This window comes from Podarcis filfolensis (genome assembly GCF_964270895.1).
Source record: "Podarcis filfolensis genome assembly, chromosome: 5".
NCBI classification, from domain to species: Eukaryota; Metazoa; Chordata; class Lepidosauria; order Squamata; family Lacertidae; genus Podarcis; species Podarcis filfolensis.
In genome coordinates this window covers 33,892,652-34,104,135 of record NC_139608.1, presented here as the reverse complement: position 1 = coordinate 34,104,135, position 211,484 = coordinate 33,892,652, and the positions used below count along the sequence as shown (strand labels likewise).

The 211,484-nt window shown below is 43.6% G+C and overlaps 5 protein-coding genes, 1 long non-coding RNA gene and 1 pseudogene across 24 annotated transcripts; 4 read left to right on the top strand and 3 right to left on the bottom strand.

Annotated features, from left to right (window-relative positions):
* Positions 1-6,968: 6,968 nt before the first annotated feature.
* OTOS (otospiralin) lies at positions 6,969-29,418 on the top strand. Of its 7 annotated transcripts, none has more exons than XM_083613991.1 (4): positions 6,969-6,983; positions 27,037-27,130; positions 27,409-27,435; positions 28,867-29,418. In XM_083613991.1, the coding sequence occupies exons 2-4, from the start codon at positions 27,073-27,075 to the stop codon at positions 29,049-29,051; spliced, it is 270 nt and encodes an 89-aa protein (XP_083470117.1). In that variant the 5' UTR covers positions 6,969-6,983; positions 27,037-27,072; the 3' UTR covers positions 29,052-29,418. The 7 variants fall into 7 exon arrangements, with proteins under 7 accessions (XP_083470117.1, XP_083470119.1, XP_083470114.1 ...); XM_083613993.1 differs by lacking the exon at positions 6,969-6,983 and adding an exon at positions 12,793-13,741 and having other exon boundaries at positions 27,068-27,130; XM_083613988.1 differs by lacking the exon at positions 6,969-6,983 and adding an exon at positions 22,792-22,825.
* Positions 29,419-32,037: 2,619 nt separating this feature from the next.
* COPS9 (COP9 signalosome subunit 9) lies at positions 32,038-35,894 on the top strand. The gene is made up of 3 exons (XM_083616102.1): positions 32,038-32,191; positions 33,946-34,018; positions 35,643-35,894. Exons 1-3 carry the CDS (start codon positions 32,087-32,089, stop codon positions 35,678-35,680), a joined length of 216 nt encoding a protein of 71 aa, XP_083472228.1. The 5' UTR covers positions 32,038-32,086; the 3' UTR covers positions 35,681-35,894.
* Positions 35,895-47,925: 12,031 nt separating this feature from the next.
* On the bottom strand, positions 47,926-56,383 carry ADIPOQ (adiponectin, C1Q and collagen domain containing). Of its 2 annotated transcripts, none has more exons than XM_083614002.1 (3): positions 55,462-56,383; positions 51,023-51,249; positions 47,926-49,192 (listed from the first exon to the last, which is right to left on the bottom strand). In XM_083614002.1, the coding sequence occupies exons 2-3, from the start codon at positions 51,240-51,242 to the stop codon at positions 48,663-48,665; spliced, it is 750 nt and encodes a 249-aa protein (XP_083470128.1). In that variant the 5' UTR covers positions 51,243-51,249; positions 55,462-56,383; the 3' UTR covers positions 47,926-48,662. The 2 variants fall into 2 exon arrangements, with proteins under 2 accessions (XP_083470128.1, XP_083470129.1); XM_083614003.1 differs by having other exon boundaries at positions 51,023-51,270; positions 55,462-55,732.
* Positions 56,384-59,786: 3,403 nt separating this feature from the next.
* ST6GAL1 (ST6 beta-galactoside alpha-2,6-sialyltransferase 1) lies at positions 59,787-180,530 on the top strand. 10 transcript variants are annotated; one of them, XM_083613863.1, is made up of 7 exons: positions 59,787-59,870; positions 142,465-142,601; positions 158,303-158,996; positions 160,514-160,611; positions 171,135-171,236; positions 172,112-172,286; positions 176,180-180,530. In XM_083613863.1, exons 3-7 carry the CDS (start codon positions 158,354-158,356, stop codon positions 176,419-176,421), a joined length of 1,260 nt encoding a protein of 419 aa, XP_083469989.1. In that variant the 5' UTR covers positions 59,787-59,870; positions 142,465-142,601; positions 158,303-158,353; the 3' UTR covers positions 176,422-180,530. The 10 variants fall into 10 exon arrangements, with proteins under 10 accessions (XP_083469989.1, XP_083469988.1, XP_083469982.1 ...); XM_083613862.1 differs by lacking the exon at positions 59,787-59,870 and adding an exon at positions 88,759-89,039; XM_083613856.1 differs by lacking the exon at positions 59,787-59,870 and adding an exon at positions 88,901-89,687.
* LOC310762649 lies at positions 91,345-101,840 on the bottom strand. Its single transcript, XR_014548105.1, has 3 exons — positions 93,551-101,840; positions 93,389-93,506; positions 91,345-92,226 (listed from the first exon to the last, which is right to left on the bottom strand). It is a non-coding gene; the product is annotated as an uncharacterized lncRNA (long non-coding RNA).
* Positions 180,531-184,786: 4,256 nt separating the features above from the next.
* On the top strand, positions 184,787-185,080 carry LOC310763135 (ATP synthase subunit e, mitochondrial-like; annotated as a pseudogene). The gene has a single exon. The product of its transcript is annotated as an ATP synthase subunit e, mitochondrial-like (transcript).
* A 9,716-nt stretch (positions 185,081-194,796) lies between these two features.
* On the bottom strand, positions 194,797-201,062 carry LOC310763768 (uncharacterized protein). Of its 2 annotated transcripts, none has more exons than XM_083616418.1 (2): positions 199,154-201,062; positions 194,797-195,762 (listed from the first exon to the last, which is right to left on the bottom strand). In XM_083616418.1, the coding sequence occupies exons 1-2, from the start codon at positions 199,818-199,820 to the stop codon at positions 195,188-195,190; spliced, it is 1,242 nt and encodes a 413-aa protein (XP_083472544.1). In that variant the 5' UTR covers positions 199,821-201,062; the 3' UTR covers positions 194,797-195,187. The 2 variants fall into 2 exon arrangements, 1 of the variants encoding a protein (XP_083472544.1); XR_014548795.1 differs by lacking the exon at positions 194,797-195,762 and adding an exon at positions 196,652-196,774 and having other exon boundaries at positions 199,154-199,344.
* Between the last annotated feature and the right edge of the window lie 10,422 nt (positions 201,063-211,484).

Genomic DNA, 211,484 nt, shown 5'->3' with positions numbered 1-211,484 from the left:
CAATATTTAAAGCCATCACATGCCAACCCTTCCCTTCCTGAATTCTGCAAGGATTTGGACTGACCAGAGTTGAGCAGTAGTACTGAATTTGAACAGCCACATGCTTGCATGATTTCGAGCTTCAAAATGCTTATTCCACTATCAATCACAGGATTGAAGGCAGGTTCTAATATTAAAATAATTGAGATTTGATGCGCAGCACATCAAGCAAGGACTGCTAGTCAGAGTCATATTCAAATACAATCTGTAGTTGATTGAAACCAGCAGATGAGAAATCGTTAAGTTGCACAATACAGCATTCAGGACTGAAGCAGGGGAACCTGGAGTCAGTGGCAAGACAATCTGTTTTCTATTTTCTTAGATGCAAACCCACAGCACACACCTTGAAATTCTTTCAGATCCTATCAAGGCCACCCTTGTTGAGCGATGGAGAGGGGATTATGTGTTAAGAGTTTGCTAGGGGATATGGTGAGTGCACTGAAACTTTTGTTTTTATTTTTTGCACTGGGATCTGAGAAAAAAACGTAACGCCAGACATCCCATGTTTAATGCAGGTCTTTACAATGTGAATTGCTCTCAGTCTCCAGTGAAAAATATTTGCCTGTATACTTTGTTCCTCACAGTTAAAATCACAGGGAGCCGACTCCCATACAACATCCCCAGGACATTTCAGTCACGTTGGAATCTGAGTGGGTGGTACAGGAGTTTTTTATTTAAACATTTTAATGTCCAAGCAAAAAGGCACCTAGGGCAGTGACAAATCATTTGAAATTATTTAATGACTGAAATATAATTGAAAACATTTTTCTTTATCATTTGAAAAATATTTCACAAGGCATTTGTTGATTTTTAAATGACTGCTTCCCAAGGCTAAAATATATATTAACTCCCTTCCCCAATCCTTTAACAATTAACTTCCACCAGTTATGTCCATTAAGTGTTGTTTCAAAAAATGCTACTACGTAGTTACTTGTAGCAGTGGCGTAGCGTGGGGGGTGCAGGGGGGGCCGGCTGCACCGGGCGCAACATCTGGGGTTAGGGCAAATCCACAGGTTAGGGGGCGCAAATCCACGGGTTAGGGGGCGCAAATTACTTGCCTTGCCCCGGGTGCTGACAACCCACGCTACGCCACTGACTTGTAGTCACTTTATTAAGCTTATTTATTTCTTGCATTTATATCCCACCCATTTCTCAAAGGAGCACAAGGTGATGTGCATTTCATCCTCACAAGAACCCTGTGAGGTAGGTTAGGCTGTGAGGCAGTGACTGGCCCAAGGTCACCCAGTCAGCTTCAAGGATGGTTGGGGATTCAAACCCTGGTCTCCCAGATTCTAGCCTGACATTGCAACCCTTTCACCAGACCTACAGCCATCCATCAACACATATTCATTCCCAAGCTGGCTTGAAAACACAATAAAATTTTAAATTCATTATGTTGGATTGTACTCAATGAAGTTGTCTTGTCTGCACAAAGACTTTCACATGCACAATGGAACTTCCCACGCCCTTATTTATTATTTTTTTCTCTGTGTGCTCCCTGTAACCCCCCCACCCCTGGACAAAGGCTGAAGCAAGAAAACGTTTGATATATAAAGTCAGAATCTGCTCTGGGGAATTGCGGGGTGGGGAACTCAGAACAGAACTAAAGGGCATGCAGGCTGAGGAGAGAGAGGGGAGAAATTTTGTTGCAGAAGCCAAAATCATTATGCAAATAGGTTGACTTTGCTGGATATAGAACCCATGATATTTAAAATCAATATAACATTTATAATCAATCAACCGGCAATAAGTATTAATGTCTGGGTAGGCTTATCTAAACAGAACATTTTGAGTTCAGATAATAGATGCTCCCACGCTAAAAGATCAATTTTTCACAGTGGCAGGACAAATATTATGTGGCACTGGTAAAAGTGTTGGCTCCACAGATCAAAGCATTGGAGTGGGCATATATGGGTTAAAGTGATACTATTGAGATATACCGGTAGATCTTGGGTTTGGTGTTTGCCATGCATATAGATTCTTCCTGTACAATGGGCTGGTGCACCCTTCAATTTTCATCATGGGTGAGGAGTATCTCAATCAAAGGGCATGGAAGCCTGGACCCAGAAACCATACACTCGTTTTGCAGCACAACCCTAAAAGCAGCTCAGATGGTGGGAACAGTAAAAGTGTAGTAAGATGGAAAATATATGTAACAATATTACAGCAGAAGTGTTGTTTGGTCTGCAGAACTGTGTTTGGCAAAACCCTCCATAACAAATAAAACAACTAGGTGTCCTTTTTTTGTTCAGGGACGTTCTCCTATAATACGAATCCTAAGACTGCCACATTAAATTATCATGAACACAGTGAAAATCATTAGACAATTAAATTCTACTTCTACAGTGTTCAGTTGAGATAAATTAAAATTAAAGACTTAGGTCACCAGTGTTCAGAAATGTTCCCTATATGATGACTCCTTCGATTACTGCATTGAAGTTTCATAAATATAATAGAAATCATTAGGCAATTAAATTCTGGTTCCATGGTGATTTTTTCCAGAGGTTATTGGCCACATAGCTCCTTTTACACCATTAAATGTAGATAGTCAATATTGTTAAGTGCACAGTCACTAGGTTTCAAGGGAATTGGTTTGATTTTGTAATCATACTAACAGCCACTTGAATCAATTTCTACTCTAGAGGACAATTATGCATAGAAAACAAAACATTTTATGTTGTGGCCTCATGGTGATGTTGTAGAGAATTATAAGCAGGAGGTGGAACTATCACATCGATTCTGGTGACCTTCTCAATAATTCAGATGGGCAGTATAATAATATAAGAGAGAAAATGTAGGCAAAATTCTGAGGAGGTTTACTCATCCTTTGTTGCTTCCCGAGAGCCACTGAGATGCAATGGCCTGGTTTGCACATCACAGTAAGCTATAGTCTGGTATAAACTGTAGTTTATTGACAATGTGCAGGGTGCTGGTAGATACCATACAGTCATGCCTGTCTTGCCCCTCCATTTGATTAGCCACAAAACAAACCACAGAGTGCCTGACTTAGCATTTTGTGTTAACCAGGGCTGGTGGTTTATCTCCCAAACAAACCACAAGCAGAATCCAACGTTCTTGGCTAACTACTTGTGGTTTGGTTGAGGGAAGCAAACCATGACTGCTGGTTTATGCATAATGCTAAGCCAGCCTGGCAGCAGGTGCAATGGAACAGCACGCACCAGCACGCTGCTTGTTGTGGTAAACCATAATTTATACAGAGTGACTATGGCTTGCCATAACATGCAAACAAGGCCATAAGATATGTAAAAGATAAAATGGTCACTCACCACTAGTTCAGATCCCACAAGTGTGCGAAATTAAGATTTTTTTTTGTACCAACTTACATTACTTTATACACTGGTACCTCAGGTTAAGTACTTAATTCGTTCCGGAGGTCCGTTCTTAACCTGAAACTGTTCTTAACCTGAAGCACCACTTTAGCTAATGGGGCCTCCTGCTGCTGCCGCGCTGCTGGAGCACGATTTCTGTTCTCATCCTGAAGAAACGTTCTTAACCTGAAGCACTATTTCTGGGTTAGCGGAATCTGTAACATGAAGAGTATGTAACCTGAAGCATATGTAACCTGAGGTACCACTGTACTGTGATTGGGGGGGCAGTTCTTCTCAGTTGCTCTCCTCCCAGAAACATCTTTCGTCCCGCAATAAAAACAGCAGCAACAGCAGCAACAACAACAAACCCGCACCAATTAAAAACAGTTAACCCCTAGCCCAAAATTCTGTTCAGCTGCCTCAGCTTTTTGTACCTGAAGTCAGTCAGGGCCCTGTCCTCCCAGGCTAGGTAGGAAAAGACCAGCAAGGTTGGGAGCAGGTCTCCCAGGACTCTCTTTAAAGCACTCGTATACTACTTTAACAGTTGTGGGAAATCCTGAGAATTTTAGTGTGTTAAGGATGCTAGGAACTGTGGCTCTGTGAGGTCAGCACCCTTAAAGTACAGTTCCCGTGATTCTTTTGGGAAAGGCATGACTGGTAAAGTGGTATAAGAGTGGAAATTTTGTGCAGATGTGAGCTCAGTTTTCTGTGTGCAGTGATCATGTTCAGTCCTCACTGGGGTGTATTTGAGAGCCTCTGCCCCTTTAGACTCCACCCCTTGAAGATGTCCCCCCCACCCACATCTGCAAACCTTGGGGTTCACATGAATATTCCATTGCTGTATCTTTTTCTTGTTTTTCAATAGTCCCATTTTGGTGAAATAGCCTTCAAAACTCAGCATCTATTTATTTAGAAAATGGGGAGGGGGGTAACTTCAGCTGATCAATGCCCCTGAACTATGGGCTAGCCCCCCTCCCAGTTGATATGATGGTCATGAGGTTGGATAGTAATTCCATGGTCTGTTAGTTTCAGGAATGGAGATCCTTCCACCAGCATGACATTCATCACTGTGCTGTGTGGCTGTTGCCTAGCCAGCTGAAATACTGGCTTTTCCTCAGAGTAAAGCAGGCAGCCTCAAGTGCTTCGTGAAACTAGTAAAATGCTATATTTGCTTCATTGGCATCCCATAACATTTTTGGTTCTTAAGAATTTTTCTTGTTATTGCAGTGGCAAATCCCATAGCCTGAAGATGGGGGTCCTATATATATACATGATAAAATGTCATCTCATAAGGTTTTTGAAGGAAGCAGACAGGAGGTCATCCGAAGAGGATTGCTGATCCTTGCGTACAATTGGCTTCAAAATTGGTTCTTTTCCCTGGTTGATTTTTTGTGTTGTTTCAGTGGAACTATTCTCATGGCCAAGAATTCCTCTGCTCTAAAAGCACTCCTGTTTATATTTGTGTTTCCAACCTCAATCCTTCCAGTTCCCTGTGGCCTTTAGCATAAGCTACAATTATCTTTCCTCTAGTCAAACAATACAGCTTGTCTAAAGTTTGACTCAGATATCTCCATGTCAGCAGAAGAGAAAGTTGTTCCTATTTGTACATCAGTGCCGTCTCGTGGGATCTTCCCTGTCCCCTTGGGATGTGCCAGGGCTGGGCTGCTGGCACCAGTCTGCGGTGAGCCTGGAGCCATGAGGCAAGCCAGGACTGAAGAGCAAATCAGGACCAAAGGGCAAACCAGGAAGGAGGACCAGCCAAAAGTCAAGAGTGAAATATATATATATATTATAATACCTTGGCTTCTTTCACAAGGCAGTTTATTCTGTTTCCCTAACATTTCCCTGTTAATTTTCACATTATATTTGAGTTTTCACACAACATAAAAGCCACTTATGGGATTCTAGTGTAATCTAGTTGAAATTTAGCTCTCGTTTCAATGTGAATTGCCTACAGGGGGAAAAATCAGCCTGCAACTCTATTAACCCAGAAAATTGTGGGAGTCAAGTGATGGTTCTTGGGCATGGTGATTGTATGTAATGTACTAACTGCTGTACAGCACTTCCTGGAAATATTTAATTCCAACTTTTTCGGGGCAAAGACTGAAGTGAGAAAATATTTGGTACATAAAATCAGAATCAACTACTTCTCAGAAGAAACAGTTGTATGGATGTAAGAAGATCCTGCTGTATCAGGACAAAAAACATGTAGCCCAACATCCTATTGTTACCGTTGGCTAACCAGATGCCTATGGGAAGCCAGCAAGTGAGCCGGGTGCAAAAGCACTCTTTCTGTGATTCCCAGCAACTGGTGTTCAGAGGCCGACTGCCTCTGACAGTGGAGGTAGAACATCGCCGTCATGGCTAGTAGCCATTGATCAATGTACCCCAGGCCTGAAATTTATTCCAAACGGCAAGAAAGGGGTTGAGTCTGACTACCCTTTCTCCAAAAAGAGCTCAAACCTAAATCAACGGAATTGCAATTGGACAAAACTGGCATGCGTGTCTGCACTGGAGGAATTGCCATGAGGCATGAGCTCCCATGTTTATATGTGCTACGTAGTGATGGACAAACTCACCTCATCTCAGTCAGGAATCAGCATGGTATATTATAAGCTTCCTTGGTGACCTTTTGGGAACAATTCATTTGCTTTGTGAGAATGTCTCCCGATTCATAATGATGGATCAGGTTTTTTAATTGGTCACCTTTTTTTGGCAATAAGCAACTCCATTTTCCAGTGAATTTTCAATTGCCTCTCAAAGTTCCATCCAGTTTTCACCTTTTACGAAGGTAATCATAGACCTGTCTGAGCTGTAATTTGTGTCCACGACTTGGATAAAAATGAATGAATGTTTGAGCCGTAGCTGACAACTCACTGATTGTTCCTGCTCAGGATCTCATTTTACATAAGAATTTGCCTTAAACCAGGTCAAATCATTGGCCCATTGAGCTCAATATCGTCTACACCAGCCTTTCCCAACATGGTACCTTCCAGATGTTTTTGACTACCGCAGCATGCCTAATTCTAAGAGATGATGGGAGTTGTAGTCTAAAACATCTGGAGAGCACCATGTTGGGGAAAGCTGATCTGCACTGTCAGTGTTTCTTCAGAATTTCAGACACAGAGAGAGGTTTTTCCGAATACTAACTAGAGATGCCAAAACAAAATAAAAAAAATTCCTTCCAATAGCACCTTAGAGACCAACTAAGTTTGTTATTGGTATGAGCTTTTGTGTGCATGCACACTTCTTCAGATACACTGAAACAGAAGTTACTAGACCCTTATATATAGTGAGAGGGTGGGGAGGGGTATTACTCAGAAGGGTGGTGGGAATGGGTGATTGGCTGATAGGTGTGGTAAACCTATTGATGACTGTTAATGACTGCAATTGGTCTTACAGGAAAAAGCAAGGGGTGAGATGGCTAAAGATGGCTAAAGAGATGTCAGGGATTGAAGCAGGGATCTTCTGGGTCTTCTCCACACAAAGCATGTGCTCCACCATGAAGCTCCACCATGAAGCTACGATTCTGACTCCAAGCCAGAGAAGAACTTGTGTGGGAAATCTGCAATTCGCTCTGCAGATGCACATTTCAAATTTGCATGTCGATCCAAGGTAATTATGAGCTTCAGTAACATCTCTAAGTTTTTAGCAACAAGAGAGTAGGGGGCATGAAGACAATTTTTCAATTGTCCTTAACCAAAAATGGTTTTATGACTACTATAGAAATGCTGAAAACAAATACAGATGTTACATGATATGGAATTCAACTTAGGTCATTGTTGTTCACTGAATACTCCTTTACCAAATGCAAAGAATCAGACAGTGACTTTTATCATATGTGGTGGACTTGTGATACAGTAGAAACATTTTGGGAATTGATCTATAATGAACTAAAAAAGATGTTTAGATACACCTTCCCCCAAAAACCGGAAGCATTTTTGCTAGGTTTGATGGGTGAGGAAATTGCGAAGATAGACCAAAGATTATTTATGTACGCCACAGTGGCAGCGAGAACTTTATGGGCCCAAAAGTGGAAGTTACAGGAGGTACCTACCATTGCAGAGTGGCAGGCGAAGATGATGGACTTTGTAGAACTGGCCAGACTGACTTGCAGGATTTGAGACCAGGACAATCAGAAATTCCAAAGGGACTGGAGTAAATTTATTGTATATTTGAATAATAATTGCAAAAATTTGAAGACACTAGCAGGATTGAAATAAATCCTACAATGTGGACGATAGGTTGAAGATTTAAATTGCGTGATTGGATTTGAAATGGAAAACCTGCTGAAAGGAAGGAGGGAAGTCATATGCTTGGCAGAGCAGAGAGTTTTTGTGCTTGGTATTGTAATGCTGTAATGCTGAAAATGTTGTTTAAGAAGGAAAATAATAAAAAATATATTTAAATGAATACTCCTTTACCAAAAGTGAAAACTTTCCTAAATGATGGACTGCAACTGACCGTTTTTTGAACATGGACAGTAATTATCAACTCCAAGCACAGCTGTTCAGCATTATGCTGCTACAGAATTTCTACTTTTCTCTCCATCGCATCCCATCTGAGTTCAATAAATGACAGATTTGGAGGCTAGAGAGCATCATACATATATATTAACATGCTATTGAGCTTCTTCAATGAATAGCATTTAACCATCTGGAAAACCCTTTAAATTACCGATCCATGACAAAAAACGGGCTGATCAAAAATGAAGAAAGGGAAGATTGAATACCTGCAGAGACAGGAAGACATCTTAGGAGGGGGGGGGGAGCCAATTTGGTGAATGGGGAAACATATTCAGATCTCAGGGATGGGGTACAATAAACATTGCAAAGCCTGCCGAGCAAATTTTAGGTTTGAAACAAGAACAAATTTATTTAAGAAAATAAAAATAATGAGGAGCATCTCAGAAGATAAATTATACTGCCCTTGATGAAACCAGGGGTGGCCAGCTGGCTGTCCCTGAAGCAATTTTGTTCTATATCTTGGCAATGCTTCCAAATTTTAATCACAGTGGTATAAAAAGTTTGATGGCACTTTCACCCATAAGGAAAATAAAGCTGTTTTCAAAAATTATAAAAGATTTATCTACATGTGTGACTTGCAGCATATCATTGCAGGGCACCCTAAACCCCTAGTATGTTTGATCCTTTTCATCGTGTGCAGGGCTTCTGCTGATGGGATTTGTTAGGCGAACCCTGCCCTTAATAGTTATGCAGGTGCCTAGAGAGGAGAAAGGCAAAAGGCAACCACATCCTCTGTGCAAATAAGTGTGCAGGTGTGTACACATTTAAAAGCATAAGAGAGCCTGCTGGTTCAGGCCCCTAATTGTGGTTTCCAGCAACTGATATTCGGAAGCATTACTGCCTCTGACTATTTACATGGGTTAAAAAACCAACAATGTGTGACCTTTCAAACATCACCCATTCCCCATATAATTATAACTAATTGCAGTGAAGTGTTGCAGAGTTGCATGCTAAAGAAGTACAGTGTGGCCTTTGAGCAACAGCAGCTGCATTTGTGAAAAATACCAGTGCAGAGATGCCTCGCAGATGAAAGGGATTGCACCGCAAACACTTGTGTGCTTCTAATAGGCATCTATAGCCCAACTAGGGTTTTTAGGCACTTTAAAAGGACGCGGGTGGCGCTGTGGTCTAAACCATTGAGCCTTGGGCTAGCCGATCAGAAGGTCGGCAGTTCGAATCCCCGCAACGGGGTGAGCTCCCGTTGCTCAGTCCCAGCTCCTGCCAACCTATCAGTTCGAAAGCACGTCAAAGTGCAAGTAGATAAATAGGTACCACTCCGGCGGCAAGGTAAACGGCGTTTCCGTGTGCTGCTCTGGTTCGCCAGAAGTGGCTTAGTCATGCTGGCCACATGACCCAGAAGCTGTCTGAAGACAAACGCCGGCTCCCTCGTCCAGTAAAGCGAGATGAGCGCCGCAACCCCAGAGTCGTCCGTGGCTAGACTTAACGGCCAGGGGTCCCTTTACCTTTTATATAGCTTTTAAGGGTGTTGTTTCTCACAACGATATAAAGACCATTTTGAATGATCATATCTTAGTTTAATAACCCAAGTTATAAACAAAGCTTTTGTCCACATTCTATATGCAGCCACTTCAATCCTCCCTTTACATGTTGTTGTTGTTGTTTAGTCATTTAGTCGTGTCCGACTCTCCATGACCCCATGGACCAGCGCACGCCAGGCACTCCTGTCTTCCACTGCCTCCTGCAGCTTGATCAAACTCAAGAACATTGTCTAACCATCTTGTCCTCTGTCATCCCCTTCTCCTTGTGCCCTCAATCTTTCCCGGGGAGCTAAATAAGGAAGGCTATCATTAATTATAGTTTCCCATTTCATCCGAACCAGGAAACTATGGTTAAAAGCTTTAGAGCAAGCCAGGCTATTAAACTTGTGGTCTGAAGTTGGTTTAATATGATCCTGACTTGTTCCAAAGCCATTAAGTGTCGCTTCCCAGCTCAGACTATATGGGAAGCTATAATTAATGGAAGACTTCCTGGTTTGCTAGTTGAATAAAGCAAAGAGGCTTATTGCATGCAGTCCAAAGGCTTGCTGATATTTATCCAAACATACACACAAGAATCCTGATAACTTTACCCCTCACTGAACTATTATTCCTAGAACACTTGACAAACTACAGTTTCCAGGATTCCATGTACTTTAAAATTTGGTGTGTAGCAGCCAGATGAACAGCAAGGAATAGGATGTGCAGGAACAATCAGGTCTGTGTTTGATGTTCCTTAAAATTTCTAAAGACTGTAGCCACATTCGTGCCGTGCATTTAAAGCACTCTGAAACCACTTTCAGCAGCCATGGCTTCCCCCAAAGAATTCTGGGAGCTGTAGTTTGTTAAGTGTGCAGAGAGCTGTTAGGAGACCCCTATGTCCCTCACACAGCTACAGTTCCCAGAGCGGTTCAATAATATGCGCAGTGTGCATGTAGCCTGTGTTACCGCTCAAGAACCACAGAGAAGAATCCCCATACTACTTACTTCTTTCTTTCAAACTGAAAACCATTTCCCTCCCCCTGTTAAGATACTTTAGCCTCAGGGCCTGACCTTCGATAGTTGATCCCGTCTCTCATCTTTTTCTGGTTAACGGCGGTGGGAAGGGAAGAATGATGTGTTTTGTAGTGTGTGCTTTCAAGCCATGTGGTCACAGTTTCTCCTCTGTAGCCAGTCCTAGTCTGGGCCCAAGTCCTGGAAATCAGGGTCAGACCTTTAAAGGCTTTCCCACCCTCCATGTTTACACTGGTAAGCGTCTCCCAGCTCGGTATTCCGAGAGATACCCGGATTGTTTTCCCCATGTTTATTTATCTAAGCTGATTGACATGACACAGCATAAGAGTAAGTTATGAAATGGTTATGAGGCAGTTGCAGGGCACCTCAGCAGGGATCTTGGCCTCATTAGGATTCCCATCCATGTTCCTGCACAGGGGGCAATTTGTCATTGCTGCAAGAAGTTATTGAACCCTTTTTTAACAAATGCAAGCTTTTCTCCTGAGCTAATTCGGGCAGCTAATTGACATTACCTGGGTAATGAGCTTAGGTAATTGTATATTAATCATTCATTATTATTGTTATGACTGTCAATTGATTCGATGTTCGGTATAACTTTTTGAGTTAAATAACTCTGATTTTAATTGTAATGTTTGATCACCAAGTCACCAGCTATTCAACTAATAAATGCTTCTTGGCTGTTGCATAATGCCTGGTATCAATCAGGGCTATTTAGCTCTATTTTAATGCAAACAAATATGTTCATTAAGTGAGAGCAAAATGAAAATCCTGGAAGATCTGGCTGTAAAAATGAGTTACTAGGTCCAGGTGAACAAGGAAATTTGCACACTGGGTAAGTCATACTTAGAGTAGACTCATTAAGTTAATGTGCATAAGTTCAAGGCCACTGATTTCAGTAGGTCTAAAGGTGAAGGTAAGGGACCCCTGACCATTAAGTCCAGTCATGGCCGACTCTGGGGTTGCGCGCTCATCTCGCTTTATTGGCTGAGGGAGCTGGTGTACAGCTTCCAGATCATGTGGCCAGCATGACTAAGCATGGAAATGCTGTTTACCTTCCCGCAGGAGCGGTACCTATTTATCTACTTGCACTTTGATGTGCTTTTGAACTGCTAGGTTAGCAGGAGCAGGGACCGAGCAACGGAAGCTCACCCCGTCGTGGGGATTCAAACTGCCGACCTTCTGATCGGCAAGTCCTAGGCTCTGTGGTTTAACCCACAGCGCCACCCGCGTCTTTCAGTAGGTCTACTCTGATTTAAATGGATACAATCAAAACCAGCCTTAGGGTCAAACAATACATGATGGTAAATGTGTCGCTAGACACACACACACCATGGCAACCACACATCTAGTTCCTCCGTTCCGTTCCGTTCCGTTCCGTTCCGTTCCAGCATACACCGTTATTGTGATGTCACAATGTCCTGCATCTCCCCATCTCCACTGATGCAGAGCAGGGGTAAATAAACACAGGGCAGTGTGATGCCATAGCACCACACTGCAAGATCCCATGCTTTGCATGCAAAAGGTCCCAGGCTCAATCCCTGGCCTGGAAGGTCGTTTGCCTGGAAAGTTGCCACCTGTCAATGCAGACAGTATTGAGCTGGATAGATCAATGGGCCAACAGTCTTAATTCAATTTAAGTCAATTTCCTTTATGCTCCTCAATGTGATGGAAGTTATATATTTGCCCTTATGTCTAATTTAGCCATGATTGACTTATTGATCGTGATTCAGCTGGTTGTACCGAATGCGCTGTTGCTTTCCAGCTGTTCCCTGTCCCAAGACCAAGCTGCATACACCACATAAGTCTTGTGTGTGCTTTTAAAAGGCAGTTTGGCAGATGTCAAGCATTCTATAGGACTATTGGTTAGGTTTAGGTTTATCAAATGTATGTATCACTTCTTACTAAAAAAGCAAATTACAATCCACTACTAATAATACCCACTGTTTCTGGCAAAATAACAGGGAAAACAACCTCTGCCTGGCACTGAAACAATGACATGGGCAGCACCAGGTTAGCTTTCCTGGGAAGAACGTTCTGGAAACAGGGAGCTATTAAAATCCATTTAGGGTTTCTCTTGGTCATATCTCCTATATGGAAGGAAGCTCTATTGAAAGCACTTGGTTTTGTTTCCTTGTAGTGCAGTTAGGACCAGGGCATGGCATACTAAAACTACAGCCAGTGTGGTGTAGTGATTAAGAGCGGTAGTCTCGTAATCTGGTGAACCGGGTTGGCTTCCCCGCTTCTCCACATGCAGCTGCTGGGTGATCTTGGGGCAGTCACACTTCTCTGAAGTCTCTCAGCCCCAATCATCTCACAGAGTGTTTGTTGTGGGGGAGGAAGGGAAAGGAGAATGTTAGCCGCTTTGAGACTCCTTCGGGTAGTGATAAAGCGGGATATCAAATCCAAACTCTTCTTCTTCTTCTACAGTACTATGACTTCAAATAAATTTCAGAGTGAGGATTTGTTCACCCCCACTACATGCCATTTTGAAATGGCTTTGAAATAACAAACAATGCTGAATCCCCCCCCCACAGACTTGAGCCTTCCTTTCTATACAGCTGCACAACCCTGCTCCATGTGGAGACTGGCATTGTATCTGGGTTGGCATTTCCCATTCCAAAGCAACTGCGAGTTGCATCAGCTGCGGTTAGCAAGATGGTCAATCTGCTCCTGAGACTAAACCAAGTAATGAAAAGCAGATAGTCTTCCCATTGTGAAGGTTTTTCATAAGTCTGCCTTTAAGTCACTTACGTCAGACTCAATAGACAGAGCCACACTTATATCTCATGGTTGGTAGGTTCACTCTCCTTGTATTTCCCCCTTAATTTCCCTACTTTTAGAATCTTTCCCAGTAAATTCCTTGTTTGGTTTTTTATAGGTCTTTTGATCATATTTCTTAGAAGATAATTCTTCTGGGTTGTCATAAAGGCTGAGGAGAGTTATTATAGCTGACAAGATGTTCCGCTGGGGACAAATGTTCTTCATTAAGCTGAAGTTCAATTTTCTGCTTATAAACACAACCTTCCTGCAGACTGTGCTTACATGGAAACAACCTTATTTTCATATAGGGGTACCTCTACTAGAGAAGCCCACAGGGTGCTTGGGTGATTTGGCAGTTTTCTCATAAGTGTTTCATTTTTCATATCCTTTTATAATTTTAGAAATATCCCTTCTTCAGATGTTTTCTTTGTTCCTAGTCCTAAACTCTCACATTTCCTTCCATTGAAACCATCCCTGTGGAGGCATGACCAGGCATGAATAGCAGCACCGGACAAAAGAGGAAGAGGGAGTTGCAGAGATGAGTAATAGTGCAGATTTATACAAACAACATCCATAGGTATTTATTTCCTTCTCCAGTAGCAAATGACAGGTTGGGGAGCTGGTGCTCACCGGACCTCAGGTTGCCTGCACTACTGCTGCATTCAAGGGAGGCACAAGGTGATATTGAGATTGGCATGGGGCAAACACACTGGTGGAAGCACCAAATCGGCTCCAGCAGATTGTATCAGCTGGCATTTGGGAAGCACCACACAATGCGCTTTGCAAGACCTGCGCTTAGCACTTCCTTAACACCAGGCATAGGGCTGGCAAAGCTGCTTTCTGCAAGGATCCAGCAGGTTCCACTTATCAGCTGATGGGTGGCACCGTCAACCCTTCTTTCTGCAGGGAGCGGCTGTTCAGTTGAGCTCCCCACAGGGCATCTGGTGTGAGGGGCCTGTGGTTTGGGGGAAATAGCCTCACAGTCCTAACTGGGACCTGTGTTGTACCAAATTAGTCTGGAGGTTCCTTATTTGTTCATCTTTAAGATGCCTATGGCGTTTGCCCTCCTAGGTGTGTGACATCATACTGGGTCATAAGGAAAGGGTTAACTAAGTGTAAAAAGGATTAACCATTGGAACCCAAGGGGAGGAGTTAGAGTTAGAGTTAGAGTTGTTAAAAAGTCAGTCTGGAGTTAGAGAAGGGAGAGGGAGGATAAGTCTGTGGGTTTGGCTAGTTTGATGTGAGAGAGTGAGAGAATCTGTTAAGAGGAGTCAGTTAAACAGTTGGGATAATCAGTTAGAAGGTATTAGGAAGGTATAGGCCGATAAAGAAACTAAGGCTAAGAAACTGACAAGAAAAATTATCTGAAACCATCAACTTGTTAATGCTTATAAAATAAACTTGTTTATTTGGTTTAATGTTAACAACTGTCTGGACTCAGTGCGTACCCGAGAGAAACGGGTTGGTGGCAGCGATGGAAGTGATCACAGTGGTGGCACAGGGATCAATAGACCGTCAAACGTCCGGGGACCCTGTGTGATCGCCACAATGCCACGAGACTCTTCATTGCTCTTGCATGGATTTGCAAATTTAACATTACCATGCAGGGGTCTACAAAAGGGTCCATGTTCTGTGGGTCATTTTATATCGACAGTTTCTAGTGTAGGAAATGCCAGACCTCCAGAAACAGTATCTATGCACAATTGACTTTGGAGTATCTTCCAGGGAATCACTGTTAGAACCAAACCTTCCAAATATAGCTCTAAAAGACTGACAGGCTGACCGTTGAAAGGTTCTTTGAGAGAATGTAATGCATTTTCTCATTCTATCCATTCAAGGAGTAGCCTGTGGGGTCAAACAAGAGATGCTGCTGGGCCATCGCAGCAGGGTTGGAGGGTAAGGAAGAGGGAGATGAGTGGGTGGGCCAAGCAGGCAGTTGGCACAAGTGGGCGGCATAGACATCCCAAGTGAGTGGCATGAGCAACCCAGGTAAGCGACATAGGTGGGTAATCCAGGTGAGCTGCGATGGAATGGTAATGACACACCAGGACAGCTTCTCAGCAACTATCTTGCTCTGCCACCATTCCTCCTCCTTGCCCTGCACTATTAAGGCAGAAGTGGCATCATCAGAGACAGGCAGGCCATATGAATAGGGATGAGTAGGAGGCCTAAGATGTGGGGCAGTTTGGGTGAGCTGTAAGAGGAGGGGATGACAAGGTCTTAAGGGGGTTCAGGGTGGCAAGTAGAGCCAGCAGGAGTGCAGTCGCTAGTTCTAAATATTCTGTGTTTTGGCAAACCTTGGATTCCTCATAAGCTTGCTGATGCCTGCCTCTCTCTCTCTCTCTCTCTCTCTCTCTCTCTCTCTCTCTCTGTGTGTGTGTGTGTGTGTGTGTGTGTGTTACTATTTGACTACACGAGCAATGGCACTCAGAGCCTGGTCATCAGCAGTAGAGGAAATTATTATTTCTCCACAGGTTGGGAGGACTTGTCTGTTAATTCTTAATACAAATATACACCAGATGCTTAAGCACGGGATATAAATGCAGCAGCTGTGATCACTTGAGGCTTCAAGAAAGCAATTGAAGTATTTTCGAGAAGTATCCCTGTCTACCTTGGATAAATATTAGCAATTGCAGTCATCCATCTGATTTTCTCATGGTTGTAAAGATGACCATAAGTATGTGAACAATGAGTCAGGAGATGGAAAAGGAGGAAGTTCCTCCATTAGTAAAATAATAGATAAATTACAGGAACTGTCTGCAAAGAAATATTTCTGGTTATAATTGAGCAGTGGGAACGAATGGAATAGACTAACTTTCACCAACCTGGGGCTCTCCAGATAATGAACTACAACTCCCATCATCCCTCACTATTGGCTGTGCTGGCTGGGGCTGATGGGAGTTGCAATCCTAAACATCTAAAGGGCACCAAGTTGGCAAAGGCTGGTTTAGACTGGTCTAACTTGATAAGAGACAGTTTCCTGTGGCCATGAATAGGACAAAATTGTACCAGGAGCTACCTCCTAGAAAAAAACCACATAGCTGCAGCGGTAAAAGAGACCCCACACTTGCCAAACCATTCATTTTTAGTAGATACTTTGGTATGAAATGAAATTGCCCATTCCCATTCCCCAAATTACCCCCAGTCTTCACATTAATGGGCCAAACACTTTTTCATCCAGGGCTTGAATGCCAGGCCCTACATGATTTGGATTAAGCTTTGCATAAAGGAATAGCTAATTAAAACAACCACCAAGGATAAACATGATGGAATAGGACTATCTTGGGTCATCATCTATTTAAGGCGTGGTACTATCAATATTGGGACGCGGGTGGCGCTGTGGGTTAAACCACAGAGCCTAGGACTTGCCGATCAGAAGGTCGGCTGTTTGAATCCCCACGATGTGGTGAGCTCCCGTTGCTCAGTCCCAGCTCCCGCCAACCTAGCAGTTCGAAAGCACAAAGTGCAAGTAGATAAATAGGTACCGCTCCGGCGGGAAGGTAAACGGCGTTTCCGTGCACTGCTCTGGTTCACCAGAAGTGGCTTAGTCTTGCTGGCCACATGACCGGGAAGCTGTACGCTGGCTCCCTCGGCCAATAAAGCGAGATGAGCGCCGCAACCCTAGAGTCGGTCACGACTGGACCTAATAGTCAGGGGTCCCTTTACCTTTACTTACTATCAATATTTACAAGTCTATCATTAAGATCAGTCCAATTCTTTCTAAAACAATTCTTAACAGACCACCAGCAGATATGAGAGCTTGATAACAAGCAGGACAACAAGATGCAAATTAGTATTTAATGAGGCCAAGGGCTGCAGCTCATTTGTAGAGCACATGCTTTGGATGCAGAAGGTCCCAGGTTCAATCTCTGGTTAGGGCTGGAAATGTCCTCTGTCCAAAACCCTGGAGAGCCACTGTCTATCCGTGTCGACAGTACTGGGCTAGATGGACCCAATGGTATAGCAGTATAAGCTTCAGCTGTCAGTGGTGTCAGAGCAGGCAAAGGGCCGGGTGCCTGATGGTCTCTAGGAGGACCTGGTCTGCTCTGCAGTCAGCTGGAAGCTCTAACCAGCTTCCTGCCTCAGAATTTTCTCACCCTGCAGGAAAGCTGTCACACCTTCAGCTGCAGTTTCCAGCCCAGCAACCCCGTGGCCTATTTATTTCAATGAGCTTGTTAACCAGAAAGCGATCTGAAGAACCATGGATATCTGGAAACGGTTAGGCTTTCAGATGACGCTGTTGGGAATTTAATATAGAAGGAGAGATGCTAGAAATAAAAGAACCTCAAAGCATAGCCAATTTCACTGTGTGAAGGCTAAAAGCAGATGAAAAAATTGCTGGCACAAAAAAATACGGAATGATATCATGACAGATGAGGAACTGAGGTAACTGCCAGTGTGTTCCCATGGACTGGCTGGATACAGAGGGGTGTTGGGAGCTTCCAGCTGAGGAACCCCCAAGGGAAGAAGACTTAGAGCTAGGGGATTGGTGGTGGGATGCTGATGAGTGGCCAGAGTGAGAAGAGGGAGCAGAATAGGAGGAGGAGATGTTGAAAGCTGAAGAAGTAACAGGGTGTAGTGAGGCTATGCAGAGGGCTGTCCAGAATACAAGGCAAAACTGGAGGCTGGAGAGATGGGGGCCCAAGAGGCAGAGTGGAGGCAGGCTGTGGAAGAAGCCAGGGACTCTCCCCTTCCTGCTGTGACCAGCTCCCCTCTCCTGAAGAGGGTGGAGCAGAGACAGACAAAGTGGAGAAATCTCAGGTTGCTTGGGAAAGACCTGGGAGAGGAGAAGACTTAGGGAGCTTTGGGAAGGTCCTCGCAACTGCCTCACTAGGCAAGACCTGCTGGGAAGAGTTTGTGGATAGAGCTGTTTTGCTTCTTGGAATAGAGAGTTAACTTCACTGACACTCTGTGAAGTATTGCTGACTTGCTCCCGACTCCCGCCTTGACATCTGTCTAGTGGCTATCCTCTTAGACATTTTGCCATGCTGTTCAGGGTAGAAGGAAAACACAAGCAGTTGCGAAAACTCAAGGTACTGGTAGAAACTGATGGTTGCAAAACTTGTATAAGGACAAAAACATCCCATCTTCCTTTGCTGCTTACGACATATTTCTATGCTGAGGTGGTGAAATATGCTCCTGCAAGCCAATCAGGTCACTGATTCACTTCCACCTGGAGGTGGATTGGGTGGCTCCTGCAGACCAATCAGACTGCTGCATTCTGGATCCTATTGTTCTAGGATTCAGCTCAGTACATAACAGGTGGACAAGCCTTTTTTCTGTTGGGGGCCACATACAGGCAGTGGATGGAATTCAGAACCAATGATAGGTGGGACATCTTTCTCCCTCGCCTGATTTTTCTTTTCTTGCCACCTGCACAAAATTAGGCTGCAGGCTGCAAATTGCCCAACCCTGGTCTATTTTATATATATATATATTTCTATACTGCCCTATACCCGAAGGTCTCAGGGCGGTTCACATAATATATCAAGTACATAAAATCAAAACAAAAGCAACCCAATAAAAAAACCCCCCAAAGAGCCAGCATTTTAAAAAGGGTATAGGATCAAGTCAGGCAAAGGCCTGGTTAAAAAGGAACGTTTTTGTCTGGTGCCTAAAGGTGTATAGTGAAGGCGCCAGGCGAACTTCCCTGGCGAGAGCATTCCACAGACGGGGAGCCACGGCAGAGAAGGCCTGTTCTCATGTTGGTCTATGGGCTGGATCCAGAATAAATTAGTTGAACTTAGTTCTCCTTGAATGTAATGGGATATAAGGTTAATCATCAAGAAGACTAACTTGTCACACTGATTTCAATAAAGTCTGTGTTCAAGTAACTTAGACAGGACCCAACCCTATATATGTATTCCTACTCAGATGGACAACATGGAGAAGGGAAGAGGACCATACTTCCTGTCTCCATTCCTCACTACATGTTGATTGGGTCTCCCATCTCGCATCACAAGAATGGCATTGGACTTGCTTCTGTGTGGCTGCATCCCATCCTGCTCTAGTGATGGTGACTTCCAGATGGGAAGGAACCAGGTTATGTACTCACACCATGTGATTCTTTAGATGCTATAGTTGCAGGCTGGTGTCCATCTGCAATAGTGCTCTGGGAACTTAGCAGTGTGTTCTCAGTCCCTAATCGTAACATTTCTCATAAAAACTTGGTGTTAACCAGCTTTGTTTACTAGCAATGTCTGCTCAAGCTTACTGGAGGAAAATTCAACACTATCAAGCCTTTTCCACTTTCTGTTATGTACCAAGAACTCTACGACTGGGTACTGTAGAGGGTATAATAATATGTTAATCAAAAACGGTATGCTATCTCTCTAAACCAAAGATGGATTTCTTTTGTCAAACATCCAGGTACTTTCCAGGGAGTTATTAGAGATATTTAAGCAGATTTGTTATGGTTTTAAGGTAAAGAGAATTGCTGCAATGAAACAGCAATTTGAAGCAAGGATTTACAAGCTGAAGGGAGTGCAGTCTTGATTTTACAGGAAGGATGATCACAATCTGCTAGCAGTGCAGGCAAAATTTAAGACAAGAAACCTGCCATTGGTTTACTGAAGGCTACTTTTCCCAGAGCTAGAATACACTACTCACATTGTTTTGGCACTTTTTATTCCTCCTATTGTCCCCTGAATGCCAAAGAGTAACAGGCAAAATAGATCAGACATCACAGATGCTTCAGGGCTCAACCAGGTAGGCTCTGTTGGGAGCTGACACTGACAAGTCTGCTAGGATGTGGCAATAAGTAAAGGTAAAGGGACCCCTGACCATTAGGTCCAGTCATGACCGACTCTGGGAGGCGCTCATCTCGCTTTATTGGCCAAGGAAGCTGGCATACAGCTTCTGGGTCATGTGGCCAGCATGACTAAGCCACTTCTGGCGAATCAGAGCAGCACACGGAAACACTGTTTACCTTCCCACTGGAGTGGTACCTATTTATCTACTTGCACTTTGACGTGCTTTCGAACTGCTAGGTTGGCAGGAGCAGGGACCGAGCAATGGGAGCTCACCCCGTCACGTGGATTCGAACCGCCAACCTTCTGATCGGCAAGTCCTAGGCTCTATGGTTTAACCCACAGCGCCATCCACGTCCCTTGGATGTGGCAATAGCATGTTCAAAACGGCTATTTATAGCCACCACCATCATGGTGGTTCAATTTGAAGATGAAGCAGAGTGAAAGTATGTAAAGAGTGGGGGGAGTATGGTGGCTGGGTGTACAATACTTCTTTGGAGATACAATAGGATGTTGGTCACACAGCACAAAACAGAACTTGAGCAAAAGTGCCATCAGGGTTACAGCAGTCTTCCGCCAAGTTCATAGCCATTCCTTTCACAAGTTATGCAGTAGGTGGCGCTTGCAGACAGCATAAAACATTTGTTGTCTATGACCATCTCTTGCCCTACAAAAGTGGTGATTTTTTAAAATAGGCATCAATCTGCTTCAGCCGTCATGATCATTCTGCAGGGAAAACACTGATGGGCAGGGGAAAGACATAAAACTCATGTGTTGAGACATTTCGAAACAAAATACGGCATGCACCACCAAAGTACTTTCCGTGTAGGAAGAATCACAAACATCTAAAGCAGCAGCATTGGATTTTTTCAGATGATGAGTTGCCTGGATTTATTTTGAGGGCTGCGATTACACTTCTAGCTCCAGATCAGGTTGCCACATCAAAATAGTAACAATCAGCAATCAGCTGGGCTTGGCTCAGCTGCTGGATCCCAGTTGAGATGAGGAAGGAGAGATACACCGGTGTATCTCAGGCTGAACTGAGCCTGGTGGATTTTAGGCTGATGAAAGCCCTGAAAAGGGGGCTTTCTGGGGGTGTGGCAGGACCAGAGAGTGGGGAACCCAGGCTGAATCCTTAGCCAGTTGAGTTTCGGTGTGTGATGCAGCAACCCAGCATAAATTAAGCTGGCAGAAAGGTTGGTGTAACAACTATTTAAAAAGCTTGTTTTCCCTCTGCCAGGCTTAGGGTCAGGCTAGCTTAGACAGCAGTAGCTCCGCTTCTGAACAGAATCTGGATCTGGTGTAACTTCACCTGGGATTAATTTACACTGTCCTGCTTTACACCAGCTGTTTGTATATAGAGTTACTCCCTGATTCTGGATGTGCATGATTATGTGGATCTTTTAGCTTGTACAGATGATTAAGCAATGCGTGCCAACCCTATTTTCCCAACACATTTAAGAATATTTATTTAGTTACTTCCTTGCTGTTTTTAAAAAAGGGGGGGTTATGGGCCCATACACTCATCAATAAATTCTAGGGCATGTCCCAGCTTCAGCCATATTGGAAAATTATCAATAAGATAATATAAAACGATTAAAAAAAAATCGAACAATTGTGCAATGAATTGAGCAATGAATTGTTCAATTCTCAGGTGTCAAAATAACTCAGCTGTAGATGCTATATCCCTTGAGTGGTGTTGGTGGGGGTGGGGAGGAATCCCTTGCTTTGGCAGCAAAATGTGTTGGGCTGACCCTCTATCCTCCACTCTCTTCCCTCTCCCTATTCCAGCTGTCAACTCACAAATACTACTATCCTGACTGTCATCCCAGGCTCCCATCACCTACCCTCAACATTCTACATGTAGCTGGGGAGTGGCTGGGGAAACCAAGCCAGATGGGTGGGGTATAAATAATTTATTATTATTATTATTATTATTATAATTATTATTATTATTATTATTATTTTATTACATACCAATCCGCCTTCTCCCCGCCCCAAAGCCCCCAAGCCCAGACCCAAACCCAAACATGGCTCATTACAAAAGAACTGATTTTAGCAATTTTCAGATTATATTGATCATGTTGACGCATGTTGATCATGTTGTGTTGCAGTTATTTTATAAGTGGCTTGGAATTTTTCTCATTCTCTCTCTTTCTCTCAGACACACACACATGAAGAAAAGATAAACTGCTGCCTTCTCTGAGCCATTTGAAAGGATGGGCTCACAATCTAATCATCAGAATAAGACATCTCCCAAGGGCTTCATCGGTGAAAATATCGCTCCTGTTCTCCTGTGCGATTGCAATGTCTTCTCTGTTTTTTTACTCTGCTTTTACAAATTTGCAACTGCATAACTGAGCCCAGTTCATTGCATCGTGCAGATTAATGTGCTTCTCAGCTAATGGAGCTGAAATATTTATAAGTAAACTTTTAAACAAAGAAACTGCTTTGTAGGTGATACCAGGAGGGGGAATACTAAGTTCTTTCAGCAGATGCTGTGCTATTGAATGCTTCAGTGTCTGCATGAGACCATGATCGCTGCATTGCCTGGCTTGCGTTTCCCTGGAATTTCCTATCCTTACTGGGTCGTGGGACAATACACATTGTGATATAGGGACATTGTCCACTGTATGGATTGTGAGCAAGACACCTCACCACTGCTGCTTTCTCCAGATGATCCTTGGGAGACAAGTAAGCGTGTGTGCTTTCAGCATATTGAAAGTGCTAGAGGGTACAGGAAAGTACAGAAGGTACTGTCTGGACAGGCTCCAACCAGTGTGGAATTTGATTTGGCATGCCTAGTGAGGAATTTACATATATCCTTGCCAAGCAAGCAAAAAGCCGAGTTGAGGCTTCTGCTCAAGAGGTTCAGAATGAAGAAGCAAAATAAAACTGATCAATTGTTCTATGTAAGAGCCATTTTTCACTCATCCCTTGTCTCCTGTTTTTGTTGTGGTTTGCGTTTACCTATACAACTTTATATATAACTTCTCAGACTCTCTTTACCTAAAGCCTGTCAATCATATGTAGGCTACTAATACACTTTTTCGAACTGGAACTGATGTGTGCATTCATGAACACTATACATGATGAAGCTGAAATATAAAATCAAGACAATAGAAAAAGTATAATGAAAACGATTGGAAGTTTTTTATAGAAGACTTTATTGGATAAGACATGATGTTGTATAAATATTTGGCTTTCTTTTTCAATTGACATTTTCTTGCTACTGTTAAACTCTGTTTTGTCCTTCTTTTCTTTTTTCTTTTTTGTGCTTAACTCTGTTGTACTTACCTTTATTGTATGATTGTATTTTAAATTGTATTTTAAATGAATAAAGATGATAAAAAAGAAGAAGCAGCTGAATCTTCCCTCTTTTATATTCAACTATACCACTTCATGGATGCACAGGCCCTGAAACAATTGTTCTACTACAAAAAGAAAAGGAAGGAAAACATTGCACCCAACAACTCCTTGGTTATATGGGAACCAACATGGAGCCAGATGTTTTGGCAGATGGGGAGCAATCACCTAGCATCAGCCTCATGTCCCCTCCTTTCCCTTTCCCTGTCACATCTAGAGTTACTCAGCAGGTGACGTCATTGTGCTTTCCCACCCATGTTCCGATTCCATTGGGACTGGAAAACTCGGTCTGAAATTGGAGCATGCATTGAGTAACCCTCCTTGACAAAGAAAGGGCAAAGAATAAGTCAAGAGGCTGTTGATTGTCACATCCCATTTAAAGCAAATTGTTTCTACGAAATAATCCTGGGAACTGTAGTTTGCTTCTCACAGAGTTAGAATTTCCAGCACCCATAACAAACTACCTTTCCCAGGACTGTGGAAGGCGTTTTGCTACAGTCCTGATGGCCAACAAACAAAGGCAGCAGAATCCACTGAAAACGGCCGCGGTTGTAAACTGCCTTGAATCTGCTCGATGTGCAACCACAACACAGTGGATGCTTTCCTGGGTAGATAGTAACCATTCACCTGTTACCGTGGTACCTCAGGTTACATATGCTTCAGGTTACAGACTCTGCTAACCCAGAAATAGTACCTCGGGTTAAGAACTTTGCTTCAGGATGAGAACAGAAATCATGCTCCGGCGGCATGGCGGCAGCAGGGGGCCCCATTAGCTAAAGTGGTGCTTCAGGTTAAGAACAGTTTCAGGTTAAGAACGGACCTCCGGAACGAATTAAGTACTTAACCCGAGGTACCACTGTATATAGTTGGCTGTTGTAACAGACGTAACTCAACAGAGAGTTACAAAGGCAAGCAATGCCAAAAAAGGTGAGATAAAACTTAAAGATCCAGACACTTTCCACATCACATTTTCTTGCCACCAGTGCATACTGATGTAAAATATACCTATCTGAAAAATAAATTATAGTGTGGATTACAGAACTATTTCATGCATCCAGAATCATTTATACACAATATTAAGTACTTCACTTTAGTTGTCACTAAAAAGTTAATTGTGGGGAGCGTTACTAAATTGCATTTCTGTTATACTTTCAGTATGTTATGTTTGTGGGGAGCGGGGAGAACCTTTCCCTTAGATGGCAAATAGGTGGATATAAGATTAAGTGATACACCTTGGTGCTTGACTAGCTCCTGTGTCCTACACTGCTGGGAATTCATTCTGGGATATGCTGGTTAATGAGAACTACAGACTACACTGCTAATTCGGTCCCAGTGTTCCCTAGCAGGTGCCTCAGTTGCAGATGCTTTTTGTCAGGCTGCATGAATTGTTTGAGAAGTGAAGGGAAAATTACTTAGGGCTGCATGTTGTGTTGAAACTTGGTCAGCAATCATTGATACAGGGCTCAGAGGGAGGCATATTTTCTTTCAGCTTATGAAAATGAACAACCATGGCTTGCTCTAACGCCTGGGACAAGAGTGGTGGCTACTATAAATCTTTCAGGATAATAGGATGCAGTTCTGATCAAACCCCTGGAGGCAATTTTCTTCCTTAGTTAAGAAGGAGTGTAAGGAAGGTATGAAGAGCTGTGAGGAACAATGCTGTTGTATATCTTGAGCTTTACATGACAGCTTCCATGGAATGGGCAGTACAGTGGTACCTCGGGTTACAGACGTTTCAGGTTACAGAGGCTTCGGGCTACAGACTCTGCTAACCCAGAAATAGTACCTCGGGTTAAGAACTTTGCTTCAGGATGAGAACAGAAATCGTGCGGCAGCAGCGGGAGGACCCATTAGCTAAAGTGGTACCTCAGGATAAGAACAGTTTCAGATTAAGAACGGACCTCCAGAACGAATTAAGTTCTTAACCTGAGGTACCACTGTACTGCTGGACAGAGCTATTGGCTTTGAAGGTTCTTGGAAGGTTTAACAAACCACAGCAGATAATGGCCCACTTAGTGACCTGCATCTTTAAGACACAAACTGCCACCTAAATCAGGAGCAGAGAACCTTTTTCAGTCTGGGGGTTGGGTGGCGGGTAGAAGCTGCGGCAAAAGTAGGCAGGATCAGTGGCAGTTGGCTCCACTGATGCACCATGCTGACTTTCGGCATCGTCCATCAGCTTGATTTGCCATTCTTCTTTGGTCGAGGTTTCCTCTTCCTTCCGTCTCTGGGCTAGTAGCATCCGAGCGGCCATTGTAGCATATGTGACCAGTTTCCTCTGATCTTTGGGATCGTGGTACCTATAATTCCTAATAAAAAGCTTCTGGTTTTTTAGCAAAGGTTATTTTAAACATTTTTTTCATTTCATTATATATCATTTCCCAGAATTTTTTTGTTGCATTACAATTCCATTTACCTTCTTTTCCTTTACATTTCCAACATATATTGGTACTTGTTCTATACATTTTTGCTAATTTTACTGGGGTTAAGTAGGTCCTCTGCATCTTTCAATAGAATCGTTGTGAAGCGAACCAACAAATCTGCAGCACCTTCTAAGTTGTCTTTGTAGAAGCAGCAAAATGCCTCGGAATTCAATTTCCCTCTTAGCTTTTTTTGCTGTAGACTAAAATCCACGAGGCACCTTTAGCAGCTTAAACAGCACAGAACAGCATGTTCCAACTGTTCCCCCACTCCTGAAATAGTGGTGAAAAAATGAAAGTTATAATCACTTAACTCAAAAGCAATTCCTGCTGCCAGTATCATCATCATCATCATCATCATCATCATCATCATCATCATCATTAAAGCCTTCTGGTTGAAAAGATCTACTCTTACAGAGAATAAACTGGAATGTCAGACAATCCAATCCAGAACACCATTAAATACTGCTAGGATTTAAGATGATTTATGACTTACCTCAGACAACCAAGGCAGACATGCTACCACAGGAGTTTAAGATTAGGGCATTAACCTTATATGCTTCAGTAGGAACAAACTACTTTAAATTCAAGTACTATGACTGAAACTGAATTATCTGGCTGTCCTAAAAATTAACTCAGATTTTCTGTCCACTTAGCAGAGTCATACACACAGCACTTAACACCAGGTATGGTACACTAGATTACACAACAATATATTAAAGATGACTGAAGTTGGATCCTGGATTCCATACAAGTGAAATGGCAAAAAATAAAAGAATTCCAAGATTTGCTGTTTTGCACCACTGATATTCTACCACCCAATTCATATTAGCAGCACACTGTAAACATCTCAAGATTAGGATGAAAGAGTCAGATTGGTGTGCTGTGTGAGTGACGTTCCTTCCCTTACAAACGGTCCTCCAGCCTCTTCAAAACAGTACTGCTATTTTGCAGCAATAGAAGCTCATTCAGGATTTTGCGGCTGACTCAAAGCTACAAACGTCCGCTGATTTAAAAGAAAGAAGGGAAGGTAATTTCTGAAGTTAAAACCAACCCCAATAGTAAGTGGTTTCCAAGGTATCAAATTTCATGCAAAATGTAGATGTTTGCAGGGGGCTTAACAAAAGAGCAGCATTGTACTTTGTAAATAAAAAAGTTTTGCAATTAATAATGTAATGGGTTATGTTCTGTTCATAAGACAAAAAGGTGTATTTTATGCAGAAAGAAAATATGTAGGTTGAGCCTTTCTTTATTTTGATTTATTATTATTATTATTATTATTATTATTATTATTATTATTATTATTATTATTACTATTATTATTATTATTCATACAGGCTAAACTTCAGACACAAATATTCCTTGCAGCAAAGATGAAGTTAATCTTTGTGGTCATAGTTTGCTTCTGCATTTTGGTGAACACACAAACAGGTAACTTTATTGCAATAGATATATATTGTTTCAACCCGCCCCCCATCAGTTACTTTCTTCATTGCAATATGCTTGGAATATGATACAGCATTCAAATATAATGAATGTTTAATTTCCCGATGTGTAGTGAGAGTTGAAACATACTATTCTTTTATTACAGTATTTTGAAAACCAGAAACTTAGCTGCTTATTAGTTTTGTGGTGACGGAGCAGCAGCTCTTTGTAAAACTGTGACTTTTCAACGAGTGGCTGATGATGAATTTCTTCCCTAATTACAGGTGCCAGACCGATCGAGGATGAAGAAGGTAAAGGGATTTTGTTTGTTTGTGGTTGTCTTGCTCAATCCCATCTCTAGTTTGTCTAAAAATGGGAATTCTTGCAAATGTGAAGTTTGATCAAATGTCAGAGGAGATTTGAAAGAAACTGAGCCGCATCAGACACCCCCAAGGAAACATCAATTCAACATTTAGTAGGAACAGGAACTAAAACCTGCAAATGCCAAAATTACAAACACACATAAAGGTTTTCCTTTTTAAGAAACTGTTCGCAAGGCAGAATGTAAATCACCATATGAAATAGCACAATCTGCAATGATACTGAATTAATAACATTTAGGATGGCTGCACCACTCCTGAATCCGGAGTTGCAGATGTGAAACAGTGCTGCCTCCATCTAGTTTCTGAAGCTAGAACTTTGCATCCCGGAATTGGGTCTCCATGGAACAAGTTGCAGTCAGACAGATGGCCATTGATTCCCCTGGCCAGAGCACATTAATCAAATTGGCAGCACAGTGTTGATTAAAGCTAAATTATATGGCCGCATCCAGCTGAACTTGAAATTTAAGTATTATGTAGCACTATTCACTCTCCTAGGGTTATTTGGATTTATATTCCATGCTTCAAAGGCCCACCATGGATTCTATGACTTCATATTTCAATGTTTCGGGGTCTGGTTGCTCTTTCTTTCATTCTCCCCAAACATTTGCTGCAATCAGGAGGAGGAGAAAAGCAGCATTCAACACAATGAGAAGCATATTCATGTAGCAGAAACACTCCCTCCACCCCAAGCTGGTGTGTATAAAACTGGAGTGTGGCCTCTGGTAGCACTTTTATACATAGAGAAGTTGTGATTTAAGAGGAGACCTTGGAAACTGCATGGAATTTCCATTTACTTCATAGTTTTGGTAAATGGATCACCCAGCCTTCTCAACAGGTAGTGCTAGTTGCCTGGTGAGAAAAAACACTAGAGGGTCCACGTTCTCTTTAAATTGTAAAAAGCACTGGCTGGTGCCAGAGATTTAGGGCCTATTTTTATTCCTTTTAAAGATATCTGTGGCCAATATTCAAAGGCAGCTAATCTTTGGACCAATATGGTAGTGGGCCCTGAAGACCTTCCTTCATCTCCATGGCTACCTTTAACGGATGCCGCATATAGCTGGTGATGCCAAAGCAACTTCTCATAATAACTAATCAGCATATCCGTTCTGCAGCGACTGTTTTCCTGTTGTACCTTCTCTCTCTCGCTTCACGAGGGCGTAGCTCTAAACAGTAGCTTAAAATACTTTGAATAAATATGTTGGGAAACACATACTGTTTATTAAGGCAACTGTGCTAAAGCGTAGCACCAGCCCCATTCAGGGAATGCGACTAAAAGGTACTTGTTTAGGTAGCGTGAGTCTTCAATCCCAAATGTCTTGGTTACTGGGGGCAAAGAACCTCATGAATATTTTGTTTCAGACCCCTACAGACAGCCTGCAAACATGCCCTATTGGCCTTTCACAACCAACGATTTCTGGGCATATGTGGAATACTTCCGGATCTTAGGAGCATACCATAGAATCAATGAGATGGCCAGGACCTTCTTTGCTCATCAACCTCTTGGAAGTACTCTTGGATATCATGTCCCGGATCATGAGCACTAACTCAACAATTTCCAATACCAACGGATCACCAGAATTGCTTTTCTAACAACTGTGTTATTCCACTGCTTCTTTTATATCAAATACGTAACTTCTGTTCCTGGTACTTCTAATGTTAATCTTAGTGTGGCCTCTTTTTTACTAGACTATATATACTTACTATTTACCTTTTTTGCAAGCAGAATAAAGAATTATTTGATTCTAATGCTGTTTTCTCTAGAGCCCCATGTATCCATAGTTCTATAAATCTGTGTGATGACATTGCATGCATCTATGATTAGGAACACAGTATGGTTCTAAACCACTGAGCCTAGGGCTTGCCAATCAGAAGGTTAGCAGTTCAAATCCCTGCGATGGGGTGAGCTCCTGTTGTTTGGTCCCAGCTCCTGCCCACCTAGCACTTCAAAAGCACACCAAGTGCAGACAGATAAATAGGTACCACTCTGGCAGGAAGGTAAATGGTATTTCCGTGCACTGCTCTGGTTTGCCAGAAGCCGCTTAGTCATGCTGGCCACATAATCCAGAAGCTGTCTGCGGACAAACACCGTCTCCCTCGGCCTATAGAGCGAGATGAGCACGCAACCTCAGAGTCGTCCGTGACTGGACCTAACAGTCAGGGGCATCTTTTTACCTATGGTTCGGGAAACAGCATCTCAAAAAGGATGTTGCAGAGTTTGAAAAGAGCAACCAAGATTAGTGCTATGAGAAACTGAATCCTTTTAGTTTAGAAAAAAAAGGTGAGGGTGGACATGACAGAAGAATATAAAATGATGCATATGTGGAGGAAGTTTTTCTCCTTTTCAAATAATGCTAGATCCAGGCGTCATCCAATGAAGTTGGAGATTTAGGACAGATAAAAAGAATTGGTTGTCACACAGTGCATGGTTAAAGTATAAAAGCTGCTACCACAAGATATTACGGCTAAAACTGTTTTTAAAGGAGGTTAGACTAATTTGTAGAGGATAAGTCTGTCCATGGCTACTAGTTTTGATGACTACGTACTGCTTCCAGGATCAGAAAGACTTGGCTCAGTGGTGGAGCACGTTTTGCCTCCCACAACCTCCCATGACTTTGGTACGGCTGGGAAGGCCTCATTCTTAAAACTCTTGAGATCCACTGCCAGGCAGTGTGGACAGTACTGAGCTAGATGAACCAATGGTCTGATTTCAGTATAATAATAATAATAATAATAATAATAATAATAATAATAATAAATTTATTATTTGTACCCCGCCCATGTGGCTGGGTTTCCCCAGCCACTCTGGGTGGCTTCCACAGAGACCAAAAATACACTAAAATGTCACACATTAAAAACTTCCCTGAACAGGGCTGCCTTAAGATGTCTTCTGAATGTCAGGTAATTGTTTATTGCTTTGACATCTGATGGGAGGGCATTCCACAGGGCGGGCGCCACTACCGAGAAGGCTCTCTGCCTGGTTCCCTGTAGCTTTGCTTCTCACAATGAGGGAACCGCCAGAAGGCCCTCGGTGCTGGACCTCAGCGTCCGGGTAGAATGATGGGGGTGGAGACGCTCCTTCAGGTATACTGGACCGAGGCCATTTAGGGCTTTAAAGGTCAACACCAACACTTTGAATTGTGCTCGGAAACGTATTGGGAGCCAATGTAGGTCTTTCAAGACCGGTGTTATGTGGTCTCGGCGGCCGCCCCCAGTCACCAGTCTAGCTGCCGCATTCTGGATTAGTTGTAGTTTCCGGGTATAAAGCAGCTTCTGAGGAATAGCAGTAGGCAGTGATGCTTCCAGGTCTGAGGTGCCCTGGACAAAGTGGCATCTGGGGACCCCATGCCATCCTGGACAATCTCCCCAACTCCCTGCCACTCTGTTCCCCACAAGGTGGGCTGAGTGATTTATTTTTACTTTTTAAAGCAACAACACTGGCATTTTTTCACGCCTTTGTCTACCTCCTTTGAATCTTTTTAAAGCTTTTCAACAGTAAAATTCTAAAACCCTCTGGATAGCTCAGTTGGAGGAGAATGGGCCTCTTATTAATCTCAAGGTCGTGAGTTCGAGCCCTGCTTTAGGGGTGGGGACAAAGAGTCCTGTATCGCCGGGGGTCAGAATGGATGACCCTTGTGGTCCCTTCCAATTCTATGATTCTTTTTTATAACAATTTTTATTAGTTTTCAATTACATTCCCATAATAGCCTCATTATAACAATACCAATTCATAATACAATTACTAATATCAGTGCTTTTTATCTGGGGGTGCGCATACCCCTAAACATTTTGTGAATCTAAGTTTGGCCTCATTGAGGGGCTGTATTTCAATATGAGTAGGAAAATGAAAGTACAGTGGGCGCTTGGGTTGCGAACGTGATCCATGCGGGATGCACGTTCGCAAACTGCAGCGCCGCGTCTGTGCACACGCGGGTTGCGATCCAGCGCTTTTGCGCATGCGCAAAGCGCTATTTAGCACTTCTGCGCATGCACGACCGCCGAAACCCAGAAGTAACCCGTTCTGGTACTTCTGGTTTTCGGCGGTCCGTAAGCCGAAAAAACACAACCTGCAGCATCTGTAACCCGAGGCATGGCTGTACTCCTAAACATTTTTTTAAAGAAAAAAAGCACTAATACCAATAATTCAAATACCAAATTATATAATTTAGGTCCGTCCCCGCCCCCCCCCCCCCGCGTTCTAGAATTGAAGGTTTGATTATTTTATTTATTCCTGCCTTCCAAAATCTTATTGATTTCAATTCTCTGATTCAAGCCCCGCTGAGTCCAATGGGACGTATTCCCAGTTAAGCTTTAAGAACAGGCCAATTTGTAAAAGTTATCCCTCCGGATAAATTGAGAGCTGAGATGGGGAGAAGCGGCGTTGCTGTCGCTCCCCTTTCTTCCCAAGCGGTGCCTGGATCTCCTCCCGCCGCGCCGCGCCGAGGGAGCAAGAAACGCCGCCGCCGCTGCCCGCGGAGAGGAGCGCCAGCCCCCTTCCAAAGGAGCCCGGCGCAGAACGCCATAGAGACGGCGCTCCCCCGCGCGCCTAGAGAGACCGGAAGCTGCTTCACACTCCGACCGGATGTTGGAGGGTAGCCGGAAAGTTTTACAGAGGGTCGTAGACATGAAGCCGGCGGTGGACGAGATGTTCCCTGAGGGCGCGGGGCCTTACGTGGACCTCGACGAGGTGAGCGGTCGAGCCCCGGGTGCAAAAGGCCTGGGTCTCGCGCGGGGCTGCCGCTTGCTTAAAAACCCCGCGCGGCCTGGGCTCTTTCTCTGGTTCTTTCCCCTCGGGTGTAAAGGGAGAGGTGCTATGGGGGGGGGGCGCCTCTCAAGGGTCTTCTAGGTGGGCCTTTGGCCTGATCCAGCAAGGCACCTCTTACGTTTCTAAGGGTGGCTGGCTGGGTGGGTGTGTTTTATTTTTTGTGCCACGCCTCCCCCCCCCCCCCGGACAGGGACTCGAGGCGGCTTACAGATAAAAAATATGAACAGAATAAAAGCGTAGGGGGGGGAACCCCACAATTAAACATCGATAGAATATATCATACATAAAAATGCGCTGATAATATGTGTGAAGGTGGGATAGGTTTTTTTTTTTTTTTGCCAACCTTCACCCCCCCCCCCCGTGTTCTGCTCCCCACCTCCCATGCTTGCACTTTGGTTCAGCCTTTTGTTGCTAATCCCCCCCTCCCCCAGCAACTTGATCCAGTTGTCTGTGAGACTTATGAGGAGGAGAAAATGAAAGTATGGATGCATTGTCAAGTTTTCAGCATGCCTTATGGAAAAGTTACAAACTAAAAAGCCATGCAGTAAAATAGAATGGCAATTAAACATATGAAGGCAGTGTATGAACATCTGTCACCTGCATTGTTCTTCAGAAACAGTTGGAAGGCATTTTTTAGTTTGATGTTTAATCATCATCATCAGTGTTTGGATCAGAGTTTTAATAATGAGACTTCCTCGCATTATGCTTTTACTCTTTAAAAAACAAATAAGTTGTTATTAGCTTTCCAATATTATTCCAATAATAGCCCCATTATAACAATGCTTTTTTCTGCATTCCAAAATCTTATTAATTTCAGTTACATTCCAGTTAAATTTATAAACCCTTATAGAATAGCTGCATTCTTGATGATTTCTATTCGTGTTGTTACACTAAGTAATTAGTAAAACTTCAAGTGAGGAACTCTGCTATCATTATTCTTTCCTGGGTGTGACAATTATTTCTTCCATAATGTTTTTTTCCTGCCCATGTATGGTGTGCCCTCCTTTCCTCTGATTGTTGCTGTTACCTATCATGACTTGGGTGTGTTGTACATAGCCCTGAGCTCCTTTTGAGGAAGGGTGATTTATAAATATTTAAAATACATAAACACATAGCAGAAACAAAAGAAATTACAGTTAAAAGATGGGGAAGATAAAAAAGATCTTTGCCTGGTACCAAAATATCATCAGCCAGGCAAGTAGCTTTTCCCAGTCAGCTATTTATCGGGTCAACTTTGAAAATTTTGCATCTGGCATAATCCAAGGTCCATTTGGTATTTCTTCTATTCCATTGCTGTTCTGCAGATCTCCGCAGCAGGGCATCTCCTGGCGCACTGATGGATTTCTGTGCAATTCATTTTCCATTATTATTTCTGGGCAGGTGTTTTCCCATTATTGCTATTATTTACCCCACACCTTTAGCCAAAGGAGCCATGGGCATGAAAAGATTATTTGCATCCTTTCACTTGAAAGGGACAAAATGAGGGTCAAGCCTGATTAAACTACTATACTGCAGTAAGGGCTGCAGGAGATGAAAGTGTATAGTGGCATAGGTAGAAAATCATAGGCAGTCAGATTTGGAAGTTTGAGATCCAAGATGAATGGTTATATGAAACAGTGCAATAATGATTCCCTGTATATTGCTTCTATAGTTGATTAAATACTATTCTTTCTCAGGCTGGTGGAAGTACAGGTTTGTTGATGGATTTAGCTGCGAATGAAAAGGCAGTACATGCAGACTTCTTTAATAGTAAGTATTAGTTACATTTTTAAATTATTAAACCCGTCATGTTTATATTAGCCACTGTCCATCAGATTGTAAATTGATTTTCTAACCAGTACTTAGAAAAAAGCTTCCATTTAGAAATTAAAGTATGTATGGCCTGTGGCCCTCCAGAATTGTTAGACTCCTAACTCCCAACTCCCATCATCTCCAGCCAGCATGGCTAATGGCCAGGGATGGTAGAAGTGGGAGGTCAGCAGTGTCTGGAGGATCATAGGGTCTTCTTCCCTTAATTAAAGCCAAAAACCTGTCTGAGGAACGAAGTTTCCATAGCAGGAGGGGAGGGTTAAGCCATAGATGGAGACATTTTAAAAAATTATCTGTTAAACTCAAAACACATGTGCCAGGGCAATTGTGTGTCTTGGGGGTTTTTTGGGGTGGGGGGAGTTTTTATTATTAAATGGGTTGCCATCTAAATAGAAACTACTGGGAAATGCTTCTGCATGGTGATAGTAACACATGGAGAATGTATGCTGATCCCTCAAATTGCATTTATTTATAGCTGTTTATTCCAGAAATCCCCAGAGCTTTTGTGATGAGACTGTAATTTGGGGTCCATGTGGTGAATATCCACTCCATTGTATCTAATGTTGGCCATACTCAAGAGTAAACCTATTGAAATGAATGGGCATGATTAACTTAGGACCATTCGTTTCAGTGGGCCAACTCAGAGTGTCGGACTAGGACCTGGGAGACCAGGCTTCAAATCCTCACTCGGCCATGCAGCTCACTGGGTGACTCTGGGCCAGTCACTGCTTCTCACCCTAAACTACCTCACAGAGTTATTTGGTGGGTTAAATGAGCTGGGGTAGAACCATGAGCGTCACCTTGAGCTCCTTGGAGAAAAAGGTGGGATATAAATAAATAACACTTAGTTGAATACAACCCAGGGGTACTTAGTAAATGTGACTTGGTGGGTTCCATATGGTAACCATTTTAGTATATTGTTTTTGGTGACTTTCAGTAGCCCTTATAATGAACATGCGGGGCAAGCTTCCACAAATCCACTTTCTGGGGAAGTGCCCTTAAGTCTGCTGACAAGCAGCACACAGTTTCCTTCCTTTGGCTTTCCATAATTGCAGGGGGCATAGGGGAGGTTTTCTGTAGTGTTGCACCGAGCTTTGGTGTTTCCTTTGCTTGCTTCAAAGTGCATCACCTGCAAAGGCAGTTAAGGAATGGAAGAGATATGCGTTTGCACAAATAGTAGCTACAGAGAGGGCAAAATAACTATGGTAAGGAAACCAGAAGTGACTGTGGCTGAGAGAGTGGTATGAGTTCATACTTGTGGGAACCTGAATATCTAAAGCAGGGTGGGATGGAGAAAGCCATTTTAAGAAACTGGCCATATATCAAGGCTTACAACATAACTCACTGGGTTGTATCCAGAGAATCACGCTCATGCAGGGAGACTTTCCCATAAATAATAACCTCCTTCCTGGTTTCAGTTGAATCTATTGTACAGTTTGATAATTGGATTCAGGTCTCTCACTTTACTGGGAAATTTGCTTTGTTGCTTAGCTCTTCAGAATTGTTTTTAAAAATCAGAATAATTAATATGCATGATGTTAATTCACTGCCTTGTTTTTGTTAGATTTTGAAGATATGTTTGATGATGACGATATCCAGTGAAATTCAACTTCCTGCTGTGTTAAATACCTAAGTTTCTTGTAGAAGCAGACTATATTCCTAACAAAAGATAGGAAAATGTGAATATTGTCTCCAAGCCATGAAAGAGCACTTCGAAATGGCCAAAGGTGGTTGAAGAGAATTGTGGAGTTATTTTCCTCTTATAATGTTTGGATGTGCAGTTGTGCAGGCTTGCTTCAATAAAATCTGAACAAAACCTCTCATGTCTGATTATGCAGTTGACTACTGGTTGTTGCCCATGGAAATATGGCTTTTTCTTAATGTTATTTGGAATGTTGTATGCATAGGATGTAGCATTTTTAGTAAAATCCCCAACAATAAAATTAGAAGCAAGTGGGAGGTTTTAACACCTCGATCCTAAATCCATTTACTTGTGAGTGGCATGTTGAAAGATCATTGGGACTATACTTCCAAGTTTGTGCTTTCCTCCCAGTTTAGCTAGGGAGCCCAGCATATTTGGCCAATGAAAATATTCCCGTAGAATATGAGTAAATCTTGTATTAGAGCTCATTTGGCTTCTTGCCATTGTATGGTTCTTTATTTTGTAACTTATTCTAACTACTGGTGGTTTATGACAAGACTTTTCCATAAACACTGAAGAGTCTTTATGGTGCATTCAGAATATTTCCTCCAAAATAGAGCAGAATTTTTAGATGAATATCTCAATTGTGCTCGCGTTGCTTCCTCAGTCTGTGGGGAAGCTGACTATTTTCTTTTACACATTCTAAAGCCACATGCAGCACATCAAAACACAAGCTCCAGTACAATGGTGCTTGGTTTTCTTTGTGTATATTAATCCGAGCTCTCAGCAAAGTGGAACGAAGTATTATTACCAAAATCAGAAAAGCAGTGGTGAATCTGAAAATGAGGTCTCCGGTGGAAGAATAAAAAAATGCTTTTACATTGAGTTATCTGCCCACTTTCATTATATGCATCTAATATAATAAACTTCACATAGTAGAATGAGAATGTTGCAAGAGTTGCATCTTTATATTTTAACAAAGTCTTGCTCCTCTCTGGTTTTTCACATTTACCCAGTGCTGGGTAATGGTGTAACAAGCTTGAGAACAGGGCTCCTACAAGGGTAGTATACTTAAACCTGACACACATACTCCAGATTAAGACCAAACCTGACATAAACCATTAAAAGTATTCTCACACTCCCCAAACTGAATAAAACAGATTGGAACCAATTTGCAATGTTCTGCATGCAGCAAAGACAGTGGCAATACAGCTAATGGCTGATACTCCAGTCCAAACTTTTGTGCTGGCTTTCAAAAGATGTTGGACTGGGAGGAGGTGTTTTGCTGTTTCTTGTACCTACAGAGTAACACCAGCAGCACTCCCCTGGCACGGAGCTCTGCATTCTGCATGCTGAATATGAACAACACTCCACATCCCAGACCTCCACATGTGAACAGCTGGGACAGTGAAAGCTGCAAGATAAGACTTTATGTAATAAAGGGCACACAAGAGGGGGGGGATGGGGTAACACTGTGAGTGGATGGAAGAAATTTGCCTCCACAGAATCACTCTGGGTAGTAATTCTGGACTCAAATAGTAATTTAGTACTGGAAGCATACTATCTCATTTATGGCCAAAATCCTGAAGGTGATCTTAAAAGGGAGAAGGACATTTGGAAGAAAAAAGTGTAGCATGCAGTGACTTCAGTTACTCTCACTTAAGGTAAACACGTATTTACCTGATGGATGGAAGAAAGGAAGAAGACGCTCAAAAGATCTGCATTGGGACAGATTTTTTAACTTGTTCATTCATTATCTGGAAGTAGGGAGGGTTGAGCAGTGAGATGGCCCAGTTTGCTCATGATGATAAACTGCTCGGAGATGGAAACCAAAGCAGATATTGAAGAGCTCCCCGAAGGTATCTCCCAATGTGATTGAAAGGGGCTGCAAAATGACACGTGGGGTGCAAGGTACCGTATTTTTCGCTCTATAAGACGCACCGGATCACAAGACGCACCTAGTTTTTGGAGGAGGAAAACAAGGAAAAAAAAAATTCTGAATCTCAGAAGCCAGAACAGCAAGAGGTATCGCTATGCAGTGAAAGCAGCAATCCCTCTTGCTGTTCTGGCTTCTGGGATAGCTGCGCAGCCTGCATTCGCTCCATAAGACGCACACACATTTCCCCTTACTTTTTAGGAGGGAAAAAGTGAGTCTTATAGAGGAAAAAATACGGTATGTACCTGTAAGTGATGCACAGAGGCAAAAATATAGCACTGACAGGGTTTTTAAAATAATAAAAATAACGAATACATACAGGGGCCTCAGGGAAGTCTATTCCTTCAGATAAGCCTTTCCATTTTATGCCTTCCTCCTTAATGAGGCATTCACAGAAGTTAACTATGAAGAGACATAAAACTGGAGGAACAAAAACTGTTCATAGAAAATCTCAGCAATAGTGACCTCACTAGTGGCAAATATTGACCGATGGGAAACATCCCAAAAGGGTTTATTAGGATTCCAAAAATGCTTGGAAGTTTGTTTTGTTTTTAAAGACTTCTGCCATGCCACCCCTTGAAGACCAAAGAGCAATTTAGAGGCCTATATAATTGAACAAGGACAATCGGGGCTCCTAATTGCTAGGAAAAGCTGCAGGTAAATATAGCAGCAGGTGTTTGGATCCCTTTTTCAGTGATGCTGAATGTGCGGCCAGCTGATAGTTCAGTTGGTAGAGTATGAGTCTCTTAATCTTAGGGTCCTGGGTTTGAGCCCCACTTTGGGCAAAAGATTCCTGCATGAATGGGGTTGGACTAAATGACTCTCCTGCTCCCTTCCAACTCTATAATGTGATTCTGTTTCTTCTACCTGCATTCACTACATGGAGGTGGTGCAAATGAATGACTGTTAGACAGTAGCTTAAGAAACTGGCTTTTATCCTAATTTCAGCTTCATTGTGACCTGGCTGTCTTTCAGCAATTTACATTTCGTCTGTGTCTATGTCTGCATGCACTGCTTACTCACTGGTTTGTTTAAGCAAATATAAAATTCTCAAAATTTAGTAAGCTTGGGGGTTTCCCATCAGGTAGGGAATCTCCCTATGTAACCCCCATCCCACCCAGTTCTGCTTTCATTAGCAGAAGCAAGTTAAGTCTGTGACTCTGCAAAAAATATATGCACATACTTAATTTTATGTCAAGAGAGAGCAATCAATAGGATTTGAGAGTTTGTGTAGACCTTTAAAGAAACAGGAACTTCCACAGCCTGTGATAACTTTTCCGCTTACTTAATGTGAATGGATGTAACAAAACAACTGCAGACGAATTGTTAAGTCCTCAGTGGCGGTTATGACAATGAATAGTACAAATGATCTGCCCTGGTTGTAATTTGTAATGAGACTGACTTATTTTAAAAAGAAGCGGGTTGGTATAAGAATCGAAACAACAAAACGAAACAAAAATAATAGTCTGGGCAATGAAAGAAGGCACCCATTGCCTTGGGCCCAATAACCTGTATTACGCCATCTGCTGGCTCTTTGTTTTATTTATTTAATTAAGACAATATTCTATATGCTGCTTGATTGTCATAGATAACGAATCGTAAGAGAGCCTGTAAACTATTTGCAAGAGTATATATTAAAATGTTAAAATTCTTATTAAAAAAGCAGGTATTTAAAAACAAAAGATGATTAAAATCAGCAGTAGCTAAAAAGAGATAAAATGCATGTAACTTCTGCATGTCTGAATAGGCTTGCCTAAACAAGGCCCCTTTTTAAGCCGGCACTGAAAAGAGTACAGTAAAAGCGCCTGCCTGGTGTCACAGTGTAGATGCTGCCACACTACAAGATATATACAGGGCATAACTTCACTTCTAGGAAGAAGAGAAGCAAAGGGACAGGGTGTAACTGTGCAAAAGAAGGAATCTGAACTGGTAGTGTTTGTTGTACGTACTTCAATGTAACAACAGCAAAAAAACAAAAACTCTTCATAAAGGTAGAAAATTCCACCAATCTTTTGCATCCAGCTGCCCCGCTCACTTGTCTTTTTATTGCCCTGAATTGTGTCCTTTTGCAGCACAGAGAATATTTATGTTCCTTTGCTTTTTAACTTTGCTGTGGAAAAAATGATTCCTGCTTTCTTGCCTTGATGTGAGACCAGAGACCAAGTTGGGAGTTTTAAAGAAATTCAGTGCAGGGAACAGGAGGGTCAAACTTTCATGAGGGACAGTTCTAAATAGTTGGCTTACAACATGTACAGTGGTACCTCGGGTTACATATGCTTCAGGTTACATACGCTTCAGGTTACAGACTCCACTAACCCAGAAATAGTGCTTCAGGTTCAGAACTTTGCTTCAGGATGAGAACAGAAATCGTGCTCCGGCGGTGCAGCGGCGGCAGCAGGCCCCATTAGCTAAAATGGTGCTTCAGGTTAAGAACAGTTTCAGGTTAAGAACGGACCTCCGGAACGAATTAAGTACTTAACCCGAGGTACCACTGTACTTAGAACTGGCTGAGTTCCTGTTCTACAGAGTTATTAGCATGACAGTTTAGCTTTGTCCAAGAAAATTAGCATAAAATAGGTTTAAATTCTGCAGGGACTTCTATATCTTTTAAGATCTGTACAGAGTGAAAAACATCACCTGTTGTGTCTTTGCCCATCACAGTGCTGAATGGCTCCTTCAGATGCACTGAAGTGTTATTTCCGGCCCCTGACATCATATACATTAGACCTGGGAAAGGTGGGCGTTGCTGCTTTGAGGTTCCTCGCCGCTCTTATAAGGCAACATGAATGTTTTTGGATTTGAATTGCAGGAAAAACAAGGATTCCCACCGTCAGACATGATACAGCTATGGCGGAAGCTGCTAGGGAGGAACTCGCCCCACGATACTTCCCTCTCTGTCAAAAGCACTGTGACAGACAAGTCTTTCCTCCTTGCTGTTAATATGATTGCGGGACCTTTTCGGCAGTTCTGTCAAGCTATTGATTGCAGTGCGCTGTGCAAGCTGCTCTGAAAGGGACGGGCCCAGCGGGTCACAAGAGCAGCTCTCTGAAGCAGAACTGCATCATGCAGTCATTAAGAGGGAGACCCCCCATTGCAGGGAGGAATTGGGGGCAGCAATTAGGACATTCTTTTCAGGGTCCCCGCAGAGAGATGATTAAAAGCGCTGCGGCTGGTATTGCTGAAAGACAGGTAGGTCACAGTTCAGGCCGCGCAGAGGAAGGCGCAAACACCACGGGTTTCCTTTTCATTTCGGTGGGGAAAGCACGAGAAAGAGGTCTTTCACCTCAGCCAGATGGATCTAATCTGCTTTTCATTGATCAGTGATCCAGGCACTGATAGTAATGGGGAATATTCCTCGAGACAAGAATGCCATGGGAGCACACTGGAGGCTGAGTTCGCTATTAGTATTCCACATGATGTCAGCACTTAACTACAAGTGCGTGTGTGGTGCGGCCTTGTTTAATGGGTTCAGTACCAAGGATCAAGGAAATGTAAGAAAAACTCAGATTTTTGAAATCGCCAGTGCCTTGGGTTATTTTTGTCCTCCGCCTGGCACTGAAGCATGGCCACAATATTGTAAACACCAGGAAGACTGAACTGCACGCATGTGATTTGGTAGAATAAAATCAATGTATTTTTTATATATAAAAAATAGCAATGCAATTGTCTGAAATTCTGGGGATTTTTAAATGGAATTTGCTGCCATTCTCTTGTGCTTTTAGCAGTATCCTTAGATGCATAAATTAAACAGCAAATGATTTTATTGCCCTGCCAGGCAAAGCGGCACTTCCTAATTTTTGTGTGCCTGGGCAGCTGTTAAAGGCTCAGAAGCGGGGCCAGCAAGAAAGATGGCAATCCGACCCTGGAATCTTTTGGTTTTTTTTATAAATATTTATTCAATTTTCCAATTTTATACAAACACAAAAAGAAAAAGAAAAAGAAAAATATTAAAAACAAATCAATTTCGATATCAATTTTTTAATAACATGTTTCTTTGACTTCCTCATACCTCCCCTTCTTGTTTTCTAGTTCAAATTGTTAATCCAGCAAATCCTAATCTCTTAACATTCCTTTTAACTAACACCTTATTTTCCAATCAACTTTTTAAATTTTATGACTTAAACAATATTAATCCCAGTTCTTTTTATCATAACAGCTAGAGACCACATAAGTTCAATCCAGCATCTTTCAAAGTTCATTAATTTTGCAATATTTCTGTAAATAGTCCTTAAATTTCTTCCAATCTTCTTCTGCCGACTCTTCTCCCTGGTCGCGGATTCTGCCGGTCATTTCTGCCAGTCCCATACAGTCAATCAACTTCATCTGCCATTCTTCCAGAGTGGGTAGATCTTGCGTCTTCCAGTGCTTTGCTATAAGTATTCTTGCTGCCGTTGTAGCATACATAAAGAAAGTTCTGTCCTTCTTTGGCACCAAATGGCCGACTATGCCCAGGAGAAAAGCCTCTGGTTTCTTCAAGAAGGTATACTTAAATACCTTTTTCATTTCATTATAAATCATTTCCCAGAAAGCCTTAATCTTTGGGCACGTCCACCAAAGGTGAAAGAATGTACCTTCAACCTCCTTACATTTCCCGACCCTGGAATCTTTTGAATAAGGGATCTTGATATCCTTTTAGAAACAGCCACCGCTCTGTTTAGGTCTCATCTGCTTGGGGCGTTAGCATGAGCATTTTTGTTACTCCCACCTTTCATGGAACTGATTGTTTAATTCACCCCCAGGTCTTCTGCAAAAATAAGGGATCACTGAGCAGGAAAGAGAAATGTGGGGTGTTTTCTGGTGAAGCTGTGGGATGGGTTAGGGAAGGTGGATGAGCTAACTTTAAAGTTGCAAAGTTTCCTGGATAACAGAAGGAAGGCTCAGGGTGTTTACAACCAGCGGCTTAACTTGCAAATGGATCGTTGTGATCTCACAGCTTGGACATTGACAACAGGTTTTTTGATTTATGCAAAGGGAAGTGGGATGAATAGGCTATGGGAAGACTCTAGGTTTGCAGTGCAAAGAAAAATGGAGGGGAGAAACCCCGAAAAGTGGAGGGAACACCTAAAAAACAACTCAATGGGACTGAGCATGCTCAGCAGGCACAGAATGCTGACTGGCAGGTGCGGGGGAGGGGGATGGAAAACCCTGGGTGACGGGAAGTAGAATGGACTGTCTTGGAAGAAGGGCATGGCTGGAAGACTAAATAGCGGCAATCCATGGTGCAATATTTCGTTACAGATCCCACTTGCTTAGTCCTATTGCTACAACTTTCACTGCCCTCGATCGTATTGTTACAGAACTGGGATAAGAGAGTTTGGGGGTGCAAAGACTTAACCTCTGGAGTTAGTGAGTGTTAGAAATTAATAAATGGCAAAACTTCGATAATATTTGATTTAGCGAAGGGAAGATGCCAGGCCAGGGCCTCAACTGGGATGGAAGTCCTTAAGAATGGCAAAAGGTGCTGCAGGGCAAGAAATTCTCTGCTGGTGAACAGAGGTACAGGGGTGTGGGTCATAGCTGTCAACCGTCCCTTATTTGCCGGGAAAGTCCCTTATCCCAGCGCTGTGTCCCGCTGCTGTCCTTTATTGATGATGTCCCTTAAATTTCCCAGGTTTCAAAGGAAACAGCTCCTCTCCCTCCCTGCCTGCCGGCCAGGGAGGAGAGAGGCTCCAGCTGTGTTGCTTGGATGCGTTGCTCACCCAATAAGGAGTCTAAGAATGACTGGGGGGTTGGAGCTTGAATGCCTTGTGCTGATCAAATCGGCCGCGTTGCCTGAGGACTCCCCTTTGCTCAGCGCTGGTGGTTTTCCTTGCTGCATCCCCTTTGCCGGGTTGCTGCGCTGTGGGAACCACCGCTTGAGGCTTTGTTTGGCTGTTGGCTGGGCTTTCTGCCTTTGGCTTGGAGGGGCTCAGAAGTTGAACATACCTGTGTTGGGAAAAGCCCTTATTTTGGCTGCTGATCCCTTATTTTTGAGGCTGCTGATCCCTTATTTTCAAATCTGTAAGTTGACAGCTATGGTGTGGGTGTGGGTGTCCATCCCATGGTTATTGTGGAAGGAGAAACGTTTGGGATTTCAGCTTCCATGACGTAAGAAACCAGGGGAGGCGGCAGGCTGCAGAGGCGGATTTAGGGCAACATGACAGTTTCCGCCATATTGGGCACCAAGCCTAGGGAGCGCCACAGCTATGGCGTAGTGAATTGAGAAGAATGGAAGGTGAGAGGTGGGGGGGAGAGTGCTGTTTTTCATGAACCTTGGATTTTCTGGCACAGGTCTTTGGGAAGGAGAAGGGTAGAGTCAGCAGTCCAGGCAGATGCCATGTGAGGCAGAACCATCTAGGCAGGTTGGGGCAGAGGCACAGAGACAGTGTGCTGGGTCCTTGGACTCCAATGCTGCACTGCTGTGGGGAGCAAGCCCCTCTTGTGATGCAAGGCTCTGAACTCTCTCCAAAGTGGACCCAGGTGTAAATATGTGTACCAGAAACCATATTTCTTCAAGACACTAGTCTTTGCTGTGCTTTGATTTCCCAATGGAAATACAACTCTGGGTGAGCATTTGAAACCCCTGGAATCTTGTCCAGCCATTCAGCAGAAATTGGGGTGGCGCATAGCAGTATTTTAAAGCATTAACAGTGTGCTAATCCCATCTGCCAACCTAGCAGTTCGAAAGCATGTCAAAGTGCAAGGAGATAAATAGGTACCACTCCTGTGGGAAGGTAAAAGGCGTTTCCGTGTGCTGCTCTGGTTTAGTAATGCTGGCTTATTCATGCTGGCCACATGACCCAGAAGCTGTACGCTGGCTCCCTCGCTCAGTAAAGCGAGATAAGCGTCGCAACCCCAGAGTCGTCCGTGACTGGACCTAACGGTTAGCCCCCCCACACACACCTTTACCTTTTTAATCCCATCTATATGGAAGAGCCATTGGGTCATAAACAGAGAGCTCCTAATTTATAATTCCTTTGGGTGCCATAGAAGCTCCCAATGCCTCGGGGATACAGATGGTGTTTTTACAATGCACTAAAATGTTGCAAAGGAACACCTGAGCGATGTTTCTTAAGGCAATAACCTGGGATGCAACGGTTGGGTATATTTAATAGACATATGGGAAACGTGGCAAATAGAGAGTCACCTAGGCTGAAATGGTAAAACCAGGATAAGCTAAATGGAATTTTGATTTTTTTTGGGGGGGGGAGATAAATTGAGTTTCAGCTACCTCCATGCATTACTAGTTGATTGTCTAGCAAACAAGCATTTGAGTTTTTGTACAAAGGGATGATATCTTTGCACCATCTTGTGGACTCTTGTAGTGACTGCATCATATCCCCATTTCTCTCAACTTTTGAGCAGTTTAAATGAGCTAAAGCAAGGGATCCTTTAGATTTCAGTTGTTCGCTGGAAAATATTCAGCAAGATCCAAGGGATCACTTGTGGGTACAGACCGGCTTGAACTGTGAAAACGCAATGTAGTAAGAGTAATTTCTTATGGTTGTTTTAAACACTGTACAGTAATTCTACCTGCGCTTTTTAAAAAGGTCAATGATCTTTTAACAATTTCAGAGGTTTCGATTAAAAAATTTACAGGCAATCCTAACTGTGTGGAGTGTGTGGAGCAGTCAGTTCTCCACTGCTGTCCATGGCAGAAGATATTTTTCTCCTATTTTGCTCCACCAACTCCAAGCGTTCAAATCAGAGACATGTATCAGGCCCTGTTCCAGGAACTAAACTGACTTATGATTCTTTGGATCCATCACTAGCCCTGCTCCATCCTGCTCCAGAATTGGTTTATTTAGGGTTATTATACCCTTTCAGTGGGTGCAGCTGCGGAGGGGCAGAGCCTGTGCAAGGAGAACCCAACCGAGTAAACATTAGGAAGAATTTTCTGACAACAATTGCTGTTCAACAGTGGAATGGACTAAGTTGGAAGATGGTGGACTCTCCTTCATTGGAGGTTTTTAAATAGAGGTTGGATAGTCATCTGTAGTGGTTAAGAGCGGTGGACTCATGATCTGGTGAACCGGGTTCGCTTCCCCACTCCTCCACATGCAACTGCTGGGTGACCTTGGGCTAGTCACACTTCTCTGAAGTCTCTCAGCCCCACTCACCTCACAGAGTGTTTGTTGTGGGGGAGGAAGGGAAAGGAGATTGCTAGCCGCTTTGAGACTCCTTCGGGTAGTGATAAAGTGGGATATCAAATGCAAATCCAAACTCTCTAGTTGTGATTCTTGCATTGCACAGGGTTGGAATAGAAGACCTTTGGTGTCCCTTCCAGCTCTACGATTCTGTGGTATAAAAATTGTTGAACTAAATAAATAACAAATGTTTCAAAGTCATTATTCTAGTCCCTTTTTTATATCCTTAGTCCTCTTGTGTTTCATTACGGTTGTTTCCTCCTGCTCTTTACATTAATATGCCCAGTGGGGCTTCCTGACTTCTCTGCATTCGGTATTATTAAAGGTAATGTTTAACACTGCTAAATTGGAAGTTGACATTTTTTCTCTTTAAATTTTGTGGCTGTTAAGTAACTCTCTCCCTGCAAGGGCATTTCTGATGGATTCAGATATGCGGTTAGCTTTGGGCAAACTGTGCTGAAAATGAAACTTTCCACAAGCTTTTCTTATTATCACAAAAGAAGACTCTCAGGCAAGTAGCTAACCAGAAGGCTCTGTGTGTGGCAGAGAGAGAGAGAGAAGGTATGTGAATGTATCACAGAAAACTGAAAACACATGGGCAACACATAGGTATTCTCTCAAAAGAAAATAGATTTTGTAATGGTTATGTCCGTATGGTGGGGAAAGACTGACAAAGAATGGTAAGGAAGCTGATGAACAAAAACCAACACAGATATTTTGAATAATTAACAACCAGGATAAATGTTCTTTAAAGGACTAATAGCAAGCATGTATTGTTGGTTTCAACGGCCTCAGTCCAGTATACCTGAAGGAGCATCTCCACCCCCATCGTTCTGCCCAGACACTGAGGTCCAGTGCCGAGGGCCTACTGGCGGTTCCCTCGCTGCGAGAAGCCAAGTTACAGGGAACCAGACAGAGGGCCTTTTCGGTAGTGGCGCCCGCCCTGTGGAACGCCCTCCCATTAGATGTCAAAGAGAAAAACAACTACCAGACTTTTAGAAGACATCTGAAGGCAGCCTTGTTTAGGGAAGCTTTTAATGTTTAATAGGTTATTGTATTTTAATATTTTGTTGGAAGCCACCCAGAGTGGCTGGGGAAACCCAGCCAGATGGGCAGGGTATAAATAATATATTATTATTATTATTATTATTATTATTATTATTATTATTATTATTTCACTGTGAATATTGTATAGTTCATAGTACTTTAGATCATGGGTCAGCAAACTAAGGCCCGCGGGCCAAATCAGGCCCAATAGCCTTCTAGATCTGGCCTGCGGACGGTCCGGGAATCCAGGCAGCATGCAATGGGTTTTGTGACTCATCCAGGCTTGGGGGTCAAAAGTGAGGTGGGCGGCTGCTTGAGACAAGCCCCTTCTTTGTCCGTCATGCGCACGCAGCAATCTTTTCTTCTGGGGTGGGGAAGAGGGAAAAGGAGCCACAATTTAGATTTCCACCATGGAACTGCCGGCGACTGACCTCAGGAAGGGCAGTTGTGGCAGCAGGGGCTCAGAGGCTCCTTGGGAGAGACGCCCGCCGGTGTCTGTGGTAGCACTGCTTCCCGCCAAAGGAAGCAGGGAGTGCCTGGGCGGCTGCACTCCGAAGCAGTTCTGCGCTCTGATGGGGAGGCCACTCGTTAGCTACACCGTGCAAGCCATGGAAAGGTAAATAGCCGCCACCGCCTCGTCTTCCCTCACGCGGGGAAAAGAACGTTTTTGCTTGAGCGGCGCCGGCCTGACTTAGTGTGGCCAACGGCTTTTCCCTTCACCCACACATGAGCACACGCTCTCCAGGGCTGACAGGAATGGCACATTTACCTCAGCCCCCACCCCCACCCCGCCTTACAAGAGAAATAACAACTGTCAACGCGTAAAACACAAAGGAAGCAGCATGGGTGTATGAGGAAACACACCCCTCCCCCCAAAAAATCACATTTGGACAACGTTGGGGTTGGTCCCAATAAGGTTTTTTGACAAAAATGTGGGTCATAATTATGGCAACATATAGTCCAGCCTCCCACAAGGTCTGAGGGACAGTGGACTGGCCCCCTGCTGAAAAAGTTTGCTGACCCCTGCTTTAGATTGTTTGATCAGATTATATATATGCCATCTAATTTCAGCACAAAAGAAATAAAAAAATAGAACTGTGGGTGAGCAGGATTTTTATTTGTAATTCAGTAACATTTTGGTTCCAAATATTCTGTTGCAAACCTTCATTTTTATTTAAGTGCTAATGACATCCTGTGCATATGCTAAGGTGCAGAAGCCACACGTAACTCATTAAAGAAACAGGAATATGTATTAAAATATATCTGAGAAAGCAATGCAGATCTAATGAGAAATCACTCTGAAAACCACATCATGGTAATATTGTCAAGCATTAGTTGCTTCTATTTGTGCAGAACAATGCTTATATGGCATATTACTGAATTTCTATTGCTTTAGGCTCCTCTCTTTGAAGCTTATTGTTTGCTCTATTTGTCAGTGTAACTGTAAGTAAATAACACCCATTTCTAAAGGAAGAGGTTTGGGCAAGTGTCTTTGATGAGTACAGGCAGATTCCGGAATCACATGTGCATGTATATCACTTGCTTTCTCTATATTTTATTAACATGCTCTTGATGTTGAACAGCTGAATGTGTGAACTGACTCTATTGAAACGCACTGTGGTGAAGAAGGGATATCAGTGGGTTGTATCTGTGATGGCTCATTCATATGAACAAGTCACCACTGGATGTTCAAGCAGTGGACATGCATGTGTGAACCGCCTTTGAACCCATCTAAATTCAATTTGCTGTGTTTCCTTGCGTTGCCAAGTAGACTACAAGGAAAATCCAAACAATTATTGGCTATTTCCCCCCCTCTCTCCCACCCCTGATATTCTATTGTCCATTATCCAAGTTTGGGTAGAGCAAGAATCCCATGAAAGTAGAATCATTAACATTATCAGCATAGATACCATTGTCTGTTTCATCTCCATATACTTGGAGCCAGACTTCATCCCCATATTCCAGACGGAGCAAGACAGAACCAGATGCTTGGTCAACGTCGTCCTTCTGGTACTTGTCATAAGTGATGATGACTGCCGTGTCCTTCTTGAACAAGCTAACTTTTACATCTGCCACGTACACGGTGAGATGATATGCAAAATAGTAGACTCCGGGAAAGATGCACCGGAATTTCCCTGTTGTTACGTCATAGTGATTTTGCTCATTGTAGAATATCTTCGTAAACTTGATCGGAAGATTGGCATAAGGGACTCTGGCTGTTAGACCAACACTGAAGGCAGATTGATACCTGGAGGCAGTTTCACCCTTTTCCCCTTTCAGTCCTGGGCTTCCTGGTGCCCCTTGAGGGCCTGCAACACCAGCTGATCCTAAAATTCCACTGTCCCCTTTGAGGCCTGGTACACCTACCAAGAAAATGGATTTTTTGTTAGAGTGGAGCATCCCCAGGAGGTTTCACCCAAACATCCTCAGCTGAAAAGATTATTTCAGCCTCACTTTCCTTCACAAGAACAAAATTCTGAGTCAACTTATTTGTGTGGGCAGCTCATGTCTACGAAAGTAATTCCAGCTTTATTAGGTCTGCTTTCGTTCTAGTAAACTCTCATGAGCTGCTCAGGAATGTGAAGACTGCAGTTTCAGTGTCCTAAGAGTACTTTTGATTCTTTGGGAAATGCCCTGGAAACATGTGGAAGGACATTAGGATATAAATATTGATGTAAGTAAACCCAGGGCTTTTTTCCCCCAGCTGGAACTCGCCAGAACTCAGTTCTGGCACCTCTCAGGTGGGTGGCTATTCTAAGAGAATGAGGGAGGCGGTCAGGGTGAGTTCCAGCACCTTTTTCTAGAAAAATAGCACAGAGTAAAACTGTTCCTACCATTCTTCCTTATGCTGTGGCATAAGTACCATATTTTTCTGTGTATAACACGCCCCCGTGTATAAGACACCCCCTATTTTGGGGAACTCAAAATTAAGAAAATGGGGGGAATTGCCCAGAGTTGTTGAGATTTAGGGGGGGGTTTAATGAAAATCACTCACCTGCCTAAAAATGCTGCCAATTGCACAGGTCGCAGAAGACAAAAATCCTCTGCCTGCTCACCGCAATTGGCAGCTGCCAATTGCCCGCCCAGTTGCCGCAGCAACAGCCAATCGACAGCACAATCGCCGCTGACAATCAGCTGCTTGCAGCAGCAGCCAATCCCCTCCCTCACTCTGCACTATCCATGTATAAGACGACCCCCACTTTTTGAGATTATTTTCTCAGAAACAAACCTTGTCTTATACACGGAAAAGTACAGTATTTAAATCCTTTAAAAATCCAGGTGGCAACTGGACAAAGTGTGTCCTCACAAGACCCTCAAACATTCTTTCAGTGTTCAAATGAATGTCCTAACCCTAATCATTATCAGCTAATAAACATGGCCCATGGTCAAAGGTGAGATGGAACCTCATGTACCCACTTCTGTCTGCAGATGAGATCCGTGGCTCAGCTAGTCATAAACAAGTATTTCATAAAATTTATATACCACAATTTTTTAAAAAACACCCCACCAACACCTCAAACCCTTTATTATCATTTACAGTAATGTTTATTATATATAATAATAAAAATATAAAACAGAAGGTTGCTCCTGTCTGCCCTTACTGGTGCTAACAGCAGCTGGGGTGGGTTTACAATGGGGGAAAGGATTTGGGAGGAAAGTGTAAAGACTCTCTCCCAGAGCACCATGTCCGTCATTTTCAAAGTCCCCCCTTAAGCTAATTATCAGAAAAGGGGGGAGGGAGATTCTAATCACAGATCCCCTAACTCACTGCTACTTTGGTCCTGAATGTGTCCCTGGGTGCTTATTGGTTACAGATTCTTCTGCTGTCCTCTTTTTATGCTTTGGTAGTGCTGGTTGTTATTCTGTCCAGTAGTTTTATCTACTGTTATCTACAGCATTTATGTAAAAAATGCACCTTTGGTGTCCTGAAGAGGATTGAAAGGCACGACATCATGTTTAAAAATAAATGACGGAATAAATAAAGGGAAGGAAACCCAATCGTCACATTATGTCTGCAGTGACATGTTTTTTCTTTCTTCCTCTTGTACTTTCATGTGTCATCTGGCCTGCATGGTGATGTGTGAACCTTTGATCTCAGTCCTGCCAATTGATTAGATTTAAACCCATTAAAGCTCGCGGGGCCCTTGTGGGAATTGCTGGCTTGAATAGAACGGAGGGCTGAAAGCGCTCACCTTGATCTCCTTTCTCTCCCTTTTCCCCGTCCTTTCCATCCCTTCCATCTCTCCCTGGAGTTCCGTGGTGGCCTGGGTAGCCTGGTGCTCCTGACATCCAATTGGCACAGACTCCCCTGGGTGGCTGTTGGGGGTCTTCTTCAGCAACCACTTCAATGTAACAGCAAAGTTTCAGCAGAAGCACCAGCGAGCAAAAGAGGAGGCTTGATCCTCGCTTCATGTTGCACCTGGAAATAATGAGGAACTGCCTAGGGAAAAGGAGTAGTAATAAGGAACAGTAGGAAACTCACAACTAATGGGGATCACAATCCTAGGCACTCCAGTGGCTCCTCTGTTTACCACTCCATCACTGGGTGTAAGGACCTGGGGTGGGGTGAGCTTACACTGGGGAAAAGTGGGCAACTGCACATCGCTGAGGAAGAGGAAAATCTAGGACCAAAAGACTTATGTGAGTAGCTGCCTGACCTTTCAATCCACAGGGAAAACACTCGAGTCAGACAAGGGACAAACTAAAGACAAAACCAGCTTGGCTCACACAGGGCAATCACAATGACTGAGTCTCAGAGATAGCATGAGATTTATGTGTCCACCCACCAAATGTAAGTTATATAATTTAGGGTACAATCCTGCACTTGGTCCAGTATATCTGAAGGAGCGTCTCCACCCCCATCATTCTATCTGGACACTGAGGTCCAGCACCGAGGGCCTTCTGGCAGTTCCCTCACTGCAAGAAGCCAAGTTACAGGGAACCAGGCAGAGGGCCTTCTCGGTAGTGGCGCCCACCCTGTGGAACACCCTCCCACCAGATGTCAAAGAGAACAACTACCAGACTTTTAGAAGACATCTGAAGGCAGCCCTGTTTAGGGTAGCTTTTAATGTTTGATGCATTACTGTATTTTAATATTTTGTTGGAAGCCGCCCAGAGTGGCTAGGGAGGCCCAGCCAGATGGGCAGGGTATAAATAATAAATTTTATTTTTATTATTATTGTTAGTAGTATTCTTTATTATCTGCCACCGGATTTGGCAGAAGTCCATATCAGCTGACAAAATGCCAGGTTCATCACCACTAAGACAGATATGCTGGTGGAATACTAAATATAAACTGGTGGAACATAACACTGGAGTGCCAGAGAATACAAGATAAGTCAGATGGGGAGAATGAGGGGCATCTAGGCCTGCTGGACCTGGGATGCTACCAAGCAGAGCAGGGGTGGCAAATCTTTTTAATCTGGCAGACCTTTTTATTATCTCCCCCACACCCTTGAGCCAACTTTGACAGGTGAGTTGCCTCACTCAGCTGCTGAAGTTGGTCTGCAGGGGTGAGGAAAAGTAATGCTCAAGCCGACCTTGAAAACACACACATCCTGTCACATACTTCAACTGATGCATAGGGAGTTCAGTCCTGCTTTCTGCAGGGTTTTACGGCACTGGTAGGCCCAAACCAAGCAGGATTGAACTCCCTGCACATTAGCAGGAACTGGCAGGCATGGTCAAATACATCAGTCAGGTGGGAAGGAGGTTGATTCACAGGGTGCAGGCGAACCAGCCAGTTTTCAGCAACCAGCCAGTTTTCAAGGAGGGATGAACTCATGAGCTGCTGCATGTGTGTTTTCAATCCTGTTTTCTGCAGTTTTCAGACTTGCCATCCAGTCCCGCTTGGGAACTTGCTGCCATGCTGGAACAAAGCAGAGTTGGACCCCTTCGGCCTCAGCTAGACAGAAGTGGGTTATTCCCACCCAGTTCCTTCTCCTATATACAGGCTCTCTTTTTGATCAGGGAGCTCCATCCTTGCGAGTCTCCTGCTTTTTGTGCCTGTCCTGCCTCCCATGCCTTTATTCCTGAGCCTCTTGTTCCCTGTGAGGAAGCCCCTCTCAACCACAATGGAGTGACCACTCTGGAGAAGCCAAACTCCCTGCTTCCTCTGCTGCAGAGCTGCTGCTTCTGCCTCTGCTGTCCCCATCTCTCTTCCTAATCCTCCCTGCTGTCAGGGACCCTGCTCCTGCCTCAGAGAGCTTTGGCAGCATTTGCCTTCTGCTCCTCCACAAAATGCAGAAGAAAGTCACATGAAATGAAGATCACCGAACCAGAAGATCAAGCATCAGTTCTGTAACTGCAATCAGCAGAAGACTCAAGGCACAGTTTGAAGCTGTAGCGTTAAGGGAGATCCTCCACATACAGAAGCATCTAAGGCTAGGCAGAGGGAGGCAGCTGGTTTGGGGTATCATGAAAGGGCAGCAAGCTGTTAGCTGTTTTCCCATTTTTATTGGCAGGGTGGGGGAGAGGCGCTTGTGGGATTTCCTGCTGCCAGTTCCATAAAAACCCCTAACTGGTCACTTGCATATTATCTACCTTGACTTGGGGTGCAAGGTATATTTGCTGTTCTGCCCCAGAGAGCAAAATGCCCTCAGGAGACCCTGGGAACTCTATTCTAATTCAATTCTGCCCTGTGCATGTTTTCTCAGAAGTTCCACTTTGGTAAATGGCACTTACTTCCAGGTAAGTGTGTACAGAGTTGCATCTTGACTGATATATGCTTCTGTACTGTTTTTGCAGACAGGGGCCAAAGTGACTGGATGATTGGATTTGAAGAACGTATGTTTTATAACCTAAAGAGGCATTCTGTGAACCACACTATGACAAGCCAATAGTTCTGGACGAGGATGAAACAATGAAATGACCTCTAGATTCCAGAAACATTATCTTCAAAGTATGTGTGGCAGAGAAAACTTGGCAGATAGTGGGGTACATATCTGGGCATGTTGTGCTTGTACCACTTCAGTGTCCTTATCGCTACATAACTCAGGAAAAGACATTTAGGTTCCAGCACTCAGAACAGACATATCTTGATTGTAGTTGCTATATTTTCTGACTACCACCCTGTATGATTTTGACGCTGCTTTTAATGTATGCCTCTATTGCAAAATGCAATGCAATTCAATAACATTTTGCATTTTGCTTGACATTTTGCTGAGCTGCTGTGGAGAAAGTTCTTGTACTCAGCCGTGTGATCAACATGGAAGGACACTCCACCCACCATTCCAATACCTCTTTGTAAAAACAAACAAACAAACAAACAAACAAACAATAAACACTACACCAAAATGGGATTTTGGTACCCATAAAATTAAATGCATTTGTAGAATGCTCCTGGTCATATACAGCAGTCCCAAAACCAGCTCCTATACAACCAAATAATTCTGATCAAGGAAACTTGTAAATGCCCACTTTTCCTGATAGGAAGGCAAAATGCAAAACAATATCAAAATATTGGAGAGGAACTGAAGACCTACTTATGTGTAAAAATGCATAGGATTGGGTTGATGGCTGCATTTCTATGCTCACTTACCTGGGAGTAAACTCAATGAATTATATTATTATCTAACTAAATGTGCATAGGCTTGGGCTGTATAGAAAATTTGCAGAGTGAGTGCAACATAACTGTGGGTTTGAAGTCTACTTTAAAGTACTACATTAGTTGCATTAGTGCTGCTGTATAATAGGGTGGATTATATACTGTAGTATTTATCTTGATCTTCCAGGACAAAAACAAGCCTGATCTTTGAAAATTAATATTCCTACATTTCTGGACTTTCGAATTATCATTGGCACTAGCCTAAGATAATGTATTCTGTTCCAAAACAATATTGTGGAGCTGTGGAATGATGAGGCTGCAATCTTAAAGCCACTTAGTACTATATCCTAGTGCAAAAGAAAGATCTATTATGTCTGAATATTCTTTTAAAAATTGCCATCTTCATTTAGATTATTCAGTGTGACACAATCATTGTGCTGGACTGTCTGCAGAACTAGAATGTATTAGTATAGTGAAATCTAAAGTGCTCAGGTAAGTGATCTATGCATTGTACACTCCTTAGAATGGCTAAAAACTCTCATCAGGCATTCTCACCTGAGGCACTCCAAATTTGTTAATTAGTTAGCATAACATATGTCACCTGTTTGGCTCAATATTGTAGTCTAGCAAGAAAGGCAGGTAACTCTAATTAAGCATTGTGCTTATATAATGTACGGTATCTCTGTCTCCTTTTCCTTCTGTACCCTTTAATGTAAGTCCCACTGAACTCAATCAGACTTGAGTAAACTCGCATAGGGATTGCACTGTTAACTACACTGGCAGACAATCATGAAGAATCTAAGTTAGTAACCAGTAGAAGGCAGAAAGATTTCAAATTTCTTGCTACAATAATTTTCTTATCATGAGTTTTTCTCATTTCTGCACTAATTTTGAATCCATTCTTGACTGCTAATTCAAGCACTCAGGGGACATGGAACAATGCTGTTAAGTGCGAGCGAGCAATTCTGTAGATAACTTTCCTAAATAACTGGTTCCCAAATAAAAATACAAGTGTGCAGTTTCTTTACAAAATGATTATCTATTTGAATGGTGTAGTATAATGCTCTAACAAAAAATGGCTCTTACCAGTTGTTCTTTGTATGATGTCCTAAGTTGCTTGCAGTCACTTCAGAAATGCAGTGGAAAGAATGGCTGGGTCTCTCAATCACTTATCACAAAGAGACATGTGGAGCTGTCAGTTATGATGCTGTCCTTTCTATTTGCTACCGAGCATGCTAATTTAATTCTATGCACTTTCTATCATTTTCCTGTTTCATTTTTAATTTGGGATAATTTTAATTGTGTTCTATTTTTAGAGAGACATATTTTAAAAAGAACCAGATGGCTTGCTCGAAAATTGTCAAACCAATGATAATTAGATTTTGTGTTACCAGAGGAATATATATAGCGCGCGCGCACACACACACACACACACAGAGAGAGAGAGAGAGAGAGAGAGAGAGCCTTCAAATTATAAACAAATTATAAAATTTTACTCAATTTCCTTGGGGATAGTCCCATTGAATTGAAAGGCAGTTTCTTCTGAGCAGTCATGTTTTGCTATTAAATAAGTGGTTTAACAGTGCAATCTTATATTGCACTACTTAATCCTACTCAGAATTTGGTCCCATTGAGTTCAAAAGTGCTTACTTCCAGGGAAGTGGGTATAGGATTAAAAGAAGCAGTCTTTTAATTTTACATTTGGTTTTGACTCTTTGTTTCTTTGAGTATCTAGATATTTATCTAAATAAATAAATACCTATTTAGGGGAAGGAAGAGTTCTGTGCTTTGCTAGTTAGACCCCTTTTTTAAAAGGAAATAAGTAACTTTATTAAGTATCTATGTAATTTACTATCATTTATTAGTTATATGAATCATTTGCTCTGCAGGCACTTTTTGTCTGACTGAGCCATACAGCAGCCAGAAAGATTGCCAGATTGATTTGCACTGACAAGCGGACAGGTAGCCTTCTCTTGCAAGATTACAGACCCTTGCTAATGGGTCTCCCAACCCCTTATAACATTTCAGGTGCTCACCCCTTGGGTACTTGTCAAATCGCCAGATACACATTTGGTATTTAATGTTTGATAGCACTGCTGCTGTTGTAAGGTTTTTGTACTGTGTTCTTTTGCAGGGAATTTGTAACCATATAAACATTTCACATTTTGACATTTGTATATTTTATATGTACCCGGCTTGCCCATTAGTACAGCTCCTGATGCAGCCAGTCCCCCCGAGTCCCAGTGACAAAGGGAAAATATGATGTGCATGGTACAATGAGTTATATTTGGCTGCACGATATGAAAGCACTTCAAACTGCCTGCTGACAAGCAAGAAATCTCTCGGTCAGATTAGAACAGTGGTGTCAGGTGTTAAGATCCTATTGTCAGGCTCCTGCTCTTTCTGCAGCAAGAAGGTTTGACTCTGGTGCATTCTTTAAATGCAGTCTTTGTTCATAGGGGTCTGAATTGTTGGGGGGAAATTGGGGAAGGGGCCTCATTTTAAAAACACTGGTGGCAGGCAGGCATCGTCCACAAGAAATGTACAAGCCACACCAGCTGACACCAACCAAATTTTTCCAAAATTACACAGGTAACCAGGCAGACCTGTGACAAATGCAGAGGCAGGTACGTTTGACGTTCCCAGGGCAATGCAGATAAGTAAGTCCTATAGCAACACCACTGGTGGGAACCAGTCAAAATACAGCTGATCATGTCACCCATTCATCCTCTCATTGCTCAAGAGGTCATTCTTTTGAGATGGTAAATACCTTCGTTCTTGAATCCAGGTCTCAGACCTACTCTATTCATGCACAAAATATGCCCTTAAGACAGGATTTGTAAGTGAAAAGAACCATTGGGAGTGGTTCCCCCCCCCCCCCAAGATATTTCCTTCTGCTAAAGCCATGGTTTTCCCAGTAGTGATGTATGGAAGTGAGAGCTGGACCATAAAGAAGGCTGATTGCCGAAGAATTGATGCTTTTGAATTATGGTGCTGGAGGAGACTCTTGAGAGTCCCATGGACTGCAAGAAGATCAAACCTATCCATTCTTAAGGAAATCAGCCCTGAGTGCTCACTAGAAGGACAGATCCTGAAGCTGAGGCTCCAATACTTTGGCCACCTCATGAGAAGAGAAGACTCCCTGGAAAAGACCCTGATGTTGGGAAAGATTGAGGGCACAAGGAGAAGGGGACGACAGAGGACGAGATGGCTGGGCAGTGTTCTCGAAGCTACCAGCATGAGTTTGACCAAACTGCGGGAGGCAGTGGAAGACAGGAGTGCCTGGCGTGCTCTGGTCCATGGGGTCACGAAGTGTCAGACATGACTAAACAACAACATTTCCTTCTGCAGAGGAATATTGGGCATCATTAAGAGTCTCTAGATGGCTTCAGGATAGCTCTCTTGTACTATTCCAGACATGTGGTTTATATACTGTACGTGTGTTTACCTTGTCTCCTTATGAACATTCATGTTATTTATGACACCTTAGAATTCTTATAACAATAAGTGTCCATTGATTAGCAAGTTGCAGGTATTTGCATTTTGGCTTTCTACCAGGAAAAGTGGCCATTTACATGTTTTCTTGATCAGAATTATTTAGTTGTATAGGAGCCGGTTTTGGGACTATATGACCAGGAGCATTCTACAAATGCGTTTAATTTTATGGGTACCAAAATCCCATTTTGGTGCAGGGTTGTTGTTTTTTTACAAAGAGGTATTAGAATAGTAGTCAAAGAAGGTGGGTTGACTACATGGCTGAGTGCAATAACTTTCTCCGCAGCAGCTCAGCAAAATGTCAAGCAGTTTGAGATGCAAAATGGTATTGCATTCAGAATTATTATTTTTTTATTAAGACCTGCTTAGCTGTTGAAATCTTGGCTATTTCTGATTATAAGTATTATGTAGTCAGTATTATGAGGATCAGTCACTTGTCAGTTCCCTTTTAATTGTTATTTTTAAAAAAGGATCTTTGTCCAGATTTTCACTTTGGGGGATATGGCAACCCTATGTGAAAGGAACAGAGGGGAACTAGATTCTCTCGCGCATTCCTGAACCTTTCAAGGTATGCTTCTTAGGGATACTTTGGATTCTAATCTGTTGTAGTGATTGTATGAACCAGCAGGTGGCAGTTAGTGTACACAAATGCAAGGGGGAATCTAGTCTATGTAATTTATAATGAAGTTTCCGTCTCTCTCTCACACTCACACACACACAACTCCCAAGTCTCTAACAGCTGTCTGTGCAGAGAAATGCAGTAGGCAAGGCTTCTCTGGTACTGGAAATCCTTCACCTGTTACATTTCTGTGTGGCAGTCAGGTGATCTGGTATAGGAGCAGCATCAGTAAAACAAACACACACACCAAGCCTAATTTATAAAATGTGTCATCTTATAATGGATAGCCATTTCAGAACATAAGAAGGGATGTGTTGGATCAGACCAAAGGTCCAAACTAGCCCGTCTTATTTCCTGCATTGGCTAGCTGAGTCCTTCTGGGGAGCCCACCAGCAAGATAGGAAAGCAGCAGCCTTCATTGTTTGGTAGCAAGCATTCAGGGACGTGGGTGGTGCTGTGGGTTAAACCACAGAGCCTAGAACTTGCTGATCAGAAGGTTGGCAGTTCAAATCCCCGCTCTGGGGTGAGCTCCCGTTGCTTGGTCCCTGCTCCTGCCAACCTAGCAGTTCGAAAGCATGTCAAGTGCAAGTAGATAAATAGGTACCGCTCCGGCGGGAAGGTAAACGGCATTTCCATGCACTGCTCTGGTTTCGCCAGAAGCGGCTTAGTCATGCTGGCCATATGACCCGGAAGCTGTACCTCCCTCGGCCAATAAAGTGAGATGAGCGCCGCAACCCGAGAGTCGGCCACGACTGGACCTAATGGTCAGGGATCACCCCCCCTTTGCCTTTACCTTTATTCAGGGACAAAGCACCTCTGAACCTGAATGTCTTCAGTTCATTTGTCTAATTCCAAACTCCACAAGCATTTCTGGATATTCTGGGAAAATGACATCCAGAAATAATATCAAAATATACTGGAAATGCTGGAAAAGCATTATTCGGTGTTATTAAGTCCCAAGTGTTATTAAGGCCCAAGACTACAAAGAACTCATCTAACCAGATTAATGGGCAACAAAATGACAAATGAGGGTTAATGTGATTAATAGTGGAAAGGAAACAGTGCTGGTTCTGCAGTTCCATCATTTACAGGAATCTACCCCTTGATTCTGTTACCTGTGTGGGTGTAACCAGAACAGAAGCAGCTCCTACTAATTTACTTGACTCTTACCAGTGGGGACTATCATCTCTCCCCCCACCTCCCCAGGAATGCCCCTGGCTATGACACTACACTATGATGAAGCATTATTCCCAGGGGGCATTATGTCCTAGGAATCTGGCCAGCAGACTGCTAAGAGCAGCCAAGTTGCTACTCGAAGTGGCAGCAGGACTTTTCCTTTTTGTGAGAGAAAGAAAAAGCTTCAGCCATCTCTTGTTTGAAGGTAAGACACCTCCCCAATTATTACAATTTGCCCCCAACCAAAAGAACTTTGCAAGCGGCAATGGCCCTGCAAAAGTGGTGGTGGAGTCAAGATATTTGGCTCAGCTTTAATTAGTCCCCTGCATAATGGTGTACTTTTCATGTTTTGAATGTTTAGATTAAAAAAATAAAATGAAATAAAAATACTGCAATTGTTTGTATTTGGGGGTCTAATGTCTTTGGAAGTACAGGGTGCTTATAGTTCCACAACCAGTTTGTGTTATTTATCTTCCTGAGAGAAGGGAGATCACTCACTCACTCACTCACTCACTCACTTGTGCTCATTCAGGTTGCCTTTGCATTGCTCAACCATAGGAACCAGTTCCAACCTGCATGGGCAAAAGCCAGATCTCTGCTTTTGCCCTTTTGTTTCTGCTGCACAGGCATAAATAGGATCCTTCATTGTTCTGCAGAAATACAGTAACTGTTTTGTGTGCTGCGCACAAGGTTTTTGCCACTTGCCCAAGACAGTTGCTGCGTCAAGGCAGCTACTCTTTCCCTCAAGAAATTGCTGCTTTTCAGCCTGTCCCTAGGGACCAGGCTAGATATCCCCTCTATACATGGTTTTTGTTATGTAATTGGCTGGGCAGGGGGGCGGGGAGGAATGCCAAACAGCCTCTGATGTCGACTGAGGTGGTTGGGGAGGGGAAGTTTAACATTTCCTCACCCTTTCACAGCCCCAACAAAAACCCACCCCTCTGAGATGCTATTTGCATTTCAGTGGAAACCTCCATGGATGGAATTTTGGGAAGACGCTGACATAAAAGCTCTATTTATGTGTTTGAAATCATGTTTGTGGGCGTGAAGTGTGTAGGGAATGGGGTTGCCGCCCATCCTGTAAAAAACAGGATCACCCTGTTTGGGGACAAAAATGACCCCTGTTCTGTTTGGACTTCAAACGGGAGACCTTTTCTTTTGTATTTGAGCTCGGCCAGCGCAAAATGGCGGTTGTGTCATTGTTGGTGCGGCTGATGAGGAGCTTGGCCCAGCATGAGTGACAATAGAGAGAAGAGAAAATACCTCCTCTCCCTCCCTCGTACCTCCTTCTTTCCTCCTCACTGGCGCTCCTCCTCAGCCACTACCCACCGGTCAAGAATGGTGCGTGTCTGCTGCCACTTAGCCGCCTCCACCACCCTAACCTGACCTCTCCACCTCCCTCCTCCTCCATGCTCAAGTCTTTTCCTTTGCCTGCATGGGCAAGAGGCTACAGCTGTGGTTCAAGTTGCCCATGGGAGCTGGCCATCTGCCTGTGAGTCAAGGGAAAGAGAGGGGCCAGGGTGGTAAGGGAGGCCAAATCCGGGGAACCCCCCCTCCACAAAGGGTGGAGGATTTGGTGTCATGAGAGTGCGTGTGCCCCCCAATCCTCACCCCCAACCTGCCCTGTCTTTTGCCTGACCAAAGGTGGCAACCCTAGACTAGGGGGAGTGACTGCAGGCATGGTACCCCATCCACCCCTGTCCTTGCCTGCTTTCCCTGCACACTTTATGCCCATATGCATTTTTCCTGAATGAATGAGAAGGCAGTAGATGCACAACAGGCACCAGCTTCAGTGATTTAAAGGGGAATTAGACAAACCTATGGAGGACAGATCTTTCAGTGGCTGCTAGCAGTGATGTTTAGGCCAGTTAAAGCAGTTGTTGGCAAGCAATGAGGGGAGAGGACTGGAGGCATCTGGTTGGCTAATGGAAGTAGTCAGAGGCTGAACTAGAGGGGCTGTTTGCAGAGTTCCTCTTATGTTCTTAAAATTGAATATTTGATGGCTACATCAGAGAGAGAGGAGGAAATAGTAGAGAGTAAGAAATGAAAGCAATGGAGGCATTTTCTGCCTTGGAATCCTAGCCCAGAGTGGCTGGGGAAACCCAGTCAGATGGTGTTATGTACTAAGCTCGGATCCTAGAACAATAGGCAAGTAGGATCCTAGAATGCAACAACTGATTGGCTTGCAGGAAAAGACCAATCAGGTTCCAGGAGGGAAGCAGAATCAGCCAATCAGATGGGACTCATTGTGTAAATAAGGTATATAAAAGCCTGAGGTTTGGGGGGCAATTCAATCACTGTTTTACAAGCTGCAATAAAGAGCATGAAATCACTACAGGACTCCCAAGTATATTTCAGATGGGGCAGGGTACAAATAATGGTTTATGGCAGGTATTATAGAAAAATAGATGTCCATTGCCTAGCATCCATTTAACATTTCCCCCAAAAGCTCAAAACAACTTTGCATTATCTTAGTAACCCTTACAACAGGCTGTAAGAAAGGCAAATATTGTCTCAACAATATAGAAGGAGCGGTGCTAATGCCATGAGATTGTGGTCTGAGGACTTCTCAGCACAGGCTCTAGCTATCTACTACTATACATCTGCTCTCCAAACAGTACATTATACATTTATAATATAATCAATGAAAGTTGCAGCTCCACTAAGTGCAACATGGAGGGATGGAGTGTTCTTGGATAGGAAAGCTTCTTTTATGCCACTTGGTAGGAAACAGAAGCCAGCCTGTGCTTGCTCGTATGTTGGAAAGGTGCCGTATATCTCTGGATGGACTAAAAAAAGACTCGGCTGCTGAATTAATTTAGGTACATCAGCAGTCAGATCAGGTATCTTCAATATAAGTTTAGGGGGTAGTTGGGAAATTTGGAAGGGTTTGGGTAGCTGGGAAATAAAATATGAAAGCAAGTAGGTCATTTTTCTGTGTGCAAACACCAGCGATCTGTACTTGCGTGAATGGGATGAAGGAATTACCCCCAGACACACCAGACACAATTCAAGCTGGCTAGTGATTGTTAGCATTCAAACACTGGCAGAAGCTGAACTGCAACAGAATTCCTGTTGGAGGAGTACACTTTTTGTGGATGCAATCACACTGGGTTTAAGAAAACAAGAAAGTGAATGTTTATTAATAATGGAGAGTGCCTGGTGCTGCCTGATAATTTTTAGAAACAAACAAACAAACATGCTTCTTAAAAGGATAGTGTAAGTTGTGTGTTTGGTCATGTCATGACAATAATTTTGCTTGGACTAGTTGTGAATTCATACTGGGTTGCCATCTTGATTCTAAATGGCGCCTGACGATATATCGAGAAGTGGCTGAGCGTGTGCCAAAATAAAATGAGTGGTGCCATGTTCCAGTCTACCATCTTGAATCATGATGGCACCCGGCATCCAAACATTGATGAAGGCCATTGCCCCCCTACCTATGAACCCTCATGCCCAATCTGGGGTCACTATCTTGAGAGGCAGCCAAACATATGCCCCCAAATGGGTAATGTTCTTCCAAATTCATGTTTCGGTCCCCCATCTTAAATCAAAATGGCTCCTGGTATCCAAACATTGACAAAGGTCACTTCAGGATCCCTCATGCCAAATTTGATGACATTACATCAAGAGGTACCCAAAGGTCGAAGTAGACCCCCACACATTAGGAACTCGCAGGAGGAAGGTGACATGTTGTTTGGACCAGGAACCATAGTCTAACAAACTGGCCCGCTTAAGAAGCCAGCTTCATAATCCATAGATTGTAGTTGTCCTGCTTTGAAACTGAGCAGAATTTGTTATAAACCACAATACCTTGTCTGGGTGATACAACAGACTTGGAAGAATTGCAGGGCAGACACTGAGTAGGGAAACACAGAAAAGCAAAATCTATCTTGATACTAAAACTTATTAGCTTCCGTTGATCATATCACCTTCTGCTCTGTTAAACACCATTGCCTACAGGTGTCCAGATTTGACAGGAAGAATTTCCATTTATTTTATCTCTGCCCACCCTAAGGAGCACTAAAAGAGAGGACTTCAGGTCCTTGATACAGAGTTTGGTTTGTTGCTACAGAAATTTCCCCTAGTTAAAAGGTGCTTTCCCACAGCACCTTGCTGCTTGCCAAAATGGTAGGTGGATAAATGCAAGTTTGAGTGATTATAAGCTTGCATTAGATTTGTATGGGTGTGCCATTAACTACATTTGGGAGGTCTGAATAAATTTATTGATATAACTTGGCTCAGTATTGCAATAAAAACACGTCTTCTTCTTATGTAAAACATTGTTGCAGCGGCACAGTGTGATAGGAATTTTGAGGTCTTAGATATATGTTAAATGTTCATAAGTGTACCAACCAAGCACGTATATAGATCAGCACAGGAAGACTGACCTGGAACCATTTTGATTCCCAAACTGTCCCAAACTGACCAAATGTTTTCTCTGCAAGGTCAAAGGAAAATGGAAAAGCCTCCCCATTGTCTTTTCTTTCACAAATCCTGTCTTAAGGGCATGTCTGTGTTTGAATAGGGTGTGAGCCTGTGACCTGGCCCAGGAACTACGCATTTATCATTACAAAAGACTGGCCAGGCTCCCCAGGCAATCCAATCAAGTAACCTGCCAGACAGGAGATAAACGACAGGAGAAAAACAACATTCAAATTTCTGTTTTAGACCGCCTTTTCTGTGATGTAGGTATGATGTATCTGGGGGGTGGTCTTAGGTTACACCCCTTCTGTGATGTATGTATGATGTTTCTGGGGGTGGTCTTGATCTACAGGGTGGCAATTTCAAAAGTCCATATAAGGCCTTGCACGCCATTGTTCTGGGTTCTTCCTCCTTTCCCGCGGGTAAGAGGAGCACTCTGTTGCAACAGATCAATAAAGATCAAGCTTACCAGCTGCTTTGCTTCTCAATATTCCCTGGTTGGCCTCTGTTATTTTCTCCTACCAATAGGGAACCTATGTAAGGACTCTGTATGGGCTCTTGGATACCCCATAAGGCAAAGGGGCAATTTTTGTTTACAACAACAGTTAAGGGCTGAAGAAGATATTCTGAGATGGATCCATGACCAGTTAATGGTAGGGTGGGGGGGGATGATGTGCAAAATAAAAGGCACAATTTTGAGCTCAAAATAAGATGTTATAGACTGCCACTTGCTCAATATTTTCATTATTGGGTTTAGGAAAGGATGCAGGAGTGTGATAGTGAAATCTGCTGATGAGACAATGTTAGGAGGCATTTTCAATAAAGGTAAGGACTGGAAAATTATGCAAGATAGATAGCCTTGTCTTAAGGACTGATATAACAATAATTAACTGGATGGAATTCAGGAGGACAATGAGAGACGACATTTATTCACCTGTGGCTGATTAATAAGTTCTTTTTGTATTTGCCAAATACCTGCTAGGAAATAAACGAATGATAAACTTATGAACCAGCACCGTGGGAGGCAACTGATAAGAAGGTGGATGTGAGGAAGGAATTTTCAAAACAGCTTGACATATCTAATAAATATAGGTTGAAATTAATATTACTATACAATAAATTAGAATGGCCTCCCCTACACTATTGTTTATTAGGAATGAGAAGGGTGAATCCTTCTGAGCTTAGCTGAAAGTCAGGCATAAGAAGAAAAGGGGGGAAACACAAATCTACATTACGAGAGGACATTATTATTATTATTATTATTATTATTATTATTATTATTATTATTAGAATTTATAAACCGCCCTATACGCAGAGGTCTCAGAGCAATTCACAGAAAATATATATAATCAGAATAAAAACAACAACCCAATAACAAACAGACCCCAAGAAAAGAGCCGCATTTTAAAAGGTTATAGGATGTCAAACAGATCAACCGAAGGCCTGGTTAAAAAGGAACATTTTTGCCTGTTACCTAAAGGTGTGTAATGAAGGCACCAGGTGAACTTCCCTGGGGAGAGCGTTCCAGAGATGGTGAGCCACTGCAGAGAAGACCCGTTCTCATGTTGCCATCCTCTGGACCTCTCAAGGAGGAGACACATGGAGAAGAGCCTCAGAAGATGATCTCAGGGTCCTGGTAGGTTCATATTGGAAGAGGCAGTCCTTGTGGTATTGCAGTCCTGAGCCGTTTAAGGCTTTGTAGGTCAAAACCAGCACTTTGAATTGGGCCTGGAAACTAATTGGTAGCCAGTTCCTTTTCAAAACTCCATGTCACACAACATTGGCAGCAGGACAGCAGCACACCCTCTCCCCTTCTTCAACATGTGAGCGCTCCACATGCAAGTGAACAGAGCTGAAATAAGTAGTTAAATATGAGAGGAGGGAAGTAGAAATATAAGGGAGGGAGGAACATGTGAGCACAGGTCTCATTTCTGTATGTCCAAACCATGTTGCATGGGATCTCCGAACCAGCTCTGTGTTAGAAGAGATCCTGAAATTTAACCTTCAGTATAAGTAGAACCCCATACAATTTCAAACAAAGCATCCCCATTGTTTCCTATATACAACAGACAAGGCAAAGCAAGTTTTCCCCCCTTGATGGCTTACCAACAATCCTCCAGGGCAGGTCTTCTTGTAGCACAATTGGACTGCAATCTGTAGCCTCTTACCTGAGAGTCAGCCCCACTAAACTTAATGGGAGTTCCTTTTGAGAAGACTTGTAGAGGATTGCACTGTCCTCACAAGCCCAGATGTAGCGATATCCATCTTCATATGCGAAAAACTGGGTTTCTGCCTTAAGAAACTGTGTCTTTATGGCTTTCAAACTTGAACTATAGTTTATACACCCCATGGGTTAATGTATCGTTAAAACTTGGTTCTTCATTAGACTTTGAAATGTAAATAATTATGTAAAGATTTGCCATATCTGCTTGCTGAGTGTCTTCAAATAGATACATGTTTTCCAGAGATAATGGATAATGGATATTAGGTGTACTTGGAATTGTAAAAGAGGTCACACTGTTTTTTTTTTCTTCAAGACCTGTAGGCATGTAAATCTCAAAACAAAAACTGAGAAACCATTCATCCACTTGATTAATAATAACTGAAACAAACAAAAATGATTGATTCATTATCTAGGCTGTAACAAAGCAAACTTTAACAATTCCTTGAGTCTGAATATTTGTCAGAAGAGCAGCTTTTATACTATTTTGATACATGTTAGCATCCACTTAATCAGAAGTTGTTGTTTTTTTTCAAATTGGGGGTTCATCTGGACATCCAGGAACTTTAAGATAAGAGTGATGAATGGATGGCATAAGATGGATAGAAATAGGTCAGAAAGAATCTGCATCATAACTCCCACTTTCCTTTGGCTTGTAACACCACAGAACACACCAAGGCCACTTACTTGATAAATAAGATTGGTAAATTTCCTCCTCCTCCTCCTCCTTGAAAACAAAAAGAAACTGTTCCTTGCTTCTATAGTGCAACTCTCTTCCAGTTAATTTTGCATTAATGCTCCACATAATGACTGAACACAGGATACATGGCTTCAAGATGGCTCTCATATTGTACTCTTGCATGCCACCCCAATCTCTGAGCAGTGTGAGATTTCAGGGGGTTCAGGTGCTTATCAAGGGTTCGTGTTTCTTTTTGGGAATGACGCGTAGCAGAGAGTGTGGCGCCTTTATGATATGTGGTTTATTTACACATATATACAACTTGATCCTATGGTGGAGGAAGAGTTCACAGCATTAAGAGCCAGAAAGGATCTTGTTTCTCTCCTAGCGAGAGCGTTCAGAAATCAAACATCATGCTCTCCTTCTCTGACTTCTAGGTGGCATTACAGCCAACTCCCAATTCTCAACTCTGCCTTTTGTCCTTCTCACTGTTGAAGAGTTGGAGGAGGGACCCTATCCTTTGTTCTCTTAATGGCCCATTACCTTTCCCTTGTTCTCTCTTAATGGCCGATCACTTTTCATTTGTTTTCTTAATGGCCCATCACCCAGGTGATTACACGAACACAGGAAGCTTCCTGTCTTATATTTTAGGACTTGCTGGTTCCAGGGTTAGAATGCGTCTGGTAACCACAAACTCATAACAGTACTAATGCCCCATCAGTTATTTAATTTGCTAGTTGCTAGAGAGTGCTCAGCTTATTCAGAAAAGTTTTTAGCAGCTTCTTCCTCTAGTTTTCATTCTATCTCTTTAAGGAACTATGCTTAGAGCAGAGCTACAAAGAAGATTGCTTCTTTTACTGGAAAGTAATGGCTTATGGCCACAAATCCCCTTTTGGCTGAGGGGGGAGAACTGCTTATGGTAATTTCATCACTAAGTACGTCACTTTTGTAGCATCTGCATGCAGAGGTTCACTGAAGTTCAGCTATCTTACTTTGCTCCCCATTGCCTAGTTCACGCTGAACAAAAAGCTGTACTTATTTCTGGCAACGAACAAAGGAATCTAAAGGGTGCCACATTTGAAAATAAGAATGTGTTATCCTAATATCCTCTCTTGCAAGGAGAGTCATGGAAAGTTTCCCAAAATCCTAGAGTTGTCTTCAGCATTCTGCTAACCAATCCAGGGCCATGAACAGTCACTCAAGGGAACAGATTCCAAAGATGGCACCATTTTCCTACCACAAGTCTTCATCTGCATTTGGCATTTAAAAAATGAATGAGCTCCAGTTTCAGGAATAGACATTAAAGGTTCTATTTAAATAAACCATGGAGGAAATGTCCCTCCTCTGCCCCCTGAGATCAAACATTTTATAAGCGGCACCAATGGTCATATAGTGTACTGTTTTTATGGGCTTACAGGGACCGGCATGTCATTACAGGTACTGGGATCCTGGAGGAGCTATCTGTACATCGGCTGGGAAATCATCCAAAATATCCACCTGAGTGATCTGGGATGTCCTTTTATGCTGCTTAATTGTCCAACCACTGCAGTTTGCTCAGCTCTCAGATTAAGAGCCAGGAGAGAGATTAAACTGTTTATAGCCTGGTGACCAGTTGGGCTACTTTTAGATAACCTTTTGATGTTCTTATTGGGAAGCGAACCCACAGTTTTCTGAGTGTTTGTTCTGATTAAGATACATATATGACATGAATTGATAATGTATGAAAATACTGAGTTATAAAATGTTAAGTTATAGAGATAAGATAAATGAAAGAGGGTAAGGATTTGCTGATTTGATTAATTAAATGGGAATACAAGAAGGGGAGGTGTGAGGAAGTCAAAGAAACAAGCAAACGAGTTTGTTGTTATGAAAAATAATTGTTTTTAATTTTTCTTGTTGTTTTTGTATGTTTTATTTATCTTTTTATTTTTATTTTTTCTCTTTTGTTATTATGTGTTTTTGTATGTTTGTTTTTGTGAAATCTTAATAAATATTTCTTTTAAAAAAAAGATACATATATGACATAAACAGCTGGCTCCTGGAGGGCCGACACAGAGGTGACACAGAGGTTGGTTACTATTCTACACAGGCTCTTTGGCCTCCTCAGAAATAAAGTTCATTTAACCACTAACTTGGCTCATAGTGAGTTTCTGTGTGATCAGCTGAAGACAAAAGAACCACATACAATGCACTGCAGCAACCTTGTCTGAAAATTAGCAGAGCATGGACTACAAAGGGTAAATCATCTCTGTTCAAAAGCTGCCAAAGAAGGCAGGAAAGCACTCCTGGCCACTGAGGCCTCCTGAGTCTCTAGTGACAGTGCTGCTGGGTAAGCCCTAAGCTAAGACCTGCTCCTTCCAAGAAAATACAGTGGTACCTCTGGTTAAGAACTTAATTCATTCCAGAGGTCCGTTCTTAACCTGAAACTGTTCTTAACCTGAAGCACCACTTTAGCTAATGGGGCCTCCTGATGCTGCCGCACCGCCGGAGCACGATTTCTGTTCTCATCCTGAAGCAAAGTTCTTAACCTGAGGTAATATTTCTGGGTTAGCGGAGTTTGTAACCTGAAGCGTCTGTAACCCGAGGTACTACTGTACAACCCTGTCCAGCGCAGGCTGTTTCCTAATGTCTCAGAATCGAGAACTTGGAACACATGCCACTTCTGTCTTACTGTTTTACCACATCCACATTTGAGTATCTTTTTAATTTATTTTAAATATTGTTTTCTGTGAAATGTGGGGAAGCTTCTGACATTTACAAAATAAAGAAAACACCCTACATTTCATCCTTAAAGATAAAAGCAAATCATAACTGGAAAAGCATCAGAGAAGTCTAGTCCTTTGGGAGACCCAAAACCTGGTGTCTAAACATTTGTTTTGATCTGCTCCCTGAAAGTTAGGAGGGCATGCCCGGGGGGGGGGGTTGGCCACTCGAAAATAAAAGGATTTTCGGGGCAGGATAGGCCCATGGCACAAATTTGCATAAGAGCTCCATATGCTGATTTATAGGCGTATGAAATTAAGATGGCGTGTGGCTGAGATTTTGCCAATGCTGTGCTTTGCAGTGTCCAGCTGCCCTTTCAGCAAAGTAACAACTCTTCTTTATAGTATTAAACTAAGGAGCAGGAAGTCTGGGATCTGCCACAAAAGACCTGGAGCTCAGGCCTGCCAGACCACCATTTAACAAAGCTCATGTGACAAGCTTCTTTGAACAGGGACTTGGAGGACAGAGGAGCCACTTCTGTAAAAGCGGAATGAATGGGAAGACTCATGGTTTAGGCACTCTAAATTAGGAATGCATACTCTTCCCAAGTGTCCCGATTTAACTGGGACATCCCAGATTGACAGAAGCCACCCCGGCTTCTGATCCCAATCCCAGATGACCAATTTTGGGCTTGTTGTTTGGTTCCATGCTGTGGTGCAAGCAGAGCCTTGCAGAGCCAGGCAGAGGCCCGGGCCAGGTAGATATCCCCCCTTTTACCCTGGGGATAACTGAAGTCTTATAAATAAGTAAGTATATAAATAATTTCCACAAAAGTTATGCTGACAAATAATTTTATTTCAAGGCTTGAACTGTATCTGCATATAAAGACAAAATGGAAAATATAGATATACAATAGTGCTTTTTAAAAATACATAGGGAAAAGGATTATTTTAAGTATTTACATTTAAAAATGCTTTCCTGGCTTTCTTTTCTGCGAATTCTTGAATTACGCAGGAAAAATCAAGCAACTTCGCCTTATCGTGGTTTATGTTTATCATTGCTAAACCGTTTAGGCATTCTTGAGCCATTGTTGATTGAAAGAAAGACTTAATTCGTTTTAATATATTGAAACTTCTCTCATTGGAGGCCACTGTATCTGGTAATGATAAGAAAATGCGTAATGCAATTAGAAGATTTGGAAAAATGTTTTCCAAATTCATGGCCCCAAGGAATCTGCCGCCTGCGGCCGCCGCCTTTGCACCTCCGCGTTGGCCCCAGTGCATCCCCTGTGTTATGTACTGAGTTGAATAGGATCCAAACTGCAACAGTCTGATTGGTCCTAGAACAATAGGATCCAAAAGGCAGCAGTCTGATTGGTCCTAGAACAATGCAGCAGTATGATTGGTTGGCAGGAACCACCCAATCATGCTCCAGATAGAAGTGAATCCACAACCTGATTGGCTTACAGTAGAATTCCGGAATTAGCCAATCATGTGCAGCCCATTGTGTAAATAATGTATATAAAGCAGATACCTTGAGGGGACTTTCATTCATTCCTCCTCACCACTATGAGCTGAATAAAGAGCATGAAATCACTTTGCGACTCTGAGTATATTTCACTGGCGACAAGGATGGGATCCTGCTGAGCTGACTGCCACACACAGCACCGCAGTACCGCCACCTGCCGCACCGCTGCCTCACACCGTGTATCCAGGCTTCAGCTCCGGGACACAAGGAACTCAGAATGGCAACCGACAGCAGCTTCTCGCCGTTCAACCCAGCATCTGGAGACTGGGAAGCGTACGCCTCCCGTTTCACCTTCCTCCCAGAAGCCAAAGGGGTCACCGATGTAGAAGACGCCAAGAAGAGGGCAATATTCTTCAGCGTCTGCGGAGAGGAGACGTTTGAAATCGCCCGGGCTCTCCTTGCGCCTGAAGACGTTGCTACTGTTCCATACAAAACAATAATGGAACAGCTGAAGGGGCACTTTTCGCCACAGCCCTCAGTGGTGGCTCGTCGAAATGCCTTCTACGCAAAGTGGCAAGCCCCTGGGGAAACCATAACTGGGTTTGTGACCTCTCTCCACCAAGCTGCCCAGTTCTGCAACTTCTCAGAGCTGGAGAACATGCTTCGTGACCGCCTCGTCGGTGGCCTGAAGGATGAGAAGCTGCAACGACGCCTCTACGCTAAGAAGAACCTAACGTTCCAGGTCGCTCTGGAGGAGGCCCTGGCAATGGAAGCTGCCGAGAGGTCAACGCAAGAGGCACGGCCGAGCCAGCCGTCCCAACCGAGGGTCCACCACGAAGACCTCACCGACGACTCAGGATCCAACAGGGAGGAGGTGCACCAAGTACAGCAGCGCACTCAAGCAGCCCACATACCACAGCTGCCTCGACGAGAAGGAGGGAACTGCGCAAGCTGTGGAGAAAGTCACGAGAGGAGGACCTGCCATTTCCACAACGCAGAGTGCAGAAAATTGGGACACATCGCCCGGGTGTGTCGGGCTCGGCCCACCCGACGCCAGGCATCAGATGACCAATCCAAGGCCCCCTTTGGAATCAAAGGCCCGGGCCAAGTGGCCCATATGCCCCCCCCGTCTGGGCCTGGGTGCAAGTCAGGTGGCTCACATCAGAGTGTGGGACCCAGAAACAGAGGAGGGGGGGAACTACCTTGATGCCACATATCATCACTCCCCTTCCTCCATCTACTGTGGCACTTCTGGAAGCTGCCTTCCGGAAGTATGTCTGTGGCATTGGAGGAGGCAGAGGCTGGTCTGGTCCATGTAGCAGGTAGGAGAGGGGAGGGATGGGGCAGGTGGGTGAGGAAGGGGGCAGAAGCAGGGAGAGGGTGTACGAATGAGCGACGGGATTGGCTGGATGGTGGGGATGGGAGTGTGCCCCAAATTTGCCTCTCAAAATGTTAGGGGGTATGGGAAAATTCTGGGCTTATAATGATAATGTTCCTCTAAGATTTAGAAAACAGCTAGATATGTTTACTCAGAAGTAAGCCTTATTGAGTTCAATATAACTTATTCCTGTGTGTATTACAGCTGCATTTATTTATTTTTTAATCTTGAGGCACAGAAGCGTGTTTGTTTCCCTCTCTTCCTCAAGTAGCCCAGGGCAGATAACAAGTTTTATAAAGCGAATATATCAACATCACTACTGTTTTGAACTGTTCTTAATATTTTTGTGTTTTTAGGGTTGCAACATACCCTGGGACTTTAGGGCAAAGGGCAGGTAATACATAATCATAATAAAAATAAAATGTGAATATATTAAAATGATAACACTAAAATCACCACCACACAAGAAAATAGTATCTGAGGTTAAATACTTTGTTAGAGGACCACATTTCCATGTCGTGAGATGGTTTTTTTTGCAGTTAGAAGCTCAGATCTAATTTCCAAGATGCATCAACAATTTCGTGTCAAGAGACACATAAAAGCTGTCTTTTTTTGAAAACATTTAATTAAAATGTGTAAAAACATTTTAAATAAGCAAAATAGCTTATGAAAACGGAAGCTCTTCCGAGATGCATTGTTTTCAGGAAATAGTGACTTCTTATTATTTATAGCTCCAGACGTGGTATACCAAGACGTGATTCCCACTTCTCACTGCCAGCAGTGATTTTGGGCTTCTTCCAACTTCCTCCTTGAAACAGAAATACGCTTCTTTTGGTGATCTCATTTGTTTTATATTCTCATATTTTTTCCTGCCCCCACAACTCTCCTTCCTTTGGCTAAGCAGCCTTTTAGAAGTGCCATCCAATGTGGAAGTCTTTGCTTTCCCCTTGAAGAGCGATACTTCACTGTTGGCTAAATCAAGAGTTTTACAATTCTAAAAGCAATGTCTTGGATGTGGAATATTATTAATACAGTATAATGAGTGGGAGGGAGTGTTATTGATACTGGGAGGCTGGGTGAGCATGAATTCATCAGGGGGGCAGAAAAGTTTGGACCAGAAGGAATGAATTGGGTGGTGAGACAGCTTAGGCACCTAAGCAGGCCACACTTGAAGGCCCACAGATTCTCCACGTCAGTGTTAGAAACTTAGATATATAAGCTAACCACGAAATGGCACCTTAAACCTAGGTTACAATTGCCACAACGGAATGTCTAGATACCAATTGAATTTATCGTCATCACCATCATCATTAATTTCATTTCTGTACCACTTTATATTTTAAATGAAAAAAAAACTCAAAGCAGTTTACAGAACATGAAAACTGAAAACAAAAATCCACGTAGCCCCTTCTAATTCTATAGTTCTATGATTCTTTGAATCCAGAATAAAACAAATTAAAGCTTCAAGAAAATATTTTGGATCCTTCTCTAAGTGACATTTTGCTTTCCCCATATTTATTTACCTATTTGATTTATGTATCTGCCCCATAGCAGAAGTACTGGAGGAAGCCAGTGTGGTGTAGTGGTTAAAGTGCCGGACTAGGACCTGGGAGATCAGGGTTCAAATCCCCACTCAGTCATGAAGCACACTGGGTGACCTTGCGCCAGGCAGAGCCTCTTAACCTACCTCACAGGGTTGTACGAATTAACTGAGGAGGGAGGTGAACCATGTACTCCTTGGAGAAAAAGGTGGGATATCAATTCAATAAATAAACTCTTCTGCTTACCTGCCCAAGAAAGCTGGAGGGGCCAGCCAGATGCAGATATTGCCAACCTGGCGTCCAGAGATCTCCACATGGTCACAACTGGACTCAAAATTCCCGGGGAATTTTGAACACTGCTTCACGTGTGTCACCATCATGCAAGGTTCTGTATGGAATGACAGTAAGAAAAATTGGTCCCTCCCATGTGAGAATCTTACAATCTATAATTCAACAGGGAAACAAGTAGGCGGAAGAAAGAGGTGATGCTAAATAGGGAGATAAAATGTTTTCAGCTTGATTTTAAGTAAAGGAGAGGTTGCTACTCTTACTGGATTTCTCAGCAGCTTTTGTTACTATCAACCATGGTATATTCTTGATGCTGAAATCAGTAGGAGGACCTGCTACCTTTACTCTTAGTTGCAGTAATAATCTCATGCCCCGTCATACCATTTGGGGTAAGTGAAGTGCTCGCTGGGGTAATAGGATTATTCTGAATGCAGAGTGGAGAGCAGTGACACTTAATGTGGCAATTAATTGTATCTGGTGGCATTTGTCTGCACAAGCAGGGCTCCAACTTTGCTAGGCTCTTTATGCTTTTGAAAAAGGGCAACAAATGCAGTGGCAAAAATTGGCTGGCTTTGAAAAGGAAAAGTTTGAGAAGCTGCCTATTTCATTGTAAATTGTTGATGAGCTTCTTCAGTAGACCCGTATTTCACTTGTGTGTGTTCTGAGAGTCACTTGGCATCTTTGAACTGTGCAAATAACATGTCCTGACAGATTTACCCAGTAACTCCCACAGGTCTTTACCAAGACAGAGATGATGTTTGTCGACCACACAGAATCCAAGGATGCACATTTGTTGCTGCAATGGAAAATAACTCTGCAAAATAAATGGATTGGGGAGGGGGAATTAACTCTGTGAAAGTATCAGCATGGACTATTTTGATCCGGAAAAATCTAGCAACAACTCAATCAGCACAGGAATAACAACCTCCTGAATCCAGATTCTTCCGGCTATAGTTCATACGGAACACGAACGCCTCCAATATAAAGGCTGCAATTATTGTCATCACCACCATGGTCACAATATAGAAAATCATGAAATAGAGGCAGCTCCAGTGCGAAGTCCCTGATGTCAACCCTTCCATGATGATGTACCAGTCGTTGACGACTGTCAACTCAAACAGAGTAACAAAACTGTTCAAAACAGGAATGACATGCATGCAAGAGGAGGTGGGGTCCATAAACTTTGAGACTGAAGGAATAATAAACTAGAGGTCCAAGCAACCAAAATAAAACACACATAAGTATGAGAAGATAAGATAAATGATTGAGCAGGTGGTTGAGGGACAACTCCAAGCACATCTGGAGGATGTGGACCAATTGGATCCCTTCCAACTGGGACTCAGACCCCATTATGAGACTGAAACTGCCTTGGTCTTGCTGCTTGATGATCTCCCCCAGGCTAGGGATAGAGGTGAAAGTTGTTTCCTGGTTCTGCTGGATCTCCCAATGGTTTTTGATACCATAGATCATGGTATCCTTCTGGACCATCTAGGGGGGTTGGGAGTTGGGGCACTGTTGTACAATGGTTCCTCTCCTTCCTCCTGGGACATGTCCAGAAAGTAGTGGTGGAGGGGGTGAGTGTTCGGACTGCTAGGTGCTCACCAGTGGAGTACCTCAGGACTCCGTTCTCTTCGCCATGCTTGTCAACATTTATCTGAAGCTGCTGGGAGAGATCATCAGGGGGTTTGGGCTGGGTCTTCAGTAGTATGCGGATGATACCCAGCACTACCTCTTGTTTAAATCGGAACCAGTGAGGGCAGTGAACATCCTGTGTGAGTGTCTGGAGGTGGTTGGAGGATGGTTGCCACCTAACGGATTAAGGTTGAATCCTGACAAGACAGAAGTACTGTTTCTGGGGGACAGGGGATGGGCAGGTTTGGGAGACTCCCTGATTCTGAATGGGATAACTGTGGTCCTGAAGGACCAGGTACACAGCCTTGGGGTCATTTTGGACTCACAGCTGTCCGTGGAGGTGCAGATTAATTCTGCGTCCATAAACTAAAGCTAAAATAACAGAGTTTATGAATACATTTATTTTAAAAATAATATGGTCCAGGGCATTGTAATACTGCAAACCCAGAATCCCATTTAATGTGCACTTGCTTTGATGGGGACATGAAATTGTGAGTGACGTGATATTTGGTAAGCAATTTCAAAAAAAATGCAAACTTGGTACACATCCCTGCTTATGAGAAAGTGGAGCAAAAATCTCTGCTTCAGCAAGCAGGGGGTCCACAGAGGAAGGAGCTGGGAGCAAGAAAGGGGAAGTAGGAGAATAATGAAGTCAGAACACAGGTTCTGTGATGGAACTAAATATTCAAGTGAAGTGATTTTCAGCTAAAATTGATTCAGCTAGGTACAGCGGATCATCAGAATCTGCGGATTTTGCAGAATCTTTCTGCAAGAAACAGTGAGCAGCTTATGACAAATAGCAGCAATTAAACTCAACAATTGCAAGGCCAATTTCTTAAGAACAGGAATAACAGCAACATGATAGCAAATACAACACAATATAAAAACACTTCAATACTATAAATGGAACAACATTATATTGGCATTACACATTCTAGCAATTACAAAAATAACAAGGGAGCTCGGCAGTTTTATCTTGGTTCTAAATACACCCGTCCCATGATAAATAAATGTTGCTCACAGTTCTTCTCCCGCAATAACTGAATGGCAAAGAACAGGATTGCAGACAGGTTGGAACTAAAGCAATGGAACAATGTGCTCCTTGAAGCCCAAGGTTTTTATTCCTTTTTAAACAAAGGCTTGAAAGAGTATTCCAGTACTGAAAAAATATAGGAATGCTCCCTCTGTGTGTAGTAGTTTTGCAATTCCTATAAAATGACCAGGGCAATAATGAGAACACTTTACATTTTTTGGGTGGAGACTTGTTGCATCTACACCTCTTTGACCAGTGTAGCTAAATGGGCCCATCCCCTGGAGGGACCCCTATTGCCATGCTGCTTGATGAAATCATATTCCTTAAGCTATGTCCTGTACACATGACAATCTTCTTCTCTGGCGATCACTCGTAGCCAAGTAAGGTTGTCTTCCATGAACAGAGTCTTAACGGTGAGTCCATAAGTGACTGTGGAGGCCAATTCTGGATCCACATGTCCTTCCACAGTGGGGACATAGGTTTCCGGGTGGAAGTTGATCATGGTGAGGGTTTGCCAAGCGTGCCTTCCTCTTAGCACGTTTCTCCCTTGCGTTCTGAGTTTGTGTGTCTTCAAAGTCCATGACACCTTTGGTCAAGGCTGTTCTCCAACTGGAGCACTTGCAGGCAAGTGTTTCCCATTTGTCAGTGTTTATAATACATTTTTAAAGATTTGCCTTGAGAGAGTCTTCAAACCTTTTTTGTTGACCACCGGCATTACACTTTCCAATTTTAAGTTCGGAATAGAGTACAGTAGTTGCTTTGGAAGACGATCATCAGGCATCCGCACATGACCAGTCCAACGAAGTTGATGTTGAAGAATCATTGCTTCAACACTGGTGATCTTTGGTTCTTCCAGTACACTGACATTAGTTGGCCTGTCTTCCCAAGTGTAAAACTTTTCAGAGATACTGTTGATGGAACCTTTCGAGGAGTTGGAGATGGCGTTTATATGTGGTCCATGTTTCACAAGCATACAGTAAGGTTGGCAGTATAATAGCTTTGTTAACAATACCTGCCCTGAGGCACTAGCTTTCCTTCTTCTCCTGCAAAGGAGACCAAACTGATGGCATATTAACATATAAGCAATGCCTGCATGGGGCATCCTTAAGGCTCTTTAGTTGCCTGCCAATAAAATAGCCTGGTTGATCGTGAATATGACATTTCAGAGTGGCTAGATTCCTCCAAACCCTCCACCCCACCCCATTATAGCAAAGTAGTGCTATTTCTGTACTTGAGAGGCACTTCCTTGTTCTTGTTAGACCAGGTCTGAAGTATTCATAATTGCTCAAAATTTAAAGGCTGCTCCGTTTCCTGAAAAACAGTGTTTTCAATGAAATATGCTCTCTTGGGCCAAGCCACAATAGATTTACTTATCTGTCTATTAAAGGTGGAGCTGGGAAATTAAAAGAGTGTTTCTTTTATTTCTATAGGGAGTCAATCAGTGCAATCCTACCCATGTCAACTCAGAAATATGTCCCACTGTTTCCAGTGGGGCTTCTAGTGCGTTCAGCATTGCAAGTTAAATTGTTTGTTTAGGGATGTGGTTCCTTCCTAACTACTCGCTGGTTATCAGAGCAGTACAAATTGTGTAATAATCATATTCTTGGGGTGCAGGGTGTGTGTGTCTGCAATTACGGGGAGGGGGAGCCAGAAAGCTCCACTGTGCAAGTCGAGTTCTGCAAGCTTTTTTCTAGACGCCCGATTTCAAAGTATTTAAGACATTGTATGTATGATTCACCTCCTCTTCTTCCTTGTCAGAGTGCTTGATACGCATTTGGGGATGCAAAGCAGTGAGTAGCTCTGAACTTCACAGTGCTTTGGATTCTAGCCACAGACTGTTAAAGACCAGTGAGTATACAGGGGCTGCATCCTTCAAAACATCACTTTTTTATAATAATAAAAAAGCATAATGGATATAAAACAGTATTTTACCAGGAGGTATTTTCTGATGGTTTTAGCAGCAAATACTCCCTGTTTACTCAGAGAAGATCTCCCAGAACACCTATTTAATGTCTTTCTGGATTATTGACTTTGTCAGAAATCTACTGCCAAGTTCAGTTTTAGATTCCACCCCCCTCCCCGTCTCAGGCTGGGAGATTTTTTTCCAATGCACTGTGTTTCAAAAGCTATTACAGTACCTTTAGTGATGCAGTATTTTCCAGTAAATGTACCTGGACTGTTGAGCTTACTTCACCCCACAGAGGATAGTTCTGTTCCAAATGTAGGTCATTAGTACTCAGCAATTTGTTCCATTACAGCTAATTGCCAAGGTAGAAGTATTATGCTATCCCTCACATTACACACACACCTTTTAAAAGAAGCTCTGTAAAATAATAGATGTTCCACAATTCTATCAGTGTTGTCTATTGGGGGTGGGGGGCAGGGGGAGTTCCGAATAAAGATTGCTTAAAATTTTCATTTTAAAACTGAATGTAAATAATTAACCCATTATCTCACCTTTTTTTTCTTTTCTTATATTAATGTGTGTCTCTGTGTGGGTATTTATTAACCTCCTAACGGGCTCTACTAAGGGCTAACAGACAACCCATGATCTAGCAACTAGTCTGTGTGGGGCTGAGATTTGGGAAATCCCAGCTTTGTTCTCATTGTGCAAATTATTATTTTTTGGTCTAGCCTACCACTGTCACATTGATGTAAGGCTAATGCACTGGTCTGAGCTCCTTAACTGAAAGGCAGAACATGGATTAAATGAGACACTCACAGAACTGCCAAGCTCCTAATGGCTACTTTCCCTGCCTTCAGCTACCGGCAAGCAGATTGTCTGATTCATCCGCTAGTAACAGATGCAGCCAGTTTTATGTGCCTCTATAAACCAGCTTGGTGTGACCTAAAAGGCCAAGGGAACGTGTGGGTACCTTGGAAGCTAAGTTGTAAATGAATGTTGTAGGACTTTTTACATGGCACTAAAAGGTGCTAAAACTTGCAATATGCAAGTTTTCTGGTGCATGGCTCAAATTTGCAAGTGGCTTAAATCTTCTGTTGACTCCAGTCAAAGGCTACTATGGGGTGTGGCGCTCATCTCGCTTCAGGCCAAGGGAGCTGGCATTTGTCCACAGTTTTTCGGGTCATGTGGCCAGCATGACTAAACAGCTTCTGGCATGACGGCACACCATGACGAGTGCCAGAACAGACGGAAACACCGTTTACCTTCCCACCACAGCGGTACCTATTTATCTACTTGCACTGGTGTGCTTTCAAACTGCTAGGCTGGCAGGAGCTGGGACCGAGCAATGGGAGCTCATCCCGTTGCATGGATTCAAACCGTCAACCTTCTGATTGGCAAGCCCAAGAGGCTCAGTGGTTTAGACCACAATATGTACGTTAACTAGGTCATTCACATGATCAGGCAGAAGGGGTCTTCTTTCAGAATATAGAGCTCTATGTGATAATGGGGGGGGGGGAAGAATCCTGAATAGCAGTTGTTCTTGGAAGTAGCCAGAAATTAAATTACTTTAAGTCTGTGTAAGATATTTAAAACACCAACTTGGGTGGAAAATGCAAAGCTTTCTTTTCAACTAGAAAACTGCATCTGTGTGCCTGACAAGTTCTGGGATACATTCTGTAGAACTGTGTGTGCACGCATCTGCAGAGCAGTCTTCCTTAACCTGGTATCCATTGAGTGTTTGAACTGTAACTCCTCTCATTCCTGACATTGGCCATGATGTCTGGGAGCTGGACAATAAAGACATCTGGAGGGTCCCAGTTTCCCCCAATGCTAGTGTGGGAAACTCCTTGCACCCTGCTGCCCTGAATTGGAGCTCATTTTGAATAGATGAGAAGAAGGCAGAAAAGGGAACTTCCCCTGGAATCTGCTGCCTCAGGCAGGCTGCTTTAAATTGCTATGTGTTTCTGTAACTTGAGGGAAGGAAGAGCAGTGTTATCAGACAAAGTCTATTTTCACTGGTTCCCAAAGCCAATAAGGACCCATGATGAATGGAAAGGTTCAAGCCTTTATTGCTATAGCAATAGTGGCTTAGTTTGGATTTCTTTCCAGAAAGAAACACATGACCACACCCATACCTGATTCCTCCCACCCCTCCCAAGTTTGCTCTTGACACACAAACACTAGGTGCTAATTGATGATAAGATAAATACTTGCTTGAAGCCCTATTTTATTTGGTTGCTGTTCTCTACTTGCAAAGCAGCTGCATTTAATATGAACTTCTAGCTTGCTGGTGGGCTGAACTGGTGATGTTTGGGCTGGAACCTGAGAACACAGGAAGTTAGACCACTGCACAGTCAGACCACTGAGTTCATCCAACTTAGTGGTGGCCACACTGACTGGCAGCAGCTCTCCAGGCTTCAGAGTTAGGATATTAAAACAGGAGCTTCTTTGAGGCTATTTTGGGGGCCAGCTTGGGGGCTGTTCGGCTAGCTTAAAACATGCTATTCCTGTGTAAGGAAGATGAGATCCCTGCATTGCAGGGGGTTGGACTAGATTACTCTTGGGGTGGGTCCCTTCCAGTTCTACTTTGCTTCTATGCTGCTGTTGCTTGCTGTCTCGCCCTAGGGTGTTTCACTCTTTGACACCAATGAGGGGGACTTTTGGCCACAAGTTCCTACAGAGCTTACAGGAAGAGAAGTTTGTCTCCTTATCTGAGAGCCAACAACTGCTAGCTTCTCATGGTGTTAGCAAGCCAACCAAAGAGCTCAAGGGGGGCATTTCAACTTTGCCTGCTGTCAGCCAAGCTCAGGATGCCAGGGAGTTGTGGCTGTCCAGTGCAGTATCAGTAGAATCCCTTCCAATACATTGTGCATCTGCTTCCCCCTAGAAAAGTAACACGTGAGGATAAGTACAGCCACAGAGTGCCATGGGGTTGCAAAACAAGCTCATTTCCCATTGCCTTTCTTTGCACCCTTCATAAATTCCCATCCTCTTTCCCACCTGCTCAACTCTAATTTCACCTTCTACCATGCAAATACGACTTTGAGCATCAGAGGCTTCAGTCTTCTCTAAAAACTATATTCTTGAGAAGTTGATGCTGTACAAATTAATAAGGCATATTTTGGAAAGACACCTTGTTAAAAAAAGAAAAGCTATTTCTTCTGAAATAGTCGGACTAAGTATTGTTGATGGAAACTGTGCTTAAGCAGCAAAGGCCATTATATGCAACACTGTGAGAGGGACTGCCATTATTTGCAACACTGTGAGAATGTAAATGACCATGGCATTCCACTTTGTTTCAGTTGCCTTTGTAAAGCCAGTGAAGTTGTTAGCTCTTTCGTGCCTTGCATTTTAATGCAAAGTATCAATTTTGTTTGGCTACAGTTTATCTGATATGCATAGTATTTCACACTACTTCCATCTATCACGGGATCCTCCAATGTTTTCCACTACCTGTCACACCTGATTTTCATAACTACATATTTTCATTTCTAAACATTTACTGCCCTAGTTGGCTAATCAGGGATGAACGAGCAAAAAAGGGCGAGCTTCTGAGTAAGCAGAAATGAATCTCAATGTCTGATCAGACCCATTGCACACATTCACTATCAGTTACTACAAGTACATACTTCACAATAAACATCTAAGAGAAACTGGAGTAAAGCAAGCTGGTTAAGTCAGAGTAAAGCTATACCAGATCTAAACTTTGTTCAGCAGTGGAGCTGCTGCCATTGCTCTCCCTGCAGACCACAGTGATCTACTGGGTGTATAAAGGATTATTGCTTCCAAGCAATTTGTAATTGCTCCGGAGAAAAGCAATTGTGTTAAGTCAGCCACTGAGCAAGTATTGTTAATAGTTTAGCACCAGGTGAACACTGAAAACTGGACAATTGTTAAAGCTTCTGCCATAGGTGCCTGAACTGTATCACCACATGTCTCTGAACACAAGAGGAGACCAGTGCTAGCACAGCATTATGCTCTCCAAATAGCCAACCAGATGCCTATGGGAAGCCCATAAGAAGGCTATGGATGCTGTCACATTTCCTTCTTGTCACCCCCAGCAGCTGGTTTTCTGATACTGGAGTTAATAGCCCTCATGACTAGCAGCCTCCTTTAATTTCTCTGGTGCATTTTGAGTATGACCCTTGGAGTCCCAATTCTATGATTATATGAGTACTGCTTTCATCTTATGTTTATTATAGATTATAAAGCATGAGCATGGAATGAAACTAAAAGCACCATAAATCATAAATGGCCAGCCATCATTACGGCTGCTGCAACTGAAGGCCTATACTCACAACCCACTGGCACAAACAGAAAGTTGTTTGTGCTCCCATTTCCAGTGCTGCTCTCTTCTATCTCCCCATACTGCTGAGTGCAAAAGTGCTAAGCATGAGTGGTTCATAGGTTACCATGTGCATTTATGAAGTTCTCCACCACAGCAAGACTTTATAGCTCTGAGTGGAGAAAGAACATGGAAATACTAGTAGTTTACCAGATATATAATGCGGGTGGCACTGTGGTTAAACCACTGAGCCTAGGGCTTGCCGATCAGAAGGTCGGCGGTTCGAATCCCCGCGACGGGGTGAGCGCCCATTGCTCAGTCCCTGCTCCTGCCAACCTAGCAGTTCGAAAGCATGTCAAAGTGCAAGTAGATAAATAGGTACCACTTCAGCAGGAACGTAAACGGCGTTTCCGTGCACTGCTCTGGTTTGCCAGAAGTGGCTTAGTCATGCTGGCCAGTAAAGCGAGATGAGCGCCACAACCCCAGAGTCGGTCACGACTGGACCTAACGGTCAGGGGTCCCTTTACCTTTACTTACCAGATATCTACTTCCCTTTGAGCTAATTTGTAAAGCTCAGTAATGTGGATAGATTCAGTATTGGTGAATCATATGTTGAAGCTCTCAGTAGGCTATCTAGTATAGTCATACCTTGGGTTGAAGTAGCTTCAGGTTGAGTGTTTTCGGGTTGCACTCCGCGGCGACCCAGAAGTAACGGAATGCATTACGGTTTCGCCGCTCGCGCATGTGCACACGCTCAAAATGACGTCATGCGCATGTGTGGAAGCAGCGAATCACGACCCACGCAGACGCGGGTTGCTTCAGGATGTGAGCAGGGCTCCAGAACGGATCCCATTCGCATCCAGAGGTACCACTGTAATCCAAAACTCTGCTTGATGCAGAGTGAGGGTGTCTTTAACAGATGACTTCCCAGCCCTTGTTGCAGACTCCGTGATGGACAATCTTCCACTCTCCTTAAGTAATTGCCTCAGTTGTCACCTCTGAAACATTTCTCTTAATGTTAGACTACAATCTACCCTCCTGTAAATTATGGCTAAATGTACCCACTTCTTCCAGCCTTACCTCATAGAATGTCTTTTCCTCATCTCTTGCAGATTATGTTTCTGAGGTGCTTTGAATGTAAAGGGTCAATAAAAGCTTTCTGGGAAATGATATATAATTAATGGGAAAAAATTGTTTAAAATAACTTTTGTAAAGAAACCAGAAGCCTTTTTTATTAGGAATTATAGGTACCGATATGTCAAAGGAGCAGAAAAGACTTTTTATGTATGCAACAACAGCTGCACGGATGCTACTAGCCCAGAGATGGAAAGAAGAAAGAGTCCCTACCAGAGAGGAATGGCAAACCAAGCTGTTGGACGATGCTAAAATGGCAAAACTGACCGGAAAGCTCAGAAACAAATAAGAGGAAAGAATGGGAAAAAATTATAATTTATTTAGGACACCACTATAAGCAGAAGAAAACATTAACAGGATTTTAATATCACTTGTAATGTAACAAACACTTTGGACAATATGGACAGATGCAAAATATAGATTATTAAATAATATGCAGTTGAAAATGTTAACAATAAGACCCATGGTAGGAAGTTTCAAGTTTCAGAGAAATCTCTATATACGGCTGTGCATTTGGTATTGTTGTAAATTTACATTTGTAAAACCATATGAAAACAATTTTTAAAAAAAGAATAAAAGATTAAAGGCTAATTTCTGGGCATTTCCAGGCAGAGAAAAGACTCCTGTCTGAAGGCCTGGAGAGCCAATGCCAGTCAATGTAGACAGGGATGAACAAAATGTAGATCAGGATCACTTTTAGATCTCTGGGTGAATTGCAATCAACCGGCAAGGGCTCTCAGTGTTTTTAACAATACCCCCAGCAAAATGACCTGTTCCACCTAGATTAGGCTACTGAAATGAAGTAAACTATTCCGAAGTTGACTTTTGTGCAAAGGCTTGTGAGCAAAATTCAGTGACGGTACTGGAAATAAATTACTAGACTCAAAATATGTTCAGAGGAGCCCTGTTTTTTCATTCTTAAAATATGTCTTTTGCTCCTGACTCTGATCAGTAGATCTAGTGAAAAACAAGGTAGTTTCAGCAAGCCTGAAGTTTGCCAACCCCAGCGCATTATGTTGAGCTGGATGGACAAATTGTCTGAATCAGCATAAGAGAATTTCCCATGCTGACTCGCAGGCTAGAAATAATCACTGCAAACTCACCACAGATAACATATGTTTGTGTCTGGGTCTAAAAACTTGCCCAAATATCCTGTAAGGACAATATGACTGCTTTGTTTGGCTGACTTGAGAGTTTTTTTTTAATGAGAGGGTGGGTTTCCTTTTAGTTCAACTACCTGTGAACTTTGCTTCCATCCCCTTTGTTCGGATACATACTTTGCTCAGCAACAGGAAAAGTCAAGAGAAAACAGAATGCAGCAGCTGAGAACCTGAGCTGGACAGTAATGAAAATGTGTGTTTGAAATTCATATTCCAAGTACAATTTAAATTGTACTATGAATCTGAAATAAAGCTAAAAATGTTCCTAGTAGAGTTTTTTGTTCCCTTTTGCTCACTGAAAGTTTGATGAGCAAACTCATTCTTGCAAACTACAGTCTTGAGAAAAAAGTTGAATAGAGCACACTGATGAATAAATTAACTCTTGAGCACAGCATCTCTAAATTGCCTTAGATAACAGGAAGGCAACTACATTACATGATATGACTATAGTTCCCATTATTATTCGGATCAACTGAATGCAAAGTAGGCATCACAAATCAACTGAAGCAGTATATTCATAAGGTACAGAGAAAACCCATGCACCATAGCCATTTTCTAAACTATTTGCTGCAAGACGTAAGTTGAAAGACTGCTTCCATTACTTAAACATGTGCCTTTTCTGAAGATAACAAAATACATCAGGGGTTGAATAGTCATTTGAATTAAGTTTTGATGAGATCTTCAGTTTGGGGAATTGACTGTACAAAGGTCTTCAGTATACTGTGTCCCAAAACTCCAAATGACTACTTGAAAAGCTAAAGTGTGTTTATTTTCTATATGAAATTTAGTTCAAGCAGGTATTTTGTATAACGTGATTAAATTTATATATGTATTTTAATTTCTCAAATTACTTTCTCATGCTTTTATATACCCTATAGTCATATCATGTAGTGTAGTTGCCTTTCTGTTATTTAAGGCAACCTTGAGCACATGCCCGTCAATTAGGATACTTTCAGTTAGGATACATTCTTACTTTCCCCCTAAAGTAATGTAACTGGACAGCTAGCTTTCTGCTGGGAAACATGGCAGCTGGAGGAAAACTTTTACTTGGCAGAAGTTTACATTTGCCTAGGAAGTTCTCTTCTCATCAGGACACATCTTCTTTTAAGAACCAGTCTTTTCTTTCAGAGAGGATGGCCTCTTTGAAAACCATGGACAAACCTCTCCTATTTCAAAATACTGAACTCTATAGTTTTATGTGGTCAAACATCTCCAGCTGGGCAGAGCAATTTTATATTCCAGTACATCATAGAATGAGACACATCTTCCACTATACGGGGGCAATATTCACCATATTCTATAGCTGCTTAGGCGATGTTATCCCATTAAAATAATTTTGCACCCTAAAATTATTTCAATTAGTTTCTTCCTTGTATTATGTGTTTATTTATTGTTGTCAAAAGAAAACTCCTAAATGACAACAGTGTGGGCAGTTAAGACACAGCTTGAAGAAATCTCTCTTTTTTTCCAAACAACAACAACCCTGCTTTGGGGTATAGAACAGTGCACAAAAACCAAAACTCAGGGCACACAAGCCAATGCAACTTTTTTGAGAGACTGGGCCTTGCACAATGTGTTGTTTGTTCCCCTGCTGGTGTTTGCAAGCAAGCAGTGCCCCCTTCTCCTCCTGACTTTCCCTGGAGTATTGTGCATGAGTCACAACATTAGCCTCTTCTGGGGAATACTAGGTTAGATGAGGAAAGAAAGAAGCAAGCAGAGGAGGTGGGGAGGAGCAAAGGGCCTGTGTGGGGGGGGGAAGGATCCAGCTACATGTTCTAACACTCTGTGCCCTAACTGGTAATGAATATGCCTGAGGCAAACTTCCAACTCTTTGTTTCTTCCTCAGGGCACCATAATAATTCAAAATGACCAACCTACCTTCTTGCAAACGTGTATATATCAATAAACTTTTTTTTTTTAAAAAAAAGACATAACAGAATTAGCCCTGGGTTGACCAGAGGAGAACAATTGTTAGAATCTGGGAAAAAATGTCAAGCAAGCTTTATGTTACGTACTTTTAAGAGTACCTTTGTAGCTTTCATGTTCAAATAGTGCTCCTGCCCTTCTTGAGTCAAGCTCAGAAGCTGCACAGTAACCCCTCCTCCCCCAAACATTCTGCAGGGTACAGAGAGAAATAACCTCTGATTTTCTCTACCTCCATCAGTCACATTCAATGGCTGGTTAATCTTTCTTGTGTTAGGCTACTGTCAGAAAGCCAGCAAAGGGTCTGCATTCAGTCTGGTCTGCTGCCCTCTTTAAGCCTCCCAGCAGCACCAGATTTAGGCTGGTGTGGGCAGGTGCTTGAGTTGCTGCAACTATGACATAGCACACTTGAGAGCATGTGCAGAATGGAAAGGAGGGAGAGGATGCCAAATAAATATTTCAGGCGCCAAATTTTGTCCTTACTCAGGGCACCATAATACCAAAGTCTGCCCCTGCTCCCAGCAAGCACATATAGTGGTACCTCGGGTTACAGACACTTCAGGTTACAGACTCCGCTAACCCAGAAATAGTACCTCGGGTTAAGAACTTTGCTTCAGGGTGAGAACAGAATTTGTGTTCTGGCGGCGCAGTGGCAGTGGGAGGCCCCATTAGCTAAAGTAGTACCTCAGGTTAAGAACAGTTTCAGGTTAAGAACGGACCTCCAGAACGAATTAAGTTCTTAACCAGAGGTACCACTGTATTACTTGGCTTTTTATCTATCCATTTTCATCTACCCTATTTTGCAGCCCTGTCCGACTGCCCCAGGGGAAGTGACCCTGTCCTAGTTGCACTAGTATGGACTATGAGAATGCTTGTGTGGTATTGCAGGAAATTGTGGATTTATGTATGCTCCTGAGTCCTGGCTTGTATGTGTAGTAGAGGATGGGTAGCCTGTGGGAAACACCTGCATTAGGTTTGCTTCGAACTTCAACCTTCAGAGCAGACATTCCCACCCCCCTTTCTCCCTTCCCATCAGTGTTTCTATTCGAAAATGACAGGTGCTGGGGCCTAAGCCTGCCTGAAAAGCCTCGGACTTGAAAGCCCCATTCTAAACAAGTGCGTGCGTGTAGCTATGCCACGAGGGGAGTGCACTTTGTATGTGCTCAAAGGTGCTCTCTTTTCCCCCTTTGGGTAAACTGGCGCTGCAACTAAACCTTTGTTTTCTATGATCCTATGCGCCTCTCCGCCCACCCAGCTTCCTTTGGGGGGTCGCCGCATCTTGCAGACCATCTTACGGCCTCTCCTGACGGGAAATTTCAGACAAAGGCTGGGCTGCTGCCACAGTAGCCGCTTCCGCCAACAGCCTCGGCGGCGTGTGCGTGCGCCACGGTTTGGCGCGGCCAGAAGAGACAAGAGCTGCTTCTGCTGGATCCAGTCCGCGCTCCGATGCGCCAAAGGAGCCGGGCGGCCAGTGCTCCCTCGCCTTCTCTCCAAGTCCTTCCCACGAGCCGGCCACCCATCCCCAGCAAGCGGCCACCCGCAACAGGGGCGCGCTTCCTCAGCCTCTCCCTCTCCGCTGCAGCCTTTGCGCCCCCTTCGGTAGGACGAGCCAGCACTCCATCCATCCCCACGTGGGAACGGGCTCCGGAGGCTAGCGGGGTGAAAGCTTTGGGCAGGGAGGGCGTGGGAACCAAGGGTGGGAGGATGTGAGGCTGGGCGGCAGGGGCGAGGGGGTCGTGGTCCCCACGCCCTCTCCTCCCAGGGGGCGCCGAGACGCGGCACAAAGCCTGCGCGCAACTGGGGCGCGGAGGGAGCTGCCGCGCAACGAGGCGCGTCGCGGATCCTGGTTTGTTCTCTCTCTTTTTTCTTCCCATTCATCCCCTCCCGTCTGCCTCGGACGAGGCTGTGCCCTCGGGGCTCTCTTGTTTTTGCATAATCCTGCCTCCCTCCCTCCCTCCCTCTCTCCCCCTCGCTGGGCTCGCGTTTGATTGATGCGATGGGGGTCACGCTTTCGTTCCCGCGGGCAGCAGCTCGTCGCTGGCGAGGCCAAGCCTTTGTGCAGAAGTGCGCGGCGGCCCAGCGTCCACGGCTGGGCGGGAGGCATTTAAATGCCGCGATTTCGGGGCGGTAACAAAGGCGGCAGCGGGAGGGAGAGAGACAGAGTGAGAGGCGCGCGTACGGCTGCTTTGGGCCGCGGCCAGCAGTAGCGGCGGTGGCGTCGGACGCGGCGCCCAGGAGCGCTCCCAAGTGAGTAAAGGCAGCGACTCCGGCGGATCCGTCCTTGCACTCGCGCACTGCCCGGTTACCCATCTGATTGGTGCTTGGGGGGAGCGGGCAGGGCGGAGGGCGCTCTCTCCGCGCGCAGCTTCGTAGGCACGCACGGATGGATGGACTTCGCTGTGTGCCAGTCTGCCCTTCCCATCGCTCCTGCAGCGCCACTTCCAATTGCGAGACGGATTCGAATTCGTCTCCGAAGCTTTGACGCGCCCTCTCCCATCTCCACGCGGCTCCCATACTTTTGCACTGGGAAATCGCCAAGGTCCTGCAGTTTTCAGGATCCTGGCATTTCCCTTGAGCGACAGAGAAACCCTACATGCATAACGTGTGGTAATGTTTTGTAATGTTTACTGCAAATAATAGATGGAGGATTTCCTTGGAGCGTTCTATCAACGCAAAACGATCAAGCAACTGGTGCCTCGGAATTGATTTTCCCCCCGTTTTTGATTAGGTTAGTTTCTCCCAATTGCCTCTAGCTTATTAAGATTTTGTTCTTGGGATGGGGAAACGGTAACGAGGTTGGTCGTGTTTTTGTTTCTGAAATGGTAATTAACTGGAGGCTCAGTTTCCAAACGTGGGCAATATAAATCTTGGATAGAAAACTTTGCAAAGGCAAACTTGAAAAGTTTTCCCGGTTTGCCTGTAGGTTGGGGTCTTGAGGTTGTTGCTGAAGCAGATTCAAGCAGGAGCAAGACTGAATGAACTTGCATCTCAGCGGTATCATGTAGAGATGACTTGGAGATTGAACAACTTCCAGTGCATCAGGTTTGGCCTCTCAGTCACTCCTCCTGCTTTTCATTTGCAGAATGCTGTTTTCATTTGTTCATCAGTTCTCTGTAGAAAAGAGCAGCCTGCTGAGATAATAATGTTAGCAATCAATACTGCTGTTTTTTCCCCCTTGAAGATCCTTATATTCTCGCCATCTGTTGTGACATCTTGTGCTCCTCTTGAGTTTGCACTGTGCAACGTTTTGTGTGGAAAGGCAATTAATAGTTTCTATATTTTCTTATTAGCAGTGGGCACAATCCACTGAGAAGCGGGAACAGTTGCACATCTCACAATCCATTTGAGTAGGGCTTGCACAGGAGAGCTGCCGGTTTGATTGCACCTTAAATATTTCATCAAGTATCTGTATATGTTTTCTCTGTGGCATTCATTCCAGAATAGATAAAAGTTATATAATGGAGAGTGTGTTCATTTAACTTGCAGATTCCATGATAAAAGAACAACATGAGCAGATATTTTTCTGTCATGGGTTCTGCTCCAGATATTTTGTTTTCAAGTAGAAGCATTTGGCATCTCCTGTTGCTAGGCAGGGAAAAGTGTGAATTATAAAAATATGCTGAAACTTGAGGGAGACACATTTGGATTTTAATATGTTGCTGATATTATTTTTCAGTATGTTTAAGGCTGCTGTTCTGGACATAGTTTGGAGCAGATAATTTTACTTGACTTTAATAGGACTTGTATATGTGAAATTGTGCGTGGGATTTCTGCTTGAATTCAAAAGAAAGGCACTGTCATCTGTTCTTGAGTAAAACTTCAAAAGGCAAGGATTTTGCCCAGTATAAATCATGTACGGTAATTTCCCCCAAAGTTGATCCTCAATATTAATACAGAGGGCAGCAAGAGCAATAGAATAAGAGCAGTGAGAGCAATGGCCAGGGCATTTTTTTCTAGGAAAAAAGGTGCTGGAAATTAATTTTAGGGACCTTTCTTTAGGGGAGCACCCAGCCAAAGTTGTTGAGTTTTTTTTAGAGGGGAGCACAGTGCTTCCCCCCCTAAAATGTTTAGGGGTACTGTCATTTTGTAGTCCAAATCAGGAAAAATAAATAAATACAGTAAACGGACAAAAGTACAAAGATTCACAAAATGTTTAGGGGTGCTTCTATTCTTATGCCCACAGCCTCTGGAATGCTGTGCCATAATGCTAAAAAGGTGCCGGAACTCAGTTCCTGTAAGTTCCGGCTGAAATTAAGCCCTGGCAATCTGAAATAGAGGGCAGTGGAAACCTCTTCCCATAAACCTCTAGAGAAGTGATGGGGGCGCAGTAGCTGTCCACTTGTCTATCAGATCCACATTTTGAGCGCATATACCTGTGTAACGTCCCACTTGTCTTTGGGTACACAATTGAGCTCCATGCTGGACCCTGTATTCTAGTCATCCCAGCAAACCCTTTGGATTGGAACAACTATTGACCAGCTGCAAACACCACTTTGGGGGAAGATGGTAGAAAGGGTCATGGTGGGACTGCTACAAGCATTCTTGAAGGACACTGATTATTTGGATCATTCTTTCTTGCAAGGGGATAAAGGAATAGAGATTGGGTTGTGGATCTCCTGATTCCCTCTTCCAAATTCCTACCTCCTTTGGGCAGAGCTCCCTTTCTGCTTCTAGGGGCTCAGTCTCACAGGTCTTCTGGCTGTGGTCTGCTGCTGGTCTTCTTCACTATTCACTCAGGAAGGATTCCTCCCCAAGGCCTGTTCTCACACCACTCCTACGTCTTCCCCTATAGCAGGGGTGTCAAACTCAAATTCATCGGGGGCCACATCAGCAGTTTGGTCACCCTCAAAGGGCCGGTTGTATCTGTAGGACTTACAGTACAGGAGAGAAGGGTTCAGGCAGCCGTTGGATCTGTCACATCACAGGATGGCATGCGCTCAATATAAAAACAAGTGGAGGTTTCCTGAATGCATGTAAAGTGGAAGTTTCCTGTGTAGAACGGCTGGCGCCACTAGAGGGCAGACGTTCTCTGGCTTGTCGGCTGCCGCGCATGCGCTGAGGAGGCAGCTTTCTTGTGTCAAAAAGAGAAAAAAAGCGATTATAAAAGGTGAAGGCTGGCAGCCGGTGGCGGCTACATGGGCCACATGACGAGGTCTGGCGGGCTGGATTTGGCCCGCAGGCCTTGTGTTTGACAGCCGTGCCCTATAGCATTTGCCACAGAAAATTGTTATCCGGTGCCACCTTGCTTGGAAATGTTACGTGAGGTTCACTCACCCAGTAGTTGGAACTGTCAAGGACAGGCCACCTGCTCTGTCACAGAATTCACCCTTGTAGTTTTCCCTTTTCCTTCTCTTTTTACAAACTACAGTCGTACCTCAGCTCCCGAACACCTTGGGAGTCAAACGTTCCAGTTCCCAAATGATCAAAAACTGGAAGAGAGTGTTCTAGTTTTTCAAATGTTCTTTTGGAAGCCGAATGTCCTACAGGGCTTCCAATAAGCTCCAGGAGCTTCCTGCAGCCAATCAGAAGCCGCGCTTTGGTTTCTGAACGTTTCGGAAGTCAAACAGACTTCCGGAATGGATTCCATTTGACTTCTGAGGTACAACTGTATGTAACTGGGACTGTTTGGTCTGGGCTAGTCCTAATTTTATCTTAATGTGATCAGTAGAGCATGGATTCGAGCCCTACGTTGGGCAAAAGATTCCTGCATTGCAGGGGGTTAGACAAGGTGACCCTCATGATCCCTTCACACCCTAAATTTCTTTCTTTCTTTCCTTTTTATTAAAGATTTTCTTGATTTACAAAAGTGTGTGCAATGTCTCTCTCTCGTATTCCCCCCCCCCATGTAACATTTTTACAAATCAGTTTCATTTGTTGAGACATTAGGAAGAAAAGGGGGAAAGATGGGTGGGGGTGGGGTCGGGTGGTGATGTTTCTGTTTTACTTACTATATGTAGGGTTTGGTGTCAGCGTTGCTTGTGCAGGTTCTTTGCTGTTCACTTGTGTTCCTTTGGTGGCGAGAGAGGTTGGGGTTGGCCTAGGGTGTGGTTATTCATTTGTGGTTGGCTGTGGTGGTCTTTGTTTTCATGTGTAAGTGGGGTGTGTGGCACACCCTAAATTTCTGTGATTGGTTTCGACTTCTTTACACCTGGGCAGCAGGCATGAAAAAATAACCAGATCCCCTCCCTTCTAGCCTCCCAAGGATACATTTTACAGCCAGCTTAAGTTAGGCCAAAGGAGCAAAAATAATTCATGTTTCCTGTTCTTAAATGCACACCATCCCTTTGAGCAGCCACAAAAACCTCAAACTATTACATATCCTGTTTTACACACAACTGTGTAAAATATTTACTTCATTGTGGTCAGGAAAAGCTCACAATATGTCACAATTATATGCTGAGCTTCCATGTCATCTTACACTGTAAAATACCGTTTTTTTCCTTTTATGAAAATGTTAAGCAAAACTGCCCCAGTTGCTCCCCTGCCAGGTAGTCCTGCGTTTTGCATTGTTACCAAGGTGCATGGTGCTTTCATCTAGTGCAAATGACACTGAAGTGGAAATTGAAAAAGAAAAATACTTTAAAGCTAATTTTGTAAGTATCCCAACAACATGTTGGACCTTGAAAATGAGGCTACAGACACCTGCTTTTGGGCACCTTAGCTCACTGCAGACAGTACATTAAAAAAAATGTAGTGGCTAAGCTCAGCATGACACTGTCTTCAGCTCAGCTTGACAACTGCCCCGCTCTCTCTGCCTTGGGACCGATTACCAGGAATCACAGAATCATTTCCTATGAGATAACTTTGTACTTGAGTTCAGAATGCACGAGTAGAGTATTATTTAGAAGGGATGCTATGGGCAGGTATCTTGTACATGGGAATTGGAAATAAACAACAACAACAACAACAACTCATATATAGTTAACACATTTTGACCATCTTTTGCATTCACAATAAGAGTGGAGTTTTTTTGCACCCCTCAGTTTGCACTTTTTGGTTGAGTGTGGTCCTAAACTGCACCAGCATCTATGAGTACTGAATCTTAGGTATTCGGTTTCCCAGACTGATTAATCTATAGTAAACCAAAGTGAAACTTCTGTGTGTTGACACAATGCTATTTTTCTAGAGAAAGAGCTGTTGGAACTCATCACAAATGCCTCCCTCATTCTCTTAGAATGGCAATGGTGGTCACCTGAGAGATGCCAAAACTGAGTTTGAGTGAGTTCCGGCTGGAAAAAAAGCCCTAACTTTACACTTTAAATGTATGGTGCGTAGCTTTTTTTATTGCACCAAACTCCAGCCCTAGTTCATAGATCTAAGACATGAACTTCGAATAGTAGTTTGAATAGAAAGTTATATTTGGTGGAAACCGTTGTTGGCTTCATCCTAAAAATTCTTCTACTTAATTTTAAGAAAACAGCATTGTCAAGGCTTGATCGCACGTCGTGATGTCTTCATTTTATATTTGCAGAAGTATAAAAAAAGTGGAAAAGTGAAATCTTTAGCAGTAATTGTCTCCCCGCAACCCCTATCAAATCCCCTGGGTTAGAAATCCTGCTTTTCATTTCTGCTGGGCTATCACATTTTCACTCCTGTCTGTTAATTCACGTGGCACTTTTTTGCTGCTGCTGCTGCTGCTGCTGCTGCTGCTCCTGTTATTATCTGATTCTAAATACTAATACCAACAGAAAATGGATCCATTATCAATATTGGCTCTGTTTTGCATTCCTTTCAGAGAAGCTGAAATGAAGGTGATTGCTTCTATCGCCGTTTTATTTTCCTATAGCATCCTTAATCACTATAATGCCAACAGAGTTCTGACAGTAGGACTTCAGTGCGTTGAAGATTCCCACTTTTCAGGACTAGATGACTCTTGTGGTCCTGGCCAACTCTACAATTTTATGCAAACTGTCAAGGAAGAACTATGCCATACTGTACAGACTGAAACATCAGTAAAATGACCAACCCCAGCACTGTATAAAATAGATTGTGTTGTTATATAGTTCCTTCTTAATGCCTTATTCAGCTGCAGCTGGGACCTGGCGCAGGCAGGCCAGGATCAGAAAGGCAATAGATGGGGTCAGAAATGGGCTGCAGGTAGAGTGGCCAGATGTAAAACAGGGCTTGGCTCCAGCAGCTTTAACACCTGTGCTGAAGAGGGAATTTCAGCAGATGCAGCTTGTCTGAGCTCCCCCTCCCCACACACCCTTGCATTGCATTGTTTTGTGGTGTTCTTCCAAATTATGGGAGGAGCTTCCACAAGTTCCCTGTTGCAGAGGTTTATGGTTGCATGTGGATGGCTGTGGGACTGGCAGCATGATAGCAGGGTCACTCCTGCCCTCATGCAGTGTGGATTGCATGAAGAGGAGTAGAATGGCTTTGTCTGTGGTAAACACAAGGCATAGCATGTCTAGAGTTTGGTGTTTTGCTCCTTCCTGTGGTAAAAGTTTGGGCTTCTGTGCTCCTATCCAACCTGTTTACCTTATTTTCATTAGTGAAGAAACCCAAATGAGGAAGTTTCCTTGCACGCTGCGGAAACTGGTGGTCTGCGAGCTAATTTGGTTTCTGTGACTGCAGAGGCACCTTCTGATGAGCTTAATTCTGTATTTTCCCCCTGCCCTGCACCTGACGAGTGCATACAGAAAAGCTGATACAGCTCTTGCTCTCTCCTTCATCCTGACATAGGTTTGTAACATAAACTATTGTACAGCCCTAGGTCAGAGCTATCAGTTTTCAAATCACCAACTCCTTAGTCATCACAATTATGAAGGCAGATTTCGTGTTGATGTTGGTCTAAGCAGTTCTCTTGCAGATTACTTCTAAGCAACTTCGGTGGGCTGAAGTCCTTCAAGAATAATTAACCAAAAGGACATTAAGAATCATTATGTTTTATATCTTTTTCATTACAGGTTTTCTTGGGATACTATTGGCACTAAATGGTGGTTCGTTGCAAATGGATCTGATTTCTGCTGACTTCGCAACCTATTATCTAGTGACAGGTGTGCTACCTAAATTGCTGAATAGATCACTTTGGAATTTGTTCTTTGTATAGTATTTCAGCCAAACTCGCATGCAGGCTTCGTTCTTCACCACTGTCATCAACCCCAGCAGTACTCTTTTTTTTAAAGTGTGTCTTTCCGACACTGCAGTATTTATTACTAAATGCCAAAATGATCCATTCAGCAGTTATGCCCCCCCACTGTATTAATATAATTAATGTCTAGATTAGAAATTTGTAAATGTATTTTAATGCATGAAAGCATTCTTATGATATTCTAAGCTTTTGTACCAACATATCGCTGCCAAAGAAAGCATAGGCATCCATGTTGGTCCATAGTGGTGTGTTGGGGGAAAATCCACTGTAAAGCAGTTCCTTTATCACAACCAACCCAGAATGTGACAAAATTTTGAGAAAGCTGGAGAACCTGGAAACTTCCTTGCTACTTTGTGGCATTTCAGTTGCCTGTGGGGTTGGGATATTACTTTTTAAGGAATGTTGCCAAATTCACCTTAGCAATGTGTGATGGGACCATTTGAGCAAATGTATGTATCTGGATTTAAATCTCAGCTGAGTTTCCATTAGTTGGAACAGAGCATCAAACTGCATGCTGTGCTCCCACTGTTAGTACAAGGGAACACCTTGTTTCCTTGCTCTGGGCTAGCACCACCCCCTGCTATTCCTTTCAGGTCCTGTTCCCCCCCCCCATACATGTTTGCTAACAGAGGTGGCCCAAGACATTTTGGCATGTTTAGCAGAACATCCCCCGTGATCGTAAAAATAGAATTTGCTTTCCTTCGGTAGTAGCTCTGAACCTGCCACCTGAACTGAGCCTCTTGTTTGCGTTGCCCAATGGCAGGGCCGGTCCTGATTAGAAGCAAAAACCATCCATCGAAACTGATCTGCACTAGATAGATTCAGAGCCAACCAAAATATTTATTGTCTTTGCTTACTATTATTGCTACCAGAATGGATGTCTCTCTGACAGATGGCCGTGTAGGGGAAGGATTCTGTAGAAGCCAATGGAGGCCATTTCATAGCAGGAAGGTCTTGTCAGTAAAAACAACAACAACCCACCAAAGAGTTGTGTGGCACGTTATCAACTAACAGATTTATTGTGGCATGAACTTTTGTGGGTGCGTCCATGTCATCAGGTACAGGATTGGACAAAAGGAACTCTGTTCTGCAAAAGCTTGTTCCACAATAAAACTTCTTATTTTTAGTCTTTAAGGTGCCACAAGGCTCTTTGTAGGTCATGGGACAACAGACTGTGTTCCCACAGCCATTGCTAGTCCCTATATCTTGCTTTTATTGATTTATTTTCACACATTTAGCCTGCCTTTCAGTCCCTTAAGAGCTGCCATAATGCCTAATGAATTATGCTACCATAAAGGCACTCCCAAAAAGAAAATGCCAAAAATCGACAGATTTACACTGCAAACTTAAATCAGCTGCTATTTTAACTCCTTTGGCTTATCTCAGCGAATCCTGGAAATCATAATCCCATGAGTATACAGATCATTTCCTGTTAAGAGATCTGCTGCCACCACCACCTGCTGCCACCAATAAATATATAATATTCTCTATTTCAGAAGTTAAGGCTTTGAGTGCTGTTGCAGGCATGGAAGATTCCCAAGGTTTGAAGAAATGCAAAAAAGGACAAAAAGTATTAGGGGGGAAATCCTCAGGAGGGGCCCGCCCCCCGCAGCCCACTGAGCACGCTCCATGACTGTGGAATGCTGACTGACTGTTGGAAGGGACTTTGAAATGGAGATGCTGAAATCCTGAACAGCAGCACTTGCTTGAACACCTGAAGCCAAATTCGTGGACTGGAGGATGGGATGATGGCAGGAATGTGCCTGTAAGCCCCACTGCCACACTCTGTGCTTGTGGGTCCTCCTGCTCATTATTTGACCTTCCCTATGTTGTAGTGGTCCCATCACCTCCTGGCAAATAGAAGGGGAAGAAATGGAGGTAGTGAGAGATTTACTTTCTTGGGCTCCATGATCACTGCAGATGGTGACAGCAGCCACGAAATTAAAAGACGCCTGCTTCTTGGGAGAAAAGCAATGACAAACCTAGACAGCATCTTAAAAAGTAGAGACATCACCTTGCTAACAAAGGTCTGTATAGTTAAAGCCATGGTGAGAGCTGGACCATAAAGAAGGCTGATCGCTGAAGAATTGATGCTTTTGAATTATGGTGCTGGAGGAGACTCTTGAGAGTCCCATGGACTGCAAGAAGATCAAACCTATCCATTCTGAAGGAAATGAGCCCGGAGTGCTCACTGGAGGCACAGATCCTGAAGCTGAGGCTCCAATACTTTGGCCACCTCATGAGAAGAGAAGACTCCCTGGAAAAGACCCTGATGTTGGGAAAGATGGAGGGCACAAGGAGAAGGGGACGACAGAGGATGAGCTGGTTGGATAGTGTTCTCGAAGCTACTAACATAAGTTTGACCAAACTGCGGGAGGCAGTGGAAGACAGGTGTGCCTGGTGTGCTCTGGTCCATGGGGTCACGAAGAGTCAGACACGACTAAACAACAACAACAACAATGTTGTAGTGGGCTTGTACAAACCCTCCATGCAAATGGGGATCCTGCTGTTTCAGGGTTGCCTGTGTGCAGGGTCCAAGCCTCCTGTAGTCTTTCCCCACTCAACATGGGGGAAAGGTTGGCAAGCAGGCAGCAGAGTGCAAACTGGGATGTTTAAGTCAGGGCTTGCACTGCCTTGCTCTCTATCCATGAATTTTGCATTTTCGTGTTCAGGCAAATGATGTGAACACAGCTTTTCGTTGTAGCCTCTGCTTGTAAGCAAGTTAATCAATGATTAAAATCTCTCCATTTTGTGTGGCGGCTCAAGCCTACCTGGTGCACCAGTTTCAGAAAAGTAAGTATGTTTACACGGAAGCAGTTCCAGGGTTGTTTTGACTATACACGATCTTGTCTTTACATGCAATCCCCGAAGTGTACGCCATACACAAGTTGTGAGTTACCTGTTATGTGTATTCCCACAATGCTCTGATCTCACAATAAGGAAGGCTCAGAGGGATGGTGTCTGGTGTCTAAGTCCTCTAACTCGTTGGTGCTTGAACTTTCTTTAATGAAGTTGTTCACCTTAGGCTGTGGAGTCGCTGCAGGTGACACCCAAGGAAGTGGAAGATCAGTCAAGTTGCAGGGAACCGGGAGGATGTGCAGGATTAGTGCTTCTAGTGGTTGTCCTGCTGCTCTCCGAAAAACCTGTTTGTGGCCTGGATTATACGTTATGCCTGGGACAAAGTGTGCAGTACTTTTAAAATATGACAATAAATCCTGAAATTGGTTGCCATAAATGAGTAAAAGGAGACTACTGTAAAGTTCATGCCACAGCTTTATTTATGGTCGCGTTATTAATTACCATTTCCTCACTCTCATAGAGAACAGGGTTTCTATGTACTGTATGCTGTTACTTGGCTACCTAGGTTTGCTTTCTTACCTTTCTACATTTTTTGGTTAGCGAAGAAGCCTCTTGAAATGAGCATTGGAATGTATAATGAAAAGAGGAAGAGGAAAAGTGCAGACTTTGAAAAGCCTAGCATTTGTTTGCTTAAATGAAGATCCATGTTCGCTTTGCCTACTTGATTAACTGCGGTACTAATTACAACATTGTAATGGGATGTTACATTAGGAGCTTGCAAATTGATTCAGTTGAATTGTTAGTATTTAGGTTTCTATTTTGCCTTCTCCCTATGAGCAAAAGGAAGCACACAGAACACCCAATTAAACCTTTAAACATGTGTTCATAAACCCTACATCAATTTTTCTTCACTTCTTAAATTCAGTAATTGACTTTTCAGTGGACTGTTTTTAAAATTTGAAGTTTGCTTCTCCCTTCCTCTCTCAGTTTGACATTCCTTTTTCCACAATTCCCTTTCTTTCCCCAGGTGAGGAAAGTCTCAAACTTAATCCGTTCCGGAAATCTGTTCCAAAATCAAAGTGTTCCAAAACCAAGGCGCACTTTCCCATAGAAAGTAATGCAAAATGGATTAATCCGTTCCAGACTTTTAAAAACAACCCCTAAAACAGCAATTTAACATGAATTTTACTATCTTATGAGACCATTGATCCATAAAATAAAAGCAATAAACAGTACTATAAAATAAATAAAACAGTATTTTAGATGATAAAAATTAAAATTAATTTTTTTTCTTACCTGCACTGATGATAGTCATTGTTTGGATGGGGGGCTTTTATCCATTTCTGTGGTCACACAATCAATCAAACAATCAGTAGCTGAACTGGGATCCACACAGTCACAAAAACAAATTAACTGAAAAAGCATCAAAACAAAAAACGCAAAATAAATAGCAAAAACAAAAGCACCAAATATAAGCTCCAAATATCACCTCAGAACACTGCAATCGGAAATGGATGGCTTGAATTACAGTGGGGGGATGCAAATTAGCAGCGCAACAGGAAACACTGGGACTCAAAACGGAGCACGTTCGGCTTCTGAAAAAAGGTTCGAAAACCGGAACACCTGGTTTTGCAGTGTTCTAATTCCAAGTTGTTCGTGAACTAAGCTGTTCGAAAACCAAGATACCACTGTAGTTCATTTCAGGTCTGGTGTCTGCCACCTGATGCATGACAGGACACCCACCATACAGTACTGTGTATTCTTGCAGTTGTTGAGTCCAGTTTGAAAGCTGCAGGTATGCTGATCACCTGTTCAACCAGGAGTGGGGTTGGGATGTTCTTGCCACCTCTTCTGAACAGCTAGGTGATACTGCCTGTATTCTAGCAGAGCTTTGCATGTAGGGCTTTGCATGTAGGAGACAATGTCACCACCATTCTTTGCGTGGCTGGTTCTCCATAAACAGAGTGTGTGAGAGCTCTCTTCTGTACACAAATATGCTGTTGGACTCCCCTCAGCCCCAGCTAGCATGGCCCGGTGATTAGGAATGATGGGACTTGTAGTCCTAACCCAAATGGACCATCACAGGTTCCCCATCCTTGCATTAAATTCTCCTATCTGCTTCTGTAATTCTTTCCCATGGATACAGTGCAATAGGCAACAAGTATCCCTATGTATCAAGCACATCAGCAAAAAGATCCACAAATACGAAAATATACACCAAACAATGCATAAAAAGAGATAATGAACACAATATAAATAGGACAATAATACTACAAACCAACATATTATAGATCCATTTCAACCATTAAGCTTTTTTCCAAAGATATTCTGATTAGTTCTGATTTCTTGGGAAAGGTTTTCTAAATAATCTTATTTGGGAAATGTGCCCAGTTGATTCTTGTTGTGCTTGGGTGGCTGATTTTTTACCTGAGCAGGTTTATTTTTTCTGAGAGGCTGTTTTTCAATATGCAGGTTGGATTATTGTTGTTGTTGTTGTTGTTGTTGTTATTATTATTATTATTTATTATTATTTTACAAACATTGGTCATTTGCCCTTTTGTCTGGCTTTGCCTTGTTTCGGGAAGAGGAATTATTGGGATACATTCCCCAAATATGATGGGGAAAGGTTTTCTTAAAAAAAAAAAAGGACTGTTACATGCTTAGACACACAAAATAAATAGTGGGCATGATCCTGCCAAAGTTAAGCATTTTTCAGTCCAAGCAATTTCAGAGAGAAGGAAACAGTGTTTAATTCTGTTTGCTTAATTTTGGCTGGGTTTTACCCAAGATTTTTTTAAATTTATTTTTTAGGAAAGGTCTGTACCAATGGTAGGAACCAAATTATTTCCTTGAAGGATTTAAACAACATTCAAGACATGGGGCAGAAGACATCTTTAAGTACAACTAAATGAAGAAAACCTTTGATTACTTTTGGAGTGTTTGATCTTATAATCCGTACAGTAAATGAAAAAGACAGAGTTTCAGTAATGACAGGGTTTTCAGCCTAATGTTACATGTGTGATCTTCATGCTAGCCCCTCTCACAAGAAAACACTCACAACTAGTTTCAGTTCTAAGAGCCAAAAATTTTTTAAATAGCAAAGGAATTTGTAAAACTACTGTGTGGGATACACTAGAATCTCATGTTGCAGGAAAACCCCTTAAGTATGTGCAAATGAATTTCTGCACATTCATTTCCTTGTCACCATTGTTTCCTTTTAATCTGTGCCGTTGCTCAATGTCAAACTTTACGTTGGCATGCTCTTTGGGGCAGAGAAATATTATTTAAAGTTCCATGGGCGCTGATGGAGAATATACCTCAATTAAGTAACAATAGTAGTACTGGTGATGACTTCAGTACTGCTTAAGAGCTGCCTTCAAGGGTATTTTTTACCTTGTAGACTCCTGGTCTTGTTAGGAATATGCTGTGCCAAGTATTATTAAGTTGTTTCAGGCTCCTCTATCTATCTCTATCATCTGTCTCTCTTTAAGCCTATGGAATCTAATAAAGAACTTAGTGATTATGGAATCAATGTTGTTAGGGACAAAAAAAACCCAGGCATTGAGAGTCTTCTCAATGACTAAACCAGAGTTTGTTTGTTTGTTGGTTGGTTGGTTGGTTGGTTGGTTTAATTATTTGTTTTATTAAGTTTATATACTTCCCTTCATCCGAGGAACACAGAAAGGTTTGTGAAACACCTTGCTCTGTGAGATCCATTTAGCCCCTTCTCTTCCTATTTTTAAAAGATGTTTGAACTTTCCTGTTCTAGCAAGCATTTCTTTTCTCAGGTGGATAGATTTTATATGGCAGATCCTCCTTTTAGGATCTTTAAATCTGCCCAACCTTTCCCTGTTTTTATGCTGCTTTATTGATTTTATAGGATTGTTTAGTTTTGAATCAACATCAGCCGCTGCAAGTGATGCAAATGCATTGGGCAGGGCAGACGTTTTCTACATAAATTACCCCTCCGAGAAAACTGGATACTTTTTTTTAAAAAAATACATTTTTAAACAACTTTTAAGGGTTAGTTAATAGAGTGAGATCTTCAGCTTTAATTCATTTTAAATAGGGAATCTTTTAAAAATATGGTTCTTGTAGAGATGCTATATCTGTTTCTTATTATTCATAAGGTTTATACACTGCCTTTCCTCTTAATGTGCTTGAATCATTGTGTGTTTTCTCTATTTTATTCTCAGCAGCCCCAAAAGGTATGTGATCCAATGGCCCAAAGTCATCCTGTGAGGCTTGCAGCTGAATAGGGATTTGAACTTGGTGCTCCCAATCTTAGGCAAGCACAATAAATTCTACAGCACTTCTGCTGATTTCCCCCCACCCTACCACACCAAATTTTGAAGTGTGCACAGGGTCACATTGTTTAGGAATATAATAAGCTACCTTATACAGCAGGGGTGGGCAAGGTTTACCAGCCATGGACCTGATCACTCCCATGGAGATCGTCCGTGGGCTGGACTGGCACAGTGCGGCCCTGGAAATTACTTCTGCGCAGAAGCAATTTTCGGCATCTGGACATGCACAGATGCGATTTTCAGTATCTGCGCATGCACCCATGCACTTTCCAGTGCCGCTCGGCAAGTCCCTGCGCCGTGCTGTGCCGGTTTAGCGCAGCGCATGGGGGACTTGCCGAGCAGGCAGCTTGGTTTGGGGGCAGCTTGTAGGCCAGTAAAATGGTCCTCGTGGGACGCATCTGGTCCATGGGCCGCACATTGCCGACCCCTGTTATACAGAGTCAGACCCATTGGTTGATCTAGTCCAGGCATCCCCAACTTGCGGCTCTCCAGATGTTTTGGCCTACAACTCCCATGATCCCTAGCTAACAGGGCCAGTGGTCAGGGATGGTGGGAATTGTAGTCCAAAACATCTGGAGGGCCAAAGGGTGGGGATGTCTGAGCTAGTCTGATATTGTCTAAACTGACTGGCAGCTCTTCTCCAGGGCTTCAGATGGGACAATCCAAGTTCGACCTGGAGATGGGTAGTTCTAGAAGGCACAATTTAAGGAGGATGTTGACAAGCTGGAAGTGTGCAGAGGAGAGAAGCCAAGATAATCAAGGGTCTGTAAGCCAAGCCTTATGAGGAACAGTTGAAGGAGCTGGGTAGGTTTAGCCTGGAAAGGAGGAGACTTCAAATATCTAAATGGCTGTCCCATGGAAGATGGAGCAAACATGTTTTCTCCTTCTCTGGAACATAGGACTCAAACCAATGGCTTCAAGTTACAAGAAAGGCGATTTCAACCAAACATCAGGAAGAACTTTCTTGACAGTAAGAGCAGTTCGGCAGTGGAACAAACTCTCTTGGGAGGTTGTGGACTCTCCTTCATTGGGGGTTTTTAAGCAGGGTTTGGATGGCCGTCTGTCATGGATGCTTTAGCTGAGATTTCTGCATTGCAGGGGTTGGACTAGATGACCCTTGAACTCTACAGTTCTATGATGCCATGCCAGAGAATGAACCTGAGGCCTTCCACATGCAGAGATGCTCTGCCACTGAGCTGTACATTCAACAGTATACATTTTTAAAATCAATGTCAAAAATTTGGTTCATTCTCTGACTACCATTCTATTTCAAGTGTCCAGACTCAGCTGTTTATGTAGTTAAAACAACCCCACTGTAATTTGTAGTGGAAAGTGCCACTTACATTTTATGCCCACCTTCAGTAACTTCTTGGAGGGGGGGAATTCTCACAGCACCGCTTAATGAATATTCCTCACAAACACAAATGTTTTGCCCATCCTATATCAATTTAGCCTTGTTTATTTCAGTCCCAGATCTCCTGGAAGTTTTCTCTTTTTCTTGAGGTAGTGATCTTTGTCGTCTAGGTTCTTTGTTCTTGTTTGATTTTTTTAAAAGAAAATATGAGTTGTTGTTGCTGTTGGGTTGCCTCAGCCACTCTTGGTGGCTTCCAACATAGATATTAAAGGTGAAGGGACCCCTGACCATTAGTTCCAGTCATGACCGACTCTGGGGTTGCAGCGCTCATCTCGCTTTATTGGCCGAGGGAGCCAGCATACAGCTTCCGGGTCACGTGGCCAGCATGACTAAGCCGCTTCTGGCGAACCAGAGCAGCGCATGGAAACACTGTTTACCTTCCCGCTGGAGCGATACCTATTTATCTACTTGCACTTTGACGTGCTTTCGAACTGCGAGGTTGGCAGGAGCAGGGACTGAGCAACAGGAGCTCACCCCATCGCGGGGATTCGAACCGCCAACCTTCTGATCGGCAAGTCCTAGGCTCTGTGCTTTAACCCATAGCACCACCCACGTCCCTCCAACATATATAAAAACATAATAAAACATCAAACGTTAAAAACTTCCTGTTACAAGGCTGCCTGCAGATGTTTTCTGAATGTTGTATAGTTGTTTATCTCCTTGACATCTGATGAGAGGGCTTTCCACAGGGAGGGTTCCACTTACGAGCTATAATTCAAATAATTATAGCTGTATTTTAAAAAAAATACAGGGTTTTTTATGAGCAAAAGCTTAATATGTGGCTTGGTAATAGAAACATTGCCACAGACATCAATAACCATAGAATCATAGAATCATAGAATCATAGAGTTGGAAGAGACCAAACCATTGGAGAGTTACAGTACTTGCTTTGACTATGGAGACAGTTATGAAGAGACGTGTTTTGTCCGGTTGTGCTGATGAATGTGTACCATGGCATAGGGAAATTTTTAATGTTTGAAGTTCCATTCTGTTTTTTCGTGTTCTGTTGGAAGCCGCCCAGAGTGGCTGGGGAAATCCAGCCAGATGGGCAGGGTATAAATTTTATTATTATTACTACCACTACTACTACTACTATTACTATTATTTCTTCTTTCTGTGCTCCTCCCAGTCGTCATTCCTTCTCCGGTTGCTGCTGTGGATATAAGACTTGACGGATTGTCTTCAGCCACTGTCGTCATCTGTGAGATGATTCTTTTGATATTTAAGGGACGAAAGCTCTTGTGTTTTCCCTTTTGGTGTTGCTTTTATTGTTTTGCGGTATTGCTTTGTTAGATGCTGTTGTTAGCTATGTTGGATTATTTAAAGAAAGGCAGTACAAAGAAATGTTTTAAATATTAAGCTGGAGCTTAATATTAAACTGACAGGACATTGTGTTATGATCTACTTTTTGCAGTTAACCATTTCTTGCTTTGTGGAGACTTTTTGATTAGGATTGTTGCTTTGGAATTTCAATAGGTTCTCAATAAAACATAAGAAAATAAGAAGTGCCTGCTAAATCAGGCCAGTGGCCCATCTAGTCTAGCATTCTGTTCTTACAGTGGCCAACCAGATGCCTGTGGGAAACCAGCAAGCAAGATTCAAGCACAAGACTCCCCTCTTTTTTCTCCAGTAACGGGCATTCAACAAATTATAGCTAATCTAAATCATCTGGAACAAACTTACTGATGGTAGCATACAGGATATCGTTGTCCTGATCCAATGAAGTTTTTATGTTGTTAAGACGAGCTTTGAATCATAGAATCATAGAATCATAGAATCATAGAAGAGTTGGAAGAGACTACAAGGGCCATCGAGTCCATCCCCCTGCCAAGCAGGAAACACCATCAGAGCACTCCTGACATATAGTTGTCAAGCCTCTGCTTAATGACCTCCAAAGAAGGAGACTCCACCACACTCCTTGGCAGCAAATTCCAGTGTCGAACAGCTCTTACTGTCAGGAAGTTCTTCCTAATGTTTAGGTGGAATTTTCTTTCTTGTAGTTTGGATCCATTGCTCCATGTCCGCTTCTCTGGAGCAGCAGAAAACAACCTTTCTCCCTCCTCTATGTGACATCCTTTTATATATTTGAACATGGCTATCATATCACCCCTTAACCTCCTCTTCTCCAGGCTAAACATGCCCAGCTCCCTTAGCCGTTCCTCATAAGGCATCGTTTCCAGGCCTTTGACCATTTTGGTTGCCCTCCTCTGGACACGTTCCAGTTTGTCAGTGTCCTTCTTGAACTGTGGTGCCCAGAACTGGACACAGTACTCCAGGTGAGGTCTGACCAGAGCAGAATACAGTGGCACTATTACTTCCCTTGATCTAGATGCTATACTCCTATTGATGCAGCCCAGAATTGCATTGGCTTTTTTAGCTGCCGCATCACACTGTTGGCTCATGTCAAGTTTGTGGTCAACCAAGACTCCTAGATCCTTTTCACATGTAGTGCTCTCAAGCCAGGTGTCACCCATCTTGTATTTGTGCCTCTCATTTTTTTTGCCCAAGTGCAATACTTTACATTTCTCCCTGTTAAAATTCATCTTGTTTGTTTTGGCCCAGTTCTCTAATCTGTCAAGGTCGTTTTGAAGTGTGATCCTGTCCTCTGGGGTGTTAGCCACCCCTCCCAGTTTGGTGTCATCTGCAAATTTGATCAGGATGCCCTTGAGTCCATCATCCAAGTCGTTGATAAAGATGTTGAATAAGACCGGGCCCAAGACAGAACCCTGTGGCACCCCACTAGTCACTCTTCTCCAGGCTGAAGAGGAACCATTGATGAGCACCCTTTGGGTTCGGTCAGTCAGCCAGTTACAAATCCACTGAGTGGTAGCATAGTCAAGACCGCATTTTACCAGCTTCTTTACAAGAATATCATGGGGCACCTTGTCAAATGCCTTGCTGAAATCAAGGTAGGCTACATCCACTGCATTCCCTTCATCTACCAGGCTTGTAATTCTGTCAAAAAATGAGATCAGGTTCGTCTGACATGACTTATTTTTCAAAAATCCATGCTGACTATTGGTGATCACAGCATTCCTTTCTAGGTGCTCATAGACTGTTTGCTTAATGATCTGCTCCAGAATCTTCCCTGGTATTGATGTCAGACTGACTGGGCGGTAATTATTTGGGTCCTCTCTTTCCCCCTTTTTGAAAATAGGGACAACATTTGCCCTCCTCCAGTCTGCTGGGACTTCGCCTGTTCTCCAGGAATTCTCAAAGATGACTGCCAGTGGTTCTGAAATCACATCTGCCAGTTCTTTTAATACTCTTGGATGCAGTTCATCTGGCCCTGGAGACTTGAATACATCTAGACTAGCCAAGTATTCTTGTACTATCTCCTTAGTTATTCTGGGCTGCGTTTCCTCTGCTGAATCATTTGCTCCAAATTCTTCAGGTCGGGCATTGTTTTCTTTATCGGAGAAGACTGAGGCAAAGAAGGCATTGAGGAGTTCAGCCCTTTCTGTGTCCCCTGTTTGCATTTCACCATCTTCTCCTCTGAGTGACCCCACTGTTTCTTTGTTCTTCCTTTTGCTACGAACATACCCATAAAAGCCTTTTTTGTTGCTTTTAACCTCTCTAGCAAGCCTGAGTTCATTCTGTGCTTTAGCTTTTCTGACTTTGTGTCTACACGTGCTGGCTATTTGTTTGAATTCCTCTTTGGTGGTTTCCCCCCTTTTCCATTTTTTGTACACATCCTTTTTTAATCTTAACTCAGTTAAAAGTTCTTTAGATAGCCACCCTGGCTTCTTTAGGCACCTTCCATGTTTCCGTCTCATTGGTATTGCCTGAAGTTGTGCTTTTACTATCTCCCTCTTAACAAACTCCCAGCCATCATGAACTCCCTTTCCTTTTAGTATTACTGTCCATGGGATCTCACCCAGCACTTCCCTAAGTTTTATGAAGTCGGCTTTCTTAAAGTCGAGAAATTGAGTCCTAGTATGCTTGGCTGCTCCTTTCCGCTGTATAGTAAACTTCAGAAGAGCATGATCACTCGCGCCTAATGATCCTTCCACTTCTACCCCACTAACCAGGTCATCAACATTGGTTAGGACCAGATCTAAAATGGCTGTTCCTCTTGTTGCTTCTCCCACTTTCTGGACAATGAAGTTGTCTGCAAGGCCAGTGAGGAATCTGTTTGACCTTATGCTCTTGGCTGAGTTTGACATCCAACAAATATCCGGGTAATTGAAGTCCCCCATTACTACTATCTCCCTTCCTTTTGCATGCTTGGCCATCTGTTCCAGGAAGGCATCATCTATGTCCTCCGTTTGGCTTGGGGATCTATAGTAAACTCCCACAATGAGGTCACTGTTATTCTTCTCTCCCTTAATTTTGACCCAAATGCTCTCACTTTGGCTTTGAGGTTCTAAATCTTGGATCTCTTCACAGGTATACACATCCCTGACATATAACGCCACTCCTCCTCCTTTCTTGTCTGGTCTGTTTCTCTGAAATAGATTGTATCCCTCCATTATTACATTCCAATCGTGGGACTTATCCCACCAGGTTTCAGTGATTCCTATTATGTCATATTTAGTTTGCTGTACCTAGAGCTCAAGCTCATCTTGTTTATTTCCCATGCTTTGGGCATTAGTGTACAGACATTGAAGTCCATTAATCATTCCCCCGTGTCTCTTATTTAAGGATTTTTCCTCCCACCACTAGGTCTGCGTGCTGTTTGCTCTATTTGGTCTATGACATTTGAATGATCATCTTCATCAATTGATAGACTCCTACCTTCAGGAGCACTGTCTCCCTCCCCCACATTAGTCAGTTTAAAGCCCTCCTGATGAGGTTTCTGAGATTTTTTGCAAAACCAGATTGTAATTATTTACAGAGAAACAGAACTTCTTCAAATAGAGTAGGTCAATAAGAAATTTCCATCACTTTGTGTTCTTCCGAAGTGCCTTTATTTAAAACAAAGTTATCAGAGACTATGTTGTCTGATAACAACCTCTTACCTCATTCCATTTCTCTGGAAATTGGGCAAGAGATGGTGGTGCTTGCTTTATATTTACACAATACTAGGAATCAGTCTGAGATGGTTGAAAGCAACAAAGAACACATAATTAGCGGGTCTTGTTTCAGTCATTTCTTCTTGGGATAAGGAAATGTAAACAATGGAAAGCTTTGGTGGTTTGTAAAGTTGCCACTGGCGTGACTACCCGGGGCAAGTAAGAACGATCTATGTTAGATTTCTCTCTCTCTATAAATTCATAAAAATCTGCCACAAATGATTAACACAGGTTTTCTTAGGCAGGTGTGTGCAGCGGAAATGTGTTCTCATATGTGGGTTTGTTTGTGAGGCTGTTATATTTTTACAGCAAGCCCATAGTGATCTCAGGTGGGGTTCTCAGAGGACACCTGGGTTGGTCTTTGTTTTCTTCTTCTTCCAAGGCCCTCTCTTGGCTTCCAGAATTTCAGGAGTGACACTTGGGAATTTTGTTCTAGTGTGACAACTGGCAGTTGGTAACTGGACATTTATTGTTGGATCAGTTGCAAATCCATAAAAGGGCATCCTCTTTTGTATCACGACAGAACTTCTTATTTTTCCCCCCCTTCCCCCTCTTTCGCTTCTGAATCTTCGACTAAACGGCCTTGTCAAAGGGCTTAATTGAAAAGTCCAAGCACACAGTATCAACCCTGATCTCCCTTATGCAAGATAAACAGGAGAATAGCCTCATTCCTGGTTCCAGTGTAAGTGGAAAAGGAGCTTAAATTAGATTTAAAATGAACAATGTACCGAATACAAGTTTTCAATCTGCTGTGGCAAGCAACTATAAATTACTCACCAGTAAGTCCAATGATGGAGCTTTTCAGCCCTCTCCTGCCCCCCCTCCACTCTGCGCAAATAGACCTATTTCTGAACAGCAAGGAATTGTCTGGAGCCAGAGACGTTGGGTCTCTTACGATCGAAACCAACCTATAAGATTTGGGCTTGTTTCTCTTCCATTTGTAAAAGCAGGATAATTCGTTAACGAGAACAAAATGAAAGCCTGATGAAACATGACACAAATGCTTCTTTTCACCGAAGTGTAAAAGGAAAGTGAGAAGAAATTAAGTACTGAAATAGTAAGTTCCCTTGACAGACAGAGCAGCTTTAAACTGCTTGTCTCGTCACACCCTTTTGCAGATCATAGCATGGAACCAACATGAGTATGATTACTGGGACTGGAAGCCTGACATTCTCTAAATAGGCGGCGTTACATTTTGCCTTCAAATCAATAGCAACAACAACAAAAGTGATGGTAGCAACAATACAATTTTACTGGAGCCAGAGTTCCAGGAAGCCATGATAAAATTTCACATTTTATTATACTGCATTATCTGGGTCCCTTTCAAGCTACTGTTAAAAGCAATCAACAATCAGTTCTTCATTCCTCTGAGACAGACACTTGATAAAAGGGAAATTTCAACACATATCCTTTCATGAACTTCCTTGTAGTGGGGTTTGAGGCAGGCCTACAATCCACAAACTGTTGCCTCTTTCATGTAATATGGACCAGATGTATGATATTGTTGAATCCATTGTGTATCCAAAATATGACTAACTTCATTTAGTTTTGGAGAAAGTTGATCTGACTTTCGTAAACCCATTCACTTGAAAGATGGTACTTGTTTGTATTCTCATTTGTGTATCTTTTGTACATCACAGCTAATGCTGCTGAAATGAGTGGTTGCAATCCAGCGCCACAGAATCATGGCTCAAGGCTGCAGTTGTCATATGCAAGTTGTTTTAGAGAGGGTTAGATCAACTAAGCTCTTTTTATACAAATTGGGTTGTAGAAGATGATACGGCTGCATTAGGTATAGCTGTGGTGAGGATTGTCTGTCTGTATCCAGTTGTACCCTTGGCATATGCCCTTGCTCATTCTGTCTGGTGACTCAGCTGGTGAGAGGCACTTGTTGTGCTTCCCAGCATGCTAGAAATTTTCATCTGAAAATAAGACATCACACGGCACAGAGTCAAATGTGCATGGTTCATGTGATGAAAATTCAGACAGCCCTATCATCTATCATGGGTTATAACCAACCGAACTAGATTAAGGTTAGACCCATTGAAATTAATGTACCAAACTAGTTGTGCCCATTATTTTCAATAGGTTTACTCTGAGTAGGACTAACACTGGACACCAGTTGATTTTAGTGGTTTTGGATTGTACCCAGAGTCCAAAAGTGTCTCTCAATTATAAATGGCAACATCAGAATTAAGAAAAAAGCTTTTAAAAACCAAGAATGCAGTGCTCAAATGATTTTATAAGTAAATGAGACAGAACATGCTGCCTGGTACTTTTTGTCACATCACCTGAAGTGCTACTTCACACTCACAGATTCATGATCTGCCATGATCATGTAAACTGTGCAAGTAGCATGCAAGTTATAACAGACTGAGCAATTGGGGTGTCTTTTTCATTCATGAGACATTTTCAAGGCTCTTGCTTATTCTGAAGATATTGTTGAAATGTTGATTCTTGCTCAGTAGAATCACAGAGCTAGCGGGTGTCCTGGCAACCTCTGGGATCAACTCTGTCTCCTCAGGCACCAGTATTTTATGCCTAAACCATGCCAGTGGGTGCCTGTTGATTCTTGTCTTGGAAGCCTCCATGGAAAGGGAATCCATAACCTAAGGAGCTTGTTTCATTCCTTAGGTGTTCTCCATTTCCAGCACTGGCTGCAAGCCAGATGGCCCTGGTAACTTCATAAGCAGGGCCTGATGGAGCCCCAGTTATTTGTTCTGAGCATCTGATAATCAGAGCAGAATTGTCTCCGAGCACAAAAGCTTCATTTTCAGTTGTTTTGGCTAAGAACCCTTAACCGACGTGACTTCCGTGAGCGTGTCTAGTCATCTAAAAGCCGGCTAAGCCGAGGGCCATCGGTCTATCTTGTAGTAATGAATCCCTTTAATTACTTGTGTGTTTTGTAAATAATACTGCTCATCAGATTCGCTGGATGATCCCAAGCTCAGGTCATGGCATCTATAGGCAGGACTGCAAGAAGAGTCCATCTGAAAACCTAGAGAGCTTCTGCAAGTCAGTGTAGACAACATTAAACTAGATGGACCAATGGTTTGACTCTGTATAAGGCAGCTTCCTACCTAACCTCTTAAGATTTGCTTTATAGCAGGGGTCAGCAAACTTTTTCCGCAGGGGGCTGGTCCACTGTCCCTCAGACCTTGTGGGAGGCCGGACTATATTTTTTTTGGTGGCGGGGAGAATAAATTCTTATGCCCCACAAATAACCCAGAGATGCATTTTAAATAAAAGGACACATTCTACTCATGTAAAAACATGCTGATTCCTGAACTGTCCGTGGGCCGGATTTAGAAGGCGATTGGGCTGAATCCTTGCTGCTTTATTGAGATTTTATTGGGCTGAATCCCATACTTTATAGGGAAACTTCCCCAAACCCATTGGTCTTATTTATCCTGTACCTTTTCTAGTTCCACAATATCCTTTTTTGAGTCTGGGTGACCAACCACATCCAAAGTAACTGTACTCTAAGCCTTAGCTCAACTTTTCTCAACCTGCTGCTTTTCATGTACTTGGGACTACAAGTCCCATCATCCTCGACTATTGACCATGCTGACTAGGACTGGTGAGAGTCGTCATTCAAAACTTCTGGAGGGTAACAAGTAGGCGAAGTCTCCATTAGTGCACCATAGATTTACGAAGGAACATTCAGATATGAAATGGGGGTAGCTAATGTACAGTGTGATGAAAAGCAATAAAATAATCTCTGGATCTTTCTATTTAAAAGTTGGTGAACAGAGGTGAAAGGCATGCAATAGAGAAACCAATAATTTCTAAAGAGAGAGCGAGATCATTTATCTAGTGAACAAGCTGTTCCCATTAAATCTTTCTATGTTATAATTGCATCAGTTTGTTTTTTTTTCATTTTTTAAAAAAGATATTTATTAAAATTTTCAAAAAATAAAGAAAAAACAAAAAAATAAAAATAAAAACACACACATATAATTGCATTCCTTTCTTTCAATAACATATTTCCTTGACTTCCCCACACCTCCCCTTCTTGTATTCCAATTCAATTTTTAGTTCAGCAAGTTCTTATCCCCAAATTTTACCTTATTATATTTAATTCATTTTAGTTAACCAATTTTAACATAAACCTCAGTCTTTATGCATCAGTACTTATTCTTAATATCTTTTACTAAGGTCGACCCCAATTCCCTTTCACGAGTTCCCCATTTTAATCTAAGTAACAAAACAAAATACATAAAAACAAAGTATAATTGTACACCCTTTGGATTCCCAAAGCCCCACTCCCCGCCTTTCCCGGTTTCGAACTCCAACAAATGTCCATCAGTCTATCTGCAGTCAGCCTGGTGACCTCACGTCCGAGGCTCTTAATTCTCTCTCAATCCCTCTCTGCCGGTTTTTTTGATAGTCCTTTATATTAAACACCAAATCTCGGAGAAGCTCTGTCCCAATAAGGTCCATATTTCTTCCAGCCAGACCTCCATATTTAAAAGTGTAGCCCAAGTCTTGTTTCTTACTTCTTTTAAGTCCAAATGTCCCAGAAACTCCAGTTTCCACTTTAGTCAAGTTTGTAATCCATAAGTCTTCAGATCTCCACATGAGGAGATCTCTCCATTCCTCATTCTTCCATTCAAACCAGATTTTCATAATCTCATTCTTATTTTCCTTTATATCCATCTTAGCAGGCCTCTGGCTCTCCTTAATCATCTGCAGGATTATAGCTCCTCCTTCCTTTCCCTCCAAATCTTCATATATCTCTTTCCCCACTTTCTCAAATTTCTCAGATTTCTTTTCTTCTTCAGCTGCAAAGATTTTTAGTTTAGCTACAAAAACTTTTTGTTCAGATACAAAGACTTGAATCAAGTCCCTTCCAGATTCAGCAAGTTTATTTACTGTTTCATTCAATGTTGTGACATTTGTAGCCAAAACATTGCTTTGTTCTTGTAACTTTCCCAGGAGAAGGGAAGCCCTTTCCAGTTCAGCCAGTATTTTTCCACTTGCAGCCATTCTTGTAATGTCCCAGAGCCCCCTCTAGAGGAGTTCTGGTTACTTAGTATTCCTTCCAGTTCCAATCCAAAAGTCAAATTAACTTTTCCTCTTTATTTTCAACAATTTATTCCCTGAATGCAACAAATATAACCAGCAAAGGCAACAGAAACAAAGTTCTCTTTTTCCCCCAGCTTTGACAGCTAGTTTGACAGCTGTCAAAATCTTCTAAGTCTCTTCAACAGGCTCTCTCACGGATCGCTCCCGGGTCCTGGGGGGGGGGTGACGGTTCCACTCTCAAAATTAACTCTTATCCTCCAGCAAATTCACTTATACTGCCAAAACGTGAAATTAATTACTTTTATCCTCTCCAGAAGAAGGTGTTCTCTCAACCTTAGTTATCTAGTCCTTGCTTTAAAATGTTTACAGGACGGGGAGACAGACTTCCTCTTTGCGCCTTCCCCGCTCGTGCCAAATCCGAAAAAGAAATTTAAAGTCCAATTTCCGTATTACTCACGGGTTGTTACTTTTAGTCCAAATGTTCAAAGGAAGAAGTCAGCGCTCTCCGACCATGGCATGCGGCTTCACTCCGTAGGGGAAGCAGTCGACTCACAGCACCGCGCCGCTCCCTGTCCCCCGTTCCGAAGCCTTTAAAAAGGCTCCTTCACGGGTCGGGGGGGCGCAAATGGTGCCCGCCGAGACACCAGGTCCACAGGCTTCAGCGCCTGTGGTTTCTGAGGGTCCCCGCGTCGCCGCCGCGGCAGGACCCGTCCCCTACTGAGCAGATTCCCTCCGGAGCTCGGAGGGAATCCGCCATTAGTCGATCGCGCTAACCCGGAAGTTCCTATAAATGCATCAGTTTGTAAACAATGATAAAAGGACTGCACCAAGTTAGTAAATGATTATTCTTTTCTTAGTAGAACTTTTCATTTTGCCTCCACTTTAGACCATGGGTCATAAAGACGTATGCCTCTTAGACTATTCTCATTAAGAGTTAATTTCGCACTCTTAGGTAGGAATCCTGGGAACTGGTATTGATTACTGAGAGTTCTTTGTTGCGATTTCCTGGTTTCAGCTAACATAGATGCTACTATACACAGCTATTTTAATTACAGTTCTCTTTTGGGAGAGGTCTGGTGTCGTAATTCTCAGCATATTGCCTCTAGTATGCTTTTGTCAATACAACTAATTTTCAAATGTGGATTTTATTGCATGGTATGCTAGTATGCCCTGTTTTGTCTGTTTCTTTCCTGGGTGGGGGGACATGTTTCTTGCTATATGTTTTCCTTTTTGAAATATCATTGATGTCTGATTTGTATTGTGCAATCTGTCATTGTTGGTTTGTTTGATTGTATTATAAAATCTCAATAAAGCAGCAAGGGACTTTAACCCCCCCCCCAAATCATGATAGTTAATTTGGCAAGCATTTAAGGTTCTTGTGTTGATGTACAACACCCTGAACACCTTGGGCCCAAGATACCATAAGGATCTCCTGTGTCCATATATCCCAGATAATATGGAAGAGGTGTTGTTGACTCCATGGGGTCCCATTTTAAACATTTAGAACTGCATATTCTTCCATACTCTAATTTTTATATCAATCCATATTGTCTATGATAATTGTAACACCACAAATGAAATCAAAATCCTGCTAATGTTTCCTACTGCTTACAGTGGTCTCCTAAATAACTTATAAATTTCTTTTATGAAGTTTTTGGCCTCTTGGTTTCTGAGTTTTCCAGTAAGTTTTGCCATCTCGGCATAGTCCATCAGCTTGGTTTGCCATTTCTCTCTGGTAGGGACTTTGTCTTCTTTCCAGCTTTGGGCTAGTAACATCTGGGCGGCTGTTGTTCCATGAATACATGAAATACATGAAAAGTATTTTCTGCTCCTTTGGAATATTGGTACCTGTAATTCCTAATAAAAAAGCTTCTGGTTTCTTAACAAAGGTTATTTTAAACATCCCTCCCCCCCATTTCATTATATATCATCTCCCAGAAAGCTTTTATTACCTTACAAGTCCACCACATATGATAAAAGGTACCTTCTTTTTCTTTACTTTTCCAGCAGATATTTGTACTTGTCCTATATATTTTTTCCTCAACTTAGTAGGAGTCAAATACCACCAGTACATCATTTTCATATAGTTTTCTTTCAGTGTATAGAAATTTCACGTCTGTTTTCCATAACCTTTCCCAATCTGCCATCTGAATATTATGTCCCAAATATTTTGCCCAGTGTATCATTACCAACTTGACCTGTTCATCTTTTGTGTGCCATTCTAAGAGCAAACTGTACATTTTCAACAATAATTTAGCATTATTTTCTAACAAATCTTTTTGAAATCTTGATATCTCATGACTAAAACCTTTGTTCTTATCTGTCTTAAAAATATCATTTAGTTGGTGAAACTGTAACCTATTAGTTGTCCCCTGTGTTAAAGAGGCCCACTGACCTCAAGTAAAAGTCATGCATTTAGTGTCTCCAGCCCTGTGCTGTGGAACAGTACTCCACAAGACATTCGGCAGGCACTCTCGCTTTTGACTTTCAGCCATCTCTTGAAGACCTTTTTTCGCTGACAAGACTTTGCTGACCTTTTTAAATTTTATTTCTGATTAGCCAGTTACTTGCATTTTATTTCTGATTAGCCAGTTATTTTTTAAATTGGTATTTTATGTCTTAACATTGTACATGATGATGTCATAATATGACATAATATGGCGGTATAGATTGATTGATTGATTGATTGGGTGGGTGTTCAGTGTCTATTACTGATCTTCAACTGGTGGGATGGGACCCACTAGTGGTAGGGAACCACTAGTGGATCACGGCCTGATCTAAGATGGATCTCAGTGAACACTATATGGCTTCTGAAACATGGACCACTTATAAACGCCATCTCCAACTCCTCAAAAGATTCCATCAACGGTGTCTCCGAAATTTTTTACACATCACTTGGGAAGACAGGCGAAATAATACCAGTGTGCTGGAAGAAGCAAAGATCACCAGTGTTGAAGCAATGATTCTTCAACATCAACTTCGTTGGATGGTCATGTTGTGCGGATGCCTGATGATCGTCTTCCAAAGCAACTACTCTATTCCGAACTTAAAAATGGAAAGCATAATGCTGGTGGTCAACAAAAGAGATTTAAAGACTGTCTCAAGCGAAAAACACCAACAATTGGGAAACACTTGCCTGCGAGCGCTCCAATTGGAGAACAGCCTTTACCAAAGGTGTCATGGGCTTTGAAGACACTTGAGCTTATGACGCAAAGGAGAAATGTTCTAAGAGGAAGGCACGCTTGGCAAATCCACACCATGATCAACTCCCGCCTGGAAACCAATGTCCGCACTGTGGAAGGACATGTGGATCCAGAATTGGCCTCCACAGTCTCACTGTTAAAACTGTTTTTTTTCCTTCTAGTAGCACCTTAAAGACCAACTAAGTTAGTTCTTGGTATGAGCTTTCGTGTGCATGCACACTTCTTCAGATGCATGCACATGAAAGCTCACACCAAGAACTAACTTAGTTGGTCTTTAAGGTGCTACTAGAAGGAAAAAAAAAATTTTTGACTATGGCAGACCAACACGGCTACCCATCTGTAACTGTTAAAACTGTGTTATGGAAGGCAATCTTACTCGGCTATGAGTGATCGCCAAAGAAGAAGAAAAAGATGATATGGCAAGATACTGAGACATGGGTCCCCAAATGCATGTCTGGGTTAAAAGTGGGTCTTTGGGTTGGAAAAGGCTGAAGATACCTGATCTACATTACTTTAAGCATGGGACAGATTCCATGTCTAGTGGTATTAACAGAAAGATTTTGTCTGTATTTGGAGTTCAGGCCCAGTGGGCGGTGCAATTTTCCACAGTTCAAAGAAGGAAAACCACAAAGGTCCCCTGCTGAAGCTTCCATAGTTTTTGGTTGTGATTTGAGGGTGGTGTTGCAATGAGCACCACTTATCTCAGTATCTGTGGTTTGCCCATTTGTACTGCACTTCCTTGTGCATGGAAGAAAAAAGAACAAGGAAGCAAATTTTAAGTTAGTTTCTGCCAGTTGGTTCTGCGGGCTTCCTAGCAGGGTTCAAGATGCTCAGTTTCAAATTCCTTTTGTTTTGATGTTAACAGATCCTTAGGTAATGCCCAGGCATAGCAGGCCATGAACAAAAGAAAAGGGGTGGGGGGGCAGTGTTCGAAACTCCCATTGTTCTAGGTGCGTTTTGTGACAGGGAATTTCATTAGCGCAAGCTGTTTCTGAGCTCTGGGCACAGTACTGCGCCTAAGATTTCAGATTAAAACTGCAGAGTGGAAGGAAAGGAAGACCTTTTTCTGCCTCCCCACTTCTAACTACTCTCTGAAGACTGAAGAAGAGACCCTCTTAAGAATATTAGGGGGGTGGGCAGGGGAAGGACCAGACCATGTGAAAAATGAACATAATATGTTAGCTGCAGTTCATTCATTTTCAGCTTTGTACTCTTGTCTAGTGCACCTAGACATTCTGTTGTTGCGCCCATAACCTAGGTTTAAGGTCCATTTAGCTCCTAGCTTCCATATCTCAGTTTCTAACACTGGGGGTGGGGGTGGGGAGCTGTCAGAAAGAAACTACAGCTGCTTTTGGCTTACGGCTCTTTTGGATTGGATGTGGCTGCACTAGTAATAGCTTAATGGTTTTCTGTTTAACTATAATTAACCTGACAGCAGGGTTTGAATATTGCATTCAGGAGAATTGTGCTGGCTTGGCGTTTATAGTACGGGAACAAACAATTAGTTCCCCATAAGTAAAATGTTAAGTCAAAATGTTTATTTATAAAGGTAAATATGGTGGGCTGCTCTGTCTCCCTAAAAAGAGGGTGGGAGTGGAGGGAAAAAAAGAGAATAGAAAACTCCACACATGTCACCATTTAAGAGTGTCCACAATGTAGGTTAAAGTGTTCCTTGAAACTATCTGTTGTCATGTAGGAAGCACGGCAATGTATGTGCAATTTCATGCCTCTCTGATCTTAAGAGAAGTCTTCAGCCGGATTCTGACTTCCCTCACCCCACCCGAATCATTTTGGCAAAAGAAAATCCTTTGCAGGCAGGATTGAAGCCACACCTACAGAAGAAGATCCTTTTTCACTGCTGGCTGTGATTCAGGCTGGTGATGTGAAGGGATATTTGCAGGGAAGCCCCACTTACAGCTGCGTTAGGAAATGCCCAGTGGGAAATTCTGTAGCGCAGCTGATGGCTGTAGGCTTCTTGTTGCTGCTGATTGGTGCTGACAGAATCACCGGGAGCACTTTGAGTGGGTTTCCACTGGCCCCATTTGGCACCAGGTGTGGGCAGGTGGGTATGATTTGGGGAAATTAAGCCAGCGGACTGAACGTTCCCCACCCCTTCCAGAAGTTTTCGACCAGGAGGGTTGGGAGTGCACAGTGCAGCTCCTTGCTTCAGTGTGTATGAGGGCAACAAAGTCCTGAGGTGCTCCACTCATCGGTCCTGGATCTTCCAGTGTGATTGACGTTTCCCAGCAAGGACACAGACTGGAGTGGCTAAGTAAGGTGAGTATCAGAAGGAACCCTGAGGACATTTCAAGAAGTACCAGTGTTGATGAATACTAGCGAAAAAGCAACTTGGCAGCAATCTAATAGCTGTTTCAGCAACATCACTAGGAAAAGCATACAGTGGTACCTCGGTTTTCGAGCCTCGCTGTTGATGAACATTTCGGTTTACGAATGCTATAAAACTGGAAGTAAATGCTTTGGTTTTCAAACACGCCTCAGAAGTCGAACATGCCATGTGGCTTCCACTGAGTGCAAGATCCTGAGACTTTCGGTTTCCGGACGTTTCAGAACTGGGTCTTCCGGAACGGATTACACTCAAAAACCGAGTTAACACTGTATATGGAAATGCTTGCTTGAATACTTTTATGTACCTTTTGGAAGTTATAAAAGAGAGCGTTGGGTTGGCTAGATTTCTTCTGCTAGAGTCTTAAAAACCCTGACTCCTGGCCCACTATTCTGGTGGATTAATTTCTCTCCAAACCAAGCTGCAAAGGTGTCTGTCTCTTCTTGATCCTTCTATATCACAAATGTCTTTTTATTTGAGGACTGTGGGGTGGGGTGGGGGATTGAGTTAGAGAGCTCCATGCAGGAGATCCCCTTCATGTGATACTAATCCTTTTCTGTCTGGATTTCCCAGTCCGGCATGTGTTATGCCTCTACCCCCTTCATCACCAGGGAGTTAACAGCTTTAGGGCTCCAGCGCTATAGCAACATTCCAGTCAGTGAGCCGTCTGCCTGAATGACCTCAGCATGTGGAAGAATGGTTGTATTCTCAGTTATTATGTTGGGACTGCTTTGGAGGGATGTGTAGCGAGGAAGAGGGAATGGAGAAGAAGCTAGAAATAGATGCCCAGTGCCAGAATCCTCTCTCAAGTATAAACAGCTACCCTGTTTTTACAGCCGCTTCATAAGACACACACTCCAGCAAGGCTTGCCCTTTGGACTTGAGCGACTATGACTTAAGATTTAGGTGCTGTTCTTTTAGAAAGGCTTTAGGTTAGTATGTCAAGCTTTTCTAGACAATTGCTTTATTGTGTACTGTTGTTTCTCGGTTGTGACAGCAGATTGAAATTTCTTGCCCACCCCCCAGGCCAAGCAAGTCTGTTGTGGGAAAATTAGACCTCCATGACACTGGAAGATGCAGTATTATTATTTTTAATCAGCGGAAACATATTATTTCCCTCTTGCCCACTTCTAGTACTGTTTGGAGTGCTGCACAGGATGTGGCATTGCAAATATTATGGGCATCTGTTGGTTAGTGTCAGTGACATCTCTGGCGATCTGTGACACACTTGGCATTTATCACACCATTGAGAGAAAATGGAAAATGGAAAAGGCCAGTTGCATGGGCTGTGGAGAATCAGTGACTCACAAAAGCATAAAAATATCATTCTGGCGAAGTCTAGGCAGTTGCGTTCTCAACTTAGCATGGGAATCTAATCTGTACCGAAAATACTTTGCAGTGCAAGATGTATTATTACTGCACACCAGTTGGTATTTCCTTCTGGCCTCCACCCTCATTTCTTACAGAAATCCTATGTTGTATACCCAGTCTTTATCAAATATTATGCATCAAGCTTCTTGTTCATTAAATGAAGGTGGTCAAAGAAGGCATTCATCTAAATTCTCCTTGAGATGCTTAGAGTTACCCAAGTAGCTTTCTGGCATTTGGAAATTCCTGTACTTTTTCAAGCCACTGCCATGGAAGTGAGGCATAGTGGAGTCAATCTGTTCTGCTCTTCTATGTCAATCCAGCCTTCTCTGAGCGAGGGAGTGTGGGCAGGAGAAAGAGGAGCCTTCTCCTTCTGTATCCTATTCTGGTTTACTCCATATCTGAGGTGTGTGGGAAGACGCACTGAATGAAACATACCATCATGATACTGGGTTAGGAAACATAACAGATTGATTGGGCGGTGGGTGGGCGAGCTATGGGATCCTGAGGTTTAAATGTGTTCCAAGAGAGAGAGAAAGTCACACAAAGGTATTGCTAAATAGATGCATTATGTTCCTGTTTTCTACTAAACAACAGATGAGCAAACTCATTTAAGGGTAGGAAGGACAGCTCCAAACACTATGCACTATGAATAATAATATGAGAAACCCAAGTGCCATTATGCCTTATTACTTTTTATATAAAAAAGAAGGAAGTAATTATATAAGTAGACTATAAGTATACCTATATAATGGGATAATTTACCAGTTCCGCACAACTTAAGATAGTCTGTCTGGAACAGTGACTTAACTGGACCAAGGTGGAGAGTGCTGTTTTGACTTCTCACAACCAGTGCAAATAAGATTGTAGTGGAAACTCTGTGAGCACCTTTTCGTTTCCTCGAGTTTGCTAATATCAGAACTTGAAACATCCCTGACGTAGGGTTCAGTCCTTAGTTCCCCGCTGTCTTCTGTTTTATCAGGTCTGGTGGATGTTGTCTCTGTCTCCTTGCCCTTGCTTCTGCAAACTGGTGTCTTCCATAAGCCTCTTTGACCAGGGCTGTTAATGTTTAGGAATGATAGAAGTTGCAGTCTGGAGAACACTGGGTTGGAGAAATTCATACTATGAAGGCCTATCTAAACAGTACAGTTTTCAGAAGACAGAAGGCAGAGATGGTTCCTGCCAAACCTCAACTGGTAAGGAGTTCTACAAGGCAGGGCCTACCACACTAAAGACTCAGTCTCTAGTGAAGGCCAAGCAAACCTCAAGGGCATGAGGAACCGCCAAAAGTGACCCACCAGGTTCTCAGTGATTGAGGTGGACTATAAGGGATCAAATGGTCCTTAAGTGACTTTGGGCCCATGTTGTTTAGGGCTTTGTGAATTAACACAAGAACTCTGAACTTGGTCTGGCAGCAAATTGGCAACCAGTGCATGACAGGAACACCTGAAGGACCACAAGTCCCCCAAATCTGCTGTAGAGGGAGTACAACTTTCTTCCCAGAATACAGCTTGCCCACAGCACATCCTTCTTAAATTGATTGCCCTTCAGTTGATTGGTCCAGATCCTGTCCATTACTGATCTCAGACACCCGTTCAGCACTTTTACTGCCTCACCTGAATCTCATGAAAAGGAGAAACAGAGCTGGGTGTTGGTGATAAAATACAAAAGGCACCTCATCCAACACAAACCCTCTGGATGACATGACTCGGCAGCTTAATGTCAATGACAAACAGCACTGGAGTCAGAAGGAAAATATGAGGGGACGCCGTAACATAAATGTCTTGATGTTGTGCTGTAATCTCCCAGAACCATATTTTGAAAGTTTTTTTTTCCAGGTAGGAACCCTCAGTCCTGCAGCTCATTCTCTCCAGAAAAAGGGCAGGACTCAAACCAATAGCTCTTCAATTTACAAGAAAGGAGACTAAACAGCAGGAAGAACTTTCTGACAGTAAGAGCTGTTTAACAGTTGAATGGTCTCCCTCTGGAGGTTGGGTGGCCATATGTCATGGATGCTTCAGCTGAGATTCCTGCCTAGCAGGGGGTTGAAATAGATGACCCTGGGATCCCTTTCCAACACAGTTTTATGATTCTTTGTGAGTGCATGTAGAAACTAGTCTATTGTACAAAGGTAAAATGTACGCTTGTTGCTCTGCCCATTTTTGCCTCTGGTCCTGCCTACCACTGGGATATAGACCTTTGGAAGATCACCCAGGTGGAAATGTGACCCTCAGCCTGAAAAACCCTGCTCTAGGCCTATCCAGGTGTTATTTAAATGGGTACCTCATCACACCTGGGTTGGGTGAGAGTGCTAGCCCCATTCTTTTTTCTGTTGCCTTCCATGAGTCTACAGGTCCATATCGGATCCCCATATATTCTGGAAGTTAGAGAAGTTTTTAATGTCTGGTGTTTTATCGCTTTTTTATTTTTTTATTTATTTTCAATGCAAAATTACAACAAAAATTAACAAACATTATTCCAAAATAAAACAGTACAAACAAGAAAAAACAAAACAAAAACAAAACACAAGAGAAAAAAGAACACACAAAACAAAACAAAAACACACATCTACAAATAAAACAATAGCATCATTCTAATCTAGTCATTACATACATATGCACATATTGACTTCCTTCCTTTGTTCTAAGACCTCAAAATTTTTACTCTTTCTAAGTTGTTGTGTCTGATATAGATTACCTCTATCTTTATACTTTTTATGCCATTTTTCTCTTTTTTTAACCCTGCAAAGCATCATTCATTACATACTGATATGCTTTTATCGCTTTATTATTATTATCATTCATTTTGTTGGGAGCCACTCAGAGCGGCTGGGGAAACCCAGCCAGATGGGCGGGGTATAAATAATAAATTATTATTATTATTATTATTATTATTATTATTATTATTATTATTAACTCTAAAGCAAAAACAGGCACCAAGAAGGCAGCAGATTTAACCCACTTTTCCCTGCAAGAGCAGCCCTGCAATCTTCTAACACTGTACAACTTCAGTTTTCATCGACATCAGGTCACCAATCTATCATCAGATTGTGTTGTTGTTTAGTCGTTTAGTCGTGTCCAACTCTTCGTGACCCCATGGACCAGAGCCCGCCAGGCACTTCTGTCTTCCACTGCCTCCCACAGTTTAGTCAAACTCATGCTGGTAGCTTTGAGAACACTATCCAACCATCTCGTCCTCTGTCGTCCCCTTCTCCTTGTGCCCTCCATCTTTTCCAACATCAGGGTCTTTTCCAGGGAGTCTTCTCTTCTCATGAGGTGGCCAAAGTACTGGAGCCTTAGCTTCAGGATCTGTCCTTCCAGTGAGCACTCAGGGCTGATTTCCTTAAGAATGGATAGGTTTGATCTTCTTGCAGTCCATGGGACTCTCAAGAGTCTCCTCCAGCACCATAATTCAAAAGCATCAATTCTTCGGCGATCAGCCTTCTTTCATAGTGGAGAGTTTTGACCAAACGTGATCTACCTGGAGGAGGAACCAGCAAGCCACTCCAGTATCCCTGCCAAGAAAACTGCATGGACAAAGACAACAGGCATCATCAGATTAGCAAATGAAATTTAGAGGCGCTGTAGTTGAAATAAGTTTTCAATGGCTTGAATGAACAGATTGTCCCTGGTAATCACACTTTCAGAACAGTTGGTGTTCCTGCATTGTAGGGGCTTGAACTAGATGCCCCTTGGCATCCCAACTCTATGATTCTGTGGTGGTATCAAAAGCCACAGAGAACTCCAGGAGAATAAGCAGAGTTGCTTACCCCTTGTCCCTTTTCTCAGCATCGTTCATTGGGCTCATCTAAATAGTTTCTGTGCCAAAACCAGGCCTGAAACCAGATTGAGATAGGTCTGGTATGCTCATTCTAGTCCTAAAAAAAGAAATATGCAAAATGAGAGGTGACTCATAAAGTTGAAAAAAAATTCAAGGTCCATCTGGTCTTATTCTTTCCCCTTTCATAAGGCAGTGTCATCTTCACTCAGCTACACATTTACACCTGCCAGTATGTCAGCCCACAGAATATCACAGTAACTAACACTGTTACTGTTGTGGAAGTTAGCTTATTTTATATTTATGCTGTAGTGGAGGAAGTATGAGGAGACAGCTCAGAGAACAAAGAAGGCTTAGATATAGTCCTCCTGAAACACTGGAGTTAATATTTTGCTTTCATTCTGCTATTGGTTGATGTGGGTAGTGGATATAAAGTTTCCATCTGACTCTGCTTTTCTTGAAATTGTTGATGCTGCAGATGGTGATCTCTGTATCAGCATCCCTCAGTAACTGTCACTCAGTTTGTAAGGTGTCTTTCACCGCAAGAAGCATTGAACCGGAGAAAAATAAAACTTGTTCCTCTTTTTTCATTTCTTAAAATGAACCACAAGAACTTCAGCTCACTTACAATAAATAAACAACACCGAGACCTTGGGAAACTTCTTTTGTAGGTAAATTGGAATATCACACAAAAAGCAGCGCAGGACTTCTCTGCTGAAGCAGAGATGTGTTGGGAATGGTGTGCGAGTCAGTGAGAGATTTCCAGCCGAATTGAAAGAACTAAATATTTATTATTCCTGGAGCAAAGAGAAGATCTGCATCCTGTCACAGTGCTCAACTTTTTGATGACCACTCAATATGCAGCAAGGGAGGGGGAAAAAAGTTGTTTCCCTAACTCAGTTGAAATTTAAAGTGCCAGTAGCTTGAAAACAGAACCCTCATCGCTGGGAGAGAGGTTTATCTTAAATTCCTCACTTTCATCCTGCATTTGTGTATATAAGAGTATGCCTGTTCAAGTTCAAGAAAATGCAGGTAGTAAAAAGAGTGCAGCTCCAGTATTTGGTTGAGCACAAGTGCTCAGATTCCTTACTTGTGCCATTCCTTTCCAGGCATGGCAAACTTGGCCCTCCAGCTGTTTTGGGACTACATTTCCCATAATCCCTGATCACTGGTCTGTTAGCTTGGGATGATGGGAGTTGTAGTCCCAAAACTGCTGGAGGGCCAAGTTTGGCCATGCCTGCTTTAAACCAAGTTGCAATGCAAGCTGTTGAAGCATTTCTGTGGCTAATAAGGAAGGAGCAAAAATAGGCAGTTTCACTGCCTGCCTCTCTGTCACCCTAAAAATGGGTACAGGATGTCCGAAGGAAAAGGAAGGAGCAAAGGCTTGATAAAATGCTACATTTTTAAAGGAACCCATGGAAGCAAAAAGCCCACCATGTCAGCCCGTCGTTTTGTCACTCTATACAACGGCAAGTGGATAGTTCCAAAATGGGATTGCTACCTCTTGGACCAATCGGGAGATATTCAGAAGCAAGGTATGAAAAGTGGGGGAAATAGAAATTCTTAATTCAGAGATGTTTATGCACTTCATTGAAGTTCTGCTTTTAAAGACAGGACAAGAAAAGAAATACTTCTTCTAAGAAATGTACAAAGAGGACTACTGTTAGCTTTCAATTTCATGTCAGTGTTTTTTCTGTGGATTGCAAAGCTGACTGCTAATTGTGCTGTTACCTTGCCGTTGGAGAGTCTTATTCACTTCAGTGAATCTGTTCAGTTCCGTGAAGGAAGGCCGGACACGAAGAACATTCAGCACTTCTACTGACCAGCATAACTGATTTTTGTTTCATTGCTATCTGATTATGCAGGTGGTAATGGAACACAGTTTAAAAGGTCTGTCAGATTCTCTAAAAGAGCCAAGGGCAACAAAACAAATCTAGTTTCCTGCATGGAAAAAATACAAGAGTGTTTATTCTGACTTTACTTTGCTTCACAGTGAAAGTCAGCATTATGAAATCATGGGTGAAAGCCAACAAACATTCATCATCCTCTGAGTGGACCCACTGAAATCAACAAAAACTATTGGGTCTGCTCTGAATATGACTTAGTTGGATACCTTTCACAGCCGAAAAAAACAGAGCAACAGAAGAGCCTTGCTGGATCCGACCAAAGTCTTTATCTAGTCCAGCATACATTTCCCACAGGGGCCAAGTAGAAGTAGATGTCACAAACAGAACAAGAGCTCTCTCCTGCTGTTGTTTCCTGGGAAATGGTATTCGTAGAGACAGCATATACACATCAGGACAAGTAACTGTTAATATTTGTCTAATCCCCTTTTAAAGCTGTTGTGAGTTGGTGCCATCACCACATCTTGTGGGATCAAGTTCCACTGTTTAGCTGGGTGCCATGTGAAGAAGGACTTCCTTTCGTCTGTCATGTTTTAAAGTGTTTTCACAGTGAAAACAACCATTTGGTATTTTTGGACCACCAGAATTCGTGCTTGATGGCAGTCTGCTTCAACATTTCTCATTTGGCCTGAGTTTTTGTATTTTTTAAAGTGAAATGCTGAAAAAAAAGAAATAATTGTTACGGAAACTCCAGAATGTTATATATACATCTGTAGACATTACATTCCCATCCCCTAGGCTGTGTTGCAAAAAAACATGGATTTGGGAAGGGAATTTTTCACATCTCAGAATGGACTTGCTCTTTAATATGCAAACATATATAGGTATTGGTTCTGTATGTCAAACATGCTTACTCGGGGAAGGAAATTCTAGTTCCAGTAATAGCTTTTTAAAGTGAGGCAGAACCACATGGGCATGGAAAAACTCCAGAAAATGCCACATGACTGATAAGCAAAGTATACTGAATTCAAGCAGAGCACGTACTTGGGAGCCATAAGTGTGTGTGCTTGTTGCTGTTGGCTTGACCTTTTTCTAAGCTCTGTTGGTCATGCCTCCTGTTTTATTGCCAAAGGATCTTGTGTTACCTAGGAAATGGCCACTCCTGTGTGCAGCAGCATACTCTCCAATACAATTGCCCACATATCTCTTACTTCTCAGAACAGTAAAAATTGATGGCTGTTGAGACCGTTACAATGTTATTGTACCTTGTTTCCACAGCATTTCTTGTGAGGAGCAGTATTTTATGTTAATTAATAATTTTAAGAGGGCCAAAGGCATTGTAGTGTACATAGTAATTTATTGATTGATCTCAGTGCTGTCTCTGCTTTAAAAGTTTTTGTTCAACACACACACGCCGCATCACCACATTCCACAAAACCTATCAACAGTGAAAATAATGAAATAACTGTAGCCTCCAAATAAAATGAAGCTCTGTTCTGTACCTTCTGTTTTGAGAAAACAAACTACAGTGGTACCTCAGGTTACAGACTCCGCTAACCCAGAAATAGTACCTCGGGTTAAGAAATTTGCTTCAGGATGAGAACAGAAATCGTGTGACAGTGGTGCAGCGGCAGCAGGAGGCCCCATTAGCTAAAGTGGTGCTTCAGGTTAAGAACGGACCTCTGGAACGAATTAAGTACGTAACCAGAGGTACCACTGTATTATCTGTAATGATAGAGAGCTAGTGGTTTGGGTCTGATGCAATTGTGACAAAAGTATTCAGTTCTACTAAGTCCTGACATTTAGGGACGCGGGTGGCGCTGTGGTCTAAACCATAGAGCCTAGGGCTTGCCAATCAGAAGGTTGGCGGTTTGAATCCCCGCGACGGGGTGAGCTCCTGTTGTTCGGTCCCAGATCCTGCCAACCTAGCAGTTTGAAAGCACGCCAAAAGTGCAAGTAGATAAATAGGCACCACTCCAGTGGGAAGATAAACGGCGTTTCCATGCACTGCTCTGGTCTCACCAGAAGCGGCTTAGTCATGCTGGCCACATGACCTGGACGCTGTCTGCGGACAAACACTGGCTCCCTCTGCCTATAGAGCGAGATGAGCACGCAATCCTAGAGTCGTCCCTGACTGGACCTAATGGTCAGGGGTACTTTTACCTTTACCTTTAAGTCCTGACAGTGAAGTTGAGCGGAAAGAAGAAATGTCTGTTGAGCTTTCCCAGTAGTGAGAAATTCCAGGGATGCAGCGCTTACCCAGATTTAGTTTATTTTAGAAGGAGAGGAGGTCACTGGAGCTTTGGTGTTTTGTAATATTTGCACTTGTTTACAGATATACTTGTTAAACATAGGCAGAGGTGCACCAAAATCCCCCCTACCCCCCACCACAACTCCACAACCAACAGCCTGAATTGCTGCTAGCTTCCAAACCCCAAACTAGCTCTCAGTAACTCTGCTTCCTTTAGTCACACTCAGACTTCAGCCTGTCCCCTTCTTTTCTCCACAGATACCTAGATTACATCATCCTTAGCTTGGCAAGGAGTGGGTGTTTGTGTGTTTGTTTGTGCCCCAGTCAAAAGACTAAAGGAAGATGCCAGACAATTAGTTTCAATGCTCATCAGCTTTAATTCCCTGAACAAAAGGCAACTTTGTTATGGGATTATCAAGGAACTTTTGAGGTCATTCTGGCCTCATTAATGCTTTTCCACCCCAAACCATCACTCTTACACCATTCCCCCCCCCCCCGTTTTTTCAAGCCGGTGAGAAAGGAATGCTTATATGTCACATGTGATCCAGAAATTTCCCCTTGAAAAAAACTAACACCGTACTACTACTTTTCATTTGCATACCATTTTGACTCAAAGCCTAGAACAGCACATCTAGGTGCTTCCCCCACCCCTTCAGTACATACTTACCCATTCATTTCTAAAGCAGGTGTGGGCTTTACTTTCTATGTCAAAGAAACTCCACAGCGGAGGAGAGCCAAACCTGCGCCCTCCCCTCCATGCTTCTGTTTGGGGGTAGGTCTCAGCTGCTCTGCATGCAAACCGAACAATAGGTTGTTGCTGGGGAAATCCCATTCATCCCCCAGCTAATACAGTCATTGCAAGTTGGAGCGCTGTGTTAAAACCTGGATGCATAAGTGCTGGCAAAATACTCAAAAGGTGAAATTTCTGTCACAGTTTCTCGTTTTCTTTGTGTGTGGGATCCACTCGTGGGGGTGGGGACAGGGGGGATAAAAATCACTTTCCCCTTTCCCAAGGGCACCATTACAGGTTCACTGTGTGGAGTGCTCTGATGAGTGTTTGGACCATTGTTCCTGCAGTGAGTCTTAGATCCTTCCTCTACGCATTGGGCTGTAGAGCTTGCTGGCTGTTCAGTGGAATGGCATGGCAGCCCTTCCTGAGTCCAGGGTCACCAACATAGCACCCACGCGCTCCCTGGCTGCCCACAAAGACCTTCACTGGTGCCCCAGGGTAGGTGCCCCAGAGTCAAAAGTCTCTAGCCCTTCTAGAAGAACATAATGGGGCAAAATATGTAGATAGTACCTTACTGATTTTTGTAGAATGAAAGTGTGTTGTGCTGTGACCAACTTTTCCTGGTACTGAGGAACGCTCCCTGCTGCTGTTAGACACAAACAGCATGTGTATGTGTGTGTGTGTGTGTAAAAAATCATTATTGTCCTCCACAATCAGGACTAGCAGGACACAGCTGACTTCTCTTAGGGTTTTCCAGGGAGGCTGGCTGTCTAATTTTGGTTTACACCATGCCCCCATAGCAGCTATTTTGTGACTGGCAGCACCCTCTCAACATTCAACATGTGCCTACTGGTCCAAAAAGGTTAGTGCCCCCCTGCCCAAAGTGCTTGGTTGATCGTTGTTTGCAAATGCCTTGAGATACAAGTATCTGTCCTGACATTTATGGCTAGTTGATTCCCACAGCTACATGGTGGTCTGCACTGGCAAAGCAATGTGGTCTCTTCTGGCTGCCCATTTCTGCATTGTGCATGTAGGGAGCATATATACTGGGTACACTAGCATCAATGTGACATTAATATTGTTGCCACACATTGGCTGATGAGGTCCATGCATGGCTGATGTGTATTACCATTAGTTAGCAACCTCAGGATTGCTGGGTGGTGGCAAAGTTTGCAGGGATGCTGTGGGCATTTCAGTTAGTGCAGCAATTGTGCTTTTTGCTCCTGGCGAGTCTAACTATGTTATGGTAACCTTGGCGGAACCGTAGGGTTGACCTGCCAGTTTTTGTACAACAAAAAGAAAAAAGACATTTGTGATTTGATTTATTCTTCTTCTAGGCCTCTTTCCATTCAGATGAACCCCAAAAGGGCATACAAACAATGGCACAACAGTATACAGTGGTACCTCGGTTTAAGAACAGTCCGGTTTAAGAACGATTTCGTTTACAAACTGGAAATAGTGTCCCGGTTTGAGAACTTTACCTCAGTCTAAGAACAGAATCTGAACGGTGGAAGGGCACCAGCAGTGGGAGGCCTCATTTGGGAAAGCGTGCCTCGGTTTAAGAACAGTTTTGGTTTAAGAACGGACTTCTGGAACGGATTAAGTTCGTAAAGCAAGGTACCACTGTATTTATATGTTTGTCTACATTAGCCCTGCCAAGCATACCTATCAGTGGTAGTTAGGCTTTGGTTGAAAAACTGTCATTGTAGCATTCTAGACAATACTCCTTTTTTATTGTTTGTTTGTGCACTTTCAAGTTACAATTGGTTAAATTTGTTCCAGTTACATACACCATCTCCTATCCCATCTCGCCTAGACTTCCCAACCTATCTTTCCTTGACATCCTAGCCCAATCCCTTTGGTTTGCTGCAACTCCTAAAGTCCTCCACTCTTTCCCATCTCTATCTTTCGCTCTTTGTTTTGTTTGCTGGTGTTCATGTCTTTAACCCTACTTGTAGGGTAGGGTTATACTACTTCTTCTTAGATAACTCTTCTAGTTGTTCCCCCTTGCTTAAGACTATATTTCTCCTTGTATTTCTTATTTTGGCCGTCATAGTGGCCCAATTCTACATATTCTGTTAGTTTAAGCAACCACTGTTTTTTTGTCAGGATTTCCCTCTCCTTCCACATTTTAGCGTTTTGCTGCTGTTGCGTAAAGGAAAAGGTTTTTTTTTTACTTTATCTGGAATTTCCTGTCCTATTACAGCTAACAGGAATGCTTCTGGCTTCTTGGGAAAGGAATATTGAAGCATCTTCTTTAGTTCTTCATAAATCATTCCCCAGAATTGTTTTTTTGGGGGGGCAAGTTCGCATTGCCGCTACATAAGGATTAACGAACCCTCCTTATCTCAACATTTCCAACATATTGGATCCTTCTAGACAGTACTTCTGTGGCTGTAAGTCCTGACATTCTCCTTGGCTATTAAACTGGGATATCACTGCAAACTGCTGCGTTATCCATGGGAAGAAACTTCTTGAAATTTTAGAGAAGCTGTGGAGGGTAGCTACTGATGGGGGCAGCTGTGTAGTACTAGCATCTAAAATAAACAGCAATGCAGCCTCTGCAACCGCTGCAGAGCTCACATTCCTTATACCTATTCAATGGATGGAAGGATAATCTGTAGGTGAAGTGCTAAATTTCCCAAATGCTGAAGCCATTGCGGGGATGAGGAGAGAACCGTAATTTTGGGGAGAAGCCGAAATATTTGCAATCATAACTTTCTCGCTTTCTTATCAAATCTAAACTTTATGCTTTAACAACATAAAATGTGCCATAACTTAGCACAACTTGTGCTAATGCGATGTTTATACATAGCAATCATATGCATGTAAGGCTGACTGTTTAGTGGTGCTTCCCTGCCCCGCCCTCCAGCTAAGTGTGCATAGGATTGCTGCCTGAAAAACTATAAATGCCTCTGTATAATCCTATACATTGCAAGCCCAGGTGAGTTCAGTGGAAATGGCTTTCAGATAAGTATGAATATTCTGTGCAAGGAAAAGGAAACCAGATACAGGACATTTGCTTCTAGTATCTCCATACTAGATCAGAATTCACCAGAAAAATATATGGAACAATTCACAGGAAAAAGGACTCTGTGCACTCCTCGCATGCAAATGGCAGCAACCTCTAGTTGCAGAAATGCATTTTACATTTGAATGATGAACATGTCTACAATATACACAGGAACTGTCCTTTTCTAATGTGGCAGAAGGGGACGCGGGTGGCGTTGTGGGTTAAACCACAGAGCCTAGGACTTGCCGATCAGAAGGTCGGCAGTTCGAATCCCCACGACGGGGTGAGCTCCCGTTGTTCTGTCCCAGCTCCTGCCAACCTAGCAGTTTGAAAGCACGTCAAAGTGCAAGTAGATAAATAGGTACCACTCCGGTGGGAAGGTAAATGGCATTTCCGTGTGCTGCTCTGGTTCACCAGAAGCGGCTTAGTCATGCTGGCCACATGACCCGGAAGCTGTACGCCGGCTCCCTTGGCCAATAAAGCGAGATGAGCGCCGCAACCCCAGAGTCGGCCACTACTGGACCTAATGGTCAGGGGTCCCTTTACCTTTTAATGTGGTAGAACTCAGGGGGAGCTAATGTGATGCAGAGCTAGCTGGATGGGACAAAGGCCAGTGATGGGCTGATCCTGCATTGTAGGGGGTTGGACTAGATGACCCTCTAGTCCCTTCCAACTCTACAATTCTGTGCTAAGACTGCCAGGCAAAGGTAAGTGGGGCCCCTTCTTTGCTGGGTGCTAGTGGGTAGAGGCAGAGACAAGGTTTAGGGTCTCAACTTTGAATGACGTAGGTGGCGGAGAGGTCCTTGGAGTGGGTTATCAGCAAGAAGGAAGGGCAGAACTGCATGTGAGCTGGGAATGACAGCCCAAAAGTCATGTTGCAAAAAAAAAAAATAGTGGGCCACCCTAGCAAGTGAATATGAACTTGTGAGTCCCCATATCAAAACAAAACCTGGGAACTGCCACTGTAGACCATACTGATCTAGATGGCTCAGTGGTCTACCTCAGTTTAAGGCAGCTTCCTGCAGAGTTGGATTGCAGACATTTGAAAACAGCGAGATTGATGACGCTGATTCTACAGGGCCCATGCGGTTTTTCTTATCATTTGCTTAGGCTGGTTGCCGCTTCTTTGCTTTTCACTTGAGAAGTTTCTTGTTGCTTCTGTTCTGCTGAGCAGCTGCCTTTCAGCTGTGACATTTTGTCACCTCTCGGATGGCACCTGTTCTATCCCCACCCATCCCTTTTCTGAGTTTTATGCAAAGCTCACGGAGCGTTTTCTCCTCCTAAGAGTAAAATAGATAAACCACCACCATCAGCCAGATGAATCACAGAACAAGCCTGCAATTTAAATTTAGAGACACAAACTAAGGAACCCAACTTTTTTCCTCTTCTCGGTTCACATTTAGTTATATATAGTTAGTAAAGGTAAAGGTAAAGGTACCCCTGCCCGTACGGGCCAGTCGTGTCCGACTCTAGGGTTGTGCGCTCATCTCACTTAAGAGGCCGGGAGCCAGCGCTGTCCGGAGACACTTCCGGGTCACATGGCCAGCGTGACGAAGCTGCTCTGGCGAGCCAGCACCAGCGCAGCACACGGAAACGCCGTTTATATATATAGTTATTAGAAACACTTAAATTGAGCTGCTCTGCAGCTGTTTGTTTCCATGCAAGTTGAATTCAGAAAAAGCCCACCAAGCAACTATTCCTATAGCCTCAGTTCCCCAGTTGTAAAATGGCAGAAAGGTAGTTGATTGTTATTGAGCTAATGTTACCTAGTGAGAGCTGGGACTAAAAAAAGAGGAAGATGAAAAATATAAATTTAGAATAGGGCTAGAAGTTTTTGCAGTCTGTAATTTTGGAAACACAGGGCTGCATCTGCTCTCTGCACTGTATATATCATACCCCTTTAAACAGTCTTAGGTAAAGGGACCCCTGACCATTAGGTCCAGTCGTGTCTGACTCTGGGGTTGCGGCGCTCATCTCGCTTTATTGGCTGAGGGAGCCGGCACACAGCTTCCGGGTCATGTGGCCAGCATGACTAAGCCGCTTCTGGCGAAACCAGAGCAGCGCACGGAAGTACCATTTACCTTCCTGCCACAGCGGTACGTATTTATCTACTTGCACTTTGAGGTGCTTTCGAACTGCTAGGTTAGCAGGAGCTGGGACCGAGCAACGGGAGCTCACCCCGTCGTGGGGATTCGAACCACCGACCTTCTGATCGGCAAGCCCTAGCTCTGTGGTTTAGACCACAGTGCCACCCGCGTCCCTTTAAACAGTCTTCAAATAATCTTGGGAACTGTAAAGGGTGCTGAGAGTAAGGAGGAACCGCCTCCCCATTCCCTTCACACAGCTATCATTACAGAGTTCCCCAGGAAGAAGGATTGCCTGTTAAACCACTTTGGGAATTGTAGCTCTGTGATGGGGCCTTCATTACCTGTACCAGTGTGATTTATTTCTGAGGTATATATACGTAGTAAGATTCATGACAATAGCCCAGTTACTTTTGGGGTCCAGGATAATAGAATGTAATTCTTCAAGATGTGGCAGTGAGCAATAATATCAGCAATAGAAGTTTGGCAGTAGTTTTAGGTAAAACAAATAGAACTGCTGGAGCAGGCCAGTTGCTTTTTTAGTGATGCCTTCTGTGAGACCTGAGGATAAAGGAAAACAAGTCCAAAAAATGATTTTGACTGTGTGGCAGATTCCCAATTTCCAGTAGCAAGCCTGTTCTGACACTGCAGTGCCAGTTTGACTTGGTGGGTAGTATGCTGCACTCTTCCTGTATTTCTGTTGAATTTTATATCTTAATGTATTATATATTCAGATGTTAGCCGTCCTGAGACTGGTTCTGGCCGGGGAGGGCGGGATATAAATAACATTTATTATTATTATTATTATTATTATTATTATTATTATTATTCCTGCAAAGATCTGAATATACCTTCCGAGTAGCATAGGAAGCTTCCTTAAGCTGATTTAGACCATTGGTCCATATATGCCAATACTGTTGACACGGACTGGCAGCAGCTCTCTAAAGTTTCAGGCAGAAGTTTCTTCCAGTCTAGTACGTTACACATGTATTGCTATTTTTTCCTCCACTTCCTGAAGATTATAATCCCAAAGATGCTTATGAAATCTAAATTATTTAACCACATTATTAAGTATCATTCCATACCTATGAATCACAGCCTTTTCAGCACTTTGCAGTGAAGTCAGATAACATCAGACCCATAGGCATAGCTTTCAACCTTCCCTTTTTTTTGCGGGAAATTCCTTTATTCCAGTGCCGTTTCCCGCTGCTATCCCGGATTGTTAGATATCCCGTAGAATGTCCCTGGGACAGGTGAGGCTGCTGATCCCTTATTTTCGAATCTGAAAGTTGACAGCTATGCCCATAGGTATAGAACATGCTGCCAAGGGCTATCCCTTGCATATGTTGGCCAAGAAGGGATTGTTAGTGACCTCGTGGTATTTTCCATATACCTATGGGTCAAGGGAAGTCTTCTTCAGGAGAGATTGCCCCAAAATATTGTGTGGTTACATAATATTTCTCTTCCTACAGAGCTTTCTGTCTCAGGATCGCAGCCTTGTCCTATAAGTATATATATATATATATATATATATATATATATATATATATATATATATATATAAAAGGAGACCTAGGAGGAAGTGCTAATAGAACTTAAAAGGAAGATCTGCTTAAATAATTTCATTCCTGTAACAATAAGTTCTGTAACTATTATCTTTCAGGTTTGTAAGGGAAACTCTTTCTCCTTACAATCTACCTTTCTTTCTTCAAGTAAAAAGGGTGGGGATTATACATGAAGATCTTAAATGAAATCCATGACTTGGAGCGATTGTTCAATTATTATTTTTAATTGCATCCCCTGCCAGAAGTGAGTGAGATTATCTCGGAGCACTGATGAGATCTGTAAAGGTTATTTTAATTGCAGAGAATCTGCGTCGGAGACACTTGAGCATTCCAAAATGTTACACTTAGAAGCAAATTACGAACCTACTATTAATTACAGCCCAGTGCAAAATGACAGCGGAATAGGAATGGAAGGAAGACGATTGGTGAGCTTGAGCAGGTTTGGGGAAACATCTGTGGAAATAGTGGACTGATGGGAAGAATGCTGTTTCCTAGACTGGAATGTCGGTTACATTAAGGTTACTGCCCCTCAAAAAAGGATACTGTTGAGCTGAAAAAGCAGTAGAAAGGGGGCAACCAACGGGCCAAAGAGCTGGAGAAACTCTCTTGCAATGTTTGTGGCTTTTTAGTTTAGGAAATATTTAGAATGGGAAATATTCTTCATTAAGAATATGCTCATTGTGCTTTGCAGGTAAAATCTAGGCATATTTACTCAGAAATAAGCATCATGGAAGGGACGCGGATGGCGCTGTGGTCTAAACCACTGAGCCCTAGGGCTTGCCGATCAGAAGGTCGGCAGTTTGAATCCCCGCGATGGGGTGAGCTCCTGTTGCCAGGTCCCAGCTCCTGCTAACCTAGCAATTCGAAAGCACGTAAATAGGTGCTGCTCCAGTGGGAAGGTAAATGGCGCTTCCGTGCGCTGCTCTGGTTTCGCCAGAAGCAGCTTGGTCATTCTGACCACATGACCCAGAAAAACGTGTCTGCAGAAAAACGTTGGCTCCCTCAGCCAGTAAAGCAAGATGAGCGCCGCAACCCCAGAGTCGTTCGCGACTGGGCTTAACTGTCAGGGGTCCTTTACCTTTACCTTTTAAGCATCATGGAGCTCAATGGCACTTACTTCCAGGTAAATATGCACATGATTATAGTCTTATGCAGTGGAGGGTTATTTGTGTAAAATATAAGGTAAAAGCTCTGAGTGCCGATACAAAACGGCAGCAAAAGAAAAGATGTGGTCGTACTCTGTGCTGGTGAGTACCATTGTTTTAAGTGTTGTTAATGATCACTAAGGATCAGGCAGGAGTAGTATAAAACAAAGACATTATTTAAACCTGCTTTCTTTAATTCCTAACTCTCTCTGGCTCTCATGCACGTGCTCTCTCCCTCCCTCTCCTTTCTGTGCTGAATCACTTCCCGGTAGCTGTCCCTTAACTTGTGCCTCCCTCAGGATTTCAAATTCCTTTCCCTAACTGCTCTCCAAGCCTCTTACAATGGTACCTCTGGTTGCAAACGGGATCCGTTCCGGAGCCCCGTTCGCAGCCTGAGCAGAATGCAACCCACGTCTGCACGTGCGCGGGTCACGGTTCGCCGCTTCTGTGCATTCGTGTGATGTCATTTTGAGCGTCTGCGCAAGCGGCGAAACCTGGAAGTAACCCTTTCCAGTACTTCTGGGTCGCCGCGGGATGCAACCTGAAAAGATTTAACCCAAAGCGTCTTTAACCCGAGACATGACTGTACTTAGTTCAGCATGCATTGATACAGCCACGACACATGCAAAAAGTACTGGTCTTAGAAGATTGTGTGGAAGAATCAAGTTTTGTAGTAAGGAAGCATCAGACATCAGGGGCAAATGACCATTGAGACTCGCTCCTCACGAGCCACGCTTCATACCCTTCTTGAGTGTGTTTTCCTTTTCCTGGCTAGAAACTTAGAGGGGGATATATAAGGAAGAGCTGTCTGGATAAGATACAAAGACTTACTGGAAAATAAAACCCCAAGGTGGTTGTCACCAGTGGAAGCGAAGGCTCAGAAAAAGCTCAATATGGAGGCCAAATGGCCGAAATATTGGGAAATACTGGAACAAGAAGGAGATAAATTGAAATTGCAGAGTTTTGAGAAATTAAAAGATAAAGTGCGAGATTGGCTTCATTATTATCAAATAAGAGAGGCCTATAATTTGGATAAAAAAATTGGCTTCCAGGTGGAAAAATCAAAATTGGAAACAGAATTGTTAGATCCCAAAACTAAGATACTTTCAAGAATGTATGATTTGCTGCTAAAATGGAATACGCAGGATGAAACAGTTAAATCTGCTATGATCAAATGGGCACAAGATATTGGTCACAACATTATGTTTGCTGACTGGGAACAGTTGTGGACCACCGGTATGAAATTTACGGCATGTAATGCCTTAAGAGAGAATATTATGAAAATGATATATAGGTGGTATATGACACCAGTCAAGCTTGCAAAAATATATCATTTGCCCGATAATAAATGTTGGAAATGTAAAGAGAATGAAGGTACATTCTTTCACCTTTGGTGGACATGCCCAAAGATTAAGGCTTTCTGGGAGATGATCTATAATGAAATGAAAAAGGTATTTAAATATACTTTCCTGAAGAAACCAGAGGCCTTTCTTCTGGGCATAGTCGGCCAATTGGTGCCAAAGAAGGACAGAACTTTCTTTATGTATGCAACAACAGCAGCAAGAATACTGATTGCAAAGTATTGGAAGACACAAGATTTACCCACCCTGGAAGAGTGGCAGATGAAGGTGATGGACTATATGGAATTGGCGGAAATGACTGGCAGAATCCGAGACCTGGGAGAAGAGTTGGTGGAAGAAGACTGGAAGAAATTTAAAGACTATCTGCAGAAACACTGTAAAATTAATGAATGTTAAAATGATGTTGGATTGAAAATAAGTGGCATTAGCAACAAAGTTAACAAGAGTATGCAAAATTGAATTGATAATGGATGAAAATATAGAGTTATAATATGTTAAGATACAGAGTTAAGATAAACGAAAGAGGGTAAGGATTTGCTGATTTGATTACTTAAATGGGAATACAAAAAGGGGAGGTGTGAGGAGGCCAAGGAAATAAGTTAGGGTTAGGGTTACAAAAAATGGATTTGTTTTTATTCTTCTTTTTTCTTTTTCATGTATTTTTCTATGTTTTTTTTGTATTTCTTTCTTTTCATATGACCTTTTTAAATTTATGTTTTTGTAAAACTTCAATAAATATCTTTTAATATATATATATATATATATATATATATATATATATATATATATGTAAGAGCTGTTAACTGTGGAACGGTCTCCCTCGGAAGGTTGTGAAGGTTTTTAAGCAGAGGTTGGCTGGCCATTTGTCATGGATGCTTCAGCTGAGATTCTGCCTTGCAGGGCATTGGACTAGATGACCCTGGGGTCCCTTTCCAACACAATTCTATGATTCTTTGTGAGTGCGTGTAGAAAATAGTCTATTGTACAAAGGTAAAATGTACACTTGCTGCTTTGCACATTTTTGCCTCTGGTCCTGCCTACCAGTGGTGAGAGCCAGTGTGGTATAGTGGTTAAGAGCGGTGGACTCGTACTCTGGTGAACCGGGTTCGCTTCCCTGCTCCTCCACATGCAGCTGCTGGGTGACCTTGGGCTAGTCACACTTCTCTGAAGTATCTCAGCCCCACTCACCTCACAGAGTGTTTGTTGTGGGGGAGGAAGGGAAAGGAGATTGTGAGCTGCTTTGAGACTCCTTTGGGTAGCGATAAAGCGGGATATCAAATTCAAACTCTTCTTCTTCTTCTACCACTGGGATGTAGACCCTTGGAAGATCACCCAGGTGGAAATGTGACCCTCAGCCTGAAAAACCCTGCTCTAGGCCCATTCAGGTGTTATTTAAATAGGTACCTCATCACACCTGGGTTGGGTGAGAGTGCTAGCCCCATTCTTCCTTCTGTTGCCTTCCAAGAGTTTACAGGTCCATATCGGATCCCCATATATTTTGGAACGCTAAAGCAAAAACGGAGACCAAGGAGGCAGCAGAGTTAACTCACTTGTCCCTGCAAGAGCATCCCCAAATGTGATATTTTCCCCATTTAATGAATGCCCAGATAGGGTGCCCCTCAAACCACCTTCACCTGCCAATCCATCCATTCATTGTTACACACTGTTTGATTGTCTAAAAAACCCAAATGTAGTTTATAGAAGATCAAATAGTAAAATCAAGAAAAATGTACAGCCCTATTTCAAACACCCAAAGTTAAAATTACCTCAACTCACTAAGCACCTGGGTAGGCTTGTCTAAACAGGAATGTTTTTAGCGGGCGCCAAAAAGGGTATAGTGAGCAGATGCCTGCTTGATCTCAATAGGCAGGGATTCCAAAGTGCACTAATCAACCAAGTTCTTACAAATATGAAATGGGCATTATGTAGCACCCAGCGTAGTGCCAGTTCTGCCGATCAAAGCAGTTGAATGAGCATGTGTAGGATAAGGTGATTTTGTGGGGATACTGTTCCCCAGTGGTTAAGGGCTAAAGATATCAATAAAAAGTATATCTTACTCCCCCCAGCTTTGCTGCCATTGAGGAAATGTAGTTCCTTTCTTCTTATGACTTCACACTGTCAAGTTCTGGTGTTCCGATTCCCCTCAGCTGTGTCTCATCAACCTCAAAAGTGGCTCCAGATGCCAGATTAGGCTTGTTCTTCTTTTCTGAGTTGTCTCAATTCCAAAAAGCAGTACATCAAAATAGAATATAGGTTGGGCGTGGGCTCTTTATACCTGCAGGAGATGAGCAGCGGGAGGTTTCTGGTTTCGTTGAGAAGTTGAAAGACAAAACGACAGATGAGGCTCCGCACAGTTTCTCCACATGAGAAGTAGTCTGATGTTCTTGGAAGGGCATTTGAATGTCTTGTTGGAAGGGAGCTTTTAGTGATTTGGTTTGAATGAAATTGGATCCATTGATTTGTTTCAGGATAAGCTACTTTACGTAGCAGGACCGGCAGTTGTTTGCATTTGTTTCTTTCAGGCCTCTCGGAAGGCTGTTAGCATGCTTTCCTTCGTGCTTAAAAGGCTTGGCTCAGGCATCAGAAGTCTGTGTCTTTCACTTTCATCTCTGTATACTAAAAGCATGACGACTCCTGTGCTGTTGGTATTTTTTCTCTAATAAACTGTTTTTCATTTCACAGGTGGCCTTCAGCCTTCGTTAGAGATCTCGCTGCTTTGAGTGGCTGGGTCTCTAGGACAGCAAGAGCATTATGAGCAGCCCTGAAATCTTCTAACACCCTGCCGTGTCTCTTGCAACTTCAGTTTTCATCGACATCAGGTAACCAATCTGTCGTCAGATTAGCAAATGAAATTTAGGGACGCAGTAGCTGAAATAAGATTCCATTGGCTTGATTAGACGGATTGTCCCTAGTAATCACGCTTTCACAACTGTAAGGCTGTAGGATAGAGTGTTAAATCCTGAACCCATTTGTTTTATTGAATGCAGGGTGCTAGGCTCATGCTATTATCAGGCTGCTGTTGAGCATCTTTCTTGTTCATCTCTGTGTTGGTGGTTTTTCACCAACATCAGTAATTTGTTCATAGCTGTAGTCCAAATGTCTTTTTATTCTGGGGGTTTATATCATGGTGGTTTGGTATACAATCAAAGGGATGAGAGTGTATGCAAAAAAGAGAGAGAGAATGGATATGGAAGCATTGCCAATTTTTAAAAGAACCCTAAAAGCAGTGCTGTTTCAGTGGGCGTAGCCAAAATGCTTTTACCTCATGCCTGCTTTTATTACTGCTTTAAGCCATCATTTCTGGTGGTTTGCTGTTTCTTTTAATGTTTAAGCAAAACTTATAAGGTGCTTTGACTACATATTAATGTAGAAAAGCAGAGAATAAATTCTGTGCATACAGAAATATTATTGTTCAGAAGTACCTCACACCTGTGCTTGACATTAAAGCAAAATGTTTAGTTTGGAAGGTGTCACCCCCCAGTTTTGTTTAGTTTCACTCATTCTGGCATCTGCTTTGCATACAGGATCCTTACATTGTTGCAAACATTACATTATAAACAGTTTTTAAATGGTGTCTGGTTAGTTTGCTTTTTGTTTCTTCAGGAAAGCAAACTCTATTTTGCATGTACAGTGGTACTTCGAGTTAAGTACTTAATTCGTTCCGGAGGTCCGTTCCTAACCTGAAACTGTTCTTAACCTGAAGCACCACTTTAGCTAATGGGGCCTCCTGCTGCTGTCGCGCCGCCGGAGCCCGATTTCTGTTCTTATCCTGAAGCAAAGTTCTTAACCTGAAGCACTGTTTCTGGGTTAGCGGAGTCTGTAACCTGAAGCGTATGTAACCTGAAGCGTATGTAACCCGAGGTACCACTGTATCAGTTTTGTCAGGAAGTTCTCTCCCAGTACATTTTGTATAATAAGAATTTGTGTGGCTTCTGAGCAGGAAGGAGATGGGTGACCAGTCTTGCATGTGACCATGGCTGGCTAGCCTAGAGACTGACTTGCAAATTTTCATCCTGCAAATTATTTCTGTTAATGATTAACATGCTTATATCACACAGACAAAATGTAGAATGCCCTAGATAGGGGTGGGGAACTTGTGGCTTTTCAAATGCTGGAGAGGCACAAATTTCCCATCCCTGCTGTCATATTTTTAAAAAGCAGGTTAATAGGAATGTTATCCTGGAATCCTATACCCACTTATATGGCAGTAAATTCCATTAAAGTCAGTGGGAATTACTTTATGTATGGAATTGCACTGTCCTTACCAGAGTTACACTGTCAAAGGACTGCCTGAAACAGGAGGACTTAATCTGGTTATCTAGGACTTTTGGTTGATCAAGTATTCTATTTTAAATGTTTTGTAGCTGAAATGCACAAATAATCTGGACTGTCGTGTTTCAGATCTTATTTTCTCCCACAGCTCCATGATTATGATAATAACTTTAAATGTGCTGTCATATGCTTAGTGGAAAACAGAGGAGAAACAGCATTAAAGTTACAGGTCAGACATCTGCTGATGCCAGTCGTAGAGAGAAACTGCAACGTTAAATTATGAGATGACTCTCTTGGATTTTAGCCAATTTTACATTGAATAAAATCTGCATTTGAGGGCAAAAGAACTGTTCGCACCATGTTCTATTACATTCCTTATGAGGCTTCCCCTCTACATAAAGTGCAGATACGACATTGAAAATTAACTATTTCAATGCTTTTTTATGTCTCATACCTTCATATCTCTTTTACTGTAAGCTTGCATAGCTAGCTTGCATTCACTAGTCTTTGGCTAGAAACTGTAAGGATCTTTATGGCTGCTCATCGGGATAGACAGATGCACTGCAGTTTTGAGCTAAACAATGATCGCCAAAAAATTGAAAAAAATGGTTTTGTGCCATATGGAATTGAAGGCCTGACTGGTTTATTTTTTTATTTTTATTTTTATTAAAGATTTCTTAGTTTACAAAAATGCGTGCGTTGTCTTTTTTTCAAGTTGTGTTTTCTACAAATCAGTTTCATTTGTTGTGAGGCAACAGTGTTGCATGCAATATTAGGTTGAGAAGAAAATAGGGGGAGGGGTAGTTATGCTTCTATTCTTTTACTTAGTATATGTGTGTGTTTTTGTATCAGCATCACTTGTATGGGTTCTCTTACTATTTGCTTGTATTTCCTTGGTGGCGAGAGAGGTTGGGGTAGCCTAGGGTGTGGTTGGTATTATTATTATTATTATTTATTTATCTGGCTGGGTTTCCCCAGCCACTCTGGGCAGCTTCCAGCAAAACATTAAAATACAATAATTCATCAAATATTAAAAGCTTCCCTAAACAGGGCTGCCTTCAAATATCTTCTAAAAGCCAGATAGTTGCTTATTTCCTTGACATCTGGTGGGAGGGCGTTCCACAGGGCAGGCATCACTACCGAGAAGGCCCTCTGCCTGGTTCCCTGTAACCTCACTTCTCGCAATGAGGGAACCGCCCAAAGGCCCTCGGCACTGGACCTCAGTGCTTGGGCAGAATGATGGGGGTGGAGACGCTCCTTCAGGTATACTGGGCCGAGGCCGTTTAGGGCTTTGAATTGTACTCAGAAACAAACTGGGAGCCAATGCAGGTCTCTCAGGACCTGTGTTACAGTTTATGGTCCCGGCGGCCGCTCCTAGTTACCAGTCTGGCTGCCGCATTCTGGATTAATTGCAGTTTCCAAGTCACCTTCAAACGTAGCCCCACGTAGAGCGCATTGCAGTAGTCCAAGCGGGAGATAACTAGAGCATGCAGCAATCTGGTGAGGCAGTCCACAGGCAGGTAGGGTCTCAGCCTGCGTACCAGATGGAGCTGGTAAACAGCTGCCCTGGACACAGAATTGACCTGAGCCTCCATGAACAGCTGTGAGTCCAAAATGACTCCCAGACTGTGCACCTGGTCCTTCAGGGGCACTATTACCCCATTCAGGACCAGGGAGTCCCCCTAACCAGCCCACCCCCCATCTTTGGTTGTCTTTGGTTGGCTGTAGTGAGATTGGTTTATGTGTGTGAAGGGGTAGATTTTTGGGACAGGTTAGCCAGATTGATTTGTATCCTGTTGGTGGATTCTTCTTGTTGTCTTGTTGGGCTATGTATGTGTTAAAGGGAATCCATACTGGAGTGGAGGTGTCTTCTTCTATTTGTCCCCGACTGGTTTCTAAGAATTTCCAGTTGTTACTTTAAGAGCTAGATAGTCGTAAGTTGATGGCTCATGATGGGCCTTCATCAATACACAGATACTGTATGCCTGCTTACCCCTTTTGGTAATGAACGTTTTAAGTACATTTCCGTGCAAAGAGTGGGATGACAGCATATTTGCATTCAGAGCAGAATAGAAGAATATCATTTATTACGGCCATAGGCCCATACAGGTAAAAACAACACATAAATAACAGCTTGTGCCGTAAGGAGAAAAAAAAAAGCAATCGCTAAAACACTACTATAACAATAAAATACTATAAAATGGAAAGGCATACTACGCCTTAATTAGCTTGTAGAGCTCCTTGGCGTCGCTTTTGGGAAAGGACAGCAACTAGGAACCTAGCCACCTTCAGGGTCGTGTGGGTATCCTTGTCCTGCAAGATTTGGGCAAGGTGGAATTTTGGTGGGGTACCCTCTAGTTTCTGTATGATTGATCCCAACAAATTTGCCCGTAGCACATTAAACAAGGGGCAAGTGAACATAATGTGCTGGAGCGACTCCGGCGACACCTTATCACATTCGCACACGGCGGGGGCTTGACCCTTTGAGAACCTATGTCTCAGGACATTGGAGGGAAAAACGTTAAACCTCGCTTTGGTGAAGGCCAGTCTATGTGCAACAGTCGAAAGGGAGGAGAGGTATGATGGAACGCAGTAAGTTAAAGTGATACCAATGTTCTGGGGCGAACAAACACCTCCCCCCAGCGTATAATTTCGTTGTAAATCGATGTCATCCAGTCTTTGGCGGATCAGTCTCTGAGCAGTGATTTGGTCTAGTTTTAGGGAATCTGAGGGAGAGATTCCATAACTCAGGAGTTTGGCATGAATTCTGCTAGTCCAAAGGCTGGAGAATTCATCTCGCCATAAGCATTGGGCAAGGTAATGGTTTGGTAATCTATGCCACAATGATAACCAGTAATTGAAGACTTGCTTCCACAGGCAAGTTTCTAGGGATGCGACCTTCAATTCTAGTCGCATGGCTGCGTTGCTTACGCACAGGGGGAGCATTAGGAGCCGACGTAGGAATTGGCTTTGCAGAGTCTCAAGGGGAGCAAGATCTGTCATCACGGCCCAGAGCGGGGCAGCATAAGCAAGCACGGCAACCACTTTTGCCTTGAACACCTTTAGGGCCGAGGGAACATGCAAAGCTCCGTCCGAAAAGAAGAATCGGAGGAGCGCATATGACAAGGTTTTGGCCTTATTAAGTAGGTGTTGAATGTGAGCTTTCCACCCCAAATTGTATTGAAAAATGACTCCTAGGTATTGAAATTTTAGGACTTGCTCTATTTTTGCCCCACCAAGCTTCCATTTGTATAATCTCCGGCTTCTGGAGAAGATCAGGATCTTGGACTTGGCATGGTTGATGGTTAATTGATTGAGTTGACAATACGTGGCAAAGATCTTCAGAGCTCTGGTTAGTCCAACACGTGAATAGGATAGAATTACCGCGTCGTCCGCATATAAAAGGAGTGGGCAGCGGTAATCCGCTAGTCTAGGCGCGTGTGTACTTGGAGATGAGTTGACTAGGGGTGCTCGCATGTCGCTGATGAATAGGTTGAATAGGCAGGGAGCCAATATACATCCTTGGCGCACTCCCTTGTTTATTGGTATCGAGTTTGTAAGGTCGCCCGCTGGAGTGAATCTCACTCTGGCAAGGGTACCTTCGTGGAGCTGGCTTATGAGCCATAAGAGTCTTCTATCAATGCCCTGTTTCGCAAGTTTCTCCCAAAGAATATTTCTAGGAACGCTGTCAAAGGCTGCCTTTAGATCTAAGAAGGCAGCACAGAGGTAGCCCCGGGGGGGGGAGGAGTACTTCCGTGCCAGATGATAAAGAACTATCGCATGATCGGTTGTAGAGCGTTTAGTTCTGAACCCTGCTTGTTCATGGCCAATCTGGTTAGTCTCATCTACCCATCGCAATAATTTAGTCATCAAAAAGCTGGCATAAATTTTCCCTATAATCGAAAGGAGGCTGATGTTACGGTAGTTTTCCGGCTCCGTTGGAGAACCTTTTTTATGCATTGGTACAATAATGGCCTCCTTCCATGTTTTGGGGATGAGACCGGAAGCGTTGATTGCATCGAAGGTTTTGGCCAAGATGCCGGCCCACCATTGTGGGTGTAGTTTGATGGCTTCAGCAGGGATCAGGTCGGGCCCAGGGGCTTTGCCCGGTTTCAGCTGAGCTATTAACTTGGCTATTTCATCAGGATCGGTGGGAGGCCAAATAGGTAGGTGGGTAAACAGGTGCATCAGATGGTCGGAGGGAGCATCTGCCTGTGAGAAGCATTTCTTCAGGAACCGTTCCCATGTCGGTGCAGAGATGACTGTCCTTGGGGAATTCCTCCCCCTTCTGTTAATCAAAGACCAGAATTCCCTGGATCTGTGTGGTTTTGAAGCAGTAATCAGAGCCTGCCAACGATTATGTTGCCACTCACGCTTGGCGATTATCTGCGTGCGTTTGTAAACTTGCTTGGCTTGTGCATAGCTAGCTGGCAGAGTAGATGCATCAGAGGTCTTGTATGCATTATATATAGCACGGAGGCGCTGTCTTGCTTGTTTGCACTGAGAATTATACCAGGGAGCACCGTGAGTATACTCGTTTCGATTTAAATTTTTGGGTGGTAACCTGAAGAAGGACGTAAGATCAGTCATATGATGGTAGAAGCGCTTCAATACTATGCTATGCTCGTCTGAGGCAGAGCCTATGTTGGGATAGGGCCCGAGGATTTCTTTTTGAAAGAATTCCAGGTACTTTTGAGCCTGTGTCTCCGACCATTTGATTCCTCTTACTTGGAAAGATTCGTTGGTTACCATCTGAGTCGCATGTCTATGAGCCTCCGGCTGCCAGTTCAGGGAAAGCTTAGCAACAAGGGGAAGGTGATCACTAAATTGTACATTCTCGATCTTAAAAGTGGAAATACACTTAAATAGATCCCTAGAGACCAACAGGTAATCGAGGACGCTGTTTGATTTAACGCTCAGGTGGGTGAAATCCCCTGGAATATCGGGGAGGCATGTGCCATTTAAGGGGACCAAATTCAAACGGATGGCCATTTGATAGAGGAGTACTCCAGCCTCGTTTACTCTGTGGTCCTTAGAAGTTCTCTTCATGATGTGTTCCAGGTCATAATTATCAAGGTTTGGGGTAACCCACCATTTGGCTTTGGTCAACGAGTCCCAATTTGCTGCCGTACGGGCATTAAAATCACCACCAATTATGGCCGGGGTGTTAGGAAACTTAACATAGCATGAAAGCAAATGCTCTTCTAGCGAGCCCCATTTAGAGCCCAGTTCAAGGGAAGAACCCCCAGGTGGCAAGTAAACATTTGTAACTAGGAGCGAGATCTTTTCCCCCGCAATCAGCCCGGTAAGGGCGTAGGGAGGCAAGGCCTGTACTAGAGTAAATTTGGAATGTAGGTTGAGGGAGATGCCTATTATTAGGCCCCCTTTAGGGCGGCCTCCTTTCAGGGAGGGGCAGGCAGGGAGTTCTAGAAGCTCAAAGCCATTTAGCACAATTTTTTCTACTTCCCACGATTCTTGGAACAAAATGATATGAAACCGATTGATATACTCCAAGAATTCTGGCTCATGTTTTTTTCCCCTCCAGCCCGCAATGTTCCAGCTGAGGACTGATAGGGGGGAGTTCCTGTTGTGTTCAATTCGCTGTCATTTCGGGGAGAGAAGTGGGTCCTTTGGAGGCAGGGCAGACCCCACAAAAAAGTCAGTTATTTTACTTTGCATGGCAGGCACCTGCTGGAGGTACCTAATATTGGAGTTGGTAGTGGGGTGTTCAGACTGGGACAACAGAGCGGGTCTCCCGCTGGCTAACCCAAGGGTGGCCACTTCATTAGGAGGCTCCACAGGATTTGCAGAGACTGCCCCACCGCGAGGTCTGAAGGTCGCCAATGAAACCATTTGATTTATATGTCCGGCCGGGTCTTCAGTCAAATCCGGATCATTTTTTGATGTAGGTGGAACGCTCCCCTGACCTGATGCTAGCGAAGGTACTGGGGGTGCTCGACGTACAGATACCGTTTGTATGTCGTGTCTGTGCCGCTCAGGAGAATATGAGGACTCCAATTCCGGCATTGATGGATTAGATGGTAAGGAATTGTTTTGGTGGAGGGGACTCTGAATTACACTCTTCAGCGGGGGACTCTTGGAGGGCGAGTCAAAATTTATCAGGAGTTGAGATGAAAGGCCAACTTGTGAGGCAAAACCTGGGTCTGCCAAGCGTTGATGGGCTTTGCCCACAGGTGGGGGAGGCATGGGTTTAGGAGCTGGACTGAGGTGTGGAAGTCTTCCTGCTTCCTTAGAACACGACTCCGAAAAGCCGGCATGGTTATCCTGAGAAGTGGGCAGGACTTTTCCGTTCTTCTGGACATATATGAGCTGATGGTTAAGTACTTCTAATCTATCAATTATTTCTTGTTGTTCCCTCGGTGGAAGGTTGCCAAAGGTGGCTAAAAGCTCTCTTTCCTCCGGCGGGGTCAGAGAATTACATGCGCCAGTGGATTCCTTTAGAGCTCGTGGGGACGTAGGGTAAGTCCAGTTTCGGTACGGATGGGTATCCTCCGGAAAAGGAGGCTCAATAACCCGAGATGCTCCCGACCTCTCCGACAGGGTCCGCTCCGTGCCGTAGTCGGCAAGTAGAAGGGGATGGATCATGCTATCCATAAAAACTCTTGTTGGGATGATATCGTACCTAGCCAAGAGTGATTTCTGCCTGATGATAGCTGAAGGGATCCTTGGAGAGTAAAACGCAAGCATCACTCTCTGTTGCCTGAGGTGCTGGTTCAAAGGTAATACTGCAATGAGATCGCATTGTGTGATTTCTATGTTTAGGAGGTTGCTTAGTTGCTTTTTAACCCCACCCAAGGTGAGCCACCTTGCTGACCCTACCCCGATATTTAGGCAGATTTTCTTAGGTTGCAGGGACAATGCTTGATGTTTCAGTGCAGTATTTGGTTTATATTTAGGGATCTCACTTCCTTTTTTGGTTGAGTGTAAGGTCCTCTGACACTTCATTTCCCCCGTATCTACAGTTGGTTTAGACATTGACCCGAGGTTGTCAATTTTCTGTTCAAGGCTAGATAGCTGGGAGGATAGGACATCAATCTTCTTGAATATGCAATTAAGGGTTCTGACCACAAGATGGAGATGTTCATGTTGTTCTAGTCTAGCGCAGTCCTCAGCTCCGGCGTCCTGCACCACCCCCAGTGGGGGGCTCCCTCTTCCTCCGAGCTTGCCGTCCGCAGTTTTATTCTGGGGTAAAAATAATTCCTCTGGAGTTGACGTTGTTTCTGGAGACGTTAGAGGATAGAAACGGTTCTGAGTTTTCACCCTATAGCAGTGATCAGTGGGGATACTCCATTTGCCAGACACGGGGGGGTCGGTTTTTGATTGTTTAGTTCTTGGGGAGGGCGAAACCTCGTCACAATCCCTTCGGCGTTTGCCTTGGCCCATCGTTGTGAGTCTTTTAAAATAGCAGTGCTTAGAAGGTAATAAAAGTGGTAAAAATAGAAATACAGCCGGGTGTGGGCCGGCGCAAAGCCAGAGAGACAAAGGTTGCTTCCAAGACTGCCGGAGAACACAGTTATCTGCTCGTTAAAGCTAATTTACGATGCAGGCTTACAGTTATCAGTTATCAGTAATGTGAGCTCCTGGCATGGGCTCCAACACCCTGGTACAATCTTCAGCAAGAGCTTGAAGGGCTGGGAGCCGCAGCACAAAGTTTAGGGCGGATTCGAAGTGAACTCCGGCAAATGCGTCTTACCTCGTCGCCTCCTTGCTTCTGCCTCACCACTTTCTTTCAGTCTTGAGTGGTCGTGAGACTGTGGAGAGACCCGGCGAGCGAGTGACAGAGGGGCAGAGCAGCGTCAAGGTTGCTGCTGCTCTAGGCAAGTAATTAAAACCAATTGCTGAGCTCCTTCGCCGTGGGAGTCACAGGCTTTCAAGATTAATGGTGTCGTCTATTGTTCCTTATCTTCAAGACGCTGACTCATCCGGCACTTTCTCTGCTCACAGCTCTACAATCTTCTGCTCTCAAGCTCCGGCTAAGGGAAACAGTTGTAATTAAGAAAAATAAAAGAAAAGAAAAATAAAATACTGGTCTAAAACGAGTTAAAACGAGATAAAATCAATTAAAACTCAGTTAAAATTTGTGGAGCTCTGGGGCTGACTGCTTAGCCTGCCGCCATCTTAACTCCTCCCATTCAGAGCAAAAATGCAGCAAAACTGTCACACCAGCAAAGCTCTTGTCCATGGAAGTTTATGCAAAAGTAATACTAATTTATGGGACTCTTTTTGGTTAAATGATGTGCCTTTTCATGTCAGATGAGCCGGTGGAGTTGATGTATGTGCAGTTCCCAGGGGGAGTTGTCTTCTCCTCTTTTTCGTTTCTGCATGCATGTGATGTTTTCAGTTCTAATGTTTTCTTCTGATGTATCCAAAAAGTTTAAAAACCACCCTTGAAGGAGAATTTCTGTGTACTGCCAGCTTTTTTTAATGAAGAGGGTATAAGCACTGTCTGTCCCTGTTGTAGATTTCCTATGATCTCACTGAGGTTGCCATAACCTTGCCTTCAGGCTTTCTTGGTGGTTTATGAAATCACCTTTTCCACAGCTTCTTATAAACAGTTGCAATTTTTAAAATGGCTGTCATCATCCTGGAAAAGCATAGGAAGTGACTCAAACAGTGAATACAGTCATACCTTGGTTCTCAAATGGCTTAGTTGTCGAACAAATCTCGAACGCCGAAAATCTGGAAGTAAGTGTTCTGGTTTTCAAACGTTTTTTGGAAGCCGAACATCTGACATGGCTTCTGCTTGAGTGCAGGAAGCTTCTGCAGCCAATCGGAAGCCGCACCTTGGTTTTTGAATGGTTTCAGGAGTTGAACGGACTTCCGGAATGGATTAAGTTCCAGAACCAAGGTATGACTGTATCTGTTTTGGTTACTGATGTTATCTGCCTCAAATGATCTCATATTTGATACCTTGATATCTGAGATCCTCTGATGAGGTGGGATTCAGCTGCATTTACGAGGGACTAACCCTTTAATGTATCAGTCCCTGTCCTGTGGAGCTCACTGTTTGTGGAGGTTCAGCAGCAACCAACCCTGCCTTCTTTCATCTTCTGAAAACTGTTTAGACAGGCCTTCACGATATGATTTTGTTTTCTTGCAACCAACCAGTGTCTACTGATGCTTAAAATTATGTTTCCTAGATATTTACAGACTGGTTTTATTGAATTTTATATACTGTACGCTGTCTTGATATATTTGATGTAAATACAAATTCTAAATTTTCAAATCTGGCAAGCAAGAATACAAACATTTGAAAAAGCAGCGCAGAGCAAGGAGATCTACAATCTCACCAAAAGGACATGATAATTCATGAGACAGGAAAGGGAAAAATGGTCGTGCTTTTCATCTATTAATAGGCTTGTGGTTGTGGGTAACTCCACACCAGATAAGGAACTGCCCACAGATAAGGTGCATGCGCATTAATGCCAATCTCTCTTACGCAACCAGCACCCCATTTGAAGTAGAGGCTTGCATGCATCTCCACAGCAAGAGCTGGAGGATGTGGGTATACTGCTAGAAGCTGCCTCTTGGTGATGCCTTAAATCATATTGGCTTTGCCAACCCAGCTGCCAGAGGAATAGCAGCAGTCTGGAACTTAGGGTTTCTACTTCCAGCTTTTGCCTATTTGTCCTTGGTCTGCACACACAAACCACTTTGCCACAATGGAGATTGCAGACTTCCCTCTTGGGATGAATGACTGGATAGCCAAGGCTGGAGATGGGGCTCTTGGCAGCCACAGGCAAAGTTAGAGCAAAGTAGGCAGCAGTGATTTGTGCAGGCTCCTCCAGGTGACCACTTTCTTGAGCACGCAAGAGTAGTTTTCTGATTGTGGATATTTGTACGGTTGCCACATGCGTCTCTCCTCATACTTTGGTTAGCCCTATCAAATAGACTCATTTTTATTGGCTGATGCAGCCTTTTGGCAGGAAAGTTATCCGGGGCTTCTGTCACAGTAGGTGAGGGAGCCCACACAGGTCTGAAGGAGCCTGCTTTGTTATAACCCTAGTAGGAATGTCCTCCATCCCTGTTTGGCAAAAATGGAATTTTCTGCTTCCTATGAGTTTCTATTTTACTATAGGGATGAAGGGCATCTCTCCCACTTCTGCTTCACTGTCTATTTTCCACCTGGAGTGCGATTGGTGGCTTAGGGCTTCTGCTGGTGACCTACATGTCGCAGACTATTTGCCCTGTTTGTCGTCTTCATTTTCTTGTCTTTTTCATTATTGGTTCCTTGTTTGGAGTTGCCGTTCCCAGTTGTCAAATTTGGGGTTTGAGGAGTTGTCTTCACTCTGCCAGTCTGGAAGGTGGAATGATTCCTCCCCCTGGAGAGCTTCTGAAGGACTTGCTTGCTGTAGCCAGCAAGAGGAGTCATTCCTGCCAGGAACATCCCATCACCAAGCAGACATTCGCTATAGCTAGACATTTCCACTCCCTCCCTCTGTGCAGCTGCAGCCCAAGCCCATGCAAATTTCTTGGGACGTGAATTGCACTGCAGCAGGTTGATTGACAGTGCTGTGTGAAGCCACTGTGAATGACAGGTTGTAGAGTGTTGAGAGTGGCAGTTGAGGGAGTTGGAGGAGGTGTTGAGACGGAGTGAGAAGGAAGGCGATTTTATGTGTATGTTTTGGATACTTTGATCCTGCTTTATAGGGACGCGGGTGGCACTGTGGGTTAAACCACAGAGCCTAGGGCTTGCTGATCAGAAGGTTGGTGGTTTGAATCCCCACGACGGGGTGAGCTCCCGTTGCTCGGTCCCAGCTCCTGCCAACCTAGCAGTTCGAAAGCACAAAGTGCAAGTAGATAAATAGGTACCGCTCCGGCGAGAAGGTAAACGGTGTTTCCGTGCGCTGCTCTGGTTCGCTAGAAGCGGCTTAGTCATGCTGGCCACATGACCCGTAAGCTGTACGCTGGCTTCCTCGGCCAATAACGCGAGATGAGCGCCGCAACCCCAGAGTTGGCCACGACTGGACCTAATGGTCAGGGGTCCTTTTATCCTGCTTTATAACCCCAAGTGCCCTTTGAAAGAAACTTACAGAAGATTTTCACAATAAAAAACCACGTCTAAGCCTGGTATCGGGAACAAAGATGAGAGAGGGGGAAAAACATGAGCAACTAGGGGTAAGAGTTTGGGTAGCAATCAAAGAGGAGAGTTGCGTACTCCAGGCTGGGGTAGTAAAACTACTTATTGTTCTTTAGTTCTTTTTAAAAAAATAAATGAGTAAATAATGTTTAATATTCATCGGTTAATGAAGCTGTTTTGCTCTGTGTGGATTCTAGGAACAGCCTACTGGACTGCACGTGCCCTGTATTGATATACACAACTGCATAGATAGCATGCCTCACCCCACGTGCCTTTTATTGATATACACAGTTAAACATAGAGAGGGAGAGGCCCACTGCTATCTATCTGTCATTAAGGGAAATCTGGATCTATGGGACCAACTGAGTGACTGGTCCGGTGACTTGTGTAGGACAGAGCCTCACAAGAGACCCCCTGGAGCATCAAAGTGTGCAGAGTACCGCGGGCTTTCCTGCTTTTCTCTTGCTTCTGTGCCCTGTTCTTCCTTACTTGGTTTTGTGTTTCATTGTCCACTCACACTCCTCGTTTCCCCTTAATTTTAGTTCTGATGTTAGCCACCTTAAGCATAGTAAGGCAGCTTATAAATGAAAGGGACACAATTGTGTATTTCTCTTTCCCTTCCATGCACTCCTCCTTGGATGTCAGTCTCGGGTTCATGCTTCTTGTGTTGTCTCACAATCTCTCCCTCCAAAGATTGTGGCTGGAGAAGGAAGGCATAATTTTATTAATTTTATTTATTAATTTCTATACAGCTCTATATTTTTAAGAAAAATCTCAAAGCGGTTTACAGCATATTAAATCAATAAAACATAAATAAAACATTCTGAAGGAAGTCAAATACAGTGGTACCTCGGGTTAAGTACTTAATTCATTCCGGAGGTCTGTTTTTAACCTGAAACTGTTCTTAACCTGAAGCACCACTTTTGCTAATGGGGCCTCCTGCTGCCGCGCCGCCAGAGCATGATTTCTGTTCTCATCCTGAATCAAAGTTCTTAACCCGAGGTACTATTTCTGGGTTAGCGAAGTCTGTAACCTGAAGCGTATGTAACCTGAAGCGTAACCCAAGGTACCACTGTATAGAGTATACAGTCAAAGCAACATAATAGAGAACTAAAGTATTATCTTAAAGATTTCAAAATAAAACATTACAAAGGAGGTCAACTACAGAATACATATTTAATATGTATAATGTTCCCTTCCAAGCATGCTGTGGTCTTGATGACATTCACCACCACCCTGACACAGGGATTTTATTTTATTTTTTGGTCTCTTATTTTTAAAGACCAACAATGAAGTTGCCAATCACAGTGTTAACATCACTTGTAGTTTGGTCCTTAGATATAAAAAGTATTGCTTGAAACTGTGTTAAAACAAGGACCCCTTCTAAGAGATTGCTGATACTGTTGTGGAACGTCCCTGCATCGAGTGCCAGAATGTTAAAATAGTGCAGGCTTCCTCAACCTCAGCCCTCCAGATGTTTTGAGACTACAATTCCCATCATCCCTGTCCACTGTTCCTGCTAGCTAGGGATCATGGGAGTTGTAGGCCAAAAACATCTGGAGGGCTGAGGTTGAGGAAGCCTGAAATAGTGCATAGCAGACATGGTGGCTACAGTGAGGACAGGCGTGCCAGCTTGGCCCTACGACTGTGGCTGCCATGCAGCATGCATGTCCCTGGCACTGAAATTTGTGGGTGCCCGGCCCCTTCATGAGGAATTTTGTGGGTGCTCAGACACCCAGGACCCCAGAGAGTTGGCACCTACGAGCAAAGAGAAATTATCACACCGTTTCCAGCAATAGCACCTGCTGTAGCTCTTAAGATGTACAAGTTCCAGATGAATACAGGGTGCAGAAATCTCACATTGGGGGGAGATGCATTGGAGGGGGCCAGAGCAATCCAAACTATAGGAAGACAGCGTAATTTATGCCAGGGTAAATTATGCTGGTGTAATTTCACCTACTCCTTTCAGGAGAAGGTTACTGCTAGCCGAGCTGGCTGAAGCCTGACAGAGGGAAATCAAGCCCTTAAAATAGAATTGGACTTACAAACCTTCCTTTTTGCCGGTGTAACTTCTACTGGGTTGCTAGGTCATGTGACTGAGTTAAAAGGAGTTTCAAACAAGGGTAGGTTTTCCCCTACTCCACGCTTTTGGGGGGACTTACTCTGGCCTCAGCCAAACCAGTATGAAGGAACTTAACACTGAGATGGGGGACTTCAGCCACCTGAGCCTAGCTGATCCCAGGCCCAGCTACAGATCTGACTGTTCCCAATCCCCCTCATCTTGATGGGTCTTAGGTTTGGCTAAGGTTCTGCTTAGTGTCTCAGGTGTGCTGGAGGATGCTCTGCTTCCTGTGTATGAAGAGCAAGAAAGTGTAGCTCCATTAAGAGCTGTGCTAATAGTGTCACTTAAAGGTAGCAACGTCCATATGGGAACCACTTTTGGAAAAGCATCTTTCTCTTAGCTGAGGTTGTGTTGCAAGCAAAGGTTCTCAGTCTGGTCTGTGGGTCACTGGTGATCTGCCAGCTTCATTCATGCGGTGTGCAGAAAAGTTGCAGAACAGTTGAGAATATCACTGCTTGACCTTGCACATTATTATTTTTTCTTTTCTGGTGACTGAAATGGAGGCCATTTTGACCAAGTGCTGGATCAATAGATCAGGCTAAAAAGGCCCTGACCTATGGCCCATGGCCATCATAATACAACACTGGTTTTGATTATTATGTCAGCGCAGAAGGAAAAAGGGTATTGAAATGTGAGTTACACGTGTGCTTTGATTTGTATAACAAGAAAACTTTATTAAGTGGTTGTTCAAGACTTGTAGCAATTTTCAAGTTTTGAGGGAGGAAGGTTGAGTTGTTGTCATCTTTGTTGTTGTTAATTAAATTTATATGCCACCGTTCATCCGAAGATCACAGGGCAGTTTACAATATAAAAGCACAAAAATACACACCATAATAGCAAACAAAAATATACTCCCCACAGTTTAAAAGGCCAAATATGGTTTAAATATTAACCAATGACCTGGAACAAGAGGGACATTGTGTAACGGGCTGTTTATTTTGGTGATTTCAAATGATTACACACCTTGAATTCTTTCCTCTCCCCATCCTGATTTTAAAAATGCATTTTTAATGCTTTTTTTATAGGTACAACTTCCAACCTGAAGTTGATCTTCCTAACCTGATGCATCGTACATTATGGTTCATGTCAACTTTGTTAGAAAATGGATATACGTCCTCCTGGCATTTATTTTGGTTCTGACCATTTGTTTGTGGAAGGAATCGCGGAGAGGATTTTATGTTTCGTTTAAAACAGAAGACCAAGCCAATCATGGACCGTTGAGGCTGTGGAGGTGGAATAGCCTAAGACAAGAAACTGTCCAGGATGAAGCCGTCAATGGCACAGGCAAGCTCCATTTGCCCACCAACACATCTCAAGTTCATGTTGCCATCACTGCAGTGCCAGCAAGAAGTAAGTTAGTCATAAAACCTGTGAAATTGCCAAGTCCCATCAAAGTGTGGAACAAGGACAGTTTGTCCAGAAACCTCAACGCTAGACTGCAAAAGGTGAGGAAGAATTATTTGTATATGAACAAATACCGTGTGAAGTACAGTGGGCCAAAGTATGCTGCTAAATCTAGCCCCCAAAAAGTGTTGTGCCAGCTCCGGAAGCAACTGAACTTTGGGATGATCACCACATCAGATGGGCCCTTCAATACATCAGAATGGGAGACCTACCTGCCAAGGAAGAACATCAGCATGGAAGTGGGGCAGATGGGCCGGTGTGCAGTTGTGTCCTCTGCAGGATCCATGAAGTCATCTCATTTGGGGGAAGAAATAGGTTTGCATTATTCCTCTGCCATTTATTAAGCAACAAAATACAGTTTGAAATCTTTGACTTGGGGGCGGGGGGAGTTCAGTGTTACGGGGCTGGAAAAACATTTAATTTTGAATATAATGTGAAGAAGTATGCATGCACACAAAAGCATATACCCAGAACCAGCTTAGTTGGTCTCTAAGGTGCTACTGGATAATTTTTTACTTCGTTTATTTATTTAATTTTGAATTTATTGAATTTGCCGGTAGGACTTTTCTCTTCTCTCTTCCTGCCTTTCATTGCTCAGTGACCACAGATGTCTCGTAGGAAGTGAGCATGGGATCCTGGAACATTAAAACTGGGTATTGGGTATTATATTTGAAATTAGGGCAAGGCATTGCTAGAATTGGCATAGTAACATGTTAAAAGTGTTAAAACCTTGGGCTAGCTCAGGTCTAGCTCTAGAGCAGGTGTAATATTGCAGGCCTAAGTCTAAACCAGGCATCCCCAAACTTCGGCCCTCCAGGTGTTTTGGACTATAATTCCCATCATCCCTGACCACTGGTCCTGTTAGCTAGGGATCATGGGAGTTGTAGGCCAAAACATCTGGAGGGCCGCAGGTTGGGGATGCCTGGTCTAAACCTTGCATTGTAATCTCACTTCAGCCATGAAGTCACAAGGAGAGCTTAGAACAAGGGTAGCTAACATGACGCTCTCCATATGTTATCCCTGACCATTGGCCATACCAGCTGGGCTGATTGGAGGCATCTGGAAAGGATTATGTTTGTTACCCCTGCCTTACAGTATTTCAGCTTCTGCGGACATCCCCATCTGTAATTTGGAGACAATAATACTGATCTATCCTACAGGGTTGTTGTAAGGATGATTGAGATAATGTACATGCAACATTCTGAACTCAGCTTGAATGATTTTAAATACAATTATTCACCTGTCCAATAGGGATCCCCAGTGGTGATAGACAGTGTAAAAGAAAATCAATACAATATGACAGCCTTATAAAAATCCATAAAATATAAACTAAGCCTGTCCAAAACAGACTCAGTACCTGCTCCCGCTTTTTCAGTACCCACAACCAATATTACCTCTGTCTGTGTTAAGCCTCAGTGTCTCATCCACTCCAAAACTCTTAAGCCGCTTCCACTCCAAAATGGCTGCCAGACATCAGCTTGAGAGCTCTCTCCTTCCTTTGGAAATGGAAGTGAAACAGCTGGTGCCCCCTTTCACAGCTTTCACATGTCCGCCTTTGCTGAAATTTTGAGTTCACAGTTCTCTGTTAACAGTGGATTTCTTTCAAATGGCATAAGAATTTCAGGAGCTAATTGGGATGTGGCAGGGCTGATGGAAAGTTTTCACATTCACAGTGGAGAGTTTGATTGTAGTAAGGCTAACGCTCCTCACTGTCTTCTTCCGAAGCAGTGGCACAGTTGGGTTCCAGAGCTCGAAACAGAAACTTTTGAGACTTCGGGGCTTTTGCTCGGGCAGGTGCCTTTCAATTTATATTTCCTCCTCGCTGCTTTCAGATCACCACGATGCAGTGCTGCGGTTTAATGGAGCCCCTACCAGAGGGTACCAGGCTGATGTAGGGCAGAAAACCACAATACGCCTTGTTAATTCCCAGGTAAGTTTGCATGGTATGCGCTGTGCTAAGGGAGCAACAGAAAGGAGTGCGTATTGAGGGCTTTAATGAGAGCTCCTTCAGCTCGTTTTTTCTTGTTCTGCCTGAAAAGATTTGCAAGTAAGAATAGCAGCAAAAAGTAGAAGAATCACTTATGTCAGCTCTTTATGTTGCCATTGCTCAAGAACACAGCCGATGAACATGAAAGGCCTGCCTCTAAACCTTTCTTAGTGATATCTGAAAAGTGTCTTTTCACTGTGGAAAGGACAGCAGATTTTTTAAAAAGCACCACCTGACAGTGTGTGGGGAGGAGGGTGAGAGGGAGGGAGGGAGAGAGAGAGAGAGAGAAATAATTTTGTGCCCATGTTCTACAGAACATTTATTTACTCTACAGAACATTTATCTATTGAAACTTGAAAAACAAAGGGGGAAAAATGATACATAAACATTAACATCAAATGCCAAGCATCTTTTTAAACAACATGTATTACTATTAAAACAAAATAGTGGACATGCTTTTTAATGATGCTGTTTGCATCACAGCTAGTTTGATCTTAAGTGACTCTATATATTTCCCTCCCCATCGCTGCACCTTCACCACCATTGTGGCCTTCAGACTATTAAGATTTTACACTTGTGCACAGATTCTTCTTCTTTTTTAAGTTTTAAGGTATCTTTTTATGTTCCCTTTTGCAAAAGGGGAAAAAATTCAAGGTAGTGATGCCATTTTGGTGACACAAAGGTGATAAAAGGCCCAGGCCACATCAGAGGATTTCCTGCTGTGGCTTCTCCTCATACCAGCAATCCTTTGTTGGAGCATTGCTCTCCTTCACTGTGCTAGACTTCCTATATTGCCCATGCGCTGCATGAAAAATTTGTGCTGCAGCGGCTCACACACTTTCAGAGTAGGCCACAGGGAAATGAGCAGTGCAGCATGATCCCTTTGCGTGTTTATTTAAAAGCAAACAACATGTGTTCAATAGGATTTACTCTAAGGAAAGTGCTCACTCATTCAAGAATGACTAGAATTGGAACTGGATGCTTTTAGGTGTTCTGAATGGGATTTCTGAATTCTCTGCCCAAGAATAAGACCAAAGGAGTTTATATAGGACTGAAATATTAAGAGAGATCACAGATTTTCCAGGTCCTTGTACAGTCCTTAAGGGCACAATCGGAAGGAAAGCAGTAATTTATTGGTAAATAAATACCATTGCTCTTTTGTGATGATTTTAAACGGTGTCCCTGGCCAGTGATAAAAGGCAAGGAGAAAGAATGCAGACACACACTCTTGTCATTCATAGCACAGCATGGATTTTGCTTCACTTGCCCATCTAAAATACCATTATCTTGGAAAGCTCAGTGGTAAAGCATCTGTTCTGAATGCAGAATGTCCCAGGTTCAGTCCCATGCATCTCCAGATAGGGCTCGATATGTCCCCTTGTCTGAAACCCTAGGCAGCCACTGCTGGTCAGTTTAAACAATGCTGGGTTAGATGGACCAGCGGTTTGACCAAGTATGAAATAGCATATTGTATTCCTATGCATCTATCACCATTTGAAAGTGTTATAAGAAAAACTGTTCCCTTTCCCTTATGGCAGGCATGTCCAAAATCTGTTTTGGGGGCCTAATCCGGCCTGTAGGTCAATTTAATCTGACTTCCATGGCAGTATATGTCCTGGGGTAAAATCCTCTTTGAAAAAAGTTTGGGTACCCCTGTCTTACGGGGTATTCCGGAGCACATATAGAGTCCTTAAGTGGGTTCCCTATTGGTAGGAGAAAACAGAGGCCAACCAGGTTATAATGAGAAGCAAAGCAGCTGGTAACCCTGATCTTTATTAAAGGAGCTTTGCAACAGGGTCCCCACACGCAGGAGGGAGGAGAACCCTGAACAATGGTGCGCAAGCCCTTACATAGACATTTGAAATTGCCCACCCTGTAACCCAAGACCACCTCCCCCCAAAAAAAATCATACATACATCACAGAAGGAGGCAGTCTACAGCAGAAATCCTGTCTGCCAGGATCATGGTCACTGATTGCATTACCTGGGCAGTCTGGCTATTCTTTTGTAATGGTTAATACTTTAGCTCTTGAATCCAGGTCACAGGCTCACCCTATTCATATACAAATACACCCATAAGACAGGATTTGCAAGCAAAAAGACAATGGGAAGGCTTTGCCCATTTGCCTCCCTTACTGCAGAGGAATATTTGAGGCCATTGGGAGAGTCAAAATGGCTTCAGGATTGTTCTCCCATACTATTTCAGACACATGGTTCATATATTTAGTTATGTGTGCATTGATGAATATTTATTCTGCGTGTGCATTGATGAATATTTATTCTATATTTGAGACCTTAAAATTCTTATAACACAAGTGATCTCACTCTGGGGCACTGTCCCATTTCAAAGTCTAAATCCGATGCAAGGAAGAGTTCATGTTCTCTGAACCACGTCTGCAATTGTGAATGACCTATTCACTGCAACATTTTGACCCTCTGTGCCCGCAGTCCAGTTTGGGTATGTGGTGTCGCCAAAGGGATGCCATGATCCCTGCAGCTGGCCCCGTCAGACAACTTGATTGATTAGAGCAGCAGGAAGAGGTGGAGGCCTTTTCCTAAAACTATGAAGGATGTTGAGAATGGAGCAGCTGAAAACTAATCCTTAGGCACTTCGTGTTCTCTGCTGTAAAAGCCTCCATGTGGGAAGTGTCACTTCCAGTATTGCCCCATAGTCTGATGGGGGGACAACATGTGGTGGGAGAGAGTAAATCACAGCTGTTGTCAGAAATACAAGAAAGCTAAACTGAAAATTAGCATTTACACAGAAGCCGGTTATATGATATATATATATATATATATATATATATATATATATATATATATAAATATAAGATATTCCATTCATCCGTGTAATAGCTAACGCAGAATGAATTACAGAGGCAAGTAAGTCCAGAGTTAGCAAGGCAGTTCTAAAGCCCAAACAGTTCAGTAATGAAGTAGTTCATTAGGAGTCGTACAGGGGAGCACAAGTAAATCTGGTAGCAATTTAGCCACAAGCTAATGAAGGGCAGAAAGGCACTGCAAGCGGGATTGTGAAGCTGCAGCAGTTCTGGTGTGGACGTACTGTGCTAAAAATAGCCAGAAGTATCTGGTGGCAGGATATTAATGAGGCAGCGGAATTAATGGAGAAACACTTTTGCAGATTCGTGCAGAACTGCCCCCAAACCTCAGTGCGCAGAAGCAGTGGAAAGTGATGATGAAGATGAAGATGATGATATTATTATTATCATCGTCGTCGTCGTCGTAGTATAAATTTATTACTTATACCCCGCCCATTTGGCTGAGTTTCCGCAGCCACCCTAGGTGGCTCCCAATCGAGTGTTAAAAACAATACAGCATTAAATCTTAAAAACTTCCCTAAACAGGGCTGCCTTCAGATGTTTCTTTGCCTTTTTGCTTCCCTGATCGGAGAAAGGGGTGTGACCGGCATGTGCCAGAAACCTCTGGCTCGGTTGTGTGACTTGAATGCAGCCTTCTGCCACACCTGTGCCCCACCCACTTTTGCTTCCGGCCCTACCCATCTCTGGCATGTGCTCCCGGAAGGTTGTCTGTAGGGCAAGTGGCCTTTGGGTACAACAAGTTTCCCCATGCCTTGCCTTAGTACTGTAACTAAGCCAAGATAGTGTGACTGGGACAGACACACATTTCCTCTCTTACTCATACATGTCTCCATATTTATTTCCTTGCTCTTTTCTCCCCTGTGTTGACTTTTAGACTCCATGCTCCAGATGCTTTCCCCCCCTCCTTTTTTCTAGCATCTTTAGATTTAGAGAGGTTTGTCTGTGGGAAACGTTTCAGTCGGAGCAGTTGTAACCATCAGAATAAAAATGTTTGGAAGCGGGTCAGTCTAGCTTATGGGTCGCAATTGCTGATTCGTGCTTTCTGAATTATGTTTTTCTTTCGACACAGAGGGCATGGCATTCAGAGTGCTATCATTCAAGTAACATGTATTGGACACACCCGTGAAGTTCTGTTTAATGCAAATAAAGTCTTAGCACTTATTTTGCTTTTAAAGATAGCCGTAAAGGTAACAGTGGCTTTTTTAAAAAATGAAATGTGCCATTTGCACACAAGCTTGCCGTTCTCACACACAACCTGGACATATTTTGGGATTATTTGACTTTGAGAGCTGAGCACACGCCAGAATTTTACCTCATAACCATTAACAGAGACAACAGAGATAAATCAAAAGTAAATTGACTGCATTAAGGTGGGGAATTAGCTTGCTTACTGTAAATCAATAAACAGAATAAATAACCCTAGCAATAGGCTAAGTTTGAGAGTTTAAGACCAATACAAGAGTTAATTATATTGATTATCGTTAAAGCATTCCTGAGAACCTATAGAAACTCTAGGATGCATTGACATGGGCCAGGGAGATCAGACTGACTTGCTGTAGGAAGAGAAAGGGAGCTTATGTGAGTATTAATAACCCTCCACCCCAGAGAGAAGAATCGTTGCAATTTATTAATCACAAGCAGGAATATAAGAACTGTGTGGAGTGAATTACACTGGGCAACAATTTTTTACTTTTTGAATGTTGTCTAGATTTCTACAATTGATTTAGGGTATTTTTGCACTGCTGAATCAGGAAATGGCATCCGTTTCTCTCCATCAGGTCAGGTTTTTGTGCTATGTTGATTTGAAAAAAATCAGATCTTGTGACAAAATCAATTACATTTTTGTGGCATTATCAGCTGATTTTTGTCAACACATATCATCCTAAATACATTTTTAAGAGAGAAAAATGTTTTTCCAACAACATATATTGATTACCTGATAGAAACATCGATTACTGTAAACTGAATGGTGAGCATTGATAAAGGTAAGTACACGTAAATTGCATGTTGCTTCACCATTTTTCAAACTTCAGGGCTTGAACTTCCGTTTCTTGGAACTCCTGGAATGCTCAGCAGCAGGGAGGTCTCTCTTCAGAGTCCAACTGTAGTCAGCCATCATGACTGCGTCCCAGCGACCCTGATACCTGGTCTCCATCTCTTTCATGTCCTGATGGAATCTCTCCCCCTGCTCGTCACTCATTGAACCCAGGTTTTCAGGAAACCGGTCCATATGTGAAAATAGGTAGTGCATCTTGACGCTCATGTTGCAGCCCAGGTTTCTTAAAGCAGTCAGCATGTTGTTGACAAGTTCTGCGTAGTTTCTGGCCTTATTGTTGCCAAGAAAGTTCTTCACTACCAGAACAAATGCCTTCCACACTTCCAGTTCCACTTCGTTCATTGAGTTTCCAAACTCTGGATCTCTGATGAGCTGACGGATCTGAGGACCGTCAAAGATGCCAGCTTTCAACTTCTCCATGGTCAATCCTGGAAAAGCCTGGCACAAGTAAGTGAAGCAGTCACCATCCTTGTCCAGAGCCTTGGTGAACTGCTTGATTAAGCCGAGCTTGATGTGCAGCGGTGGGAAGAGTATTCTGTCTCTGTCCACCAGAGGGTCATTGATGACTTTCCTTTCTTTGCAAGGCACCAATTCCTCCTGCACAGGCCAGTCCTTCTTCGTGTAATGCTGAGCACGGTCCCTACTATCCCACATGCACAGAAAACATGGGTACTTGGTGAAGCCAGACTGTTGTCCCAACAAAAAGTTGACCATCTTCAGGTCAATACAAATAAACCACTTATGCTGATCATAACCAATTTTCTCCAGCACATACTTCACCGCTTCATAGTTCTCCTTCAGTGTAGTCGAGTGAGCCGGGGTATAGAGGCAAACTGGTTGCCGTTGTGTAGCAGAACACATTTCAGTGATCGCTTGCTGCTGTCAATGAACAGTCTCCGATCTTTGGGTTCGTACTGTGGCACTCCAAGCTTGAGCAGAAGCTGTGCAATATCTGCACAGTACACCAAGTCCTTCTCTTCCGAGAAAAAACGGAGGTACTCTTGATGCCTGTTGTGGAAGAAGCTGATGCGAGCACTGTCAGAGAGGAGGTTTTTTCCCTTCAATCTGGATGCCAACAGTTCGGCAGAGTCCTTTGACAAGCTGAGGTCGCGAACTAGATCATTCAACTCCTTTTGGGAAAATGGATGTGGAGCATCATCTTCAAGAACCACTTCTTCTTCATTTCCTTCAACACTGGAGGCATCTTCGTCACTAATGTCAGGAAGTTCTCCGAAGATAGGCACTGGAATTTCATCACAATGAGCTACAGGACAACATGCTGATTGAAGATCAGGATACTTGAGGCTGCTCCGGTTCTTTCTGTTGATCCCAGTCACATCAACAGCGCAGAAGTAGCAGTCAGTGACATGGTTTGTCGGCTCCCTCCAAACCATGGGAATTCCAAAGCTCAGACTCCTCTTGCCATTGGTCCACCCACGTAGAGTCTCGGTGCATGCCTTGCACACCATGTGTGGCGCCCAAGCTTTATCCTGGTCACCAAGTTTAATACCAAAATAAGCATGATAAGCAACTTTATGCTTTGCCGCACCAATTTATGGAAGATTTCGAGGTTTTATGACTTCAAACTGATCCCTTTTCGACATAATCACCCAGAACTATCGGACCTGAATACTTCTTGTCATTAAAATAATCATTTCCAATCAAAACAATTATTCGACATGGCATTTTACCCCCACCAACTTCTTCTAAAATGCTCCACACAAGCATACATGTGAACAAAAACATAAAAAAGACATGTGGCCATAGCTCAAAAACTTGACCTGATTGAGCAAAACCAATGTGATTTTTGGATTCAGCGCATCAGATTCGCCCTAAATCAACTGAAAAAATGCAGACAACAAATTTGTTGTTGACCAGTGTTATTGATCAAAGAGGATTGGTAAACATCGGAGAACGGAGGAAAGTTTTATGACGCAGTTTCAAATGGCATCTCGCGAAGACAGGCTTGCCTAAGAAGGACGGGGGGAGGAGGACCAGGGTCATCGGAATGCAAATGATTATCGGAATGTTATCTAGACCTGGCAGAGCCCTCTGAGATATGTTTGGCAAGCCTGGGGAAATCAACGGACAGACTGAGGGAAAGTTCTTTACGGAGGTGTGGAATGGCGTCTGTCCTTACGTGATATGATTTTTGGAGAGTGTAAAACCCACACAAAGGATGTTTGTTTTCAACCCGATTGTGAAGATTATCAGAGATCGCAAAGAAAGGAATATATGATAACAACAAGAAGATGAGGAAAGTAACAAAGAGACTATCTGGACAGAACTGGATAGAACTGTCTAATTAAAGCAGCAATATAAGTGATGTTTGGACCCCTTTTCGGAGCTTGAAGTATGGGTACCCCCAACAAAAATTTAAAAATCTGGCTGTATAATTTGGAACTAATGTGATTTGGAAATAATGTGATTTGATTGGCCTGTTAATAAAAATTATATTTTTTTTAAAAAAAAGGAAGAGAAAGGGAGGTTGTTAGAGGAGGAGGGGGTAGTACTTTTATGGCGTGTTGAGAAAGGATTTAGGGAAGGATCAGAAGAAAGCAAATGGACGAGTTTGGGACATGACAAGGAGAATAAAGGGAGCGGGTCTCAAATTGGATCAAAATTAAAGCAGAAGCAAAGACAACTCTTGTCTTCTTGGCCATGAAAGAGTGGTAAAGGGTGTAAAGTGGTGCCAGCCAGGAAAAGTCTTAAAGGCTTTAGAAATTGCTTCTAAAAAAACATCATTCTGTTTCTAGGTGAGTAGGGGATTAATGTAATCTTTTGGGCTCTACTGGAAGGAGCCTCAGGCCATTGACACTACTTGATTAATAATTGTGGGAAGGAGTGCATAGGAAGGAGTGCCCTGTGCAGAAGATAATATCTTGCCTTAACACTTCCAGATTGAGTCAGATGCTGTTCTGTTTGTTTTAAACCCACAAGTGATAAGGGGAGATAGCAGAGATTTACAGTAAAGGAAACAATAGGTTTACCAGAAAGTGTTGCAACTCAGTTTACTTCAACATGCATGATGAGCTTCCTGCAATGGGGTCTGTTGACCAAAATCCCCTTTTCAGGCACAGACTACCATAGAATAAGCAGAGGAGTGGGGTAGGCTTGCTTTGTAACAAGCTCATTTCCCAGTAAGGATGATCCAGAATATAGGCCCTAGTAGAAAAATTGAAATCTAATCCAATTGTTTAATAACCCTAAATTGCTGATCGGTGGTTTACACAGGCATTTCCCTGTGTTTTAACGGGGCTGTTCCACTGCACATTTTAATAACAGTCATTTGTATTTTAATGTTTTAATGGGACTGTTTTATTGTGCACTTTAATTATGGTGTGTTTCTAATGACACTGTATCTTAACAAAGATGTTCAATTGGGTTTTTTTATGCTTTGTAAATCATTTAGAGGCCACATGGGGATTAAGGAGTATATAAATTATTAAAATAAGAACAGTATTTCTGTTCTCCTGTTGTAAACAAAAATCTGCCCTTTTTCCCTTATGGGTTATCCAAGAGCCCATATAGAGTCCTTACATAGGTTCCCTATTGGTAGGAGAAAATAACAGAGGCCAACCAGAGAATATTGAGAAGCAAAGCAGCTAGTAAGCTTGATCTTTATTGATCTGTTGCAACAGGGTGCTCCCCTTACCCGCAGGAAAGGAGGAAGAGCCCAGAACAATGGCGTGCAATGCCTTATATGGACTTTTGAAATTGCCACCCTGTAGATCACGACCACCCCCAGAAACATCATACCTACATCACAGAAAACGCGGTCTAAAACAGAAATTTGAATGTTGTTTTTCTCCTGTCCTTGTTTATCTCCTGTCTGGCAGGTTACTTGATTGGATTGCCTGGGGAGCCTGGCCAGTCTTTTGTAATGATAAATACTTAGTTCCTGGGCCAGGTCACAGGCTCATACCCTATTCAAACACAGACATACCCTTAAGACAGGATTTCTGAAGGAAAAGACAATGGGGAGGCTTTTCCATTTTCCTTTGACCTTGCAGAGAAAACATTTGGTCAGTTTGGGACAGTTTGAGGATCAAAATGGTTCCAGGTCAGTCTTCCTGTGCTGATCTATGTAAGTGGTTGGTTGGTACACTTATGAATATTTAACATATATCTAAGACCTCAAAATTCCTATCACACTTACATGGATTTTGAGCTTGACGGTGAAAGGAACTTGCAGGTGCCTTTTGCGAGGCTTTGTGAGTTGGCTACCTGTGTATAACCCACCTTCATGGTCAGGAAAAAGTTGGGAGATGGTGGGAGGCTGTGCCATCAAGAACATATGATGTGGAGGAGAGACTGGTTTCGTTCACATGTCACAGTAGACCATATTTTATGGATTACTGCGAAAGAGATTGTTCCCACTTTGCTTCTCCCATCAGGTGAGCTGAAGTGACAAGCCATGAGGTTTGCGAACCCTGGATTGTCACTAGTTTCTCCTGAAACAAAACAAACCTTAGCTTCAGATCATGGTTTGTTTCCCATGATCATACATTTGCATGTTACAACAGGCCAGGCTTTGGCTTGTCGCTGCTGCTTGCTCTAGTAGATGACCCATGGGTTCCCAATTCTATGATACGAAAACCATTGACCATTGTGTGCAAAGGCAGCCACTGTCTGGAGAATATAGGTGCCTGGTGCCTGCTGTAATAGAAGATGTGCAGAGGATATTTTCTGTACAGAAGGCGTTTTTGAATTCATTTTTTCACTATACAGTGGTACCTCAGGTTAAGTACTTAATTCGTTCCGGAGGTCCTTTCTTAACCTGAAACTGTTCTTAACTTGAAGACCACTTTAGCTAATGGGGCCTCCTGCTGCTGCCGCGCCGCCAGAGCCCGATTTCTGTTCTTATCCTGAAGCAAAGTTCTTAACTAGAAGCACTATTTCTGGGTTAGCGGGGGCTGTAACCTGAAATGTATGTGACCTGAAGCGTATGTAACCCGAGGTACCACTGTAGATATTTTGGATAACAGGAAATGCAGCTCAAATAAACTTGAGCACCAGGTTTTTAAACTGTATAATTCCATGATAATCATGGAAAATTAATAAATTGTTATTAAAAAAAAAAGAAGTCCATGATAATCTTGTTTGGATCAGTAGTGAGGATGATATCTAGGAAGGGGATGTGTGAATTTTTGATGCTGCTATTGCACTGCATTTCATAGTTGGGTGAACAGAGCTGACCTTGTTTTTAAATTGCTCCAAGCATTCTTTGCCACTGGACCAGAAGAGAGATATGTGCTCTACCTCATGGTCTTCAGCCTGATTTGAGAATAATTCAAGAGAATGTGTGGCTAGGTCATTTAACCCTACTGTAATGTCCATGACTAGATCTGTCTAGATTTGGAGCGACTGTTTTCACCGATCCTGGCCTGGTTATCAAGATCATTTCCCTTGGTTTCAAAAGGAACTGCAGCTTAAAAGTTGCAGTTCTCATGGAACAGTGTCTTGCAACAGCCAGTGACATTTGCCACCAGTGAAGCCTTGCAGTCTGACCTCCCTGTGCTTTTCAAAGTGGCAACATGTATTAATCACCACCTCTTTTGTCATTCCCAGCTTATTACTGTAGAAGAACAGAAGTTTGTTACAGATCCGCAGTATAATTCCGGAATCTTAATTGTGTGGGATCCAGCACCATATCACTCAGGTATCCATGAGGTACGTTTGAGCTATGTGCATATTAAAATAATTGCCTGGAATTGCAGTGGATTCTGGGAGAAGGTTGTGGTCATCCTGGAAATGCATGGTTCTGTGGTTGTAAAGACTAGTACAGGGGAAGGCAACCTAAGGCCCGTGGGCCGGATGTGGCCCAATCACCTTCTCAATCCGGCCCACGGACAGTCTGGGAATCAGCGTGTTTTTACATGAGTAGAATGTGTGCTTTTATTTAAAATGCATCTCTGGGTTATTTGTGGGGCATAGGAATCCGTTCATTTCCCCCCAAAAAATATAGTCCAGCCCACCACATGGTCTGAGGGCCCACAGCTGAAAAACGTTGCTGACTCCTTCTCTAGTATCTCCTCACACCTGACACCAGAAGCACCAGGTACATGAAATCGGCCTAATCCTCAAATCAAAACACTTTGATGCTCCGTGTACAGTTCCACCAAGGCTTAGGGCAGCTATTGAATTATTGCCTACAAAGAAAACCAAAGGATAAAAGCACATCCCTTTAATTATTTCCACAACCCCCCCCCCCAAAAAAAAAATCAATTTAGAAACAAACAACCCCTGGATCTATTTCTCTGCAGTTCAGCAAGTTTCTTGTCTAGCAGCATCTCTCTCATGTCTACAGTTTTCAAGCCAATTGCACGCAAAACACTTGAGATTTAAGTGATGCACCTCAGAGCTGCAAAGGCAGCCCTCACGGAACCACTGCAGCTGTTCTTCTGAAATTCAGCACGGTTCATCTGCTTGGTGTGGGGACATGAAATTTTTTTTTGAGAACATCTCTGAATCAGGCTTCTCTGTTTGGAGACAGTTTTGCTAGTATTCGTAGAAGAGCCACAATTCTTTTTTGCTCTTGGTTTCAGTGGTACCAAAAACCGGACTACAATTTCTTTAAAAGCTACAAGAATTATCGGAAAAGGCACCCGGAACAACCTTTTTATATCCTGAATCCCCACATGCAGTGGCAGCTCTGGGATATCCTTCAAGAAAACTCACCAGAGGATATTCAGCCAAATCCTCCATCTTCAGGGATGCTTGGTACGTTGTTTGCAGGGCAAGTCCTGGGTTTCTTCTCTGGACTGTGAGTGGGTGTTACCTATCTTTTCATATAACAGTGAACTTGGGCGGTTGAGTACCTATCAGTAAGAGAAGGGGAGCTCAGTTGGCAAAAGTATATAGATTTTTAAATTAAAGGAAAAGTGGCCAAAACAGCCAGGCAAGGACCTCTGAGCTAACAAAACGTTGGTGGCAGTTGAGCCGAGGGAGTAAAAAAGGGTTTAAGGGATCCAAAAATTCAGTAGAATAAAGTCTCTGGTTGAGAGCAGCCGAGACATGGAAGAGAAAATAGAGGTCAATCCATTGCCCTCATTTATCCCTTTCCTCATAAAATAGACGGCTAGATTTGTTAACAAATGCTCATTCTACAACTTCAGTCTATCCCTGGCCTCTGTTATAAGATGCTGCCACCCCTCTTGCCTCCCTCAAAACACACTTGTTTAGTGAAGCCTTTGACATCACCCTTTAGCATACTGCTGGGGTAGTCATCCTGGTGCCCCCAGATGTTGTTGGCTCCCAATTCTCATCAGACCCAACCAGTCTGGCCACCAACATCTGGAAGACACTATATTGAGCAAACATGTTATTCTCCTGTTGGCACTTGTCTCCATCTTTTGACTGCAAACCAAGGATGGGTGATATCTGTTCCTCCAGATGTTGTTTGATTCCAATTCCTACCAAGCCCTGCCAGCATGCCCAGTGGTTAGGGAGGACAGGAGATGTGCTGTGTCATCTGGAGGGTCACAGGTTCTCCTTCCTTAGTGTAAACACTATTGGGTCAAGGATCTGCCTCTTGTACTTGCACCATGCACACAGAGGGAATTATTATTTATTATTATTATTATTATTATTATTATTATTATTATTATTATTACTACTACTACCTCCTCCTCCTCCTCCTCCTCCTCCTCCTCCTTCTTCTTCTTCTTCTTCTTCTTCTTCTTCTTCTTCTTCTTCTTCTTCTTTAGCTAACAGTTAATGTTTGGCACACAGCTTGAGCTGCTTCCACCACAGGAAAGAGACTGGTTTTCTCTGGATGAAGCATTCTTTTCTTTTCTTTTTACACAGGTACACACACACACACACACACACACCTTACTTGCAGCTAAATAACTATAACAAAATGATAATTCAATTACCACCCCATGCCATATCGTACCCCCCACACTCCTAAGTATTACTGTGTTTACTCGAATCTAATGTGCAATTTTGGTGCCAAATTATGTTGCAAAAATTAAGGTGCGCGTTAGATTCGATGGCGCATTAGACTCGAGTAAATACGGTAGTCGGTGTGGTTTTTTAACTCTTGCCACAAGATGGCACTATTGCATAGTAAGATTCTGACACAAAAGAGGACATGTTTCCAGCTGAATTCTGTTGCTGTGCTTGAATTGATAAGGCGCAAATATTGCCTTGTCTTGCTGCGCATTGAGATCCTGTGACTGGCAAAAACAGTGGGGCTCTTCACCTACTTGACTCAAACATATTCCGTGCTAGTGCAGAAAAGGGGAGGGGTATGATTTGCCTCTGAGGATGTCCACAAAACATGACTGGATGCTGCCCTCATTAGCAGAGCAAATTCGGAAAAGTTGTTAGTGAACATTCTCCTACAGCATGTTCCACACATGACAGCTTTGTGAAGCTTCTCTTCTGCCTCGGGATAAAAATAATCTGTTTTTTCACTGTTAATCATCAGAACAGCACCTTTTCCAGTAATGCGTTATGAATATAAATCACAAATGGCTTTGAGGAATTGTGGAAAATAAATCTGCCAGGAACTGCTATTCACGGAAGCCCATGGTACAGATTGTATCATCATCATTATATAGTGCTAACAGTATGCATGGGAATTTGCAAATGACAAGAGGAGAGGATCCCACCCAAATGGAACTTGGCAATCAGGAATTTGACACAAGGAATACTGAGAAAGGCAAAGAGGCATGTGTGTGTTTGTGTGTAAACAGTGAAAGAACATGCAGTTGCATGTGCTTGGGCTTAGTTAGAGGCTCACTCCAATTATTATTATTAAAAGTAATTTATTAATTGTCTTCTAAGCCACTGTCTCAAGCTGGTTTACACATAAAATAATTAAAAAACTGTTAAAAACACAACACAACAAATATGTTTAAAGCAAGACTAAAAACCCTCACAAATGGACACTTGTGATATAGTCCCGTTGATCCAATTTGGAAAACTTGCCAGAACAAAAATATCCTCAACTATTTCCACAACCTCCCCCCAAAAAGTGTAAATAGTCAAGTCATATCTTGATAGGAATGCTGTTTCCCAGGACAAGGGCAGCAACACTAAAAACCCTGCTCCGAGCTATTGCAGAGTGAGCTTCTGCTATATTTGGAACTTGTGGGAGATCTCTTCTGCAAACCACAGTAATCTACTGAGTATGTAACAGATAGGGTGGTCTCTCTAGTAACCTGGTCCCAAAATAACCTGGTAGCAAATTGATTGCCAGTATAAATCCCCAAAGAAAGCTGGCCGTCGTCTTCTGCACTAGCTGCCCCCTCCAGATCAACTCCAAGGGTAGCCCCACACAGCATGTTGCAGTAATCCAACTGTGAGGTTAGCAGCGCATGGAGAACTGTGGTCCAGCTGTCCCAACCCAGGAATGGCCGTAGCTGTCTTATCAACCAATGTTGATCTCAGGTGCAGGAAATGTGGGTGCAGTCACCCAAAATGGCCACTCACTGGGCCTGGTAGGTTGAAGGTTCCCCACCACTGTTTGAGCAAAGGATCTTTCCTCCTCTGGCCACTAGTCAACCTCAATGGAAGTGCTTTAGCTAGGCAGATGAAAAGCAGTGCCAATGGTTGTGCTTGATTTACCAATGTTGTGATAAGTCATGAGTATGCAGCTGACATTTCCATCTCCAAAGACCCTCCTCCCCCTGCCCTGAGCATCTTGGGACTACTGCAAAGTCTTGTGATGTGGAGGGAGGGAGGAACAGAGGAGGGAGATAGGGCAGAGGCAGATTGTATGAATGGCGTGCCCCCCTCCACTCAGACAAGCAGCCTTCTCCTGATTTCCGCCTCACACTCAAACAACCTGCTCACATCACATAATTTTTACGAGGGTCAAAGGACAACAGCTGTCTGAGGAGAGGAGCGGGGAGGGAATCCCCCCTGCACAAGTTTAGCACGTGATACAACCAGCTTCATTCGTATTGTGGTGTATTGTTTTTATGTACAGTCCTCTGAGTGAGAAAACCTGGTGATTGTGGCTCATTAAGAGAATGTCTATCACTACACGTACCTGTGGGGAATTTTGTACAGCTAAGGGGAAAGCCCACTAGATGGCAGCACAGCTCCAGCTTGGGAATAAAAATGGTACAACAATTCCACTTACGCTTTATTTGCTCTCATACAGTTTCCGACATACAGCAGAGAGATGACTTCTATCCATATACCGGTGCAATCTTAGCAGTAATTGAACAGTGTTCAATTGCAACAATCAGGGGTGGAGAAGACGCCATCTTCAACAATATCTATCAGGCCAGGGGGATCTGTAGCCTTCTGGGTTCCCAGATCCCATTATTCCTCACCACTGGCCATGCTACTTGGGCAGGATGGTGGTTGGAATCTAACAACATCTGGATTGCCACAGCCTCCCCATCCCTGCTGTAGAGCCTTTAACTCCTTTTGTCTAGGTTTCTAGTCAAAAGAAAACATCAGGAAGACCTCCTTTCTTCTCTCTGCGTTGCTGTGGATTTCCCTCTCTCTCTCTCTCTCTCTCTCTCTCTCTCTCACACACACACACACACACACACAAACACACCCCTCATGATTTTTAAACCCTGCCTTCAGGTCACCCTTTCTGCTGTGTCTTTTAATGGATCCTTTGTCTCTCTCCCCTCCCTTTCTAGGCATTGCTCTCATGATGAACTTCTGCGACGAAGTGGATGTTTACGAGTTTCTCCCTTCCAAAAGGCAGACAGACGTTTGCCATTATTACCAGAAGTTCTTTGACCAAGCCTGCACTATGGGCGCCTACCACCCGCTGCTCTTTGAGAAAAATATGGTGAAGCACCTTAATCGAGGCACAGATGAAGACATCTACACTCACGGGAAAGTCACTCTAGCTGGCCTGAGGCATGTGCAGTGTTAGACCTGTCAATCCCCTCTTCTGGGCTTGGAAAAACCCTTCTTGAATCACAAGGCACTTTTTAATTTTTAATTTTTTTAAAAAGAAATTCTAAAGTTGGGCAAGCTGTTCACAATTAACAATTCTTCCGTTCAGTACGCCTTAATTTGTGACTGCAGGGTGGGTTGTTTCTACTAAAAAGCAGGCACAAGAAAGCTCTAGCTGAGGCCTCCAGTGTTCAGGAACATCTTCATGTTTCATTGCTCTGTCTCAGAACACTCCAGTCCTTAACTCAGGAACACATAAAATCAGGGCTGTGAATTAAAGTTAGTTTTGGACTGAGAATTCTGCATTTCTGCAAATCTGTTTCTCTCGCCGCCACCACCCCCACCCCCATTTGACGAGTTTCTATCTCTCAAGGTGGGAGGATAGATTGTGTGCACACAATCAATGCAAAATGTAAAAAGTAGGGATGTGGAATATGTCCAGCGATTAGGAGTCAGGGCATCTGTGACTATCAAGCTCTTAGCAGTATCTGCTCTTGGTTGTTGGATGCCAAGGCAAAACCTCAATGAAGCTTGCTCCCAGGTAAGTTGGCAGAAGATTGCTGCCATAGTTCTCCCCCTTCCCCCCCCAACTCTAAATACATTATCTGATGTAGCATTTCAAAATGCTCCAGAGAAATCTGTGGGGAAGGGCAAGGCACCAGAAGTCAACTGCTGAACCGTCACAGTGACTGAAGGTTCAGACTAATGAGCGAGTTTTGAGGCCAAGGCTTTATAGGCCTGGGTGAGGCCTGTGAAGCCAGTATCGCAGCCTAGGTGCAAAGCTTAGCCAGGTTTTCAGCAGTGGTCTGAGCAGCACAGGACAATAGGTCTTGACCCTTGGGTCCCTCTGACACCTTACCTCTGTCATAGCTAAGAGCCCTTTGTAAGACACACAGAAGTAGAGAAAGTGTGAAAGAAGCAAATGCACAAATTGGTTTCATTTGCCTCATTTACCCTGGTTGCAGAATTCTGCTTTTCTGGGCGTGGAAATTTGAAGTTGCTTTTCCAGCGTAGAGTCTATTCTGAGCCTGCATGTAGCTAAGTAAACCTGAGGATTCCTCTTTCTTAACTATCCCATGCCTGGACTAAAAACCACACATTCTACAAATCCGTGTCAAAACATGAAAAAGTTATGTGGTTAGGAATACATTTGAGCTACTTTTAGTGGGTTGTGTATTTTATTCCCTCTGCAAATTTTGGAGTGTTGTGGTTACAGAAGGGATATTCTGGGTATCCAAGACATCCCTGCCCATGGAAATTAAGAGAGTATCTCTGTTGTACTGTGAACGGACACCTGCAAGACACTGAACAGTCATGTTGGCTGGATGCTGGAGATGCTATAAAGTGCCAAACTCTGTTGAGTGCTTATGATATGATATATTAATAGCACTTCATATGTTGGTCAGATGAACTCAGTGTGGTATGCAGGGGAAAGAATTGTGACCAGGGTTTAAACACACTGCTCCTAAGTGTATCTATCCAACTCCTGACGTCCCTGAAGACAGAGCCAAGAAAAAGTTACCAAGGGAATTGTTTTCCTATGTCTTTCCGCAGCAAAGATGCTCTTTAAACAATCTACTAGTTTCATTTTTAAAATGCTAATTTAGTATAATTTCTCCCCAGGCTTGTCTTTCCACAGCAAAAGAGTATCCAAAATTTACAGCTACCTATTTCAGAAAACCTGGCAATTGCAATGACAGAGTTATAGCCATGCCAGAGGACTAAGGGCTAGCTAAGTTGCTGTTTGGAAGTGTGCCATTCCAGCTCTAGTTGCTTTTGGGTGGCATAATACCCCATGCCTATGACTGGAAATTAACCCTTGACAGATATGCCGCCATGTGCGTTGGGGAGATAAAATCTTAAAAGCCATGGCAGCCCTGTTATTTTTTGCAAATAAGTGAATCCACATGAAGATGCCATTTAATCTTGAGCCTCCAGTACACTGCAAGTGTAACAGCTAGGATGCTGCTGGATTCTGATGTGATTTATAGAAGATAATACCTCCTGCCGCCACCTCTAATACGGCAAAAAGTCATGCCATTTAAAACCAACTGGGTAAAGTCCTGCTGTTGATTAGAGCTGTTTCTATTTTCCTTAATCAGGTTAAATTTTAGATTTGGTCATTGCATTATTCAAGATACAATCAGTTTCATCATCAAGGGTCTGTTGCTTAGATAATTCTACTTCGTTGCCTCTTCTCCCATCTTTTACGACGTTCCATACTTTTCTTCCTCCTCTTCCTATTTCTTTCAGTGCTCTTCATCTCTTCCAGTCCCTGGAGAGTTCTCAGTAGGGTTGGACATTTGTCTCTGACTTTTCTCATTCCACTGTCATTTTCTGGCTACTTTCATTCAGTCAAAAGTCTTTGGCTGTCTCCATTGTGCTGATAACTCCCCAATCTGCTTTTCTGATCTGATCTCCCTCTCCAAACCTCATCTAACCTGCAGATGTCTGGGCACAAAGGCGACAAGCCTTGTTCCAGTTTCTCTGCTGGAATTCTGCCTCACATCTCCCAAGACCAGTGAATGGTGACCTTGGTGTTTACTTTTTCAATACAATCCTCTTTGCTCTAGGATTTGACATGAATGGGAACTTTGTTCCTAAGCCTAATTGCCACCTAAGAGGGGCAGTTTGTGGGGGCAGGTGGGAGGGTTTAGAAAAAAAAATGGGTCCCATTTGCACTTGAACAACAGTTCACAGGACTGGAGAAAGAGAAGGGGGAGGATGATAACTTGAGAAGGAAAAAAACGGTGCAAGAGAGCAGGGAAGGTTTCAGAGGCTGTGTGAATGGGAGGGCAGGGTGTGGATATGAGAGAACAGTGTGTGTATATTTGTGTGAGTGGGGTGTGTATTTGGTATTGGCCCCTCCACCTCTGGCATGCGCCCCACAGAAGTTTCTCTGTGAGGAAATGTGGCCCCCAGACTGAAAATATTTCACCACTACTTGTTCCTTCTCAGCATCGGCATGCCCTCCCCCCCTTTTTTTGCAACCACTACTAGACCTCTTTTCCATATCTAGTAGTAACCTTGTAATTGCTGTGAAAATGAGCCTTTTTTAAAGGGGGGGTGTGTGTCTCATTTTCAATGCCTCTCTTAAAACCGCCATGATTCCTTCTAGCCAGTGCCATTTTTCTAGAAAAAGAGGTGCTGGAACTCACCACGAATTCCTCCCTTGTTCTCTTAGAATAGCAATGGTGCCCACCTGAGAGGTGCCAGAACTGAGTTTTGGTGAGTTCCGGCTGAAAAAAAGCTCTGCTTTTTGCTATGATCAAATTGGCCTTCTCCTCAGCCTCTATATTGGCTCAGTTTGAAGCCCCTGGTACTTATTTGAAAGCTGTTTGCTGCTTCTCAAAGCATGTATCATGCATAAGAATGTACACCAAGTGAATTCATGATATATGGTATCTGAATATCAGAGAGGAGCAGTTGAGGTTTGGTTCAGTGCATGTATGCACACATACTGCTTCAGCTTTCTGAACAATGCCTGGCAGACCAAGGATGGTCACAATTTAGTAGCAACAACAGTAGAAGACTCTACCTGGACAGAGATATTGAGTGGCTTTCCATTAATCTCAGATGATTCAGCAGCAGGATAGAAGCCACCTTATTAGAAGCAGTGTTTAGAGAAGCCAGTTTTGAGTATCTGCATAATGTGACTCTCCCTTATTTTGCCGACCATGTGAAGGAAATGATGTGACTTGATCATAACACTGTAAATTTGACTAACCCCCCTCAAGTCAATTTCTGAATCCCAAGCTCCAAATTCAGGCTTGTACTGAAAATAACTCTCTCTATTTAATTGTGGCTCCACACACACACACACACACACACACACACACACACACACACAAAGGCATTTGGAATAACTACTTATTTTGAAATAACCCTGCTCCCAGGGTTGTGTTTGCCAGTTTTATATACATGTATAGACTACTTTTCTCAAGAAATGTTTGCTTTTTTTCCAATGTGAAATGAAAACACAGAACCTCGTCTATGTGATTTGTCAACAATGATCTTTGAAATCGATTGAAATAATTCTGAAGGACCCAAAGATGTAAAATTTGTAATAAAGATTTTGTAAAGTGATTGTTTCTGTACTTCATGCCAACTCATTTAATCATTTGGTATTCATTGTTGTTGTTTTTCACTTTTCCAATTCCATCAGTCTGATTGTTTTAGTCACACAGATGGCAATAGACCAGAAATGGGGAACTGAGGCCCAAATGCGGCCCACCAAGCCTCTTTTCCTGCCACACACCCTCCTCACCCACACCATTACTTGACCTCCTTTGCATCCTCCTTGAGAGCTTTTGCCTGGCTGGAACACCTCTTTCTTCCCTGGATGGAGAACAGAGGGGAATATTACGTATGTGCAGAAACTAGCCTAATGTACAAGGGTAAAAATGAGCTACTCCATCCACTTTTGCCTCTGGCCCTGACCACAACTGGCATGTGGCCCCTAAAAGTTTGCCAAGAAGGCAATGTGACCCTCAGGATGGAAGAAGCCCCTCACCCTTGCAGCAGATGCTTAGGACCCCCATCACAATCCATTTTTGCATTCAGCCAATTCCCTGTATAAATTATTTCCAAAGCAGTTAGGTTTGAACCCTTTAAATACATCCTATGGCGCTTACATTAGTTGCGGATATTTTCAATATTGGTGTTGAAGTTACTTGAGGGTCATGTTTGGATGGATCTAACCAACAAGCATGCTGTACTCTTATTTTAAATCACCTTTGTCCTTTGATGCCCCATGACTCATTTCATACTTCTGTCAGGAGTTCAGCCTACACTCGAGTAGGACCCTGGTAGAGACACATGCCCGACTGGTCAATCGTTCAGGAGCTTCATAAGCTTTCTTCTGCCCGAATATCACAGCAACTGATGCCAACCGACACTGGCACACTTAGGGATCTGCAGAGTTTGTGCAGTTTTGCATAACAGACCTCAGCAACGCACTTTGGCTGATCTAATTTATTTACATATAAACACACATGGAGCACTGCAACATGGCTCCCTTTCTCTCTAGCATCGGACAGCAAAGAGAAAAAGAACAAAGGACAATAGTTCCACTTCTCGGAACACAGTAACATAAACATCCTGTCTCCATCACATCCCAATCTGTGGAGTCAAAACATATACCGTCATGCGATAGACATGACTGCAATCATGGAGCAGGAATTCTAACATCTTCCTGTAAATATGCATGCACTTCTGAAATCGTAGAGGAACACCCAAAACACCCACAAAATTTTAATATACTTGTCAGAAAGGAAGGAAGCCTTGAGTTAGGCTTGAAGTACTAGCTCCTGGGTTGTGAAAGACGCTGGCTTAAGCTTCTGCTACAAACATATGAGTAGCTAAAACTGCAAGGTGCCTTCATAGAATCATACATATAATTTGTAGGGTTGTTCATGCTTTATTCTCTATTAATAAAGGTGGTAGACCACAAACAGAAACCAGGAAATCCTGGAATAAATGGGTGGTAGTCAACTATGTTTCACTCAGAATGGACCCAACTTACTCATGTTAATTAATTTCAGTGGGTGTACTCAAACTTAATTGATTACAACCCCTGGCACTACCAGCCAGTGAGCCAGGACCGTGCCTTGGGAAACGTAATGGAAACTCAGTCCAGATGTGCCTCCTCCATAATCCTGGCCTGCATATTCCTCCGTAGCTGGGCCTAAGGCTAGTGGTGCAGATTGGGCTCCGATCAGGTGGTTAGAAGGGGTCTGATTTGGGAGGCAAAGACCACCAGGGGCCCAGGACTTTTAGCTTTGTTTTTGGTTTTTTAAAGGAAGTTTATGGGTGCTCTGGTTCAAGAGAGAAATGTCAAAATGTAAGGCCCCCCCCCCAAGCTGTAATTTCTGTTTTCAGAGCTAGACTGGCTGATAGTCCCAGCCTTTACCTCACAGTGTTTTAACCAGTGAGTGAAGTTAGAGCTGTGATTGGCAAATGACCTTTTAGGATTTTACACAACAGCTGTGAATTCCTAGAGCTTTCTCTTTCTACCTCTATCTTCTGCCCTCAAATTTAAATGAAGCTTATTATCAAACCTGGGAGTGTTTATCACATATTCTGCTTTTTCTGGCTGGCTTAAATAACAGCAAACTCCCTCCTACAATTATGTAAAGACCGTGCAATCCCTTTCAAATTAGAAAATACTTGTGCTCCTCAGGAGCATAAAAACCTATTATTCTACAAGTATGGACTACACCATTGTTTAAATGGCACAAAAACTACCATGTATTTGTGAAATTACATCTCTCTACAGCTCTAGAAAAGTTTGTCCTCTTCCATTTGTTCTGGTCAAATACTGTAATTGTCTGAAAGCATGCAAAAGCTGCGTTCTGATGTATTTCAAGATCCTCTTTATCTTTTGATAATGTGATCTTTTCAAGCTATGACTATTCATGGCTTTCAGTAAAATAGAACATAAATAATGCTCTGTCTAGCAATTCCACTTGTGAAGTGGAAATTCAATAGACCAGTTACGAGACAGGAATTGGAAACAAATCTTAGGTTTCATCAATATTTAGGTTTGTGATTGTGTTCTCCAAGGGCAGATAAAAAATGCCATCATTCAACCATGCATGCAAGAGGAGAAAGGCAAGGCAGGTATACTGAATTTCTACTAGGCTCTTGTAGACTGCTGCAGATTATGTTTAAACATAACAACCTCAGACTAATAAACCCATGTTTCTTATGGTAAAGGAGCCCTGTTCCTATTTGTTCCCCCACATGCGCTCCATCCCACACTCAGCTCCAATGCTAAGATCACGGTGCACCACAGTTCCCTATGACTTTTGAAGTAGGAAACTATGGTTCAATCCAACCTACTAACAAGGACACAAAAAGGGAAGTAGGAAATCCCACAAGAGCTCCTCCTCCCTGGCAGTAAAAATGCAGTAATCAATTAAATAGCCAAGAATTTGCTGCCTTTTCATGACATAAAAAACCTGCCTGAGGTAGCTGTATCACTCTACCTAATGGCAGGCTGGCAAGTAGGCAGAGATTAAACGATAGTTTCCCAATGCAAATATATGTGATCTCGGTGCCAAGTCGGGGGAAAGAGTGCATGGTTCATTGCTGGGTCTATAAACCACATCTTATCAGCCCATTACTTTGATGTATAAATCAGACCTATGTGTGTGCAAATTTATGAAATTTATGAAAGCTGCAGCATTACAAAGGAAGGAACATTCATTCTTTGGCAACTGGGGGATGAACTATGAAAGAAAATGTGATTTTAGAGTAAGTTTCTTACTAGCCAGCTTCCATTACCAAGACCTGCCTATCATTTATCTACTATCTGGAAGTGAGAGCTGGACCATAAAGAAGGCTGATCGCCGAAGAATTGATGCTTTTGAATTATGGTGCTGGAGGAGACTCTTGAGAGTTCCATGGACTGCAAGAAGATCAAACCTATCCATTCTTAAGGAAATCAGCCCTGAGTGCTCACTGGAAGGACAGATCCTGAAGCTGAGGCTCCAATACTTTGGCGACCTCATGAGAAGAGAAGACTCCCTGGAAAAGACCCTGATGTTGGGAAAGATGGAGGGCACCAGGAGAAGGGGGCAACAGAGGACGAGATGGTTGGACAGCGTTCTCTAAGCTACTAACATGAGTTTGACCAAACTGCAGGAGGCAGTGGAAGACAGGAGTGCCTGGCGTGCTCTGGTCTATGGGGTCATGAAGAGTCAGACATGACTAAACAACAACAACAACAAAGTAGAATTTGGAGAGGGTGATCTGCAGGGGAGAAGTGACAGATAGAAGATATGTTTAATTCCTCTTAAGTTGGGCAACTCCCCATTCAGCCATTCCCCACCCCCATCTGAAGTTTTAGACTTGTGTTTCTATCACACATCACAAGTGTTCTGCCAGTGGTGGTTCTTCAGTAACATTCAAAACTACTCTCAATATGGAAAATTCATTTGAATGTCATTGGAAAACTTCAATTGGCCCCGGCCATCATGGCCAATGGCCAGGGATGGTGAGAGTTGATGTCCCACAATGTACTGTGATTACTGATTCCTGCTTTTGGAGAAATTTCTTGCCACGCAGCTTTCAGCCACACAAACATGGAAATAACTGGATGCATCTCTAGGGCTTACATCCAAGCAACATTAGGCCTGTTCCAGGTAAAAATAAATGCAGTTCACTAAATTCCATTTTATGTTCAATAATATATTATATCTCTTTTGGTTTAGTGGAACTCTTAGTGGTGTGGGTTTCATCAAACGTCTCAATTAAGCAAGGCTACTTGAAAGTTTTTTCAGCCAAATCCATTAAAGCAAAGATAGGAAATCTGAAAGCTGTATTGGACAGCTCAGTTTGGTCTCCAGCCAGCTCTGTTTTTTATTATCATAACTGGCTTCGTGGTCACTGCCGCCTTAGTGGTCAGGTGAGGAGGCAAGATGATTCCACCAGTGAATGTTTCCCCTCTGAACAAGTTTGGCAGGCATTCATTGCTCATGGGAATAGTCCATGGAAAGAAAAGATATGACCATTCAAAGCCTATTGCTGAGGAGGAAAGGAGAATAGCAGCAGAGGAGAAAAAGAAGTGTGAGGAAATGTAACGAATTGCAAGAGCACTGGCAGAAGCTAACAAAGATTCAGTACTAAAATAAACCTGCTTGATCATCTTCACCTTTTAATATTCAGTGCATGAAATGTTGAAGCAGTGTCAAACACAAACTTATTTACCTCTATAAACAGTTGCTGGGGGAAAGGGAAAAAATAACTGGCCTGACAAAAAACCTGACTTCAAAACACAGAATAATTTCTGAATCCCAAATCGAAAGAGAAACGAGACTGTATTTCTTCCCCCTCTCTGGGTGTGCCTATCCAAAATGTTTCCAAAAGGAGAATTGGATTTATCTGATGGTGTTTCCCATAAAAAATGGGCAGCCACATTATTGGAAAAATCCACATGGAGTTTGGCCTTGTGCCCTTTGTCATCCTTCCCCTCTAACTGCTGGAGGGGAACAGCGAACTTGACTGTTACATCACACCCAGTTTGTGAGCTGCACATGGAGTATTTTGTTTATTTCACAAATATGGCTGGACACTATGAGTGGCAAGGTGAAAATTGTTTAAGGGGCAAAAATGAAGAAGCCTGCCCTGTGAAGAAAAGAAAGCTACATTAAGTTTCTTTCATTGTTTAATTGCTCTTGCAGTAACAGCTTGCACAATGATTTCTTCCATGTCAAACTAAGCAAATTAGTAACTGGAGCCTTGTTTTACTCACTACCAAACGTTCAGGTTACCCAGAAATTTTAAAAGCAACAACTGATAACCTTCCCTTTTTTTTGTTTTCTTTCCATAGAGAAACAGAGTCTCTGTGGATCTAATTAACTGTGTAGCTTAACAAGTGCAAGCCTTCTGTAATCCCTGATTTGTTGACATATTGCTTCAGATTTGAAACAATCAGCCCAGATCATATCATTGTTCAGAGATTCATTAACTTGGTCTGGTGATGGTAGCTGCTTGATTTGCCTTTGGGGACTCTGGGATCATTGCCCTAACCCCTTTATTGTTGCTTGATGTGCAATCATAAACAGATGACTTCAATGTGTGTACACTGAAATGCCCTGTCCAAGTAGTACAATTAAGGGTTTTATTTTTTATTTATTGTATTTATGGGACATCTAAGCTTTCGCACTGTTCCCCATTACGACATGTGGGCTTGTGGGAATGAGCATGCTAGCTATGCCCTTGGTTGCCATTCAGTTATCTTCCACAGGTCAGCCCTAGGGGTCTGGAAACCCTAACTGAGACCATGGCATTAAGGAAGGGGGTTCAATTCACCGCTCCCCCGATTGCCCCCAGTCTGTTCTCAGCTAGGGATGAGCAAATGTTTTCCGTTTCTCATTTCGCCCTCCCACCAGGTAGCAGGGAGAGGGCTTGAATCTCCAGATGGGTGACAGCACCTTTAAATGCACATGGTACCAATTTGCAAATGCATCATTAACGCCAACTCTTCACAAAAGCAGTTCACATAGAGCATAGGAACACACCCTTTATGTGAATGACATGCTTTCAGTGAGTCTAGTTGATGCTTAAAATGGATAATGCTTAATGACATTCCTAGGGCCTGCCCCCATGACATCATCAGAAGTGGCTCCTAGGTTTGTGCCTTCAAATCTCAGGGCCTCAAACACTCCTGATCCGGCAACCCTAGTTCCAATCCAATCTGCAGTTGCCATTAGAGTCATACCTCATGTCCACTTCATGTTACGTTCTTTCAGGTTATGTCCTGCGGCGACCTGGAAGTACCGGAAAGGGTTACTTCCAGGTTTCACCACTCGCGCATGCGCAAAAGCGCAAAATGACGTCATGCACATGTGCAGAAGCGGCAAATCACAACCCGCATGTGCACAGATGCACCGCTGCACACTTTTCATGTTGCGAACAGGCCTCCGGAACAGATCAAGTTCGCAACTAGAGGTAGCTCTGTAAATAAAAAATAATTAATAAATTCAATTCACAGATCTCTTTAACAAGAAGGTGAAGGCGGGGTTAAATCACCAGTCTTTCACTCCCTTGTCTAGGCATACCAACTCTAGGGGGCTGAGGTGTCTTCAACCCCCTCAGTAATTGTTTGAAGAGGGCCCAGTCCTCTCAGTGTCGGTAGATGCTGTGAAGACCGGTGTGACCTAGCGGAAGGCTGCACCGGCCTGCATCAGGAGACACTGTGGGGACTGGTGCGGCCTGGCGCAAGGTCACACTGGCCTGTGCAGTGTTGAGAGATGCAAGTGATGCCTGTGTGACATGCCCTGTGCCCTCTCAATCTTGGTGGCACCTCTGCTAAGAAGAAACACCTCAAAACTGGGGAAAGCAAGATATTTTAGGACATGTTGGGATGCACTTCCCAAAAGTGGATGTTTTATGAAAGTGAATGTTTATATAAGAATGCCTCTGAATGCCAGATCTTGGAACCACAATTGGAGATACAGTGGTACCTCTGGTTACGTACTTAATTTGTTCCGGAGGTCCGTTTTAAACCTGAAACTGTTCTTAACCTGAAGCACCACTTTAGCTAATGGGGCCTCCCACTGCGCCACCACCACACGATTTCTGTTCTCATCCTGAAGCAAAGTTCTTAACCCGAGGTACTATTTCTGGTTTAGCGGAGTCTGTAACCTGAAGCATCTGTAACCTGAAACGTATGTAACCCGAGGTATCACTGTAGTGTTATTGTGACCCTTCTTATGGGCTTCCCTCGGGCAACTGGTTGGCCACTGTGAGCATAGGATGCTGGAATAAATGAGCAATTGGGCTGATCCGCCAGTGCTCTTCTCATGTTCTTAAAAGGTAAAGGTAAAGGACCCCTGACAGCTAAGTCCAGTCGCAAACGACTCTGGGGTTGCGGCGCTCATCTCGCTTTACTGGCCGAGGGAGCCGACATTTGTCCACATACAGTTTTTCCGGATCATGTGGCCAGCATGACTACGCCGCTTCTGGCGAAACCAGAGCAGTGCACAGAAAAGCCGTTTGCCCTTTTATATTCTCATGTTCTTATGTTTTCTAATTAGACACCAATGGAGAGGCACCAAGACTGCTCACGTGATTCTTTGTAATTCTAACAGAAATGTGCTACTTATGTAAACTAGGTCAGTTTCAATCAGAGACTCATGGTTGCTGTGTTTCCCACTCTTGATTTGGAGCCCTCAGAACAGGACCAGCTGACTCAATCAATTTTTTCCTTCTCCCCAAACCATTTACAATCAAATGTTTCACAAGTACTCACATTTCTACCCAGGGAGAGTTACAGATTTCTGCCATAGTTTTCTGGGTCATGGTGGCTCATTTTAATGGCCCGTTGGGTTTTATTATAAGAACATGCGGAACAAATGTGCAAAGCCATCATATATGTGTATCAATACTGTTTTATTTTCATATTGCAAATTAATTCTAAAGTTGTGATGAAACCACATGCCAGGATACAAAACTCAGCGTTTTTTGATATGTGATTCTTGGTGACATTAGTATATGTAAGAAAATGCCCTTTCCAACTTCCCACATGTTCTTGGCTTTGATAAATTTGTATAATTGTATCTGAATTAAGATCTAATTAGGAAACCCAGCTGGCCGCCAAGGACTGTCACAAAGATTGATAATAACCCCACTGAGAGATTATTGTAATTAAGCAGCGTATAAATGGTCAAAACAAATAAAAATATGATATATATGTAAAAACAGGTCACTTAATTTTGAACTTTATTCTGAGTCTTCTGTTTTCAGTTGCAAGATTTCAGGCTCATATTCACACGTTATGCCTACTAAGGGTTTGCTACTGAGTGTAAACCCAACTTGAAGCAGCAGCCAATCACAACTCACCAGCAAAATTCACACATTTGCAAACCCACCTTAAATTTTTAGGTATACAGTGAAAAGTTCTGAGATACAGTGGTACCTCAGGTTAAGTACTTAACTCGTTCCAGAGGTCCGTTCTTAACCTGAAACTGTTCTTAACCTGAAGCACCACTTTAGCTAATGGGGCCTCCTGCTGCCACCGCGCTGCTGGAGCATGATTTCTGTTCTCATCCTGAAGCAAAGTTCTTAACCTGAAGCACTATTTCTGGGTTAGCGGAGTCTGTAACCTGAAGCATATGTAACCTGAAGCGTATGTAACTTGAGGTGCCACTGTATACACAAAAAAGGCAGGGTAACATGAAATAACCAGTAGCTTATGTTAGCATTTAAACAGGATAAAAACAGAGTAGTATCCAGTGGTGTCAGTCCTCTTATGGAATGGACTTCCATTTGTGAGATGGGACTTCCCCTTCCTCTCATTCTCACCTGCCAGCCTTCTGTGTGTCCCCAAAATCTTCTCTGGAGGGTTGGGGGGTTCATCTACAGCAGCATTGGTGGAACACAGGGAGCAGAGAGGGGAAAGTCTTCAAGGGGGGGAAACTCTATTTTTCAAGAGGGGGTTAACATAAGACCATAAGGGCCTGGTGAATCAGGCCAATGGCCCACTTAGCTGAGCCTCAGGTTCTCAACTTGCCACTGCTGTTGTTGTCAACAACTGGTATTCAAGTGTGGAGGCAGAGCTGAGCCATCATGGCTAGGAGCCCTCAATAGCCCTGTCCTGAGTTGCTGCCTTTTCACACAATCTGCCTTTGGATATACAGTGGTACCTTGGGTTAAGAACTTCATTCATTCTGGAGGTCCGTTCTTAACCTGAAACTGTTCTTAACCCGAGGTACCACTTTAGCTAATGGGGCCTCCCACTGCCACTATGCTGCTGGAGCACAATTTCTGTTCTCATCCTGAAGCAAAGTTCTTAACCCAAGGTACTATTTCTGGGTTAGCGGAGTCTGTAACCTGAAGCATCTGTAACCCGAGGTACCACTGTATTATTGCTTTTGCTAGTCTGCTCCAGTGAGGTTGAAATGATGCTTCCTTGAACATACTGTATACGTCAGTGCTTATGTTAGTGAAATCAATGTTTACGCACGACCCAGTCCCTGAACAATTATTTTCCCCAGCTGTCATTTTGTCACTTGAATGGCAATGCTAACAGACAGCCTGCAGCCCTGAAAGTGTGTGTGTGTGTGTGTGTGAGAGAGAGAGAGAGAGAGAGAGAGAGAGAGAGAGAGAGAGAGATCACCAAGCAAAACACCTGGGACTCTGGCATCTGAACTTGCCTACTCCAATGCCAATTTTCATGGCAGATGTTTCAGACCTTTTTGCGTTTCCCATACCTGCGATGACATTATGCTGCCTCATGATGTGTCAATGCAGACGTCAGTTCTTCTGTCTTCCTGGACTATTGCAGACACCACTTTCATGTACCCATAGCAGAATGGAATGTTTCTTTGTTGAGAGAGAGAGAACTAAGAAGCCAGTGGTAGACTCATACCCATCCCTAAAAGACAACACACATGACGCATGAAACTTGTGAATTTTAGCTCCCTTCTGCTTGTTCTGGAATCATGTGCAACAAACTCCCAGTGTACCTCTTGCTCTAGTACAAATGGGACTGAGTGGTGACATTGGCAAGGGCAGGTGTGTTCACCTCTGGTGAGAAGAAGCTGCCGCTGCTGCCACACATAGATCCAGCCCCATCATAGCTGCCAGTCACAGCACCAAGTTTGTGTTTTTTGTTTTGAAGACAGACGTGCTTTGCTTTGCTATTCAAAGAGAACCCCGATTTTTATATATCTATAAAAAAAACAGCAGTTAGGGATGTGCTAGCAGGTAAGAAGCTTTGCAAATAATCCAATCTTCTTATCTTTTCAAAAAGCCAAATAAAGAATTAGAAGCGATGGGTTAAACGAAAACGACAAACGAAGGAACTGCATAAGGAAATGTCATATGTTGGAAAATTAGGGGAAAGAGAAAGGTGGAGTGGTTTCACATGTATTTTTGAACAGATTTCTCTTTTTATTTGATGAAAAGTTCTCTTTGAGCCACAGGAGCTGTAGGAGGAATCTGAAGAAAAACTCAATGAACTGGGCAAGATCCCCAAGCGAAAGGTGTCATAGGTATGCCTTTCTCATCTCTGCACAGAAGACAAAGTCTGAAGAAAATGAAGGAATGAGGTACTTTAATGTTATTTTGCAATTCTTTCTGTAGTGCTTGGTTTTCTTCAAGGCTTCTTTTTAAGTTTCGCTGTTGAAAATGGATCCACAAAAGTCTGCCTCAGTATTAAAACAGCTTCCTGCATTGCCTTGTTGCATCTGCTCATGTAGATTCCATGCGGATATTTAACTGAATGTATATGGACCTGACACCATTATCCTGTCTCGTCTTTCAACTTCCCCCATCACAGTACACAAAAGTGTTTGTGTCTGAACAAGCTTTTTATGTATATTAGGCCCTGAAAGGCTCATGTGTTCCAGGTCCTACTATGAAGCAGAAAGGGCTGTCACGCTCAATATTTTGCCTAAGACATCAAAATGCTTAAAACCAGTGCCAAGCTGTCAGCAACTAACAGTTTTCTCCAATGCATTAGTTTGATGGATGAAGGCCACAGATCATTGACTACTGCGTGCTCATCCAGTTTCAGCACCAAAAGGATAAATATTTGGCCTACTCATAAGCTTCTTCTAAAAAGCCAGTAAGAGAGCTGTTCCTATTAGACTGGATCAGGAAGTATGTGAAAGATGAAGCTGAGCAGAAACACACACAAAACAAACAGCTGGACCCTATATAGCAGAAAAGCTGTTTCAGACACATTTTGAGTTGATTGCTATGTTTGCAATGCAAGGTAAGTACATTTTTGCACGACCAGATCTGGAAGCTAATGTAAGAAAATGACCAGATCAGGTAATTAGTACATCTGCTGTCAGATGTTTACCGCTGGAGTGGGCTCTGCTGAGCAAATGTATGTTAACCATAAAGGCCTAACTCATCATATTATGAGATATGTAAGGGGCCAGTGAATGCAAACAGTTCTCCATGGTGATTTAACTTCAAACCGAATGCTGAGCAGTTGAGGGAGCAAAACTAATTTAGCCAGAATATTGAGATCTTTAAGTTAAATTTATGCCAATTAATATTTTTTAAAATCTCTTGGGGATACTTCCCAGTCTTGATTGTAGTAAAAATAAATTCATTTTGCTATGTTTTCATTTTCATACAGTTTCCTTCTACAGGGTGTTTGGCTGTACTCAACCACAGTTAACTAGGAGGGATGAGAGGAGGTCATAATGTTGATGCCATCATAGTTTCTGACCAATTTTAGATGATTTATACTACTAAAATATGCCTGTAGTATAAATGTGGCTGTCAGTTTATTTGCCTGATGGAAACATCTTAGTGACAAAGAGGAACCCCTTTCTTTATGTATTGTTTATGTATGTCATGAATTTAGGACTTTATTGTTATAGTAAACCAATGGCACATGTTACAATCATGATCTCAATGCATTTCCCCATTTATCTTGCATAGTTTTTCACTCCTCAGACTGTTGCAGCTTTGTCAGATAACTTGAAACTATTTGAAACGGGACCTGTAGCATTCCTGTATTCCCTCTTCACACTTCTATGAAGACTATATATTTACCCTTTAGCATCAATCGTAAATGTTGCAAGAACTTTGCATGCTGACATTTGCATTTCAGCATTTCACACATCAGTTAGAAAATATGACAAGCGAAGACTTCTTGATCTGCACAGCCTTTTGTTCAGATTTTGTTATAAATCAGGGCCCTGGGCATTTCATACTCTGCTTGAGAGCCTCTTTTCTGAAGACTTTATTGCTAGCAACCAGTTAACTTGGGTTGATCTTCTCCCTCACCCCCACCCACATCCCTGGCTGCTGTGAGAATGTGAGGAAAGCCTGGCAGCTATTTGTCTGAGAGTTTTGGAGGGGTTTTGTTTCTTTTTCATCAGCTTCAAATGGGTGGTGTCAAATGTCTTTTCCTTATGACCCATCACAGCACATTGTTTTGCTGGTTTAGAATTTGCTTTTGTGTTTAGTTCCGAATTATTGCTGTAGCTTAAGGTCACAGAGAAGAACACTGTCTGGGCCAAGCTTTCTTTTATATAGAGTGGTGAGGAAATTCTCTGTGGCAGCTTTACCAGGAAGGAAACTTTTCAGCATTAGTGAAAGTGCTAAGACAGCGCAGCTGAGGGAGCCCCTGGGATGGAAACTTTCTTCTCACACCTAAAGTGCAAAGAGAGTTACCTCAGGACGAGAGGAAACAATTCTGCAGGGCAAGTATTTTGTACAACAAACTGAGTGCTTGAAAAATTGACAAGCAACTTTTCATGCACCTTCTGTGAGACGGCCTAAACCTTGTACACACCAGCAGAGAAAGCTTTTTGTGGCAAGGACATCTTTCTAAACTTAAGAATACGCTGTAATCAATATCAGCAGTAGCTGGCAGGGGTGCTTACCTGACCGACCGCAAGTGTTATTGGGAGGGTGAGGTGGTGGCAGGTTTGTGCTGCGCAAATGCACTGGCAGAGCCAACATGGCACCTCTGCTGGTGCATCTGCAGTCACCCACCACTGCCTCACGCATCCTCCTCTTCCTCCCAGTAAGCAGATGCTGGTAATGGAAGGTCAGATAAGCACCACCACGCCTGGTCAGCATTACTCAGCTCAGCAACTGGTCTGTGGCTTTCATAAAACATAAGAATAGCACTGCTGGATTAGGCCAAAGGCCCATCTAGTCCAGCATCCTGTTGTGTGTTTAGACCTTTAAACCTCCCCCTTAAATAAATTCAGACAAGACTCAAATTTTGGTTTGGTTTTTGGCAGAATTTAGGCCACAACTTTATTGATTACAGCAAGTGACTGGTTGCATCGGCTCTGCTTCAACTAGCTCCCTGCCATACAGGTAGCGCTGACCCAGGGTTCCAGCATTGGTCAGTCAAGGGTGAACACCTGGATAAATGGAAAACTGGGAACAAGCTATCTCCACCACCCAAATGCCCCCCTGGACTCAGGCACGGGCACAACCCCCTCTCAGGGGTTGACCAAACCGTCGAGTACCTGGATTCCTTTGCGTGCTGAGGTCCCCAAAACACCCTTACCCCAATAACTCACACATCACACATAATTTTTGTTTAAGGTTTTTGGCATAATTTTGGCCACAACTTTATTAACATACAAATTGTGAGTGGTTGCTTAGGCATTGGTTATGACTAGCTGTCCCCCCCGCCTTGGGGGACAGCACTGACTCCCGGATTCCAGCGAGAGCCAGTGCGGAGGAACAAGACCAGGGATAACTGGAGCTGCGACACAGACCCTCAGCTACTCCCTGCATGCTCCCAGGAGCTTACGCGGCCCGCACCCTGCACCAAGGGTTTGGACGAGGGGATGGTAAGCCCCTGAATTCCTTTAACGGAATTTCCGTGCAGCAGCAGCATTGGAGGGGCAGGCACAGCCAATCCATACCCCTCCACCAACCAATTTAACCAATGCCTAACCGCCAACCTTACAAGTTGTGACAATTTGCTACGCAGTAGGCAAAACCCAATTGGCACACACTAATCAGCCAAAAGGAAAAATTCCTACCAGGCCCCCGCACCAATGCGGACGACCCCATGACAGGCATAGCAAGGTCAAAGCACAAGCCCAATCAAGGGAGGGCGGGCGGGTGATCCGGTGTCCACAGCGAAAGAGAAAGGAACATGCTGTGGACCTTGTTTAAATAACCTCTGATCCCACCCCTAAATTGGCAACATCAAATTTACCCCAGTAACACCAACCACCAATCTGATCCAAGCCCCTTGAATCTAACCTGCCTGGCAACTGTGGGTGTTTTTGCTTGGCCCCATCCGCAACCCGTGCTCTCTTTTAATGAGAACACGCTTTGCGTGCTGAGGTCCCCAAAACACCCTTACCCCAATAACTCACACATCACACATAATTTTTGTTTAAGGTTTTTGGCATAATTTTGGCCACAACTTTATTAACATACAAATTGTGAGTGGTTGCTTAGGCATTGGTTATGACTAGCTGTCCCCCCCGCCTTGGGGGACAGCACTGACTCCCGGATTCCAGCGAGAGCCAGTGCGGAGGAACAAGACCAGGGATAACTGGAGCTGCGACACAGACCCTCAGCTACTCCCTGCATGCTCCCAGGAGCTTACGCGGCCCGCACCCTGCACCAAGGGTTTGGACGAGGGGATGGTAAGCCCCTGAATTCCTTTAACGGAATTTCCGTGCAGCAGCAGCATTGGAGGGGCAGGCACAGCCAATCCATACCCCTCCACCAACCAATTTAACCAATGCCTAACCGCCACCAGAGCCCTTACGCTCGCCGCCAACCACTCACAAATTTAACCACACCCTCAACTTAGACACCACCGAATCCAGCCAAACATCATTCCCAACTGAGGAAAGATGAACCCCATCCGCCCTAAAATATTCGGCGGCCTTGAAAGTAATAAGAGGGTGAGGAATCACGAACCCGCCCAAACCAACCACCAATTTGCCTACCGCGGACTTAATCCGCTTCCTAACCCGCTCGGTGGCAGCTGGGCAGGGACTACCCCGCCAAATGCGGCGTTGAAGCAATAGTGACCAAATTATTTTAGAAGCAGGCACCATGGCCGCCAACTCCCTCAGATCCTGTAAAATGGCAGCCCGCAACCCATAACAAGAAGAGGAAACCATATCATTTTCCCCGAGCTGCACCACGATCGCTGCAGGAGGGCCAGCCAGGAGAATGCGCCTTTGCATGAGTGGTAAGAATTCCCTCCACAGCATCCCCCTTCTGGAAATCCAGGACACCTGCACGTGCTGCGGAAGGCCCAGGCCATCTCCCAATCCGGAGCGATGAGCTCTGTCAGCAGCCCAATGCACAATACTGTGCCCCACTATCCAGATACGGATAGTGGCCATACCTAGGGTTAAAACACAAAATGTAAGTACACAATCCACATTATTTCCGAACATAAGTCCGGAACGCATCTGACTTCCAACGCCCCAGGTCTTTTATCCTATCCGCTGACAAACCCCAGTGGGCAGCTGTTGTTGCAGCACCAATCCGAAAGGAGTGAGGAGCAAACTCCGAGGCCAGGTGGCCACATGCCGCAACAACTTTACGCAACACCTTAGTGAACTGATGCCTCACCAATGGATGCCCATTCTCATGGATAAACAGGGGGCCCTCACCTGCCGGCTGCAAGGCCAAATATTTCCTGAGATCTTTTACCGGGCAAGGGCCCACTTCCCCAGTTGCCGGGAGCCGAATAACTGCTCCTCTGCCTAGCTGATCTGTCTTAGAATTTCTGATATTAACCTGCAATTCTAACTGAGACAGACTCACGTCCTGCAACAACAAACCCCTTGAACCTCCATCCGGCTTAAGTTCAAGGACCACCTCTCCCACTCTCAGGGCCCCAAAAAAGGCTAGTGAGAAGGCTGCGGAAAATAGTCGAGCCTCGAATTTAGACCAACAGATGCTCCGCAGTTTACTGCGCATCTGAGTCAGCAAATCGAATGTGATGGGCCGCCTGGAAATAGGCCTAGAAGGAGAAAGTCGCCCCCATCCCTCCAGCGCCCTTCGCACCACAAACTTCCCACATGGATCCTTGTTAAAAAACGCCCTGCTAAAGAAAGATATTGCCGCTGAATGGATCCTCAGCGTCCTGGCCGCCCGCCGCATCTGAAACAGATGCGCTAAATACTGGAGCACCTGAGAGGTAGAATGGGGGGCAATAACCTCCCCTGCAGCCGACTGGCCGTTAAATAATAAAAAATCTGTCCAGGCCTTCTTATAAGACCTCAGAGTGGAGGGGGCAACAGATGCAGCTACTCCCTGTAAAACTAAGTGCTGCCAAGGTTCCAGAGATGATCCGGGAAAATTTCCGGACGGTCTCGAGCCACTGGCGCCAGGGACCTGAATCGCTCCATCTGAAAACGGGACAGAGCATCAGCAATATCGTTAGATATGCCCGGAACAAAACGAGCAGAAAATACAATATTAAAACGCAAACAATGCAACACAAAAGCCCGTAACAGGGCTGATACCCTAGGGGATCGTGAGGACTGCTTGGCTAGCACGTTCACCACCGCCTGGTTATCAGACCAAAAGCAAACTCGATGATCCCTGAAATGCTCGACCCACAAATGCACGGCCACTACAATGGGAAAAAACTCAAGAAACGTTAGGTCCCGAGTTATGGCTTCCCCACGCCAAGCAGGAGGCCAGCGTTCCGCACACCACCTACCATCCCAGAACAGGCCAAACCCCTGCGACCCCGCAGCATCAGAGTGTACCTGAAAGTCATTGTGGAGGTTCAAAGTGTCCTGCCACAAGGACACTCCGTTGAACTCCTCCAGGAATTCCAACCAGATACGAAGGTCAGCCTGCACCTGACAAGAAAGGCGCACCCTATGCTGCGGGGCCTGTAAACCCGAGGTGAGTCTGGCCAAACGGGAGCAGAATGGTCGCCCAGGGGCGACCACCCTGCAAGCAAAATTCAAGTGACCCAGCAACGACTGCAGCTGTCGCAAGGTAACCTTCTTCAAGGGAAGCAGTTCTTCAATGACCCTTTTTAAAGTGGTTATTTTATCTGCCGGCAAGCTGGAGGTTTGGGCCACGGTATCTAACGAGATACCCAAATAAGTCAGTTGCGTGGAAGGACCCTCAGTCTTCTCTGCTGCTAACGGAACACCCAGTTCTTCAGCTAAGGAAGCAAAGGCCTGCAATAACACTACGCAGTTCCCCGAATTGTCCGCTGAGGCCAGTAAAAAATCATCCAAATAATGGGTGACTCCGCCCAAACCAGTTCGATCACGCAAGGCCCACTCCAAAAATGAACTAAAACACTCAAAAGCCGCACAGGCTACAGAGCAGCCCATGGGCATGGCCTTATCAAAGTAATATCCTCCTTCAAACTGAAAACCTAGCAACCAGAAATCATCAGGATGAATTGGGAGCAGCCGAAATGCCGATTCAATGTCGCATTTTGCCAGTAGGGCACCAGGCCCAAACTTCCGTATCATCCTGATCGCATGATCCAGCGAAGCGTATTTCACCGAACAAAGCTCCGGGGGAATCACGTCATTTACTGACGTGCCTCTAGGATGAGAGAGGTTATGAATCAGGCGAAATTCCCCCGGGGCCTTCTTAGGAACAATACCCAAGGGTGAAATATGCAAATTGGGAAAAGGGGGAACGGCAAAAGGACCGGCCATACGATGCAAAGCCAGCTCTTTTCCAATTTTCTTACGCGCCACCTCTGGCATGTCCCTAACAGATTTCTGGTTCCCAGGATCCCTAGCTATCGGAGGTGAAACCACTGGGATTCTGAAGCCTATAGAAAAACCATCACGTAAATAGGATGCCGAGACCCTATCAGGGTATGATCTTAATAATGACAATAAAGGCTGTAGCCGTACCGGGGTATAGGCCAAGGAGGATAGGATACTACTTTCCTGCTCCAGCGGCTGGAAGCTGAGGAGCGGCTTTGGGGGGCTGTTGAGAGCCCCCTCCTTTACGAAAGGGCCGCCGGCCCCCCGCACAAACAGATGCCGAATGGTTCCCTGAGCACTTCACACACACATGAGGAAATTTACAGGGTTGCCGTTGGCAGGAACCCTTATTGAAGTCCCAGCAAAACAGCTTGCGACCTGCTTTTGCAGGGACTGCCTTGAAATTCAACTGATCAGAGGCCTTCTTGTCAATACGTGGGGCCACGTAAGTGGTCCAGACATCCAAGTCCTTCCGATCCCAGCGGGCTGTGGGGATCTTGGCTGCTCTACGTCTAAAATTCTGGTCATAAACCAACGCAGCAGCTTCTCCCGCCATCGTAAAGGCTGAGCGGACTATAGACAAATACACCCATAAGTGCAAGGATCTCCGAGGATAGGCTGCTGAAACCACACCGGCGAAAACCTGGAAACTATCTAACCAGCGCTCAAAAGTCCTATCTGCTTGAGCTATGAACGCCCGTTTTTTTTAGGGGGCAAAGCCCTTGTCTAAAGGCTCCTGACCGCAAAGCGGAGGGGCCAGGCTAAAAATATCAACATAACGGCCATTCAATATCCTGGACCGCAGTTTGGCAGACAAGTGGGCACCAGGAATAAGATCCCTAGCCGAATTGGTGGAGACTTTCACGTCAGGCAACAAGACCCCTTCCCGACACTCTTGCACCGCCCCATACTTAACCCTGTGGGAATTCGCCCTCCGCTCCCAAACCCACTTTGGGAGCCCAGAGGTCTCCCCGAAGCCCCAATAAAGCTTAAGGGAAGCTTCCTCATCACTACTGGAACTCTGGGACGAAGTACCTGTAGAAGAGGACGAGGTGTCTCTCCGTCTCTTCTTGGCGCGCCTCCTGGAGCTCTTTTTGCGGCGGCGGTGCCCACCAGAAGAGGTCTTTGGAGGTGGAGGAAGGCTGTCCTCTACTGAAGACTCAGATACCTCGCCTTGCTGCCCAGCGCCTGGAACTGACTGAAAAGAGACAACCTGTGAATGACCCAGACTCGAACTCCCAGCTACTGAAGACTGCGTGGGTGAATCCCGGACAACACGGCCCCGGGTTGATGCCCTCCTCCTGGCCACAACCCTGGTGCGACCCCGACCCCTTGGCGCGGCAACCTGAGACACAGGTAAGACCGGGGACCGGGCCAGTTGCGTGTCAGGTAAGTAACCACCAGCTGACAATGGTTCTCTCTCATCTTCGCCAGATGATGACACAGGAGAAGAGGCACCCACAGGAGGAGCCGGCATCGAAGATGAGGTCGATGGGGTGGAGCAGCGGTGCATAAAGCCATCCATCTCTGCCTCAACCCGTGCCAGTGCCACCGGGTCACCAGCCAGGCTAGCGACCATGGATTGGAGGCGTTTCAACGACTGGCCAGGCTCAGGAGAACGTAGGGCCTGGGACGGGCCTTTTATAGGCCGTTTTGCAGAGGGGGCAGGTCCAGGCCTCCTTGTCGCCTTCTTTGGAGCCATTCCTACTACTGGTATAAAACAAAACAAAATTAATTAATAAAGAAATATAAATATAGCTAAAAATAAAATAGGATAACAAAGAAATAAATAAATTAAAATAACCAGCAGGTAAGCGCCAACCCAACCGCTACTAAATTATTCGATGCTTGTGAACAATTATAAGTAGCTGCAAAATACTATAAACCACCAGGTGGCAAGGCAAGCAGTACAATTGCGCCGCAATTATCCAAACAACCACTAGAGGCCACCACTTAAAATGTGGATATGCCCTGCACTTACCCCACAGGCCACTAGAGGCCCCCAATCAATTTTCGGCAGACCCTGCAGTTACCAGGCCTGGCCGCTAGAGGCCACCACTTGACTAAGAAGAAGGCAAAATGGCGCTCCCGCCAAAATGTCTCAAAATGGAGGGGCCTCCAACCGCCCTCCCATGCAATGCCCCCCAAAGCCTTAAGGCAGAAGAGGGGGCAAGATGGCAAGCCAGAAGCCCTAAAATGGCGCTCCCGCTACAGCCGGCCTGCTGGGGCCCGCGCGCAGCGCCCCCGGCCCAAATCGACGCGCGGAGGCGCCGCGGATCAGCTGGAGCCCTCGCCGCCGCCCCCGCAGGAAGGAGGACAGCCCAGGAGGCCCAACCACGGAGCAAAGTAAGTTGCCCCCTGGTGCGCCGAACGGCCACCCCCGGCGCCCCCGCAGGCTCGGAGGAGACGCGGGGGGGGAGGAAGAGAAGGCCCAAGCCGGGCCAAACCAAGCTGCAGGATGATCCCCGGCACCCGCAGGCCTCCCCGCGGAAGGCGGGCGACTCCCGGTGCGGCGCGGTCCTCAGGGGATCAGAGCCAGCCGCCCGCAATACCGCGAGGCACAAAGAAGGTCAAACCCCTGGCCCGGGTCCTGTAGCTCGGCCGAGAACCGGGCCGTAAGCCACCCGGGACCAGGAGCCCCCTCCCCCCCGCCTAAGGGCAGCCCGGTGTATATTCAATACAAATAATAGGGGTAGATAACAGGCGAAGAAAAAGCCAACAGAGGAAAAAGTAACCAAATAATAAGGGAGAAAAAGAGGAAAAAGAGGGAAATCAGGGGGTGAATATACAACCAATCTCTCGCTGAATTCACTCCGGTGCTGATCCGGTGTCCACAGCGAAAGAGAAAGGAACATGCTGTGGACCTTGTTTAAATAACCTCTGATCCCACCCCTAAATTGGCAACATCAAATTTACCCCAGTAACACCAACCACCAATCTGATCCAAGCCCCTTGAATCTAACCTGCCTGGCAACTGTGGGTGTTTTTGCTTGGCCCCATCCGCAACCCGTGCTCTCTTTTAATGAGAACACGCTTTAACAGAATACTCTTCACATAGGGATGGCGAGAGTGTTCTTCCATCCCTATCACCTGAACCAGAGCCTATCCACAACCTTACAACTTCTGACGATTTGCTATGTGGCAGGCGGAACCCAAATGGCAACAGCCAATCAGCCAAGTGGGGAAATTCCTGCCATGCACCTGTCCCAACAACAGACGACACACAATGGCATAGCGAGGTCAAGCGTGCAAGCCCTAAATATAGGGAGAGGTGGGCCAGTGTTCCGATGCACGCACCGAAAGAGGAAGCTCTGGGTCACATGCCTAGGTATATATAGGTACCTTGATCCGTTTAGCCTGCGTCCCATTGGCCTGATTGAACCCAGCAGCAAGGGACCTACCAATCAGGTGTTGTGGCTATCCAAACGTACCCACCCACAACACAGGGTTAGGTTGCCAGGTCTCAGCACAACACGTGCCCTCTTTAAGAGAGGACCTGATTTTTCACAACGGCTAAACAAATGCTTGCAGGAAACCCACAAGAAGGATTCAAGCACTAGAGCACTCTTCTCTCCTCCTATGGTTCCCAGCTACTGTTTTTCAGAAGCATTACTGCCTCTGACTGTGGAGGCAGAGGATCACCACTGTGGCCAGTAGCAGTCGTTGATAGCCTTCTCCCCCATGAATTTGTCCAATTCTCCTTTAAAGCCATTCAACCTGGTGGCCATCACTGCCTCCTGTGGGAGAAAGCTTTTAGCATGTACCGCATGAAGACTCTTCCAACACTTAGCTTCATTGGCCCTGGAAGGCCTTAATAAAGCCGTCAAGCATATTGCCATTCGCATTCCTACAGTCTGTCAGTCAGCTTAACCTAGCCTTGTCAGAAGGCTTTCTCCGAAGAAGACTCTTTCTTCTCCCTGGTTAATAGGTACAGCGGTGGAGCTCGGTGTCTCAAATTTCAGCAGCGCACTGTGGAACATCAAAATTTGCAGCCCTCACCTCTCATGCTCCATTCTAAATCATAGTTGTGGTGTCCCCTGTGGTATCCCCAAGGCTCTGCACCCAGCACTCCCCTAAATCTGCCTCTGATGAGGAAAATGTGTTGGATTTGAACATCTGATAATTTCTACCTGCAGCTTTTTCATACAGTTCCAGTAAGTGACGAAAAGAAGAAATGAACACTGCCTTCTTCCCAAGACATTGTTGAGTGCCATGCTTTACCTGCAGAGCTGTCGTGTTGAATCATTGTCATCGCTGTCATTCCCATGGTAACTGACACACATGTCCCGCCTCAGGAAGGTGGCCTTTCATGTCTGTGCAGGAACTGGCAAGAGCTGAAGCAGAACGCAAAGGAGGACCGTTTACCTCAGACACCATTGCACACATTGGGCTTCTTTCCAGGCATTCCTGATGGAGGTGTTTCTGTACCTTTGCAGGGTGGAGATGGAGGGAGAGTTGCCTGTTCATTTTTATCCCAGAGAAAGCCAGTAACAACAGCACTAGTCTTCCCCCTTTCTTTGCCAGCAGCATTCAAGCCAAGCCGAACATTACATTAACAAAGCACTATTGTATTTAAGATGCATAATTATGTTTTAAAATGCAAAAAAAAAAGCCCACTTCATTTGAAGCTGCTATTTGCATTGGGAGAAAATTCCCAATGGTGCCTGCTGAGATAATTACCAGCCCTTCGCCCTCAACATCTGCTTCCTGCATTTTTTTAAAAAATACAAAAATAAGTTTCACAACTCTTCTAGTTGGGCCATTAGGCTCTGTCCTGGGGCAGAATTTCTGTTGGGACAGCACACCCTTAATCAAAAATGCCACAAACACCACTGGGGGTGGAAAGCAATGGAAATAAACTTGCCTACTCCCAAGGAGTCTTAAACTGCAATCCCACCTCAATTTATCATTGAGCAAGCCCCATGGAACTTAATGGGTCTTACTCCTGGGCAAACATGTAGACTATTATTATTTTCCACAACTGAGCTCTGCTTTAAGCTTGAATAAGTGTGAGCTAAGGGATTGGCTTTTCTGGATAGAATCTAAGATGGACTTGCAACTAATTAGAAACACCAATTTCCCCCCTTGGTATGCACTGTTGAGAACAGAGCATTTTGGAGCTACTTATCTGTCCAAACTCTCACCAGCTTCCTTAAGAAATGCCTCTATTGAGCTGTGTTTCCATGGGATGCCCACTGCAGTCTTGGACAGCCACTTCAACAGGGTCCAGACTGCAGGTTGTAGTCAACCTCAAGTGGAAGAAATCAATCATTATCTGTTAGCCTGCCCCATATAGAGACCCAAGAGATCACTTTCTGAAACCTTTGTTCACAGACTTCCGGGTTGGCGCCTCCGGACAATGGCGGAATTCCTCTGATCGGGAGGAATTCGCTGCGTGGAAATTAGGGTCTGGCCGCCATGGCGAAGGTGGGTACCCATAAAAATCACAGGCGGGAGAAGCCTGTGAACGTGGGATTCGGCTGGCACCTTTTGCGCCTCCCCTACTTGTGGGGAAACCCGGTTTCGGGGATCTGGAGCGACGTGGGGTGAGTGGCGCGGTGCTTTGAATCGACTGCTTTTTTCACGGAGTGAAGCCGCATTGCTGTTGCCGGAGAGCGCTGACTTTTTCCTGTGGACAATCTGATCTTCAAACAACTACCCATGAGTAGAACGGAAAATTGGATTTTTAAATGTCTTAATTTGGCACCGAAACGGGGAGGTTTTAAACAGGAAGTCCGCCTCCCCCTTTTGTAAATAGACTGAAGCAAAGAGGCTGCAAGCTTAAGTCTTGGAAAGTCTTCTGTAAAGAATTAAACCTCCATCGGCTAAAATCATTAAACCCGCCTTGGAAGCAGGAGAAGAGGGGGGAAATTTTAGATCGCCTAAGCCTGCAGGAGAGAGAGTGAAGAAAGATAAATTACCACCGTTTTGAACCTGGAAACGGGCTGCCAGTAAGATTGACGTTTTGGGAAAGTTCATTGACTGTGAATAAAACGTATGTTGACAGATAGTTAAACAAGAGAAATATATTGTTTCCATTGTTTCCTTCTGCGCTTAAAAAGGAGCAAAAGTAACTGAAAATTGAAACTAATTTTGTTGCTGGATCTGCGTTTAAAAAGACTGATACAAATAGAAATTGTTTCCTCTAGAGGGAGCCTTTGAAACTGTTACAGGAGTGGAGCTGGGGAATTTTCCAGCTGCAGAGATAAAAGACCGGGAGAATCAGGGATTGACCTTGGACTGGTAAGAATGTTGACAGAAGAAGCCTTAGTGATTGCATTTTGCAAGATAAGTGCTTCATTGGAACAGCTTCATAAGAAGATGGATGTGATGACTATTAAAATTGATAATCTGGGACAAAAAGTGTCTGATTTGGGACAAAAAGTGAACATCTATACAGAAACTACTCAGGAATCGATTCAGGAATCTACTTTGACATGGCAAGTTGTGGAGAAGGCGAGGGAGAAAGTTGTTGTTGAACCTCAAGTAATACAAGTGGAGAGAGCCCCAGCCTTACAGAGGCAATTTGATGAATATAAGTTGTTGCCTTCTATGACTGAATTTAGAGAAAGTCAGATTTGAGGATTGGAGCCCCGTTTGGATTGGAGAAGGAAAGTTGGACAGATCCCCTTATGCAGGGATGTTCTGGCTTTTGGGACCTGGATTTGGGTCAGGAGGAGATTGGAGTTGTGGGGGCCTTCAGTTTTGGAGGGATTTTGAAACACGCCCTGAAATATCTTTTGGACTTTAGTTTTGACTACGGAGAATGGGCTGACCTGTCGAGAAGGAATAAAGACATTGTTAGGTTGGAGCTTCCCCGAGATCTACTCCTCAGCGCCAAAGGAAGGAAATCAAGAACAAGATCAGCAGAAGATAAAGTAAAGTGTATGTATAAATATGAAGAAGATCTGCAGAAGGGACATGGAAAAGAGTTAAGAGCCTCGGACAGAAGATCACCAGGTTGATGGACCATATGGAATTGATAGAAAGGACTGGCAGAATCTGAGACCAGGGAGAAGAGACGGTGGAAGAAGATTGGAAAAAAGTTTAAAATTTATTTATAGAAATATTGTAAAATTAATGAGTGTTAGAAAAATGTTGGAATGAAATTACATGGCTTTAGTAGAAATGTTATAAGTAGTTAAGTACAAATAAGTTTTATGGTATTAATGGTAAGATAAGGTTAAAATAAATTAAGATAATTATATGACAGAAAACAGAGAAAGATGGAAAAGATTTGCTGAAATAATTAATAACTAGAATACAAAAAAGGGAGGTGTGAGGAGGTCGATGAAACAAGTAAATGAAAGACAAAGATATGGAAATATTGGATGTGTTTTTAATTGTTTTTGCTTTTGTTTTTGTTTTGATGTATTGTTTTTTGTTTTTTATGTATTGTAATGTATTGATTTGTTTTGTTTAATCTTTCTCTTTTTTTTCTTCTTTCTGTAATCTTTAAACTTTTAATAAATATTATTTTTTTAAAAAAAGAAAGAAACCTTTGTTCACAAATGCAAGTAGGTTCAGCCCGACAGAAACAGTCCGGTTTCTTCTGAGTGACAATAATAGCTTCATAACACAGAGAGTGGTGCTCTGTGCACTGGCTGCAAAAACAAAACAAAAACCAGGAAAAAGGATAAAATCGCTATAAATTGTTGTGGTGATTCAGAGGTTTAATTTGAAATCAAGCTGGGTTTGAGTTTGTTGGTATCTCTGGTATCTCTCTTACATCAGAGATGTTGGCTCTTGTTATGGATGTGTGATCTGTATTGCTTTATTGCTACTCTTGCTGCATGGCTAGAACAAGAATCTTATATTGTATTGATTACATGGCAATTTTTTTCAGATCGTCTCAGTTTAAGACCCAAATAGTTAAGGACTGCATGTGTTGCTGTACACACCTTTCTTATATTTTATGGATTGGCAGCATATACCATAAATGCTTTTAAAAAGATAGAAAGAAAATCTATCCATCTGGTCATCTCTCTACAGACCATTACTACTAACATCTTCCACTTTGATTAGATCCATGCAGAGACGAATACTGTTTGGCAGGCAGGCACATTGCTGGGTGCTGTGACCTTTTCAGATTGCTACTGCTGGTCCAGTTCTCAGGTAAGAACAAGGGACACTGAACACCAAAGAAATGGGTTTTATGCTTTCATACTCAGCAACTTCTTTCTGCACCAGCTAGACATAGTTAGTGGGGAGATGACATTTTGACTTGGTTTTAGTTCTATGATTCTATGAGTCCACATAGATGGAGCATCATGTTGTATCTACGCCAAAGGATGAAAATGGAAAATATATGTTTTATGAACACCAGGTAAAATGCAGGGTAGGTGACTGATTCCTAAGACCCACTATAATCAGTGAGACTTAATCATACAATGCTTCCATTGGCTAGGCTTGCCAACCTTTCTCAGTTTCAAATTTCTGGGCTGGAATCATATGAAGGGACATGCAGTCAGGAGAAAGACCTTTTGGATTACTTAAGAACATAAGAAAGGCCTCGCTGGATCAAGCCAAGACCCCATCTAATCCTTCACAGTGGCCGATCAGATGCCCATGGGAAGCAGATCCTGAGTCCAATTGTATTGCTGTTTGTGCCACTGGTGAGGAATCAAGATTCTGGTTTAAAAAGTATCTTGTGGGAACTGCTGCAACAAAGTAGGAAGTGGAAGCATCAGCTAGGCATGTGGTTACAAGGACACGGTGTGCGCAGTGTGTATTGTGAAAGGTGATTGATCAAAAGGATGGATGGCTCATTCTATTCACTACATCATCTGGAGCTGTGATTGGGACCAGAATTTATGGAGAATTTCTATCTCTGAAGGGGCTGGGCCCTGCTCTGCAGTCAGCACTCTCTCCATATCAGTTTAACAACACTTCTGCTAAAGCTGGACCCAAGTCTATAGTTTAGTTAACATACTACTACTACTACTACTACTAATAATAATAATAATAATAATAATGGTTTCTTCCATCTATCTGTCTGGTCATTTTAACTGTATCTCGTTTTGAAATTGTTTTGTGGGTCTTTGAATTGAAAAATTGAATTGAATAATAATAATAGTAACAGCACTGAGAAGAAAATAATTTATTCATTATTTCAACATGACAGTAATTCAGTCACTGACCAGTTATGAGAGAACCTTGAAACAACGAACCATTTGAAACACTTCAAAGTACCTAATCCCAAAAGAAGGAATGAAAATGTCAGCTGGGATTTTCACAGCTTGGGTGCCCAGAGTTTGACATTAAAGGCAAAAATGGCACTTAGATATCTAGCAATCATTGATTTTCAGCTGAATGGATATGTTTTTGTTAGGGATGGATGACCCTGTGTTATTTTGTTGTTAGGGGGAGGGGTCAGGGCTGCCGGAGGAGTGGGCCCCAGCCCACAAAATGGCTGGGGCATGTTCCACAGGGGGGGATGCACTGGGACAACCGATCTCAGTGATCACGGGTAGGAGGAGGAGTTACGCTAAGACTAGACCATGTCATTACAGAGGGGGCAGGTTTAGTCGTTGTCTGAGGACTATTCCTGCCTCCGGGTCTGGTCTTGACCGGATGGATACTAGAATCAGCAAGGGATACCCACATGACCTGAAGGTGCTGCTGTGCAATGCCAGGTCAATGATTCATAAGACCACTGCCATCCATGACTTGATCATGGATGGAGGACTTGACCTGGCATGTGTAACAGAGACTTGGTTGGATGAAGCAGATGGGCCTGTCCTTGCCGCTGCTTGTCCACCAGGTTTCTCTTACGCACAGCAACCCAGGTCATGTGGGCGGGGAGGGGGGGTTGCAGTGATTTTTAGGAAGTCATTAGTTTGCACCAGGCGTCCTATTGGGAAGACCCAGTTTTCCGAGTGCATGTTCTGGAAGTTGGGCAATAGGGGCAGTACAGGATTCCTTTTGGTGTACCGACCTCCCCGCTGCACCAAGGATTCCCTGCCTGAGCTGCTTCAGGTCGTGGCGGATGTTCTCCTGGAGACACCTAGTTTGGTCGTCCTAGGGGATTTTAACATCCATGCCGACACGACCTTACAAGGGGCCGCTCGGGACTTCGTGGAAAGCATGGCCTCCATGGGGCTGTCCCTGAATAAGTCTGGCCCAACCCATAGCCGCGGACATGCCTTGGACCTGGTGTTTACCTCTATGGATGTTGGTGATCTGACACTAAGTAAAAGCGAAACGAAAGAAGTGCCATGGTCAGATCACTTCCTGGTGCAACTGGACTTCTCTGCGACCCATCCCCTCTGCAGGGAGGTGGGACCAATTCGGATGGTCCGCCCCCGCCACTTAATGGATCCAAATGGTTTCCAGAGAGTGGTAGGGGATGCTTTATCCCATGTTGATGGCCTTTCAGCTGATTCCCTGGTGACCCGCTGGAATGTGGAGCTAACCAGGGCTATTGACTGTTTGGCTCCGAAGCGCCCTCTCCGATTGCATGGAGCCCGGACAGCCCCGTGGTTTTCCACGGATCTGAGGGCAATGAAACAATCGTTGAGACGGCTAGAGCGCCGGTGGCGGATAACTCATTCCGAATCTGACCGGACACAGGTTAGAGCTCAACGTCGAGCCTACCAAGTGGCGATAGCGACGGCGAAGAAGAATTTCTTCGCCGCCTCTATTGCATCTGCAGAAAACAGCAGCAGGAGACTTTTTCAGGTGGTTCACAATTTAGCGGAACCACCTGCAACATCGGGGCCCAGTACGGGCCACATGTTCTCCTGCAATGATTTTGCAAAGTTTTTTGCAGATAAAATCGCTCAGATTCGGGAAGAAGTAGACTCCACCGTGGGAGCAGGGCCGGGGCGGGAGAGTGCTAGAGTTCTGTCTAGTCAAGTTGAGTGGGATCAATTCCAATCTGTTACCTCCGAGGATGTGGACAGGCTGCTTGGACGAGTGAAACCAACCACCTGTCTCTTGGATCCTTGCCCATCCTGGCTTATAAAAGCTAGCCGGGAAGGACTGGGCGATGGGCTTCGTGGGGTGGTGAATGCTTCCCTCCGTGAGGGAGCCTTCCCAGACCCGCTGAAAGAGGCGGTTATTAAACCGCTTCTTAAAAAACCATCTTTAGATGCGGCCACGATGGCCAACTATCGCCCAGTCTCAAATCTTCCATTCTTGGGCAAGGTGATTGAGCGAGCGGTTGCCGAACAACTCCAGGCACGCCTGGAAGAAGCGGACCATTTGGATCCCTTCCAGTCAGGATTCAGGCCTCATCATGGGACTGAAACTGCCTTGGTCGCACTGGTTGATGATCTCCGGCGGGCTAGGGACAAAGGTGAGAGCTGTTTCCTAGTTCTGCTGGATCTCTCAGCGGCGTTTGATACCATCGACCATAACATCCTTCTGGACCGTCTTCAGGGGCTGGGAGCTGGAGGCACTGTCATACAGTGGTTCCGCTCCTTCCTCCTGGGCCGTGTTCAGAAAGTGGTGGTGGGGGATGAGTGTTCAGACCCCTGGGCTCTCACTTGTGGGGTGCCTCAGGGTTCTGTCCTCTCCCCCATGCTTTTCAACATTTACATGCAGCCGCTGGGAGAGATCATCAGGAGGTTTGGGCTGGGTGTTCATCAGTATGCGGATGATACCCAGCTCTACCTCTCTTTTAAATCAGAACCAGTGAGGGCGGTGAAGGTCCTGTGTGAGTGTCTGGAAGCGGTTGGAGGATGGATGGCGGCTAACAGATTGAGGTTGAATCCTGACAAGACAGAAGTACTGTTTTTGGGGGACAGGAGGCGGGCAGGTGTGGAGGATTCCCTGGTCCTGAATGGGGTAACTGTGCCCCTGAAGGACCAGGTGCGCAGCCTGGGAGTCATTTTGGACTCACAGCTGTCCATGGAGGCACAGGTCAAATCTGTGTCCAGGGCAGCTGTTTACCAGCTCCATCTGGTACGTAGGCTGAGACCCTATCTGCCTGCGGACTGTCTCGCCAGAGTGGTGCATGCTCTGGTTATCTCCCGCTTGGACTACTGCAATGCACTCTACGTGGGGCTACCTTTGAAGGTGACTCGGAAACTACAACTAATCCAGAATGCGGCAGCTAGACTGGTGACTGGGGGCGGCCGCCGAGACCATATAACACCGGTCTTGAAAGACCTACATTGGCTCCCAGTACGTTTCCGAGCACAATTCAAAGTGTTGGTGCTGACCTTTAAAGCCCTAAACGGCCTCGGTCCAGTATACCTGAAGGAGCGTCTCCACCCCCATCATTCTGCCCGGACGCTGAGGTCCAGCGCCGAGGGCCTTCTGACGGTTCCCTCATTGCGAGAAGCAAAGCTACAGGGAACCAGGCAGAGGGCCTTCTCGGTAGTGGCACCCGCCCTGTGGAACGCCCTTCCAGCAGATGTCAAAGCGATAAACAACTACGTGACATTCAGAAGACATCTTAAGGCAGCCCTGTTCAGGGAAGTTTTTAACGTGTGATATTTTATTGTATTTTTGGTTTTTATGGAAGCCGCCCAGAGTGGCTGGGGAGGCCCAGCCAGATGGGCGGGGTATAAATAATAAATTATTATTATTATTATTATTATTATTTTGCTTCTCTCAGTTTCTCATATGTCCAATCTTAAATTCAGTTGGCCACATTTCTCTCATCAGTTTGCAAATTATTTTTAACAGCCCTCATGAAAATTCACCAGCATCTTAGTTTGCATTTCTCCTGACATACACAGTTTCGTGTATGATTTTTCTCTGATAGAATGCATTTTGCCATGTTATTTTTATTAATACATACATTTAAACACAAACTCTTTCCCCCTCATGTACATATTTTGTACACATTTTTAGGTTGGAAAACAGCATCAGAAACTTTGAAGAAGTATGATTTACAAAAGAACACTGTGTTTCGGTTTATGTATTGTTTCAGGAAGTGTGAATTAGGTAGGATGAGATTCTGTTCCATCTAAGTTTTAGTTCTGTGCTTGCTCTTAGATGGTTTATTTCCCCAATTCCAGTATTAAAAATGATAAAAAGTAATAAACAGTTTTTAAAGTTGATGGAACTAGCACACTACCTAAAGTATTTAAGGTAGCAAATGGCTATCCATGGCAGCAACTTGTGTCTTTCGCATTGATTTTAGTGTGGAAATCAACAAAACACTTGTAATATTGTTGGGGTTCTTTTTGTAAGAATTGAATGAAATTTGCCGGCACATTAACCCCTTCTTTGGCAATGAAACCTGTGAAATTTCAGACAAATTGGTGTAGGGACTTTCATGTTAGGCACCTTCAAAATATGAGGTGTTTTAGTTGTGTGTGAGGATTTTTTATCTCCTGAAAGGAATATCAACAAACACAACCCATTTTTTGGGGAGGGGTTTCAAAACCATGTGATAATAGACCAAGGTTTC

Bases quoted from the DNA above. Each gene is read 5' to 3' on its own strand.
- OTOS (XM_083613991.1), top strand. From the start codon at position 27,073: ATGAAGTTAATCTTTGTGGTCATAGTTTGCTTCTGCATTTTGGTGAAC. The intron at 27,131-27,408 runs GTAACTTTATTG...CCCTAATTACAG, and splicing joins TTTGGTGAACACACAAACAG to GTGCCAGACCGATCGAGGAT. The intron at 27,436-28,866 runs GTAAAGGGATTT...ATTTTGTTTCAG, and splicing joins ACCGATCGAGGATGAAGAAG to ACCCCTACAGACAGCCTGCA.
- COPS9 (XM_083616102.1), top strand. From the start codon at position 32,087: ATGTTGGAGGGTAGCCGGAAAGTTTTACAGAGGGTCGTAGACATGAAG. The intron at 32,192-33,945 runs GTGAGCGGTCGA...ATTCTTTCTCAG, and splicing joins CTTACGTGGACCTCGACGAG to GCTGGTGGAAGTACAGGTTT. The intron at 34,019-35,642 runs GTAAGTATTAGT...TGTTTTTGTTAG, and splicing joins ACATGCAGACTTCTTTAATA to ATTTTGAAGATATGTTTGAT.
- ADIPOQ (XM_083614002.1), bottom strand. From the start codon at position 51,242: ATGAAGCGAGGATCAAGCCTCCTCTTTTGCTCGCTGGTGCTTCTGCTG. The intron at 49,193-51,022 runs GTGAGCGCTTTC...TTTTCTTGGTAG, and splicing joins GGGAGAGAAAGGAGATCAAG to GTGTACCAGGCCTCAAAGGG.
- ST6GAL1 (XM_083613863.1), top strand. From the start codon at position 158,354: ATGGTTCATGTCAACTTTGTTAGAAAATGGATATACGTCCTCCTGGCA. The intron at 158,997-160,513 runs GTTTGCATTATT...CGCTGCTTTCAG, and splicing joins TCATTTGGGGGAAGAAATAG to ATCACCACGATGCAGTGCTG. The intron at 160,612-171,134 runs GTAAGTTTGCAT...TGTCATTCCCAG, and splicing joins TACGCCTTGTTAATTCCCAG to CTTATTACTGTAGAAGAACA.
- LOC310763768 (XM_083616418.1), bottom strand. From the start codon at position 199,820: ATGGCTCCAAAGAAGGCGACAAGGAGGCCTGGACCTGCCCCCTCTGCA. The intron at 195,763-199,153 runs GTACTTCGTCCC...TTTTAACCCTAG, and splicing joins CACCTCGTCCTCTTCTACAG to GTATGGCCACTATCCGTATC.